Here is a 258,093-nt window from a genome sequence, read left to right on the forward strand (position 1 = left end):
GAGTCTTCTCTGTCTCTTGTGGGAGTCAATTAGCAGGCCAATTTACCACAAAACAGGGATGCCTGGGAGAGAGGATGTGGGGAAGTGATAAATTGTTATTAGGAATAATCTTACCTGATTAGAGCACAGACAACTTCCTATGACTTGGTCCTTAGCTTCCTTTTTTCTCTCCCTTAAGTTTTCCTCCCGTATTTCCTTCAGGCTATAACCATCTTCCTCGACTTATTTTTCTCACCTCATTCACAGCCTCCCTCAACCGCATACTTGACAGGAGGTAGGAAAAATGAGCATATGGGGACAAGAAGACATTTTCTCCAGACTGGTGTGCTATGCAACAATTTAGGACAATGAGGCAGGTTTATAAGTATTGACAGAAAATGCTTCCATTATTTATCAGTAAACAGATAAATGACAACACAGTTTTCAAATGTGTAAACACCAGATAATACTTGGAGGGGGACAGCCCTGATAGACTTGAGGGGATGACACTCAAGATTGTAGTTTTCAAACTGCAGTAATCAGACCATTGGGGGGACATGAGGATTTCCAAGGGACACATGGCCCAGATAGTATTTAACAATAAATACCCAGAGAATATTTCAAATTTTTTTATTATGACAAAAATTAAAACCGGTACATAAAATACAATAATTTAATGTACCCAGCTTCAATCCATGGCCCTTTCTTGTTTCATCTATACATCCACTGCTTCCCTCCCTATCATCATATCATTGCTTTTTTATTGAGATAAAGGTGTAAAGATGACCCCCAACAATTCCTCCCATCTCTGCACACCCATGCCATTCTTTCCATGAGAGGTGATGGAATGATCTACAATTAGATCGTAGTGACTGTTGCACAACTTTGTAGGTGTACTAAAAACCATTGAAGTGTATGCTTTAAATGGGTGAGTTGTATCGTATGTGACTTACATCTCAATAAAGGTATTTTTAAGAAGTAGAGAAAGAAAATTTCTCTAATACTATTAAAAGGCAAAAAAAAAAGAGGTAGACTCTTGTTTCCATCCTTCTTGAAACGGTCCTGGCTTTGTGACTTAGTTTCATCAGTAACAGGCAACAGAAGTGACACTGTGACTTCTGGGCATTTCCCTGAATAGGCCTTGGGGCTTCAGTTTTCACTCTTTCCGAGGCTTGAGCCACCCCAATTACCCTGCTGGAGAGAGAGGCCCAAGCAGAGCTCAGCTGTTTGTTTCAGCCGCCCCAGCTGAGATACCACACAGATGAGTGACACCACTTTGGCAACTCCAGCTGCTGTTGAGCTGCCCCGGCCATCACCATGTGGAGCAGAGACTAGCTATCCCTGCCAAACCAGACTGCTACATCTCGGGATGCTGGAGAAACGGGGGTGCCAACTCCCCAGAAGGGGCTCAATGAATATTTGTCTCTTCTCATTTCAGTCAGGGGCTCCCCACCTAATCCTCCAGTGCTTCCCCACAGCCCTGAGATCTCTGATCAGGGACAACAAGACCCTGCACCACACAAGACCCTATGCCCCCTCCTCTCTGACTTGTCTCCAGGACCCCTCCCTTTGCTCCCGCACCTCTAGCTACACTGGCTGTCCTTGAACCGGCCAAGCACATCACAAGGATTAGCTGCTCTTCCCCAAGATGTCCAGGGCTTCTCCTTCATCTATTTCAGGTCTTCATTCAAATACTACCTTCTGATTAAGACCTTCCTTCTCACCCAGCCAGTCTATCAAAAGTTACCACCGTCTTATTCCCTATCCCTATTCCCTGCTTTTATTTTTCTTTTTAGTGTTTAGCAACGCCAGACGTAAGTGTTTAACTAATTTATCTCATTTATTTTGTCTCTCCTGCTAGCCCTTAAACTGCATGAGGGATTTTTTGACTGTCTTCTTTATCCGTTGTATATCCGGTGTCTAGAACACAGCCTGGCCCATGGTAGGCACCTCCATAAATTAAACGTAGGAAGAAGGGGTGAAATGTCTCCTTGTCACAGAGGATCTCCCTGACCACACTATGTTAAACAGAAATCTCCTCTTTCCCGTTCCGGGCTTTATTTTTCTCCATGATACTTATCACCATGTGAAATGTATTTGTTGATGGCCTTTCTCCCTACTATAATAGAATGATGATTCCTTTAACAGAAGGGTCGTAAGTATTTGCCGAATGAATCAATGTCTTGAACGAATGGATGAACAAATCTAGCGGCATCTGATGCTGGGCTCCGACACCGCTAAACCGCCTTTGTGATAGGACTACTTTTGAGGCTAGCTATGGGCCTGTATCCCCTTCGAGGGTGGAGGTCTGTTGTCAGGGCTGGGTTTCCGCAACACCCCTGTTAAATCGGCGGCGGTCCCGGGGTCGCCAGCGCTGGTTCTCGGTCGGCAGACCCGGGCATCACCCCTTTAAATGGAGTCTCACCTAACCGGGCAATTTCCGGGGCGGTGTCCTTGCCCCTTTAAGAGCGGCGCGCCCCGCCTCCGGGGCGGAGCTCAGGAGGAGTTTAAGGGGCGGGTCGGAGGGCAGCCGGGGTCCTCCGGGGGATTAACGTAGGGTGGGTTCGCGCCTCAGGCCGCCATTTCTTGGCATCTCCGGAGGAGCCGCCCCCTCTTCAGACTCGCTCGGGACCTCTCCCTTCTTGTCGCGGCTGCACCGTCGTCCCAGCCCAGGTGAGCGCGAGGCCCAGCAGCCCCGGCCGCCCTCCCCGCGCCCGGCTCGCTCCAACCACCGCTCGCCGCACAGCTTCGGTGACCCCTCCTCGCCCGCTCCGGGGCTCTGCGCTCACAGCCGGTGCTGCAGCCTTGCCCCGGGACCCTCCGGCCGCCCGGAGCTTCCCGGTCTGGCCGGCAAAAGATTAAACTTGCCGAGAGGGGAGGGGCGGCGACGGCCAATAGGGTCGGGCCGCGGAGTTTCGGGCGATACTGCTCGGCGCTGCTGGAGCGGAGCGCCCGGGGCGAAGCTGGTCTACGTACGGGGCTGCCCCGCTGGCCGGCGGGAGTCTTGCTCCCGAGTAGCCGGGGGATGGGAGGGTAGGGGTGGTCGCCGGCTTGGTGGCAGCGGCGGTGGGCGCCCTTCACCTGCGAGACCGAGGCTTAGCCGTCCAGCTGGTGCGGTGGATGAATGTGGCAGGTCCGGGGAAAACCAAACCTTGAGTGTGTGTTATGGGCTTATAAGAAAAACTCGAGTTCACTTTTGGAGCTAATTTGCGTTTGACTAAAAAAACTTAAGCCACTTGGAAATTGGGAGGCAGAAGTGTTCCTAGGAATGACGAGGTCTAGAGGATCCTCCCCGCCCCCACCTGTGGCAGTGGGCGTGTTAATGATGGGTTCTTCGGCGTGTAAACATGAATTGTATTTGTCACAGTCTTTATGGTTACCAAGTCTCATGATTTCTGCTTCAGAGCAAGAGACCCACGTCTTTTAAACCGTTTGACATTTGAAATTAATATCAAAAGTTTTTTTTTTTAAGAATTAGAAAGTTACCCATAACTCCATTTCTAACATAACAGGTTTCTGAACCCTCCTAACATAGTGGATTATTTGTGCGTATAAGCTAGTTCGCAGGGTTTTCTTCTTTTTATAGGTAACTCCATTAGATAACGATATGTTGCACAGTATAACTTACGATGAATTATTGTCTTATAAATAAATTTTCTTACAGTCTCAAAAATATTTTGGGATTACTGGGAAAATATATCTTTATGGCACTTGATGCATATTGGTATATTGCTGTATTAAAAAGCAATTGCTTACCAAAGATTGTGGCCACCAGACATGTCTGAGTGTACACATTTTATGACAAAAGTTTCAGTTGTAGATATGTATTAAAAAACCCAGTTAAGTAGTAAACGCAATTTGTATTTTTATAATTGTAAAGAAAACCCTTTTGTTCATTGCTGAAAAATTAGATTAAAAACTAGTAATAATTTAAAAACCATAAGAACCCAACATCCAAAAAGTCCACTGTATCATTTTAGTATCAGACAAGTTATTTATTAAACACCTAATATGCAGATGTTTGTGCTAGCTAGGTCATAGTGGTGAATGAGTTAGATAGATTAGGTCTCTCTCCTTGTGTCTTGGGATGGAGGGAAGTACCCAGTAAAAAAGTAATTAAACAATTGGGTATTTAATTGTTTCATTAACTGTTATAAAGACAAGGCTAAGAGTACTAAAAGGGGCACCTAATCTAGACTCAGGAGTTGGGAATGCTTTTCTAAGGCAAAGACATTTCAACCAGAAATCTGAAGTTAGCCATGTAAAGTAGGAAAGGGTGGGGGAGTGTGGGAGAGGTGAAGTAGAAAAAGAACATTCCAGAAAAATGGAATAGTTAATGGAATAGAAAAAAAGCCCGCACTTAAAAAGACTCTTGGACTGAGCAGAAGGGAGTACTTAGGGAAGAGTGGGCTCCCAAGGAGGATCAGGCAGGTGGAGGAGCTGTATCAGGGAGCAAGGCCATTAAACATTTTAAAACAGGGATCAGATTTGTGGTTGCTAAAAATCTGCTGCAGCATGAAGAACGTTAAGGGAGGGGGTGGTGAATATGGGAAAGCTTCTTTTTAAAAGTAAATTTTAAAAACTTATAACATGTTCATATATTCTTACTATGGACGACTTAAGTACTTCCACGTGACCCTCTCCAGAGATAGCCTCACTTAACAGTTTGCATGTCCTTCTAATCCTTTGTGTGAGATGTAAGTGTGTGGCTATGTATATGTGTTTCCCACCCCAAATGTGAGATAAAACTGTATTCATTTTTCTCTGATTTCATTTTTCATTTAGGAAGTTTGTTTTTCTGTGTCTAAGTTGTATTTTAAAAACAGCTGTGCTGTATGCCATTGTATGTACCATAATTTAACTACTTGCATGTTAATAGACGTATTTAAATTTTTCTTAAGTTAATTCTGCCCTGAAAAATCCTTGTTTCTACAGCTGGAAGCGTATGTGGCACTATTTCTTTAGGATATCCTACCAGAAATAGAATTGCTGAATGAAAGGGTATTTAATGCATATTAAAATTTTGTTAGTGTGATCAAATCCTCCTCCAAAGAGGACAGTGTGTTGTTTTTCCTATATCCTTTTTAACTGGCTGCCTGTAGTCTTTTATGTGACAGACAATATGATATTTTTTAAATTTGGATTTCCTTGGTTACTGTTGAAGTTGAACAGCGTAGTGAATATTTTCATTGCATATCACGTTTTAGATCTTGTTTCTTCGTATCTTGCCCACTTGTTTCTCTGTTTGGTTGTTTATCATAATGAGTTGTGATAGTTCTTTATTAAACTGCATAGTAATCCTTCACAAAAAATTTTTTGCCAAAAAATGTTTAAAAGTCCTTCACCCTAACATACTATTTGTTTCCATCTAGTATTCATTTTTTTTCACTTTAAATCTTTAGTCTAATGTGAAATTTATTTTCATGTAAGTTTGTTTCATATTTTTTGTAAAAAGAACTTATTTGTAGAATTGGTTTTATAGTTAAAAATACAGTTATTGAAATTCTGAATCTGAAAGAAGCTGTGTTTTTCCTTAGCAGGTTAACTTGCCTTGTGTAGTGAGTCAGTCTTTTCAAGGTGTAGAATAAGGGGAAGGTCAGAAAACTTGTTTTATAGTTTGTTTCCTAGGAACAACGAAGTTGTAGTGCATTTTGAGCAGTTTTTCCACTTAAAAACACTTTTTTATTATGGGAAAATTCAACATATACAGAAGTAGTCGGAAGAGTATAATAATCCCCCATGTACCCATCATCCAGCTTTAACAGTTATCTGGCCAATTTGTTTCATCTCTATTCCCAGTTAGCTCCTTTGTATTATTTTGATGTAAATACTAGACATCACATCATTTCTTTCATAAATATTTCAATGTGTATTTTCAAAAGATAAAGACTTTTATTTAAACTTATCTTTAATACCACTGTTTTACCTAGAATAAAAATGGCATTAATTTATTCCTAGGTTATCATAAATAGTCCAGTCAGTGTTCAAATGTGTGTGTGTAATTTATATCATTGGGAAGTTCAAAAGTCAATGGTCATGGCTTTGCTAGTTTACATAATTACATAAGAATATGCATGTTTGTAAAATGAGGATATAATCCTCAATTTAGATAGCTATTGAATTATTTTTGACTATGTGGATGTTTTATTTTTTCAGCTTTTTTATTATTAACAAATGCATCTAGTTTAAAGCATCAACTGGTTATGCAAGACTTGTTACAAGTTATATATTAGGTTGGTACAAAAGTAATTACAGTTTTTGCAATTGTTTTTAACCTTTTAAACCACAATTACTTTTGCACAAGCCTAATACATTAATGATAAATGTGTGACTTAAAATTTTTTATTTTGAAATCATTTTAATCTTACGTAGAAGTTGTAATAATAATACAGCGAACCCATTATACTTTTCACCTTGCTTCCCCCAATGATAACATCTGACAACTTAAAACAAAAAGTTTATTTGAATTAGGATCTAAAATAGGTGCACACACGTTTGATTCGCATTTTAAGTCTCTTTTAATCTGTAGTTTACTTTGCATCTATTGATTCCCCCCTTGCTATTTGTCGAATAAGCTGAATTTTAAAGAAAATAAATTCATGTATGTTTTGTTTGTATTTTCATTCAGCTTCTTTTTAGCTGTGGTCTTTGATAATTTCTTTCTTATCGCTGAAATGTGAGTTTTACGTGAAGGGTGCTATGATGTAATAGAGACCACGATTTGGAGTCAGGAAATCAGAGTTTGAACCCCTTTCTTCACTATTTACTAAATAATGGACTTGGCCAATTGTTTAATTTCTTTGACCCTTGTCGTGAAGATAAGACAATACTTTGGGGAGTTTTTCTGAGGAACGAGTAAGATTATTTAGTAAACATTTGTTGCACTTGATGATGAAATGTGCTGGGTAGGAATTATTTCCTCAAGGGGCTTACAGTAAAGCAGACAGACATGTAAATGAATAATTAAAATCTGATTAGTGAAACTAAAATATTTTCAAGGTTCAGTGGAACTGTTTCTCAGGAGAGATACAGGTGGAGTTGAGTTAGAAGGAGTCAGGAGGGAGTCTGTGACATAAAGTCCTTAGAAGTCTGGGATAACAGGTATGACCTTTCATAGGCAGCTGAAATGAGACCGGATAGCAAGGTGCAAAGGGAGCAGTGCCTGAAAATAAACCTGGAGAGTTAGAGACTGGGGCCAGATGTTATGTATGAGTGCTTTGTAAACTTAAAAAGCTGTCTAAAATTAGGATCTAAGCAGTGAACATATAAATGACAAGTATTATGGCTTTGCTATTTTACCTAATTATTTAGGAATATCCATACTTGTAATATGTGTACAATAACCTTTAATTTATAGACGTTTATTTTTTGTGGTAGTATTTATTTTAAATTAGCTTTTACTTTTATCAAGTTTGTAAATGTATCTACTTGAAGGAATCGTCTAATGGGAAGGCTTATTTTGAAAATCAGCACTGTTCTGAATTTTGATCTATCCTTAAGGCAACCAGTCACATTTTAAATAACATGTTCTTATTGCTGCTTCTTAATTTTTAGTTTTGGGAATTATCTGTTGAATTCCTACTAGGCAAGATGAGGAATTAGTTCTCCACCTATACCTATATTATACACCTTCACTCAGTTACAGTTACTTTATAGATATAGTTAGATCAATAGGTACTGTTTATAGTATTGTGACTAAACTATTAGTTGAGTCATGTAGTGTACTGTGATTACTTTCCCTTTTCTGCACAACTTCTCGTTTTCTCTGGAATTAATAATTATTTTTTTATTTATTTGTTGACTTAGTTATATATACTTATTTTTCTCAAACTCTTAGGTTTGTAAATTTAAATAGGATAGCAAGGTAGTTTTTATGGTATTTCCATTTTATGGGTGCTGTATTTTTAAAATTACCAATACCTGTTTTAATTATTTTGATTAACCTTAATGTTCTGAATAGAGATAAGGAAAGAAGTAACAATTATTAGATGTTATAAAGAATCATTTGAATTAAGTAGTAATATAAAATCTGTAAGTAATAATAGAATATTTGATAAAAACTTATATTTGAATTACATTTGTATTTTAGTTAAAATAGGTGATTATTTTTGTATTGTTATGAAAGCTCAGAAGAGAAACGGAACTTTTTAGGATTATTATCATCAAAGGATACCTTTAATGTATGGCATCGTCTCCTCAGGTTTTTAGGGGTGTATGCCTATTTTGCATATAATTTATTGATTCAGAAGACCTGATCAACTTCATAAATGTTTGCCCTCTCCTATCAGATCAGCTCCGTATAAAATAGTCCAGTAAGTTTAGAAATGCTGTAAGTCATAGCTCTATTTTATGTAATGTCTTTAAAAACTTTGAAGTAGCCAGTTATAATTATTTTTTTCAAATTTACTTGCCCAGGAGCCCTTTTAAATAATCTACTAATGTCCACAGGACTTTAGTCACATAAGACCATTTGGCTGACTGCAAATTGTGGGGAGTCTTCTGATACCTTTTTCTCTCCGGTTTTGTAGTGACAAAATGCTGAGCTTCTTCCGCAGAACACTCGGGCGTCGGTCAATGCGTAAACATGCTGAGAAGGAACGACTCCGAGAAGCTCAGCGAGCTGCCACACACATTCCTGCAGCTGGAGATGCTAAGTCCGTCATCACGTGCCGGGTGTCCCTCCTGGATGGTACTGATGTCAGTGTGGACCTGCCGGTACGTGGGTCTTGCTGACAGGCAAATACTACTGTGTGAGATCACTTTCCTTGCGCTTTCTACTTGATAACTTCCCGGGGGAATTAGGTAATACGTGGTAGTATGGGTCAGGCCCGGTAACATACAGGTACAGGAATCAGGTAACCTGAGGTACCGGCATGATAGTATTTCTCTGGAATTATGGGCAGTGACCTAAACACTTAAATAATAGGGCAGTTAATGGCGCGAGTCATTTGTGTGCGTGTTTATGTTCTTTACGATGGCAGTATGTAGTGTACGGTGGTGGATTTCTTACCGTACTTGTTGAGCAACTATTAAAGCAATGAGAATCTTTGGGAACCAGAACGATACTTACACGTATACCGTAAGACTTTTACTTCTCTGTGCTTTTCTGTACTTTTCAAAACGCTCCGCTCTTTTCTTAACACAAATCCGTCCTCCACAGTTTGGTATGCGTGCAGAAATTGTCATGAAGTGAGGAAAAGGGCTTTCTTCGTATCCCTCAGCTCTGACTGCCTATCTCTTTGCTCCCAAAGTCGATTGCAGGGGAAATTTTTCATACACTGTAATCTTTATTCCAAGACAGGATGTTATAATTACATTCAAATTTTGGGTAGATTTTTTTGCAGTTATGAATGATTCTAACTCACAGTGTGAAACAAGCCAATATATTTGAAAGGGGTTAACTTATTTCTTACAGCATTTTTTTTTGAGGGGTGGGGAAGGTAGGCATATGGCTTTGCGGGAGTTGAGTTTCTTTCTGAGCTATTGACTAATGCCAAATCTCTTTCTCATGTCTTTGTTCTGCGCTAAAAGATTTCCATAACTAAGCTGTAAAATGTGCGTTGATGTAATCATCATTGGATGTTCAACAATGTCTTCCCTCCCCATAAACTCTCTTTAGTACACACTCATTTACCCAAAATGCAGCTTTAAAAAAGTCTTTTTGTGCGAAGCGATAGCCTGGGTGCTGAAATAATGCATAATTGAATAAGCTCTGCAAAGCCTTAAAGTCACAGAGTGAGTGATTAGGGAATTGGATAGTTTGTTTAAATGACTATTCTGATTCATTGAATAACTTAGAATGTACTAGGTATGTACCTTATACATTTTTAAAATAATGGAATATAGAGTTAAAGACATAAGATTTCTTAAAGTGTTTTAAAATAACTGTTATGACTATTTATTATCTTTTTACATTAGACTGGACATTTTTTGGGTTGTTGACTCTGGAAGACTTTGAGGCATTTTAATTTTCTTCCTGTAAGGGCTTCTTGAGGGTTTGTTAGACATTCCAATACGTGATACTTTGTGAGGATAGTTTTCGTATTTGTTAAGTATCTTAAGAGTTTTGTGTACTATTCCATTAAAATATCATTAGATATGTGGTGAAAAGCTTGAGATTGCTGAGTAAGAGACTGGAAAGAAGTTTCATATTACCTAATGTTTGAAGTATGAAGTCTCAGGGTTGTTGATGGAGAGGCTGATACTAGGAAAGTAGAATTTGTAGGAGCTTTTTAAAAAAAAGGCAGTGTAGTGTGGAGGAGAAACAGCACTAGGTTTTAAAGGAGTGGAACAAATGGCTAGTGACTGGTATAGAATGGTTTCCTATGCTTGGTATGCTCGATAGGCTGTATGTGATGCTTGATTAAGGCCAGAAATGCAAGCTGGCCTCTCTCATTGCAGACAATTGTAGTGAAAAAGCCAAAAGTTTTAGATTTGACTCTTTGTGGAACTAGAACAATTGGCTTTTCAGCTCTGCAGGTGAAATCCTAGAGTTAGTAAGCTAACTCGAGCTGCTTGCATGGATATAAAATGGTCATTGGCCCGCCAACTAAACTGCCTTACTAAAGAAAAAATAGGCCAGAGGAATATTAATTTCTGAGAAGAAAAGGTTTTCCCTTTTTCTGATTTTGCTTCTCAACCAGTCTAGTGATTCTGAAAAGATTTAGAAATGATTTTGGAAATTGAAGGAAGCACATACTCACTTCCCATTAGGCTTGGGGTTACTAGTGATTGTTGCAAGCCAGCGTGGAACTATGATTGCCCAGGCAATATGTAAGGGATTATTTGTGATTAAATAGAGTAATTTAAATCTATGGATTTGAAATTAACATGTAAAAGTAGTAAGGGTCATTTTCTTCTTTCTGCTTTTCTTTCAATTTTCCCTTTTCTCAAAATATTGAGGGAGGGATTTAAAACTCTGCTTCCTTTTCTTTGTTTAAAAGAACTAATGGTGAGAATGCCTTTCAGTGAATGGTAAAGGCATCAGGTAGAAATTTCTATCTGGTTTAAAATTTTCCCTTTGAAATGCCACATTAACTCCTTTTATTTATGAGTTTATTAGTGTTTAGTAAATAGTCTGTCTTATAAAATTCTGCATCTCCTATGTTTTAAGGAAATATTTGATTAACCAGTAGATAATTTTATATACCTACTTTGCTGCTGTAGATGCTGAAGTCTTTTTATTGTATAAACCACGTATAGTTATACCTTTAAATAAAAGAAAAAACATTATGTTCACAAATTGGAAGACCTAATATTGTTAAGAGGGCAGTACCCCCAGAACTGATCTACAGATTCAACACATGCCCCAGTAAAATACAAGGTGACTTATTTGTAGAGATTGACAAGCTGATTGTAAAATTTATATGGAATTGCAGGGAACCCAAAACAATATTGAAAAAGAACAAAGTAGTAGGACTCATACTTCCCAGTTTTAAGACTTCCTGTAAAGCAGTGGGTGTGCTACCGGCACAAGGCTCGATACATACAGATCAGTGGAACAGGCTAGAGAACCCAAAATACAGCCATACGTCTGTCATTTGATATTTGGCAAGGGCGCCAGAACCGTTCACTGGGGGACAGAAATAGTTTTTTCAACAAGTGGTGCTGGGAGAACTGGGTAGCCACATGCAAAAGATTGAGGGTGGAACCTTACCTACACCATATAGAAAAATTAACTCAATGAATGAAAGACTTAAGCAGAAGAGTTAAGACTATAAAACTGTCAGGAAGAAGAAAATATAGGGATAAATTTCCATGACCTTGGATTTGGCACCAGTTTCTTGGATATGTCACCAAAAACATGAACAGCAAAAGGAAAAATAAATTAGCCTTTATCAAAATTAAAAACTTTTGCACCTCAAAGGACACCATCAAGAAAGTGAACACTTTCACAAAAATGGGAGAAAGTATTTGCATGATTATGTATCTAATAAACTTGTGTCTGGAATATATAAAGAACTGTTTTAACACAGTAGTAAAAAGACAAATTACCCAATGTAAAAATGGGTAAAGGATCTAAATGGACATTTCTCCAAATAGGGTATACAAATTACCAATGAGCACATGAGAAGATCCTCGTAAGCATTAGTCACCAGGAAATGCATTAAAACCACAACGATATACTACTTACTAGGAAGCTAAAATAAAACTGTCAGATAATAGCAAGTGTTGGTGAAGATGTGGAGAAATCTGGGTCCTCTTGCACCACTTTGAAAGTGCATCTGCTTTGGAAAACTGTCTGGTTGTTCTCAAGTGTTTTGAGAGATTCTCTGTTGAGATGTCAGATTTCTGTTAAATTGAGCATTGTTAGCATCAGGACCTTGCAGATGCCTTGCATTCACTATTGGTTGGTCTTCAGTTCGCCTCTATTAAGGAGTCAGGACATAACCGAGAGAAGTGTTTTATTTTGAGGAGGCAGCTCCCCAGTTGGAAGAAGTCCATTATTTGTTTTCTCTGAACACAACTGTCCTGTTTCAAGAGGCTGGCGAATGATGCTTTGGCAGAGTAAGGATAAGAATAATTTTTTTTAAAGTCGTGCTTCCCTTTAGTCTGAAGCAAATAAAGAATGTTGAGGGAATATGAGATTGATTCTAGGAATGTACCTTAGAATTAAGGTAATGGAAGTATGTAAGTTTGGTACGAGATAAGTGAATGCTGCAGATGATTTCTGTGGCTTTCTGCTATAATTTAGAAATATTTTGTGTTCCTTTTAGGGTCATTGCCATTTACAAAGTTTTGCATAATTGCTATTTGCTGTTTAAGTTTGTTAGCGGTGCTTTGTGACTTAGTTATTACAAGTATGATTTAAAATCAAAAGTTCTTTATCATTTACAGTAATAATAAATCTGTCTCTTCCCTTCCTTGGTCCGTATTTTTTTTTTCATGTTAATAGAACAGATATGTTCAAATATTGAATTTGTCTTATTTGCCTATGTGAGTTTAAGATTTCATGGTCTTTTGCTGATTTCTATCACATTGTTGTTGATTTTTTCTCTTGTTCACTTTAGCCACTGAACTTGCTGTTCTTGGAATAAGCCAGCTGCTGGCTTCTCCCCCAAGATTAACCCCTGAAGGAAAGATCGTAAAATCAAATAAATACAAAGAACAATTAGAAAGCCCCAGGGAAAGAGTGTTGGCACTGGGGGTGGTGTGTGCATGCGCACTTGCTCCCAGTGGTGGCGGCAGCTGTGGAGGCGGGTTAGGGGGGTCGTGGAAGTATAATTGGGGCGGGGGGGGGGCGGGGGGCGCAGCCATTTGAATTCAGGTCTTGATCCTAACATGCCCATTGTTGCCTTGATAAGTAGTATCTGCCCCCTGCCTGAGTGGGGTGATAACAGCGACTCAGGCAGTGGGTGCAAGTGTCCCCAAAAATGATAGTGCTCCCTAAAGTTCCCTACCTCTAAAATTCCTCACCCCTAAAATTCCCTTCCCCTCTTTTGTTAAACGCTTTGGGAGTGGTGAATTATAATAAAAGAAATGTATCCTTCCCAATGTTATTTTACTTTTCCCTTGGTGATGGATTGCTTTTGATGGATTGTTTGTTGAATGGGAAGTGATTAACTGGTTTTTTAATTCCTCCCTAGGGCTCCTCTGTACCCCTACTGATTTCTCAGAGCTAAATGGAGCTGATACAGACTTAGGTTGAGCTCTTCCTCTTGTTCTGGTGATCCACAGAAAGTAACTCATTCCCAATGAATATGGCCAAAATAAGGAGATGTTTTGTGCGCAAGCATTCCAAAAGTCAAATAACAAAAGATCCCATACTGTATTGCAGATAGCACTAGATGCAAAGACAGATGGGAAAAAAGTCGAATAACATTTCTAAAATATAAGGGAAAATATTAGCAATATGAAACAAGAATGAAAACTTACTTAAAAGGACCAAGTGGAAAACTTAGGTATGAAAAGTACAACAACATTCAATGGGATAAAATTAATATGAATTAAGATAAAGGACAAACTAGGGAGTTGGAAGGTCATTTATATGAACTTTTTCTGTAGGAGGAAAGAAACTACAAAATAGGAAGCATAAGAGAAAAATTATGGAAGAGTAGAAGTTCCTTTCCCCCTATGATAAGGAATAAAGCAAGGATGCCTGCTTTCACCACTTCTGTTTAGCATAGTATTAGAATTTGTAGCCAGAGCAATTAGTCAGAAAAAGAAACAATAGGCATCCACATTCTAAAGGAAGAATAAGATTATCTCTGTTCAAGATGACATCATTTAAAAAATCCTGAAGATTCCCACCCCCGACATATATACAAGAAAAAAACTATTAGAGCTAATAAATGAATCTAGGAATGCTGCAGGATATATTATCAACCAATAAAAATCAATTGTACTTTTAGACACTAGCAATGAACAATTCAAAACAAATTAAGAAGATCCATTTACAACAGTATCAAGGGGAATAAAAAGGAATAAATTTAATCAAGATAGGAAAACACTTTTGTAGCTGTACCTTGTTTTATGTGCTTCACTTTATTGCTCTTCATAGATAGTGCCTTTTTTTTTTTTTAAACAAATGAAGGTTTGTTTAAAAACCACCTGCACCAGCAAAAAGAGTACAACTCACTGATGGCTCATATGATGGTTAGTATTTTTTAGCAATAAAGTGTTTTTTAATTAAGGTACGTAAATTGTTTTTTAGATATAATGCTATTGCACACTTAATAGACTACATTATAGTGTAAACATAACTTTTATATGTGCTAGAAAACCAAAAAATTCATGTAACTTGCTTTATTGTGATACTCGCTTTATTGTGATACTCGCTTTATTGTGATACTTGCTTTATTGCGGGGGTCTGGAACCATATCTCTGATGTATGCCTTACACTGAAAACTACAAAACATTGCTGACAGAAATGAAAGAACATCTAAATAAATAGTAAGGTATCCTATTTTCATGGATTGGAAGACTTAATATTGTTAAGATAGTACCATCCAAAGTCATCTATAGATTCAATGTAATTTCTACCAAATTCCAAGTTTTTTATGGACATAGGAAAGTCCATTCTAAAATTCATATGAAATTTCATGGGATTCCAAATACCCAAAACAGTCTTGAAAAAGAAGAAAAAGTTGGACTCGCTTCATTTCAAAATTTACTACAAAGCTATATAGTAATCAAAATAGTGTGGTTCTGGCATTCATACAGACGTATAGACAATGGAACAGCGTAAAGAGTCTAGAAATAAACCCACAAATAATATAGTGAAATAATTTTCCACAAAGGTGCTAACACCATTCAGTGGGTGAAAGTAGGAAAGAGGTTATCGAGTTGAGGAGAGGGGGTGTGAGGAGTGGTTGTTTAATGGGTAGAGTTTGTGATTGGGATGATGATTGAAAAAGTTGTGGAAATGGATAGTGGTGATGTTTGTACAACATTGTGAATATACAAAGGGTGCCAAAAAATGTATACACATTTTAAGAAAGGAAAAAACTGCATTAAAATTATGCTGATGGGAACCACTTTGAGCACTTCTTGTAATTGCAGAAGTCAAATGTGACTTGTATTCATTTTTTGTTATCAGTATATTTGAGTATTACAATTTTAATACAGTTTTTTCCTTTCTTAAAATGTGTATACATATTTTTGGTACCCTCAGTATTTAATGGCACTGAATTGTATATTTTAAAATGGTAATTTTATCTTAAAAAGAGGAGAAATGGGGGCTGATACTTATGTGGGGTCAGTGTATTAGAAGTTCCCTTGTGGTTGGAGAACTTAGGCATTAAAAGTAATTTCATGAACAAGTTAGAAGAGGACGTTGTGATAAGAAGTTGGGGTATCTGATTATTGATCTGAGAGGTGACATTACAGGTACAATCTGGATGTGATGTGTAACGTTTGGGGAATTTGAGTTTGGGAGACAGAGCAAAATTCAAATTCTAGCCTTGTCATGTTTTTAGCTGTGTAATTTTGTCATATTACTAAAGCTTTCTGAATTTTTGTCTATATTATGTATTTGTTAAATGGACAAATAAGCCATAATCATCAAGGTTATTGATTAAATGACTATATGTTTTAAAAAAAAAAAAAGTAAAAAACCCAAAAGTGCCAGTACTTAGGCAGGAAACTTTAAATGTCAAAAATAGAGGAGGAAATATTTGAGGAAATAGTAGAGATTGATTTCCCAGAAATAAAGAGAGATTAAAAATGCCCCGTAGAATACCAAATAGAATTTAAAACCCACACCTACACACATTATAGTGCAATTTAAGACTTAGAGACAGAAAAGTCTAAGGCTTACCAAGACAATAATATTAAGGAACAAGACTCAACTTGACATCATACTTTTTAACAGCAATATAGACTATAAGATGATAGAGTAATATATTTCAAGTATTGAAGAGATTATTGAAAGAAAATAACTTTGAACCTTGAATTTTTATATCCAGTAAATTGTCCTTCAAGTAGAAGAGCATGATTAAAATGTTCTCAAACACAGAAGACCATTGAAGATCAGCTATACAAAGGCCCACATGGGGAACATTTCTTGAGGAACAATTCAAATGAGTAGAGAAACAAATCCAGCAGATGCTACTAGATAAGTGTAATGTACACGTGTAAGACGTGTAAAGAATGATCAAAGACCGAAGATTGTTGTCTTTAAAAAAGCCACAACCAAAGAAAAGAAATAGAGGAAGTTTATTCATAAGACATGATAAGGATTGGGTGGAGGGGAGATTGGGGATATGAGGGCACGGTGAAGTTCTCATCTTGATAAAGGGATAACATTTTCATTTATCAAAAATAAACGTTGTGGGGGCCGGCCCAGTGGCTCAGGTAGTTGGAGCTCCGTGCTCCTAACTCTGAAAGCTGCCGTTTCAATTCCCACATGAGCCAGTGGGCTCTCAACCACAAGGTTGCCGGTTCAACTCTTCGACTCCCACAAGGGATGGTGGGCTGTGCCCCCTGCAACTAGCAACTAGATCTGGAGCTGAGCTACGCCTCCACAGCTAAGACTGAAAGGACAACAACTTGAAGCTGAACGGCACCCTCCACAACTAAGATTGAAAGGACAACAACTTGAATTGGAAAAAAGTCCTGGTAGTACACACAGTTCCCCAATAAAGTCCTGTTCTCCTTCCCCAATAAAATCTTTAAAAAATTAAAAAAAAAAATTAAAAAATATAAAGGATGTGGAGGGGTGGCCAGTTAGCTCAGTTGGTTAGAGCATGGTGCTGATAACGCCAAGGTTGCCAGTTCGATCCCCACATGGGCTACTGTGAGCTGCGCCCTCCTTAAAAAAAAAAGAGAAAGGATGTAAAAAGAAATGCAGAAAAAACAATGGACAAGTTGAAATAATAAAGTCAGTTCAAAGGCAAAGGTGTTTATTTACAGGAAATACTCTATTAAATCATAATTTAAAATTATGTAGGGGAAAGGGCAAGAATTAGATGTATATGTAAATGAAAATTAAGGATCCTAACAAAGCTTTTGCTTACGAGGGTTATACCTATCCATTGTTACCATATTAGAAATTAAAACTGAAATTTTAAAAATATTTATTGATTAAAAAATATCAATAATATACCCTTTGTATGTTAACTTAAGTAACATTTTAATGAAAAATAACTATTATGTTAAACAACAAAAGAATTTAGTGAGAAAAGTAGCACTGTTTTATATACTTTTGCAGATCTCTTTAAATGTCTGATTTAATAAAACATACTTAGAGTCTCTTATCTGCTTCTGCATTCACTTTGTTGCAATATGTTATTTTGATTGAGGTACATGAGGAGAATCTTAGAGCCTTGTGGATCTTTTGCAAGGATCTGGGGAACCCTCGGGTCTCATTTTAAGAACTGCTTTTTCCATAAACGTTTCTTTGCTACTCCCTCCCCACCCCCCAAGTCGTTTTCTCATTGTCCCATATTCCTTCCCACCTTCCATTTCTGTTTTTTGCTGTTTCCTACCTTATATTCTTCTCCAGTTTCAGGCTAATGTTCAAGTCTTCACTGATGATTCTAGTCTCTGACTATGTTCTCTAAAATCTATTGGCAAATAGAATTAGTTCCACATGATTTGTGCTTAAGTATTCTAAGTTTTTTTTGTTGTCTCTTTCCTGTTACATTATAAAGCTCCTTTTTAAAGCAGAGAGTCTTAAAAATTGACAAAACAAAACCAGAATTTCTCCTTATACACAGTGTTAGGTACAAAGTAATATTTGATGGTTGATAGGAAGTAACATTCTCCAGGGAAGCACATAAAATAACAAATTCTCTTTTGGCCTTAAATGGTTTATTGGAAAACTGTAGTATCTTACCCATTATCTACTACATGGTAATAATACTTTTGGTATTACAAATAATGCTTTTTAAAAAAGAGATCTTGTATAACTAAAACCATCTTCAGTCAGGCTTGTTGTTCTCATAAGCCACTTACTGACTCATTTATTTTCTTACCATTTCAGAAAAAAGCCAAAGGTCAAGAGCTGTTTGATCAGATTACATACCACTTGGACCTTATTGAAAGTGACTATTTTGGACTGAGATTTATGGATTCAGCACAAGTAGCAGTGAGTAGCTATTTTTCGGGAGATTCCAATATGGGGCAGAAGTGGAAAATTTCAGACGACACGCTGAGTGTTACAAGACTATATATTCTTAATGCGTTCTTTTTTTCCTCTGATTTTCGTATTATGGTCTGAAACTTTGACTCCTTGCTTCAGAATAACTTGAAGTGTTTGTTTAAAAAAAAAAAAAAGCAAGTTCTGGCACTAATCCAAATTATTAGAGCATGACCTTTGTGGATGAGGCTTGGAAATCTGTCTTTTTAATAGCCACTGGGTTGTTTCTTGGGTCTGCCAGGCCTTCTCCATTATAGTTATTCTTTTATTCTTTGTAATTAAACATTTTTTTCCTGTGGGCAGTTACTTTGAGATTGTTCCTCATCAAACTTTGTATTTATTTATTTATGAACTAATGGAGTCCTATTTTATGCAGTGGGTCATAATCTATCACTATCAGTTATTTTGATAATCAATTTTTCCCAGGTTTGGCAACTGGGAGCCACTTCAAGATGGCTTCTATAACATGCACCCGTCATTCTTCGAGCATATCCTGACTTTCTGGCCCAAGAAGATGTTCATTTTGTATTTCCCTGCTCTAGCCATGAGCTTTTTGGTTATGTTCTCTGTATCTGTGACTTTGTTTCTGTTTTGTTTTTTCATTTATTCTGTTCTCAAGATTCCACATATAAGTGAAATCATATGGCATTTATATTTCTCTGCCTGACTTACTCCACTCAGCACAATACGCTCTTACCTCTAGGTCCATCCATGTTTTTGCAGATGGCAAGATTTCATGCTTTTTTTATGGCTGAGTGATGTTCCATTGTATATATGTACCATGTCTTTTTTATCCATTTATCCATTAACGGGCACCCCGGTTGCCTCCGTATCTTGGCTGTTGTAAACGATCCTGCAATGAACATATGGATGCACATGTCGCTTCGAAGTAGTGTTTTGATTTCTTTTGGATAAATAAATACCCAGAGGTGGGATTACTGGGTCCTTCTTTGTCACTTGTTATAATCTTTGTGTTTTGAAGTCTATTTTGACTGGTATAAGTATTGCTACCCTACCCCCCTTTTTTCCCCTCATTTCCATTTTCATGAAATATCTTTTTCCATCCCTTTGCTTTCAATCTGTGTGTGTCTTTTGATCTGCAGTGAGTTTCTTGTAGGCAGCATATGTTAGGGTCTTGTTTTCTTATCCATTCAGCTACCTCATCTTTTGATTGAAGCATTTAATCCATTTATATTGAAAGTGATTATTAATAAATATGTAGTTGTGCCATTTTATTTTTCATTTTTTAAATTTTAATTTGTTTTTCTCAGTTGCAGTTGATACTAATATTATTTTATATTACTTTCAGGTGTACAGCATAGTGGTTAGACATTTATATGATTTATTTAGTGGTTTCCCCCCAGTTACTCTAGTACCCACCTGGCCACATAGTTTTTGCAACATTATTGACTATATTCTTTATGCTATGCTTTATATCCCGTGAATGTTTTGTAACTACCAATTTGTATTTCTTAATCCCTTTACTTATTTCACCCAGCTCCCAAACTTCCGTCCCCTTTGGCAACCATCAGTTTTTGCTCTGCATCTGTGAGTCTGTTTTGTTTGTTCATTTATTTTGTTCTTTAGATTCCATGTATAAGTGAGATCATGTGGTATTTGTCTTTCTCAGTCTGGCTTATTTCACTTGCATAATACGCTCTATGCCCATCCATGTTTTCTCAAATGGTAAGTTATTTTGTTTTTATGGCTGAGTAATATTCCATTTTGTGTGTATGTGTGTGTGTGTGTGTGTGTGTGTGTGTGTGTGTGTGTAACTACTTCATCTAATTGTCTATTGATGGGCATTTGGATTAATTCCATATTTTGGCTCTTGTAAATAGTGCTGCCCTAAACATAGGGGTGCATAGATCTTTTCGAATTACTGTTTTGGATTTCTTCAGATAAATACCCAGACGTGGAATTGCTGGGTCATAAGAGAGTTCTATTTTCAATTTTTTGAGGAAACTCCAAACCGTTTTCCATAGTGGCTGCACCAATTTGCAATACCACTAAGAGTGTATGAGGATTCCCTTTTCTCTGCATCCTCGCCAACACTTGTTTGTTGATTTATTGATGATAGCCATTCTGACAGGTGTGAAGTGGTATCTTATTGTGGTTTTAATTTTCATTTCACTGATGGTTAGTGACACTGAGTATCTTTTCGTATGTCTATTGGTCATGTGTATATCCTCTTTGGAGAAATGTCTAGGTCCTCTGCCCATTTTTAAATTGAATATTTTTTTTCTTGTTGAGTTGTATGAGTTCTTTATAAATTTTGGCTATTAACCCCTTATCAGATGTATCATTGGCAAATGTTTTCTCTCATTCATTAGGCTATCTTTTTGTTTTATTGGTGGTTTCCTTTGCTGTGCAAAAGCTTTTTAGTTTGATGTAGTGCCATTTATTTTTTCTTTTGTTTCCGTTGCCCGAAGAGATGGATCAGAAGAAATATCACAAAGAGCAATGTCTGAGTTTACTGTCTATGTTTTCTTCTAGGAGTTTGTATGGTTTTGTGTCTTACATTTAAGTCTTTCATCCGTTTGGGTTTATTCTTGTATATGGAGTAAGATGGTCCACTTTCATTTTTTTGTATGTATCTGTCCAGTTGTCTTTACACTATTTGTTGAATAGACTTTGTTAACCCTGTTGTATGTTTTTGCCTCCTTTGTCATAGATTAAATGACAAATAGGCATGGGTTTGTTTCCTGGCTCTTTATTCTGTTCCACTGATCTATGTGTCTGTGCTTATGCCAGTACCATGCTGTTTTGATTATTTACTATACCTTGTAGTATAGTTTGGTGTAGGTATCATGATAACTCCAATTTCATTCTTCTTTCTCAAGATTGCTGTGGCTATTGGGGTTTTTTTGTGGTTTCACATAAATTTTAAGATGATTTGTTTTAGTTCTGTGAAAAATGCTGTTTGTATTTTGTTAGGGATTGCATTGACTCTATCGATTGCTTTGGCTAGTATGGACATTTTAATGATGTTAATTATTCCTATCCATGGAATGGTATATGCTTCCATTTATTTGTATCTTCAGTTTCTTTCTTCAGTGTCCTACATTTTTCCGAGTACAAGTCTTTTATCTCCTTAGTTAAATTTATTCCTAGGTATTTAATTAATTTATTTTTGATGCAGTTGTAAGTGGGATTGTTTTCTTAATTTCTCTTTCTGACAGTTCATTATTAGTATATAAAAATGCAGCCGATTTCTGAATATTAATTTGTGTCCTGCTACTTTACTGAATTCATTTATCTGTTCTAATAGTTTTTTAGTGGAATCTTTTGGGTTCACTATATATAGTATCATGTCATCTACAAATAATGATAATTATACTTCTTTTTTTATTTGGATGCTTTTTCTTTATTTATTTTTCTCTGATTGCTGTAGCTAGGACTTCCAATACAATGTTGAATAAAAGTGGTGAAAATGGGCATCTTTGTCTAGTTCCTAATCTTAAGGAGAACGCTTTTAGCTTTTCCCCATTGAGTATGATATCTGTGGATTTGTCCTATATGGCCTTTATTATGTTAAGGTGTGTTTCCACTATTCCCACTTGTTAAGAGTTTTTTTCAGAAATGGATGCTGGATTTTGCCACGCGCTTTTTCTGCTTCTTTTGATACGATCATGTGATTTCTATCTTTCATTTTGTTTATGTGGTTTATCACGTTAATTGATTTGCAGATATTGAACCAATCTTGCATCCCAGGAATAAATCCTACATGATCATGGTGTATGATCCTGTTAACATATTGCTGAATTTGGTTTGCTAGTATTTTGTTAAGGATGTTTGCATCTATGTTCATCAGGGATTTTGGCCTGTAATTTTCTTTTTTTTTTTGGTAATGTCTTTGCCTGGTTTTGGAATCAGAGTAATGGTGGCTTCATGAAATGAGCTTAGGATCTTTCCTTCCCCTTGAAAATAGTTTGAGAGGGATAGGTGTTATCTCTGATTTGTGAAATTCAGCTGTGAAACCATCTGGTCCAGGACTTTTGTTTGTTGGGAGTTTTTTGATTACTGATTCAATTTCGTTAGTAGTAATCGGTCTGTTCAGATTTTCTGTTTCTTCTTGATTCAGTCCTGGAAGATTGTATGTTTTGTAGAAATTTATCCATGCCTTCCAGATTGTCCAATTTGTTGGCATGTTGGCAGATTTTCATATTTTCTCACAATGCTTGTATTTCTCTGGTGTCAGTTGTAACTTCTCTTTCATTTTTGATTTTAGTTATTGGGTCCTCTTTTTTGTGATGAGTCTGGTTAGAGGTTTATCAATTTTGTTTATCTTTTAAAAGAATCATCTCTTGGTTTCATTGTTCCTTTGTATTTGTGGGGTGTTTTTGTTTGTTTGTTTTTGTGTTTGGCTATTTCATTGATTTCTGCTCTGATCTTTATTATTACCTCCCTTCGAATCACATTGGGCTTTGTTTGCTATTCTTTTTCTAGTTCCTTTAGGTGTAGGGTTTGATTATTTGAGATTTTTCTTGTTTCTTGAGATAGGCCTGTATTACGATGCATTTTCCTCTTAGGACTGTTCTCACTGTGCCCCATAGATTTTGGGTTGTTGTGTTTTCATTTTCGTTCGTCTTAAGGTGTCTTTTGATTTATTCCATTATCTCATTGTTGACCCATTCATTATTTAGTAGCATGTTATTTAGTGTTCATGTGTTTGTGTGGTTTTTAGTTATTTTCTTGTAATTGATTTCTGGTTTCATTCCATTGTGGTCTTTAGTTATTTTCTTGTAATTGATTTCTGGTTTCATTCCATTGTGGTCAGAGAAGATGCTTAATATGATTTCAGTCTTCTTGAATTTGCTGAGACTTGAAATGTTGCATGTGCACTTGGCCAGAATGTATCTTCTGCTGCTTTGGGGGAAATGCTCTAAAAATATCAATTATATCCATCTGATCTAATGTATCATTTAAGGCTACTGTTTCATGTTGATTTTCTGTCTGGAAGATCTATCCCTTGATGTCAATGGGGTGTTAAAGTCCCATACTACTGTGTTTCCCCAAAAACAAGACTGGGTCTTATACCATATTACCCCCAAAATAAGACCAGGTCTTATCTTAATTTTTGCTCCAAAAGACGCATTAGGGTGTATTTTCAGGGATGTCTTATTTTTTTCATGTACAACAACCTACACTTATTCAAATTCAGTCATATCATCTTTTTTTGGTACATCGTCATAACATACTACGTGCATCTGTCTGGCTGATGATCTTAACTGAGGCTTGTTTTCGGGATAGGTCTTATTTTCGGGGAAACCTGGTATGATTGATTGTATTACTGTTGAGCTCTTCCCTTTATGTGGGTCAATATTTGCTTTATATATTTATGTACTGCTATGTTGAATACATAAATATTTAGAAAGGTTATATCCTTTTGTGGATTGATTCCTTTACTATTATGTAATATCTCTTTTTGTCTCTTATTATGGCCTTTGTTTTAAAGTCTATTTTTTGCTATCTAAGTCTTGCTATCCCAGCGTTTCTTAGCTTTTTTTTTTTTTTTCATTTCATTCGCATGAAATACCTTTTTCATCCTTTTATTTTCAGTCTGTGTGTGACTTTCAATCTGAAGTGGTTCTCTTGTAGACAGAATATGTATGGGTTTTGTTTTCTTATCCATTCAGCTACCCTATGTCTTTTGATTGGAGCATTTAATCCATTTACATTTAAGGTGATTATTGATAGATATATAGTAGTTGTCATTTCATTATTCTTCTTTATGGGATTTCCCCCCGCTTAGAGGAGTCCCTTTTAACATTTCTTGTAATACTGATTTGGTGATGATGAACTCCTTTAGCTTTTTCTTGTCAGGGAAGCTCTTTATCTGTCCTTAGATTCTAAATGATAGCTTTGCTGGGTAGAGTAACCTTGGTTGTAGGTATTTTCTTTTCATCACTTTGAATATTTCGTGCCAATCCTTTCTGGCCTACAGAGTTTCTGTTGAGAAATCAGCTGACAGTCTTATGGGAGCTCCTTCGTAGGTAACTAATGCCTTTCTCTTGCTGCTTTTAAGATTCTCTCTTTGTCTTTAGCCTTTGGCATTTTAATTATTATGTGTCTTGGTGTGTGTGTCTCTTTGGGTTCATCTTGTTTGGGACTCTGAGCTTCCTGTATGTCTATTTTCTTTGCCAGGTTGGGGAAGTTTTCTGTCATTATTTCTTAATAGGTTTTCAATTCTTTACTTTCTCTCTTTTCTTTCTGATACCCCTATAATGTGAATGTTGGTGTGCTTGATGTTGTCCCAGAGTCCCCTTACATTGTCCTCATTTTGTCTTCCCTATTTTGGCTGCCTCCCTGTGTTTTTTTCTATGTATTAGGTAGAGCTGCTCTGTCTCTTGGTCTTAATAATAGGTGCCTTATGTAGTAGGTGTCATGTGGGGCCCACTGGCACAGTCTCCCTGGTCACCTGACTTGGGTGCTCCAGGGGTGTATCTAGTGTGGGTTGTGTTTGCCTTCCTGTTGTAGTTGAGCCTTGGTTGCTGTTTGCACATCAATGGGAGGGATTGACCCTCACGCTGATGGGTTGTGAGACTTGCCGTGACTACAGTGGACAAGTGTTGTGCAGGGGCTGAGCCTAAGGTACAGGGTTTGCTTTAGCTGCTCTGGTGCCTGCCCATGCTGCCCTTTGTGTCATTCTTGCAGGCCGCTGGTTGATGCTCTGGCTTGGTTCGAAGCCAGCCACTGGGTGTGCTGGCCTTTGTGCCTCTTGGGAGGGTCCCTTCTGCAGGTCAAGGTCAGCTGCAGGCATAAGCCACAAAGGAGTTCGCAGATGACCATCACCTTTCCTGGGCAGAGAGGTGCCTTGAACCAAGGCCAGCTGCTGCCAGTGCCAGGTTTGGGGCTGCTCAGCAAGAGATACGGCACAGGCCAAGGCCAGATGTTGCTTGTTTGGGGTCTGTGAACATTTTGAGAGGTTTTGGGAAAATCCACAGCATGATCCAAGACAGGCTGACTGTATGGAAAAACCAGTGGAATCTGCTTAATGTGGGTCCTCAAATTGGGTGGGGAATGGTCTTGGAATCCCCAGGTTGGGGCAAATGGAGTTAACTAGGTTGATGGAGCCTCAGATATGGCATCTGCACAGTGGGATGAGAAAGGGCTCAATAAAGAAGCAATGGATTCTGCCAGCCCTTCTGTCTGGGAGCAAGCTGCCCTTCCAGCCCTTGCCCTGAAGCCAGACAATTTGGTAACTTCCTGTGTGATCCTGGCATCTCTGAAGCTGCTGCCCCAGAGTAGGAGCTCAGAGCGAGTGAGCCCGTTATTGAGTTAAGTCTGTTCATGGACCCTCTGAGAGGAAAGCCTGGAACTCAGGCAGCCCTCTGTCTCACTCAGTCACAATCTCCACTGGTTTTCAGAGCCAGAAGTTATGGGGAGTTCTCAGCATTGAAACCCTGCACTGGGAAGCCTCGTCTGGGTCTGGGACCCCTCGCTCCATGGGGGACCTCTGCAGCTAAGCTATCCCTCCTGATTTTTAAATGCCACACGTGGGTGTGTGACCAGCCCATTCTACATCTCCGCCCCTCCTACCATGTTTCCCCGAAAATAAGACCAGGTCTTATATTAATTTTCGCTCCAAAAGGTGCATTAGGGTTTATATTCAGGGGATGTCATCCTGAAAAATCATGATAGGGCTTATTTTCCGGTTAGGTCTCAATTTTTGGGGAAACACGGTATCAGTCTCAAGGTGACTTTTGCTGTATGTCCTTAGTTGTAGGATTTCTGTTCAGCTATCCGAAGGTGATTGTTAATGGTGGCTATTCTGTAGTTTAGTTGTAATTTTGATGTGGTTGTGAGAGGAGGCAAGTACAGTGTTTACCTACCTCACCATCTTGACTGGAAACCTCCTTCTGTAATTGTTTTCTTGATTGTTCATTGCAAGTATGTAGAATTCATTTTTGTCTGTTTATCTTTTACCTTGCAATCTTGCTCACCTTGTTTGTTTTAAGGTATTTTATGTAGAAGATCATGTCATATGCAAAAGGACATAGTTTTACTTATTCCTTTCTAATTTGAATGTTTTTTATTTCTTTTTCTTGCCTAAGGTCCCTGGCTAGAATATTGAGTAGAATGTTGAATGGAGGTTGTGAGAGTGGACATTCTTGTGTTGTTCCTTGTCTTAAGGGGAAACTGTTCAGTCTTTCATCATTAAGTGTATTACCTGTGGGATTTTTATAGATGCTTATTACTCTGAGGAAGTTCTCTTTCTATTCCTGTTTTGTTGCATGTTTTCCTCATGCAAGAGTATTGGCTTTTGTCAAATGCCTCTCTTGAGAGAATCATGTGGTTTATTTCCTGTATAGTATTAATGTGGTATGTTAATAGATTTATTTGTATTGTTTATTGAACCAATCTCGCATTTCTCGGGTAAATCTGACTTGGTCGTGGTATATAATCCTTTTTATATTGCTTGATTTGATTTGCTAGTATTTTGTTGAAGATTTACTTGTTACAAGTATATTCAGACTTTTTATTTGTTTCTTGAACAGTTTTTAAACCGGACCACTTTAGAGAGCCAAAAGGGAATTTATTGGAATTGGGATTGGAATAATGGATGTAAACCAGTATTCTGGCGTACTAGGCACTCTTGTTTTTACTGCCCCATCCTCTGCTTTCAAATCTAAACTTAATTTAGTATCCTTTTGTAGAGTCCAGTGACCACCTTAAACCTTGAGTTACTTTACAATGATGAAATGTATGGATGCTTTCAATAGAAAAATGCATGTGCATATAGCATTCTGTGTACATGTATAGGTAATTCAAGTGTTCCTGAAGCCCACCTCTGGATTCTTGTTTAATAACTTTATTTAGCAAATAAATAACTGTAGCTTAAGGGAAAACCCATGGTGGTATATTCATTTGTGTGTTTTTTCTTTAAGTCTTTATGATAATAAGTAGGGTTTTGGAAATTTGTAATCATTTATACTGTTTATGAAAACTTGGCTGTTAAATCTCATTGTATGACTTCAGAAATTTTTATGGTAATAGAATATTTCTTGAAGGATATGAGGAAACTACTTCTCTCATAAAATTAACAGGACGTGTAAAGAGTTGCCTTATGGCAGCAGAACTACCAATATCAGTGGTTTAAAAAAAATGATTTGGGGTTATTTTATTGATTAATAGAACTTTCCAGTGTGGAAGTAATATATCTTAAACCAGGCAAGAAGAAGTTCTCCTTTTGATACTAAATGTTTTTAGGTTGGTGTAATAAGACTTTACAAAATAGTTGGGGAATTAAATGTAACAGTTTGCTAGAGGACATGTATGATTTATTTTGAAGGAACAATTTTCAGTCTTAAAATCAAATGTGTACAGGGATCAGGCAGGAGAACAAAAGAAGGGAGCCAAGTGGGAGTGCATATTAAAGACATAGGAGTGTTATTTACTTTCAAGAAGTACGGTTTTTCTCTCCCTTTTTTTTGAATCATGTTGCATGCTTGATATGTTTATCCATTCTTGATAGTGATATATACAGAAAAATATAGCAAGATCATAAATCGTAGGTGACATATAACAGGCTGTTACAGATCAAAAAGGGTTGAAAGAGGAATTGGGTGAGCTAGGGAGCATATCACTTTTCCCTCCAAAAAGGGGGTGTGGGGACAGGTACAACTGTGTTTCCCCGAAAATAAGACCTAGCTGGACCATCAGCTCTAATGTGTCTTTTGGAGCAAAAATTAATGTAAGGCCCGGTATTATGTTATGTAAGACCGGGTATTATAGCGTATCATATCATATCATATATCATATATCAAATCATGTCATATCCAGCCATATATTAAAATAAGACCAGCTTTTATATTAATTTTTGCTCCAAAAGACACATTAGAGCTGATGGTCTGACTAGGTCTTATTTTTGGGGAAACACGGTACCTGATTCCAGCCATTTGTTGCCAGATATCATCGCTGGATCTTCAGGTATTTCAAGAGAACCTTGGAAATCTAGATTTTTTTACGTAAATCTTCCACTTTAAAAAAATTGGTTAAAACTTTTTGAAAATGTGGCTAATGAAAGAAATAAAAAAGAGCTGAATAAGTGGGGATACATACCATGTGCATGGATTAGAAGACAACAAAGTAAAGATGTCAGTCTTCCTTAATTGATACAGAATTTTAATCCAATTTGTATCAAAATTCCCACAAACTTTTTATAGATGTAGACTGGATTATTTTAAAACTTTTATGGAAAGACTAGAATAGAATTTTGAAAAAGAGAAATAAAGTGGGAGGGATTGCTCTACCCAGCTTCAAAACTTACTTGGTAACTACTGTAATCAAGGCTGTGTGGTATTGGCAGAGCCACAGACACACAGATTAATGGAACAAAATAGGGAACCCAGAAATAGCCTTACACAAGTATGAACAACAGAGTTTTGACAAAGACACCGAAGTAATTCAGTGGAAGAAGTATAGTCTCAATAGTGATGCTGGAGCAATTGGTTATCAGGCAAAAAAAATCCAAACCTGACCTAAACCGTGTATCTGTACAAAGATGAACTTAAAATAGACAATGAATCCAAATGTAAAATGCAAGACTATAAAACTTAGAGAAAAATGCACAAGAGAAAATCTTTGGGACCTAGGACTTAGAGAATTATTAGACATGACATCAAAAACACGGTCTTTTTTTTTTTTTTTTTTAAATTGATAAAATGAACTTGATGAAAATTAGAACCATTTGTTTTTGGAAAGACCCTGTTAAGAGCGTCTTTGCAAGCCAAGTATCTGACAGGGAACTCATACGTAGCATATATGAAGAACTCCTAAACTCAACAATTAGAAAATAAAACAATCCAATTAGAAAATGGACAAAAGACATGAGACATTTTAACAAAGAGGATATACATGTGGCAAATAAACACACGAAAGATGTTAAACGTCACTAGACAAAAGGGAAATGCAAATTAAGGTCTTGATGAGAGCATCACTACTCATCTGTTAGAACAGCTAAAATAGATAGTGACAACTCAGTGCTTCTGAGGATGTGGAGAAACAGGATCTCTCATGTATTGGTTTCGGGAACGTAAAAATGGGAGCGCGCCACTATGAAAAATGATCTGGCAGTTTCTGAAAAAACTAAACATACACTTACCATATGATTCAGCATTATATGCCTGGCCATTTATCCCAGAGGAATGATAACTTATTTCCTCAGAAAATGCTGTGCATGATTGTTCATAGCAACCTTATTTATAATAGTAAAAAATTTGGAGAACTCAAACTGTCTTATGGTAGGTAAATAATTAAACAAACTGGCACTGTTATACCGTGGAGTACTACTCAGTAATAGAAAAGAAAAAAATCTATTGATACACAACTTAGATGGATTTCAAGGGTATTATGCTGAGTGAAAACAGGCAATGTTAAGAGGTCACATACTATATGATTCCATTTATATAACATTCTTGAAATAACAAAATTATAGAACTGGAGATCAAATGAATGGTTGCGAGGGTGTAAGGATATTGGAGGTAGCGGGTGGGTCTGACTGTAAAGGAGTAATATGAGAGCATTCTTTGTGATAATAGAATACTTTCTCTTCATTGTGGCCTTAGTTACAGGAATCTAAACGTTTGGTAAAATGAACTGTATACAGCACGTCCTCATAATATCATTTCATTCTAATATTGACGAGTTAAAAAAATAAAAACAACCGCCAGCCGGGACCACTGTCTATGTAGAGTGTGCACCTTCTCCCCTTGTCTGTGTGGGATTCCTCCAGGTACTCCGGTTTCCTCCCACATCCTAAAGCTGTGCACGTTGGGTGAACCGGTGTGTCTAACTTGTGCCAGTCTCAGTGAGTGTGTGTGGATGTGTGTGAACACACCCTGCGATGCCCGGGCGTCCTGTCCAGGGTGCGGTCCTGCCTTGAGCTGCCGGGACAGGCTCTGGCTACCTGAGACCCTGAACTGGAATAAGCATGTTGGAAAATAATTATCTTACTTGTTTTTATTAATCTTTCTTAAGTGTATGTATACCTCACATATACTTTAGTGTTTAATATTAGAAGTGCTTGGGGTCTTTATTTAGAAGTTTGGTGAGGTTTTTGTGACCACAACTAAGTATGTGGGAACTAACTCTTGTTTATATGAATCAGGTTATGATAAAATTGATTTCATTATACATCATTTTGCTTGAAGTTACAGTTTTCAAGAACCTATTAACAATGTTAAATGAGTACTTACTGTATACACATTGTACCAATGTCAGTTTCTTGATTTTAATACATTACTATAGTAATGTAAGATGTAAGCATTGGGGGAAGGGCACACAGGACCTCTTGCTATTATCATTGCAACTTTCTGTGAATATTTCATAATAAAATTTTTTTTTTTTAAGATTTTATTAGGGAAGGGGAACAGGACTTTATTGGGGAACAGTGTGTACTTCCAGGACTTTTTTCCAAGTTAAGTTGTTGTCCTTTCAATCTTAGTTGTGGAGGGTGCTCTTCAACTTCAAGTGTTGTCCTTTCAGTCTTAGTTGTGGAGGGCGCAGCTCAGCTCCAGGTCCAGTTGCCGTTGCTAGTTGCAGGGGGCGCAGCCCACCATCCCTTGTGGGAGTCAAACCGGCAACCTTGTGGTTGAGAGGATGCGCTCCAACCAACTGAGCCACCCGGGAGCTCAGCTGCAGCTCAGCTCAAGGTGCCGTGTTCAGTCATAGTTGCAGGGGGCGCTGCCCACCATCCCTTGCGGGACTCAAGGAATTGAACTGGCAACCTTGTGGTTGAGAGCCCACTGGCCCATGTGGGAATCGAACCGGCAGCCTTCGTAGTTAAGAGCATGGAGCTCCAACTGCCTGAGCCACTGGCCCCAATAAAATTAATTTTAAAAGAACAAGAAAAATCTAGTGTGGGCCAAACAAAACATGTCTCTGGACCAAGATTCAACCTTCTGACCTATATGTTTGTGACCTCTGTTTGGTGAAGTTTTGCAAAGTTCATAATTAGAACTTAGAATTGTAACTGCTCCAATCTGGTTTTTCAAGAGGAATGAGTTACCTAGATTGTAGGCACTTATGTTTCAGAAAAAGCAAAACATAGGTGGCATTTCTCTTAATATTTGGTAAAAGAAAAAGAACTTGAACATGTCAGTAGTAATTATCGTTTGCCTTTTTGGCAAATTGACTCGATAGCTTTTATTGGTTTGTTTTATATAATATTTTAAACTTCTCTTGTTTTCTGTGTAAAAATCCTAAATGGCAGCACATTGTATTCAGCAGCGTACTGAAAGTATAAATAATACGTTATCATCAGGTGACGTTTCTTCTCAGAAATGCAAGGATGATTCAGAATCAGTTGATATAACTTATTTGTACATGTTCTGTCATGGGATTGTTTGTTTCCTGCTTCTGCTGGGGATTATACTTTTCTTGCTCAGTTGATTTTGGCAATGGAATGTGATTTGATGTGATGTGTGCCAGTTCGGAACAGGTTAACCCTTCATTTATGCTGTTGTTGCTTTATCATACACTTAAGTGAAGCTACATTCAATAAGATTGAAATCTTTACCACAGAAGAAAGATGAGTAACTTGATTAGTTGAAGTCTATGGCATTTAATTTTTTTTTCTTGGTTAATCCATGTTTATTTTTAAATTCTGACTATTTTTAGAGCAGTTTTAGGTTCACAGCAAAATTGAGGGGAAGGTACAGAGATTTCCCATATATCCCTTGCCCCCACACATGTACAGTATGGCATTTAATTTTAAAGACAGTACTCGGCACAAACGGAAATAGAGGTGTTAAATCCAAAGCTGAGAGCTAGAAAACACTTGTCTAGTGGAACACTGAGTAAATGTTTTAAGAGTACAAACCTGGAGGCTGCAACAGTATATCCCCTTGATAGCAAAGCCAAGATCATTGAGCTAAGACAAGAGGCAATTCTTGTTCCAGGTTTAGAATTCAGCTATTTCACGTACTGTAGGCATGATGTGGTAAGCTGCCAGTGTGGTTTGCTGACCTCACTCATCTGAGGTTGTGCAGGTAGGTAATAATACTCTAGCATTCTTATGTGATTTTTTGTTTGTTTGTTTGTTTGTTTTGTGTCCTATTAAGCCTCTTCTTCCTAGCCCCATAGCACCTTGAATAAACCTAATGAACTTTGGCCTGTATGCAATCAACATTTCTATCTATGTATATCTAGCCAACCTTTGAAAGGTGTGTCCATATTCAAGGGTGGTGGTGGGTGCTGGGCAGACAGGTGGCCCAACAGGCAGCACCTATGAAGAACAGATCTGTTGCTTGTTCAGTGGTTCTACTCTCTTTCTATACTGATTTTTATTATTTAAAAAAGGTGTAACCATAGGTTAATAGAGAAACAATTAGTAGCATTCATACTAAAGACAGGAAGGTGACAAAGACGCCCATTATTACCAATGCTGTTTAATTTCATAATAGTACCAGCAAATGCAGTTATAGAAGTTATAAAGGTTAGAAAGGAGGATGTAATAATTTCACTGTTGGCACATGAGTGGATTGGATTGTAACTGAGAAGTTAACACAACAATAGGATTCCATAAAGTAGTGGGAAATGAAAAATATATAGAAATAAATATGTGTATGCTAAATATATATGTATATATTGTAACAGACACATTTGCTAAATAGGAGGATCTGTAAAAAAGGGTATTTCCAAAATAGATTTGTAAAATAGGATATTTCCAAAATAGATTATGTGCTTTATTTCTGGAGAGAGAATATATTTCTGGAGAGTGAATACATAATCTGCCTAACTTACCTGCATTTCTGCAAGAATCCTAAAAGAGTATACTAGTAATGCACAGAAAGGCACAGTGGAAAATATATTTTAATGGCTCATCCCAGTCTTCATTGGAATTTCTTATAACACACCAACGCCAAAAAGGTAATCACCCAGGAAGAATTTATAATGGAATCTAGACCAAATTGAAATGCTTTCAGTTAGATTTCAGCAATGCAATATATTGGTCCTGTTTTCATATAGATTTTTAAAAACATTTTGTTAACTGTTTAAAATGTTAAAATTTACTTCAAAACAAATCTTTAATTCAGAGCATAAGCCTCTTCCTCACAGAAGTATTTTTTGCAGAGGCAATTGTTTTTAAAGATGGTTAGCATTTCTCTGCCTTAAGCTCTTTGCTCTTTGAGAAGTACTGGTGTCTTTCTTCAGCAGAGCCATGTAGGCAGTAAGAAGCCAGGGCTCAGTCATTTGATGAGATGTTTACAGACCGTTTGGCTATAGGGGCTGGGATGAGGGTGTGTGTATGTTAGTGTTTTGGAAGTTCCCTAGGTGAGTCTTTGATTGGTTTAGTTGTATCTGTTGTGTTTGTGATTGCATATTATTTGTATTTTAAGACATACAAGTCAATCATTGTTCTTTCATGCCCAGTGTAATAGAATGGAAATAAATGTGGCTTTGTACATCCTTTGATAAGTTTATCAACCAAACTTTAAAAGTAGGAGATTAGAAGGGGGTTTGTTTCCTTTTTAAACGACCATGAGGAAAGAGAACCTAATATTAGTTTCGCACTAAACATCCAAGAATCTATATCTGTATGTTCTCACCTTTATCTTTTAATGTAATTTCAACTCAACTCCTAAAGGTCCTGAATCAAGGGAAATACTATCAGTGCCTGTCTCTGAGCTCTGAATTTTCCAGTCCCTGGGCTTGGAATGTGGAGGAGATGAAAGAAAACAGACCGGAGAATATACAAACATGAACTCAGACCTTCCCCAGAAGAATGTCACTCAGAACTCCCCCAGCTCCTAAATTTTCATTTTAAAATGTGCTTGATGCTTCATCTGAATTTTGGGTTGTTTTAAGAGTGCAGATACTAGAAGTTATTACATGCAGGTAGAAAAGATATTAAAATGCCTACTTGGGAGAAAACTCTGATTTTTTATCTCACTGGGATGATTTTATGTTTAATGTGCTTCTTGAAAAATAGTAGGGTACAAATTAGAGATTAAAGGAGTATTTAGGAGACTAGCCCTAAGTTTCTTAAACTGGAAGAAATTTAACATAACTATTTAAGAAGGACTTTAGGTTGTTCTTGAAGTAATAAATGGTCTATCTTGTATTATCTGGTATTAATGTTTCCTTTATACGCCTCAAGGTTTATTCTGTCAAAATTTATATTTAGCCTGTTGATTTTCCGTCTATTGTTAATGTTTTTTACTCTTTACCAGCACACACTTACACGCGCATGCACACACACACACTTTTTTTCTTCTTTGTTTAAAGAAACTCGGGAAGGAATCAGAAACCGCTAACACCTTGAGGGGGATGGGGTGAGCATGTGGTGATAGAAATTAGGTATATGGTGGGGGTGCTTATTGCAGGGTTTGAAGGGACTGTTTGCCATATACCTTTAAATATTGCCAAAAAATAAAACTGTGTGAGTATATTATATAAAATAGTAAAATAAAGGGGTTCATGATTGTTTTCAGTCTGTGCTCATGGTAGAGTAAATTGAAATTACAGGAAACAACAAGGAAAAATTATCACCAACAATCTTAACTACCTCAGATAACATTGGTTACTGTTTTGTTATAGATTGTCTTAGTCCAAAAGAAAATACATTTTATGTATACAAATTTGTACATTTTGACAAAATAATTTGTATTTTATAACCTGCCTTTTAAAATTTAACAATATATTCTAAGTAATTTTTCAAATCCTTAAGTATTGCTTTCATTCATTTAAATTGTTGTGTGGTGTTCTATCATATTGAAATACATTATTTAACCAGTTTACTATTGTTGGATATATAGGTTGTCTTAACGTTCTCTGACATACCGTGTTTCCCCGAAAATAAGACCTAGCCGGACAGTCAGATCTAATGTGTCTTTTGGAGCAAAAATTAATATAAGACCTGGTATAATATAATATAATATTGGGTCTTACATTAATTTTTGCTCCAAAAGATCACATTTGAGCTTATTATCTGGCTACGTCTTATTTTCGTGGAAACAAGATGATTCCTTGTAGGTAAATTTGCACACATTGACAATGGTTTCTAGAAGTAGAATTGTTGAGTCAGAGACACATAGTTACTTTTAAGGCATAGTCAGATTGCCTCCTGAAAAGGTTGTGTTCATTTGCACTCATTGTGCATAAGAACCTCCCTAACCATGGCTACAAGAGACTGCCCAGGTGACCAGCCATAAAATTGTTAAATCATTGCAGGTTATAATACCGTGTTTCCCCGAAAATAAGACCTAGGTGGACCATCAGCTCTAATGCGTCTTTTGGAGCAAAAATTAATATAAGACCGGGTCTTACATAAGTAAAATAAGACCGGGTATTATATTACATTATATTATGTTATATTATACCCGGTCTTACAGTAAAATAAGACCAGGTCTTATATTAATTTTTGCTCCAAAAGACGCATTAGAGCTGATGGTCTGGCTAGGTCTTATTTTCGGGGAAACATGCTAGATAAAACCTGAAGATAGGGCAGCTCCCCTATCCATAGTTGTGGGGAGAAAACAATCTGGAGCATGAGCACTAATTTGATTTCACACCCAGTAGTTGATCGGCATCAGACTGTATTAGGTATTTTGCACAATTAAATCTGGGATTTTTGGATATTGGCTTGTTGGGCTTGACCATGGTAGGTGGAATTTTTGCTCTCCTAGACTGAAATCTTTTGTAATACAAAGTAGATTGAATTGTGTTCTTGCCTGGTGGCTAGCCTAGCATTCTATAAATGGAGGTCTGTATAAACTGAACATTTGCTAGATTGAAATATGCTTAAAAGTGCATGTCCAACTGAATTTATTAAAAAGCGAAATAGCCTACACACATGGAATCTAGAGAAAATATTGTATACTATTTCATTGCTTTTTGAAATGTTTACTGACCATCTTCAATGTGCAGAAGTACTTTGCATACTGCTAGTTCTGTGAATTTCACTGTTAGATCTTGGGAGAGCCTGGAGAGAAGAGGCTAGGCAAATAATTGGCAAGAAAAGCAAACTGTAACAAGTCTGTTAACAATGCAGCCTTGTTTACCCACTCTTCTATCTGGACTTCTGAAACTGGATTCCTTAGCTCTGCACTAGTGAGCAAAAGAGCAGTCCTTTCTTTTTGGGTGCTTGGAATTGTAAGCATGCTGGAGAGAACATAATTACCTATGTATATCTTAGTGGGGTGCGTGCATCCTGTCACTGTTAGGACTTGGTGGTGTAAAGGGATTAATAAAAGGAAGTGAGCTCTGGCAATGGGTTTATCAGTGGAAGTCTCTGGAATTGGTTCTCAGGTCTGTGTGTTAAGGACATTTCAGAGTGAAGAGGTTACAGAAATCAAAGGCTGTTATTCATGAAACCAGAAGTCTGCTAGTCACAATGTTAACATTTTTTATTTGTAAAACAAAGGAGCAAAGACTGCTTCATTTAATAGATATGGCCTTGGTTATGAGAAAAATATAATTTTATTGTGCAAGCTCTTCTGAATAGTGTCTATTTTGTAATAAATATGTCACATTGTTATTTTACTTAATTTGGGATTATGATCTGTGAATAAATCTTACATTTTTATTTTAATAATGAATCAGGCACTGGAATATGAGGATGCCTTCTGTTTAATTTTAAGTTTTGAAAGTCATTTTTTCCTAAGAACTGAGGAAAACCAAGGGCAAAATTTAGAATGTCATCTTTGTTGCTGAGAGAGCAAAGGTAATGTTTTCAGAAGTCATAGATCTGGTTTTAGGTCTTTTTTTGCTCATCTGCATCATGCGTAAGTTTCATGGGGATATTAGTTAAATAGCCCTCTCATTTCCACTCTCATCTTTTTCTCATGAAATATTTCCTTGTGGTTATCAATAAAAGCATGATGAAAATGAACTTTTAATAATTAAAATGTTAAGTTTTGTCATCTGCTGGAAAACTGATTAATTTTTGTTTTTGTTTTCAGCATTGGTTGGATAGTACAAAGAGCATCAAAAAGCAAGTTAAAAGTAAGTTGAAAAAAACTGTGGGAAAAAAGGAAATTGAATTATATACAATTATATATTAATAACTGATTCCTAATCAGTGAGGACATAAGAAATTCATGTTTCAGATGAATTTCTTAGCATCTCTACTTTCTAAAAGCAACTTCAATCTCCTGTACTGACCCTAAGTTATATAGGATTGATGGTAATTATATTCAAGTGCTTTACAGTTTGTTTCCAAGAGTAAGGCTTACAGTTTGCAAATGAGATTGAGTACCCATGAGATGCTTAACTTTTATTTAGTAATTTCTTATGTTAGAATTTTCCTTTTTGCCATGTGCCCTGCTCTAGAAAATATTTTGAGACTTTAAGGTTGTAATTTTTTTTAAAAAATTAAGAATAGTGAAATGAGGCAGTCACATAAAATATCAGTGTTATTCCTAGCAGTAGTCGGGAAAATACCAGTGTTCAGTGCATAATCCATGTTGTCCTGTGTGGTAACAGTTTTCAAGGCACCCCAACTCTTGTCTTTACAAAATAATGGGATAACTGAGAATATAGAGGTTATCAGAGTAGGTGAAGCGAATTGGAAAGTGTGTGGGAGGATTTGCCATGGGCAATTAATAACAGGCATTCCTTTGTGCTCTCAAGAAATACAGCTCCGCAGAGTTTCAGGGCTGTTAGATTGCACAGTCAGGACTTTTTATTTGATGTATTTGGCCCTGAACTGTTAGAATTAATTTAGAGCTATCTATTCTTGGGAGGACAGATTGCTATGTGATGGTTGGTACATTTAAAAAAACTATTGATTCATCTTTTTGTGTTAGGTTTAATCAAGCCTACATTATAACCTGAAATATTGTCATAATAACCTGTTATCTTCTGTCCCCACTTTAGTGGATTTTGACAAATTTACTGACTGAAAATTCTTACTATTTAAGTAGTTATGAAAAAAATTAAAGCTTTTTTTTTTTTTTTGGCAGTTGGTTCACCCTATTGTCTGCATTTTCGAGTTAAATTTTATTCCTCAGAACCAAATAATCTTCGTGAAGAGCTAACCCGGTAAGACCACTATCTAGAGTTGTACACAGTTAAAGTTTGGTCAGGCTAGCTAAAATATTAGGATATTGTCTTTATAATTCTTTCAGTTTATAGACAGCTAATGAAATGGATTTCTTGTCCCTGGTAACAAGACTTCAGACAATTTCATTTTGGGACAGTGCTTTTTCGTATAAGATTCTTTTCCTTTATCAGTTTTCAAAATAAAGAGTTGGTTCCCTAGCGTCCTCCAAAGGTAACTAGTGAGTTCTTTTTTTTAAGTATCATTATCAAATGATGGATTTTTTTAAAAGACTGATGTGTTTCAATACATTAGTGCTATGTTTATTGATGTTCAAAATGATCTATCTTTGGCCACTGGGAGGTTATTTTAGTTGGCTTCTGATTTTGTTTACCTATTAAGTGCCATTGATTAATGAAAAATGTTGGATTCTGATTTGAATAGTTTTGGATAAGCTTGAAGTAGGTTATATATACTCATTTTTACTTTTTCCTGCCTCCTTGGTACTTTTTCATTGACTGTATTGCAAATCCATGACTCATTCAACATACTATTTAGTGAGTAAACTACTGATTTCCTCTTGACTATTCTGCCAATGACATTATAGTTATAGTCTATAGTTATATACATGCTTGTATCCCCTCACATAGGAGGTCGCTGCGTTGTCAGAGTAAAGTTAACTCAGCTCACAGAGCTCGTTCTCAGTAATTTGCCTTAAACCTTTTGTCTGTACTGTACTTCGTGGCCTATCGTTTCTTGCCGTTACCTTGTGGACATGCTACCATCCTGATACTTATTGCCTCCTTCCCCTCCCCCCCACAGACTTTATTGTGGATAAAATTCTATAAGAATGTTTCTTCTCAAATTAGAAGGGTAGGATTATTTTTGCAGTAGATTGTTCTGTTTAGTTAAATTTGTGCCTTTTGTTTTTCTTAGGTATTTATTTGTTCTTCAGTTAAAACAAGATATTCTCAGTGGAAAGTGAGTATTAGTTGCTTAAGGTAAACACGTTTTTTTGAGTAGTTGAAAAATGTTTTCGAAAAATAAATTCGTAGTTAATTATGAAAAATAAATGGTCAACATAAAGTATGTATTTCCATTTATCTTAAAATGAAGGCTGTAAAATTGACTTGTTTAAACAAATTTGTGTTTTGGTTTCAGATTAGAATGTCCTTTTGATACAGCAGTTCAGTTGGCAGCTTATAATCTTCAAGGTAAGCAATTTTCATGTTGACTATTGGGAGTAAAGCATAATTCCTCTAGTGTGTGTTCAATTAGAGAATTTCAAAAGATTCAAAGTGATGTGCGAGAAGAGAAACAGCACTGTTTTTGTGTAATTTGTATCAGTATCCAACTCTGACTTATCTTTACACTTGTTTTAGAACATTACCTTTTTTTCTTCCCTTTTATTTTGTTTACTCCCTTTCCATCTATAATGTTTTCAAACAAAAATTGCTGTCTCCTTGATTATTCAATAAATGTTATAACTGGACCCTCAGCTAATTTTTCTCCTTAAAGAGAGTACATTAATATATTAGTAAGTTATTGCAATAGCCACATGGTTGCATTAAGTCTTACTCTTAAATGAATCCATGAAAGAAATACTTAGAGTGTTTAAAAGTTCTCAATGGTTATTTTAAAGGATAAAAAAAGAGTTTTCCAATAAATGAGATTAATAAAAAACTCATTTTTTTGGTACCTTGTTACACTGATCAAATAGGGTTAAACTGAAGCATTTTCTTCTGAAAAATTGACATTTTAGTAAAACTATAATTTCAATCTTTGTTCATAAAATGGAAATAAATATTCTGATTATAATTTATGCTTTTTGAGGAGTGATTTCCATATTTATCCTCAACCCCTCTTAGATCAGTAGTATTTATTTGCCATTGTATAGATAATAATGACTAAATATTTAACATTTTATGGTAAATCTAATATTTTGCTCATTTTGTGCTTCCACTATTTAAGAAAGCCTATTTTCCTATTGATAGACAAGTTAGTGACAGGAGGAGATTTCTGTACTTCAAAAATGTGCCACTAATATAAATTGTTATCTACCTACCTCCGTCCATTGTCCTAGTCTGGCTTTAAAATTAAAACTTTTTTCATTTGCTGACTGTCAACTGGTTACTAGTTGGGAAAAATGATATTCCTCTATCTAGCATTGTAATGATCAAAAGTTGTCTGCATCTTTCTTGAAAGCATTTTTTATGTTTTTAAAAATTCCTATATGTTGTTAATTCTAAAACTTGGATCTACTGAAACGCTGTCATTTCCAATATCTGTGTTGCACCATTTATTTCATCTTATAGTCTGTCTTTGTCTCGTGTAATTTTCATGATAGGCAAAGTATATGCTTCTTGAAAAATACGGTTTTTATACATTTTTGTGTATTTAACAAAACACTGTTCAAAGTAGTGCTCACTAAGTACTTACTGCTTGATTCATGCATGTGACTGTTATATTATCTCTTAACCCTACTTACATTTTATTCCTAAATAAAATTTCTTTCTTACTTGCTCTTTAATCAAAAGTGGTGCCATTAATTAGGATTGTTCCAAATTTCATGTTACGTCCTATATGTCTCTTTGTCCCATGTCTGGTAATTTACCAAATTCTATTAATTCTTAAAGTCTTTAAGAATAAATTTGCTGAAGTGTTGCTTCCATCTTCATAAAAAGAGCTCCTTGTTTCTCATATGTGATTTTATGTTTTATTAGAATAATTTTTATTAGCTTTTCCTCACACTCACAAGTTCAATTTTGCTGTACCATTGTAGTATATATCCTGGATATGATTATGTAGCAGATTTGATTTGGCGCTTCTTAAAGACATTGTAGTCCCAAACAGAAGAGCAATTTCTTCAGCAATAAAGCAGTGCAATAATATTTTCCAAGGTGCTCAATAAATAATGTTATCACCATTTTTATTATCTCAAGGTAATTCTCATGTATATTTTTTCTCTCCACAGCTAGATTTTTTTATAAAAATGGAAAAATATGAGTAAAATGTTCTTTTAAGGGAAAACATTATAAAGTGTAGAAAATTAGAATGTTTCCCCTTCTTCCCCAGACCCACAGTTCAGGGATAACCACAGATGAGTACATAAATGTTTGTGCATTGTCTAGTTCTTTTCCTACTGCTTTCCTTCTCCCCAAATTTTAGCAGTTACTCTTTGTTAGTTCTTTAAGATTCGTAATCCAAAGTTCCAGGAGGACAGAGACCACTGGTGTCTTGTAGTGGTATATGATGTCATGTTCTGTGCATATTAGATTCTTAAAGATGCCAGCTAATTGTTAAGGATTGACAAATCCTGTTATTTATTCATTATAAGGTGAAAAGGTATTTCTCTGTGGAAGTCTAGAAAGAGGTTTTCAAAGGCTAAGCATTATAAAGTATGAGTAAATCAAAGACATTTAATTGGAAATACACCACCAACCACAAATATGTAATTTGTGTGTATAGACAGATAAGTCGTTAGTCTAAGCTAGATTTATTTTTGGGAATGGTTTGGGTATTATGAATTCCTGGTTGTTTAAGAAAGAATCTTTCTAATACTAGCAATATTTATTAATAAAATTGGTTTTGAAGAAAGATTCAGCAGGAAATAAAGTTATTACCTAAATATAACTGGGTGAAATTTACGTTTGCAGCTGAACTTGGTGACTATGATCTTGCTGAACACAGTCCTGAGATTGTATCTGAGTTCAGGTTCCTGCCCATTCAGACTGAAGAGATGGAGCTGGCTATTTTTGAGAAATGGAAGGAATACAGGTACTTGACATTTGATCACACTTTCTTTAACATCACCATAATAGTGATTTCATATTTGTTTTCTTCTATTTCTATACTTGGTATAGAATTCATTTTACATATATTATTGTTTTTAAAATTGTTATTTTTTATTTCAGAGGTCAGACACCAGCACAAGCTGAAACCAATTATTTGAATAAAGCCAAATGGCTAGAAATGTATGGGGTTGATATGCATGTGGTCAAGGTAAGCACTGTGTTGTGATACTTTTTAAAAACCGTATTCCTTCAAGATTCAAGGTGACTATGGAATTTTTCAATATGAGAGAGGCCGTGGAGGTTGCATGGGCTGGCGGTGAGTACTGTAGATGTGTGAGTGTCACATAAAGGTTGATTATAAGAAAGAAGAGAAACAACCAAAATCTCCAAAAAAGGTATGTATGTTCTTTTAAGCTGTTTCTTTTTTTTGTAGTTTTTTTTAAACCACTTTTTATCCTTTCACGTCATATTCGTATAATTTTATATCATGTAAGCTGAGTAAGCTCTATAAAAAATTAAAATAATTTAGGAAGCGAAGTTGAAAATTTGTAACTTAAGACGACTTTGGTAAGCTGCTGTATTATAACTTGCATAGTGACTTAAGTTACTTTCAGTTTAAGTAGCTAAATTTTCCCACAAAGACAGTTTTTTGTGTGTGTTTTAATTTGTGATTTAAGTGTTGAGTAGAATATGGGAAGAATATGGAAAGAACTTTCTTTGTAGTGGGAGTATAACTATTTTCAGTAAAGACATACCTCAACACTTTCTGCAAATTAAATGTATACATGAATAACCCTGAGAATGTTATTTTGAATATTGTAATTGTTAAAAAAAACCTTGCATATTAATATTACCTGTATATAATTAATATAATTCAATGTAAAAATAAAATTAAACAGTTGCTTGAAAATGTGAAACCTGTTTTATGCAAATAAAGCTAACACATTTTCCTTTCCTTAAATTAGGCTAGAGACGGAAATGACTATAGCTTGGGACTAACCCCAACAGGAGTCCTTGTTTTTGAAGGAGAGACCAAAATTGGCTTATTTTTTTGGTAAGCAGAGTTAATGTCAAAGATATCTATTGTTTTGGTTTTTTTTAATGTGTAGATAGAAAATTTCATATAACTTCATTTACATGAAGTTAGTACATAAAATAGAATTTGGAAATCAAATTCCACTCCTCACAGGCAATTTTTAAAACTTCTATCCATATTTTCCATTAGTTTCAAGTTATTTCAAAATACATGTTTTAATATAAATATCACGTTTCTATATGTATTAAATGTTCACGTGGGCACTTAATTCCCGTCATATAATTATGTTACTGTTTTTAGTATTTCTTGTTCCACAATCTTGACTTCCTACTCCTTATTGTGTAAAAGGAAGATATTAATTCTTTTACCCCTCCTTTTAAGCTATGCTTCTCTTTCTGTGTCCCAACTTCTATCATCCAAACTTTTACATTGTATTTGTGTTTTACTTTTACATCAAGGATAGACATCTTAGATTTCGTGACCGTAATTAAGTTCTTCAGGTTTTGTCTGGTTGGTCCTGAAAGCTAGAAATCAGGAAATACTGTTTACATTATTGTCTGTGTCAGAAGTGGGGTACAGACTTTAGTAGTGTACTGGTATTATATATGTGGGCTGAGGATGACACCTGTATGTTGGCCCCTATGTTGTTTACTTCTTCCACAGCGTGCCAGGGCTGTTAGCTCAAATTCTTACACTTGTTTTACACATAGCCCAATGAGTGTGTTTTTAACTATTTAGAACCTGTCTGGTTTGCATATGCCACTGCAAACTGCTAGCCATACATAAGACAAATCTTGTCGCTATGAAGGACTGCAAACCACTACTACCCTTCAGAGCTCGCTAATGCAGAGACCCTTCCTTCCCTTGCTACTGAATGCCATCGCCTAGACACATAAGCCCCCTCTCTCATTCCCTCTCTCCTGGCACTTCGCTTGCCTGCACTCTTCCCCTTCTAGGTAGTGGTCCTGTGCCAGCTGTCTCTGGATGTTCTGCTGTGAAGGACTTCTCTCATGCAGCCCTGTTCAAACCCTCTCAGAGCTCATTGTCCAGTGCTGCTATCTCTTTTCTGGGTCTATATTTGTATATACACGAGTATACACACACGTATATACGCAAGTAACTGCCTTAGAAAAGAGTGTAGGAGGTAAATTATTTGAATCCTTGGATGCCTTAAAATGGTATAATCTTCTCTTAAGCTTTCTTGAAAATTGAGCTGAGAATTGAATTTTAGGTTGAAAACTATTTTGCCTTAAAATGTTGAAGATAGTATTTCATTTGTTTTCGCATCCAGATGTCCCTGCTAGGAGAGGCTGGAGAGAAACACCTTTGTCATTTGTCTCTTGATGGGTGAGGGAGCTGGGGTATTTAGTTACCCAGTCCTTGAGTGTTAATTCTCTGACACTTCCAGCTTGCCCTGTGGGCAGATGGAATATGCCTCATGGCCAGAAAATGCTCTAGGTGGAGAGAGAAAGAAAGCGTCTTTTATACCACTTCATAAGCTTGTTGTGAGAATCAGTTGAATTAAGGCATGTAAAACATTTAGAAGAGTACCTGACACTTAGTAGGCATCATGTAAGTATTTGTTACACTTAAATAAGTGCTCCGTCTTCCCCCTCCTCCACCTAAGGTATTACACTTCTTTACTTACTATTTTCATACAGATCTTGTAAACAAGTTATGTTTTATGGTTATATTTTATGTAAGTTATATTTAAAAATCAGTGACAATTGCATTGTTTTGACATTTACAGTTCATAGAAGTACAGAATTCAAATGTGCAAGGTGGTTTAGGATTTTAGTACAGGTGGAAAATAGAATTGGAAAGTGGGCCACAAAGTGAGGTTTCAAAAAAATTTCTTTAATTATGTATTTCCTCAAACTGAAATTGCTGTAGAAAATAGAGTTGAAGGCCCTAATCAATAATCTGTTTTCCTTTATACATTTCAAAAGGCTTTATAGTCTTTCCTGTATCCATTTCCTGTGCTGCTGCTTCGACACTAGGCGTGGAGAATCTCATACCATAGTTGGGGGCCTATGAAACAAACGTATATATGGATTTCTTCGTTGTTTTTTTTTTTGCTTAACATTTGTAATTCCTGGTGAATGTGCAGCATCAATTTTGGTAGTGGTATTGCTTTTGAAATGCTATTTTTTTTCCTGTTATTTTAACTATTTTTCTTAGATCGGAGGCTTTTTTGATGGACAGTGCAGGTCATGTTTGCCCTCTTACCAGTTTTCAGTTCAGAATTTACATGATTAATATGCTTTAAGTAACAGCAAATTCTTTTTTTAATTTAGAGGACATTTATTTGAAATCTGGCATTATTCTCATATTGTTACAGGCCCAAGATAACCAGGTTGGATTTTAAGAAGAATAAATTAACGCTGGTGGTAGTAGAAGATGATGATCAGGTAGGAACTGCGTTGCATTACTTATGTAGCAGTGACTGTGTTAGGTGGCAGCTTATTCCGAAAGAGGGGAATGGCCCTTGTTTTATAGAGCCACAGAGCTTAGTATAATCAATAATTTAACTAATTTCCCACTTCAGGTCACACCATCCTCAACATACGATTTTTCTGCCCTTAAGATTAAAGACAATATTAAAGACTATTCCTGTGTCTTCATTGATAATGTATCTTATTTGTATAAAAATTACATTTAAGTGTCTTTAACTCTTTAATACCCGATCAAAAAGATTAATCAGAAAGATATAATATTGTTTAATAAAGCCTTCTGAACTAAGGATTACCTTTTTTTTCAGTTAAATCGAGTTCCTGATTGATACACATGAAAGCATGGGTGCATCTCAAATGCATTACGCTAAGTGAAAGAGGCCCGACTCAAAAGATTGACTGAGTCCCTTTATATGACAGTCTGGGAAAGGGAAACCTATGGGAATGGAGAATAAATCACTGCTTGTTTGGGACTAGGTGGAGTGAGGTAGCTCGAATACAAAGGAAGAGCGCACGGAATTTTGGGGGGATGAGAGAACTCTTCTGTATCCGGATTTTGGTGATGGTTGCTATACTCTATGCATTTGTCAAAACTCACAGAATTGTGAGTAAAAATAAATTTAGTGTGTGCAAAGAAATAAATTTTTAAAATATAGATAGAAATAGATAAAAGCAAATTGGGCAAAATGTTACGAATATTTTTCTATATAAGCATATATGTGATTAAATGATACTTGTATATAAATCTAAAGGCACTCCTTTAAGTGTAAAAATATAATTCTATGATAATAAAACATGGTCATAATTTAATTGGTAATACTTAAAATTGGGCCATAAAATGATTGTGCATCTTACAAGATAATTGATGGCATTTTAGATTTGATCTAATACAGTATTAGCTTCTTGGTATCTTTTTCAAGGTATTTTATACATATATACAAGCAAATGTGTGTATCAGTTTCTTTTTATGGTGAAGAAGTTAGCATGCTTACATACTGTTCTCTACTTATCCTTTTTTAACTACATTATAACTTGGGATCTTTGGGATCTTTTTTGTTTCAGTACATCTTTTTTGTTTCAGTACATAAAGTGCTCTTTGTTTTAATAAAAAAACCTAAAACTACATAGTATTCTAGTGTGTGGATGTACCATGATTTACTTAATCAATTCTCAATTAGTTGACATTTATTCACTTTATAGACATTAATTTGTACATTGGCAAGTATCTATAGGGTAATTTCCTGGAGGTGGACTTGCTTTTTCAAATGGTTATGTGCGTTTGTCTTGGATATAGAGAAATGCTATCAAGTTGTACTGTTTATCCGTGTACAAACCTGTTTCCTCACAGGGTGTTTATCTGAAAGGTGAAAAATGGAATTCATTATAGGTTTAATTTTTATTTGTTATTGTGAGTGATATTGAATATCTTTTCATACATTTGAGTTATTTGTATTTCCTTTTCTCCAAACTGTCTATTCATATCCTTTGCCCATTTTTTCTTTTGGGTTGTTGGACATTTTTTCTTACAGGTTTTGCCCTTTACTGTAGAAATTGTAAATATTTTGTCTAATAGTTGTTGGTCTTTTAACACTGCTTATTGTGATTTTTGCCATGTATTTTTAAAAATGTACATAGGTGAATTTGTTGATCATTTATGGCTTACGGGTTTTGTATCACAGAAAGGTTTTCCCTACTTTGAGTTTATACATTCTTCCGTTTTTTTCCTGTGTGTAGTTTTTGTTGGTAAATTTCATTGAGGTATAACACATAAGAACAGTTAAGTTTAAAAATAAATGTATAGCTTGTTGAATTTTCACATACACATGTATAACCATCACCCAGATGAAGAAATAGAATACTACCAGAATAATAGAATCTTCTTTGTGCGCCCCCTCACCAGGTACAGTGCCCCAAGGGTAACCACTCTCCTGACTTAACATCACACATTAGTTTTTGCTTGTATTTTGAACTTCGGAAACCTAACTAAATGTTCACTTTGTCTCTGCCTTCTTTATTTCAGCTTTGTATTTGTGAGCTGTAGCCCTATTGCGCCAAATAGTTGTAGTTGGCTTATTCTTATTGTTACATAGTATTCCATTTTATAAGTAGACTATACTTATTTATCCATCCTACTGTTGACAGATAATTGGAATTGTTTTTAGTTTTTCGCTATTAAGAAGGGTGCTTCTCTGAACACTAGGCTATGCATATGTTTGGCTTTTGCGCATAGTGCCAGGCTTTTCCAAAGTGTTTATATAACTTGACACTCCCACCTACAGTGTATGAATTTCATTTGTTCTTTTTTATTTTTTTGCTAATGTTTGGTATTCTCTTTGTCATTTTAGCCATTCTGGTAGTAGAAGCATTTTTAATTTGCATTCTCCCGATGACTACATGTGTAGCATTTATACGTGTATTGAATATTTGGATATTCTCTTTTCTGAAGTGCCTATTCAAGTCTTTTGTTCATTTTTCTATTGGGTCATGTGCTTTTTTCCTCACTGAAGAAGTTCTCTATATATTATGGGTATTAGTTCCTTGTCAGATATGTGTTGCAAGTATGTTCTCCCTGGTTTGCCTTTTGTCTTCCTTAATAGTATCTTTTGGATAAATTAGAGGTTTCAATTATAATGTAATACAGTTTACAAATTTTTCTTTCGTAGTCAGTAACTTGTGTGTCTTAAAATTGAACAATATTTGCCCATACTAAGGTCATGAAGAAACTACGTATAGAGTTTATAAAATGTTTTTAAATGACAAAATAGTTTAAATTGTAAAAATTTAAATATGCTGAAAAGTACAAAGAAACTATAAAGTTAATATCCATTTCACCCATTTAGATTTCACATTTTGGTATTGTTGCTTCAGAATTATCTTTTAGAAATAGATACATAACCGTATATTTGATACAGCTAAAGTATCACCTCCCCCCACAGCTTGCCCCTTCCTTGCCCATAGCTCGCCACCAATATATATACATATATATGTATATGTGTGTGTGTGTGTGTGTGTGTGTATGTATTTGGTTTTTTTTTGCAGCTTGTTTAATTTAAACAAGTGTAGCCACATAGATCTACTTCATTCATTTTAAACTATATATAATATTCTATAATATGAGTAGTGCATTCATTCATTCATCTTTTATTCATTTATTTTTCTGTGTAGCTTGTTTTTAAAATTAAAGTTTACTGGGGTGACAATTGTTAGTAAAGTTACATAGATTTCAGGTGTACAATTCTGTATTACATCGTCTATAAATCATATTGTGTGTTCACCACCCAGAGTCAGTTCTCCTTCCATCACCATATATTTGATCCCCCTTACCTTCATCTCCCACCCCCCAACCCCCTTACCCTCTGGTAACCACTAAATTACGTTCCCCAGATTAATTTTCAAACCCCGTAGCCATCTTGTGGTTACTGATTGTTTTCTAATCCCCTCACCTTCCCCCTTACCCCCATTCCCCCCGCCCATCTAGCAACCCTCAGTTTTTCCTCTTTGTCTCCAAAACTGTTTCTGATTAGTTCATTCACTTATTCTTTTCTCTAGATTCCGCATATAAGTGAGATCATATGGTACTTTTCTTTCTCTGTCTGACTTATTTCACTTAACATAATGTTCTCTAGGTCCATCCATGTTGTTGCAAATGGTAAGATTTCTTTCTTCTTTATGGCTGCGTAATACTCCATTGTATAAATGTACCACATTTTCTTAATCCAGTCATCTACCGATGGGCATTTCGGTTGTTTCCATGTCTTAGCTATTGTGTATAGTGCTGCAATAAACATAGGAGTGCATAAAGATTTTTGAATTGGAGTTTTGGATTTCTCCGGATAGATACCTAGGAGTGGAATTACTGGATCATAGGGTAGTTCCATTTTCAGATTTTTGAGATACCTCCATACTGTTTTCCATAGTGGCTGCACCAATCTGCAATCCCACCAACAGTGCACAGCGTTCCCTTTTCTCCACATCCGCGCCAGCACTTGTTGTTTGTTGATTTATTGATGATAGCCATTTTGACCGGGGTGAGGTGGTATCTCATTGTGGTTTTTATTTGCATATCTCTGATGGTTAGTGAGGTTGAGCATTTCTTCATATGTCTGTTTGCCATCTGTATGTCCTTTTTAGAAAAATGTCTCTTCAGTTCCTCTGCCTATTTTTTAATTGGGTCGTTTGTTTTTTTGGAGTTGAGTTGAGTGAGTTTTTTATAGATTTGTGATATTAATCCCTTATCAGATATATCATTGGCAAATATCTTTTCCCATTCAGTAGGATCCCTTTTTGTTTTATTGATGGTTTCCTTTGCTGTGAAAAAACTTTTTAGTTTGATATAATCCCACATGTTTATTTTTTCTCTTACTTCCCTCGTGCGAGGGGATATATCAGTAAAAATCTTACTCCAGGTAATGTATGTGAAGTTTCTTCCTATATTTTCTTCTAGGTATTTTATGGTTTCAGATCTTACATTTAAGTCTTTAAGCCATTTTGAATTTATTTTTGTATATGGTGTAAGGAGGTGGTCCAGCTTCATTTTTTTGCATGTGTCTGTCCAGGTTTCCCAGCACCATTTATTGAATAGACTGTCTTTACCCCATCGTACATTCTTGCTTCCATTGTTGTAGATTAAATGGCCATATAGGCATGTATTTATTTCTGGACTCTCTATTCTGTTCCATTGATCTATGTGTCTGTTTTTATGCCAGTACGATGCTGTTTTGATTACTGTAGCCTTGTAGTATAATTTGAAGTCAGGTATTGTTATACCTCCCACTTTGTTCTTATTTTTCAAGATTGCTGAGGCTATACGGGGTCTTTTATGGTCCCATATAAATTTTAGGATTATATGTTCTATTTCTGTGAAAAACGTCGTAGGTAGTTTGATAGGAATTGCGTTGAATATGTATATTACCTTAGGCAGTATGGATATTTTAACTATATTAATTCTTCCTATCCATGAACATGATATGTGTTTCCATCTATTTATATCTTCTTTCATTCCTTTCTTCAGTGTCTTATAATTTTCTGAGTACAGATCTTTTACTTCTTTGGTTAAATTTATTCCCAGGTATTTTATAGTCTTTGGAGCAATTGTAAATGGGATTGTTTTTTTAATTTCTCTTTCTGATGTTTTATTATTGGTATATACAAATGCAACTGATTTCTGAATATTAATTTTGTATCCTGCTACTTTACTAAATTCATCTATCAGCTCTAATAGCTTCTTGGTGGAGTCTTTAGGGTTCTCTCTATATAGTATCATATCATCTGCATATAATGATAATTTTACTTCCTCCTTACCAATTTGGATGCCTTTTATTTCTTTTTCTTGTCTGATTGCTGTGGCTAGAACTTCCAGCACTATGTTGAATAGAAGCGGAGATAGTGGGCAACCTTGCCTTGTTCCTGATCTTAGGGGGAATGGTTTTAGCTTTTCCCCATTGAGTATGATGTTAGCTGTGGGTTTGTCATATATGGCCTTTATTATGTTGAGATATGATCCCTCTATTCCCACTTTCTTAAGGGTTTTTATCAAAAATGGCTGTTGGATTTTATCAAATGCTTTTTCTGCATCTATTGATATGATCATGTGATTTTTATTTTTCATTTTGTTAATGTGGTGTATCACATTAATTGATTTGCAGATGTTGAACCACCCTTGCATACCAGGGATGAATCCCACTTGATCATGGTGTATGATCTTTTTAATGTATTGCTGAATTCTGTTCGCTAATATTTTGTTGAGGATTTTTGCATCTGTGTTCATTAGAGATATCGGCCTGTAGTTTTCTTTTTTTGTGGTGTCTTTGTCTGATTTTGGGATCAGGGTGATAGTGGCTTCGTAAAAAGTGTTTGGGAGTCTTCCCTCCTTCTGGACTTTTTGGAAGAGCTTGAGGAAAATAGGTGATAATTCTTTTTTGAACGTTTTGTAAAATTCACCTGTAAAGCCATCTGGTGCAGGGCTTTTGTTTGTTGGGAGATCGTTGATTACTGATTCAGTTTCCCTGGTGGTAATCAGTCTATTCAGGTTTTCTGTTTCTTCTTGAGTTAGCCTTGGAAGGTTTTACGCCTCTAGAAAATTGTCCATTTCTTCCAGATTGTCAAATTTGTTGGCATATAGTTGCTCATAGTAATTTCTTAAAACTTTTTGTATTTCTGAGGTGTCCGTTGTCACTTCTCCTCTTTCATTTCTGATCTTATTAATTTAGGTCCTCTCTCTCTTTTTTTTAATGAGTCTGGCTAAAGGTTTGTCAATTTTATCTTCTCTAAGAACCAACTCTTGGATTCATTGATCTTTTGTATTGTTTTTCTGGTTTCTATTTCATTTATTTCTGCTCTGATCTTTATTATCTCCTTCCTTGTGCTCCCTTTGGGATTATTTTGCTGTTCTTTTTCCAGATCCCTTAAGTGTGAAGATAAACTGTTGATTAGTGATGTTTCTTGTTTCTTTAGGTAGGCCTGCAAAGCTATGAATTTCCCTCTTATGACTGCTTTCACGGCATCCCATAGATTTTGGGTCGTCGTGTTTTCATTTTCGTTTGTCTCGAGATATCTTTTGATTTCTTCCTTGATCTCCTGCTTGACCCATTCATTATTTAGTAATAAGTTATTCAGCCTCCATGAATTGGTGTGTCTTCCCATTTTTTTCCTGTAGTTCATTTCTAATTTCATAGCATTGTGATCAGAGAAGACAATTGGTATGATTTCAATTTTCTTAAATTTATCAAGACTTGTTTTGTGGCCTAACATATGGTCTATCTTGGAAAATGTTCCATGTGCGCTTGAGAAAAACGTGTATTTTGCAGCATTGGGGTGAAATGTTCTGAAAATATCGATTAGATCCAAGTGGTCCAGTGTATCATTTAAGGCTGCTGTTTCCATATTGATTTTCTGTCTGGAAGACCTGTCCCTTGTTGTCAGAGGTGTGTTGAAGTCCCCTACTATGGTAGTGTTACTGTTGATCTCTGTCTTTATGTCAGTCCTGTTTTATATATTTAGGTGCTCCTATGTTGGGTGCATAGATGTTTACTAGGGTTATGTCCTCTTGTCGGATCGATCCCTTTATTATTTTATAGTGCCCATCTTTATCTTTTAATATGTTCTTCATTTTAAAGTCTTATTTTGTCAGATATAAGTATTGCAACTCCAGCTTTTTTCTCATTTCCATTTGCATGAAATATCTTACTCCAACCCTTCACTTTTAGCCTGTGTGTGTCTTTTGTTCTGAGGTGAGTCTCTTGTATACAGCATATACAAGGGTCTTGCTTTCTTATCCAGTCAGCCATCCTATGTCTCTTGATTGGAGCATTTAATCCGTTTACATTTAAAGTGATTATTGATAGGTACATAGTTATTGCCATTTTTAAATTTGTAGTTAGGTTGTTTTGATCTTTCTTCTATTTACAGAAGTCCTTTTAGTATTTCTTGCAATGCTGGCTTGGTGGTAATAAATTCCTTTAGCTTATTTTTTTCTGGAAAGCTCTTTATCTCTCCATCAACTTTAAATGATAGCCTTGCTGGATAAAGCAATCTAGGTTGTAGGCCTTTGTTTTCCATCACTTTGAGTATCTCCTGCCACTCCCTCCTGGCCTTCAATGTTTCTGTAGAAAAGTCATTTGATAGTCTTATGGGAGTTCCCTTGTATGTAACCCTCTTGTCTTTCTCTTGCTGCTTTTAGGATTCTCTCTTTGTCTTTAACCTTTGCCATTTTAACTATAATGTGTCTTGGTGTGGACCTGTTTGGGTTTATCCTGGTTGGAACTCTCTGCACTTCCTGGGCTTGTATGTTGGTTTCCTTCATCAGGTTGGGGAAGTTTTCGGACATTATTACTTCAAATATGTTCTCAATCCCTTGCTTCCTCTCTTCAGCTTCTGGTATTCCTATGATGCGCATGTTGTTGCACTTGATGTTATCCCAGAGGTCTCTTAGGCCATCCTCATTGTTTTCTTTTCTTTTTTCTTTCTGTTGTTCCATTTGGGTGATCTCTGCTACCTTGTCTTCTTTTTTTTTTTTTTTATTTATTTTTAATTTATTGGGGTGACAATTGTTAGTAAAATTACATAGATTTCAGGTGTGCAATTCTGTATCACATCATCCATAAATCACACTGTGTGTTCACCACCCAGAGTCAGCTCCCCTTCCATCACCATACATTTGATCCCCCTCACCCTCATCCCCTTCTTCTAAGTCGCTGATTCGATCCTCTGCTTCATCTAACCTGCTGGTAATTCCTTCAAGTGAGTTCTTAATTTCGGTAATTGTGTTCTTTAGTTCTAACTGGTTGTTCGTTATGATTTCTACATCCTTCTTTATGACTTCTCTAAGCTCGTTCGTTATGATTTCTACATCCTTCTTTATGTCTTCTCTAAGCTCCTTAAACATTCTTATCACCAGTGTTCTGAACTCTGTCTCTGAAAGGTTGGTTACCTCTGCTTCATTTGGTTCCAGTTGTGGAGGTTTCTTCTGTTCTTTTATTTGGGACGTGTATCTTTGTTTCCCCATTCTGGCTGACTCTCTGTGTTTCTTTGATGTATTAGGTAGATCACCTAGAGTTCTTAGTTCATGCTAGGTTATCTTATATAGTATGTGTCCTTTAGATTTGACTTGCACTACTTCGTTCTTTTCTGCGTGTGCTCCAAAGGTGACTCTTGTGTTGTGTATATTGTCCTGTTCAAGAAGATCTTTAATTGCTTTTCACTTTTGAGTAGGTTGGGTTAACTCCTAGGCGGACTCGTTGTGAGACTTGGCTCTACCCCCCGCAGGGCGTTCTGCTGCGTGACGGTTGACCACTTAAATGTGGTTTGGCCTCTATGGGCTCTAGTGCCTGCAGAGAATTCCTTCTGGGTGTGTGACTTGTAAGTCAAACCCAGTAGTACTCTGGTTTGGTCTGGAGTTGGCCTCTGGATATGTTGAATCTTGTGCCTCTTAAGCTGGGTCCTGGTAGGGCAGTTTCAGAACAAAGCAAATCACCAAGCACAACAACAACAAAGAAAAAAATCAAATACATTCACATGTAAAAACACCTGATAACCCCCACTGGACACAGGCAAAGATATCAAAGATATAAAGATAAAGCAAAACAAAACAAAACAAAGCAAAACAAAAAGCAGCGCCAGTCTTGGCTTAAGCCCACCAAGTAATGTCCAGGTTGTCCTTTGCTGTACCAAAGAGCCCCCTGCTTATTGCGCAGGCAGAGCCGGTCACCTGGTGCCCAGAGTGACTTTGGGACTGTAGATTTAAATGCGTGGGCCTGAGGGGTGTGGATGATAGTTTTTACAAAGTCAGTGCAGTTTCTGCCCCTGACTGCACATATGCACACTGAGAGTAGCCCCACCAGCCCCGTGTCCAGTACTCCTGAGTCTTAGAGCACTTCTTCAGTGTGTGTGTGTATGGGGGGGTGCGGGCGGGAGATTTCTGAGCTGCTGAAAGCCCAGAGTTGCGTCTGCTGCTTACTGCTGATCCCTGGGAGTGTCTCGGCAGTTGCCTTGCCCCGCCCTAGGCAGGCCAGAAAGGGTGGGGGCTGGGGGTGGAGGAGTCTCTTCTCTCCTAGCCCAGCCAAAATCACACTCTTCCCAGCCTCTTCCCTGGGTCAGGGCTGCCTGTCCGTCTTCCCAGAGCCTGAGCACTACTACGGCTCCTCTGTAATCTGACACTACTCCTCAGTTCAGGGGCCAGTTTAAGTCTCGGGAAGGGCAGGGGTAGGATTGGAAGGGGGTGGGGAGGGGTCCAGGTATGGAGTCTGTATTCTTTGTCCGCCCTAGGGCCCACTGGCCGCCCTCTCAGTGGGAGAAATCAGCCGTGGGACGCAGGGAAAGAGCCCACCTCCTGGTCTCTGTGCTCTCCGTTCAGCCCTGGGATCCCGTGCCTGCCCGGAACTGCGGGTGCCACCGCGGTTTTCACCGCCGCTGCCGGCCGAGACCCCGCCGCGGGCCCGCGCATTTTCACTCCGCTCCCTTCCTTCCTTCCCCTGCTCGCCCAATTAGCGCACCTTCAAGTAATCCTTCCACGAGTCTCTCAGCTGTTCTGTGTGATGAGCAAAGAGTTCTTTGATGGGTCATAGGTCCCGTTTGTAATAAGGTCCGGAGAAGAACTCAGAAAGTGCGCCCCGCTGCCGCCATTCCTATGATGTCATTCCCACTTGTCTTTATGTATAAATGTTTTCAGATATTTTGGGTAGATACCCAGGAGAGGGATTGCCGGGTCATATGGTAATTCTATTCGGAATTTTTTGAGGAACCTCCACACTGCCTTCCATAACGGCTGCACCAGTATGCATTCCCACCAACAGTGTATGCGGGTTCCTTTCTCTCCACAGCCTCTCCAACACTTGTTACTATTTGTCTTGTTGATGATAGCCATTCTGACTGGGGTGAGGTGATGCTTCATTGTGGTTTTTATTTGCATTTCTCTGATGATGAGTGATGTTGAGCATTTTTTATATGTCTATTTGCCATTTGTATGTCCTCGTTGGACAAATGTCTCTTCAGATCCTCTGCCCATTTTTCAGTTGGGTTGTTTGTTTTTCCGTTGTTGAGTTGCATGAGTTCCTTGTATATTTTGGATATTATTCCCTTATCGGAGGCACTGTTTGCAAAAATCTTCTCCCATTCAGTTGGTTGCCTCTTTATTTTGTCGATGGTTTCTTTTGCTGTGCAGAAGCTTTTGAGTTTGATACAGTCCCATTCATTTATTTTAGCTTTTACTTTCCTTGCCTTCGGAGTTAAATTCATAAAATACTCTTGGAACCCAAGATCCATAAGTTTAGTATGTATGTTTTCTTCTATGCAGTTTATTGTTTCAGGTCTTATGCTTAAGTCTTTGATCCATTTTGAATTAATTCTGGTACATGGTGACAGATAGCAGTCCAGTTTCAGTCTTTTGCACGTGGCTTTCCAATTCTCCCAGCACCATTTATTGAAGAGGCTGTCTTTTCTCCATTGTATGTTTTTTGCTTCTTTGTCAAAAATTATCTGTCCATATTTCTGTGGTTTTATTTCTGGGTTCTCAATTCTATTCCATTGGTCTGTGTGTCTGTTTTTCTGCCAATACCATGCTGTTTTGATTATTGTTGCCCTGTAGTACAAGCTAAAGTCAGGGAGTGTGATACCTCCAGCATGGTTCTTTTTTCTTAAGATTGCTTTGGCTATTTGGGGTCTTTTGTGGTTCCAAACAAATCTGATAATTTTTTGTTCTATTTCTTTAAAAAATGCCATTGGGATTTTGATGGGGATTGCATTAAATCTGTATATTGCTTTGGGTAATATGGCCATTTTAACTATGTTGATTCTTCCAATCCGTGAGCACGGAATGTCTTTCCATTTCTTTGTGTCTTCTTCAATTTCTTTTAAAAATGTCTTATAGTTTTCAGCATATAGGTCTTTCACATCCTTGGTTAAGTTTATTCCTAGGTATTTTAATCTTTTTGCTACAATTGCAAAATGAATTGGTTTTTCTTTTATTTCTTTTTCTGAGATTTCATTGTTAGTATATAGGAATGCTATAGACTTTCGTATGTTGATTTTGTAGCTGGCAACTTTCCTGTATTCGTTGATTGTTTCTAATAGCTTTTTGGTGGAGTCTTTAGGGTTTTCTATGTAGAGTGACAGTTTAACTTCTTCATTCCCAATTTGGATGCCTTTTATTTCTTTCTCTTGCCTGATTGCTCTGGCAAGGACTTCAAAAACTGTGTTGAAAAGCAGAGGTGATGGACAGCCCTGTCGTGTTCCTGAACGTAGAGCAAAGGGCTTCAGTTTTTCACTGTTAATTATGAGATTAGCTGAGGGTTTGTTATATATGGCCTTTGTTATGTTAAGGTATTTTCCTTCTGTACGTAATTTATTAAGTGTTTTAGTCATAACTGAATGTTGTGTCTTGTCAAATGCTTTTTCTGCATCAGTTGATTTAATCATAAGATTTTTGTCCTTTATTTTGTTTATGTGATGTATCACATTGATGGATTTGCATATGTTGAACCATCATTGTGTCTGTAGCTTTTAAATATTCCATTAATTACCATATTTTGCCGTGTGTCATGTGCACTTTTTTGCCCAAATTTGTGAGGGAAAAATAAGGATGCACATTATACATGGGTAGTACTAATTCCATATCTATATAAATGTTTTTAATTATTTTATTTATGCTTATGAGTTAAAGTGTAACTCTAGAAATCAATAATGATATCTGTATGCAAAATAATACCTTGGAATACGGTAATCAGTTTTGTTGAACTTAGGACGAACTTGGCAACGCTGAAGAGTTCTTGGCCTTCTATGATGTGTAACTATGGTAAATTTGTTACTGGTACATAAAATTTCTTGTGCCTTGTATCTGTTCTTGTGTTTTGTAATTATTTGTTACATAAAATTTCTTGTACCACAATATGTTAAAAAATAAATGCTAAAATTCCTTTATAATACAAAAAACAAATACCTAAATGTAAACAAATAAAACTTTCAATTAAAAAATTAAAACGAAAGATTTTTTTCCCCCTGAAAGTTTGGGTCAAAAACATGGGTGCTCATTGTACACAGGAGCACATTATGCACAGCAAAATGTGGTACTTGGTTATTTCTTTTGTTTTGGACGGTTTTTTGCTTTTTGTGGGTTTTTTGTGCCAATTTTACTAGTATAAATAAAACAGAATATCTTCGGGTATAAATTTTTATTAGAAAATCTTTTTTCCTAGAGAGACAGTATAGCTTAGTTATTACAAATGTAGGCTCTGGAGCCCAATGGCTAGGTTCAAATTCTGGTTTTCTTGTTACCTTTGTGACCTTGGGTTTAATTTCTTGAGGCTCAATTTCCTTATGTTTGAAATGGGGCTAATAGTATCATTAAAGTAATTCATGTGCAATTTTTAGGGAAGTGCCTATGAATGTTAACTGTTATAATTAGATTTTTGCGAGTATGGTTACTATGACAGTGTGGACATCTTTAAGTCTGTTGATATGTATTGCCAGATCTTATGTTATCCTTTAATTATAATTATATATTTATCCCAAAGTATGGCGGATAAAGCCTCATTGTATGTATCTCTGAGAAATGAGATCACATAATTAGAGAGGCCCCTCTTAGGCATAATTTTATATTGGCTGAGAAAATGGGCGGTGTGATTTCAACTCTTTCTTTTTGTATAGGTAGCTATAAAGAGTGCCAGTTTCAGGGAGCAAACTAGATTGTTATTCGGTTCTTCGTATTGCTGTGGTTGTAGTTATAGCAGAATAACAGAGAGCAGGACTGTTTGACCTAATGATTACCTTTCCTTTTATCCTTTTTCAGGGCAAAGAGCAGGAGCATACATTTGTCTTTAGACTGGATCATCCAAAAGCTTGCAAACATTTATGGAAATGTGCTGTGGAGCATCATGCCTTCTTCCGCCTCCGAGGCCCTGTCCAAAAGAATTCTCAGCGATCAGGATTTATTCGGCTAGGATCACGATTTAGATATAGGTTAATGTTAATAGCCGTCTGCTATATTTTGCATCCTTTCGTAGAGGCCAGAAAATTTAGACCAACCCCTTCTTTTATAGATCTGGAAACTAGGGCACTTAGAAATAATGTGTTTGCCAGTGTTTTCCATTGGCCAAAAAAAAGTGGTATTGTTAGTAGTTGTAATTTCCAGAATAGACAGGAAAACATAATGGTATAATGGATTTTATATCCCTTTTGACATTTTATGTATCAGTGAGCCCTCAATTTAAATCCATGTAACAAGTTTTGAGGAATCTCCATCCAACAGTTGGGTACCATATAGAGAAAGGGTATCCTACACTGAGTGCAAAATTAATCTGGATAACATTTCTGGTCCTTTATAGATGTTAAGTTCCATTATTCTTATAGACAACTTGTTTGTTGGTCATAAGTTAGAAATGTTTTGGTTTCCCTCGGAATAGATTATTGATTGTGAGTTTTAAGCATATACCAGAGAATCAGTCAGTATGATTTAAAGAAGGAATTGATACTATCAATAATGTAGCAAGATGATTGTGTGGGACTCATTAAGAGAGCTTCTATCTAAATTAAAAGTGGGGAGGAGACATTTTTTTCAAACGATTTAAATGGAAATCAAGAAGAGTGGCACAATAGTTTTAAGTATTTCTGGAATTAGAAAAAAATAACTGAAAATCTTCAGTTAATACACGCTTTTCATTGACGAGTGTGAATGGGGAGGGGAAGGGAGTTCTATAAAAACACAGATATTCCAAGGTTATTTAATATGTTCTTAGGTGATGTGCATGCTTCAGCAAAAACAACATAATTTGTGTGTTGCACGTTTCACACAAGCCTAAAGAGAGAAAGAATGATGTGGTCATGAGAGACATCAACACGATTAATAGTCGTAGTTCCCTCAGGATGGTTTTTTAAAGAAGAGGCCCAGTGTAGACTTTCTCTCATTTTAGTATGTCTGATTACTGTGGACCTTATATTCTCGTATTCCTGTTAATATACCTCATTTATTTTAGCGGGAAAACTGAGTATCAGACCACAAAAACCAATAAAGCAAGAAGATCAACATCCTTTGAAAGAAGGCCCAGCAAACGATATTCTCGTCGGACTCTACAGATGAAAGGTAAAATGAAACCCTGTTTCAAAAGACTGTTCTTTCTTAACAGTTCATCGTGTGCTGGTATTATTTACTTGAGAGGATGTTGTCTGAATCTTTAAGTTTATTCCAGTCAACTGAAGTACTCTTATTTATTGAATTTGGTTCTAGCATAATCAGTTTAATAAAATACAAGGGGGAACACTTGGCCTGTATTGTTGCTCAGATTAAATTTTATGTTAATCCCAATTTAAATACTTTTCTGAGTTTGTGTTCAGTTTTTGTTCGTATTCTTTTATTCTTCCGAGCAACATTTTCTCTTCCCTTTTTGACTTTTAGATCTCATTTTCCTTAGGAACTTTAAAAACATTGGTAAATAATGAATAAATTTAAAGTAAAAATTATTTCATATGGTATTATATTAAGGATTCTGTGAAATAACAGTTTTAAAATTTAATGTATATCATACATAGACATTTTCATATTCATAAATGTTACTTGCTGTTTAAGCTACTTTATGTAATAAAAAGCATGTTTTATTTTGACAAACTAAAACTTGTGTTTGGTTTGCAATCTAAGTTTGTATTAAAATACAAATTGAGTTTTCATTATGTCCAATGTCAGAGTCATCACCAGCTGTCCCAAAACAACCACTGTGACCTGATGTTTGGCAGTATCAATTCTTTAGGAAACTGATTTATATTCATAATTTTTGGTATGGCTATCCATTAAATACTACATAGCTATTAATGAAGCCGTTTCAATTTGTGATGTTTTAAAACCCTAAGTTACCTCTTATTTTCCACTGATAATGTTTTGTTGTCACTCAGCTCACTCTAGAAGGATTGCTGATGGTTTTGTTTTTAAAGAAGAGAGGCATGCTTATTTTGTTTTATTTCAAAAATGGAAGTAATTATCACTATTGACTTTAATTATGTAAACTCTGGAACACTTTTGTGACATGAAGATTTTTAAATCTATAGTTGGGAAACATGTCTGACAAAGTAGTTAGTGCAGACTTACTTTTATAAATAGTGATGCGGTTTATTACCATGTAAGAGGAAACTAATGGAATATTTTCTTTTTTAATTTTATCAGCAAGTACAGCAAAACCTGAAGAACTCAGGTGGGTAATATCTCGCAACTTTGACATAGAATGTTTTAGAATTTATGTAGTTGCTGTCATTAATTAAATACTTGTTGAAGATCTATCAAAGTGTTGTCCCTAAGCATTTGTGATATTGCAGGGAACAAATAAATACATACTGCCGATAAAGTTGACACGAAGAAAAATAAAGCACTTTAAAGAAATAAAGAGTGGGATGGGGATGGATGTGCTATTTATAATGAGAAGGACATACTTGTACGTTTGTTATTGGCACATGACTGTGGGTGTAAACATGAATAAATTATGGTCCTTGCCCACAAGGAGCTCAAAAAGGGAAGGTTGATTTGCAGATAAGCAATTAATTTTATTTGTGGGTAAACCCCACTTGGTCATGGTGTATAATCCTTCTTTATATTACATGTTGCTGGACTTGGTTCACTAGTATTTTGTTGTGGGCATTTGTGTCTATCCATCAAAGATATCAGTCTGTAGTTTTTCTGGTTTTGGTATCAGGGTAATATTGGTTTCATAGAATGTGCTGGGAAATGTTTCCTTCTATTTTTTTGGTAAGAGTTTGTAAAAAGAATGGATATGCTTCGTTAAATGTGTGCTGGAGTCACTATTAAAGCCATCTTGCCTGGACTTCCTCTTTGTGTGACATTTTAAAATGCCTAATTCAATCTCTCATTACAGGTCTATTGAGGTTTCATTTTTCATTTTGAGTCAGTTTGGGAGTTTGTGTCTTTCTAGAATTTGTCCAATTCATTTGAGTTATCTAATTTATAGCATATAGTTGTTTATGTTACTCCTTTTTATTTCTGTAAGGTTGGTAGTGATGCCCCCTTATTCATTTCTGATTTCAGTAATTTGAGTTTCTCTTCTTTTTTTTTCCCCTTGGTCAGTGTAGGTAAAAGTTGGTCAGTTTTGTTGGCCTTTTCAAAGAACCAGCTTGTTTCCTTCCTTCAGTTTTGTTTCAGTTTTTGCCTCATGTATTTTTGGGCTTTTTTGTTCGGTGCATATATGTTTATAATTGTTGAACTTTTTTATTATGATGTCCCTCTTTTTCTTTAGAAACTTTTTTGTTTTAAAGTCTATTTTGTCTGATGTAAGTATTGCCAATCCAGTTCTTTTCTGGTTGCTTTTCCGTGGTATATTATTTTCTTCAAATTTGTAAGTTTTCAGCCATTATTTCTTCAAATTATCTTTCTGCTCCTTTTTCTCTCCTTCTGTGAATGCCATCATATTTATGTTGCTACATTCAATAATGTCCCAAAGGTTTTCAACTCTGTTCATTTTTTTCCCTTCTTTTTCTCAGACTAGCTAATCTCACTGCACCTATCTATCTTCAAGTCACTCATTCTTCCACCTGTTCAAATCTGCTGTTGTGTTTTTCTAGTGAATTTTCATTTTAGGTGTTGTACATTTCAACTCCAGAATTTCTGTTTATTATTAAATGATTATTAAATGATTTCTCTCTTTAATGATAATGTTATTTGTGGAGACATTGTTCTCGTACTTTCCTTTATTTCTTTACATTTGGTTTCTTTAGTTCCTGAACATTTTTAAAATAGCCAATTTAAAGTCTGCGTTGCTGAGAGAGAATTCCGTTTTCTTGGCCGCACCCACTTCGAGTAGAGCTTCCACAGCATTAAACTCAGGAGATTCAGGAAAGGTAGCAAATTGTTGCTCAGATGCCAACTCAGCTCTGAGAGTTAGTAGATTTTCTTGAATAAATGTTTCTCTATTTGATATATGCCTTTTGATGATTTTTACTTTTTAAGTAATTTTCACCAGCTAAATCTTTATTGCACTGGGGTCCTTAAATCAACATTCTGGAAGTGCTACTTTGGATCACTCAATTAGTTTTAATCATATATACAACGTGTGACAATTAAGTTCATGAACTCATCCTAGAAAAAGTGTTACATACCTCTTTGCTGAATATCACTACAGTTACTTTAGAAGTACTCCCCTTGGGAAGCTATGCACCAACTCCAGCTCCTAGTCCACCCTTCAAAGCAATTTTGGAACTCTTTCTGGAATGGCCATCAGAGCTGTGGTCCTATTACCCTTGATGTCCTGAATGTCATCAAAATGTCTTCCTTTCAATATTTCCTTTATCTTTGGGTAAAGAAAGAAGTCACTGGGGGCCAGATCAGGTGAGTAGGGTTCAGAGAGAGTTCCAATACAGTTATTTTTTTACTGGCTAAAAACTCCCTCACAGACAGCGGCGGGTGAGCTGGTGCATTATTGTGATGCAAGAGCCAAAGATTGTTGGTGAAAAGTTCATGTTGTCAAATGTTTTCATGCAGCCTTTTCTGCACATCCAAATAGTAAACTTGGTTAACTGTTTGTCCAGTTGGTACAAATTCATAATGAATAATCCCTCTGATATCAAAAAAGGTTAGCAACATTGTTGCAATAAGTTTGCGAACTTAATTGTCAGACCTTCATATTACAATATCTAGATTCATATAATTCTTCTCAACCATCGATAAACATCAAAGTATGCTGGAATGCCTGTCAAAGTATCAGATTCAGGACATACAAAGCTGTTCCTTTTTGAATTTGTCTACACTCCTGTATATGGCAGATATATGATTAGAGCTTATTCAAAAGGAAAAGTTGTTTGTTTTTTTGTAGTGAGTATGGTGAGCCTCACCTTGAGATGTCCTGTTCAGTTTTTTTCACGATGAAAGCCATTAAAGCCAGGCTGTGATTAGTGATTCACCACAAAAGCACTCTGCTTTTTGAATAAGGATACCCCTGAAGTTTCTTTATTGGTTATTTTATTTTCCTTGGAGTTATATATAAACTATGCTGTTAAGAAAAATGATGGAGAAATGTTAGAGGTGTTTTGTACTTTTAAAACTTTTTGTTTGTTTAATGGATCATGTCTTGCTTTCCTAAAAAGGAGGCTAAGACAGAATATTAGAGCTTAAAGCAGCGGTGTCCAAACTGCGGCCCCGCGGGCCAACTGCGGCACGCGATCCATTGTTAATTAGCCCGCAGCAAATTCCAAAAATATATTTAGTTTACTTAAATAAACCAGGTGAGGCAATATGTACTTCACCTCGAGTGAGTGGCCCAGCTGTTTGTGTATTTTACCGTATATGGGCCTTGGTGAAAACCGTTGAAAAAAGTTTGGACACCCCTGGCTTAAAGTAAAGAAGATAACATGGTGAAGTCAGCAGAAATATAAACAAAGCATTTAAGCAATGTGATCTACAGTTGAAAAATTAAGGCTTTTATTTCCAAGAGTTGGTCTTCCTTTAAAATATTTTTGAAGCACACATTTCTGACCAAAAAGTGAATATGACAATATAGCCTCTTTCCTAGAATTAAAATTGATTTAACTTTAATAACTATTTTTTTCTCTCTTTTTGAGTAATGCTTTTGGCTCTGGAAAATACAGCAGAAATGGGATATTTAAGTGATGATACTTTATTATTTTTTTATTGGAATAAACTTTTAGAAATTAATTGTAGAGGGAGTGGGTACCTAACTGTCCTGAAAGCTGTTGAGCACTACTCATTATGGTGCTTGAGAGAACCTGAACTTGGACTGGCAGGAATGCCCTTTTAATCTTGCCCTTATAGTCCTTTTTGCATGAATAATTTTGCTCCAGTGAACCATGGAAAACCGTACTGTTTGAAAAAGCACAACTATTTGACCTAAAAAACTTCTTGACCTTGTATTGTGCCTGTTTGAATAACAGGTTTTTAAATTGGCTGATGTCATTCATTTTGCCTGTACCACGTTATCTCCTTCTAACTACTCCCTGTGAGTCTTGACTGATACAAAGTTTCATAAGACTAGGTGACATTTTACAGGATAGTTCACATTTTTGTACAGGTTTAGCAGATAGAATCTTGAAGACAAAAATGAGTGGAAAAGAAGAAATGGTGGAGGAAATGTTGAATAGAAGTTGCATGAAAGCAAAAGGACTTTGTTATAGCAGGTAGTCCTTTAAAAGGGAAAGCTTGAATTAGATCAGTAATGAGAAATTTTCCTTCCTACTTTCATGTTAGCAGAGTTGAAAGAATATGTGTAATTAGGAAAAGACGGTACTTACTACATTTCAAATTGTTTGAAAATAGGGAGCTATGATCCAATTAACATCACTTAGTTAAGCACTTTTTTCTCATTATTATTTACCTTTTATCCATCACCTGTTGTAGTTATTCCCAGTTAAGGGAAAAGCTCCAGACAGTAACCCAGGGGATCATAGAATAATGAGTCTAATTTCTGTACCACGCAGGTTGGGGAGATTTCGTTAGTATTTGGGGTTATGGGTTATTTGAGCCAGCCCATAATGCACTCTGGGAAGAACAACATGGTTAGTTTAAAAACAAAACAAAACAAAAAACAACTCGTTTATTCTTTACATTTGCCTTGGCAACAGAGCTACATTAACAATAATTTTTTAAAGGTTTTCTTTTTTTTTGATCTGTTAGTTTGTCACTGTTCTTTGTGCTTTGCTAGTATTAGTTCATTTAATCCTCTCATGCAAATGAGGAACCTGAAGTTCTGAGAGCAGAGCTAGTGAAGCAGCTTGGATTTGAACCCAGGCAATGGTAGTGCAAGTTCTGGTGACTCAACCTGTAATAGAGATGTGGTTGATTAAAAATAGCATGTGAAATGGTTTCACGCCTCATTACTCAGCCTTTTAGCAAGACTTCTTCATTCTTTTTTTTTTAATTAGCTTCAGGTGTACAAAACAATGTAATAGATATTTACACCCCTTACAAAGTGATGACCCCCTCCCCCAATCTTTTGCCCCTCTGACATCATATATAACTGTTACAGTTCCACTGACTCTATTCCCTATGCTATACTCCACATCCTATGACTATACATATATTAAATTATAGTTGATATTCATTATTATTCAGCTTCAGCTTCAGGTGTACAGCGCAGTGGTCAGGCACCTACGCCGTCCATGAAGTGGTCTCCCTAATAAGACAAGTGTCCATCGGATACCCTACAAAATCTTTACAGCATTATTGATTACATTCCCCAAACTGTCTTTCATATTCCGGTGGCAATCTTGTGATTACCAATTGTGCTTTCTAATTCCCTCACCTTCTCTGTCATCCCCCCCACCCCCCTGCCATCTAGCAACCCTCAGTTTTTTCTCTATATCTCAGACTGTTTCTGATTAGTTTGCTCATTTATTCTATTCTTTAGATTCCACATGTAAGTGAGATCATGTGGTATTTGTATTCCTCTGTCTGACTTACTTCACTTAGCATAATGTTTTCTAGATCCATCCATATCATTGCAAATGGTAAGATTTAATTCTTCTTTATGGCCAAGTAATACTCCATTGTATAAATGTACCACAGTTTCTTAATCCAGTTGTCTACTGATGGGGATTTCGGATGTTTCCGTGTCTTGGCTATTGTGAATAGCGCTGCAATAAACCTAGAGGTGCATATCTTTTTTTTGAATTAGTGTTTTGGATTTCTCTGGATAGATACCTAAGAGTAGAATTGCTGGGTCATAAGGTAGTTCCATTTTCAGTTTTTTGAGATACCTCCATACTGATTTCCATAGTGGCTGCACCAATCTGCAATCCCACCAGTAGTGCACAAGGGCTCCCTTTTCTCCACAACCTCGTCATCACTTGTTTGTTGATTTATTGATGATAGATATTCTGACTGGAGTAAGGTGGTATCTCATTGTGATTTTTATTTGCATTTCTCTAATGGTTAGTGAGGTTGAGCATTTTTTCATATGTCTGTTGGCCATCTGTATGTCCTCTTTAGAAAAATGTCTCTTCATGTCCTTTGTCCACTTTTTAATTGGGTTGTTTGTTTTTTTGGTATTGAGTTGAATGAGTTTTTTTGTCTAATTTTGGATATTAACCCCTTATCAGATGTATCACTGAGGACTTCTTCATTCTTGAGTTCTTTTTTAATTGATTGTCTTTTATCATCAGATAGTTTTTGTTTTGCTTTTACCCCTCTAAAAAAGGCATCTGGATGCTATATGCAGATTTTCTTTGTGTTTGAGAAGCTTTGCCCGTTTCCTTTTACTAGAATGACATCTTGGCTGGGTATAATATTCTTGAGAAAAGTCTGTGCCAACCTGATAACTGGCAGTGATTGGCTTTTAAATTTTCTTACGGTACCTGAAATATTCTTTCCTTGTCCTAGAAGGTCAATAATTTAACAATAAGGGGCTGAATGTATTTAATTCTGTATCTCCTTTTTCTGGAACACAGTGCTCTCATTAAATCTCCATTTCAAGGAACTTTTTAAATAACTGAATCTATTTTTAGTTACCTTAGTTGAATTCTTTACCTCAGGACACTAATTATGCTTATGTGAGAAAGTCTTAAGTCAGCGTGCTCTTCCCCCCCCCCTCAATTTATTGTGGTAATATTTCATCTTTTAGTTCTTATTTCATTGAATATTTGTTCTTTTTCTTTTTTAAGCTGTTGTGAGGTTTGTTTCTATTTATTTTGTTATATTAATATTATAGGCTTAGTTGTTTTTTTTTTAAGTGCTTTTTTTGGGGAGTGGGGAGGTGAATGAGTGCAGCCTAAACTAAAATTTTAAAAACATATTTATAAATCATTTGGAGGGGAAGGTATCCTGAGAAGTTTCTAACTTTAAGTTTATACTAAGGCTTTTTGTATTATGCTGAGCTATTGCTGACACTGGAAAATCTTGTGAGGGTAGGAATATACAAAACAAGTGAGAGGTAAGTTTACATGGGTATTTGTACTTAATACCTTGAATTTAAGGCATCATTTGTGCTATCTTTATTTTGTCATCTTTGACTTATATTGTCCAATGAATAAACAAGATTAATACTGAAGTACATGTCTAAAGCGCAATTAAAATACAGATTTATGGAAATATCAAGTGAGCAGAGTATAGAAAAGCAAGTGTGTGCCTATAAAAACAAATGTTTTTTGGGCATCTTAAATTCTTAGTTTTAGGCAACAGTAATTTTTTTATTGTATTTGAAACAAAATTAATGTCTTTAAAAATAAAGTTACTTTCATTAATGTATGTATAATCTGACAGTACGAAGCACTAGAATTTTGTGTTTTTTAATACATTTTTCCCCCCATTACAGTGTTCACAGTAATGTTTCACCTCAGAGTAATGGCTCTCAACAGGTAAGACTTCTTAATAGTAAGTGTTTAAAGCACTAAAACACTCTAGTTAATTATAACAAAATGTGTTATTAATTGAATTTTCATAATGGTGTAACTTTGGGGAGGTTTGTACATTTTGTTTTTCTTACCTGTAAAGTGGCTCAGTAATGTGAAACTCTGTTATTTTATTCTCTAAGATGTTGTAAATAGAACAGGTACTCTATAAAGCATTTTCTGTTCCTGTAAATCCTGTAAAATGAATAAAATACTAATATTCAGTTTATTAGCTCTCTCTAAGGTGATACCTATATAACATTCATGCATTTGTTTACATTATATTTGTTCACTATGTAGATAGTATTCCATTTTAATGTTCTTTTTACTGGTGAAGAGATATTTTATCTAGGCCAAATGGATGATTTTTATAATTTGTGTCCACAGGCTTGGGGTGTGAGATCTCCTGTGCTTGTGACTCCTTCCGTTCCCTCAGGTCCTGTGCTGGTGGAGATAGAGAATCTTCCAAGAAGTCCTGGAACAGACCAGCATGATAGGAAATGGTTTGTTAACTCCTTAAACCAAACTGAAATATTGCTTGCTTAATGATATTCTAAATTCTCAGCCATAATCATAGAGTACTTAAATATGATTGAAAGCAAATTATTCATATTTGTAAGCTGAAAAGAAGCATATTGTTAAGCAGTTAACTTGGGGTTGGGGAAAATAAAGAATCTCTGGAGTGCAGTTGTCTAAACGAAGAACATCAACTCTCCTTATTTTGGTTAGCGTGATCTGGGAGTGGTGGAGGATTCTCGGTTTGAATTAAAGACTTCAGTGTTAATAGAACCTTTTCCCAGATCCATAAGGAATATATGTTTGTTACATGTTATTCCATACAACATGATAGTACTGCTTTGGGTGTGTTTTCTTCATTAAAGACTGAATATAATGCCATGAAGGAAACATGATAATAGTCCAATAAAACAGAGCATGAAATAACTCCGTTTTGGAGGATGGAGAGAGAATTTGATGGCAGGGAAGATATTTCACTTTACATTTCCAGATTTTTCTTTTTTTTTTTTATTAATAGTATATACAAATATGGATACTTTGTGGCTATTTGGGTTAATCAGTGGGGTTCATTCTTTCCCAAATGTATGTGCCTTTGGGGGGGCTCCTTAGGAATTATTTGATTGAGCAGTCATGTTGGTTGCATCATCTGTTCAAGTTTTATGTCTATTTATGAAATGAACTTTAATAATTCATAGGATTTTTCTCTTTCTCTTGCTCTTAGTTTGTTTACTACATGAAATCTAATCAGTTTCTGTGGTGATCTCAAGGTTTTGGTCAGCTTTCTGTACAACCAGTTCTTCCTTCATGGTGGTGGGTCAGCAGTGGTTGGTGATCATTTTCAGTCTTTGCTATATAATTGTATTTCACCGTTACTTTGGCTTAACTAACTGCAAAGTGCTTTGCTCTTGATGGTTGGGTATGTTTTTGCGTCAGTTCCAAATAACTTGATTAGTTTCTAAGATTGAGGGGATTTCTCTCTCCCACCCCCATGTTGTCCATTTTTATCCCTTTCCACTTGAGAATGTGGTGGGGGTACTTCGTGTGTATGTGTGTGTGTGTAATCACACACTTAAAAGTCTAAAGAGTGAGGCTCCTAAATGTCAAATTTTAGTCTGTATTTTTTTAAGCCATTCAAAAGGATTTCTTCAGCTTCTTACTGAAAACACAGCTCCAGTAAGCAGCTGTTTTATCTGCTTGATGTTACCACAAAGTCCATTGGCAAGGAAACGTAATACTGAGACTTCAGCTATAAAAGAACTCCTTTAATACATGCTTACCTTTTATATTAATATGGAATGCGTCTGTTTTGTTTGCATCCTGTATTATGACACTAAATCTTTATTGAGTTTTCCAACTTTTATGGACACATAATCACATCGTTTGATTTGATTTGTTGGGCACTACTCAGTTCCCTTGGTGCTGCCTTTAGAAAGGGAGAATATTGAATCTGAGAGTATTGACTGCCAAGAAAAATGAAAAATTTGGAGCTGTGTGTCCTTTCTTTATGTAATTGTGCTGAGACCTCCTTTGCAGAAATGGAGTAAAATGGTGATCGTTAGACCCCAGTGAGCCTCAGTGTATGTCAACAGTGGCGTGGAACTGAATATAGAACCGGCTGGCATGACTTGGAGCTGATGGATTCCCTTGCCTTAATTCAAAATGCATTCTGCATTTCATTCTTTGTTTCTGCATGCTTTGATTCTTATTACTTTTAAATGAATATAAAAGAGTCTTCCTTTAGAAAGTGATATGTTAATAAAATTTGGACATGCTCCCTAGGTTTGAACAATTGGGCAGAATAATGGACTATTCTATTTCTGGCCGATAACCAGTTTAATCTAAACATACTCCCTATTCAGTTCTTTAGATTTTTCTTCCTAGTGTCTTCTAAATGGCACCATTATTTCAGTGAGTAATTTAGTGTATCAGTAACTTAGAATTATCCACTAAGTATCACCTTTGGGGGAACAATTCATTTTAAATTCTTAAACCATTTATAAAAACAACAAAAACAAAACTGAGCAATATTTGCAAAATCTTGCATAAATTGAGGAGAACATAAACCTCATTTAATTTCCTAAATTTTTAGAGATCCTTACCTATAGTGAGGGTCATGAATTTTATGGGTTAGATTTAATGAACAAATTTTATTTTAATTGAAGGAAAGATGATTTTATTGTAACAAAGGCTTCAAGTTTATTCTGAGAAATCCTTTTAGTTAATTCTTTTCAGTTTTCCTAAGGACAAATGATGAAGATTTATGTTTTGTTTGAGTTATTAAAATGCTGTATTTAAATATCCTTAGATATCTTTTGTAATTAGGGTGATTTTTTTTTTCTTTGTAGTTATCTTAAATATGTTCTGCAGTTTTGCCATGTCACCAAACCTTGATTTTTCTGAACGTTGGCAAATATTTTCTTTCTACTGGAGGACTCTCATCATTTCTAGCCAGGAACTGCTTGTATGCATGTTTTACTCATAGTTCTAGGCCTATTTTATAGCACTGTGTGAATGGTACCTAATATGCTTACTAAACTAAATAGAAGACATAAGTTTTTGAGGGGACTTAAAATTCTCATTACATTATCTGTACCTGTTGAATTTCATTCTGAGGGGCTGTAACTTTGATAATAGACAACAGAATGCTCACTCTGGGTTTTGTTTCCTGGGTTTCAATTTTGTGAAATCACTTAATTTGGGGAATAACATTCACAATTGCCCTTTTCTATGTGTATCTTTGTCCTTACATAGAATTGTCCCGTCTGATATTTGAAGTAAGATTATAAATGTTTTTTCTTCTTATTAGAACCTCAAACAACATTTCTGCCTTGATTTTGGTAGCAACATCAGGTACAGATAGAGTGTCTTGTTCTCTGTGAAGTTTCCTCTTTATTTAAATTCACTTAACTGACTCTGATTACGTATCCATATTTCCATATTGACATTTTCCACTACACGCACCTCTGTGGATTTGTTACTCCTGGATGTGACTGCATGGAGCGGGGGTTGGTAATTACTCATAGTGGGGTGCATGCTGGTCACAGCGCCTTTCTCCTTTGTTACCTCTTACGCCTCCATTCGCTCCTCTTCCTAGTGACTAACTGTGCTCCCCTCCCACTCCCCAACCATCCAGGCTCTCTGCTGCCAGTGACTGCTGTCAACGTGGTGGAAACCAGTGGAACACAAGAGCTTTGTCCCCACCCCAGCCTGCACATAGAAACTACACTGACTTTGTCCTTGAGCACAATGTGAAGAATGCAGGCGTCCATCATGATGTTCATTTTCCTGGCCACGCAGCCATGACTGATATATGAGTGTTACATCTCGTAGGCATGGGGCCTCTGTCATGCATACGACATGGGGCATACAAGTTAATGGTGTACATTCTCTAGTGTTCATAGGGGATTGGTCACATCAGGAGCATTTGGGAGAAGTTATTTTATACTGAGTCACTGGTCGTGTAGTGTAGTTTGTAATTGAATTCTTCTATGAAAGGGAAAAGGATCTGAAGAAGCTGTATGCCATCAATGATAATAACGAATGTTTTTATGTTGATAGGGTATGTATGTCATTGTAAATTTGGAAAAGTTTTCCTTGATTTTAACTTAACCACTCATGTCTCAGGAGAAGGTTTGTATTTGAGAATACGCTGCCCATTTTCACCCCACCTCGTGCTGTCCAAATGAAGTGAGAAGAATGAGTCACACTAAAACACACTCAGAAGGAAGCATGTCCAGGCACGAGGTGTTAGTCTTTAGTGATAGTTTTAGTTAAAACTGCTCTTAATAACACTATTTTTAATACTTCTAAACTGACCTATGCCTTAATTTCTGTTAAGTGCCTAAGATTCTATAATTTTCACTAATACAATATTTAATTAAAAACTTTTGCTTTTTAATAAACACAAATGTTTTAATTTACCAAAAGGTCTAGAAGTCACATTAATTATGTGATTCATGTAGAGAGATAAATCCGAATGGTTACTTTTGTATGGTTAACTTGGTTAACCAATGGTTAACTGAATAGTTTTCATTGCTGCTGAATGGTTGCACAAAATGAAAAATGTATTTACGTTTGTTCGTTCACTTTTCTCTTCTTCATCTCATGCATCTGATAGCTTTCCAAGCTTTGCAACAGCCTCATAATCTGGCCTTGTATTATCTTTCAATAAACTTCTGAAGCCAAAACTATATCACTTTAAAATGGATTGGATATATTACTTTTTTTGGTCCTTTATGAACTTCAAAATGTAATTATCCAAGCTCTTTGGTTCAATTTATAGAGGCAGATTAGCTGGAAAATGTACATTTCTAATGTCATGAGAACTGATGTAAGGGAAGCAATTCTTTTGTCTTTTTACATTTTTTTAAAACTTTAACAAAATTTCCAAACTTTTAAACTATGTATATAGTAATTTGAAAATATTTTATAGTCTGAGAGTTTATAACACTTTAAGATAATGAAGCTTCATTATAAACAACCTAACTTGTTTACCATCCTGCTCACCTCAAAGGTCAGTCTTATCCCTCTCTGATAAACAAAGGTAAAGGCTTCAGAGGGCTTTATTATTGGACTCTTGGTTGCAAATATAATAAAACTTGTCAATAGAAGACATAAGTAAGCAGAACTAAATCATATTTAGGGAATGAAATTTATAGGCAGCTTTCAATTTGTGAGTCTATCGCAATCATAGATAAGGCGTGGATGCTCAAAGTATTCTTTAGTGAATTTTGTAAATGTGAATAAATGCGTATCTTAAATAGCCCAGCTCCCTATCTCTGTAAGTCTATCATCATTTAGTGAACTTAAAATGGCCACTAATTTATGTGCATCATTGTTGTCTTAGACTTTACGTAGCTCACATAATTGTCAAGTATTGTTGATGGTGATTTATTTCTTAAAGGAATTTGAGTCATAGCATTTTAAACACAGAAACGCTGGTTTGTGCTATTACTGGGAGTGAATATGATTAAGAACCTACAATTTCTATAATAGAGACCAAAGAGGCATAATAGTAACAAAGCTTTACTGGTCTTTTAGAAAGTCCCAAAGTTTGACTTCTCTCACTTTAAAATTAATCCTGAAATCTGAAGGTCAGCCTCATATGAATTTTAACAGAATCTTAACTTGGAGAAATACCAGAAGGATTATAATTGAAGAGTAAGATCTTCAGTTTATATTGAAAGTGGTCATTTCTATACTTACCATTTGAGTTAATCAATACTGTTACATTTAAAATGTATTGAAAAATCACATCATGGTTTTTCTTTGTTGGAAACTTTGTTGTATATTAAATAGTTCAGCTGCAAATTCCTGATGAGAGAAACTGGGTTGGAGGAGTGATGGTGGAAGAGGAGGCAGCAAAGAGGATGAGGGAAGTAAATGGCTAAGACTGGATGGTAGTAAAATCAAATTGTCTATTTTATAGAAGTTCCCATATGCTCCAGGATTTCCTATCAAATATGTGAATGCTTGTTCTTGCTGTTGATGTTTTCAAGATAGATGTTTCCAGAGCTATGAGGAATTTACAGATAGCTCAACCTAAATTAAATAGTCATCAACCTATTTATACCATGCATTTAATCGTGCTTAAAAGGTGAGTGATTGTACATCTTAGATTAGGAAACTAATATCTGCCAGAGGCATCTTCCTTTGTCACTATCCTTTTGATCAGAAGGAGCCATCACCACTTCAAGATCATGTGATTCAACTTCCGTGCCTTGGCTAATTTTATTGACCATAATAAATTTTCACGTCCTAAATTAGGTTGGTTATATTTCAAACCGATGGGTTATATATATAAACCATTCAAATGGTTTACAGAGATGGAAACTTACAGAAACACAGCTAAGCTAGTGACCTTCACACTTTTACACATGAAAATAAATGAGTTTTTGCTGTCATTATTTCTTTTGATAGTAAAAACTCTTCAGAGGTGTTTATCTCTGTGTGTGGTCTAACCTTTCTGATCTTGATAGGGTAATCATAGATACACTTTAAAATGAATTTACAGAGAAAACAAACTTTATTTGTCCTACAGTGTATATAATATGACTATATTTTAAAAAGCAGCTAATATACAAACATTCAAATATTGTAATATCACCAGTATAATTGAAATCATCTTTTTTTGGGGGAGGGGACTTTTTAATTTATTTAAAATACTGATACAGAAAGTGTTCTTTATAACACTTGTAAATCTCTGTTGTTAAAATTGTGCATGACATAAAAGGTGCCATGTAAACATGTCAAAGTATAAAATTGAAGTGTGTCCTGAAATGAAGGATAGAAAGGCAGCTTGTTTCACAATTAGCTGAGCTTTAATTATGGTAGTTTCTCTTATTTACTAGATTTTTCCATATTTACTTGATTGGTACGCTAGTCATTATTTTGATTCGTTTGATACCTTGTTTGTCACTTTTCTCTGTCCCGTTTGTCACTTTTCTATGTCCCGATGTCATGCATTTATTTCATCTTTTCATTTTGCCAAAACAGGAAAATAGATGAAGGGGTGGGGGTAAGGAGTGGAGGAATTTGGTGTCTTTGGGTTTCAGGAGGAAGAAGAGGATTGTGAAGATGACTGGCTTCACAGACATGAGAAGAGTAATCCTCAACTTTGATCCCTTCCATATGTATTCACAGATGTAAACTGAAAAAGTTGGGAGCTGAGTGTCCCATAGTAGTGCAGCATACTTTGATGGTGGAAGCAGTAATCATTTGAACCATGGTACTGTAACTACTTTGGTTGAGACACACTCTTCATTTCTAAACCATAGCTAATTGCTTTGAAAGGCCATTATTTTTTTGTTAGGCTTTGAATGTTGGGTTTGAAAATAGTACTATCAAGTTGGTGTTAATTTATTTTATATCCTTTCTATATAGGACTTGTCATAATGGATTTGCAAAAATAAAATCATCTTGTACTAGTAACACTTAATCTCTTTACCACCACATACTTCCTTCCTATATTTTAATATAAATTATACCACATCATCAGTTATTTCTTGCTTCTGGAATTATTGTGAATGCTTACATGTTAGATGCTTTTGCATAAGAGATAGAATTTGAAGGTACTCCTGAGGTGGGGGAACCTCTCTCTCTCTTTCTCTCTCTCTGCCTCTGACTCAGGTATAGAATGTGATTTGTCATACCCTTTTTAGATATTCTGAATCATGTGAATTTAGGTATAGTGTTCTTTCTCAGCTCCCTTTTTTGGAAAATATAAAAGTTTCTCATCCTGTATTCATATAAATTTACTTTAGTCACATGAAATCATTGTGAGAATTTTGTCTTGCTCAGTTGGCATTAACCTTGGTGATGTAGATACTAGGACACGAGGCCTGTCACTTTCAGCGGACAAAGTGTTCATGTAACTTCGTTTCTTCTCTTCTTGACCATTGCTGATACACAGTACACTAAAGCTGCTTTGAGCTCTTTGGGCTGGTGGAGGGGATCATAATATTAGCCTTCTTAGAGAATTAGTGAAGAGAAAATTTCAAAAGAAATTCGTGAAAGGAAAAAATTTTTATGTGACTTTTTATTTTTGTTTTTTATACTGAAGCAGGAAAATAAGTGTTCCTGTTCTCCCTGATGGAATTGTTCTCCCAAATTTTTTTATTAGAAATTACCTAAATCTCTGTGATCCTAACAAGCTGTGGCCTTAATTCTAGGTGATGGTGCTTGAGTGAACTTTTTACATTTTGTTCCTGACAGCTGGCCAACTTTTGTTTATACTGGCATGGAGAAGAGATTATCTGACTCAGAGAGCAACATTCTCGAAGGAGTGTGTCTGAAGACTCCCTTAGTGGTTTAATAAATCTGTACTTCCTCCTCTGAAAAACAGGTTCAATAGCTGCAGATCTTATTTTCATTGTTGAAGACGTTCTTGTTTGTTTTGTTATTAACTAATTTTAATAAAGAAGAAATGAGATATACCAGTGTATGGCTAGAATTTGTAAGAAGTTGCAGATTCCTTAATAAAGGTCTGCTCTACTGACTAATGACTGATTATTGTTAATATTAAATGAAAAATATTTTAAATTATTAGGGGTGGAGTAAAAGAAAAGAATGAAAGATAAGAGATGATAATAGGAAGACCATTTCTGGCCTGATTTTTCTCATGGAAGTAGTTAGAGGAGCATCCAGAGAAATTAGGAAAACATCCCACGACATAAGATACCACTAGAATATATACCATTACACACATGAGTTTCTTAAAACAAAACTATGTTTGTAGCCCAGCCATTAGCTTCAGGGATTATTTAATTATAAACTCTAGGAGTTTGGAGATAAGACCTATGTTTAACAGTGTGCGTTAACTCTTTCTAGGGACACCATCAGCAAAACCTTTGGAAAAGTCTTTAGAAAGACCTGGGTCTTTCTAGTAGAGGTGCTCTAGAATATCCAGGTTATTACTTTGATTGGAACTTCACAAGTATGTTGGAGCAATAGCAGTTAAAGGTGTTTGAGTAGGTTGGAAAGGCATTGAATATCAGTCTGAGGAGTTTGGATTTGGTAAGGAGGCTGGGACTGATCTTTGCAAGTTTTTAAGTAAAAGATTTTGAGTGTCTTGTACTGATAATCTCCTTTTTAGCTTCACCTCATTATTTGTTGAATACCTACCAGAGTATCTCCTCACTTCCTTACACAAAATCACTTACAATTACTCCTTCGCACGTACCCTCACATTTCTTTTACCTTTCCCCTATTGTACATATCTGGTTAAATCCAACTCTACTGTGCATGTAGGTGGTGAATGTGAAATGCCATATTGTTGAATGGTCTCACTTTAAATTTAGGCCTCAGCTCAGTGGACCTTCATTGCTGTGACATTTCCTAATCCGTTCATTGTCCCACTATGCTGGCAGTAATTTCTCCTCTTTCAGACCTCCACCACACCTCCAAACTTGTCACACTTTGCTCTGCGCTCTCAGCTAACGAATGATCTTGCTTCCTGTTTTATTGAGAAAATAAGCAACCGGAAGAGATCTGTACACACCCACCATCTTATTAATTAACTTCTCTCCATTTGGTTGTCTATACTCTGCTTTCCCTCCTGTTGTACTAGGTGAACTATCCATGCTCTTGTTAAAGGCGCACCTCTCCACCTGTCTACTAGATCCTGACTCAGCTACTCAAGACCATCATTTCACTAGTTCTCCCTTCTTGTTCCATAGCAGCAGTTCTCTCTCTACTAGAATGTTTTCATCAGCACAGAAACAGCCTGTGATATCTCGTATCATTACAGAAGTCTTCCATCTAAATTCACCTCCTCTTTCGGCTATTCCCCCATGTGTTCTTTGTTCTACTGATAGCAAAACTCCTTGCCGTGAAAGAATTGTGTATTCTTCCTGCCTCTTTCTCTCCTCTCATTCTGTGTTGAACCCATTCTAATCAGACTTTGTTTCTGCTAAGCTACTAAGATACTATGTATGATTGTTTAGGTTGCGCACTGCACAGGAGTGCCACATTCAAGACAGTGATCACATATTTACGATAACAGTTTTCCAGCAGATGGCACTGGATTTCTTGTTCTAATAAAATCAGTTATATACAATTTTGCAAGGGATGGATGTAAAGTGTCTTCAAGAGGGGCATCGCTTAAATCCATTCAGAGGCTCTGCGTGGTCTAATAGTGTTATGCTATCACTACACCAAAATAGCTTTGGTTCACAAATGACCTCCAGATTTCTAATCCCAGTCAGCCTTCAGTCAAGTTACTGGCATTCAAAACAGTTGCTCACTCTCTTCTTCATGAACACTTTCTTCGCTTAGCTTGGGGACCCCATTCTCTTGTATTGTCTCTTACCTCACTAGCCATTTTTTTGGTCCCCTTTGTTAGTTTCTCTTTATGTTCCTAACCCCTAAATTCTGTTTTCGGCTTTTTCTGCAGTACCTCATTTTCTTGGTACTATCACTTAGTGATAGGATTTTAAATGTCATCTGTACACGAACGATTTTCCATTTGATGTCATCAGCCTTGACATCTTTGTTTCCAGATTTACAGATCCAACTGCCTATGTGACATTTCCACTTAGATAGCTAACAGAGGCATTTTCATTTTTAAGACTTTATTTTAAAACACTTTTAGGCTCATAGAACAGTTGCAAAGGTAGCGCAGAGAGCTCCCTCACCTCCCTCATTAGCTTCCCGAAATGTTAACATCCCACATAACCGTGGTGCAGTGGGATTATTATCAAAACTAAGACATTGGCATTGGTGCAATACCACTAACTAAACCGTGGACCTTACTCAGATGTCACCGTTTCCACAAATGTCCCAGGATTGACTGAAGATCCTGTGTGGCTTTAGTCGCCTTCCATCTGTGACATTCAGTCGTTCCATTTCTTTGATGACCATTTGAAGAATACTGGTCAGTACTTTGTAGGATGTCTCTCAAGTTGGGTGTATGTGATGTTTTCCTGTGATTAGATTGAGGCCATGGATTTTGGGGAAAAAACTAGTCATGCTATTGAGACATCTCAAATTTAATAATGCTCAAAGGTGAACTACTGATTCAATTTTTTAAAAGAACCTAGTAGTTTTTCTTAGCTCAGTAATTGGCACTTCTGTTTTTCCTGTTGGTAAGATGGTGTGTCGCAGGCTCCACGCCAGACCCACTGAATCCGAAAGTCGAGAGGTGAGGCCCAACAATCATTTCACCTGCGCCTGGGGATTCTGACACCCACTAATGTTTGAGAAGCACTGGCTTAGATCATAGCATCTAATAATCTCTTGACTCCTCTGTCTCATCAGTCAGTAAGTTCTATCAGTAAATTCTGTTCTTTCTTTAAAATATATCCGGAATCTACCACTTGTTACCATCTCTACTGTTCCCATCCTGTTTGAATTTCCTATCATTCCTTTTACCTGGCCTTCCAGCCATTGCCCCTGCTCCTCCACTGTCTCGTATTCCGCTCAGCAGCCATGGTGATTGTACCTTAGCTCATGTTATTATTCTGCTCACATCTTCCAGGGGTCCTCATCTCACACACACTAAATCCCAGAATCCTCATCTTGACCAAAACATTTTTCCCATCCCTTACCTTCCAGTCTTGACCTTATTCAGTTGCCTCCAAAGACTTGCTTAAATATACAACTGCGTTCCCTCTCAAGATCTTTGCTCTTTTTCTTCTGTCTGCATGTTCCTCCCTCCAATCTCTTATGGCTCATTCTGACACCTTTAGGTTTCTTATCAGACAAGCTTTTCCTGACCTCTCTAAAATAATCATGGGTCCCCCAATCTCCTTGGCATTCCCTATCCCTCTTACCCTGCCTTGCTTTTTATCACCTCACTTTATCTTACATATTGTGTGTTTAGTTGTTTGTCATCTCTGTATTCTTCAATTGAATGTAAGCTTCATCAAAGGAGAGAGCATTTATTTTGTTTATCCCCAGAGCAGTGCCTGGCCCAGCACTCCATAAATATTAGTTGATTGAATGAATGCCAAGCACATCTTGACACACTTGGTGATACAGAAATAGTTAAAATGCTGTTTCTGGCTTCAGGAAATGTACCCTCAAATTGTGGAGATGGACAGCTTTACAAATAACTCACAGAAGTGCTAAATCCTTAGGCAAGCAAGGTTGTAGAAGAGGTTGAAGGCATCCTGACATTTGTATCAGATTTTAAGGACTATATAGAATCAGAAGCATTATGGACTAAGTTATAGCAAAAGAAAAATTAAAAGTTGCAAAGTGAAATGAATAGTTGAATGATGGATGGGGTTTGAGTAATGAGTACAGAACGAATCCATGGAGAGGTATAGTAATAATGATAGCTGATATCTGAGTCCTGTATGTGGCATTGTTCTGGAGGTAAAAGCATTTAATCATAGGAATCTGTAAGGTATTTAGGCCAGTGAAGGAAGTAAGGCACAATAAGGGTATGTAACTAGTCCAAAGCCACATTGCTCATACATGGTAAGTAAGGCAGCTTGGTCTTAGAGCCCAGACTGATACCTACTGAACTGACTTCATACAGTGTAAAGCCTGGTGGGCCCTAGATTGTGGAGGGTAAATAGTAGTGTGGTGACAGCTGTGCTTTAGAAAGATGACTGGAGACAATGTGAAGAATGAATGGCAATTGGGAGAAGACTGGATAACTGAAATGTAAAATATGCTGCATCTATATTATGTAATAGCAAAGAATGAGGAAAATTCTACGTGTCCTGTTATTGGAGTGTATCAGTGATACACTGTTGAGTAATAGACTCAAGGGAAGTGTCTGAGGTTCATTCCCATTTTTGTAAAATCCGTCAAACCATGTATATAGTGTTTGTAAAAGCACAGAAAATGGACCTCTGTAGATACTGAATTTTGGGAGAGAGCGTAAGGGAGACTGCTTTTCTTAGCATGTACTATTTTAAATAAGTAAAAACAAAATGCCCCCAAATGTAGCGAGAAACACAGTGAACTGCTTCAATGTATACAGGTAAGTATAATGAAAAGGAAGGAGATGGATATTCCTTTGTACATTCTTGAGTAATGGATGTGTACTGGGACATTGCCAAAAGGCACAGGTGTAATGTCTAATCCCCTTTGAAAAACTTCTTTTGAGTGTACAGTTCATTGGTTTTTAGTATATTCACAAAGGCGTACAACCATCACCACTATAATTCCAGAGCATTTACATCCCCAAAAGAAATCCCTTAGCCATTAGCAGTTATTCACTTATTCTCCCCTTCTCCCAGGCCCTCGCGATCTACTTTCTGTCTCTACGGATTTTCTCATTCTGGAAATTTCCTATAAATAGAATCTTACAATATGTGACCTTTTGTGTCTGGCTTCCTTTATTTAGCATAGTGTTTTGAAGGTTCATTCATGTTGTAGCATGTATCAATATTTGATTCCTTTTAATGGCTTAATATATATTTCATTGGTTGAGTGACATTTGAGTTTTTACTTCTTGGCTATTGTGAGTAATGCTACTATGATCATTCTTGTACAGTAATTGCTCACGTAATGTGGTAGATAGGTTCTTGGAAACTGCGACTTTAAGCAAAACAATGTATTATGAAACCAATTATACCATAACTTCTTATGGCATATTTCTGGTCACAAAAACCTCACCAAACTTCTAAATAAAGACCCAAAGGACTTCTGTATTAAACACTGAAATAAATGTGAGCTATACACACACTTAAGAAAGATTAATAAAAACAAGATGATTATTTTCCAACATGCTTATTCCAGTTCAGGGTCTCAGGTGGCCAGAGCCTGTCCCGGCAGCTCAAGGCAGGACCGCACCCTGGACAGGACGCCCGGGCATCGCAGGGTGTGTTCACACACATCCACACACACTCACTGAGACTGGCACAAGTTAGACACACCGGTTCACCCAACGTGCACAGCTTTAGGATGTGGGAGGAAACCGGAGTACCTGAAGGAATCCCACACAGACAAGGGGAGAAGGTGCACACTCTACATAGACAGTGGTCCCGGCTGGCGGTTGATTTTCTTCTCATCAACGTCATAATGAAATGACATGGAACAAAACGATGCTATTCAAGGGCCTGCTGTACGGTTTGTTTTTTATGAACGTGTGTTTTCAATTCTTCTGGGTATATATACATGGGAGTGGAATTGCTGGGTCATGTAACAATGTTGAACATCTTCAGGACCTGCCAAATTGCTTTCCAAAGTGGCTGCACCATTTTGCTTCTCCACCAGCAATTTTATCTGTCTTTATTTTAGCCATCCTAGTTGCGAGGATGCTGTCTCCCAGCTCTGAGTTGCATTTTCAGGTGGCTGATGGTGTTGGATATTTTTAAGATGCTCATTGGCCATTTGCATGTCTTTTGACAAATGCCTGTTCGCATTCTTTGCCCATTTTAAAAATTGGATACAATAATATTTTTATTTATCTGTAGCATCTGAAATGGTCTCCTTTTTGTTTGTTTATGTGTGGTCTTTCTTTTTCTGGAAGCTTGTTAGTCTTTTCAAAGAACTGTTTTACTTTAATTTTGTGGTGCATTGTATGTGTCCCTACCTATGTGAGGCAGATTGTATAGAATGAAAACAAAGCGACAGTTAAATAACTCTTCAGTTTGTGAACAGCTATTGTACCAGGGTGATTAGTTATTTCTCTGTTTTAGAGATAAAGTAAAAAGATAAGTAGTACTTACGTTTTGTAGTTTACATCTCTATAAGGTAGGATGCTCAGGGGTAGGTCTATACTTTTACCAAATTACACTTTTTAAATTCTCTTTTTGCTTATTTGTAGATTGTCATCTCGTATCTGTTTGCAAGTTTAAGTTGGGCAGTTACATAAATCTTTCTGGATGAAGGGGCAATAAGAATGTTCCATTGAAATGACATACATATTTCCGTAGGAAAGAGAAGAGTGGGTGCAGTAAGTTTATTTAAGGAGTTGAGTACTGTGAGCCGGGTTCATTGGTGTTTTCGTTTTCTATCACTGTAACAAATTACCAGAAAATACAGAGAGAAATTCTGAAGTGGTTTTTGCAGATAAGCTTCAGTCGAGAGAGGTATTTTATCTGATGTTACCTATGAAAGTTTCAGTAACAGCGCACAAGAATGTGGCATAAGCGACCTTCACATAAACCACAGCCTGTTCTTACTTGCAGGCATGTGCTGGTGAGCAAGGAAAGAGTGTTCACACTTTAGAGTCTCTATAACTGGAATGTATCAACCACAGTTTTAATGGAAGACAAGAAATAAATGAACCTTATTATTTTTTCCTTTGGGCTTTGTTTTGAGACAGTGGTTAGAAGAGAAAACCTTGCTGGTATCCTCCACAATAGATGTTCTTTTAATACCTCTCCCCTTGTTTACATACTTTGAGCTGTTGTTCAGGCCAGGTCCTACCCTCACTTCCCCCACCCACCCACCCATTTGTTTAGCTGGAAAATAAATACATAGAATGAATGGAATAAATTGTTTTTGTGTGTCTTCTAACCTGATAGTGTTTTTACACTAAAAAAAGTTGCCTTCCTTTTTTTCTTTTTTCCTCCCCAATACTTAGCATTTAAAATTGTACTGTTTTGAACAGCTCCTAAATAAACATTTGAGATTCCATTAAGATTTTCATCATGCTTAAATGACAGACTCCATGCTGGGTACATATCAAAATTAGTAACTCAGTAATTCAGCGTCTAGTTGTTGAGTACCTACTATGTGTAGGCACTGTCCTACATTCTGGAAATAACAAGTGACTACCGTGTTTCCCCAAAAATAAGACCTAACTGGAAAATAAGCCCTAGCATGATTTTTCAGGATGACATGCCCTGAACATAAGCCCTAATGCGTCTTTTGAAGCAAAAATTAATATAAGACCTAGTCTTATTTTCGGGGAAACATGATAAGACAAGTTACTACTTTCATGACAGTGTAATGAAGAGACTCATAATACACAAACAGATAAAGATGCCATGGTTTCAAATAGTAATAGATGCTATGAAGAAAAGAAGGTACTCTCACAGTAAGTGACTGCAGGGTAAGGGGTTGGCCTTTGAAGAAATACTGCAGTTGAGATATGAATGGCATAAGGAGTCAGCCATACAAAGGAGGAGGAATATTTCAGGCAATAATAATAGGTATTACAGAGACCTTTGAGTTGATTGTGAGGTGTAGAAAGAAAACTTGGTGGATGGACTTAATAAGGAAGAAGATGTTGGTGTGATAAGGGTTCTGAGGGCACTAGACGGGCTCAGCCGTGTAGGGCCTTGAATGCCAGGGAACAGATTTTGGATTTTAGTCCCACTGCAGTGAAGAGCCTGTGGTTGGTTTTAAGTAAGGGAGGGATGTGTTCTGATACACTCCTTTAAAAGATAACTTTGCTGTATGGGAAATGTAAGGCAAGAGTGGGTTTTTTCCCCCTGACTGATTGAGAGTAACTTTGCAGAGATTGTGAACCTTTGCATCCAAATGCTTTAGTAGGTATTTTTTTAAGAACAATAACATTTCTTTACGTGTCCACAAGGCAGTAATGACATACACTGTGGGAATCAAACATGATATACTACTGTTACCTAATACATACTGTCCATATTCAAATTTCTTGATCTAATACTGTCTTTTTAAAAATTTTAATATTTTTTTATTTTTTGGTTACAGTTGACATACAATATTATTATTAATTTCAGATGTTCGACATGCTGAATAGACATTTATATTGTTTATGAAGTCATTGCCCCAGTAAATCTAGCACCGTCTGACACCATACGTAATTATTACAATATCATTGACTACATTCTTTATCCTGTACCCTACATCCCCATGACTAGTTCATAACTATTAATTTGTACTTCTTAACCCCTTCACCTTTTTCACCCATTTCCCCAACTTCCTTCCTATCTGGCAACTATCAGAATGTTCTGTGAGACTTCTTGTTTTGTTCTTTAGATTCTACATACAAGTAAATCATATGGCATTTGTCTTTCCTCTGTCTGACTTACTCTACTCAGTATAATACCCTAAGAGGTCCATCCATTTTATTGCAGACATCAAGATTTCATTCTTTTATATGGCTGAGTAATAATAGTCCATTGTATGTATGTACCATCTCTTTATCCACTGATGGACACCCAGGCTGCCTTCATATCTTGGCTGTTGTAAATAATGCTGCAATGAACATAAGGATGCACATCTCCCTTCGAAGTGTTTTGAATTTCTTTGGGTAAATACCCAGAAGTGGGATTACTGGGTCCTTCTTTGTTTCTTGTTACAGCTTTTGTTACAAAGTCTGTTGTGTTTGGTATAAGTATTGCTACCCCAGATTTTTTTTTTTTCATTTCCATTTTCATGAAATATCTTTTTCCATCCCTTTACTTTCAGTCTCTGTGTCTTGTGTTCTGAAGTGAGTCTTTTGTAGGCTGCATATGTAAGGGTCTTCTTATCCATTCAGCCACCCTTTCTTTTGATTGGAGCATTTAATCGGTTTACATTTAAAGTAATTATTGATAGATATGTACTTATTGCCATTTTATTCATATTTTTTTTCTTTTATCTTAAAGAAGTCTCTCTAAGATTTCTTGTAATAGTGCTTTGGTGGTGAGGATCTCCTTTAGCTTTTTCTTGTCTGGGAAGGTCTTTGTCCTTTGATTCCAAATGATAGCTTTGCTGGGTAGAGTAATCTTGGCTGTAGGTCCTTGCTTTTCATCACTTTGAATATTTTCCTGCCAGTTCTTTCTAGCCTGCAAAGTTTCTGTTGAGAAATCAGCTGATATTCTTATGGAAGCTTCCTTGTAGGTAACTAACTTCCTTTCTCTTGCTGCTTTTAAGATTCTCTGTCTTTAACCTTTGGTGTTCTAATTATGATGTGTCTCAGCGTGGGCCTCTTTGGGTTCATCTTGTTTGGGACGCTGTACTTCCTGGGCTTGTATGTCTATTTCCTTCACCAGGTTATGGAAGTTTTCTGTCATTATTTCTTAAAATAGGTTTTCAATTCCTTTCTCTCTTCTACTTCTGATACCTCTATGATGTGAATGTTGGTATGCTTGATGTTGTCCCAGAGGCCAGTTAAACGATACTCATTTTGTCTCCCCATTTTGGCTTACTCCCTGTGTTTGTTTCTGTGTATTAGGTAGAGCTGTTCTGTCTTTGGTCTTAATAGAGTGGTCTTATGTCGTAGGTGTCCTGTGGAGCCCACTGGCACAGTCTCCCTGGTCACAGGACCTAGGTGTTCCAGGTGTGGACCTCGTGTGGGTTGTGTGTGCCCTCCTATTGTAGTTGAGCCTTGGTTGCTGTTTGCACGTCCATAGGATGGATTGACCCACAGGCTGATTGGTTGAGAGGACTGGCTGTGACTACTTTGGAGGAGCTGTTGTTCAGGGACTAACCCTACAGAGAGCAGGATTTACTTTAGCAGGGCTCTGGTGCCTGCTCAGTCTTGCCTTTGGGTGTGTTGTCTGTAGAGGTGGCCTGGTGATGCTCTGGTGTGGTCTGAAGCTGGCCACTAAGCATGCCAGCCTCAGAGCCCCTCAGAGGGGCCTTACTGAATGCCAAGTTTAGCAGCTCCGTGTGCCCTGCCTGGGGTCATTAGATATGAGCCACAAAATGATCTGCAGATATTTTCCACCTGCACTGGGCTTGGAGGTGCCTGGGAGAGGCTAAGCTGTGAACTGAGACGAGCTGCCACTAGTGCCAGGTTTGGGGCTGCTCAGCAAGAGGTGTGCATCATGCTGAGGCCAGATGCTGCTTGTTTGGGATTTGTGAACCTTTGAGAGATTTTAGGAAAGTCCACAGCATGAGTCAAGATAGGCCGTTTGTATGGAAAACCCAGGGGAAGCATCTTGGGTGGGCCCACTAGTTAGGTGGGGCGGGGTCTCAAAATCACCAGGCGGAGCAAATGGTAGTAGTTAGGTTGATGGAGACTCAGATATGGCGGCTGCCTGCATCTGCATGCTGGGATAGGAGAGGGCTCAACAAAGGGACTATGGCTTCTGCCAGCACGGCTATCTGGCCCTCGTCCAGAAGCCATACAATTCATTTCCTCCCAGTATGTCTCTGGTGCCTTTTGAGCTGCTGGGGCTCAGAGTTATTGAGTCTGTCAACGAGTAAGTCTGTGTGCGGGCCCTTTAAGAGGAACTCTTGTGACTGCAGCTGCCTTTCATCTCAGCCACAATTCCTGCTGGTTTTCACAGGCAGAAGTTGGAGGGACTTCACAGCCCTGGAACGCTGGGCTTGGGAGCACGATGTGGGGCTAGGATGCCTGGCTGTTCAGGCGGGACCTCTGCAGTCAAGATAAGCCTCCCAATTTTTAACCACCACACCTGGGTATGGGGACCAGCCCTTTCCGCATCTCCACCCCTCCTACCAGTCTCAACGTGGCTTCTGTGTATCCTTATTTATAGGACTTATGTTTTGGTAGAGTTCAGGGGATTCTCAGTGATACTTGTTCTGTAGTTTAGTAGTAATTTTGATGTGATCATGAGAGGATGCAAGCATGGCATTTACCTACTCTGCCATCTTGACCGGAAATTCCCCAATACTGTCTTTTATAGCAATTACTTTGATCCAATTCAGGATTATAATTAGCATGTTGTTGTTTAAATGTCTTAATCTGCTGTAGTTCCCCAGCCTCTCTTCATCTTTCATGACATTTGCATCCTTAAATAGTACAAGTTTACTGTTAGACTCATTAATTTGAATTTAGTTGATTGTTTCCTCATTTATACATTTATTAAGGTTATGCATTTATAGCAAGAAAAATATGATGTATCTGTATATGTCTGTACAGACATAATATGTCTGTAGTGCATTACACCAAAGATTACTTGATGTCACTGTCTCCATTACTGGTAATTTTTGATTACTTGGTTAAGGTGATGTCTATCAGATTTTTTCACTATGTAAGTTAACCTTTTTTGTAAATAAAAAATTACCAAATACTTTGTGTAAATACTCTGTCTCCCAACTAACTTTCACCTAACGGTAAAAATTAAAATGATGGTTGCAAAACAATTGTTATTCCTTTTGATAGTCACACCTTCCCAGATTTGGCCAGTGAGAATCCTGTCACACTGCATCCTGGACCACTTACCATGTCCCTTTCATTTTTAGCACTTTCTTACTTTTTGGTATAAGAGGTTCCATACTTACCTTGTACTTTTCTAGGCTGAGCTCTGAAATCCGCCATTTCTTTAAGAATCCTGGTTCCTTTAAGAGTCCAATGAAAGATCTGGGCAATAGGTGTGTTCATTGCTACTGTGAATGTCATTGCTTCTAGACTCAGTGGATAGATTTAAAAGATAGGTATGTTTAAATCACAAATTCATACTGATACTCTAAATTCAATTTGATACCTAGAGTCTTTTGCCTCCCCAGTTTCTTATTTTTGTCTCCCTTCTCTCCTAGTGAGAAACCTAACTTCAACAGTATCAATATCTCCATATTTGCTCACTTGTACAATATATGCTAAATAGTTCCAGAATTGCTGTCCCATATCACTATTAACAAATATACTAAATAAAGTTCAGCAGTGTTTCACTTCTTTCCCTTTAGACTGAGAGTAAATAAAGTACTGTGCTTATAATTTACTTGGATTAGTTCTTTTTTTCTATGTGAATTTGATCTTCATTTGGTAGCAAATGCATTTAAAAATTTTCTAGATATTGCCAGGTTCCCCTTCATTTAACATGAAGTGTATTTCTTTTCTTTACAGCTGTATTGAGTGTATTTGATGCAAGCAAATACATTTAAAGTGTTTGATAAGTTTTGCTGCATATACACACCTGTGGCACCAACACGATTAATGATGGATATGTTCAGTGTAGTTTTTATTTAAATTCCTCTTATGAGCATATTTTTTATGTTTAAGAGCCATTTGCATTTTTCCCGTTAATTGATTGTTCTTATATATAATCTTCCCTCCCCTCCTTTCTAAACAGTACTGTTAGCCCTTTTCTATTTTTAAGAAATTTCTAATATCGGGACGGCTGGTTAGCTCAGTTTGTTAGAGCGCGGTGCTCTTAACAACAATGGTGCCAGTTCGATCCCCACATGGGCCTGTGAGCTGCGCCCTCCATTACTAGATTGAAGACAACTGCTTGACTTGGAGCTGATGTGTCCTGGAAAAACACGCTTAAATAGAAGTTTTTAAAAAAAGTTTTTAATGTATTTTTGGGATATTAACTCTTATGTAATATCAGTAAGTCATATAATGATATCAGTAATCTCAGATCCACTTAAAATTACCTCAGCATAAGGTGTCAATAATGAATCTTATTTGTTTCCAGATGGCTTCCTAGTTATGTCAGCATTACTTCTTTAAAAATTTATGGTCCTGGATAGTCACATGCAAAAGAATGAAATTGGACCTCTACCTCACACCATATGAAAAATGAACCCCACGTGGATCATAGACCTAGAATTAAAAGCTAGAACTATAAAAGTCTTAGAGGAAAACTTAGGAGTAAATCTTTGTGACCATGGACCTGGCAATGGTTTTTTAGATATGACACCAAAAGCACATGTGACAAAAGGAAAAATAAATTGGAATTCATCAAACTTTAAAATAAAACTTTTGTATTTCAAAGATACCATCAATAAAGTGAAAAGAAAACCCATGTAATGGGAGAAAATATTAGCAACTTTTCCTGAGTTCTGTGGAGTGATAGGTTTTCCCTGTAGGTTTTAACTTTCTGCAGTCTTTCTAATCAATGACCACTTGTTCATCTGTTCCACTACCTTCAATTTTTTTTCTACCATCGCTTTATTTTTTGTTCTTGCTTATGAGTAAACGTGATTTTGTGTCCTTATACTGTCACTTTACAGTTTCTATGAGAAAGGAGTAAAACTTGTGTGTTTAGTATGTGGAAGCTTGTGTGTTTAATCCTCCATGAATGTGTCCTCTTTTGGAAAATTTGTAGGTATTGTCTCCTCTCATATTGCCCCTCCCATTATCTGATTTTCCTTCTGCGGTTTCTATTAAACGTATGTGCCAGTTTTTAATCTGTATTGATCTCTGTGTCTCCTAACTTCCATATTTGCCATGTAAGAAAATCTTTGTGATTTTCTTAATTTTTATCTTTTAATTAACTCACTCTTCTACTTTATCCCTTCTGTTGAATGTTGAATTTAATTTCTCATTCCCCAGAGCCTTTTATGGTATTATAAGCTCCAGCTTTATTGACTCTGTCCCTCCTTTTATCTTTCAGCACATTTAATATACTCATTTTAAATTCCTTTTTAAATTGTTTTAATGTTTTCTACTTCCTCAGCTATAAGTGCTCTCATTTCTTGGGTTTATTGGTTGTCTGTCGTAGCATCGTATCTTTTTACATGTCTTGTAATTTTTTGTTTGTGAGTTCAACTTGTATTGTTTTAAACAGATTTGTTTTCTTCTTCCCGTGCTCACCCTTTCCTGTGAGGCTGTTTTGAAATCCCCAGCCTGACGTTTTGAAATCCTCAGCTCTGAAGAGGTGTTACAGTAGGATCTTTCAGAGATCTTTCCAGTGCTTCCCTGAGCCAGGATATGGTGACCTGATCGTTGGTGGCGTGAATTTTTAAAATTCTTCTTTTCATTGTAGGCAAGTACTTTCTTTTCATTTGAAACTGGACTTGTGAATTGAGCTGTTTTGGCCGCTTCTTATCTAGAAGATAAAGGCCTCTGGTTTCAAGTAATGAGTCGCACTCTTGTTCACTGCCTCACCTGGGGCATCTTGGGTTTCATTTCCCTCAGGGGGTTGGAATCTTGACCCCAGTGCCGCTTTTCACTCTCAGCTCCCTGTGTTCCTCCTGGCATGAGCCCCAGTTTATTCCTGGGAGTTTATCACTGTTGTTTTTTGGAAAGGATTGAATCCTCTATTTTATTTTTCTCTTAATTACTGTAGCTATACAAGGTCAACTCTTCGTTTCCCTTTGTAGCCTGTCATTTGTACATGTGAGAACCATCTTATTTTTGTAATTGAACTTATAGAAAGTCCACTTTTAATCTTACACTCAATTTAATGATTTCCCTTCCCCCGTTGGCATTTCTATGGGGGTATCGGTGATTCTTGTAATCTTCACTGTCTCCCCTTTATTTATTTTCATCACAGTGTTTGCACATAGGAAACGGTAACTTTATTATTAAGAATTTTCCTAGTTGGCTCCCATAATGATTTAAAACAAAAAAAGATCCCCCTTGTGCTTACTTTCAGGGTTGAGGAAGAAAGAGGAAAGGGGGCAAAAGTCTTACTTGAATGATACTACTGTAATAGCAAACTGTCAGCACATATAGAAGTGCTGGCTCTTTTGTGCTACACATTAGTACATTTGTTCAGAAGCCCTTATAGAACCTGTCACTTCCCCAACATAGGCAATATACTTTATATCTCACCTTTTGCAACGTTTTTCTCTCCCTTATTCGTGGCTCAGCTCTGGCCCATGAGTATGCTTTAAAAAAAAAAAAGATTTTTATTAAAAAGTATAGCTAACGTACAATATTATATTAGTTTCAGGTGCACATCGTAGTTACTCAACAGTACCCACCTAGCACGATACAGAGTTACTACCACATTGTTGATTATATTCCCTATGCTAAAGAAGTGATCACCGTGAGAAGTCTAGCTACCATCTGATAACTGTTCCATGCTATCACAGTATTATTGATCTTCACCCCTTTTTGAAATTTTCAGTTATAGTTGTCATGCAATATTATTTTATATTTCAGGTGTACAGCATAGTGGTTAGACATTTATATAATTTAGGACGTGATCCCCCTGACTAGTACCACCTGGTTCTATGCATAGTTATTACTATGTTATTGATTATATTCCCTATACTTTACATCTCTAAGACTATTTTGTAACTACCAGTTTGTATTTCTTTTTGTTCATGTGTACAAAACAATGTAATAGACATTTATACCCCTCACAAAGTGATAATCCCCCCAATCTACTACCACTTTGATATCGTATAAAGCTGTTGCAATTCCCTAAGCTGTACTCCACATCCCCTGACTCTATATATATTTAATTATAGTTGACATTTAATATTATTCAACTTTAGCTTTAGGTGTACAGCACAGTGGTCAGGCATCTACATAGTCTATGAAGTGGTCTCCCTAATAAATCCAGTGCCCATCTGGCACCCTACATAATCTTTACAACATTGATTATATTTCTCAAACTATTTCATATCCCCATGACAAGATTGTGACTACAAATTTCTGCTTTCTAATCGCTTTACCTTCTCCTCCATCCCCCTCCAACAATTTTTATTTCTTAATCCCTTCACCTTTTGACCCTTCCCCCAACCCCCCTCCCATTTATCACCCCAATAGATCTAGTACCCATCTGACACCATACATATAGTTATTATATTATTGACTGTATTCCTTATGCTATACCCTACATCTCCATGACTACTGTGTAACAGCTAATTTGTACTTCTTAATCCCTTCCCCTTTTCACCCGCTCCCAACCTTCCTCCCATCTGGCAACCATCAAAATGTTCTCTGTATCTATGAGTTTGTTTCTGTTTCCTTTGTTTGTTTATTTTGTTCTTTAGATTTCACTTATAAGTGAAATCATATGACACTTGTCTTTTGCAGTCTGACTTACTACACTCAGCACAGTACCCTTTAGGTCCATCCATGTTGTCACACATGGCAAGATTTCCTTCTGTTTTACAGCTGAGTAATATTCCATTGTATATATGTACGACCTCATCTTTATCCATTCATCCATTCAGGGACACCCAGGCTGTCTTCATATCTTGGCTTATGTAAATAATGCTGCAATGAATATATGGATGCACATGTCCCCTTGAAGTAGTATTTTGAGTTTGTTCAGATAAATTCCCAGAACTGGGATTACTAGGTCCTTCTGTGTCTCTTGTTATAGTTTTTGTTTTAAAGTTTATTTTGTCTGGTATAAGTGTTGCTACCCCACTGTTTTTTTTGTTTGTTTGTTTTTGTTTTAATTTCATGAAATATCTTTTCCATTGCTTTACTTTCAATCTGTGTGTGTCTTGTGAGCTGAAGTGCATCTCTTGTAGGAAGCATATATAAGGGTCTTGTTTTCTTATCCATTCAGCCCCCCATCTTTTGATTGGAGCATTTAATCCATTTACATTGAAAATAGTTGTTGATAGGTATGTAGTTATTGCCATTTTTTTCATATTTTTTATTTTCTATTTTTTTGTCTTAAAGAATTCCCTCTAAGATTCCTTGTAATACAAGTTTGGTGGCGAGAACTCCTTTACCTTTTTCTTGTCTGGGAAGCTCTTTATCCTTTGATTCTAAATGATAGCTTTGCTGGGTAGAGTAATCTTGGTTGTAGGTCGTTGCTCTGCATCACTTTGAATATTTCCTGCCAATCCCTTCTGGTTTGCAAAGTTTCTGTTGAGAAATCAGCTGACAATCCTATGGGAGCTCCCTTAAAGCTAACTAACTGCTTTTCTCTTGCTGCTTTTAAGACTCTGTCTTTAAGTGTTGGGATTTTAATCATGATGTGTATTGGTGTGGGCCTCTTTGGGTTCACCTTGTTTGGGACTCTCTGTGCTACCTGGGCTTGTATATCTAGTTCCTTCACCAGGTTAGGAAAATTTTCCATCATTATTTCTTCAAATAGGTTTTCAATTAATTGCTTTCTCTCTTCTTTTTCTGGTACCCCTATAATGCTAACGTTGGTACGCTTGATGTCCCAGAGGCCCCTTAAACTCTCCTCTGTTTTTTGGATTCTATTTTCTTTTTGCTGTTCTGATTGGGTGTTTTCTGCTATCTTATCTTATACATCGTTGATTTGATCCTCTGTTTTGTCTAATCTGATTCCCTCTAATGTATTCCTCATTTCCATTATTGTACTCTTTATTTCTGACTGGTTTTTTTGTGTGTGTGTTTTCTGTCTCCATTTTTATGTTTCCTATCTCTCTGTTGAAGTTCTCCCTGAGATCATTGAGCATCCGTATAACCAGTGTTTGGAACTCTGCACCTGATAGATTCGTTGTCTCCATTTTGTTCTTTTTCTGGAGCTTTGTTCTGTTCTTTTATTTGGGACATGTTTCTTTGTCTCCCCATTTTGGCCTCTCTGTGTTTGTTTCTATGTATTAGGGCTGGGCTGCTATGTCTTCCAGTCTTAGTAGAATGGCCTTATGTAGTAGTGGGTTCAGTGGCATAGTCTTTCTGTTCACTTGAGCCACACACTCCGGGTGTTTCCCCTGTGTGGGTTGTGTGTGTCCTTTTTTTGTAGTTAGGCCTTTGTTCCTATTTGCAATGGGAGAGATTGACACTCAGGCCCATTGGTTGTGAGAACTGGCTGTGACTACAGTGGAAGAGATGTGCAGGGGCTGAGCCTCCAGAGAAGGATTTGCCTCAGCAGGGCTCTGGTGCCTGCCCAATCTGCCACTTGGGTGTGTCTTTCTTGGAGGTGGCTGGGTGATACTCCAGCTTGTTTCAAAGCCACCTTAGAGGGGATCCGCCGCAGGTCAAGTTCAGCTGCAGCCTGTACTTCACTTGGGGCCACCCGGCAGGAGCCACAAAGCAGTTCGCAGATGGCTGCCGCCTGTGCCGTCCTTGGAAGTGCCTCAAGAGGCCGAGCCAAGAACCATGGCCTTCTGCCACTAGTGCCGGGCTTAGGGCTGCTCCGCTGGAGGTACAGGACACACTCAAGTCGAATGCTGCTTGTCTGGGTTACGTGAATCTTTGAGAGACCCTAGGAAAGTCTGCCAAGGCAAGCGGTTTGTACTAAAAAGCCACTGGAAGTGGCTTGGGTGTGCCCAAAAGTTGGCATGGTGAGCCAGTGGTGTTAGCCAGCTTGATGGAGACTCAGATATGGCAGCAGCCTGAGTCTGTAAGCTGGGAAGGGGGAGGGCTCAACAAAGAAACAATGGCTTCTGCCAGTTCCTCCATCCAGGAGAAAGCTGCCTCTCCAGCCCCCGTCCCAACCTAGACAACTCAGTTCCTCACCATATGTCCCTGCTGCCTCTCCAGCTGCTGCCCCAGCACTGGAACTCAGAGCCAGTGATTCCATTGGTAAATCTATGTGTGGTCCCTTTAAGAGGAGTGGCTGGGACTCCAGCCGTCCTCCATCCCACTTAGTCACAATTTCCGCTGGTTTTCACAACCAAAAATTATGGGCTCTTCTCTCCCCGGCACTGGAACCCTAGGCTGGGGTGGGGCTGAGACCTCTCGCTCCTTGGAGCAGGGGGAGCCTCCACAGCTGATACTCCTCCCAATTTTTAATGGTCACAGGCGGTTATGGAACCAGCCCGTTCCATGTCTCTGCCCCTCCTACCAGTCTCGAGGTGGCTGCTTCTGCATCTCCTTAGTTGTAGGGCTTCAGTTCAGCAAGATTTTAGGCAATTCTCAAAGATGGTGATTTTGTAGTTTAGTGGTAATTTTGATGTGGTCGTGAGAGAAGGTAAGCACAGTGTTTACCTACTGCGCCATCCTGATTGGAACCTTGGGCCCATAAGTACACTTTTATTGCTTGGGTCATCTTACCCTGGCACATTCATCTCATGGCTGGAGGTTCCATTGAATGGCATTAAGGCTGGACTTATCATACACTCAGCTCAAGAGAAGCACATACATTTTTTTCTTGTCTTTCAACTTTTTACTTCGGAAAACTTCAAACCCACGGAAAAGTTGAAAGAATGGTGGATGAATAGCATATGCCCTTCCCCTAGATTCACTACCTATTAATATTTTGCTTATATGCTAACATTTATTTGGCTGAACTAATTGAGAATCATAATGCAGACATTATATTACTACATCCCTAATTACTTCTTCATGTGTCTCCAAAAATCAAGGACATTCTTGTACATGATATATTTATCATGCTCAGAAAATTTAACATCAATATAATTCCATTATCTAGTATATAGTCTATACTCAAGTTTTCCCAAATGTTTTAATAAATGCCCTTTATAGCTATTTTTCTTTCTGAACCAGGATCCAATCAAGATTTCAGTTAGCTTTTTGTGTCTCTTTAATCATGAAAAGTTCCCAACCTTCTTTGGCCTTTCAAGACATTGACATTTTTTAAAGAGTCTATGCCAGTTCCTTTGCAGAATACCTCTCAACTTCTTAAGATGGAACTTCAGATAACTAGGTTTAAACTATTTTCTTTCATCATGTATGCATTTAAAACTATAAATTTATTTCTAATCACTGCTTTGTCTATTTACCTCAGGTGTTTGTACTTAGTATTTTGATTTGCATTCAGTTGAAAATATTTTCTAATTTTCTCTGTGATTTCCTCTTTGGCCCATGTGTTATTTACAAGTTTGTGTGATTTCTCATGATTAGATTGAAGTTAAACATTTTTACTAATGTTTTGGTTAAGGTGATGTCTACCAGATTTCTCTGTAAAAGTACCTTTTTTCTCTTTTTCTCTACTACTTGGGATATCATTTTGAGACTAAGGAAAAATCCTATTTCTTCACAGTCTTTTACCCAGTGGTTTTAGCATCAATTGATAATTTTTGCCTGAATCAATTATTATTACTTTGGTATTTACAATATGATGATTTTCCAATTCTGTCCTTCTTTCTACAACTATGAGTTTGCATTCTTCTGTAAAAGAGAGCTTTCCCCCTTTCACTTTTAAAGGAAATAATTTGTACTAATAGACTCATGGATTTTTTTTAAATGCATTATCATACATTCCTATTCATTTCGATGTGTGACTTGTTCCAAATTTGGCCTGTGAGAATCTATGCATTTTTGCCCTGCCAAACAGTGGAAATGTATCGTTTCCAATGGCTGGCCTATTCCCCCATTTTACTAAGGTTGGCTCCAGGCACCTCCCTGAGGTTGGACCTCTCCATGTTGAAGGATGCACTTCCCTGTGTGGGAAATCTATTTATATATACTCCCAAATTTATAGATTCATGCATTAGATTTTCCTAAGAACTCTCCCCGTGCTACACCTGACATAGGCCTAGTAGTTTCTGATGCTCAGCAATCCCCTACCACAAAGCAAGATGTCATTCTCCCCTTTCATAGGTACTTTTAGAGCCTCCATTAACTTGATGTGCTTTTCCATTCCCTACTCTCCTGGAGCGAGGAGGAGAAAAGTCAGAGTACTCTATTTTCCTTTAAATTCCCTTGCAGGATGTCTTTTAGGATTTCTTGTCTTTTCTTTTATGATGTGGATAATGTTGTGCTCTCAGGGTCTCTTTTAGTAAGTCCTGCTCAGATCTTTAGAATGTGAGATGTATTGGTTTGCTAGGCCCCCCGTTACAACTGGGTGGCAACAGAAATTTGGTCTCACAGTTCTAGAGGCTAGAAGTACGAGAGAGGAAGGTGTGGGCAGGATTGCTTCCTTCTGAGGGCTAAAAGAATCTGTCCCGGGCCTCTCACCTAGCTTCAGGTGGTGTGCGGGCAGTCTGGATTGTGGGTGCCTCACCTGGTCTCTGCCCTCACCTTCTTATGGTGTTCTCCGGTGTGTATGTATCCACGTTTTCTTCTTTTATAAAGACATCAGCTATGCTGAATTAAGTGCCTGCCCTTCTCCAGTGTGACCTTATCCTCACTTAACTACATCTGCAACCATCCTGTTTCCACGTAAGATGGCATTCTTGAGATACTGGGTGTTAGGACTTCAACATATGAATTTGGGGAGACACACACAGTTCACCCCATAACGTGGGTACTTTTTAACCATTGTTCTCAAGCATAAATTGAGACAGTTCAGCATTCTTTTATATATGGGCTTCTATTTCATTTCTGATTTATGAAGTTTTTTTAATCTTATTTTTTAATGCTGCGGACTGAATATTTGTGTTCCCCCAAAATTCCTATGTTAAGACCTAATTCTCAAAGTGATGGTGTTTGGAGGGTGATTAGGTCATGACAGCAAAGGTCCTCATGAATGGGATTAGTGCTCTTATAAAAGAGACCCCAGGAAGATCCCTCACCCCTTGTGCCATGTCGGGACACAGCTGAAAGAGGGTGGTCCATGAACTAGAAAGCGGGCCCTCACCAGACACCAAATCTTCTGGCATCTGATCTTGGACTTCCCAGCTTCTAGAACTCTGAGAAATAAATTTCTCTTGTTGGTAAGCCATCCAGTCTGTGGTATTCTGTTGTCCAACCCGTACAGATTAAAACATATGGTGTATAGTTTAAAAAAATATTTTGTGGCATGGTTCCATGTTAGGACCGACCACAGGAGATGAACTCCGACCAGTTCTCACATTCTTTTGTCCAGAAATATTGCTATTCATATTTTTAAATTTATGATGAAACATTCTAAAATACATACTAAGTAGTGAGAAAATATGATGAACTACAGTATGCCTATCAACCCCCTTCAACAAATTCCAATATTCTACTATTTTTGTTTCATTTGTTCTCCCTGTCACCACCAACACCTCTTCTTTTGATGTTGTTACTTTTATTTTGAATATTTTGAATAAAAGTCCTGCCAGTAACACTGATTCACTCTTAGGGAGGATAACAATTGGACCAGTTGGAAAAGGCTGGAAAATGAGATGATGAGATGGTTTTCCATTAATACATTTTTATGGAAGATTGAAAGTGCCTGCAGTGCCTTTACTCCAGGTTTCCAAATGAACTTTAGCCAAGAAACCTGTCCAATTAAACCTGCTTGGGAATTCCAAATAAAAGCCCATAAGAAGATTACTGTGGGGGGATGAAAAACTCCACCACCTTTTCCGTACCTGTAGCTAAGTCACTCACATATGGAATCCTTGGGTCTCTGTAGAACACAGTGAAAACCAAGGTAAAGTGACTTGTTTAAAGTTGTACAGCTAGTTTGCTGCAGAGACAGGACTGGGGCACAGATTCTTGACTTGAGCAGAAATTCTTTCTTTGTTCTTACTATCTCTTTTAATAGTTTTCATAATTTTTTCTTATTTGGGTTCCAGACACAAGGCATCTAATTGAAACATGGCCTTCATTCCTCCAGGAAAGCATGGAACCTTCCAGCAATGTCAGTTCCTTTGCTTTGCTCTAACTCAGTGTTAGATCAACAAAATAAAATGTCTACAACCTTTGAGCTTTTTCACAACAGATGAATTGGGTTGACAGTCTTGTTCTTTTAAAAAAAAAAAACCTGTTAAAATAGAGTAATTGGGTTTCTAAATGGAATTATTTTCTTCATCTCAGTTTCCTGTTGTTTATTGCTAGTGACTTTATATAATTGATTTTCCTATGTTGATTGTGAATCCTGCAACTTTGCTGAACTGGATTATTTCTAGTTTCTAAATTTGGCTTTAAGTTAAAGGTTTTTTTTTTTAAGCAACTTGACTGCGACAATTTTACGTATTATAAAATTTACTTATTCTAAGTGTACAATTACGTGCTTTATAGAAATGTACAGAATTGTACAGTCATCACCACAATCTAGTTTTAGAACATTTCCATCATCCCAAAAAGTTTCCTCATGCTGCTCTATACTTAAGTCGCGCTCCTACCTTCCCACCCCCTCAGGCAACCACTGATCTGCTTTCAGTCCTTGTAAATTTGCCTTTTCTAGTCATTTCATATCAATGGAATCATACAACGTACAGGGTATTGTTGCTGGCTTCTTTCACCTAGCATAATGTTTTTTACTTCATCGGTGTTTCCTAGTTTGTTTCTTTTAATTGCCGAATAGTCTATGGTGTGGATATATCACATTTTGTTTACCTATTCACCAGTTGGTGGAAATTTGGATTCTTCCCATGTTTTGGCTACTATGCATAATATTATGAACATTCCTGTACATGTCTTTGTGTGGACATAAGGTAGTGTTTCTTTTGGATAGACTTCTAGGAGGAAAATTGCTGAGTTGTATGGTAAATTTATATTTTAACTTTTAAGACATTGGCAAACTGTTTTCTGGAGTGGAAATGGATGAGGATTCCAGTGTCTCCACATCCTCTCCAACATTAGTGATTTTCTGTTTTCTGTTTGGTTTTGTTTTGTTTTGTTTTATATGGCCATTGTAGTGAGTGAATAGTGATTTCTCATTGTGGTTTTGATTTGTATTTTCCTGAGAGCTAGTGATGTTGAGTATCTTTTCATTTGTTTATCACCTATTTGTATATTGTCTCTGGAGAAATGTCTGTTCAAACCTGTTGCCTATTTTTATATGGGTTGTCTTTTTATTGTTTTAAGAGTACTTTGTGTATTTTAGAATACTAGTCCCTTATCAGATACATGATTTGCAAAATTTTTTCCTAATCTGTGACTTCTCTTTTCATTTTCATAATAAGTCTTTTGAAGCTCAAATATTTCATTATGTTGAAGTCCAACTTACCAGGCTTTTCTTTTATGGATAGTATGTTTGGTATCTAAGAACATTTTATCAGCCCAAAGTCTCGGAGATATTTTTCCTTGTGTTTTCTTCAAATATTTATAGTTTTAGCTCTTAATGCTTAGGTCTATTACCCATTTTGATTTAATTTTTATGTATGGTGTGAGGTAGGGTCTAAATTCTAAATCCATATTTTTGCATGTATACTTCTGTTGGCACCATTTCTTAAAAAGACTATTTGGTTTCCCCTTTGGTTTATGTTGGCAAAAATCAACTGTAAGTGTAAGGAATTCTAGACTCTTAATTCTGTTCTATTGATTCACAGGCCTATGTTTGGACAATACCACACTGTCTTGGTTACCGTGGCTGTATACTATTGAAATCAGGTAGTGTACATCCTCCAACTTTGTTCTTCTTTTTAAAAATGGATTTGGCTATTCTGGCTCCTTTGAATTTCTGTATAAATTTTAGAATTGGCTTGTTAATTTCTACAATAAAGTCTGCTAGGAATTTGATAGTGAGTGAATTGTAGTCATAGATCAGTTTGAGGAGAATTGTCATGTTGACAGTATTAAGCTTTCCAATCCATGAACATGAAATATCTTTCCATTTATTTAGATCTCCTTTAATTTATTTGTTATTGTTTTAAGTATAAAAGACCTGCATATCCTTTATTAAATTTATTCCTAAGTTTTTATTCTTTGTGATGCTATTGTGAATGGAATAGTTTTAATTTCAATTTCTTGTTCATTACTAGTGTATAGATAATTGGTTTTTCATCTTGATCTTGTATCCTACTTGCTGAACCTTGCTGAACTCATTTATTACTTTCTAGTAGTGTTTTGTGAATACCATTGGATTTTCTCAATACAGGATTCTATGATCTGCACATAAAAACCTCTGTATTTTTTACCTCTTCTTTTCCAATATGGATGCCCTTGATTTTCTTTTCTATTCTCTTCCTTTTTTCTTTTTATTGCACTGGCTAGAACCTCCAGTACAGTGTTGAATGAAGTGGTACAAATGGGCATCCTTGTCTTACAGGAGAAAGCATGCAGCCAGTCATCATTAAATGTGATGTTAGCTGCTGGTGTTTTGTAGATGACCTTTATGAGATTGAGGCTGCTCCTGTCTGTTCTTACTTTGTTAAGAGTTTTTCCCATGAACGGCACTGGATTTGTCATACTTTTTCTGCACCTATTGAGATGATCGTGTGGTTCTTTTCCTATTAATATGGTGTATTGCATTAATTGATTTTGGAATGTAAACCAACTTTGCATTCCTGTGATAAATCCCACTTGGGCATGGGGGCAATTCTTTTTGTTTTTTGCTTGATTTCTTGTTATGTCTTTGTATGTCTCCAGTATCAGGAGAATAGTGGCTTCATAGAATGATTTGGGGAATGTTGCCTCCTCTGTTTCTGAACTAGTTTGTTGAAGATTGACATTATTTCTGCTTTTAAATGTTCGGTAGAATTAACCGGGGAAGTCATGTAGGCCCAGGCTTCTTTTTGTGAGAGGATTTTTAATTAATTCAGTTAACTTACTTTTATGAATCTATTCAAATTTTGTATTTCTTCTGGAGTGAGCTTTGGTAGTTTGTGTCTCTGAAGAAATATTTCCATATCATCTAAGGTACTGAATTTGTTGGCATAAAGTTCATATATTCCCTTATTCCATTTTAATACGTGTAGGACCTCATTCCTGTTATTGGTAAATTTGTATTCTTTCTTTTTTTCTCTTATCAGCCAGTTAGAAGTTAGCAATTATATTGAGCTTCTCAAAGAACTAGCTCTCGGTTTAATTCTTTTTCTCTACTTTTTTTCCCTTCAATCTCTATTATTTCTTGCCTTCTTTGCATTTAATGTGTTCTTTTTCTATTTTATCAAGGTGCAAGCTTAGGTCACTGATATGAGAAGTTCTTTTCTAATATAGATGTTTAGTGCAATCAGTATTCCTCTAAGTACTACTTCAGTGGCATCCTACAAATTTGGATATGTTGCGCTTTCATTTTCATTTAATTCAAAATACTTTTATAGTTTTCCTTTTTATATCTTTTTTGATCCATGTGTTATTTAGAAGTGCCTTACATAATTTCCAAATATTTTGGGATTTTCCAAAGATCTGTCTGTTTGGATTTCTAATTTAATTCTGTTCTTGTCAAAGAACATATGTACTTTGTATGACTTGAATCTTTTTGACTTTATCAAGTCTTATTTATGGCCAGAACATGGTCTATGTTAGTGATTATTCTGTGTGTACTTGAGAGGAATGTGTATTTCGATGTTTTTGGTGTACTGCTCTATAAGTGTCAATTAGGAAAAGTTGATGATTAGTATTGTTCTAGTCTAATATATCCTTGATGATTTTCTGCCTACTTGTTCTATCAATTATTCAGAAATCTCCAACCATAATTATCAATTTGTCTGTTACTCTTTGCAGTACTTTTAGTTTTGGCTTCATGTATTTTGAAGCTCTGTCATTAAGTTGATAAATATTTAGCATTGTCATGTGCTGTTGATTAAATGCCGCCTTTATCTATAGCCATCTTCATTTGAAGTATTGTTCTTTGCTCTGAAGTCTACTTTGGTAACAATATATTCACTCTAGCTTTTGTTTTGACTAGTGTTAGCATGATATATCATTTTCTATCCTTTTATTTTTAAATCTCTGTTTATATTTAAATTATGTTTTATATAGGCAGATATAATTGGGTTTTGCTTTTTTTAGTCTTAACTGACACTCTGTGTATTTAAAAATTTGTATGTTTAGACCATTTCCTTTTAATGTGATTATTAATATGATTAAGTTTGAGTCTATCATTTTGCTGTTTGTTTTCTGTTTATCTCATATGTGTCTCGTTCCCATCTTTCTTTCTGTCTTCTTTTTCATTAATCAAGTTGTTTTTTAATTCCATCTGTGTGCTTTCTTCACTTCTTAGCTATAATTCTTTGTTTTACTTTAATGGTTGCTTTAGCATGTACAACTTTAACTTCTCTATCCCTTGAAAGTAGACTATGATACCATTTCATGTATAGTATAAGAACCTTACAGTAGTGTACTTCCGTTTACCCTCTCCCAGCCTTTTTATCACTTGTCAAGCATTTTACTATGTTGTAAACCACATAATACATTGTTCATTTTACTCCTGCCTTTAGGTCTTCCCTTAAATAGTTTTTAGTGCAAGTCTTTTGGTCATGAATTATTTTGTATGAATGATAATATTTTCTTTTGTCTTTCTTTTTTTACTGCTTTAAGATATAATTCACATACCATACTATCCACCCATTTAAAGTGGACAATTCAGTGTTTTTAGTACATTCACAGGATTGTGCAACCTTTATCACAATTTTATTTTAGAACATTTTTGTCCACCCTAAAGGAAGCCTCCTACCCATTAGCAGCTGCTCTTATCACCCCTTATTCACCCTGTTGGTGAGGGAGGGATCCCTTCCCCTAAATACTATAAAATGGTCGAACACACAAAACCCAACACTGGGAAGATGAGATAGACAGCAGTTTATTAGTCACGTATACTTATGCTCAAGGTAGGAGGAAACCTCATAACATATAGGGCCACACAGTTGTTTTTTGGGGAGCAAAGTGAACAACAATGGGATGTAGGAGGCAGGCTTTATGGTAGGTAACATGAGGATGAGATGACCCCTAGTTCCCATCAGGGGATGTGATTGGCTTGTTTGAATAATTTTACAGACTGTCAGGAAAGTGAAATTTGTTAGGTTAAAAACCTGGTGGAATACAGCTGGTACAGTTAGTTGATAGCAGAACTAGCCAGATGGGGAACCCTTTCCACTGGGTGGGGGGCTGCATATCTGGTAAGGGCATGGGAACCCGTGGTTAGCCTCACAGGATGTCAAGGCAGCACTTAGTATTGAATCTTAATTTCAGACCTTACACCACAGCGGTCAATCCCCATTCCTCCCTGACCCTTCCTCCAGCTCCTGGCAACCACAAATCTACTTTCTGCTCAATGGGTTTGCCTCTTCTGGACATTTCATATAAATGGACTCATGCAATATGTGATCATTTGTGTCTGGATTTCTTCCCTTAACGTTATGTTTTCAACGGTCGTCCATGTCATAGCGTATATCAGTGCTTCACTCCTTTTTATTGCTGATTGGTATTTTAGTCTATGGATATACTGCATTTTATTTATTCAGGCCTCAGTTGATGGGCATTTAGGCTGTTTCCATTTTTTGGCTATTATGAATAATACTGCTGTGAACATTTATGTACACATTTTTGTGTGGATGTATGCTTTCATTTTCCTTTGGTCTATACCTAGCTTTTTATTTATTTACTTATTTATTTATTTTTGCTTTTTAAAACTTTTTGCTGGCTATAAAATTGTAGTTGTCATTCTTTTTTCTTCAGTGCTGTCAAGGCGATCCCCCACTGTCCTCTGCTTTGCATAGTTTCTGACGGGAAACAGGCTGTCGTCCTTACCTTTATTTTTTTGAACAGATGAGTCTTTGTCTGCTTTTGCGGTTTTCTATCATTGGTTTCAAGCAGTTTGATTATGATGTGCTTTGCTGTAGCTTTCTTCATGTTCTTGTGTTTAGGGTTTATTGAGATTCTTGGATCTGTGGGTTATAGTTTTCATCAAATTTGGAAAAACTTCAGCAATTATATATTTTAACATTTGTTCCGTCCCACCCCCACTTTGGGACTCCAATTATCCATTACAGTAGGCTACTTACTTAAAGTTGTCCTACACTAACTGATGCCCTTTTCTTTTTTCTTTTTTTTAAATTAAAGTTTATTGGGGTGACAATTGTTAGTAAAGTTACATAGGTTTCAGGTGTACAATTCTGTATTACATCATCTATAAATCCCATTGTGTGTTCACCACCCAGAGTCAGTTCTCCATGTATTTGATCCCCTTTACCCTCATCTCCCATCCCCCGCCCCCCTTACCCTCTGGTAACCACTAAACTTTTGTCTGTGTCTATGAGTTTTTGTTTTTCATTTGTTTGCCTTGTTCTTTTGTTGTGCAGGAGCTTTTAAGTTCGATATAGTCCCATTCATTTATTTTAGCTTTTATTTCCCTTGCATTTGGAATCAAATTCATAAAATGCTCCTTGATCCCAAGGTCCATAAGTTTAGTACCTATGTTTTCTTCTATGCAGTTTATTGTTTCAGGTCTTACCATTAAGTCTTTGATCCATTTTGAATTAATTTTGGTACATGGTGACAGATAGCAGTCCAGTTTCAGTTTTTTGCACGTGGCTTTCCAATTCTCCCAGCACCATTTATTGAAGAGGCTGTCTTTTCTCCATTGTATGATTTTGCTCTTTGTCAAAAATGATCTGTCCATATTTATGTGGTTTTATTTCTGAGTTCTCAGTTCTATTCCATAGGTCTACATGTCTGTTTTTCTGCCAATACCATGCTGTTTTGATTATTGTTGCCCTGTAGTACAAGCTAAAATCAGGGAGTGTGATACCTCCAGCATTGTTCTTTTTTCTTAAGATTGCTTTGGTTATTCGGGGTCTTTTGTGGTACTGATACTCTTTTCATTTGAGGGATTCTTTTTCTTGGTGTGTTTTATTTGGGATATTTTCTGTTGCTATGCCTTCAAGTTCAGCTTTTTCTTTTCTTTCCCTAATGTCTAATCTCTGTGAATCCCATCCAATATATTTTTCATCTCAGATATTGTAATTCTCTAGAAGTTTGATTTGGATCTTTTTTATATCTTCCATGTTTGTACTTAACTTTTTTTTAACAAGTGTTATAATTAAACAGTTATTGTAACTGTTTAATATATTCCTCTGCAAATTCTAACATCAGTTTCCATTGGTGGATTATTCTCTTTAGTATGGGATGTCTTTTTCTGCCTCTTTGCATTCCTGGTAATGTTTGAGTGGATCCCTGACATTCTACCAAGTTCTTAACCTAACAAGTTTTACTTCCCTGCCTGATGCTAGATAATTTTATATTCCTCTATACCTTTGAGCTTTGTTTTGCGATGCAGTTAAGTTACTTGGAAACAGTTGGATCCTTTCAGGACTTTCTTTTATGATGTATTAGGTGGGCCTTTGCCATGCCCCGTCTGAGTTAATTATTTTTCTCTACTGAGGCAAAACCATCCTGAATACTCAATGCCCTGTGAATTATGTGTTTTTACAGTTTCTCTGTGGAAACAGGCACTGTGGCCCAGTGTGAGTGCCACTAGTACTTTCCCCAGCCAAACAGAGGAAGGAAGTCCTTTTGGATGGTCTTTCCCTAGCCTCTGAGAGTTTCCTCACACACGTTCTCTCGTCAGTACTCTGCTGAATACTTGAGGTGGGGATTTTCTGCAGATCTCCAGGATTCTCTCCTTGAAGTGCTGCTCTGTCTTCTTTGGTCCTGTGTCCTGTGAACTCTAGTTGCCTTGGCCGCCCTGGACTCTCAGTCTCATCTTTTCAATTGAGAAGATGACCAAGGTTCTCTGTGCTCTGTCTCATTTCACCATCTCTGCACCAAGGCATGGAAATTCTCTCAAGGCAATTGCCGGGCTCACCTCATTTGTTTCCCAAATTTCAGAATCATTGTCCTTTGTTGTCTGATGTCTTATGTCTTGAAAACAAATTTTTCCCCCTTAGGTTATTTTAGGTAGGAAGCTAAATCCAGTCCCCTTTTACTCTATCTTAGCTGGAAGAAAAGCCTGCCCAAAAGGTGTTGTCAGATGAATAAACTACTGGGGATTTGAACTCTTACATGAATTTTTTTCCAACAAAGATTTTTATTAGTATTTTAAATTCTTTTCATGATAAATGTCTTGGTCTAAGTAAGTTTTACCTTTACCTGTTACCTTTACAGCTTGCCTCTGAATATTGATTTGCTAAATAGTCCAGACTTACTGGAAACAACCATTGATGATGTAATTGGGGCACCTGACACTGTGGAAACATTGCTAGCACCAGCGGAAGTTAACATGGCCTCCAGGCAAAGTGGATTAGAGGAGCCTGAAGGTGAAGGCGGGAGTAAGTAAATATTCTGTATAACATCAATGACACCTTTTTATTTTACCTCCCTTTGAAATGAGCTATTTAAATCGGTCCCCTCAATAATATTTTATGCAATAGTTGAATTTTAAATTTTAATGTAGAAGAGTTATGCCTTCTTGCTCTTTTGGCTTAAAGGTCCATTGAAATATTTAAGATCGCATAATTGAGACCATTAAACATTTGTATTATTTATAAGTCATTAAAAATTTATGAATTTTCAAACTTGCTTTTTACTTTGTTTCTTGAGTGAAAATTAGGAGAAAAAGTTTCTTTAAAGATTTGAAATTTCTGTAAAGGGCACAGGATTGATTGAATAAATGTTTGGATGTTCCATTAGCTCCCAGAAAGTATTTTGTTTTTAATGAGGACTGTTGTTGCCCAGACTCACAAAAATAAATAATACAGAGAGAAAGTTGCTTACCTTAACTTTTTCAAATGTTAAAAGGAAACAGTAAATTGCACATTGAAAGTTTCTGTATGTTTGTGAGTTTGGTTTGATATTAAAGTATAAACTGTATTTAAACAGGAGCTTGCTGTTGAATCTCAGTGTCATATATATTCAACAGCAGCTAATATTTATGTGGCTCTTGTCAATTTTGACTTTTATCCCTAAAATTTGATACTGTTTGTCAACACCTCATAGGAAGTTGTCATTGAGTATGCTGTTGTCTCTGAAAATTATAGACTTCAGCATTGTATTTAGTAATTTAGAGATAGAAAGTGTTCATGAAAACTTACACAGTGCTTCTGGTTAATAGAACATGTAGAAGTACTACTGGTAATCGGCGTTAAAAATTTATCCTTTTGTTCCCTAAGTAATCACTACAAATACACTGTTAAACAAATGTTCTGATATGTCATGGTTTTACAAAATTCTTCTTGACATCTACCATGTTTGAGTTGTGCTTATGATCTGAGGTCAGGGAAACAGAAATTAACTTTGATTTATTAGTAATTTCAGAATAATGTTCTAATTTGATTATTTTAAAGATAATAGTTATTGGATTAAAAAAACATCCTCCATTACTATTTCTTTTATACTTTCTTTGCCATAATTTCTTTTGGTTAGTTTCCAGTTTTTACAGTCCTACGCTAGACTCTACCTTTTGTTAGAAATGACAACTCTTTGTGACTAGACAGATGTGAGACATAATAAATCAAGGCCGTCAGGATTTAGATTCAACCAGAAGCAGCACTAGCTTAATACTGAGTATTTATACTGAGTATTAAATACTGAGGGTTAAAATAAAAATAGTCTCCATTATAGAGATGCCAGTATTGATTTTATTTACGTTCCATTTTATGTCCATAATATGATCTTAAGTTTTTTTCAGTGCTGCAATAGTACAAGTATTATATTAGCAAACAACGTTGATTTAGTACATACTTTCTAGGAAATTGCATTGGTTTGGGAGAATATTGAATGTTCCTACGAAGGATGTCCCTAGAATGACCTAGGGATGCCTAGAAAAGATCAAATGAGATGTAATAACTCTTCAAATATTTGAAAGCCTGTATAGCAAAGACTTTATTTTATGGCGTTTTATTGGTGATTCTTGGACCAGCAATTTGAAAGTATAGGGAAGCAGATTTGGGATCAGTATAGGGAAGAATTTTTTAAATGTTTCTGCCATATATCAGAAATAGATACGTAACAGTGAGTGAGCCCCTTATTACAGAAGGTATGCAAGCAGAGCTTAAATGCTGTTAAAGTTGTGCCAAAAGAAATTCGTGTATAGTGTGGGGGTTTCATTCATAAGACTTATTCAGTTCAGATTTATGTCATTTGCTCAAAGTCAATGAAAATAGAGTATTTTGATGTTAAGAATTAAGGTCTTATAATCTTGGTATCCAATTTATTCTTTATTTTCTTTCAGTTGTAATGTCAAAATTCTGATTTCACATAGATGAATAGTTAAAAATACTAACTTTAAAAAAAGAATAGCTTATAAAAAAAGAATAGCTTATCCTACAATCTCAGGATGTTCCTCAGCCAAACAGATGTAGCAGAAGAAACTTTATTTTAACAACAACAAAAATACCCAGACCCCAAACCCAACAGTATTAATTTATCATCATAAGCTAAAGGGTTTGTGGTGTCATCATCATGTTAAAATTTAGTCTCAAATAATTTGTAGCATGAGAAAACCAGGAGGTGGCAATTAAGTAAGTAAATGAATATGGACGATTTTGAGATCAGTGTTGAATTAGCGATTCTCATCACCTGGAGAGTTTTAAAAACTACCAGTGCCAGAAAACTCCCTCCAGAAGTTCTGGTATCATTTTCTGGGGTTAGCTCTGGGAATCAGTGTTTCTTAAAAGCTCCACATCTGACTCTAATATGCTGCTGAGGGAGAGATCCACGAGTTACCTGATAGACACTTTTAGATGATCCCTTTGACCAGGAGAAAATGGTTTCATAGTTTTCCTTTCCCTTTCGTCTGATTATTTAGAAATTATTAGGCATTCAACAGCTTTTTTCTCAAGTGACCATGTGAAAATACAAACTCATACAAAATTAGTCCCTGTAAAATAAGATTATTACAGAGTGGTTGATTTAAGTAGCATTCATTTAAAGCTGAATTGTATTTAATGTATTGATACTATCTTTTCAGTGGTTAGAGGACTTTATTTGTAATGTGTTTTGCAGCTAAGGTGGAACATAATGAAGACAAAATGCTTGTCCTGCATCACACCTGCTGTTACCAGTATATAATATTTATTCATCCATGAATGAATAAATGTATGTCCTTCATCTGTTTGCTGCACATAAGTTTAGTTTCAGGCTGTGTATATATATTGAGGGCCAAGGAAAGAAAATGGCAAAGTACTGAGGTGCAGCAGGAGGAGCTTGGGTTGTGGTTGTGGAGGAAAGGATGGTGTCACACATGATCTCTGCTTTTCTTTGGGATCTTTTGACTAGTAAGCCTTCTTAACCACACATGCTATTAACATTCCATGCCTAGTGGCTTTTTAGGAGCAGTGCAGATACAGGCCAGTGTTCCTATTTAGGTTAACTCTTAAAGTAATGGAGAGTTACCTGGTTATAGGAAGAAAATGCATTTATTCTGTGGTCATCTGGATTATTACCTTTAATTGATGGTAACTGGTGTTGGAAAAAACAAACTTAAATCTATACCATCTCACAGCTGTGACAGCCTGTCAGATTAAGGGGCTATTTTGCCGTTTTTTCCAGCATTAAAAGATGCATCAGAGAAACTGAAACAGCTTGAAATGGAAACCAGTTCATTGCCACCGCCTCATCCCAGCACTGATGTCAACATCAACAGCCAGGTACCCGGGTGTCTCCCTTGTATGCTGGTCACACATCACAGACTGCAGACATCCTTTCTTCCCAAAGCTAATACTTTCTCATTTCTTTTGCTGGAAAATCTGTCTCTGCTGAATTCTTACAAACTTTTCTCATTTAAGATGAAGAAATTTGTAGATTTTTAGGAGGGAAGGCGGAAACTTGGGCAGCAACATTAAGAACTGTACAGTCATCTTATAGTTTTATTTTTTAGACACACAGTCAAAAGTGATATGGCTGTTAAACCTTTTAATTTAATTTTTAAAAATTTATTGGGGTTACAGTGGTTAGTAAAATTATATAGGTTTCAAGTGTACAGTTCTGTAATACAGCGTCTACATATCGCATTGTATGTTCACCACCCAGAGTCAGTTCTCCTTCCATCACCATATGTTTAACCCCCTTCCACCACCCCCCGACCCCCCTTAAACCCTCTAGTAACCACTAAACTGTTCTCTGTTTTTGTTTCTTTGTTTGGTTGTCTTGTTCCTTTGTTCCTTTCAGTTTTATATCCCACATATCAGTGAAATCATGTGGTTCTTGACTTTTTCTGTCTGACTTATTTTGCTTAGCATAGTAATCTCAAGATCCATCCATGTCTCAAATGGCGCTACTTCATCTTTTCTTACGGCAGAGTAGTATTCCATTATATATAAATACCACATCTTCTTTATCCAGTCATCTATGGAAGGATACTTTGGTTGTTTCCATGGCTTGGCCATGTGAAAATGGCTGCAGTGAACATCGGAATACATATATCTTTACGGATATGTGTTTTCAGATTTTTTGCATAGATACCCAGGAGAGGGATTGCTGGGTCATATGGTAATTCTGTTCTTAATTTTTTGAGGAGCCTCCCTAATGTTTTCCATAGTGGCTGTACCAATTCACATTTCTACTAACAGTGTATGAGGGTTCCTTTTTCTCCACAGCCTTTCCAACACTTGTTATTATTTGTCTTGTTGAAGATAGTCATTCTAACATATGTGAGGTGATACCTCATTGTGCTTTTGATTTGCATTTCCCTAATAGCTAGTGAAGTTGAGCATGTTTTCATGTATCTGTTGGCCGCTTGCATGTCTTCCTGGGAGAAGTGTCTTAACTTTTATTTTGATTCAGCCTATCCTTTCTCTCAGTTATGTTCAGTGGGTCATGATTTAGTTGAAGAACTCGATGAATGTCTTTTGAAATTACAGGATTTGTTTGAAAGGAGCTGCTCTGTTGTATAAACAAGGAAGAGAATAGAATTTCATATGCTTCAATTCATCTTTCCTACCTTTCACCATGCTGTCCCCTTGGAGATTTTTAGGCATTGGATGTGTCGGGGATATATACCAATTAAGCCAATTAAACTTCAGTTAATTGACTAATTTAAAATTTTTTCTTATTCCTATATTAAATAACTAAAATAAATTGAATGAGATAAAAATAATTAATTGTATCAGCTGACAGATGTCCCCACTAAATGGAAGAGTGAATTTTAGATAATGATCTGGAGACAGCTTTTTTCCCTCTCTATGTAGACAACAGATAGCAAGGATCTGTTGCATGAATCTTGTTTTGGTTTGGTTTTAAAGAGGAAGGTGAACAGCTGACCTGTAGTGTTCTTTCATCCTTGAATACCTAACTGGAATTTCTTCAGAGACCTGTATGAAGTAGAGTGATTTTTCTTCTTTCTTACGTAGTCATTGTTAAAGCTGTCCTTTTGAATACAAGTCTTATTTTTCCCTAATGTGTTTTTTTCTGAGAAATGTCTTTTAAAAGCTGATTAAATTTCAGGAAGGCTTTCATTTTCTTGACTCCCTCAATATTTTTCAATTATATTGGTCTGTTTACTTTCACACTGTCATTTTTTTTTTTTAATTATTATACGATCTCTGTAAAGTAAGGGAATGCAGGCTCAGAGACAGAGGGTTAATTGAAAGCTTTAGATGCTTAGAAATGATTTTGACACAAATCTAGCAGAAGACCAAAATGAACCTAAAAAAGAAGCCTGGTGAATCTTGGGAGGGGAGAAGACGAGCGATTGTCCATTACACTGGTTGAGAACTTAAGCAGACTTTGGATCAACTTTCCCCCCTGCAATAAGCTCCCAACTCAGCTCGCTGTGACAGCTATGGACTACTCCACAGTAGGGTTTCAGTATCCCAGTCATTTCAGATCTGTTCTAATTTGGGGTATTTAGGAATCAGGGTGTCTTTTTAATTCTTTTGGCGTTCTGTTTGCCACATTTTGACCACATGAGGCAGATAGATCAGCAATGTAGTAACTGGGTGCCCTTGGAGTTATGCGCTGTAAGACAATAAAGTGAAAATACTTCAAAGCTATTACTCAACTTGTATTGCAGTAATTTTTGTCTATAGTACACATACATGGTAATTGTAGAAAATTAAAGCAAATTTTAAATAGCAGGAAATTATAAATCCTGCATTATCCTACTACTAAGACATAACTATAGTTAACATTTTTAAAGATACATATTTGCAAACATTTAAATGTGATGTATATTTAAAAAAAATAAAAATGTAATAACACTGCTCTTTAAAACTCATCAATTGTAAACACCTTTTTTATTTCAATAATACATTGCAAGCAGTAGTTAAATGCATGCGTGTGTCATCATGTTGTTTCCTCAGTCCCTATTACACATTTAGATTGTTGTTAATTTTCACTGTCATAATCAGTGGTGTGATAGCAGTCTTATAAATAAGTATCTTTAATCATCTTTGATTATTTTCCTGGAAAATAGAAGTGTTAGATCAAAGTACCGGTGTAATTTTTTAAAAATTTTTATTAAATTTATTGGGGTGACATTGGTTAGTAAAATTATGTAGGTTTCAAGTGTACATTTCTATAATACATCATCTATATATTGCATTGTGTGTTCACCACCCAGAGTCAGTTCTCCTTCCATCACCATATATTTGAGCCTCTTTATCCTCTTCTATCACCTCCCTCCCCGCTTACCCTCTAGTAACCATTAAACTTTTATCTGTGTCTATGAAGGTTTTTTAGTTGTTTGTTTGTTGCTTTCCATTTTATATCCCACATATGAGTGAAGTCACATGGTTCTTGTCCTTTTCTGTCTGATTTATTTCACTTAGCATGATAATCTCAAGATCCATCCATGTTGTTGACTATTCCTGGAATAGGAGATAACTGCTAAAGACACGTAATTTCCTGGTTATGTGCATATGAACTTTCATCAGGCCCTTTCCTATTTCCATATAACTATCAGAGTTGCTTACAGTATATTTTTACTATCTAGGAAGAAGTGGTGAAGTTGACTGAGAAATGTCTTAATAATGCCATTGAGAGCCCAGGACTGAATGCCAGGAGAGTTCCTCCTGACTTGAAGAGTAACATTTTGAAGGCTCAAGTAGAAGCAGTGCGTAAGGTAAGCTTCCTTTAATCAAAGTAGTCCTGGTAAGTGAAAAGAACATGAAACTTAGAGCCGAGAGCTGAGGAAGAAATAAAATACATGAATGTTAAACAGGAGTGACCTAGCTAGTGATTACAGACAGAAACTAGTACGAAGAAACATGCTTAAGATGGCGAAATGCATTCCCAACTTTATAAGCTAGATGAAGAGGAGCACCATAGGACAAAAAGTAAGAGTAGGGTGCTCTAGGGTTTCAGAAATTTTTAAAAAGTCAAATTCCTATAGAAGTGAGTACTTAATCTTTGCCACTTTTACAGCCAGAAAATCCAGTGATTTTCAAGTTCCTGTCAATATTAACTCTATGATTTTAGGGGTTTTTTAGTTGATCTGCTACTCCCTACCACCCACCTACCCCCAATTTGGCAAAATTGTGATGTTATTAACAAGAGTGAAAGTTGCAATGTGAAAGAGTTGGCTGTAACATTGTGAAATATATAGTAGGACAAGCCCCCATGAAATATATGACATCTATGCTCTCAAAATCCGTTTTTCCTTTGTCCTCCCTAACTTTCTAACTTTTCCTCCATACTAAACCAGGAAACAGCCTGTCTCACCAAGTCATGTTAACCAGGATTTCAAAATACCCTGTTGTTGAGAAGATGTGTTTTACTTATCCTGTCCCCAGCACAAATCTTAGAACTGAGAAAACTTACGGAATATTGTTCCTGCTTTTTATCTACCCTCTTCACCCAATATAAACATAATATTTACACATACGAATAAGTATAAAATATCGCAATACGGGCTCTGGAATCAGATAACTTGAGTTTGCATCCTACTTTTAATCTACCACCTACTAGCCTTGTGACGTGGCAAGTTAGTTAATTTCTCTGAGCCTCGGTTCAATTATGTTTATAAAAAGATAATGGTAGTACGTACCTTAAGATGGGTTGTAAGGATAAAATAAGACAATAAATGTAAAGGACATGGAATAGTGCCTGGCATGTACTGAGCACGTGATGAGTGTTGATCCCCAGTGTTGGAACTACGTGTGTAGCAGTGATAGTTATCGCTATTGTTAGTACCTTACATTTCAGTTATACTTTGGGATCTTCCTTGACTTAAAGAAGAGAGAAATAATGAATAGCCCTAAATTAAAGAGATTTTATTTTATAGTTAAAAGCCTTCCCACGAAGAAAACTCCAGGACCAGAGCCTTCATTGTTGAAATCTACTGAACGTTTGAGGAAGAAATAGTAACAGTTCTACACAAACTCTTTTCAGAGAATAAGAGGAGAGGACATTTTCCAACTCATTTTACGAGAATAGTATTACCCTAATACCAAAACTAGAAAAAGATATTACAAGAAAAGTAACCATAGACTAATAAAAATAGACTCAAAAGTCCATAACAAGATATGAACAAATCCTACTCACTCAGCAGTTTATAAAAAAGATGGTACATCATGACCAAGTCGGGAAGAAAGTCGGTTTATCATTCAAAAATCAGTATAGCTGACCATATTAAAAAATAAAGAAAATGTTCTCAAAGTGCTATGGAAAAGGCATTTCACAGAATTCAACTCCTTCATGACAAGAATCTCCAGCAAACTAGGAATAGAGTAGAACTTCTTAAGCCTGATAAAGGGTATCTATGAAGAAAACTCTACAGCTAACATCATACTTCATAGTGAAAGACACATTTACTTAAATAGCTAAAATTAAAAACTGACCATTCCTATGTGGGCGGTGGTGAATCTCCTGCAATGCACATTGCTGGTAAGAATAAAACATGTTTAGCAAGCACTTGAGAAAAGAGTTTTGCAATGTATTAAACATGCACTTACCATATGACCCAGCAGCTTTACTCTTAGATATTGACCCAAGAGAAATGGGTAGGTTCACACAGCTACTAAAATGTACAGGGATTCCTGGGAGCTTTATTATAATAGCTGAAAACTAGAAATAACCCAAATATCCTTCAGTAGGTGAACAGATAATCAAATTGCGGTATATCCATCCAGTGGAATGCTACTCAGCGCATAAGAAGGAATTAATTATTAATTAGTGATAAGTGGGACACTTTGGGTGAATCTCGCAGCATGCTACTCTAAAGAGGTCAACACAGAAGAATAGGTATAATGATTTCATTTATGTGAAACTGTACTAAGTACAGGTCATTGTTTGCCATGTGTAAGTGTGTTGATGGGATTGCATTAGAAGCCTCAAGGGAACATTTTGAGGGTAGTAAAAATGTTACACATGTTCACTGTAGTGTTGATTGTGCACCTGTATATATTTTTCAAAATTCATTGAATTGTACATTACAGATGTGTGCATTTTACTATATGTAAATGATACCACACTGAAGTTGAGGAAAAGAACTGACTTGTTCAGAAAAGTTTTTCAGAATTCTCTCCTAAAATATCCCTTGCATTCAGGGAAAATAAGAAGCCAAATATACAGCTTAACATCTGTTTCTTCTTCTTTCATGTAAATTGGAAAAATTCTGGCATAACTCTTTTGGGATTCTGTGTATATTGACTAACACACCACGATGTCTTAAATAATTGAGAGCTGTCTAGTAAAGCATGTGAATTTATATACTAATATATTGAAGTGGAAGCATGGATTATAACTGTGGCTATGGGATAGGATTACACTAGGTACAATACTGATATTTCCATAGATAAAGTATGATTACCCCTTTTGGAACTGAAGTAAACTGATATTTCTATTTTCACAGGAAAGAAATATAAGTTTCTTGTTACCTTAATATCCTCAACAAAGAGTTAATGTTTATGATTTAATTTTCTTAGGTTACAAAAGAAGATGGCTTATTAAGTCATAAAAACGCCAGTGTTCAGGCTGCTGCCACAAACAGGTACACTTTTGGGGAGACAGAATGCAATGATGTTCTTTTTCTCTTAACTTTTTGATCTTGGGCCTTTTCCTCTTCCCCAGTCTATCACCACATGATTTCAAGATTTCTATGTGAAAGACAGCTTGAATTCACTCTTCTGTCTATTACATGGCTGCTTAGTACCTAGCTTTAGATTATTTGAAGATACTCCTAATTTGTCTCTCTAAATTCTCATTCTTCTTCAACTGATTCAAACTGCAGCACAAAAACAACTTTTAAAGGTATTTTCAATCTCATAAGTTACCTGGTAAGGAACGTATATTATTTCTCTAAGGTATGGTAGTTAACTTCAAGCCCCCAGTCTTATAAAACTTTCTTACTATGGGCTGTCGTATTCAAGCTAATTTCCTTGCTTTTCTTTCCAAGCCTCCACTGTCTCTCTTTTCTTTAATGATTATTATGCCATTTATCTGTCTTACTAGGCTTTTATCCCCTGCTCTGTGCCAGTTAGTTTTGTCCCTCACTGTATATCCAGTGTTCTGTGCTTAGTTGCTGCTAAACATTGTTGAATGAAAGAATGCTGTTTCTTTTCCCATTATTGAAAACTTATTCAGTAAAGAGTTTTCTGATTTATCAAATTCAGCTCCAGATACTGTAATCAACGTAGCAAGCACTTAAGCATATGAAGCTTTGAATATAGAGCTTTACAGTTAGTACTCAACAAATGTCCTAATTGGTGATCAGGGTAAAGCTGGAATTACAGCTCTAGATTTGGCTGTAGATTGTGCCCCTTTCCACCCTGGTTGAAGCCATCTGTAAGACTGCACCTGTTCTCCTTATCCTTATCTGGGGTTACACACCCCCTGAACCCCCACCCTCCAGTCATTGCTGCCAAGCCCACAGGTCGTAGAGTCTCTGGCATCCTCTGACCTGGCTCGTCCCGTTGGAATATATGAAGCAATCTAGCTGATGCTGCTGCTTGCTGCAGCAGAGCTCTCCAGCCTGTGTATTTAAATGGTGGCTTCTCCTTATGGTTTCCTGACTATTCTCCCATATCTCAGGTATTCTGTATAAATCCTGTTCCGCTGAGCTTTCCCATTCATATATTTGATAACAGCCTTAAAAAATCAATCTGTTGACCTGTATTTTTTGTGTGTCTGTCTTTTCAAGATAAATTTTTTCTGTCACTTCAGTGAGATTTAGGAGGGAAGCAAAGTAGTCCACCATTTTGATACATCTGTGAATGAATCTGACCTGAATTTGAAAACTCTTATGTGGTGGGGTGGGGAAGGGTTTCACAAAGATACTGACGGCTCTCATGCTCCTCACAAATTGTCATTTCTTCTTCCCCTACATGAATTTGTTATCCTTCTTCCCCAAGTCCTTTCTTTGAAAATGCTGCCTAGTAGAATTGTATTAATGAAGGGCTTTTTCATTATGTATTACACATTAGATACTTATTTCTCTTATTTCTAGATTAGAATTTTATCTTCTATACTTTTAAAATGCTATGCCTGTACAGGTAGGTCCTCCATGATGTGAATTTATATTTTCTTCCCAGTGCTGTATTAAATGAGAATAATGTGCCACTCCCTGAAGGTTCTCTTGCTCCAAAGCACATCACACCTGCAGAAAATGGTTCTTTTCTAAAGGTAACAATACTTTTTAAGTTTTCTCCAAAAAACACACTGAGTTGAATCCTGTAGTACAACCACAGACATCTGGTGATTTCTGATTGACACCAGAACTTAAACTGTGAGAAAAGCGTTGAGCCTGAATTCGCTAGGGAAGAGTCCTCACATCTTGTGAGATGCCTCACAAGAGTATCTCAGGGTTTCGTCTCAGGGTTTTCTGTTGTTTGTTGATATTTTTGGTTTTGACTGGTCTTTGTGTTTTTGTGTTTTGGATGCTGACTATGCTTCCCTAGTGTCTCGAACAGTACATGGCACATAGTAGGCACTAAATATTTATTGATTGAAATAAATATTTCAATCCTGTCACTGTGCTGCAGTATAACCAGCCCATCACAGCTCCTGCCTTTCCTGTCTCTACTTGTCACACCCTCACCAGTTCAGAAATCATAGAAACCCAGTTCATTGCCTGGTGAATGTTTTAATTTGCGAGTTAAATGAAAAATTTTCAATGGAAATGAACATTTACCATTGTGCTCTTTTATGTATAAGCACATTTGTTGTAGAAATTTACCAAAGATTTCATAAAAAGAAAAAATTAGAAATTATATGTATTCCCACTGCCCAAAGACAGTGTATAGTCAATATTTAGGTTATAGTTTTTTCAGACATTTGGGTTAGAAAAGCAATCAGTATCAAATTTCTGTTAATTAAAATTCTAAAAAGATGTATTGACATCTTTGATCACTGAAAATTGTTTAGTGGGATCTGATACGTTTTTGGAATAGAGAAGGACATTTAGTTCAAAGATATACTACATATGCTAGGTTGTGGAAATTTAAAAATGATTTAAACATGGTCTCTTCTTTCAAACTGCTTATAGTCCACTGGGAGAGAGATTTTTATTGTAATGCATTGTGATAGAAATATGCACAAGCTGTTTTGGGGCACTCACCCAGGTCACAAGGAGGATGGTGGTAGGATAGGCGGAGGGAGATAAGAAAGAGAACAGTTTTTTTCACATGTGATTAAAATTAAGTTGAATATTAAAATTAAGTTGAATATTAAAATTAAGTTGAAACATGAATAGGCGATTCACCATGGCCTGGAGGCAGATAGATAGAAATAGAATTGTGTTAATGAAGGGCTTTTTCATTATGTATTACACATTAGATACTTATTTCTCTTATTTCTAGATTAGAATTTTATCTTCTATACTTTTAAAATTCTTTCTACTTCCACAGACATGCACACACACATGCATGGACACGTATACACACACACGCTGTAACTCTGCAGTACAGAACTGCATCTTCCATAAAGTGCTTGAAATACTAATTAAACAAAAAGTATTAATTAACATCTATGGGGGGAAGTTCATATTGTCCTCTTTTGCAAACAGTGAAGCACCTGTACGTCTGGATAAGAAGCATTTGAAATTCAGTCATCTCCTGTACTCAGCTGTTCCCTGGGCTGAAATTTCTACCTCTCCCTTCTAGTCTAAGAGCCAGAACAGTCTTTACCCTACCCAAGTTTTGTCTCACCAAAAGGAAGAGCTATTTGCAAATTCACGTAACACCTAGCTTTTTCAAGTTCTGATTGTAGTCTAGGTTCTCCTCCAAGCAAAAGTGATTCCTGAATGTCCCTGTTTGTTTAAAGGTTAACACCAGCTAGGCCTGGGTAAGGATGATAAATTGAGAAGATATGGAAAAAATCAGTCCGATGATTAATGGGTCATTTAACAACTGTATATATTTTGTCTTCCACAGGATGCTACAGACGAATTGGATGCCTTGCTTTTATCTCTGACTGAGAATCTAATTGACCACACAGTCACACCTCAGGTAAATATGCTTTAAAACAGCAAGATGGAAAGGAATTTCTGTCTTGAAAAATGTTCCTGCTAGATTCCAATTTTTGCCTTTTTAACAACTTAATAAAACTTTTCATTTAATAAGAGTTTATATTTCAGTAACCACTTAGCAGTGACTTTCTGTACTATAAAATTCTACCAGTTTGAATTTGTGTGTCACTATACAGTGTGTCAGTACTGTAAGCCTATTTGTAATTCAACAGTGTACAATGTAAGAAGAAGAGGAAACATGAGGATAAACCAGCTTCTAAAGAGTTAAGGCAATAAAGGCATATTTAACTTTTTAAAAAAATTTACAGAATGGTGGGAGCGTAGGAATGGTTGGCATTGAACGTATCGATTATTATTGCAGTATGAGGGATACTGTGTTAACTGTTAACCTTCTGTGTAACCTTCTCCCCAGAGACTTACAATCTAATTGGGTGAAAGGTATACAAATAACTCATGTGGTGCCTTATGAGTAATATGACAAGTTGCTATAGGAACTAGATGTCTTTCCAAAGGCTTAGAAATACAAGTGGTACTTTCTACGGTGCTGGATATTTGCTTAGATCATTAGTTCTCAATCTTTGGTGTGTAACAGAATCACCTGGAGGTGATAAAAACGAAGATTGGTACACTCCACCCTCAAAGTTTGTGATTTGGTTATGAGGTGGGGCCTGAGAATTTGCATTTCTAACATGTTCCAGGTGAGACAGATAGGGTCTGAGAGCCCACTTTGGAACCACCAGCTTAGATCAATAAACAAAGAGACTGTACCAAAGGATAAGAATTAGTCACAAGTCTGGAAAAGTGAGCAGACAGAAAATAAAAGGGATAGTGGCAATATTGAGCCATAATAATTCTTTATATACACAAAAGAGGTAACTTCTAAGATCAATGCAAGATGGCCCGAAGCATGGAGAAAGAATCTCTGGGCCTAACTCAGAACACTTACTGTATGTGTAGTCCTTATATTAGTGGGTAAGTGATAACAGTGATGAAAATCAAATTGAAGAAAAAATTCTTTTTATATCACTAATATGTTTTTGTTTCCCTACAAATTTAGAATGCTTTCTTTGTTTAAAACCAAAATTTAGAATATTACGCATTATAGATTCTGCATGTGGGCTATCTGTTCCATTACACTTACAGTTTTCTCTAAGTGTAATAGCCTTCTAATAACTTCAGCTTTTTATTTTAATTTTATTGGGGAATATTGGGGAAGAGTGTGTTTCTCCAGGATCCATCAGCTCCAAGTTATTGTCCTTCAATCTAGTTGTGGAGGGCGCAGCTCAGCTCCAAGTCCAGTGGCCGTTTTCAATCTTTAGTTGCAGGGGGTGCAGCCCACCACCCCATGCGGGAACTGAACCGGCAACCTTGTTGAGAGCTCGCGCTCTAACCAGCTGAGCCATCCGGCCGCCCCACCAGCAGCTTTTTAATTGGTTTTGATGCGTGGTAAGGCTAGCCCAGCATCATCATGCAGCTTTTTTGCTATTTTTGCTTGTTAGTTCTTTCAGATGCTTTTGGAATAACTTTGTCAAGTTCCACCCATCTCAAAATTCTTTGAATTTTTATGTGTAAATGCATTAAGTACATAAATTAATTTGTAGAAAGAATTGATATATTTATGATAATTTGTCTTCTTAGCCAAGAATACAATATGTTTTTCTCATTCAAGGCTTACTATATCTCCTATTAAACGTATATACTTATAGCCCCCAATATAAGTTCTATAGTTTCCTATTTTTATTTCCAGATCTTTCATGCTTTTTTTTTTTTTTTAAGATTTTATTGGGGAAGGGGAACAAGACTTTATTGAGGAACAATGTGTACTTCTGCAACTTTTTCCAAGTCGAGTTGTTGTACTTTCAATCTTAGTTGTGGAGGGTGCAGCTCAGCTCCAGGTCCAGTTGCCATTGTTAGTTGCAGGGGGCGCAGCCCAGCATCCCTTGCGGGAGTTGAGTCCAACAAGCAACCTTGTGGTTGAGAGGACGCGCTCCAACCAACTGAGCCATGTGGCCACCCGGGAACTCAGCGGCAGCTCATTGACTTCATTCTAGTTGTGGAGGGCGCAGCTCACTGGTCCATGTGGGAATCGAACCAGCAGCCCCGTTGCCCAGAGCTCGCGCTCTGACCAACTGAGCCATCTGTCGCCTCCCTTCATGTTTTTTTGGCTATTAGTGAGGTCTTTTTCCCCCACTATGTTTTAAACTAGCTTTAAGAGGGCTATTGTTTTCTGAAAATAATTCAACAATTTTTTTTACCAATTAAAACAGTAAAGCTGTAAAAAATTATAGGTATTTAAATAAAGTATGCATTTTATTGGGGGAGCTCCAATAACTTGGAGCTGATGGATCCTGGAGAAACACACTCTTCCCCAATATTCCCCAATAAAATTAAAATAAAAAGCTGAAGTTATTAGAAGGCTATTACACTTAGAGAAAACTGTAAGTGTAATGGAACAGATAGCCCACATGCAGAATCTATAATGCGTAATATTCTAAATTTTGGTTTTAAACAAAGAAAGCATTCTAAATTTGTAGGGAAACAAAAACATATTAGTGATATAAAAATCCCCAATAAATTTCTCCAATATTTATCATATTTTTATATGTGTCTAGGTTACAGTTACCATTCTCAAGGAGTATACATATTATAATTACAAAGTTTACCGTCACAGAGAGGAACAAAGGCAGACCTAAAAGTTAGAGCAGGACTATCTCGGTATTGGTATAACAAGGAAGAAAGCTCTGGAAAGCACTAAGATTCCTATTAGTTTAGGAACTGGTAAATATATAAAATAAATTTGTGATAGGAAGACATCTTTAAGACCGATAGGTTAGAATCCATTTTTTAAAAATGCCAGGTGCCCAGATGAAGTTGATCGTACCTGTCTGTCCACGGCAAACTATCCTCTTAGGCCGTGCGCTGCTTGTCTTTTGTTCTTTTGTTTGTTATTTCCCTTGGTCTTCCATCCCCCACTTCCATTCCCCTTTTCCCCTGAGGCACCCATTCTACAGGCAACCTTTCATACATTTATGTAGATAAACATGTTCATTCGTATCTCTTTTAAGGAACTGGGGGGAGTTCGGGATATATAGTCACAAGTAGGATTGCTGGGTTGCATGCTTATGTTAAAAACTTAATTAAACTAAGGTGTTGCTCATTTCTTCCTGAATGGCTCCAGCAGCTTGCAGACCCACAGCAACGCACGTGTTTCCCACTTCGCGCATTCTTCCTCTAGCTGCACTTTATCTGACTTTCTAGTGTCTTCCATCTTTATGTGTTCATTTTATTGTTTCAGTTTCCGTGAGTTAAATGTTGTATCTCCTCCCTTAATGCTGATCCAGGTTTCCTCTTTGACTGACTCACCTATTCATATCTTCTGCTCATTTTTCTATTGGGTTTCCTTTTACTTGCTGATTTCACAAGTTTCTTGTATAGTTTAGATATTAATTCCATGTTAGTCTTAGATATATAAAATTTTTTTTCCTAATCTGTGTATTAATACATCTGAGGAATTTTTATCACGGTATCATTTATGGTAGGTGGCAAGGAGATTGAGACAACCTCTGTCACTAGGGACATGGATAAGTAAAACAGGTTTGCATCCTTCATTAAACAGAAACCTTTTATTCTGATTCACGCATTCTTCATTTTTTCTCTTTATAGTTTGGGGATGCCAAGTGTGGTTTTGCTATGGCCCAGCTATATATTTATCCTGATAAAGAGCCAATTTCTCCAATATTATTTACTAAATAATCTATCTTTTCCCAATTGATTTGTTACTAATCTTTCTATTCTGTTTCATTGGACCCTCTTTTTGTTGTTGTTTTCATTTTATTGTGGAAAAATTGGTATACAAGATTATAAGTATTTTAGGTGTATAACATTACAATTCGATATTCGTATACAGCAGTCTCCCTTTCTCTGCAGTTTCAGTTACCCACAGTCAACTGTGGTCCAAAAATATTAAATGGAAAATTCCAGAGATAATTTATAAGTTTTAAATTGCATGCCATTCTGAGTAGCGTGATGAAATGTGTGTCATTCCCTCTGTCCCCGATGCCCGGGACGTGAGTCATCTCTGTCCCCCCACCACGGTGCTCGTGTTCAAGTCAGCCTTTGCCGTCGACTCTGGCACTGTTGTTTTCATTTTTCTGGCTTTGAAATCTATTCTAATATCTAGTATATCTTTACTTATAAATTTTAGCATCAGTATGTCAGATTTCACCCCAAAATCTGCCTGCACTTCAATGACGTCTATGTTAAATTTATAGATTATTTTGAAGAAAACTGGCATTTAAAAAATATCTTTTCCTTTTGACAAACTTGATATATATCTCTATTTTCTCATCTTCATTTAAATTACTGAATGTTTTCTATAAGTCTTCTGTATTCTTTGTTAGGTTAAATCCTAAATACTTTATAGTTTTGTTAATATTGTGAATGGTATTTAATTTTTTGCTATTGAATTCGTAAGGTGATTTTGTATCTAGCAAACTTGTTGAATTCTTTCATTTGTCAATCTGCTGATTCTCTTGAATATTCAATTTCTAGCATGTAGTTAACATCTGTCTACAATTATTGATTAATCCATTTCTCACATGCTGTGAGATCTATCATTTGTTCTTTTGCATATTTTGAAGATATGCTGTATGGTGCATATATATTGATGGTAATTTTATTTCTTGAGTTCCTTTCAGCATTTCAAAGTGTCTTTCTTTGCCCTGTATTCTCTCTTAATTTCCCTTTTGATTGACATAAAATTGACATCCTAGCTTTCTTTTAAGTTTGTATGGCCTAGGATATAATTTTCTGTCTTTTTATTTTCAACCTTTCTATAGCTGTTGGTTTTAAGTGGGCCTTTTGTGAACAACATTTTGCTGGATCTTGTTTTTAAAATCTTATTTGAGAATCTCTATCCTCTGAGTTTAATCCATTTATATTTACTGTAAGTATGGTTATTATACACTTATTTCTGCCAAACCATTTTTTGTTTACTCTCACCATATATTCCTTTTCTCTCTCTCTCTTTTATTTCCTGTGATAAAAGTGCATTTTCTTAATATTGGTGGGAAAGCCATGCTTTATATTTTTATTCTTCTGGTGGTTACCAAACTTACTTAAGACCTGGATTTATAATACTTTTTTCTTATCAGAATCTAAGGCTACCAGTGCCAGGGCTAGTCTGAGTTTTTATAAAATAGGTGAATTCATTAGATTATAATTCTACACATAAAAGTAAGATCTACAAAATTAAACATTAAAATGAATGTAGCAAAGGCCCTATGAGGCAGGAGCAATATGGGAGTTTTAATTTCTGTTTTCTACACACATGCATGATAATTAGAGAATGACCTATATAGAAACAGATGTTTGTTTTCTGTGTCCTTTCTTTGTGCCGTTCTTTTTGATTAGTCACAGCCCATTGTTGAGAATGCTACCAAAAAGGCTATGATTATTTGTAATGAACTGAAATTTCAGAAAATCAAATGTTAAACTGATCCTGGGCGGGGGGGAAGGAAGGGGTAGCGGGGAGGGGAAGTCCTCTTAAATGAACTGAAAGTAGTAGCAGCATTCTTGGAGAAGTAAATTTTTAGATTAAAAAGATGCTGAAAATTATGACAGTTTTTTGAGTGATGTGATATGGCATCTGTGTTGTAGCAAAGGCTCTTAGGTGCAGAAGTCTACGTCAGCTCAAGAGGACTGTTAAGAATTGGCTCCCTGCCCAGTGCATTTTGTAGTAGAAGAAAGCATTATGGGTAGAATTGTGAAAATAAGTCAGTGTTTCCTAAAAATAAACACATATGTAAAATTTATTTTAGGTATCTTCAACATCCATGATCACACCCCGGTGGATTGTGCCAGTAAGTTAATATTATTATTTTATGTATATGTTAATATTTGCAATTTTTCTGTTGGTTACCCTTTCATAGTGAGGCCTAAAGAATTGCCAGGCTCTTGTTTTTCCTTAAAAACATGGGGTCATTATCAAAGCTCTGACTTAATAATGGCTTCAAACTAGTGGTTTAACTTTTCTGTTTGTAAGTGCTTATGGATGCTGACAAATAGAAAAAAATCTGAGGAGAAGGATGGTTAAAAACAAACAAACCAAAACAACCATGATCATCAAAATAACGTCCTTGTTACCATAATCATTAAAGAAGATGACTTAGAGCTGTAGTGCTGACCGTGGGGCAGGTATTGTCACTTCTGCTCACAGATGTCATCTGTCTCCTCCAGAGTGGTGTACTTTCTCATGGACTCGCAGGAAATGGACCATCCTTGGTGGAGAAGGAGGGACATGGGAGTAGAGACATAACCTCGCTGATCTCTCCTCCAGCGCCGTTCTTGGTGGATGCTGTGACCAGGTGAGGAAATTATTTCTCAATTACAGTTCTTAGGCATCTGTTAGTGAGGGGAAGGTGGGGAGCTATATGTACAGAGGGCACCAAAAAAATGTATACACATTTTCAGAAAGGAAAAAACTGTATTGAAATTATGCTGATGGTACCACTTTGAGCTCCTCTTGTAATTGGAGAAGTCAAACGTGACTTGTCTTCCTCTTTTGTTATCAGTATACATTGAGTATTACAATTATAATATAATATAATATAATATAATATAATTTTATAATAAAATTATAAAAGAATTTTCATTTCTTAAAATGTGTATGCATTTTTATTGGCCTCCTTTGTGCATGTATGTGTGTATGTGTGTGTGTTTATGTGTATTTAAAGCAATAATGTCAATTCTTTAATTGAACTTAATTGAAGTTGGATAAATTTTCTCTGATTATTTAGAATAGTGTTTTTTTCTTTTAGCAATTTTCTACAAAATCATTGTGGTTTTTTTAATAAAGTCTTTGTTAGATAAGGGTGTTACAAACTTATCCTTTAGCATTTATATTTGATTTTAAGTTGATTTGTCTTTCTCTTTCATGCTTTACTATTATGTTGTCCATCAGTAACGTGATGAAGTACAGCGAGGGGTGAAGTAGGAGATTCCCAAAGTGTGGCTCTGAGATGATAGCCTTTACTAATATCTGTTGCATACTCTTTTCAACATTGTGCTTGCCACAAACAGAAATTGGACTCAAAAGAGCTTTTGTTTAGCATGTAGTTCTTCAGGATTTATAATTGCCTTCATTCTTACCTGAGACTTTTTTCTGATTATGTCTGGTATTTCTCATGTCCTCCTGATATTGGAAATGTGGGTCAATTGAAGTAAATGCTTTCCTAATTAGGGAGGGAAAAGTATTGGAGATGATTAACTTCAGAAAAATTTATAGTTTCACTTTAAAATTATTCTTTTAGCTCCACAGTCTTTAAAGTAATATAATTATTCACTCAGCACACACTGAATGTCTATTATGTACCTGGCACTGAAGATGCCAGGTTCAGAGCCATCTGAACAAGACAGATATGGGACCTGCCTTGCGGAACTCACGTGCAGTTGTCAGATAGCACTTCATATAAATTTAATAGGTTATTTATCTAAATATTTACATGCCTAGTAATTGCCACTGTAAAAAGAGAGGTTACATGCAGCAGACCAGGTGATAATGCTTTGTCATTGAGTTTACACAATAAAATGTGAGTTCTTAAGGACCTCCAAATTAAAACTTACAGATGAAAGAAACGCTTATCTCCACTCCTTCCCAAAGCAAAGTAGTCATAAAGAAATAAAAGAGATAAAAAATGACAAGTAGTATACCTGAAACTAATAAGTCAATTGTAACTCAAAAAAAAAAAAAAAAATGACAGGCAAATCAGTGGAACTGAATATCCAGAAACAAGTCCACACATAGTCAGTTACCTGACTTGTGAAAAAGGGATGGTTTGGTGCTATGGGCAAAGAATGATCTTTCAGTAAATCAGCTGGACAAGTTTAATATCCATGTGGGAAAACACAACTTCTTTTAATTAAATGTATTGGGGTAACATTGGTTAATAATGTTACGAAGTTTGAGGTCAACTTTATAATACAACGTCTGTATACTCCATTGTATGCTCACCACCCAGAGTCAGTTCTTGCCACCATATATTTGACCCCCTTTATCCTCTTCGTCCACCCCCGTCCCCACTCCTCCCTGGTAGCCACCATTATGTTGCGTGTATCTATGAGTTTGTTTGTTTTGTTTATTCGTTCGTTGTTTTCTGTTTTATATCCCTCGTATGAATGAAATCATCTGGTGCTTGTCCTTTTCTGTCTGATTTATTTCACTTAGCGTGATACTCTCAAGATCCATCTATGTTGGCGATATTTCGTCTTTTTTATAACTAAGTAGTATTCCTTTCTAGATATGTACTACATCTTCTTTATCCAATCATCTGTTGAAAGACACTTAGGTTGTTTCCATGTCTTGGCTATTGTGAATAATGCTACAATGTATGCTACAATGTACATAAGGGTATATATACATGTATCTTTACAAATAAATGTTTTCAAATTTGGGAAGAAATCTTAACCCAATCTCATACCATACACAAAAATCCATTCTAGGTGGATTGCAAATCTCAATAATCAAGTTTTTAGAAGAAAATATAAATGGACATCTTTGTGGCTTTGGGTAGAGGCAAAAATTGTTTTTAAACAAATCACAAAAAGATATTTGTGAAGATAGGGATACAAGGGGGGACTGAAAATGAGGACTGGTTGAAAGTATTTATACCCGTTGAAACATTCCCCCTCCCGAACCTACCCAGGCTGGCATGATTCTAGAGGTTTCCCTTTGGAGGAGCTAGGCCAGAGAGGCTCTGGATTTGGGAGTTTCTATTTAGAGTAAGGCCCAGAATGGAAAACAGGATAGTTAACTCAAAGTCCACAGACTGAAAGGTGAGACATCCAACCTTCTTTTTTTCCTCAGCTTCCAGAATGTCGTTGACCAAGGATAAATGTCTCAGGTGAGAAATTAAGAGGACTATTCTAGAGAGAAACTGGCCAACCAAAAAGAAAAGGCCCACAAGATAAAGTTTGTGGATCTCCTGATGAAATTGCCAGGAAATCTGCCTAATAATAACTCTACCTAGAAGCCCACTAGTTTATCAGTGTTGCCCATATGTACAGTTTCCAAACAGCATTCCATTGCTTTCCCCTTACATATGAAGAGAGCCAAAGGTTATCAGATGTTGTTTGAAGAACCACCAAAACAGGTCAACTGAAAAAGAAACGAAATAAGGCAACATGAGTATCAAAAACTTTACAAAATGATAGTATCATGAGGGAGAATATACTGCTTCTTTGCAACAATTATAGGAAATTATAAAGAAAAGGAATAGAAAACAAAGTATTCTAAGAAATTATTAGCCATGTTGAAAATAAAACCCAAAGAATGCGTGGAAGATAAAAATTGAGGAAATCTCCCAAAAAGTAAAACAAAAAGATGAAAACTGGGAGAGAAAAGAAAATTGGAGGGTTGGTCTAGGAAGTCCAATATATGAATCAACGGAGATCCAGAAAGAAGAACAAAGTAAATGAAAGTGAGAAAATTGTCTAAGAAAGGAATTGAGATTTCCCAGAAGTACTTGTGTTTTTAGATTAAACAGACCTACTGAGTACCCAGCATAGAGAATGAAAATAGACAACACCAAGGAACATCATGAAATTTCAAGAGTATCAAAGTTGAGAGGATGTTAGTCTTCAAAGAGAGGGGGGAAAAAGAGTACAAACAGAGGCCTGGAAATCAAAATGATAGCAGACTTTACTGAAAGCTAGAAGATAATGGAGCAGTACCTTCAGAATTCTGGGAGAAAATAATTTTTCACCTAGATTTTTACATCCAAACTATGATGAAATGTGAGATTAGAATAAATAGACATAGAGTTTCTCTAAAGTATGTGCTTCTCATGTGGTCTTCTTCAGGAAACTATTTATTAGAGTATGTGTCCCATCAAAACAAGGTGATTATCCAAGAAAGAAGAAGACATGGGTCCCAGGAAACAGAGAGGTACAGAATTTACCAGGAAGAAGGTGAAGGGAACTTCCAAGGTGGCAGCCACCCAGTGGGTCTAGAAAGCATCCCGTATAGATTTGAAGAGGAGGATATAGAATTCCAGGAAGGATTTTGCCAAGAAAAAAACAAACACAAGGCCAACCCCAATTTTTTTTTTTTTTTAATTACATGACATGTCTGAATGTACTGAGATCCATGGTTCTATCTGCAAGGTTAGGGATAAATTAGAAATAAATATAGAAAACTGGACAAGCAGTTCACAACAAAAAATGAGGCAGTTATTCAGTCCAGAGAAAACAAATGTAGAACAAAAAAAATGTATACTCAGTTGTAAAAATATTTACATAAATTACAACAAACACTGATCAAAATTGTTCATATAACTGTGTTGCAAAAGTAAGAAGGAAGGATTGTGGGCTGGTGAGTGGGGTGTAATGTAAGAATGTTAAACTTTCGTAATCTACAGTAGGAAGTCATTATAGAAACGTATCACTTAGAAGCAGATTTTGGTATCCACGGGGTCCTGGAACCAATCCCCTGTGGATACCGAGGGGCCGTAGTTAAGTTTTGGGGGAGTCAAAAGTTACACGCAGATTTTTCAACTGCGCAGGGGTCAGCATCCCTAACCCCTGGTTGTTCAGGGGTCAACTATATGTCCTTTGTACTATAGATTTTTTTAAGTGTCTAAGTTAACTTTTTTTTTTTTTTAAGATTTTATTGGGGAAGGGGAACAAGACTTTATTGGGGAACAGTGTGTACTTCCAGGACTTTTTTCCAAGTCAAGTTGTTGTCCTTTCAATCTTAGTTGTGGAGGGTGCTGTTCAGCTTCAAGTTGTTGTCCTTTCAGTCTTAGTTGTGGAGGGCGCAGCTCAGCTCCAGGTCCAGTTGCCGTTGCTAGTTGCAGGGGGCGCAGCCCACCATCCCTTGTGGGAGTCTAGGAGTTGAACCGGCAACCTTGTGGTTGAGAGGATGCGCTCCAACCAACTGAGCCACCCAGGAGCTCAACGGCAGCTCAGCTCAAGGTGCCGTGTTCAATCTTAGTTGCAGGGGGCGCAGCCCACCATCCCTTGCGGGACTCAAGGAATTCAACCGGCAGCCTTGTGGTTGAGAGCCCACTGGCCCATGTGGGAATCCAACCGGCAGCTTTCTGAATTAGGAGCATGGAGCTCTAACCGCCTGAGCTACCGGGCCGGCCCCTGTACTATAGATTTTGATAATTAAGTTTTTTTGAAACCAAAATAGATGTCATTACATCCCTGCATCTAAACTTACGCTCTTTCCCTACAGCAGAAACTCGGGGGCCCTCATGCAAAGCCCAAGTACTTTTATTTTTCACATAGCTCCGCCAGAGCAGATTAACGGGGATGGGAACTTAGCTGGCCATCTGGGACCATGTAAAGAGCACGGAACAGCCCACTTGCCTTGGCATTTCCTGAGCAGGTCACTGTCCTGCTCAGCACGGTACAGTTCTCGGTATTCGTAATAATAACCCTGACTAAGAAATGGTTCAGCGTCTGCTATATTTTATTCAAGAAAGTAGGAGCAGCTGATATCTTTAGATTTCACTTCAAGAGGAAACACGCATCAGGTACCTTCCCTCTGTGGAATACTTCATTGCTAAATTGGGTATTACAACATAATCATGTAGGTCTGTGATTTATTCCCAACATGCTCTGTGTGGCACTTGGGGAGATATGCGTGTTGCCACAAAAGGTTTCACTGAACTCATTCTTCTTTCAGCTCTGCTCCAGCTTTAGCCGAAGAAGCCATCGTGAAGCAGAAGTGTTTACTGACAACTGAGCTCTAAAGGGCTGCGTCCTCCCCGCCTGTAACTGGAATGCCTCGCACTCTCCAGCAGTCCGTCCTGGAATCAGTTTCCACTGAAATGTGTTGGATTCTGGAGCTTGTCTTTTACTTGTTGGGTGAAAAAAAGTTTGCCTAGATTTGACTTCAACTTCATGAAAAAAACAGCTACATTTTCCGTCCAACTGGAAGGGTTTAATTACACTGCATATTTTCCCAAATGAGGGTATCTGGTCTTTTACTTTCTATAATTTTATTAAAGTTTTAAATTCCCGAAATAAGGGAATTACTTTCCCTGTGGTTTCCTTCAACCTCTTGGCTCCACCTAGTGGTTGTACTTGTTCATAACGTGCCCATAACTAGGCTGTCTCTAGTCAACAGCCTATTGAAGTAATTTCTGTAGTGGTAGGGTGAGTCCTCTGAGCTGAATGCCTGTTAGAGAAGTTGCACTTTTCCATGGGTTACCTGGAAATCAGTGATTGAGGAACTTAATTATGTAGGTAGGTTAGGTGCTAGCTTGCTTTTTCTTCCTTTTTTTTTTTCTTCTTTTTTTTTTTTTTAACAATTATTGCAATACTAAAGAGAAGTTTAGAATACAGAGGGTTTTCAACTGTCACCTATACTTTTGACATCTTACTGGAGTAGCTACTCCAAGTTGACATCAAGGTGAGCTAAACCTTGGGAAGAACTACAAAGAACTCAATTGCCTGTTCTAAGATTTTTACCCCTGCCTTCCCACAGGAAGCGTCCCCATACACATGTTCTGTAACTTTTCAGCCCGGAAGGGGCTGGTAGGTTCAGAAGGGCCTGGGACATTGACCTTGAGGCCTCCACCCTCCTTCCTGAGCCATGGGGGATGCGAGGCCTGAAGGAGCAGGAGAGCAGCCTCGGGCTGTCCCTGTTCCACATGGGTTCCTATTGGGACATGGGCTCTGTTTCCTTTTAGGGTAAGTTGAATACATTTAGAGCTTGTAAACGGAAGGAAACAAAAACACCAGGACACAAATAGGGGAGGCAGGGGGATTTGTTTTTTGAACAACTACCCTGTCCGAAACTGCACGACATACTGAAAGAGCTCACGTCTCACATGACATTAGGAAGTTTTTGTTCATTATTAAAAGTTCTCTAGAATTTCCTCATCACTTTTGGTCTGTACAAAAAAAATCTGGATGTTAAAGTAGTACATGCTCATTATAGAAAGTAGGGGAAAGTGTAAAATAACCACCTGCGATCCCAACACCCAGAAAAACGCTGTTTTAGCTTTAAAGCTTTAGAATGCGTAAGGGGACCCTCACTGCTGTTGGGAAGTAGGAGGATCTGAGAACCACGTTGGTAACTTCATTGTTAATCCTTGTTCTCAAGGGCTGATGTTACACTGTACCTCCTGGAGTTTGTTTTCAGTTTTCTGCCCTGTGATGTGTGTGTAACTAAGTGCTAATTTATGCTGCTTAGCGTAAAAGAACATCCAGTGTATGATCTTCAAAGCTCCATGGTTCGGGCTGTCCTGGGCTCCCTGTAGCATAATCGTGTGCTCAGGCAGACACACTCTAGTGTCGACCTGAAAGCTCACGAATTTTAATCCGTGTTGTTTCTCAGAGAGCTGTAGAGATTGGAAACCACTTTTGCACAAAACAGTTTTGCTGAAAGAAAGTTGGCACTCGTTGCTGGCTGCCTCCTTTTAGCCATTATGCTAAGCTTGTGAATTTCACTGGTGGAGCTCTTGCCAATTCTTAATTGTAAAACAAATTTTCTGTCAGCGTAAGTGACACCTAGAAACGGGCTTGACCCAGGACATGATGGACTGGACAACAAATTTTCAGTGTCCTGACACCCCTACCTGTGCTGAAAGGTTGAGGTTGTGCTTCTAACCACGAACAGCTAAGGCATTACCAGCTTGAAGGCCTGGATTTCCCATCCAGTTTATAAGGTAGCACCATCCTCAATTGAAACTTTCTAAAATTTAGGAATCAAGTTGTTGAAAATATTCTATAACCTTTGTGTCTTCAAGTACCGGTATTCTTGCCAGTCAGAATACGGACAGGGACTTTCTTAAAATTCATTTGAATGTCAGGTTAGTAGGATAGTTTGTCTCATGTCCTGACATAAACATGGAAATTAATGCTTTCACGATGGATCGGCGCTGACACATGAGGTGCCTATCAAGTATACCTTTCCTGTCATTGCTGCTGCTGCTGCTGCTGCCGTCCCAGAGCTGCTGTCACACCCATCTTGTCCCGCTCATCTGAGCGTGGAGGGGAGGGACGGGCAGGGCTGAGGGTGTCTGAATGTGTCAGATGGGGAAGGGGAAAAGGCTGTCTCTGAGGAGAGGGAAGCACGGGTGAGTCAGGAAAGGATGCTAGCTAGCACAGAGACCTGAGAGGATACTGGATAAAATGGCAGGCTGCTTGCTCTGACGTAGGAAGGGGGGCAGCCGTGGTGGCACTACAGGCTGGTGGCCTTCAGGGCACTGTCCCTCATTCCAAATGATTAAAATCCAAACCATCTGATCTACTAAGTAAAGGGCTGGTCCTCAGAGGAGGGAGAAGAGCCTACTTGCTGTTCATAGAGAGCACTAGTTGGGCAGGAGGTTTTTCTGTGTCCAGATAAGGTTGCCATGCAATGGTACAACACAGCTAAAAAGCAATATTGGCAATGTTTGATTAAGTTAGGAGTGATGCGAACATGTTTGAAAAGAACGGGAACCACAGTTTACTTGAGCACTCGAGTTAGAAAGCTGTTAGCATTCCTCCATGGAAGGCAACGGGGAGGTGATTTATAGCTGAGATAACAGACCCAGATCAGCAGAAAATACCAGTCATCAGCCAGGCGCTCAACAACTCTGGTTGCTTTCTCTCCTGACTTCACTCCGGGAACTCCTTAAGCACAGCGATGGTGGGACCTGTGACTGCGGGAGTTTTAGGTGGGCGCTTAGGAAGTGGCTGCTCTTGTGTCTTCTTGCCATTGCCTCGTTGGCCTGCGAGGTGTTGCTGCCTCGTTTCCTAATGGTTTGCTGTGTGCACTGTTCTGAGGGCACTTAGCGCAGTGCTCTGCAGTACAGGTGTGCTGCCCGCCTTGGGGGAGCGGAAAGGACGTGAACCTGAAATCAGTCCACTTCACAGCCCTGGTAGGGAGAGGGAGAGTTGTTGGCATGGTGGTGTAAAACCAGATTGGCAGGTTTCAGCTTCCTGCCCTGGACGACTCTTCAGAACTTGTACAGTAACCAATGAGATCCTGTTTCTTACTGTTGGTCAGTAGTGTGGCCTTTGTGTACAGGGGAAGGGCTGGCAGTGCGTTCTTTCCTGCCCTTTTGGATACACTGCTGGACAAAGGAACAATTAGGTTCCTTTGATCTGGATAAATTTAGACATATCCTTAGCAGCTTTCCTGAAATGTTTATGTTGTTTTAAGACAAATTATTTTTAAAGTTATTTCTTACAGTCTGCTAACTTTCTGTCTGCTTTTGCACAATCCCAGATGTTCTGCGGACAATTCAGGATGAAAACTCTGGGTTGTTCTTGCATCTTGACTGTTTGTTCCCTTACTCCGCTCAATTCTGACTAACACTGATGCCTCCAACTTGTCTTAGGTAAGCCCCAGAATGAAGCTCGGGTGGCACTTCAGAAGCCGTGTTAGAGCAGAATGATTTGGCAGTCACTTACGTAGAGAAAAATCTTTGCTACTTTTTCTGTAAGTAAGGGTCTAGAGAAGCGAAGTTCTTTTCTTACTTAGAGCAGGGGTCAGCGAACTTTCTGTAAAGACCAAAGATTGTTGGTAGTTCACTGCTCAGCTCTGCTGTGAGAATGGAAAAGCAGCCTAGACAATATATAAGCCTGGGCTTGGCTGTGTTCCCGTAAAGGTTTATTTACTAAAATAGGTGCTGATTCTCGATCTCAAGTTTATAGATTGGTAGAGTGACTCCCTGGGAGTCACACAGATATCCACATAGGCTCTGCAGCATCGTCTGTCACTTGGGGGCACTTGACATTTCTAGACGTTGGCATCCCCACTCACACTTGGACCAGATGGAGTCATGGCCCACCCAGCTCTGAGATCGTCTGTGAGCTCTCACCAGTTTCTGGTTAATCTTACTCTCAGCCTTTTAGTTGCTTAGAAAGCTAGAATCTTCTGTAGACCGAAGAGGACACATTTCTGTATCATTTGTTCTTTTTTTCCTCTCAAAAATTTAAACACACTGATTCTTGAATGATCAGAAGGAAGTTGGAAGCTTTTCCTACCTATTAGTCCCCAGAAAGAGGAAGTGTGTTTGGGTTATAGAAATGTGCCCTGAATCTAACTCTGCTCTGTGAATATGTTGGTCGAGCTTTGAGTATTTCCAGTTCAAAGAGATAGGATCCGTACCTCTCTTTATCACATTGCTGAGTCACTTCCCAGGATTCCCCTTTATCTGAGAGGTGTCTTAGCACAGATGCCTTGCTCTTTTTATCTGCATATCTGGATATGATAAGACAGTTTTGAGGACCTCACTAACTATTTTGTGTTTACTTTTTATACATGTAAAGCTTTGCAGTAGCTTTCAAAGGGTAATTTATTTTTTATATCAAGTGCACTATTCTTTCAATGTGTCCCACGGTTTTGTATGACTTGTGTTAGAGGCACTGCACTGAAGTGAGTTGTCTGTATGCTGAAATGACAACTGTAGATGTGACCACAAATAAAGCTTTTGTGAAACACTTACGGTTTTATGAGCTGTCTCAGTTTCTTGGAAGTATAATACCTGCATGCTGGCCTTGTTCTCTCCTCAACAGAATTGTGAGATGAGAGTTGCTGTTAATAGAACAGAAGGAGTGAACAGAAGCAAGGAACAGAAGTAGCATCGCAGTTTTTGGTGCTCAGTATGTTTGCTGTGAGTTTGGGAGCAGAGGCATTCTGGAAGTTTAAGAAGCTCCTTGGTCGTGCATAGCATATCCTGGGGCAGAGTGGTCATTCCCGGGAGCAGCGTGGCACCGTAGAAACACAGCTCTACTACGCAGTAGCCCTGAGACTTAGAATGAATTATTTCACGGATAATTCCTGTGCCTCTGTTGCTTTGTCTGAAATGGTACAGCATCCCGTAGAGGGCAGGTAGATGTCCTCTGTCTGCTCCCCTTCGTGCTGACCTGTCTCACCTTCAGGTGTGCACAGTGCCATCCCGGGAAGAACGGTGCTGCCACGTGGTTTCAGGACCTCTGCTGGCCAGTCATACAGCACCATAGGATGTCGGCAAGGCACCTGAGAGAGTCTCATCTTCCCCTCTGCCCTCCTCTCTCTCCTGCCTGGAAGACAGACAGTGTTGGGCCTTGGAAACCATGGATCTTCTCGTAGGCTCTTCAGGGATGTGCAGAGAGAGGCAGGAACCTGGACCCCGTGCCCTGTGCTGGAAACTCCTAGGAGGGGTTTCTTGGCAATAAGCCACCCTAATTTAAGCAAAATGACTCGTTGGGAAGCTATGGGGAGCTCTGAACCAACAGGAAGGCAGGAGGATGGGCAGAAGTGAAGGGGAGGACGTGTGGACTCCATGTCAGCAGAAGCAGCCTGACCCCTGCCTACTGCCCACATTGCAGGCAGGGAGCTCCAACTGGGGCCTTGAGTCACGTGCCCACACCTTGCCCTCAGAGGGCAGGGCACCTGACAAGGGCGTGGTTCTCCAGAGGGAAGGGAATGGGTATTGGGCTACCCAAACAACCACGAAATGAACCATGCCGCACAGAAAGGACTTTTGTGGTCAGCACCAAGGAAAAGGAGGAGGGCAAAGAGAGTGGCTGCGGAGCTCATGTCGGTGAAGCCCAAGAAAAGGAACTCAAGGTTGCTTTGGTGGCACTGTGCTGATCTGTCTTGGCGTGATCTGGCCCAGCAGACATTCAACCCAACTGTGCTTACATTGCGAGACTCCATGTGAGACCTAGAGGGGCACAGAGCAGCCCTTCTCGCCCCAGCAGCGTCGCCCCTGCCCATGTGTGTCCTGGGATGTGCCCCATCCCCCATAGTCAGGTGCCCCTGACGCAAAGATAATGGCTAGCTTGCACTCTCAAGCTTGGAAACTGGGATGCTGGGGCAAAAATAGAATTTCAATAAGACCTAGTTTGCCACTGTTTTTGTTGTTGGTTTTTAGGATCTGAAAATTACTCTGTTGTATTTTTTTTTTTATTTTAAGATTTTTATTAAAATACAGCTAACATACAATATTATATTAGTTTCAGGTGTGCACCAATAATTGTTCAACGTTTATGTACCTAAAGAAGTGATCACTATGATAAGTCCAGCAAACATCTGACACTATTGCTATTGCAATATTATTGCCGATATTCCCTATGCTGTACATTACATCCCCATGACATTTGTTTTATACCTGGAGATTTGGACCTCTTACTGCCCTTCACCATTTCACCCCTTTTAAAATTTTTCAATTACAGTTGACATTCAGTATTACTTTATATTGATTTCAGGTGTACAGCATAGTGGTTAGATACTTCTATAATTTAAGAAGTGATCCCCCTGACTAGTGTAGTACTCACCTGACATACATAGGTATTACCATGTCATTGACTATATTCCCTGTGTTTTACTTTACGTCCCCATGACTATTTTGTAACTACAATTTGTACTTCTTAATCCCTTCTCCTTTTTTACTAACCCCACACCCTTCCCATCTGGCAGCCATCAATATATTTTCTGAGTTTGTTTTGTCTGTTTTGTTTAGATTCCACATATAAGTGAAACCATATTGCATCTTTCTTTTTCTGTCTGACAGACTCCCTCCAGGTCCATCCATGCCACCACAGATTGCAAGACCAATTCCCTTTCATGGCTGAGCAATATTCCACTTTGTTTATGTACTACCTCCTCTTTATGCATTCATCCATCGACAGACACCCAGGCTGCCTCTACATCTTAGCCACTGTAACCAATGCTGCAATGAACATAGGGGTGCACGCATGCCCTCGAAGTAGCATTTGGGTGTCTTCAGATAAATACACAGAAGTGGGATTAGTGGGTCCTTCATTGTGTCTTCTTATAGCCTTTGTTTTAAAGTCTATTTTATCTGGTATAAGTATTGCTACCCCAACTTTTTTTTTGTTTCCATTTTCATGAAATATCTTTTTCCATCCCTTTACTTTCCATCTGTGTGTGTCTTTCAATCTGAAGTGATTCTCTTGTAGGCAGCAAATTGAAAGGGTTTTGATTTCTTACCCATTCAGCGCCCCTGTGTCTTTTGAGTGGAGCATTTAATCCACTTACATTGAAAGTAATTATTGATAGATATGTAGCTATTGCCATTTTATTCATATTTTTTTTATCTTTTTTTTCCATCGTAAATAAGTCCCTTTAACGTTCCTTGTAATACTGGTTTGGTGGTGATGAACTCCTTTAGCTTTTTCTTGTCTGGGAAGCTCTTTATTTGTCCTTTGATTCTAAATAGTAGCTTTGCTGGATAGAGTAATCTTGGTTGTATGTCGTTGCTTTTCATCACCTTGAATATTTTGTGCTGATCCCTTCTGGCCTGCAAAGTTTCTGTTGAGAAATCAGCTAACAATCTTATGGGAGCTCCTTATAAGGAAGTTACTAGTTGCTTTCCTCTTTCTACTTTTAGGATTCTCTCTTTGTCTTTAACCTTTGCCATTCTAATTATAATGTGTCTTGGTGTGAACCTGTTTGGGTTCATGTTGTTTAGGATTCTGCGCTTCCTGGGCTTGTATGTCTTTCTTTTGCCAGGTTAGGAAAGTTTTCAGCCATTATTTCTTCAAATACTTCTCAGTCTCTTGCTTTTTCTCTTCTTCTGGTAACCCTATGATGTGAGTGTTGTTACTCTTGATATTGTCCCAGAGGTCTCTTAAACACTCCTCATTTTATTGGATTCTTTTTCTTTTTTGCTGTTCTGGCTGGGTGTTTTCCAAATCACTGATTTGATCCTCTGCTTCATCTAGTCTGCTAGTGATTCCCTCTAGTGCATTCTTCATTTCAGTTATTGTATTTTCCCCTTCTGACTGGTTCTTTTTTATGCTTGCTATCTCTTTGTTGAAGTTCTCACTAAGTTCTTTGAGCATCCTTACAACCATTGTTTTGAACTCTGTCTCCGGTAGGTTGCTTGCCTGCATGTTGTTTAGTTCTGTTTCTGGAGTTTTCTCCTGATCTTTCATTTGGGATGTATTTCTTTGAATCCTCATTTTGGCTGTCTCTCTGTTTCTATGTATGAGGCAGATCTGCTATGTCTCCCAGTTTTGGCCGAGTGGCCTTATGTAGTAGATGCCCTGTGGGGCCCTGATACAGTCTCCCTAGTCACCTGCTCCAAGTGCTCCAGGAGTGTCCTTTATGTGGGTGGCGTGTGGCTTCCTTTTACAGTTGAGTCTTGATTGCTGTTGGCACATCAGTGGGTGGGATTGACCCTCAGGCTGATTGGTTTGGCTATAGGGTTTGGCCACATCCACAGCTTATAGACTGCTGTGTGGGGGTATTACTGAGTGGGATTTGCCCCAATGAGCTCTGGTGCCTGTTGAAACCACCCTTTGGGTGTCCCACTTGTGGGGCTAATTGGGCAGTGCTCTGCTGTGGCCTGAAGCCACCCTCCAAGTATGTTGGTTCTGGGGCCTCTTGCAAGGGGCTCTGGTGCAGGCCCAGGTCACCCACTGCCTGTGACTGGCTGGAGACGACATGGTAGGAGCTACAAAACAATGGTTGTTTGCTGCCTGTGCTAACCCTTGCAGTGTGTGGGAGAGGGCACTCTGAACTGAAGACATCTGCCACCAGTACCGGGCCTGAGGTTCCTCCACAAAACGTGAGGACATTCTGAGGCCTGCTGCTATCTGCCAGTTCCCTTAAGGTTCAGTCCCTGATAAAGCCTCATGTGGTACACAAGTTGGGTGAGACCCAAGGCCTCAGGGAGTCACTAGAATGGGAAGAATTGTGGTCAACAGGTTAATGTAGACTGTGGTTTCGTTCCAGTGCTGAGCCCAGGGCTACTCAGCAAAAGTCTTGGAGTACAATGTGGCCAGCTGCCACCAGCCTGGATCCTGTGGACTCTGATAGTTTTTCAAGAAAGAGTGCAATGCAGGCAGGGCTGGCTGATCGCAGAGAACGTGCCTCTGGTGTTGGGTGAGTTTGGTGGGACAGGGTCTCAGGGAGTCAGCAAGGTGGAGCAACAGAGCTCACCAGGCCAATCAGAATCAGATTTGACCTGTGTGGCAGAGCTCAACACAGGAAAGTTGGTGCCCAGCTGCCGGCCTCATGGAAGAAGAACTGCACACAGGGAAAAGGGCGATGGTCCTCCAGCCCTCGCTTTGAAGCCACATGCTTCAGTCTGCTCGTATGCCTCCAGGACCCCTGAGTTACTGTCCCTTCACTGGAGCCCAAGGTGAGTGCCTATAAGTGAGAGAGTCTGTGCATGGGCTGTTTAAGAAGATGTCTGGGTTTCCTGCAACCTTCCATCCCACCTGGGTGGTCGGAATCCCCACCTTTTTTCACAGCCAGATGTTGTGGGGGCTCCTATTCTCAGCACCAGTACTCTGGGCTGGGGAGGTTGGTGTGAGGCTGGAGTCTCTCACTCCTCTGGGGGGAACCTCCAAGGCCAAGATATCCCTCTGTTTTCTCAACTGCCACACGGAGGTTTGGGGCCAACCCATTTTGCATCTCCATTCCTCCTACCAGTCTCGACATGGCTGCTTCTTTATATTCTGTTATGAAACTTCTGTTCAGCCAGACTTAAGATGGTTTTTCAGGTTTTTGTAATTTTAATGTGTTCACGGAAGGAAGCAGGCAAAGCATTTACTCTGCCATCTTGGATGTCTCATATATGTGTGTATATGTATATATATATATATAAAAACATTTAAAAGAATCGCATTAGATTAGATACTCAGACCTTATTCATCTTATAGCTGAAAATTTGTACCTTTCTACCAACTTCTCCCCATTTCCCCAACCCCCAGACCCTGGCAACTCTCTGTTTCTATGAGTTCAGCTTTTTTAGAATCCACATAAGTGAGATCATACAGTATTTGTCTTTCTCTGTCTGACTGATTTCACTTAGCATAATGCCCTCAAGGTCCATTCATGTTGCCACAAATGTCAGGATTAATAATATTCCATTTTGTGTGTGTGTGTGTGTGTGTGTGTGTGTTACATTTTTTTTTATCCATTTATCTGTTGATGGATACTTAAAGTGTATTGGCTTTTGTTATAATCAAGATATACTGTTGAATAATGCCAGTGGTTCTTAATCTATTTTTAGGTCAGGGACTGTCTTGCAAAACTGGATACATGGGAAGTTTTGCACACAATTCCATGCACTCGTTGATTCCCTAAGAATCCTCAGGTTGGAAGCCCCTGCTCTGGAATGGTGATGGGACTGTCAGGCCAAAAGAGGTCTAGGGAGTGGAGAGGGCACAGAGGAGGTGCTTCTACTTCAGGCAACTGCTGGGTCCCCTCGCAGCGGTTTGTGGCACAGACGAGTGGTTAAAGGTCAGCACATGCTTGCTTAATTAAGGCTGGCAGGCATACGAAGTTCTCAGCCTAGAGTCTTAAAGAACACAACACTTTAAACCACCTGTTTTATATGTTTTCTTCTTGAATTACAATAGGATACCAGTGTACTCTGTTGGAACCCTGTCCAGCAGCACCTCTGCCTTTTCCTTATAAATGGGGATGAGAATAGTACCCGCCTCGTGACATTGTGCTGGTTAAATGATTGATACTAGAATCCCTATCTCCAGCCCATATCTCTGCCCAGACGCCCTCCTAGTTTCTATTTGGATATTACACAAGCACCTCAGACCCCGTGTATCTTAAGCCAAACCAAGTGTTCTGCCAAAAAACCCCACCCCCACCCACCACCCCCACATACCCAAACTGCTGTTTCTCAACGGTCCCGATTGCAGTGACTTGTTTACCTGCCTCTCTCTCCCCTCCCGGGTCCAATCAGTCCTCAAGTCCCTGTAGGTCTGTCTCTGAAATGCCTCCTTGTTTCTGCAGCTACACCCCTGACCAAGTCAGCCTCTGCCTTGAGCTCCTGCAACTTCCTTCCTGTTGGTTTCCTTGCATTCAATCAGGTGAATCTATTTTCCAACTGTAGCCAGAAATGAGGTCACGCTCCTCCTCTGCATTGAAGCCTTAATGCTGCCCATTGCCCTGAGCACAGAATCCAGACTCCTCGATGGCTCCCATGGCATGGCCGACGGCTGTGCGGCTTCTACTTCTCAGGGTGGCCTGCGCTGGCTCTCAGGACTGGGCCTTCCCTCATCCTGCTGGGACCTGGGTGTTCCCAGGTCCCTTGTCTGAGCCCTTGTTTAGGGCACAGGTTGCACTTCACTTCCTCCACACGTCCCTCAGTGCACTCCAAAATCAACCCATTTCTACTGTCACCACCCTTTCTGAGTTACTTGTTAACTGTCTTTCCTGATCATATAAGCTTGTCCTTTGTGGCATCTGAGGAAACCGGCATACTGTCTGGTATGCAGTTGGTGCTCAAATGTTTGTTGAATGAATGCTGAATTGAGTAAGCAACCTCTATGTTCCATGGACCCCACCAGGTCCTTAATTTAGGTTCCCATTTACTCCTTACCACACTTCTGTGGTCTTATAAAGAGCAAAGACGCCTGGCTGCCAGTAGGTGTTGGACCAGGAGTTGAACCAGGTCTGCTTGACTCTAATGCCTGGATTCAGCATATCCCAAACCTCCGGCATTCACACACACACGTCACCGAGTGTCCTGGTTTGCCTGGAACTGAGAGGGTTCCTGGGACCTGGGGCTTTCAGTCCTAAAACGAGGACATTCCCGGTGCCTGGAGAACAGCTTGTCACTGTATAACAGACCACCTTCACAATATCCTACATCTCTGTGGTAGTTCCTTAGTATTTATCTTTACATTATCTTTCTATCAACTTGTTTTTACATAGTGTCGTCCTAAAATGGAAATCAGAGTTGTGATGGGCTGGTTATAGTTTTGCCAAAGTGCAATGACATAAACACAATTATTAAAATGAAAAGTGGTCTGTCTATATTTCACACCAAGCCGTCCCACGTAGCCCCGGCAAGCTTCCCGCTTTGGAAGCCCTGTCTGCCCCTGAGCTTCCCCAGACCCAGGACCTGTCCTCCTGTCTCTGAGCCTTCCCAGGGGAGCACTTGCTCGCCCTCTTGTCCCTTGGTTCTGGGAGTGTCAGCACTTACTACGGTGTGTAGGTTATTGCCGTCAGGGGTCACGGACACCCCACTAGGGCTGTAATTACTAAGATACCAATGAGCAATCTATTAACAAAGCCGGGGAGGGGGGCGGGTGTCTGGCAAGCAGTGCGTCTGGCCACACAGCTGTCACGGTCAGTATATGAATGCCGGGCCTGCTGTGGCTTAGGCAGAGCCAGAGCAGGGTCCAGTTCCTTTAAAAGGCCTGGTTGATTTGGGCTAGCCCTGGAACTCTGTCTGCCTCCTTCTCAAGCACTTGTCCTGAGCCCTCTGACCTCTGCCTTGACTCCTCCCATCATCCAACAGTTACCTGCAGTCTAACCAGCCCTCCCCACCAGCTCTATTCCTGGGACAGGGTGGAAAGCCCTGCCTCAGTGAAACCCGCTCAAAACTTACTTGGCAGTTCAGCATAAGAGTGAATGCACATGGTTTCTCTGACCTCTTCTGAGCAGGGCTGGGTTTTGGGTGAGGCAAGTGGGGTGCCTAGAGCACAATGCTAGGGAGTCTGTACAAGTAAGTGTCCACCCTGTTCTTGCACAACCCGGCAGGTAAGTGCCTGTCACACGTTGCACCCTAAGGACCTCCCTCATGTCACCCTTGCTCATCCCTGCTCCTGAGGGCTAGCGGCTGTGCCCACATCTTACAAAGTAGCTGAGGGTGGGACTCGGGATATCATCTTCAAGGGCGGCCCGTTTAGCACTGTCAGGAACACCTCTGAATCTGACTGCAGAGCCTGGCAGTTGGGGTGAGTACACTGACCTGCACAGAGCCTCCTCCCACCCCAAGGGCGGTCACAGCGGCTGTTGCTGGGAGCAGAAGCCCAGAGATGCTTAGAGGGCTCTGCCGGGACCGCTGTGGGCAGGCTGCCCAACCGGGGAAAGCCGTGCGGCTACCTGAACCGTGGTGTCCTCGGTGACCACAGGGGGGCGCTGCAGCACTGAAAAGACCCGGCGGGTCCAGCTGGAAGGAAAGTTCTCTCCTGTCCCCTGGTCACTTTCGGTTTGCAGGAGGGCAGCTTCTCTAGGGTGTGAGGCCCAGTGGGAAAGTGAGAGAGAATACTGTGGAATTGGGTGTTGGCTCAAACGAGCCCAGCTAGAGCTTATTCGCCTTTAGGGAGAGTGTAAGACCAACTCTGATGGATACTTCCTCCCCAGGAAGGGAAAGCTCAGACAGAGTTGTCCCTGGGCCCTGGAGGCTTTCACTGCCCCTTTCCCCAGCCATGGGATAGGAGTCATTAGCACCGGGAACAGCGCGCTTGTTATCTGCAGCCACGTCTCAGGGCCGTACCTGTCTGGCCTCTGACTCCTCTCTCTCTCACCCAGGAGCCTGCTGGGTGGCTCTTCCTCTCCCCCAGTCCCCATCCCTAGATTCCTCCCCACACCTCCAGGCCTAGGCTCTCCCGCTTTCCCTCCTGGCTTTGGGTTTAGATGCAGGAGGCGTGGGCTGTTGGGCCTCGGAAACCTTGAGCTTCCTTCCCATGGGGGCAGCCACCCAGGCCTGCTAGCCGCCTAGCTGCTCGGGTCCACACCTGCCGCTCTCTCTCCGGCAGATGACAGTGTGTGTAGTCTCAAGACTGAATCGTTTCAAACAGAAAAAGGGCTTTAAAAATGCTTCGTTATGAAACATATCACACATACCAAGACACACACAAGCATAAGTGCACAGCTACACCATATTATCAAGCAAACACTGTCTGTCGCAACCACATCTCAGGTCAGGAAATAGAGAACTGATGACCCCAACGTCCCCCCAGGTCTCTTCCCAGACCCTCCACCCGCCAAAGGTAACAATCTATGCCTCCCTAAACAGCAGACTTTAGTTTTGCCTGCTTCTAAACTTCTCATAAGTAGAATCATACTGGATGCACTCTCTGAACTTCACTAAGTTTGTGCTCATCAACACAACTCATTCAACAACTATTTATTGAGCACCTACTATGTGTCAGGTTCCCTACTAGGTGCCCAGGACACAGCAGTGAGCAAACTCCATTATGGTCCTGTCACATGGAGATTCCATGCCAACAGTGCCCTTCAGAGTGGTCCCCAAGGCCACACTGACCCCACCAGGCTGACAGTCCCCCTCCAGATATGCTGGAGCCTCCTTCTGGGCTCTGCTCAGAGTTCTGGAGATCCTGTCTCCACCACCCTCTCCTCTCCTCTTCAGGCTCAAGGAAAGCTGATATCTGCCCTCAATCTTGTCAAGTCCAGTTTTTTAAAGCTGGATCCCGTACTTTGCTTCCTGGACTTGGCTCCAAATGATTTTTGCTTGTTTCAAAACATCAAGTCCTCCCTCAGAGGACGGCAAAGAATGTGCTCCAGACAGTGACCACAGACCCCATGGTGTACTGCCAGTGCAAGCACGAGACTGCCTGCCGAGGGGTCGCTGTGGAGGTCTGAGCCCAAGCTGGCTGGGGTGTGGTTTCAGGCTGTGGTGACACTTTCCTTACCTCATCTCCCACCTTCTCACCCAAGTCTGTCACTGCCTGCAGGCTGGGCTCTTGGAGTTTGTTTTGGCTGATAATCAGTGACAGACCTCAGGATTCTGCCTGCCAGTAGTGCCCCAGCATCCTTCAGATGTTCAGAGCACCACCAGCTGGTTGGCAGAACTAAAGTGCTGTAAAGGATACACAGTCAGATCCTGCCTGGAATTTCCGAGCTTCTGCCTGGTCTCAAAGAGGCCCTGTGCTCCAAGGTCATGTGAGGCTGTCCATGGTGGTCAGCCTCCCCTGTGCCACTTTCCTCCTTTTTGTCATGTGCTCCCTTTCTTGCCCTGGAGATACCTCTGCCTTGTGGTTAGCACTGGCCCAGTGAAGAGACCTCTGAATTAAGGACAGAGCTTTCCCTGAAGCAAAGTCAGAAAGTGCATGCTGATGCTGCTCTGTGTACTCCAAGATGCAGGCTGAGAGCTGAAGCCTCCCCTCCCCCTCCCCACACACACTGAAGGCCAGAACAAAGTGAGGTGCAGAGGAACCTGGGACTTCTCCATCCAGGCAGGGCACCTCCATCCCCAGGATTCCAGGTCAGGAGAAAGAGTCATATCCCAAGAGAAGCTGATGAGCCCCCAAGATCTAGGTAGTCTACTGTCTCAGACAGACCTGTTTTTCTTGCTGGGTTCCAGGTCCCCACAATCTCAAGACAAAACCTGTTATATCTGGCCAAGAAGGCAGGTAGGTAGAGCTTTGCTTTTCTGACCCCAAGGTGCAGTCGGTCCTTGAGTTGGACAGTCAACATATAGCATCTCTGAGGTGCCAGGTTATACAGTGCATGGGTGTCACATGTCTCCACCGATGATTCACTACAAATAATCAACTAAACACAAAAGAAGCGAGTGATGGAGAAAATGAGGGACCAAAATGTATAAGACGTACTAAAAACAAATAATAAAATGGCAGAAGTAAGTCCTTCCTATCACTAATTGCTTTAAATGTAAATGGTTTAAGCTTTCCAATCAAAAGGCAGATTTGCAGAATGGATTAAGAAAAACAAACATGATCCAACTATGTGCTGCCTGCAAGAGACTCACTTTAGATCCAAAGACACAACTAGATTAAAATTAACATGATAAAAAACGATATTCCATGCAAATAGTAACGAAAAGAGAGCTAAAGTGGCTATACCAGTATTAGACAAAAATAGACTTTTTAAATAAAAAAAAAAACTGGTACAAGAGACAAAGATTGACATTAGATATTAATAAAAAGGTTAATATCAAGAAGCTATAACAATTGTAAACATATGCACACCTAATAACAGAGCCAAAATAAGAAATAAAATGTATGAAGAATTGAAGGGAGAAATAGGCAATTCTACAATAATAGTTGCAGACTTCTATATACATGAGAGTCTTAGAAGGAGAAGAGAGACAAAGGGGCAGAAACAATATTTAAAGAAATAATGACTGAAAATGTCTTTATTGATCTTTGACCATCTAGACAGAGATCAATATGAAAATAGAGGACTTAAACAAAACTGTAAACCACCTGGAACTAACAGATATCTATACAACACTCCACCCAACAACAGCAGATGAAACATTCTGAAGTGCACATGGAATATTCTCCTGGGTATACCATATATTAGGCCACAAAACAAGTCTCAATAAATAAAAAGATTGAAAGCATACAAAGTATCTTCTCCTACCTCTTACTACAATGGTATGAAGCTAGAAATCAATGAAAGAAGAAAAATGGGAAAATTCACCAATATGTGGAAACTAAAGAACACATTGTTAAACAACCAATGATCATAAAAGAAATCACAGGTGAAATAAAAAAATGTGGAGACCAAAGAAAATACAACCTATTAAAACATATCAGATGCAGCAAAAACAGTGCTCTGAAGAAAATTTATAGCTGTAAATGCCTACATCTAAAAAGAAGAAAGAACTCAAATCAATAAACTAATTTTACATCTTGAGACACTAGAAAAAGAAAAGAAAGCTAAACCCAAAGCTTGCAGTTAGGAGGAAATAATAAAGATTAGAACAGATATAAATAAAATTGAGAATATAAAAACAATAGAGGGAGAATCAATGAAACCAAAAGTTGGTTCTTTGAAAGATCAACCAAATTGATAATAAACTTGAGCTAGACTAAGAAAAAAAGAGATGACACAAATAACTAAAATCAGAAATGAAATTGGGGATATTACTGCCAATCTAACAGAAAGAAAAAGAATTATAAGAGAATGTTATGCCAACAAACTGGATCACCTAGATGAAATGGGAAAATGCCTAGAAAAACATTCTATCAAAAACGAATCATGAAGAAAATCTAAATAGACCTATAACTAGTGAGCAAATTGAATCAACAATCAAAAACCTCCCCCAAAAAGAAAAGCCCAAGACCTAATGGCTTCACTGGTGAATTCTACCAAACATTTAAAGAAGAATTAACACCAGTCCTTCTCAAACTCTTTCAAAATATAAAAGGGAAGGGAACACTTCCTAATTCATTCCATGAGACCAAAATTGCCCTGATACCAAAACCAGATAAAGATATCGCAAGAAGTAAAGTTAAAGACTATCATGCCTTATGAATATAGATATAAAAATCCTCATCAAAATATCAGCAACCTTAATCCAACATCATATTAAAAGGATTATACACCATGACCAGTGGGTTTTATCCCAGGAATGTGAAGGTGGTTCAACATCAAAAAATCAATGTAGGCGCCAGCCCTGTGACTCAGGCGGTTGGAGCTCCGTACTACTAATGCCGAAGGCTGCCTGTTCGATTCCCACCTGGGCCAGTGGGCTCTCAACCACAAGGTTGCTGGTTCAATTCCTCAAGTCCTGCAAGGGATGGTGGGCTGTGACCCCTGCAACTAACAATGGCAACTGGACCTGGAGCTGAGCTGCGCCCTCCACAACTAAGACTGAAAGGACAACAACTTGACTTGGGGAAAAAAAAAGTCCTGGAAGTACACACTGATCCCCAATAAAGTCCTGTTCCTCTTCCCCAATAAAATCTTTAGAAAAAAAAGAAATCAATGTAATATAACACATTAATAGAACGAAAGAGAAAAACACACAATCATCTCAATTACACAAAAAGGCATTTGACAAAATCCAACACACTTTTATGATAAAAATACCCAGAAACTAGAAGTACAAGAGAATTTCCGCATGATGAAGCCATGTAGGAATAATCCCAGCTAACATCATACTCAGCGGTAAAAGACTGAAAGATTTTCTCCTAAGATCAGGAACAAGACAAGGATGCCAGTTTCACTATTGATATTCAACAGTATACTGGAAGTTTTAGCCAGAGAAATTAGATAAGAAAAAGAAATGAACAGCATCCAAACTGAATTGGAAGAAGTAGAACTATCTCTGTTTGCACATGACATGATCCCATTTATAGAAAATCCCAAGCATGTACAAGAAAGCTACCAGAGCTAATAAATGAATTCAGCACAGTCACAAGTTACAAGATCAGCACACAAAAATTGCAAAAGCAATCCAAAATAGATATTAACAAGACTACTCCATTTATAAAGGCATCTAAAAGAAAAAAAATACCTAGGAATAAATTTAACCCAAAGACGAAAGACTTCTACACTGAAAACTAAAAAAATATTGTTGAAAGATATTAAAGAAGACCTAAATAAGTGGAAAGATATGTTCATGGATAGGGAGACTTAATACTGTTAAAATGTCAACACTACCCAAAGAGATCTACAAATTCAACAGAATCCCTAACAAAATGTAGACAGCCTTTTTTGTTTTGTTTTTTGTTTTTGCCGACACAGAAAAACCAATCCTCAAATTGATAAGAACTTGCAAGGGACCCCAAGTAGCCAAAACAGTCTTGAAAAGAGATGAAGTCATAGGGGGGACTCACGCTTACCAATTTAAAAACTTACCACAAAGCTACAGTAATCAAAACACTGTGGTACTGGCATAAGGATACATATAGACAACTACCACTGAGAGTCCAGAAATTAAGCCATACATCTATCGCCAATTGATATTTGACAAAGATGCCAAGATTCAATGGGAAAGAAATAGTCTGTTAAACAAATGATGCTGGGACAACTGGATTTCTGCTTGCAAAGGAATGAAATTGGATCTCTACCTCACAGTATGCACAAAAGTTAACTAAAAAATTGGTTAATGACCTAAATATAATAACTAAACCATACAACTCCTAAAAGACAACTTAGGTATATGTCTTCATGACCTTGGATTTGGCAGAGGAGTTAGATATGACTCCAAAAGCATGGGCAGCAAAAGGAAAATAGGTAAACTGAACTTTATCAAAATTAAAAACTTTTGTTCAGCAAAGGACATTATCAACAGTGAAAAGACAACCTACAGAATGGGAGAAAATATCTGCAAATCACATACCTGATAAGGGATTAGTATTCAGAATGTATGAACTAAAATTCAACAATAAAAAGATAAATAACCCAATTAAAAAATGGGTAAGGGGACTTAAATAGACATTTCTCCCAAGAAAATATGCAAATATCCAACATGCACATGAAAAGAGGCTCAATATCTTTATTATTAGGGAAGCAATCAAAACCACAATAAGACACCATCTACTAGGATGGCTATAATATAATAGAAAATGAAAAGTGTTAACAAAGATGTGGAGAAATTGGAAACCTCATACATTGCTGGTGGAAATGTAAAATGATGCAACCACTGTGGAAAACAGTTTGGCAATTCCTCAAAAAACTAACAATAGAATTACCATATGATCTGGCAATTCCCCTGCTAGGTATGGAGAGACTCAAAAGAACAGAAAACAGGGACTTGAACAGATGCTCTTTGCCAGTGTTTATTGCAGCATTATTCACAATAGCTAAAGGGTGGACACCACCCAAATGCCCACAGATGAATGGATAAACTAAATGTGGTTATCCATACAATGCTATATTCTTCAGCCATTAAAAGGAGTGAAATTCTGATGTATGCTACACCATGGACGAACCTTGAAAACATGCTAAGTGGAATCAGCAAGACACAAAAAGATAAATGTTGTTTGATTCCATTTATCGGAAATATCTAGAATTGGCAAATTCACAGAGACAGAAAGTAGAATTGAGGTTTGGGGTGGGGGGTGGGGTTGGAGGGCGAGAGGAGAGAAAGGAATGGGAAGTAACGGCTACAGAGTTTCTGTTTGAGATGATGAGAGGGTTTGGGAAGTGGGTAGTGCTGATTTTTGTACATCAGGGTAGATGTAATTAATGCCCTTAACTTGTACACTTAATAATGGCAAATTTTATGTTATACGTATGACAGTTGAGTTCGTGAACTAATCTTAGAAAAAGTGCTACGTACCTCATTGCTGCATATCACTATGGTCACCTTTGAAGTACTCCCCTTGGGAAACTATGCACCGACGCCAGCACCTAGTCCACCCTTCAAAGCAATTTTAGAACCCTTTTTCTGGAATGGCCATCAGAGCTGTCGTCATATTACCCTTGATGTCCTGAATGTCATCAAAATGTCTTCCTTCCAGTATTTCCTTTATCTTTGGGTAAAGAAAGAAGTCATTGGGGGCCAGATCAGATGAGTGGGGAGGGTGTTCCAATACAGTTATTTATTTACTGGCTAAAAACTCCCTCACAGACAGTGCCATGTGAGCTGGTGCATTGTCATCATGCAAGAGCCATGAATTGTTGGTGAAAAGTTCAGATCGTTTTCATCTAACTTTTTCACACAGCCTTTTCAGCACTTCCAAATAGTAAACTTGATTAACTGTTTGTACAGTTGGTACAAATTCATAATGAATAATCCCTCTGATATCAAAAAAGGTTAGCAACAGCGTTGCAACAAGTTCATGAACTTAATTGTCAGACCCCCTATAAATATTTACCACAATTGAAAAAAAAAAAAAAAGAATGGGTATGTCAAAAAGTTTCCTCGTTGCTAGCAGGAAGCTGGTGGATGAGATGTTCTCTCTGATTTCTCTGCATCTGACACCTGGAACTGCTGTGGCCATCTTGCAGCTAGGTTGAGAATAAAGCCACCACAAAGCCAGCGACAGATGGAAAGACGGAGGTCCTTGATGATGTCATTAAGCTACTGAATCAGTGGACTGTGAAGGCAGTCCTCTCTCGGGATTTGTAATCATGTAAGATAATAAATTTCTGATTGTTTTTTAAAAGGAAAAACAAATACTGGAGGCAATAAAGAGCTCAAAAACTCCAACTCAGGCAGTCGGGTGGCTCAGGTGCTTGGAGCACCGTGCTCTTAGCCCCAAGGTCACCTGTTCAATTCCCACATGGGCCAATGAGCTGCACCCTCTACAGCTAAGATTGTGAACAATGGCTCGACCTGGAGCTGGGCTGCCGTGAGCGGCCGTGAGCAGCCGGCTGGTGGCCGGTGACCAACTGGCTCAGCCGGGGGAGTGCAAGGCTTGTAATACAAACATGGGCCAGTGACCTGCGTCCTCCACAACTAGACGGAGAACGACAAGGGCTTGACTCAGAGTTGGGGGCGAGGGGGAAGGGAGTAGAGGGGAAGGGGAAACAAACAATCCAACAAACAAACAAAAAAAACCTCTAACTCTTTACCTGAGCTTAAAATAGAGAATTTTCGGAAAGACCTGCAAGATGAGAAATGTAGATATTCGGACATATTGGGCCTTACCAGAAAGATCAAGAAAATGGATGGATGAAAACACATCACATTTTATGTAGCTCCAACTAAAACAGCCTTCAAAGCCCATCAAAAGAAAGAAGAGCCATAGAGAACACAAGAAGATGCTTTGGAGGACAATTCCCATCTTCAGGGAAGCAGAAGAAGCCACCACATAAAGAGAAGCGTGAACACACTCAAGACCCAGAAAGAAAGGTGAGGATGTGGGACCTGGGATTGGACGTTACCAGGGAGACCTCCTAGAAGATGAACCAAAGCCATTTTAAAGGAATGACTCGATGCCACTGGGTTAAATACTTACCTGAAAAACTGTTGAAAAAAGAAAAAAGAAACCTAACGCACACAAAATTAACAGAGGAAGATAAAATAATGGGTTGCGGCAAAATTATACTTCATATCTCCAGTTAGAAGGGGGGAAGCAGAAACTGCTCTGGCAGAAATTTCAAGTTCCTTCTGAACTCACTGAGAAGATGAAATGAATTTTCGTACAGAGCCAGTCTGTCCAGAGCAGCAGTCCCTGCCCTCCCACAGCGACTTTTGGGGAAGTCACCAATTGCACAAGTGATTGTGGTAATAACTGTGGAGAGTCTCAAAGGAGAGCTCTAGGGCACCCCGGGATCAGGGAGGGAGGAGTACTGCAGTCTCAGAACTGAAGGATAAAGTGGGGGCTGATGCAATACTGCACCTTCCTGCCGGCACGTCGTGGGTCATTACAGGACCTGGGCCCCTGGGGGCTCTTGAGAGGCTCTCGTTCCTAGAGTCTGTAGGCCACCCAGGAAGTGCTGCAGCTCAGTGTGCAACTCAGGGAGGTGCTTCCTGACCTGTTTCCTGGGCTGGAATGGGGAGGGCTGGGCAGCCTGTGGCCCATGGGAACTTCCCCGAGTGACAGGAAGTCAGTCCAACCCCTGAGTCACAGGAGTGAGCTCACTGACCTCAAGTGATTTCCTGTCTGGGCTTGTTTGTTGGCGTAGGTGTGGCTTCTCCTTCCTCTTCAAGGTCCCCAGCGGCCATCACTTTCCCATGATCTTCCTGGGCCTTGAACTTGAGCTCAACCAGTACATCACAACACAGCAGGATGGCCCCTGAGCGAGTGGAGGTGCAATGGGTTCCCTTAGGGGAGCATGGGGGGTGGGAAGGACTGCTGGGCTGACCCAGGTCCTCACAGCCCTGTGCTGAGGCTGGGCATGGCACACACTCGGCTAGCCCTGGCCTCGTGGTGCTGCTGGGATGAGAGCACCACTGAGAAACAAAGGCAATGGGCCTTTGCAGGTGATGACTTGTGTCTGCTCGAGAGGAAGAAGGGCGGGAGGTAGGTGTGGAGGTGGAGTGCAGCCAGAGCCCACCACTGGGAGCCCTCAGCCATGGCTAACAGGTAGACAGGGCATTCAGGAGGAGTGGGCTGGCACTGTCCACGCCTGGCTCCCGGGCCGCCACCAGACTCACACTGTGGTCAGAAGACCAGCCCAGGCCTTGGCCCCAATACGAGTCGCTCAACTGAAAGGGTTTGTGTCCCACCAGCTGAGACCTCTCAGTCCAGGGAGATGAAAGGTCCAAGACACGCTGAGTCCAAGCGCTGGGCTTTGCTCTACCTCTGGGGCCCGGAACAAAATTTTCAGTCTCTTGTTGGCCCCTCGGAGGTCAAAGCAGTGAGCCCTGTGCTCTAGAACCACTCCCGCTGTGGCTCCATGCCACCCTCCGACCCCGGGTTAAACACATGGGAGGTCCCTGGTTGTACCTGGCACATATGTGTTGGTGGCTCTGGCTGGCCTTTGCCCCTCTCCTCCCATGGCCTTGGAACCTTTGCCTTCCGGTTGGCACTCCCAGTGGCTGCCCTGCCCTGCTACTGAGCCCAGCTTCTCTGCTGAGGGGCTCTGGCTGCTTCTCACCACACTTGCTTTCTCCAACCTCCCTTCTCTCAGCTCCAGCTTCTCACTTCATGTCCTCTTTGGACAGTCCAGGAGATGGCTCAGAAGCTGGCACAGATGCCAGCTGGTTGACCTAGCTGTTTATTCTTAAACTGATCCAAGGACAGCAGCAATGGCCCAGCCCTTGAGGAGATCCCTGCCCTGGAAGGAATCAGATGCAGAAACAGATTGTGTTACTGTAGCAGGGTAAACGCTATGAGATGGGGAAGCCAGAGGCACCTCGTCCATTCTAAGTGTGTGTGTGTGTGAAGGGGATGGAGGGGATCAAGGAAAGCGTCCTGGAGGAGGTGATGCTGAAGCTAAGACCTGAAGGAAGAGCCAGACTTTTACCATCATCTGCAGACCTTCAGTAGGACCCAACAAAGACAGTGCGCTGAGGTGAGGCCTGCAGGTTTGGCCTGGGCCTTTAGGGCATGGCCAGATTCTCCAAGCTGCCAGCCTTAGCAAAAGGGTGTGTCTGATGCTAATCTCCTGGAGGAGGAGGGGAGCCTCCTCTGTCTGCCTGATCCACTGATTGTGTGCTGGTGCGGTGGTGGTGGTGATGGTGGTGCAGTGGTGGTGGTGGTGGTGCGGTGGTGGTGGTTGTAGTGCGGTGGTGGTGGTGTGGTGGTGGTGGTAGTGGTGGTGGTGGTGGTGGTGGTGCGGGGTGGTGAGGTGGTGGTGATGGTGGTGCAGTGGTGGTGGTGGTGCGGTGGTGGTGGTTGTAGTGCGGTGGTGGTGGTGTGGTGGTGGTGGTAGTGGTGGTGGTGCGGGGTGGTGAGGTGGTGGTGCAGTGATGGTGCTGTGGTGGTGGCACGGTTGTGGTGGCGGTGCGTTGGTGGTTGTGGTGGTGGTGCAATGGTGCATGTGACACAGCCTCCCTTCTGGCTCCAGGAATGTGGTGTATAGACATTAACAAAGGCAGGCCCAGCTGAAACTCAGCCCTGGGGGACGATTGTGTGGGAAAGCCTGTGAGGTTCATGGCCCAGGGGGCTTCCTATAAGCCCCGTGGAGGTTCCTGTAAGCAAGTGCAGGGTGCCCTGCCCAGGGGCAGCAGGTGGGGATCCTGGACTGCCAGAGCAACTGCCAAGGGCCAGCTGGAGGGGACACCTCTGGGCTGGTGGGAAACTCACTGGCTTCCCAGCACCCCTCGGCACCCTGAGGGATCCCATCACTGGTCACTGGTGGCCACCTTGGTGATCTGACAAAGTTGACCCCTGATCACAAATTCCTTTCTGGGCAGGTCATAGTGGGTGGTCGTGTTCCAGGCATGTAGCTTCCTTAGCAAAGGTCAATCTTTACCTTAAATGAGCTTGTCCATTGTCCTTAGGCATCTAAGATAATGTACCTTTGAAATGTCAGGGTGATTTTCTTTTCGAGACCCCTTGAAGGCACAAGCACCAGCGGAGCACCAGACCACAAAACCCTCAGTGTTCTCTTGTTCTCCAAGTGCTATCTCTCGATGCTGTAAGTGTTCATTGTTAACTATCCTGTGCCCACCAATGTAAAAGAAGTAGGTCTCTTTTTGCTTTTTATGCAATCCTAGAGATTTCCCTGTTTTGCTTTCTCCCACTTCCTTCATCTACCACCAGTGGATTTCATGTACCTTCCTTATGTTTTTTCCTTTGATAATAAATGCATAAAAGGAACTGCAAAAAACTGTCACTCTCCAGAGCATTTTGTCAATCTGTTGAGATTTTGCTTCCAGGCATGTTCTCAAAATTTTGGCTCAAATAAACTCTTATAAAACTTTTCTATAGGGTGGATGCTCTTTCGTCAACAGCCCCAAGGCTCAGAGAGGTCAGTGGCCTGTCCTGGGTCATCTGGCTTCCAGGGTTAGATTTAAATTCTGGTCTCCTGCCCCTGAGCAGAGCTCTTTTTCCCCAGACCTTTTGTGTTTGGCTCTGGGCTGGTGGAAATGAATTCTGATAGCCATGCCTGTGACTTCCAGATGCCAAGGTGCATGGAGGGACACAAGTCGGTCTGCACCAGACTGAATTCTTTCTGACACAGCACTGATAACCATCGTCACCACTTCCTCCAGAGCTTAAACACACCCGCTCTGGGGACTCAAAAGCAGTGTGTTTTATGGTGGGCACCTATGTCAACAAGGTTCGTGAGAGTGGGCTGAAAGTCCAGGAAGTGATGGGGCAGAGGGAAGACCTTCTCTTAGTTACTGAATGTGAGCTGCACCAGGGCTGTCTCAGGTATGGTGAGGGGTCTCAGTGGCCTTGCTGTCAGAGGAAGGAAAGCCCATCTGAAAGCAGAAGGGGAAGGCTGACACAGGGACCCAGGGTCTGTGGGTTTGGGGGGTGGGGTGCTGATGCCCTCCACCCTCCATGAATTGGTCTCTGCTGGAAGACTCCTTCACTTCCCCCACCAGGAATTGTTCCTGAATTGTCTCCCCACCTCACCACTTGGGTCACACCTCAAGCTCAGCCTGCCCTAAATTCCTTATTTTTCCTACCCACCTCACAAGCTCTTATCAGATCTCCTCATAAATGTCTCTCATACCTTCCCCTTTCTCCTTTACTCATCATCCCCTGAACAACCATACTTTGTCAAAATTCAAAATCACTCACCTTGCTGCATATAAAAGTTAGATGCACTCATTGTAGAAAAACGGTTACATACAGAAAAGTAGAAAGATAAAAAGCACCTGTACCTGTTGCTTTATTTCCTTCCAGTATTTTTCCTATGAATATTTTTAACATTGTTTTTAACCTGTCTTTCCCTCCCTTTAGTATTATATAGTATTATCTTAGACTCTGAAAATTCTTTATAAAACATCTTTTTAAGAGACTGCATAATATTTTGGCCTAGGTATACATAATGGGCATTTAGGTTCTTTCCAATTTTTCGTTTGTTTGTTTTTTGTTTGTTTTTGCTATGGCTGGATGATCTTTTAAAACATAAATCTGCTTAAATTCTTTGGCAGTTTCCATGGCCCTCTAGATACTAAAATTCACCGTTCCACTCATGAGGCCAATCTTGATCTGCTACCTGCTTCTCTCCCTCTCCTTACTCCTTCTCCCATCCCCTGCATCCCTCCCAGTGGAACATGGAAGGACATGCAGTCCTGTGATCACCCCTCTGCCTGCCAGCTGGTCCAGCTCTCTCTGTCCCCAACTTCACCTCATGGCTCAGGGAGGCGATCCTCCACCACCTGCAGGATGGGCTCATGGCAGGTCCACACCTGATGGGGACAACATCCCTTTTGTCAATGCTTTGGTCTGTATCCCATCTTGGCCTAGCAGAATAAAAGAAGAGTCTCTGGGAAGGGTTTTCCTCTCTGACAAAAAGACGCATACAAGGGAACTCCTTTTTGTGGCCATCACCTCGTCTATATGTGACACCTATAGCTGTACATAGGAACCCTGGGGGCAGATACCGCCAACAGTTGAGGATGAGAATGGGACAAAGGAAGGCCTGCCTCTGTTGGTGAATTGTTGATCAGGGATTTTTGGTGACATAACTTATTGCTTAGGTCACTATTAATTATCATCAAGGCATCCTGACTGATCTTTCCTCCATCTCTTCATGGTCTTGGACCTGCCCACGCTGAGGCATCTCCCTGTCTTCTTCACCAGGCTGGCCCCCACTCATGCTCAAGCACTGCCCCTCCCTTTTCCTCCTGGAGCCGCCCTCCTGAGGCCCTGCCTGGTTTCAGGTAGTCCTATTCTGCTTCTCAACAGAACCTATATCATTGTATTTTTATCACCTCTCAGGCCTCAGTGCTCCATGGGTGACTGGAAATTTCTCAAGGGCACTGGGCCATGTGTCATTTGTGGTGAGCCCACCTGTGTATTAGAAAAATTCACTTTATGTTCCTGTCAAGATGGTAGAGTAAGTGAACGCTGTACTTGCCTCCTCTCATGACCACATTAAAATTTCAACTAAATTATAGAAAAATCAAACTGGAGAACCATCCAAAGACTAGCTGAACAGAAGTCCTATAACTAAAAATATAAAGAAGCAGCCATCTCAAGACTGGTAGGAGGGGCAGAGACGTGAAACAGGCTGGCCTCACACCCACGTGTAGTGGTGGAAAATCAGGAGGGATATCTCAGCTGCAGAGGTCACCCACCCAGAAAAGTGAGGGATCCAGCCCCAGCTCCCCAGCCCAGAACACCATTGCCAGAAAGAGAAGCCCCCTCACAACTTCTGGCTATGAAAATCAGCAGGGATTCTGTCCATCAGGGTGAGACGGAGGGCTGTGGGAAACCTAGACATTCTCTTAAGGGGCCTGCACACAACTCTCACACTCCCAAGAACTCACCCTGCGATCTGGTGGAGAGACTGTGGCTGGGGAGGTGCCAGTGACATATGGGAAGACACTGAGTTGTGGCTTCAGAGCAAGGGCTGGAGGGAAAGCCACAATTTTCCCTGTGTTGAGCCCTCCCCAAGACAGCCAAATCTGAATTTTCATTGGCCTGGTGAGCTCTGCTCACTCCACCCTGGTGAGTCCCTGGGACTTGCCCCACTAATTTACACAACACCAGTGGCTTTTTTGTGGCTGGTAGGCAGCTGATGTTGGTCCGAGCTCCAGTCTTTCTTGGACAACTCTTGGGACTACATACACCACGTGGGTGGCAGCTGGCCTTGGTGTGTTCTGAGACTTCTGTGGAGTGGACCTAGACTCAGAACTGGGGTCAAATCTGAATCTGCATTAACCCATTGAACACTACTCGCCCCATTCTTGGGACTCCCTGAGACCCTGTCCCACCCAACTCAACTGCCACCAAAGGCTAATTCAGCAGCCTTTGGGCAGCCAGTATTGGTCCATGCTGCAATCTTTCTTGGACAACTTTTGGGGGTCTGCATGCCCCAGGCAGGCAGCAGGTAGTCTTGGTGTGCTCTGAGACTTTGCATAGTGGATTCAGGTTCAGAACTGGTCTTAAATCTGAATCTGCATTAACCAATTGAACACCACTCACGCCATGCTGGTGACTTCCTGAGACCCCGTCCCACCCAACTCTCATACCAGCTGAGTCTCTTTCAGCAGCTGAGCCTTATGGAAAGCTGGCAGGTGGTGGCAGGCCTCCAGCTGCCCTGGGCCTTTTGCTGAGCTGCCCCAGACCCGGTACTGGTGGCAGTCATCCTCAGTTCAAAGTGTGGCCTCTCCCATGCACCACCAGGTCTAGCACTGGCAGCAACCAATTGTGGGTCACTTTGTAGCTCCTATCAGGTAGCCCTGGACCAGTGACAGGCAGCAGCTGACCATGGCCTGCACAGGAGCCTCTCCCAAGAGGCCCTAGAACCAGCACATGTGGTGGTCAGCTTCAAACCACAACAGAGCACCTCCCAAATTGGCTCCACAAGCAGCACACACAAAGAGTAGTCTCAGTAGGCACCAGAACCCGCTGGGGCAAATCCCACTCAATGGGGTCAGGTCCCACACAGCAGCTTGTGTGCACCGTGTTTGTGACCAATCCTCACAGCCAGTCAGCCTGAGGGTCAATCCCACCCACTGATGTGTTAACAGCAATCAAGGCTCAACTACAATAGGAAGGCACACGCAACCCACACAAGGGACACTCCTGGAGCATCGGGCTCAGGTGACCAGGGAGACTGGGCCCCACAGAAACCTACTATGTAAAGTCACCCTGCCAAGACTGAGAGACATAACATATCTACCTAATACATAGAAACAAACACAGAGAGGCAGCAAAAAGGAGGAAACAAAAAAACATGTCCCAAATAGCCACAATGATGTTGAGAAAAAAGAACAAAGTTGCAGATATCACGCTACGTGATATCAAACTACATTAAAAGGCTATAGTAATCAAAACATCATGGTACTGGCATAAAAACAAACACGTAGATCAATAGAATAGAATAGAATAGAGAGCCCAGAAATAAACCTACACTTGTATGGTCAATTAATCTATGACAAAGGAGGCAGGAATATTCAACGGGGTAAAGACAATCTATTCAATAAATGATGTTGGGAAAACTGTACAGATACATGCAAAGAAAATGATACTAAACGACACCATATACAAGAATAAACTCAAAATGGACTGAAGACTTAACTGTAAGACCTGAAGCCATAAAACTCCTAGAAGAAAACATAGTCAGTAAACTCTCTGATATTGCTCATAGTAATATATTTTTCTGATGTGTTGCCCCAGGCAAAGAAAACAAAAGAAAAAAAAGTAAGCAAATGGGACTACATTAAATTAAAAAGTTTTTGCACACAAAAGGAAACCACTAACAAAACAGATAGACAACCTACTGAATAGAAGATATTCACTAATGGTACATCTGATAAGGGGTTAATACCCAAAATGTATAAACAACTCATGCAACTTAACACTAAAAAAAACTAACAATACAATTAAAAAATGAGCAGAGGAACTGAACAGACATTTTTCCAAAGAGTGCATACACATGGCCAACAGACATAGGAAAAGATACTCAACATTAGTAATCATCAGAGAGAATGCAAACTGAAACCACCTCACACCCATCAGAATGGCTATCATCAATAAATCAAAAAACAAGTGTTGGTGAGGATGCAGAAAAAAGGGAACCCTTACACACTGCTGATGGAATTGTAAATTGGTATAGACACTATGGAAAACAGTTTGGAGTTTCCTCAAAAAGTTAAAAATAGAACTACCTTATGACCCAGCAATTTCATTTCTGGTTATTTATCTGAAGAAATCCAAAACACTAATTTGAAAAGATATATGCACCTCTATTTTCTCTGCAGCACTATTTACAATAGCCAAAATATGAAAGCAACCCAAGTGCCCATCAATAGACAACTGGATAAAGAAGAAGTAGTACATTTATACAATGGAATATTACTCAGACATAAAAAAGAATGAAATCTTAGCATTTGTGACAACATGGATGGACCTGGAAGGTATTAGGCTAAATTAAATAAGTTAGACAAAGGAAGACAAATGCCATGTGATCTCACTTATATGTGGAATCTAAAGAACAAAACAAACAAGTAAACAAAACAGACACAGACTCATAGATGCAGGGAACAAGCTGATGGTTGCCAGATGGGCGAGGTGAAAGAGGTGAAAGGATTAAGAAGTACAAATTGGTAGTTACAAAATAGTCATGAGGATGTAAAGTAAAGCATAGGGAATATAGTTAATGATATGGTAGTAACTATGTATAGTGCTAGGTGGGTACTAGACTAGTCAGGGGGATTACTTCTTAAATTATGTAAATGTCTAACCACTATTCTCTACACCTGAAACTAATGTAAAATAATATTGAATGTTAACTATAATTGAAAAAATTAAAAGGGGGGGAAAGGTGAAGGGAAATAAGAGGTTCAAATTTCTAGGTATAAAACAAATAAGTCCAGGGGCCGGCCCGGTGGCTCAAGCAGTTAGAGCTTCAAGCTCCCAACGCCGAAGGCTGCCGGTTCGATTCCCACATGGGCCAGTGGGCTCTCAACCACAAGGTTGCCAGTTCAATTCCTCGAGTCCCGCAAGGGATGGTGGGCTGCACCCCCTGCAACTAAGATTGAACACGGCACCTTGAGCTGAGCTGCTGCTGAGCTCCCGGATGGCTCAGTTGGTTGGAGCGTGTCCTCTCAACCACAAGGTTGCCGGTTCAACTCCGCAAGGGATGGTGGGCTGGGCCCCCTGCAACTAGCAACAGCAACTGGACCTGGAGCTGAGCTGCGCCCTCCACAACTAAGACTGAAAGGACAACAACTTGAGTTGGAAAAAAGGCCTGCAAGTACACACTGTTCCCCAATAAAGTCCTGTTTCCCTTCCCCAATAAAATCTTAAAAAAGATATCTCTGTGTGTCTTCTGTTTAAAAAAAAACACAAATAAGTCTTGGGGATGTAATGTACAACATGGAGAATATAGTCAATAATATTGCGATAGTATAATATGGTGTCAGAAGGTTGCTGCACTTATCATGGTGATCACTTCTTTAGGTATATAAATGTTGAATAACTGTGGTGTACCCCTGAAGCTAACACAAAATTGTATGTTAGCTATACTTTAATAAAAGTCTTTTTAGAAACTCACTTTAGTCTACCTTTGTCTTTATTTCCTGTGAGTCTCCTTTACCACTCACACAGAACACTTCGCTTCTGATACTTATGGTCACCAAATGTGTGGAGGTTTTTTTCCCCACAGTAAGCAATTCTCTGTGAGACCATCTGGGTCTCCTACATTTCAACTCAAATCTGACACTATCTACTCATTGATCCCACAGGTGAAGGACTCAGTCCCACAAGACTGCATCCTTCCCACCTTCACCTCAGATGCCACTTGCAAACCCAGGTTATCATCTGTGCTTCTGATCAATCGGCTATAGCTGGGAGGTTCCAAAGACCCCCTCCGTGGGTTCAATTAATTTATTAGAGTGGCTCACAGAACTCAAGTACACTTATGTTTCCCAGTTTATTTAAGGATGTGATAAAGGATACAGGTAAATAGCCAGATGAAGAGATGCATAAATTGAGGACTGGGAGGGTCCTGCATGCAGGAGCTTCTGTCCCTATGGAGTCGGGGGGTCAGCACGCTCCTGGTGTAGATGTGCTCAGCAACCTGGAAGCTCTCGATTCCTGTGCTATTGGGATTTTACTGAGGCTTTACATAGGCATGATCAATTATTAACTTCATCCTCTCTGGAGGATGGGGGTCTGGGGCTGAACATCCCAAGCTTCTAATCATGGTTTGGTCTTTCTGGTGACCAGCCCCTTTCCAGGAACCACCCAGAGTCTCCTCATTACAACAAAAGATGCTCCGTGCTCTGACTGCTTAGGGAGAACAAGGGTTTTAGGAGCTCTGTGCCAGAAACTGGGGCCAGAGAACAATACGTGTGTGTGTGCGTGTGTGTGTGTGTGTGTGTGTGTGTGTGTGTGTGTGTGTGTATTTCTGGCTTTTTTTTTTGTTATCTCACATCTGGGCATTACCATTGCACTTGGTACACAGTAGTTGCTCAGGAAATGTGATCTGAGTGAATTTTAGGCTTGGTCCCCTGCCTTTGCACCTTCTGTACCTAGTGTGTGCTATGGACTGAATTGTGTCCCCTCAAAATTCATCAATTGAAGCCCCACCTCCCAATGTGATACTAGTTGGAAATGGGGCCTTCAGGAGGTCATTAGGTTTAGATGAGGTCATGAAGGTGGTGCCCCCATGATGGGATTGGTGCCCTCATAAGAAGAGACACCAGAGAGCTTCCTTCCTCTTTCTCTTTGCCATCTGCAAGCCAGGAAGAGAGCTCTCACCAGAATCTCTCATGCTGGCATGCTGATCTCAGACTTTCGGCCTTCAGAATTGTGAGAAACAAATTTATGTTCTTTAAGTCACCTAGTTTATGGTAGCTCAGCTTGAGCTAAGACAGTGTGTTTTTGACACATGGCTGACTGTCACTTGACTTTGTAATGTGGGGACATGCCATCCTCCTGAGGAAGGGACCTGGACCGTCTTCCTTTTTGGGCCTTTCCCTTCCATGGCCCCCCAGGACTGGCCCAGGCCATCAGTGGAGCACTGGGTAGCCTGCATGGCCTGTTCTGAAATGTCCCCTTCTCACTTGCTCAGGGGCCTCAAGTAGGATCCATGGGTGGGCGGGGCCTCAGGGACGTCCCAGACTAGGCCCCGCCTCCCCCTCTTGACTTCTGCCTGCAGCCTCCTGGGAGGATGGTGGCGGTGAGAGACAATCCCAGACTCGATGTCCGGGTGTTGTTCGGCCTCTGAGGCTGGGGCTCGTGTCCACACGGCCATGGCCTTCACCTCCCAGCTCTTGGCAACGCGCCTGATGTGTTTAGAGCCCCTGTGGGTCACAGTGTGCACCCCAGGGAGGGGCAGAGTCTGGCCTAGTCCTCAGGGTCAGTCTGGAGACCACGCTTAGGTGTCAGGTCCAAGGGGACAAGAGCCAGTCAGGGACCAAGGACGAAATGTAAGGCTAAGCAGAGCTGGAATGAAGAGAAGGGCAAGCCAGACCTTGACTAAAGGGCTTCAAGTGATGTTCAAAATATTTAACAACCAGAACAGCAAGCCCCCCACCCCCCGCCCCAACAGGGAGTCCTGTGGTGAGGCTATGGGGGGACAGGTCAGAGCAGCCCTGGCTGGGTACAGTTGCCACAAACAGGAGGGGGGGCCCAGACTTTGTTCTCACTAGTTGTTGGTTACCCAGTGTGGTGGGGGACTGGCTTCCTAGAAGGGTCTCGCTCAGATTGGTGGACTAGTCCTTGAACTTCCCACAGTACTCACTGCCCTTGGTTAAAGCCTGGAAGGGCCACGTTAAAATGCCAGAGTGGCCAAGAGAGGGCGGTTAGCCATGTAGGAGCTCTAGACAGTTGTTCAGGCTGATGAGAGGCCCGAAGAGGGGATCACAGTATAGAGAAGAGGGAGGAGGGCTGGTGACTCTGGGGGTGGTAACAGGTTGGCCCTTGTCCAGGAGGGCAGGCCCCTGTGGAAGGGACCATCAGGGATTGGGCTGGGATAAGAGATGTGATGGACCACGTAGGCCCAGATTCTGCACAAGTGGCATTGATGTTCCGGGAGGAAGCATGAGGCCCACAGATGTCTGGCTGTGGTTGAGGTGTGGATGCAGAATGAAAGGAGAGGGACCCACACACAGAAGAGGGGCAGAGGCAGAGGGCCTGGGAGGGGAGCCAGAGCGCTGTGAGCTGCTGTGTACAGAGAGGTTTCAAAACCACTTCCCCTCCCCTGCCCTCTGTGAAGCTATTTAACAAACAGGACATCCTGAAAACACAAAGGGAATGTGCCCTGTGAGCTCCAAGGGGAGTGCCTGTCTATTCCTATTTCCCTTTGGTAGTCAGGATTAACCACCCCCGCCAGCAGCACTAACCTTTTGAAGGATCATCTAGGGGAAATAGTGTTGCTGCTACAAAAAGAGGGGAGGCTTATGGCTAGAATCCAGGAGATCCCCTAGGCCCCTCTGTATTGTAGGTGAAATTAGAGAGACGCTAGCAGGACCAGCAAAGGCCTCGGGGCCCCAGGAACGAAGGTGTAAATTACCCCACTGGATAAAATAACCCCGCTACTGAGGTGCTGGTGGAAGGCGATGGGAGTGTCTTCTCACAGGAGAAGCAGCCATCCTCGGATCTCGTGCAGAAAGGATGAGGGTCTATTATTTTTCCTTCTCTGCTATGTCACATGAATTTTAATATATTTCATCCACTTTTAATTTTTTTCCCTCTCTCTTTTCCCCACTATAATATAGGGCAACAGTGCTGAGGTTTTGGTCACAGAACCCCTTTAACGCTCTTAAAAATTGTTGAGGACCTCAATGAGTTTTTGTTTTTGTGAATTGTATCAACATTTACCACGGTAGAAATTGAAGCCAATAAGTTTTAAAATTTTTATTAGTTAAAAACAGTAATTCCATTACATGGTAACTTAAAAAAAGAAATTGATGAGTAGAACAGTGGCATTGGTTTTACATTTGTGCCAAGCTTTAATGTTTGGCTTAATAGAAGGCAGCTGTGTTGTCTTACTGCTTGTGTGTTCCGTCTGTCGCAGGACGTTGTCTTGGTTCAAGAACACGGAGTGGCTTCTGCCAGAGGTGTAGTTGGGGGAGGACCTCGTTGACCCCAGGGGTCCCTGGACTGCACTTTGGAGGCATGCTGTGGTAGTTAGCTTTAATCCACACATTCTAGAGTATAGGGAGAGAACCATGACAGAACTAGAGGAAGAGGCACCCCCTAATATCCTAGATTAAGAGCTGGATGAAGAAACTGAAGCAGCTTGGGACTGTCTCCCTTCTGCCTTTGGGCAGGGCTGAGCCACTGTTCTGTTCGAGGCCCGTTGTAACACACTAGATGGGAGCAGGATTTTTGATGTTTAACGTGGCGCAAAGAATGTACATCAGCCAGGGGACTTGGTGGAGCGCACTTCCATCATTACCTCTGGTTACTCAGCTACCTTTCCTTTTCGGGCAAATCTCTACAAAGCACGTTCCGAGAATCCTGACTTCTGCTACTAGATCTACAGAAGCCAGATAATCTCTGACGTTCTGGCAGCTGCAGAATGAATGCATTCCTGAGGTTGCCCCAATCATATCCTCCCTTCTCGTATTTTAATCTTGGGCTCATGGCTGGCAGAGACAATTGAGGAATTACTGTGGTAGTGGGGGTGACACAGGTGGCATTTACTACTAGGTGGCAGTGCCATGTGGCTGCGGCATCCTCGCCAATGGTCCCTGAGGTACGACCCTGCTTGGGTTTCCGGTTGCACATTCTCTTGTGCTCGCTGAACTGGATCCCAGCCTTCCCGTCAGACTTGAGCCACCTGTTTCTTCCTGACAGTTTCTTTTACCGAATCGGGCATGTGGCTTTCTCACGAGTGCCATCCAGACCCCTGGGGAGGGCTGGCTGGGAAGACCTGCCTCCTCCCTCATCTAGTGTGCTGCTCAGGCGTAGCTAGACTATTTGTTTCCCAGCAACTCCCGCGCCCCTGGTCTCCCTGTGCCCAGGCTTGAGCTTTCCCAGGCATCCTGCAGACCCTCCAGAGCAGCCCTCATTCTATAACTGTCATGAAACCGTCCTGTGTGGAGCCTCCGGGGTCTTTCCATTCTGCAGAGATGTCTGAATACAGGCTTTTCCTCATCTCACCTTAAATCCCCGGCCCCCGCCTGATTCCCTTCCAATTATTACAATATTAAACAACTTCCAAAAATTACAGAATGTTTGTAAAACGAGAAAAATCATTCCTTTCCCATCTTTAAAACTATCTTGAGAACAAATTAAAAAAAAAAAGACAAAAATACCCTATCTTGCAGCATCTGTGCACTGTCGGGTCCCTGGGTGTGGACCGCCCACCCCCCTAGGTTGGGCTGGGCCTTGTGCTTTGCCCAACAGAATGACCACACTCCACACACATCACATGTGAGCAGGGGCCGTATTTGTGCTTGCAGGTGTGTGGCTTGGCCTCTTGTGCTTCTGCCATGAGAAAGAACCCGTCCCAGGGAACGCTACTCCTTCATCTGGGACCCGCCCTGTGGAAAGCTGGGTCAGACCCACGGCCTGCAGTGTAACCACTGCACCCACTAGCCGACTGCAGAGCAAGACGTTGTAATTGGGGGCCGTTGAGATTTTGAGGTTATTCTGCAGTGAAATAGAATATTTCATCATACAGGAGACTAGTCACAGAATTTGACACATGCTAAATACGATGAAGTCAGAGGTGCACGGCAATTAGGTCAATCCTCAGGCACAGCTGAGACTGTGTTAACTTTATAGACTAAACTACTTTGTACAACCTGTCACTCCAGCTGCTCCTACTTAGTGCTCTTGTGGCAGGAAAGGTCTGACGGGGATGCCGCACCTGGGTGAGGAAGCTTGTAATCGCATTCAGACACTGGCTCTCCAACACTAGGCCACCTTGGGATGGAGGAGATAAGGCAGGTCAGGTGACTGGAGGGGCCCATAAGATGAGGAGATTGTTCCAGGTCCCAAAACGCCCCCAGCCTAACACTGGGGATCAGGAGGAACTGGTGATCCCACTGCTGCCCCCCAGCCTGACCCTCAATTCCTCAGCAACCTCCTCCTCCACTCCCACGCCTTACTGAAGAGTAAGTCCGTACCTCTGAGATACTGGAGGGGTGATCGGGGCACTGGACTCCTGAAAACAAAGATGGGCCTGAAGTTCTAGGGGAAGGTCACCCTGAGGCCAGTAGCAGCTTGCATTCATTTTGCACATCTGGCTCCTGGCTTGTTCCCTCCCACAGATGGGCTGATGTGATGAGCCCTATCTTCTTGTCACTTTTAATTGTATGTTTTATGCGCGTGGGCAGGAGCCACATTTGAATTGCTCTCCAATGGAGCTGTACTTCCTAGCACCATGTCTAGCTCAATAAATATTTGAGAAAATGAATGAATCCTTCCTTATGAAATGTTACATCCACTGCTGCACAGGCCTGCTTCTCACATTCTGACAGCTGGTGTAAACCAACAGCACGCGCATGTGCGTGTGTGACCTTGGCTGTCCCCGCTGACTACACTGAGCTGCACCATCCTCAGGCTTTCAGGTATGTACTCAGGTGCGCGAAGCTTGGCTTTTGTTGCTAGAATTTGCATTACCTTCCTCACCAGGTAATTTATTTACTTAATTCATATGGTGCCCAATTTAAATCATTTGTACTAAATTGCTAATAAAAATGAATTCCCTCCAATCTTTTCCCTGGTAATAATATCAATGCTCTTTTTTTATTTTAATCTCCTTTTGAAAGTATTTATTTGTTCTCAGGCAGAAGAACAGTATGCTCCCAGGATCTGATTTTTGCCCTTTGGATTCCCTGGTGTACCACCAGTACCTAAAGAAACATTGTACTTATTTTTAACAAAAAAAAAAAACCCTGAACTATTATTTCCCTGTTGCTGACAGATCAAAAAGTTTGCACCTTAAAATAATACCTGGCCCTATTGGCTATCTTTGATGAAGGCCACTGTCTCCAGCTTTCCAATGACAAGTTAATACTTTATATTATAGCCAACTATTACTCTTTAAGATTCTTAGAAATGGACAAACCACTTGTTGCTTACTTTGGTTGTTCCTGAAGAGGTGTTACTACTGTGTGGAAAAATTCAAGGTGATAATTGTCACTTTATGGCTTGGTACCACACTGGAACATGCCACCTGTTCCCAAAGGATGGTGGCTCCTTCTATACTTTATAACTGTGCAGACTGAGTCATCTAACACCTGAATATTACGCTTATTGGGATTTTCAATCCCTATATTCATGCCTTCTGCTTTGAGAGATCCCACATTGGGTACATATTAATGTTTTAAGCAATCTTTAAGGACATCTGCAATAGACATATATCTTCACATATAAACTTAAAAAAATACTTTAACACAATACATTGTACGGCATAGAACTAGAATTCAACGTAATATATTACATTGCTAAAATATTCATATAAATATCATATATGCATGGATTCACTGCATTAGAAAAATTCATCTATTAGGCTATCAAAGACGTTTTCAGTAAACCCCCCAGAAAACCATTTTAACAGTAGGAACACTAAAAAGAACAACTATGAGGTTTATGAACTAATGGTAGGCGAGAGAATTCTTTACATTTGCTATCGATTATGTCACAACAGGCACAATCTGCAATACAATTTTAGGCTAGCATTGTATAAAAATACTTTTTAACACAATACTTTTGATCGGTGTAGTACCACTTAGAAAACACCCCAGCTGTGTAGTTATTCCACTTGAGGACCTACCAGAACAATTCGTCTTACTGCTCCCAGCTAGCTCTTTAAGCATCAACTTGGAAAGCAAGTTCTCTGACACGTAACACCCCCCCCCCCCCCCCCCCCACAGCCATATAGCCAAATAACCTCCTACATCTACGGCTGGCACACTGGTAAGTCACCGACGGGCATCCATCTCCTACAAGGGGTGAGATGGCGGTGTGTGGAGCCTGTTTTCCGTTCCAGGTTTGGGATGGATGAAAAAAGAGGCAGACGCAAGGTAGATTTTGGGCGTGTGTGTATGCTTTCTATGCCACATCTGGGCACTACGGAGACGACGAGTTTAATCTGGCATATCAATATTTAACTTGGGAGGTGGGGGAACATACTTTCCGGGGCTCTGCGTTATTACTACCCTGGCCTTCTTTCCAAACATTGGAGCAATCTTAGGAGCATCTGGAACAGATGTTTCTTCAGCATCTTCACTCTCTTCATGATGTAGGTCATATGAAATGTTCCCATATTCTCTTAAAAATGGGAAAATTTCAAGCAGAAACTGACAGAAATCTCGGCGGATACCAAACCACCAATGGTTGCCCCCTTTTCGCCTAAATGTTGTGGCCATTAAAGTTATTAATGAAAGCCAAAGGGGGACAAATATGGAGATGTAAGAGAATGTATTGTGGCCATCCAATCTGTGAACTAGCAGAACTTCAAAAGTGAGTAGGGGCACGACAATCGTTATCCAGCTGATGGCCATGGTCACGTGTGTCCTTCGCTGTTCCGCAACCACATCCAGAGACCGCAGGAACAGGAGCGACCAGACGATGTAGTAGAGGACGACCAGGCAGAGGAACGACATGAGAATCCAGAGGGGCACGAACACCACCAGCCACGGCCAGTGGATAATCCTGTCCAGCTTTAGGGCGATGAAGATAAACTGCAGGATGTTGACAGAGCACAGGATCTCCAGCTCAAGTGACCGATCGTGTCGAAAGCCCCACACGCAGGCAGCCACGGATACCGGCGATACGAAGAAGAGCGGCATGAAGACCAGCAGCCAGAAGTGGATCCCTCTCTCCACCCTGTCGCAGACCAGGACTTCGAACATGAGCAGGAGCAGGTGGATGCCCACGGCGATCAACATGGCTTTGAACTCGACGCAGGCCTCTCCCTCCGTGCGGTAGCGAGGGTTGCGGGCCCAAACGCCCGCACCCACCGAGGCGCCTGCGATGACAAGGAGCTTCCACAGCCATACGGGGGCGAAGACGGCCCAGTAGCTCCACTGGATGATGCCGTCCAGGCGGAGGGGCAGCAGTACCGAGAAGAGCAGCAGGCAGGCGTAGATGAGGAACTTACTCGGGTTGAAGTCCTGGAACAAGCCCCTGGGGTTCATGGCGAAGCCTCTGCTCGCCGACCCCGGCCTGCTGCTCAGCCCCGCGTCTCCGCCGCTTCGCTGCCCGCAGCCTCCCGCGCCCGGCCTACGTCGGCTCCAGGTGGGAAGTGGCCGGGGGTGGCCCGGCCTAGGTGGCGACTCGCAGCGAGAGGCCGGAGCACGTGCGCGCGCGGTCACGTGGACCGGCCGGAACCGCGGTGGGGCGTGGCGAGCGCGCCCGCGCCCTCCCAGCGACCCGCGGGCCGGGGGTGAGGCGCGGGGTAGGTAACGGGGGCCGCTCGGCCCCGCGGCCGCCCCTTTCACTCCGTACCCATTGGAGAGCAGTTACTGCGTGCGGCGCCGGGACGGACGGGGGCGGCGGCTCCGGCTCGGGGCCTGCTGTGCTGCTGACTCCCCAGCCCGCCCGTTGGCGGCGAGCGGCCCGCGACCTCGGGCGGACGCTTCCTGGAGGTGTCGGGAGCCGGGAAGCGGGAGTGAGCTCACATCCTCCCGGCTGGCCCAGGGGCGGACCCGGGCGGGGCGGGACCCGGGCGGGCCGGAAGCCAGTGGGCGCGCGGCCCGCGGCGGGCGCCCTGCCCTCGCTCGCGGCCGGCCCAGGGGCTCGGGCGCCTGCGGGGAGGCTCCGGCGCGGGGAGGAGGGCGGAGGGCAAGGCGTGGGCACGAGCGAAGGCTGTGGCCGGACGAGTGTGAGAGTTTGTGGGCGTGGGAGTGGGTGCCGCCAACTAGGACCGCACAGGGCAGGTGTGCCCGCGTGGGGGCGTGTGCGTGCGCGTGCGCGCGCGCGCCCGTGGGGCGGTGGGCTTGTCTCCGCGGAGGCCGGAGGCCGGGGTGTGGAGTCGTAGGGTGCGCGCGGTAGGCTGGTGGCCTTTGCCCGGAACAATGGCTTCCAAGGCTGGACTCCGCCCGGTGGGACAGCAGACAGTTCTCGGGCTGCCTATGAAATGGCTGAGGCAGAGCGCCTAGGCGGCAGGGCTGTGTATACCTTCCCGTCTCCCCAGACGTGGAGGGCAGGGCCGGGTGCCGGGGAGGGTGTTAGAGCCCGCACGGCCCCGAGGGAAGGTCCGGGGGAGCAGGTGAGCAAACTGGCCCCAAAGGGCAGGGAGCAGGTACTTCCTGCCCCAGGTCACCCAGCAGGTTAGGACTCATATTCAGGGCGCTCGACTTTAAGCCCCTAATCCTCCTTTGCACTGACGTGGCCCTGCCCCAGTCTGATTCTCACAGAACAATGTTGAGAAGTGGGCATTGGACCGGAGGTCGAGAAATTTGGGTGCTAGTCCAGGGCCTGACACACAGGCAGCTGAGAAACTTGGGCAAATTCACCCCTTTCTGTCGTGACCGCAGATTCCCCGGCTGTTAAGTTGGGGCCTGGCCTGAGTGGTCTCCAGAGGCCAGCGGTGGTGCCCCAGATCCGTGCCGTCTGGCCAGCAGGGCAGACGCTGCAGGACTCCTCCCTGTCCACTCTCCGAGCTCGCTCCGTGGAGCCCTTGTTGCTAGTCCTTCCTGCCTTTTAGCCCCCACCCGTCCCATGCAGCCCCACCCCCTGCAGTGGGTATGGACTGCCCCCGCTCAGTAGTGAGCTCTGAGGGGGCGGCCATCAGAGGAACGGCGTCCGGTGTCAGGGTCTCCATGAGGTCACAGGCAGCGCTTCCCGAGTGAGAAGTGAGGGCCTGTGTCCAGGCCCGGGAGCTGGCTTGCCGCGCGCCAGCAGGAATTCAGAGATCAGGTGTGGGTGGACTCAGGCCTCCTAGAGCTCCCTGCCACCTCCCTGGCTTCCACCTCAGCTGGGGGCCGCGGGGTGGTCCTGAGGGCAGGACTCCCCGCTGAGGGAGCCCTGCCAGGCCTCAGGGCTCACATCTCATAGAGGTATCCTCAGGGCCCTTTTCTGAAGAACCCCTTGGGGTCATTGTGAGGAGAATGTTAGCCAAGGGGGGCTCTAGCCTTTCTCCCTTAAACCCCTTCCTCCCATCCTGAGTTGCTCTAGTCTGTTTTGCGAATTGATTTTCCTTTTACTATTTCCTTTCAAGAGGGATTTGTCAGCTAAAAAAATGTTTACAGTCCAGAATTCCTGTACCAGTCCAACTATGAAAAGGGCTAATAAAAGCACAGGATTGTTTTGAGGATTAGATGAATCAATACATGGAAAGCACTTCGTATTTAAAGGAATGGGAGCTATTAATATGCTCACACTGGGGAGAGTCAAGCCTGGGGAGGGGAGGGCAGCGCTTGAGGGAGGTGGTGGCAGAGCCAGGTCCTGTGGATCCTGCTGGAACCGTCAGGTCCTCACCAGGCTCCTTCCTGTAGCCAGGTGACCGCGGGGCCTCTGCTGCCAGCTCTGTGGCAGACAGGAGTTTGCAGTGTGTTTTCTCACCTAAGAGCTCCTCACTTGAGACAAGTGCCTGCTTCTCTTCCTCCAGGAAGGGGGTCCTGAGGCAGCCTGGCCTGATGGTGTGTGCTCCTGCTGCCCTGCTCCGAGGGAGCTCAGAGCCTGCTTCCGGGTTTGTGCCAAGGCCACAGGTCGGGAGGGCTGCTGTCTGCCGTCCCCTCGGCGGGCTTTCCTCGGCTCGCAGACGGGGACCCAGTTCTGCGCACTGGACATCCTTTGCTGTTTGCCCTGGTGTGGTCAGTTTCTCAGGGACCCGCCTTTGTTTTTACATTTACCTTTAAAGCTCACGTGGATTGTTTGCTATGCGCCAGGTGCTGACTACACAGCCGCCCGTGAGGCTGGTACGCAAACGACGTGTCAGTTCAGTGATTACAGAGGTGCGGGGACTCCACTCCACCAGCACAGGCCGGCCTGTCCCCAGAGAGGGGGTGCATGGGCTCCTTAGCTGTGTTCCCACTGCCTAGCGTCCGCCGTCCAGCTCTCTTTTCCCACCGGGGAGTCCCTCCTGAGCTGGCCCTCGCACACCTGCTGGCCTGTGGTCTCCTGCCAACCTGCTGTCCTTCCCTGCAATGTGCCAGACATCGTCTCCACATTCACGGCCCTGCTGTTCTCTGCTCAGAGGTGGCCAACCCCCACCTAGCGTCTGTCCTTCCTGGACCACCAAGACCCACGCCAGGGCCTTCGGTCCTGGGGAACCTGCTCAACCCCTGGTGCACTGGTGACCCTTGCCTGACCTCCCACAGCGTCGGGGCTTTTTTCCTATCACGGGACTCATTTCACTGAGTTGAGTCTGTTTGGCCATCTTTCTCCCATGAGATTTGAGTTGTAGACACCCAACCAGTGCTTATCATAGCGAGTGCTTGAGAAATGTTGCTGGAGGGATGTATGAATTAGACACTCATGGCTGCAGTACTCCTGTCCCAGAGCCACTGGTTCCCTTCCTCCCTCCTCTCAGTAGTGTGGGACCAGCAGCTGGACCCCGTGCTCTCACTGCCGGCATCCCAAGTTCTGTGCCATCCACTCCCTGGCCAGGGCGATCTGTCTACACATAGCTCGTGTAAGGGTTATTAGTTTCCAGTTGCTGCCGTAACAAATTGCCACAAATTTGGTAGCTTAAAACAAACTCTCTCAGTTTGTGTAAGTCAGTCAGCGCAGGGTGGCTCAGCTGGTTTTCTGCGTGAGACCCCCAAGGCTGGAATCTAGGTGTCTGCAGCACTGCATCTCCTTCTGCAGGCTCCGGTGGTGAGTCTGCTGCAAAGTTCATTTAGTTTCTTGGCAGAATTCAGTTCCATGGAGTTGAAGGTCTGAGCTTCCCGTTTTCTTGCTTGCTGTCAGCCACCCGAATTTCCTGGCTTCTGGCCCCCTTCAAAGTCACCGATGGTGGGTGGATTCCTTCTCACGCTTTGAAGCTCTCCAATTGACCCTTCGGCATCTCCTCTGCTTTTCCTGTTGTTAAGGGCCCATGTGGTTACATTGGGCCTAGCCGGATATCCCAGGATGATCTCTATTTTAAGGTCAGCCTGTTAGTAACCTTAATTCCACCTGTGAAGTCCCTTCACAGTAGTACCTCGGTTAGTGTTTGGCGGGATAACCAGGGGCCGGGTGGGGATGCTGGGGCATCTTTACCATTTTGCTCAGTACCAGGTGTCGGGCCCAGCACAGCTCTTCCTACTCTGGGCGAGGAGACGCTGGCTCCGGGAGGGGCTGCGCTCTGGGAGAGCCCGGCTTCCAGGGGGACCTTTTGCCGGAGTGCTCTCCATACACAGACCAGGGGGACAGCACTGGGTTCCCAGGTTGGCCTTGGTGACCCCTGGGCCTACTTCCAGTCAAACCAGGCCAGTTTCCCTGAGCAGCTGGAACGTGGGTGGGAGTCAGGATTGGGCCGCAGTACCCTGGTCCCAGCAGATAGGATCCCATTGCTGCATGTCGTCTGAGTGGCTGGCTTGGGCAGGGCGGGGTCCTGTACAGAAAGCGCAGGGAAATCTTCCCTTTCGGACCTAGTTGCGGATTTGTTTCCCATCAGCCCACCTGACCCTCCATGTCAGCCTTAGCACCCACAGTCACTCCTGAGTCCCTAGTCCCTAAATGCAGCAGGCTCTCACCTCTGCCTGCAATGGCCTTCTCCCTGCTCTCCTTGTCCCCCCCCCACCAGCACGCCTCCCACACTCTCCTCGGTGTGGCAGTGGGCCCAGCAGCACAGGCTCAGGCCCCCAAGCCAAGGTGCAAGTGTGGGAGCTGCTGTCTCCAAGCTCTGTGACCTTGACAAGTGATGAAGCCTCTGGCCCCATTTGTGAAATGGAGATAAGCTCACAGAATTGTGAGGGTAAAAGGAAACAATGTATGAAAACCCAGAATAAGCACAATTATCCCATCCTGTTGGTGGCAGTAGATTAGGCGTCCCTTCCTTCCGGAAGCCTGTCTTCCTGTAGGGTGTTGTGCTCCTCTGGCTGTCCCAGGCACGTTGTGACCCTCCCAAGGGCAGGGCTATCTTTCATCTCTGCATCCGCGGTTTCTAGCACAGGCTTCTCCGTGGTCAATGTATCCGGGAAAGCACAGGCCGGCAGGAAAGTTGGGGCTGACGTGGCATCTTTGCCCTGTGCCGAGCAGTGGAACAAGTCAGCTTCGGGAGACAAAGCAGTTTGTCTAAAGCCAGTAGGTCTCGAGTTTGCCGGGGGGGTGTCACTGGGCTCGAACGAGGACTTCCTGGAGCGTGCCAGCCCCCCGTGCACCCTGGGCTCAATATTTCAAAGCATCGTGTCATCTGACGCTAACAGAGAGGCTGTGGTGACACCGGCACTCGCCTCATTTCACAGATGGGACAATTGGTGGAATGAGGCCCAACACCATGGCCATGGTGTTCTGCTCAGGCTGCAGCTGCGCCCTTTCTACTGGGCCCTGCCGTTGGTTCACCGGCGTCCTGGCCCGTTCACCAGCTCAGGCCAGGGTGGATGGCCCCGCTGAAGAGCCAGACTCTGGTTGGGACCCGTTGAGGCTTAGCAGCATTTCCTTAATTCTTGTATTAACAAACTTGTGTCAAGCATCTGCCCTGTGTCCCGGGCCCTGCCCTCAGGGCAGTGCAGCAGTGAACAGTTCCTACAGTTTGTCCCAAGCGGCCCCTTCTCAGGTCAGCTGTCACCTCCACGATGCCCTTCCTGACCATCTTACCTAGTGTCCCTGGTGGCAGTAGATTAGGCGACTTATGTCACCCCGTTCTATTTCTCCTGTTTCCAGTATGGTCACTAAATACACGCTCACTTGACAATCTGGTAAATGCAATCATTTAAAGAAAAAAAACCTTTAGTCTTGCCACCTACAGAAAATCACTTAACATTGTAATGCAGCTTCTTCCAGTTGGTCACCGCTCCAAAGGCATGTCATTGTCACATACCATTTTACTCCGCTTTTTTGCTTAACGTTAATTCTAAGATTTGCTTGCTTGTTCTCACATTTTAGCTTCTCTGCATCTTGCACTGCACAAAGGATGGTGCTTTACAGGCACTGCCAGCCTGTGTTGAAATCCAGCTCTTCCAAAGGGGGTTTGTGTGTACTTCTGACAGTCACCTGGGGGTACTGCCAATTTGAGAGGACTTTACATGCGATTTAAATTCAGTGACAGCACTTGCTTGAGGCGGTTTCAGACTCTGTCTGTAGGGCAAATTCAGGCTCCAACCTGTGTGAGTACAGATTTGTTCACATTCTCCAGGCAATTTTGTTCCCTCCCTGTACCAACGGCCAAGGCTGAGACGATTGTTGCCTGTGCGTGTTTGTCATTCCCCTTACACGGAGGGAATGACCCTTTAGGGTCCAGCTTTACCTAGTGGCCTCATATTGGATAACCCATCTGGGTGTTTTTTCTTTCCTTGTGGTATGTCTTATAGGTGTCTTCCATGGGATGAAATACCATAACAACACATTGCAGATCCCCATAAACGTGTGTGAGCATCTTTAATGGCCACACATTATTACATCACAGCGTTGTCCAGTGCTTTACTCACCCATCCGCTCGCTGTGTGTGGGGGCTGTTTCTGGTCTTTTCTGAGCTGAGGAACACTTACGACACATAGCTTCTTTCTCATTCAGATGATTATCTAATTCCCAGACATTGAATTGCTGGGTTGAAGGAATGAATATTCTAAAGATCCTTGATACATAAAAGCCTAGTGTTTTTAGAGATTGATTAATTTTCTTGTGTGTTCTTTGCCGAAATGGGGTCGGTGCCACGACAAGTTGGGGTGTGAATTTGCCTCTACTGACGGCACCTGGCCAAGTGCTTTTGTTCTGGAAAACTCCACAAAAGTGAAGAGTTAACGTTAACGAAGTAAAAAGGCTAAAATCAAAGGTGGACTTCAAGTATAGGGCTGCATGAGATTAAAAGTCAACTAAAAACTAGCACTGGTCTTGACGTGTGTGAGTGCATGTGTGGGGTCAGCGGTTTATCTGGAGTCAGTCACAATAACTGGCAAATGCGATGAGTCCATTAACTGAGCACGAGGATAATTTAATTTTAGGCATTCAAATATAGTTAAATATTACTCATTCAAACTAGGTTTTTTGTGATATGGGTGGGAAGTGTCCTGAATTGTGGAATATTGTTAAACAAATGGTAGGCAATCAAGCAGCACTTGTTTGTGTTTAAATCAGCACTACTAAAATATTTTGAGCAGTTTGCATGTGTAATGTAAGCTTTCTTCCCAATTCTTGTTTGCACTATTAATTAACTCAGCAAAAGATTTTTTTATTGCACAAAGGAAATCCTCAGTCCTGCTCTCTGGATTTGCCGTAAATTCCGAGATGGTGTGATGTGGATGAATGATGTCTTTCCTGGGGCAGAAACAGACATTTGGAAAATTTTCATTCTAATTTCACTCCGAGTTGCCTTTCAGTCTTTTATTGACTAGTGCAAAGTGGCAAACATTAACAAACAAAAACAAATAAACATAAATTAAACGCCGCTGCATGTCATTACAGCCCGGCCCTGGAGTTTCCCCATGAACGGCATGGGGCTCTTGCCCCGAAGGGGCTGTCTGTCAGTCTGGCAGTGCAGGAGACAGCTCAACATGGGGACAAAGGGGCCACAGGAGCTCGACACTGCCTGTGTCAGGTCTGCAGTGGCTTCTCATTTCTCAGGACAAAATCCAGAGGCCTTACCTTGCCCTTCAAGGCCTTGGTTGGCCCATCTTTCTGGCCTCATCTCACCGCTTCCTGTGTTCCTGTGGCCAAACCAGCTTCTTTCTATTCCTTAAAACCCCAGACCCCTTGCGGCCTCAGGGGTAGGCACCGATTTGTGAGTCCGGGCAGATGCCTTTATGGACAGACATAACTCGGAGAGCCTCAGGTGCCCACAAACACGTTTGGAGCCATCCATGCATCACTCACCCGTGGTAGCCAGGCTGTGTCCTAGGAGCCCGCACGTGCTAGGCCCTAGACAGCACGTGCTGTCCCCAAGAACTGGTGACTGTTCTACAGCCAAAGGGCACAAGCACAAAACACTGAACAACCCTCGAAGAGCCAGAGAACAAACCAGAGGTCACTGGGCTGAAACCAGTTAAGAGTCAACTAAATACTAGAAAAAAGCAGCTTTGGAAATAAGCCATAGGGTGAAGATTGGGCCAGCTGGGTGATCAGGGGAGCAGGCTCTGCTACTGGCTGTAACGGACTCTGAAGTGGACCAGTGCTGGGCCCCTGGTGTGTTTAAGCAGGAGCAAAAGAAGGGACCACCTGGGTTCAAAGCCCAGCACTGTCATTTAACCAGCTTTGTGTCCTTGACCAAATGCCTCGGCCTTTCTGAGACTAGGTTTTCTCATCTGTAAATGGGGATAATAATATCTGCTTCATGGGATAGAGGTGAGGTAATGGACATACAGGTCCTGGCACATTTAGGAGATCATCAACATCTGAGTATGTACGCCCTCCCCTCCACTCCTCTTCTCTCTCACCATGTTCGGCTGCTGGAGAGAATGCCTGGCAAGGAGGGAAGTGGGGCCACCATCAGATCTGTATTAGAGTCTGATGGGTTATAACTGAAGGAGAACTTAAAACATAACTAAAATAAGGAACCCAGTGACTGGCACTGTCCCCCTTGGGCCCAGTTCTGCTTTATAGATTAAAGGGGCTGTGTGGGTCAGGGGTCTTCAAATGCAGCACTGCTGGCTAAACACCGCAGACCCTGGGCCTCAACCCAGACTAGCCACATCAGAGTGCCTGGCCCGGAATCCAAATATTTTCAAAACTCCCAGATGATTCCAGTGTGCAGCCAGGTTTCAGAACCCACACCTGATGGCCCCTGAAAAGCCTTTAGCCTGACAGTCTGTGTTTCTGTCCCCATCACGTGCCCTGTGCCACTACGGGAGGTCCTACACGAGAGTGTCTGGTGCAGAGCTCACCTCCTACGTACATCAGAGCTAGGAAGTTACTTTGCTGCTGACTCATGCGACGAAACCACAAGCCGGGTCTAAGTCTAGAACTAAATCTTTGTCTGGTGCCCTTCTCCGGAAGTTGTTTGAAAGCAGGTGAGACGGCTGGTCTCAGAGACCTGGAACGCTTTCTCAACACGCATCAGCTGAATCTAAACTGATAATCAACCTTTGAAGCTGTAGTTACATTATAGGATTAAAACCTAGACCTAGAAATCCCTTTCTTGTAGCAGCTTCCTGTCCAAGAAAGAAAATGAAATTCTGTGTGGTTCCTGCTGAGCTTAGATTTTTCTCTTGTAAGAACATAAAAATTATTTATCATGCTGAGGTTCTTTCCTAATTGCCCCAAACAGCGATAAACTTCCTGTCCTTATCTTAGGAGCCTTTAGTTGGTGAAATACTGTTCACATAAAGAATTTCTATTGCTAATGCACCATTACCAGATTTCCCCATTAAGATGGGTAATTTCTTGAACTCTGAGTGCTTTTACAGAACGGAGGGTTGAACAAGAAGATTTTACTTTATAGTTTCTAAATGAGTGATTTGAAAACTCCGTAAAAATGGTTTATGACCATTCGTACATAACAACAGATGTATCAGCAAAGGGGAATGTCATAAATTATATGGTGAGGTTAGGCGGTATTGGAGTGTGTAGGGAGTGGAGGTACAAAGAACACTGAGGAATTTTTTTTAATTAACAAAAAACTAGGGACACATTTAGAAGTAAATAGAGGGCCCAGTTTTCCCCTTTTGGGCTTCAGCAGGGTGAGGCAAGAAAACAGTTTTTGGCATTCAATAGAATAATGACAATGGCAGTGATACAGAAGGAAGAGCTACAGTTTATTTAGCATGGTGTATGGGGCGGGAGGTTGCCCTCATTACAGGGAGGAGACAGGCTCACAGAGCCCGGATTTGAACCCAGGCGTCCCTGCACTGCACAGCCCTCGTCTTCACAATAGTGCAGGGAATGAGAATCACGTCCGTACTAACACTCGGCTTGGACACTCATCAAGGAGAAAGCCTGGAGGATTTCTGCCAAACAGCTGGTTAGAAGTTGTTTTGAAAGAATTATTTCCTAAATAACCAATTTCCAACCATTACAGAAATGTGGGGATTGACCTTGGGTGAAGAGAGAGGTGAGTGGATGAGAACCCCCTTTCTGATGTACGAATGTAGGTGGTGCTGGGCGTGGAATTTTGGAAAGATGGCCGGAGGGGACTTTGCCCCTCCCAGAGCATGAGGCTGCCCTGTGGCCCTGCTCACCCATCACAGCCACCAAGTAGCAAGTCGGGTGAGGCCAGTGGCCAGGCGACAGGGCGGTGAGGGGGGTGACACACTCCTGAGCAGCTGGTTTTTCTCCTTGTCTTGAGACCTGGGTCGGAGAGTTTCTCTGATGGGTAGCGCAAATCTAACTAGCAGATTTTAGTACTTCTATGAGCAGGGTTCTGCGGTAGCTGCCGTGTTGTCCTAATCTTTTAGTGTAGAAGTCTCGATGTTATCACCAGTACATTTCTTTCCTTGGTTCCTCCCACCTGAACATGGGGACCAAATGAGATGTGGTGCAGAGAACAGGGTCTGGTACTCTTGGGGCTGGCTTCTCACTTCTGTTTAGGGTGCAGAGTTGTGAGTTAAAGCCTGGGTTTTCTGCGTGGCAGCCCTGCTCTGGATCCCACCTCTGCTGCTTACTTGCTGCGAGCTCTTAGTCAAACAGCTCAGTCACTGCACCTCCGTTTTCTTTTACTGTCAAATGGGTGATGCTAGAACTCCCCCTGAGGGCTGCGGGCCTGGCTGAGTGCAGGCTTGGGAAGTTAGGATCAGTGCTGGCGTATGGAAAGCCCCTCCATGACTGTTAGCCGCTCTCCTGATTAGAAAGATGGTTTGTATTACAGCCTCTTGCTGTCTTTAATCTTTATCCACTGATTCCCTTGGACAGTCTGGGGAATGCTGGCTGCCAGCTGCAATACTCCCTCACCAATCTGATCCCTTTCTTTCTCAGCTTAGAAAGAGGTCTTCCTGAAGCTGCCTTCTTACCTGTCAAGATCTGCGTTTTGTATTCAGCTTTGGAGCAGGGAGTGTGATTTTTATTACCTCTTTGGTAGGAAGAGTTACTTATTGTTTGGGTCTATGCTAAAAACTGACCCCCACCGTGTGACAGTGGCACTTCCTGCAGAGTTCCACAGGAGGTGGGGGTGGGGCTAACAGCTGGGATTGTCTGTTGTTTCTCAGATCCAGGGACCCTGTTTCTCAATGGCACATGAGAGGGTGGGGGCAGTGGTCAGGGTGGAGACCCAGGGGGCCCACCCCCTAAAATTAGATTCGAGGTTTTATTTTGTCCCAACCCCTCATTTGAACACAGCTGGATTCATCTCTGAAGAAAAATAATATTGAACACCCGTTTGGCGTATACTGTGAGCCAGGCACTGTTACAGCCAGGCTGAGAAGTAGGTATTATCACTATGCACATATTTGCACATGAGGACCCCGAGGCTCAGAGCGGTCAGTGACTGGCTCAGCTCAGACATAGAGAACAGCAGAGCCGGAGCGCAGACAGTCTGTAGTCCGGCTTCAAACATCAGCACACACCTCCCATACCAACCGAGGAGAAAGGAGCTTTATTGGGCACCTGCTGTGCTCCAAGCTTGATGTGGTAATACATAACTAAGATCCTTGATCAACTTCTTTCTTCCAAGGAAGATTGAAGAGGGAGATGGAGAAGGGAGGCCAGCAGGTGGCTTTGCCCTCCTCTGCTTGGCTGGAGCTGATGGGACAAGCAGCTGTCAGGGCCAGGTTGGCCCTGGCCATCACAGGGAGGGCAGAGGCTGCAGAGCCCCAGGCGGCCTCAGCTCTCGCAGCCCAGGCGCAGCTGCCCCTCTGGGCAGACAACCCGGAACACATCCGCTCATTAGCGGCCACCGGGTGGCTGGCTAAGAGCCCGTCCTGCAGGGCCGCCCTGAGCGTGGAAGCCTGCCACCCTCGGCACCTCGGGCACAGCTCCAGAGCTGCCTTCCCAAGCTAGGCAGGTGCAGCCCAGGTGTATTACAGCTTCGGCTGTGGGGTCACGGCCTCCACACCCAAGCCCTTGTGGGACATGCAGGAGCTCCACCTCGGCAGTGTGGGGTATAGAATCCAAGACCCAATTAATGTGGGGCTTCAGGGGAAATCTGTCTGAGCCGTGGTTTGGGCAAATCTTGAATCACTTGTGAGACAGAAGACCCCAGATTGTGTGTTGTGTCTGCAGCTCAGTGCTGGCTGCCGCCAAGTAAGGTGGCCCCTGCAGGCTTTCTCTGAGTCCAGTCCTTCCCAAATGCAGTGAGGGTGCATCCAGGGCGAGGGGCCATCCAGGCGGCTGCATCTCCTCCCTAAGTTCCCCCAGACCCACTTTTCTTGCACACCGAGTAACAGTCCCCATTCAGCCCACAGGCAGTTCCAAGGGCCATATCACATGGTCAGCACAAGCGCTGAGGGGTCAACCAGGGCCAGAGCCAGGCCTGGAAGAGCCTTGCGCAGAGGCAGTGGTGAGCTTTCTGCCTGGCCTCTTTACAGACTCAGAGTCTGGGGCACAGAGCCCCGAGCTGACTTGGAACCGGGGAGGCCAGTGCAGGGACACCTCCCCCCTCTGGTGAGTTGGAGGTGCACCCTCCCAAATTGTAACCATCCCTCTGTCTATTGGGGCCGTTTCCTTCAGGTGGGTTTGGCAGGCAGTGCAAGACAGGTGGCCCTTATCAGTCACTGGTCCTCGTTTCCCTGGTGATTTCTGTGTGGTTCTGCAGACTCAGCAAGGCTTCCGCTCCCCACTGACTGGTGGGTTCTGGGGGCTTTTGCTGTAGTCAGTTAGGGAGCCCAGCTTTGTGGGAGCCAGAGCTGTGTGCAGATCTCGGGTGGATCTCAGAGAAGGAGGCAAATGGGTACACACACACACACATACACACACCCCCACACGACATTTCCCTAAGGAACACTGACAGAGTGGGACTGAGGGAGCGGAGCGAAGGAGTCCTCAGCATAGAGGGCTCCTGGGAGGAGGAGAGGGGAGTCATAGAAGGGTGTTGACGGTGAGTTGCTTCCCAGAGCCGTTTCTGGAGGCGGAGATTTCAGGGTCTCTTACAGGCCCCTCCCCCTCCTGGGGTGGGCTTTCGACGTGGAGGCTGTCAGCAAAGGTTTCCCCTTGCAAACGCTCCCCATCCCTGCTCAGAAACTTCCCTGTTTCCAAGGCAGACCAGGGGCTCTTCCCGTCATTCCGCTTTCTGCTCCCGATGGATAGTTGTAAAAGTATCCCAGATTCCTCTGTTAGAGTCTTGTTTAGCGTTGGCACTCACCTCTGGGGCTTCCTTGCTTTGGGCTTTTGTTTCTTTCGTACCCCTGCCTTGAATGCCCTCCTTCTCCTTCTCTCTCTCCTTCATTTGTGTTTGCCAGAGTCCTCTTCATTTTTAAAGCTCCACCTCTCAGGATGCATCTGGCTGCCTGTTTCACTCTACTGTGATGACTCTTTGCTCTGAAGTCCTTCCTCTCTTCCTCTGAGGCCTCTTTCTTAGCTGTCAAATAGGACAATACCATATTATGGATTTGTTGTGAACATTATTTGAGGACCTTTATGAAAGCACACCGTAGGTACTCAATAAATGCTTCACTCCTTTTCCTTTCTATACCAGGCATGGGGATACAGACATGAGATGCAGTCTCTGGTCCCTCAGGTGGAAGGAGGCTGGGAGGGGGTGCGTCTCGCCTCTCGGGGAGGGGCTGGGCCAGCAGGGAAGGCTTCTCGGAAACCCCACTACTGGACTGAGTGTAAAGGACAAGTGCAGACAGCCGAGAACACTAGGGGAGTAGGAGTAAGGGAAGGCACTAGGGCAGGGGGAGTGAAATGACCGGTGGAAGCCGGGGAGGAGATCAGCCAGGGAGGAGGCTAGCGGCCTTGGCCTTACAGTGGCTGAGCACCTTGGACTCTATCCTGAGGCGGGGACGTCACTGAAGGTGTTGACGGGGAAACACCCGTCTTGATTACTGTGGAGTGGGTTGGGAGAGGCAGCCCCTGGAGGGTGGGGAGTGGACGGAGGGTGCCAACCCCAGGGGTATCTGAGCGTAGGTGGCCCTGACTCAGGCTTAGTCAGAGACCCTGGTCCGCGCTTCTCTGCCCCCTGCAGAGTCACGTGGCCCTTCCTGGAATAAACAAACGGTGGGAATTTTGGATTTGCTATTTGGAGTTGTCTTGAAGTTGACCTGCATAAGGGAGATGGACGGGCCTTCCCTCGGACCCCTGGTTTCACTTCCCCGTGCGTTCCCTCATCCTTGCATTCATAGTTATCAAATGTTACACTGAACACCTTGACTGTCTTTGCTGGGCGGGTTGTCCTTCACAGACTTGGCTCTTCTGTTTGGTTTCCCGCTGTTTCCACTGCTCCCTCAGCTGAGGCAGTTTCAAGTGAGCAGAGGGTCCAGAGCTTTGAAGACCAGCACAGAGAAGTGGGGAGAGGACGGGGTGGGGGGAGGGTAGGCAAAGACAGCCTCACCCTTCTCTGGGCTCCCATCCCTGCACCCCATGAGGGCCTGCTTTGCTCACTCTTGTGTCCTAATACCAAGCACAATGCCCGGTTTGTACTCAGTAATAATTGTTACGTGACTGCTTATGGAATGCCGGAATCTCTGCGTCTCCAAGTCCCAGGTATACAGTGAGTGCCCAGTACTTGGCCCCCACCCCCACCCCCGGCACGCAGTGAGGACATGGCCATCTCAGCCGTCGTCAGAGTTTATCTGGCCCGTGCCTCACTCCTTCTCAGTGCATTCCAGGTCACAGTGCTCATGGGAGTGTGGCCCAGGTGACTTGTGACAGTGTGGAGGGTGGCGGGGGGTGGGGCACAGGAGAGTCGTGGCCTCTGTTCCACATCTGAAACGTGCTGATCTCTTTCTGGAAATTGCTCACTTTTCTTATCACTGAGCTTGGCAGCTGTTGGGGAATTTCTGGGTGGCTGGGGGGATCCTGGAAGGAAACCGCCATCAGACTGCTGTTTCCCTAGAAGCCCAAACACAAAGAAAGGATGGCATGGAGGTGGTGCTGTACAGGAGGGCTTTTTTTCCCTCCTTGAGAACAAGCCAACTCCTGTCAGAAAAGGAAGGCTGTTATCCTTTAATCTCATGTTTTGTTCCTCCAACCAATGGTCGAAATTTGTGTGAGATTTCAGCAGCGGCAGGGTACGGATGGAAGGAGGAGAGTTTCTGCATTAAATAGTGGCAGTCGGGTGGGTACAGTGAGTGGGACCTACATTGTCCTACAGAGCTGCATGGTGACCCTGGGATTCAGGTGTGATCATCCTCATGTGATAGAAGAAGCTCAGAGAGATGAAGGGGCTGCCCAAGGTCACACAGCATATACTGATGGAGTTGCCATTTGAACCCAGGTCTCTTGGCTCCAAAGCCACGCTAAAGCATCCCTCTTGATGGGAGAAACAGCAGATATGCACAGGCCTGCCCTTCCCAGCCTTGTTCTGGATATTTCCAGGCCTTCTTTCCATCAGAACTTACCATTCCCTTGTCCTGGCCTCCTTCATTGTGACTTCTATTGTGTGTGTGGCTGAGTCAGGGAGAGGTCAGCTTCCAGGCACAAGGCGAGTATTGGGGACAGTGCCCTCACAGTGGGATTTCAGGCTGCCACCGTCTCTGCCTTTGGGTTGGGCAATGAGAGCCAGGCCCCAGGGGAAGAGGGTAGGCCTTTCTACTGGGCACAGAAACGGAGTCAGTGCTGGAAACTGGAAAGGAAGCAGCAGCCACAGGACCCCGACCCCTATCGGTCATAGGGCTGTGTTTGTCCTTGGCGCTGTTGGGGCCGACGGGGCGTGTCAGCTATGTGTACCGGCAGAGAAAACCACAAGAGCTATGATTAGCTGCTGGTGAGAAGCCTGTGTCCTGTGCCTGCTCTCTATTAGGGTGGGCTGAGGTGGCCCAAGCTTTGAATAATCCCCAGGATCCCCAGTCCTGAGGTCCCCCACGGGGAGAGAAACCACCTGTTTACCTCCCAGGGAGCCTAAGGACCAGGGGAGAAAGCTCAGGATAGATTCCTGTTCACAGGTCAGACACCCATGGATTGCCTGCTGAGAGCAGGGTCTAGAAATGGAGATGACCAGCTCATACCCTTAGGATATGAGGATACCTTTAGCGTGGCTAACATTGAAAAATAAGTGTGGATGAAGATGTGGAGAAATTGGAACACTTTGCACTGTTGGCAGCAATCTAAAATAGTACAGCCACAGTGGAAAACAGTATGGAGTTTCCTCAAAAAATGGAGCTGCCACTTGCCCCAGCAATCCCACTTGTGGGTATAGACCCAAAAGATTTGAAAACAGGATCTCAGAGATACTTGTTCACCCATGTCCGTCGCAGCATTACTCACAGTGGCCAAAAGGTAGAAGCAACCCAAGTGGCCGTCAATGACTGGATAAACAAAATGTGGTCTAGAAATGGTACATGATTCAGCCTTAGAAAGGAAGGAAATTCTGCCACATGCTAGAAGGATGAACCTTGCTCAGTGAAGGAAACCAGTCATGAAAGGACAAATGCTGTGTGATTCCACTCCCATGAGGCACCTGGAGTAATCACATTCAGAGATAGTAAGTAGAAGGGTGATTGTCCGGCTGGGGGAGGGGGAACCAGACAGGTAGTGTTTAATGGGGACAGAGTTTCAGTTGGGGAAGATGAAGAGTTCTGGGGATGGGTGGTGGTGATGGCTGCACACGGTGAATATATTTAGTGCCAGTGAACTGTCCACTTAAAAATGGTTGTGATACTGAATTTTATGTGTATTTTCCCACAATTAAAATAATAGGAGAGCCGTTCTAGTTGCTAAATAGATGCTGCCTGATTCATGAATCACTTAACAAAGCCAATTAGATCTTTAAGAAATTAATAATAATTAACTCAAAACAAAGGAAATGGATGTGGACCCAGAGGCTCCTACAGGCCAGAAGGGCACCAAGCCCGTTGCACTGTATTGTTCAGTCCCTCCATCAACCTCTGTGAGCTAGCTCACTCCTTGCAGACGAGGAAACTGAGGCTCAGAGACATGACCTGGCTCAGCTAGGATGTGGCAGCCAGGATTTAAATCACCTTTATGTTCTGGGTGACAGCTGGTTCCACTGTGACGAGCGGTGTGTATCATCAGGCGCTTAATCCACTGGGGTCTTATGGTTACAGTGGGGCGTCCTCATACCCACAAGACGACAGAATACACAGAGCCATGTAATTGGTGGTGAAAATATACAAACGTATCAGAGGCCTGAGTCGAGAAGGCTTCGTAGAGGAGGAGGTGGGATTAGATAAGGCCGGAGACCATGGCTGATCCACCATGGGCACCCAGCCCCTAAGAGGTGCTCAGTCATTATGCCCCGAGGGAATGAATGGGTCCAGGCTGGGTGGGATTCCTTAGAAGGGCCGTAGGGAGTGAGGGGGAAGGAGCAGGGCTGTGGGGTCATGAGGAGCTGGGCCAGGAGGTGCACCTTCCTCCACCCTTTCCCCCGGGGGTAGTGTTGCCACACACCATCTTGCATGCCTTGGGGGAGAGTCCCTCTGTCTGGGAGCCAGTTCTCCGGCCTGCCACGCTGGCGCTGTGACAGTGTTGGTGGGTGCAGGCCACTGAGTTTTTCCACCTAGAGCTCCCTGGACTTGGGTAGAATTGTCAGATGTTGCAAATAAAAATACAAGGTGCCAGTTACATTTGAATTTCAAGACAATGAGTGATTTGTAGTATAAGTATGTCCCCACTATTGCATCTGTATTTGATGTGGCAAGCATACTAATCTTGGGGCTCTGTCTGCCGAGGGGCAGGTGGGTAGAAGTTCTGGGTGTCCCAGGTAGGGGTCTGCTGGCCTCAGGCAGAGCCAGGCCTGCCACAGTGGTCATCACAGCCCGAGCCCAGCCTGTCACAACTCTGTTGAGACACACAATGAGGCCGTGGGTCAAGCCACTCCCCAGGTGAGCTGAGCAGGTAGACAGCAGAGACCCTGATTCCAGGTGTACAGTGGGTGTGTGCCTGATACTGCCTCGGGAGACCAGCACTGTCTCCCAGATTTGGCGTGCGGTTCTCTGCACGCACCTACCCCATCTCCTGCCAATATTCCTGAGACCCCCAACACAGCCCTCTGCCTGCCAAGTACGCTGTCCTATGTCCACCACCTCACACCAACTTCATCAGGGCACCCACCCGTTTGTGAATGGCACTCCATCCGTGAGCCTCTTAATCACACTTCCTCAACCATCCATGCGTCCATCCATCCATGCATCTGTCCATACGTCCGTCCATCCGTCCATCCATCCATCCATCCATCCATCCATCCGTCCGTCCGTCCGTCCCTATTGAGGCTTACTATTGGCCAAACACTGTAGCAGGCAGGTACTTGGATGTATCACATCTCAGCTGTAGGAAGGATGACAGGAATTCATATTTAAATGTGAGCAGCTGACAAGAGCCATCAGATAAGACTTCTGGTTAACCAAAGGGCCCGATCTCCCGTGTTTCAGCATCAGGTGATCTGGGAGGAAATTTTCTAGCCTTGCCCTTTGGACACCAGCCACTCCTCCAAGGAAATTTCTGGAGATGGCTGCAGGCTGTGAAGAGATGGCATCAGGAACACTGGGGGCCAGGAGCCCTGAGGAACCTCGAGTCAGGGGCTGAGCTGACTCTGCCAAAGGTGTAGCCTTCACCTTGAAGGGTTAGAGCACAGGACCTGGGAGGCACGCACTCTTCCCTGACAGCTGATGCCGGGCACAGCTCCTGCCCATAGCAGGTGCTCTGTGTCGATTTAAGACTATCACTGTACGGAGAAAACCAAGGTCCAGGGAGGGGAGATGACTAGTCCAAGGTCACACAGCCTTGCAGTTGTGGAAGTGAAGGCAGTAGAGACTAGGATAGAGTGGATTTTGTTTTCAGGCACACCTTGTTTGAGGCCTGGTTGGCTTCTCAACCTGAATGACCTATCTATAAATAGGAAATCACACCTCTCTCTTAGACTATGCGGCAATGAAGGAGGCCAAGCTGACATTGTTAAATGCTTGGCACAGGACCTGGCATGGTGCCAGCCTGAACTGCTAAGGGCGGGGAGGACCCCGGTTTCAGTTGAGAGGTTCCCCATGGCCTTCCTCGCCTGCCCCAAACACATTCCTGGGGACTTCTGAACTCTGGGCCTCTCCTACGTGTTAGGTGAAGGCAGGCAGAGGGGCAGAGAGCAGGATCTGACCTCTGGCCAGTCGGCCCTTTCATTGTACCGCAGGGCTGATGAGGCCCTGCGTCCGGCTCTGCTCAACGACCTGAGGCCCTGCGTCCGGCTCTGCTCAACGACCTGAGGCCCTGCGTCCGGCTCTGCTCAACGCCCTGAGGCCCTGCGTCCGGCTCTGCTCAACGACCTGAGGCCCTGCGTCCGGCTCTGCTCAACGACCTGAGGCCCTGCGTCCGGCTCTGCTCAACTCCCTGAGGCCCTGCGTCCGGCTCTGCTCAATGACCTGAGGCCCTGCCTGCGTCCGGCTCTGCTCAACGACCTGAGGCCCTGCGTCCGGCTCTGCTCAACTCCCTGAGGCCCTGCGTCCGGCTCTGCTCAACTCCCTGAGGCCCTGCGTCTGGCTCTGCTCAACTCCCTGAGGCCCTGCGTCCGGCTCTGCTCAACGACCTGAGGCCCTGCCTGCGTCCGGCTCTGCTCAACTCCCTGAGGCCCTGCGTCCGGCTCTGCTCAACTACCTGAGGCCCTGCGTCCGGCTCTGCTCAACGACCTGAGGCCCTGCGTCCGGCTCTGCTCAACGACCTGAGGCCCTGCATCCGGCTCTGCTCAACTCCCTGAGGCCCTGCGTCCGGCTCTGCTCAACTCCCTGAGGCCCTGCGTCCGGCTCTGCTCAACGACCTGAGGCCCTGCCTGCGTCCGGCTCTGCTCAACTCCCTGAGGCCCTGCGTCCGGCTCTGCTCAACGACCTGAGGCCCTGCGTCCGGCTCTGCTCAACTACCTGAGGCCCTGCGTCCGGCTCTGCTCAACTCCCTGAGGCCCTGCGTCCGGCTCTGCTCAACGACCTGAGGCCCTGCGTCCTGCTCTGCTCAACTCCCTGAGGCCCTGCGTCCGGCTCTGCTCAACTCCCTGAGGCCCTGCGTCTGGCTCTGCTCAACTACCTGGACAGGAAATTGTTTCCTGTGGTTTACGACCCTGTGTGCCAAGGATGGATGTGTCACCTGCACAAGCTGTGGAAGGAGGTCTCATGCGCACCCCCTCCCCCATGCAGGACTGTGACCCTAGCCATCCCATTCTTCTGGAGCTTTCCCAGTGGGGGCCTGGCCTCCGTGGGGACCTGCAGAGAATGCAACTTTCCTATCCCTGGGGCTACATTAACCTCATTGCTGCTATTTTTGTTCCTGTTTGCCAAATTTCCTCTTGGCCATTGTAAAGAATTAAAACTCTACAGAAAAACGTATTCCAGGAAGGGGAATTGTTCCTGACACCCACCCCAGAGAACTGCATCTTAATATTTTGCTGGACTTGCTTCAGGAAGAGGAACTCTGGGTTGGGGTGTGACTGCAGATAAGTGTTGCTTTCTTTTCAAAGCAAGGGTGTCCCTGCTCAGGGGCTCCTTATTCCCCATGGGCCACCCCATATTCCTCAGACCCTCAACCCTTTGGCCTGGCCCTGCTCTTGGGAGTAGACGCAAGGGAAGAGATGAAGCTGTCCATTAAAAAAGAAAACATTTTAAAAAGTGTTGCTAATAAAAAAAAATCACTGGGGAAGGGTTTGACCTTTGTGGGTGGTGGGGGCAGTGACAGAGGCTGCATGGGGGTTGGCTGGGGGCCAGCCTCAGGCCCAGGAGGGCACTGCCCCTCCCCAGCTGCTGGGGCAGCGATGGGTAAGAGGGGCTTGGGCTTGGGGAGGGGGAGAGAGGGGACAGAGAAGGGCTGAAATGCAGCCCCGCCCCCCACCCTGGAGAGCTGGAACCAGCCTTAAGCACTGGAGGTGGAGGTGAGTAAAGGGCTTGGAGAGCACTGGACCCCCACAGAGGTCACAGGAATGATCTAGCTGCACACGGCCAAGGTCCAGGGTGAGCCAGGCCTGAGTCTGACCTCGGGCTCTCCTTCCTTGTCCTCTGTGACCTGTTGGCCCCTGAGGCCCAGGGTCCTCAGCTGTCAAGTGAGGAATAGCAGCTGAGGGACTGAGTGAGGGGTCATGAGAGCAAATGGCAAATGTCTAACTGAGCCAGACATGGAGGGATTCAGCCAACAGTTTCCTCATCCCTCTTTGTCTGTCTGTCTGCCCAGAACTGGCTGACTCCGTGGGTCATATGCATTTGCAGATAAGGGAACACCTAGATCTGGCGGGGTGTCATCAGCGTGCACTGGATGGGTGAGATGCAAACACAGTGAGAACCACCCTTCCCTGGGTGGGTCCCCAGGGAGCCCAGGAGTCACCACGGCGGAAGCAGCTGGCACGAAGACCTTAGGAAGAGACCGGGAACACATTAGCTGGGACAGGGAGGGGCTCCCGGGGTCTTTTCATTCTGTCAGATAGGCCTGGCTTCGTGGGAGACTGGATAATATTTCATGTTGGAGAGATCTCAGCACACAGAATCCAGATGCTCAAATCTTGTTTTATCTCACGATCAGTGCTTTGCAGCTGTCACCCTGCGGGGGCTTTTATCTGGTTACCTGGAGGTCAGATCCTGGGCAGCTGTTTACGGTGCTCTTTGGAAGCAAGGCACACGTGTCTCCACGCAGATGGAAGAAAGGGGCGAACGTGTGCCGGCAGGTAGTGGGGATTAGCGGTAATGATGAAGACTTTTTATTACTCAATGACAAGACGACTTGACTTCATTTCTGGGAGATAATTCTTTGTAAACTACGATGGCAGAAAGATAACGCCAGCGAATTCATAATTTAAAATAGAATCATTTTTTTTCTAATGTGTTTCCCAAGCAGATTAATTTCTTTTGGAAGATGAAAACTCCTCCTCTAGCTAATTACTTGGGTCTCTGCCTCTCCAGCAGAGCAATTCCCAGGAACATCTGGTTAGTTCCTACAGGCTGGCTGGGGCATTAGAAACATAGAAAGACGGTAATGAGGGAATAGAAGCTCTCAACACCTTTTCCGAAGGAGGGATAAATCAGTCCGTCCCAGCAGTGCGAATGCAAGCTCTCGGTTCCTTCCTCTAAGCACTTCCCTTGGTCTAGGACTTTTGGTTTTGATCACCTGGATGATAAAAACAGGCAGGAAGGAGTGGGCATCCATTGAGCTGTCATTAGTCACTTATTCCTGCGTCTGAGCCCCACTACTGAGAATAGGATGAGATGGCAGGAAGTGGGGAGAGAGCATTTGGACACTGAGGGCTGGAGAAGCACAGAATAGACAGATAGGCATAGTACTGAAGATGAACTCCATCCAGTGTTGCTGTTTACAGTAGATCCTTTCCGTAACCTTCGGGAGGCAAGAATGGCTTTCTTTTTCCCTCTACAAATTGGCAGCCCCCTTTATTTTCTAACTGAGGTGGTCACCAACTATTGAATGCCGACAGGGATGCTGAGGCTTGTCAGACTCTTTCTAACAATGCCACCTATTTATATAATACTGCCAGCTAATGGGAGCATGTCTCTAATGCTGGCTGCTGGCTGATGTTCTAGGAAATTGGTCAGCTGTCCTCTATGCACCCTTCCCCATTCCTGCCTGGCTTCTGAGTCCCCACCTCTCTGGGATCAAAGCACCTGGGGGGGGTGCCCAAATTCCAGCCTTGCCTCTGCACCCCTCACTCTGCAATCTCCCTATGCCTGATTACCCTTCTAGTCCTGTGGACCCCACTTTGCTTGGACTCCCTGGAATAGCTTCCTAATCTCCATTTCCACATCTACCCCTTATAGGCCATTCGCCACACCAGAGTGGTCTTTAAACAGCCAGAGTGGTCTGGCTTTTTAAAACCTAGGTTTTTTAAAACCTAACTCAAAGCATGTCACTATCCTGGCTCAAATGCCCCTAGTCGCTTCACACTTGGAATAAATGCCAGTCTCCTTATCATAACCTAGAAGTCCCCGCCCACATAATCTGGCTCTCACTTCTCTCCCCACCCTTGGGTGGCTTCACTTTCGTAATGACTGGGCATTTCATCCAGACCTCCTGTCTACTCTCAAGAGTACCTAACTTTTTTCTGTCTTAGGAGTTGGCACATGCTTATTACTCCGCTGGAAATATTCTCCTCTCCCTCCCTTCACTGCCAACTTTTTCCAGGATTGGTTTATTTTCATCCTTCAAGTCCTAACTTAAATGTCACCTCCTAAGAGAGGCCTTTTTGGCCACCCAGTCTCAGGTAATTTGCAATGACACAATTTGTAAGTATCGAGTTGCTTGTCTGTTTCCTGGTTCCTTATCTGTGCTTGTCTGAGTTGTTCACCACTGTGTCCCCAGCTTGGTACACTGCAGGGCCTTGTATCAGTCAGAGAAGGCTAAGCTATGTGGCAGTAACAAACAACTTCCAAATCTTAGTACCTTCAAACCACAAAGGCTTCTCAATCATGCCAAATGTCCATCACAGGATGGTGGGGGCAGGGAGGGGTTGCTTATTGTAGGGTCCCAGGCTGATGGAGCAGCCACACCCCCAAACATTCCCAGTGGCCATACCAGAGCTTTGGAGGGCCTTGCAATGGTAAATAAAGTCTCCAGTCCAAAACTGATGTATGTCACTGCCACTCACAAGTCATTGGTTAGATCCAGTCACATAACCTCACAGGGAGCTAGGAGGTTCAATCCTACTCAGCGCCCAGGACCCTGATCCTGCTCCGTTAACTGCTTGTGTCACTTGGGGGGGCTGCTGCAGGCAGCTCTCCTGTCTAAACTTGCATTTATAAGACGGTACCAGCACAGCAGGTCCTTTCTGCCAGGCTGCACACAGCATTGGTTGCACTGATACTGTCACACACCTGTAGATAAAATGGGCCTTGGAAGGAAACGCAGCTTCTAGTTTGGATTAACAAGCTTGAGCGTACATCTTGGTTTCTGGTGGCAATCACAATATAAGCTAACATTTGTTGAGCACTCACAAAGTTCCTAGCACTGCACTGAGAGCTTTACATGTAATCTCATTTAAATCTTCACACCTGGGTGGTCAGTTGCTCAGTGGTTAGAGCACATGCTCATAACAGCAAGGTCGCCAGTTCGGTTCCCACATGGGCCAGTGAGGCTCGACCCCCGCCCCCAACACACACACAACGACTTGACATGGAGCTGATGGGTCCTGGAAAAACACTGTTCCCAATATTCCCCATTAAAAAAAAATCTTCAGACCTACAGTGTGGAGGTGCCACTATTGGGGGGGAGGGGGTGACTGAGGTCTGCAGAGGTTAAGCAATTTCTTAATTAAGATAATTGCTATTTATATGATAGAGCCCTCCTTTGAACCCATGCTTCCTGATTCCAAACCTGTGCACTTAATCCTTAGTCTTGGGTCTGAATTCTCTTCTAGGTTATAAATACCAGAGAGCTTCCTTTTTGAGAAACCTCCTCCTACTTCTCTCCCTTATATTATTAGTAACTAGCAGAATTTCTGTCCTATAATTAGTGTGCAATAAAAGTCTTTAATGTATATGAAAAGGGTAAAAACAGAACACTTAAGATTGTAGACTAAGACTAGCATATCCTGGTTACATGTTTTTTTTGTTAAGCCTGTTAAGACTAAGTTAAATCTGTGCTTTTTGATAAAGCTGTTGGTGGAAGCCCTGGATCTGTTAGTTGCTTATACATAGCAATCTAATCAAGGCACAAAGCCTCTCATATAATACACATGTATCCTAATGTGTACTTATCAACAACGAAAGAATTAATTACATGGTGCTAGCTGCTGTGAGTATCAAATTGAACAAGCACTACTTTCCTTCCCCAGAAATTATAGAGGTGGATATTTAAACAAGGAATTGTAATACACTGTGTCCCGCTGTGAGGTTTGCGGAGGGGTCAGATGGGCCAAAATCCTGAGAAGGCGGAGGGGGGTGGGAGGATTCAGCTCTAGGAAGGGGAGGTTAGTTAGGAAAATCAACCCGAGGTCAAACCCTATATGGACAGAAAATGAAAAGTTTCCGTGCCTTGGAGGCCGATGGCCGGCGGGGGGCAGGTTGTGAGAGAAAAACCTGTCGGGCATGAGCTTGCCCACTGCACTTCCTGCCTCAAGGCTACCGCTGGGGTTAGAATTCTTGACCTTGTAATCTGGGTCCAGTTATTGCTAGAATTGATCAAGTAACTCCACTGCTGCTAATGAGACGTCATTAGCCAAGCGAGTAGTGGCGGCAGGCGGAGGTCGCGCCACAGGAGACCCTGGCCGGCGTCCCACGGGCCACCTGAACCCTTGGACACCCGCGCGCCGCATCGTCATTTTCCTTGCTTTTCTGTCTCAGGTCAGTCCTTCCCTTTTACTTTCCACTACTTTGGTCTCGCCCTCATCTAAATTCACGACGGACGCGCCCTCCGCCGCCCACGCCCAGGGACCCCAGACCTGGCTCCTCCACTACAGCAGTGGTCACGTGCAACTCGTCCGGCGGTGGAAAGTAGGCACTGGAGGGGGGCGGTGTAGGCGTGCCGAGCCCGCCCCTCCCGCCTGAGGTGGCTTATCATTGGTTAAGCCTTCTCCCCAGCCTCCTGAGGCTTGGAAATTCTGCTTCGGATTGGGTAATAGGCTCTCAGTGGGCGTGGCCACCCAGGACAGGCACGGAAGCGAGGGCGCGCTCTCGAGAGGTGGGGTTGCCTAGGCGACGCCGGGGGCGCGCTCGGGGGTGGGGAAGCTAGCCCAGACTACTCGATGACAAATCGCCTGGGGACTGCTGGGGTCCGGCCCCTGGAGGAGGCAAAGGAGAGGGCGGGGCGGGTTTAAGATCGGCGGGCCGGCTGCGGACGGCCGAGGCTGCGCCGGACGGAGCCCAGGTAAGAATGTCCGCGCGCGGGCAGGAGCCCTCGGAGCGGGGTGGGGCGCGGGCTGGGGAAGTGGGGTGCGTCGCCCTGAGCTTGGTGTCCGTCTGACCCCGCGCTCTCCGCTCTGGGCTGTGGCCGGCGGTCGAATACCTCGCGCCGCGAGGCCGGCGGAGGGCGACGCTGGAGCAGCGGCCCCGGGAGGTACCCGGGAGAAAGCCTCCGGGCCTCCCAGACCGGTCTGGAGCTGAGGAACTGGGGGCGGCGCCCCAGCCTCTCCCTTTTCGCCGCTCCTTCCCTTTTCCCACAAATGGCCTCTGCTTCCACTTCCTGTTCACTTCCTCAGCCCCTTAGTTGGCGCTCTGGGCAGGATAAAAGCTAAAGTGTTGCAAAAACTTATTAGTACCTTAAAAACTTGGACTGAACAGGGGACGTGTTCCAAAAGTTGCTGAGTTGCTGGGTCTGTTTTTGGTTCTGTCTTGCACATGAGCATAAAGTTGTTTCTTTGCGACCCCTCCCCCCAATTTCCTTATGATACATACTAGCACTGAACGTGGCTTCTAATAGGAATCACCATGGACTTGAACTGTTTGCCTGGACCAGGGTTCAGCACCTCTCTTCTTGCCCTTTTATAGGTATATAAATAAGGTTATCCACGGTTGTTTCAGAACTGCTAGTGGCAGAGGTAGCAGCAGCGCCCAGACTACTTGTTTAAAAGTGTCCCTCTCTTTGCTAATTTTTGGGTGAATACTGGAAACGTAACTTTGATGTTGTTATCGTTGAGTTTCTGGGGAGAAGGTCTTGTGTTGTTGCTGATTTAGAATTGCCAATGGAAGAGGCTTGGCTGATTGTTCATTTGAGCCATCTGTGACTTGATTTGAACCCTTGTAGAACAGTGAACTTCCTGCTTTGTCCTAGTTTCCTAACCTCATTTCTTTTTGTTAAGTTTTGGAGATGGATAGTGGGCACTGATTATCAGAGAGGACAGCATACCTTTCAGGTGCATAAATGACCCATGTTCTAAGCAGAGCAGTAAGGTTCTTGGATGTTAAAGCTCGAAACAAGGTCATGTCTCTTAGACCTGGAACCAATAGAATATCGAAGTTCCAGAAATGGGACGGCTGTGGAAGGTAGCATTGAATATTGGGAAGAACAGGAGGGCAGGGTGTGAAGACCTAGGTTTGATGCTGGTTCTGAAACTTGATTATCTTGAGTATGACTTTTCACCTCTCTGTGCTGCAGAATCCACAGCTGTAAAAAGGTGATATTTATCCTACTTGTGGGCTTAAAGGAGCCAGGAATGTTTAAGGCGTTCTTTGTGGTAGTGGGGGTGGGATGGAGGTGGGGGTGGGATGGAGATAGGGGTGGGAATGAGGCCAGGGGTACACATCCCCTCTGTGGTTTTAGTCGAGTCAGTGAGTCGACTTTCCTCTGGCCACATTTGGGTCTTTCCTTCTGTGGGGACAAAGCTCTGGAGAGCAGTTTCCAGGCTCTCGGCCTTACATGGAGGGGTGCTGGCTCGGGTAGTAGATGACCGTCGGCTGTGGCTAGTTGACCGTCAGCTGTAGCCGGTTGGGGTTAGCCAGTTGGCCACCGATATAACTGCCGCTGCTTTGGGGAGGGGGAGTCGGTCGGTTGGCAGAAAAGCGGACAGCAGGTCGCACGTGTGAATCCAGCCTCCGGTGAAACCATAGTGGTATGACTCCCCTACCTATGGCTCCGTGGGGGTTCCTTTTTGGCCTAGCCACATCCTGCGTTCTTATGTGGGGAGTGGGAGCAGAGACCCCGCAGGCCGCCCCGTAGGCCGCCCCGCATGACACCTTCCTTTTCTGTTCACACTATTTCTCATTGGAAAAGTAGGTACTCTTGTCTGAGATCTCAGCAAGATTTTCCTATGCCTGAGGAGTAGAACCTTTCCCAGGATTTTGTCTGGAAGAAGTGGGGGTATAGTTATTAGATATCTTTTGGGAATGTGGGACCTAAACACTCAAAGACAGGAAAACACGAATTAGAGCCTTAAATGGGATCTAAATGGATCTTGGTAGAAGGTGGAAGAAGTAGAAAAGTTCTAAATACTTGCCTTCATTCTTTAAGGTTCTTGCCTTGGCTGAAGATGGCTTGAGACTGGAAATTTTTAAACCAGAGTTGAGATAATCCTTTGTGCCACATCACTCAATCCCACAATACCTCTTTGAATTCAGTTACTAAATTCTTATCCAGTCGTAGAATTTGGAAACATTGTTGGAAACCTTTTTTGAAAGCTCAATTTGGAGATAATATAATAACCTAGAACTGCAGTGTTGGAAGAGATCTTGGTGAACTCTAAGGTTTCCAATGTAACTTCTCTCAAGATGATGTACAAGAGTCCTGCTTTTCATTGGCTCCAAGTACTTCTAAACAAACAGCCTCTGCTCTTAGATATGCAAGACACTTGGATTTATTTTTTAAAGTGAGTTCATGTGGTTGAGAAGTCTGACTCAAAGAGAGCGAAGTACCACAGAAAATGGAACTCACCTGGAGTGGGGGTGGGCTGGGTAAGGAAGAGGAGGGAAACGAATGTTACTGAGCATCAGCGATCTGCTTGGCACAGACTCACAGATCTAACTAATACCGGATAAGTATCTGGTCTTGGAGATAATATTTGACCTTTAGGTCCTCAGTTCTTTTGGTACCTAGGAATACAAGAGTGGATATATCTATATCTATATCTATCATCTATATCTACCTATATCTATATCTATATCGTTTATCTATATCATCTGTATCTATATCTATATCTATATCATCTTCTTAGATATTCCAAAAGTAGAGGGACCAGTGGGCAAGATGTGAGAGTGGAAAGAAAGATGAAGAGAGTGTGGAAGCTGAGTGTCAATACCAGACATTATGGTATGTGGTTACCACAGCAATTCCAAAATGCTGAGAGAGAGAGAGAGAGAGAAAGGAAGAGGACAATCAACGTGGAAACTGTGGTATCTTGGTATCTCATCTTGGAAGTGACATACCATCACTTTTACCAGCTCATAGACCAAACAACGTGGGAGGGGACTGACGACAAGAGGAGAGCTTGAGGACCATTGGCATTCTTACAGGCCAACTACCACAATTTCTTTTTTAAAGTTTAGACCCAACATTATTGAGAAAAATCTTTGTTTCATCAACTTACTAAAGTATGTACTGTAGGAGATCAAAATGCAACTGGAGTTTTTACTATTCTAGAAACTTTTAATATTATGCTTGAAACTTCATGTTCTTTCTTCTGGTTCTTTATTGTCAGATGCTATAATTAATTAGCCAAATATGCTGTAGCTTTGGAAATTAGAAATTTAAATCTTGCTGGTCCCTACACCAAATGGAACAGCTGAGTTGTTTTTTTTTTTAATCCTAAAACAAATTGGTAACAATTATTGCCAAAATGATCTCCTTGATGAACAGCTTAAAATTAGTCATTAATCTGTGTATTTTAAAAAATAAAACTCACTGGCAAAGTAGCTGAAAAATCCTAGATCCTGCTGCCCGCCCCTAGTTATTTTAAATCTTTGGACAATATTTATTTGTCTTGCTATTTCTTCATTTTCCTTTTGAAACTCTGACACATTTTAATTATCTGGGTAGAAGGGCTTTATTCTTTTAGCTTCTAGATGAAACCTTTCCGAAGTGTCTGTAGGTAGAGAGAAGAGTTGAGGAATCCTGAGCCTGAAGCCTGAATAAATGACCTCTAAGTTTCCTTCCATCTCTAAAAATTCTATGACTAATATTTTCGTGTAACAAATATCCTTTGAATTGAGAATATTTATAACAAGAGATTTCATAAATCATGTTAGACTGTAACTTCAGATAATGAAATTTTCTGAGCATCTATTTTGTTCATCCTGACCCAGTAGAGTCGCCATTAGGCAGACTGAAAAAGTCAGCACAATGTGATTTCCTTTCCTCCTCTTTTTGGCCCCTTTCCCATTTGCTGCCCTAATTTATGAGCTAGTATCTTTCTTTTCTTTCATCCTACCTCTCCAATCATCGCCCTCCTTCCTCCCCCCCTCCATAAAAACGAAAGGATTGGTTCAGTCATTTATTGTGGATTAGCTGATCCTATTATTAGGAATGGATTTTAGCCAACGTGGTACCCCTACTCATACTTGTATATTAAGCCTTTTTTAAATATCTCAAATTGTATCTGTTCAGTAAGTTCTATCATTTAAAAAAATTTTTTTTCTAAAAGGATTCTACACCCAATTCCAATGTGGTGTGTGTGGTGGGGGAAGTGTTTCCCCAACACCACCAAGCATCTCTCGGATACCAGTTGGGTGTGCTACGATTCAACTAAATTCTGGCACTGTCAACCCCGAGGTAGCATCAGATTGCCCACGTCATGGGCTCAGTCCCACAAGGCTGCCCTGCACTTCAGATGCCAGTTGCAAGCCCAGGTTGTTATCTGTGCTTCTGACCAGCTGGCTATAGATTGGAGATTCCCACAACTCCTTGGATTTGTTTCATTTGCTAAAGCAGTTTACTGAACACAGGAAACCCATTTACTTACTGGATTACCGATTTATTACAAAGGATATTAAAGGATACAAATCAACAGCCAGATGAAGAGATACATAGGGTGATGTACCAAACAAAGGAGCTTCTGTCCTCGTGGAGCTTGGGATCCAGAAGGTGGCATGTGGAAGTGTTCTGGTTCCCCAACCTGGAAGCTCTCCAAAATCCTCCTTTTGGGTTTTTGTGGAGACTTCATTGTTGATTAAAGCATTGGCCATTGGTGACGGATTCAACCTCCAGCCCCTCTCTGTTCCCCAGAAACCAGTGGGTGGGACTGAAAGTTCCAACCCTCTGTTCAAGGCTGGTTCCTCTAGCAACCAGCCCCCATCCTTAGGTGCTTTCCAAAAGTCATCTCATTAGCTTTTGAGATGTGATCAGACAATATGGTGAATGTATAAATTGAAAAAGTTTATTACAGTAAAAGACACATTACCATTAATCTTCCTCAAAATACTCCCCCTCGGTTCGAACACACTTATTTCTGAAGCAGTTCTGGAAGTCCTCTTTGATGAGTATCTTTAGTTGTGCTGTTGTAGCTGCCTCGATGTCCTGAATCATTTTGACTTTGGGAAAGAGCCAGAAGTCGCACGGTGCCAGATCCGGTGAATGAGGTGGATGAGGACACACCATAGTGTTTTTATTTGACAGAAATTGCCGTACCAGAAGTGATGTGTGACATGGAGCGTTGTCATGATAGAGGATGATTTATGGCACACTTTAAAACACATCTCTTAACCGTAGCTCACACCCAACTGACTGCACCGAACAAGTTGAAACTTGTCACACACTGTTAACTAAGGTTCGACGCACTGCTTCCCATATTGAAGATCCTTGCCTTTCTATTGGATGGTACTCGGCAGCAGCATTCACCGTATTTTATGATCACAACAGAAAGGCTCCGTGTCACACATCACTTCTGTTACAGCAATTTCTGTCAAATAAAAACATTGTGGTGTGTCCTCATTCACTTTTTCACAGAATCTGGCACCATGTGACTTCTGGCTCTTCCCCAAAGTCAAAATGATTCAGGACATCGAGGCAGCCACGACAGTGCAACTAACGACACTCACAAAAGAGGACTTCCAGAACTGCTTCAGAAAGTGGCAAGAACGATGGGATAAGTGTGTTCAAAGTGAGGGGGAGTATTCTGAGGGGGATTAATGCAATGTGTCCTTTACTGTAATAAACTTTTAAAAAAAATTTAAACATGTACTGTATTGTTTGATCACACCATAAACCCAGCTGTGGTGGAAAGGGGCTTGTTACGAATAACAAAACACCCAGTTCACCCTTATGGCTCTGAAGCATTTTCCAGAACCGAGGAAGAGAGACCAAATACTGTAACAAGATACTCCCATTGGTCTTCTCACTCAGGAAATTCCAAGGGTTTGGGGAGCTCTGAACCAGAAACTGTGGAGCAAGATCTAATATATATGTCTTATAAATCACAGTATTGCAACATCCTAAATAGGTCTAAAATTGAGCCACTTTCCTCATGTCCACTGTCATCTGCTCAGGCTACCATTTTCTCTGGCCTGGCCTGCTGCATCTCCCACACCTGCTCTTGGCCTCTCTGTTTTTCCACACTGTAGTTCAAATGATCTTTTCAACATGCAAGTCTAATTCTTGCACTTACTTGATTGAAACACTTCAGTGGCCTTCTGGTGCTCTCAGTAGAAAGTCTAAAATCCCTAAACTTCTTGGCCTACTGGGTCTTAAATGACTTGGCCCTTTCTTTCCGCTCTAGTTTCATCTCATATCAGACTCCACCTTTTTCTTTCTGCTCCAGGCAACCACAAGGGTCTTTCTTTGGTTTCTTGACTGTACCGTGTTTCCTGTCTTCCTAAAAGCAATTCAAAAAGAGAGTAGAGCATGTAAAAGGGATCCGAGGTAGGAAAGCTCTTGGCGTATTCCAGGAACTGAAAGAAGACAAAGTTGGCTAGGGAAAGGTTGGCTAGGGTCATGGTGAACAGAGGGTTTGGATTTTATTCATGGTGACCCATTCAAGGTTTTTAAGCACACGTTTATTGGCAGTTTTAGAAATTTCACAGTAGGGGCGGTGTGGAGAACACATTGAAGAGAAGCTACAGTGGCGCTGAAAAGTCAGTCAGGAGGTGGCTGTTCAGTGGTTGGTGGCCGGGATGAGGGTGGCAGAGGAGAGGAAGAAGCGGATGGATCTGAAACGTATTTTAGAGATGCAATCAGCAGAGTTGGGCATGAACTGAGTTGGGGAGAGGCAAGGGGAGTGAAAGTTGACTCCCAGGTGTGTGGCTTTTAGTAATGCCTTGATACGACTAGTTACTTTAGTAACTACTAGGGATTAGTGGAGAAGGAGCAGATTTTAAGGGGGGAAGAATCAAAAGTTCTATTTTGGGAATGTTAAGTGTGAGATTCTTGCAAGACACCCATGGGGGAGAGGTGGCAGTAGGCAGAGGGGTATCAGTCTGGCGGTCAGGAGAGTGAGGTGGGCTGCGTTTGAAAAGTTGAGGGGCTGCATATAAAGCTGCTGGAATGGATGAGATCACTGAGGAGAAAACACAGAGTGGAGAAGGCTGTAAGACAGCTCTGAGGAGTGCTGATGTTTAGAAGCCAGGTGAAGGACACCTGGCAAAGGATGCTGAGAATGAGCTGCTAGAGACAAGCATTGTGGGAGAAGCACTAAGAGGCCCAAGGACAGAACCTGAAGGGAATTGGCCACCTAGGGGCCTTCCCTTTTCAGGCAGAGTTTTATCCCACTTGTCTATGTGCACAGTTTTTACAAAGGGAAGAGGATGGGAGAGGAGAAAGTGAAATGTTTTTATTGGAGTTTGCAACATAGAGTTTATGGGAGATCCTGTTTCCATGAAGTTATGCTGGGGGAGGAAGCGGCTTGATTAGAAGGGATTTCCTAGATGAGGGAAGGAGACACAGGGCTTTGCTACTAGAGTGGGGCCTGGGGGGCAGAAACGGCGTCTGGGAGCAGGTGGGCAGGACAGAATCTTGGGCACCCCCCATCTACTGAGTCAATATGCATTTTAACAAGATTCCCAGGTAATTTGTATTTGCATTAAAGTTTGAGAAGCACTGGTATAGATAAGCAGGGCTAGAGAGAAATTGTGTCACTAGCTACGGGGACATGTGGGGATCAAAGGATGTGTGTGTTCAGGATGAAGATTTAATAGCATGAGTCTGTGCTGCTGGGGGATGATCCTGTAGAGAGATAAAGACTGACTGATGATGCAGGAAAAGAGGACGATGGCCGGAATGACATTCCTGGGCGTGGGGGTGGTGGCCACCTGGAGTCCAAAGCCTGAGTGGCGGGCTTGGCCTTGGCTGCGAGCAGGAGGAGGCCGCTCTCCGTGGAGCCAGCGACAAGGAGGGCATGGGCGTGGATGTTGGTAGGTTTGGAGATTTAGTGGAGGAGCAATGAGGGAGTCTGTGCTTGAAGGCTTCTGTTTGGGCAAAATGAAGCAAGGTCAGGTCAGGAGTGAGCGTAGGGAGGGCGTAGGGGAGAATCCCAGTGAGATTCCTAGGAAGTGTACAGCGAATGCCCGTTCTTGCTTTGTGATCATAAGTGCATTTACCATGGAGTTTCAGAAGGCTGCTTGCATGATTTTCTTTCTTTCTCCAGCAACACTTGCTTGCCAAGCACAGGTGCTGAAAAGCACGTTGAAAGGAGCAAGGGAAGTGATTGTATTTGCAGGAGGTTGTGTATAATGTCGGGCTGTGGGATCGAGGCTGGCGAAGGAAGCCAAGAGCGAGGAGGTGCACAGACAGCAGAGAATTGTGGTCGGCGGGTGTTTGAAGAGGTAAACTAGTAGGATGGCGCCAGAGGCTGGAGGGTTAGAGGAGAAAATGGTATCTGATGATGATGAAGTCCAGGGCGCGGCCGTAGCAGTGTTAGGCGGAATGAAGGAAGAAGCTTCTGGAGAAGAGGTCAAGGCTTTGAGAGAGGCCAGGCTCTTGGACAGGTCAGCCATGTGAGCATAGAAGTCACTGAGGAAGATGCAAGGAGCTGGGATAGAAAGGGAGCCTGGGAACCAGAAGCAAATGCCGTCAATCAATGAGGGAAGCAACGACAAGGTCCACAGACGGTGGCAGCAAGGTGGGGGAAGGGTATGACACATGCCTTAAAGATACAGGGCTTCTGCAAGAGGAGGGAGATTATTAGATGGAGGGAAGCACTGAATTGGAAGTGACAGTGGGGAGACGGGAAGGACACTTATCACTTCCTGCCGAGAGGCTGGGGGCGGGGCCTGAGAGGAGAAACAGCATCCCTTAAGATGCGGTGTCCCCAGGGCACACCCAAGTCTGGGAAAAGCCAGAAGGCAGAGGAATATTCTTTGAAGAGATGGAGGGTCCTGAAGAGTTTGCTGGGGTTCTAGAGGGCTTGGGGGTGTGGGTGGGGTGAGAATCGTTATTTCAGGGGATGGATGCAGTTTTGTTGGTGTGACAATCTCAGTGATGAGGGAGGAGTGGGGGTACCTGCCCTTCTGGTGGTGACTTGGGTTGTTCAGCGGTGTGCTGCCCTCTGAGACAAGGGCGGACTCTATTCTATACTATGGTCCCCACATCTTGTCTGGATGGGTGGCGGTTCCTGGTGCTGATTCCCCAAGGCTTCATACACTGACACAGCAAGGAAAAGGATGAAATGAAAGACTGCTTTTGTTAGAGAAATTTCAGGACCTGCTGGGGGAGACTTAGGGCAGGTTGTGAAATGCCTGCCTGTTAGTAATGCCTCTGAAGGCAAGTGACATTGTCTTCTGGGGTGATAGAGAAGAGAAAAGGGTCTAAAGGACCTCTGTTGATGATGATAATGCCCCTACTCTTATTTCCATATTGAAAATGCTCTCTGTGGCTCTGAAAGCCTGTGGTACTGTTCAAAAGAAACAACAGACCCAAGATGGAGTCACTTTTGCTAAGTCCCACTAAGACTCAATACCTAACCTAATTGCAGTTTCAGCCTTTCCTAGGAGTGGAATTTTAAACCAAACAATCTGGAATTCCTTGGTCTGGACTAGTGAGGTAATCTGCCCAAGACCCCTGATTTCCCCTCAGGGAAGCTGACCTTGCCTGAAATAATTCACTCTTTTCATTTTCTTGTCCCACCCTCTTTCTGCCTTTAAAAACCTTCCATTTTATACAACATCTTGGCACGCCCTTCTAGTTGTTAGATGGGATGTTGCCCGATTTGTAAATCGCTTAGTAATAAAGCCAATGAGATCTTCAGATTTACTCAGTTGAATTTTGTTCTTTAGCAGTACATGCTTTCCTATTTGTTCCTCCCCAGTTACCCTGTGAGATAGGCAAGGCAAATGTTTTCCCTATTTGTGGGTAGAGAATTGAGGCAGTGGGGTGAAGTACTTGCCTGGTCACATAATGAGTGACTGGCTGAATGAGGTCCAGAAGGCAGGATCTGCCTTCTGAGTGCAGTGCTCTGGACAGGTGTTGCCTCAGCTGTCAGGGGACTGAGTTTGAGCAACAAAACCTCCCTTGCCGTATCTCTTCGTTCTGTAAGGACTGGCAGCTCATCCTGCCTTAGCATAGCTTTGACTCCTACACCAGCTTCTTTCTCAAGACTTTCTAGAATATCAGTGTTATTCAAAAAAACAGTTAAGTGCGGGGCCGGCCTGGTGGCTCAGGTGTTTGGAGCTCCGTGCTCCTAACGCCGAAGGCTGCTGGTTCGAATCCCACATGGGCCAGTGGGCTCTCAACTACAAGGTTGCTGGTTTAACTCCTCAACTCCCACAAGGGATGGTGAGCTGCTGCTCCCCTTGCAACTAAGATTGAACACGGCACCACAAGGGATGGTGGGCTGAGCCCCCTGCAACTAGCAACGGCAACTGGACCTGGAGCTGAGCTGCGCCCTCCACAACTAAGATTGAAAGGACAACAACTTGACTTGGAAAAAGTCCTGGAAGTACACAGTTCCCCAATAAAGTCCTGTTAAAAAACAGAAAAACAAAACAAAAAAAACAAAAAAAAATAGTTAAGTGCTTATTCAGAGCCAGGTATTAGGACAGGTGTTTTCTCATTTAATCTTCCTAATAACCGTGAGGATACAGGTATCGTGTGTCTTTTATTGATCAGACTGAGGCTGAGAAAAGCACGTTAACCACAGTCATTAACGTACTAATGGCAAACTCCAGGCTTTAAGTCCAGTGGCTTTTCTCCTTTTCCACACTATAGTTGGTATATAACTACTTTAAAAAAATTGTAATATTTTTGCATAACAAAATTCACTTTTTTAACCATTTTAAGTGTACAGTTCAGTGGCGTTAAATACATTCATTGTTATGCAGTTATCACTGTCAATCTCCAAAACATGGTTTTATTATCCCATTCTGGAACTAAGTCCCCATCCTTCCCTCGCCCCAGCCCCTGGCAGCCACTCTTCTACTTTCCATCTCTGTGAATTTGACTATTCCAGGGACCTCATGTAAGTGGTCATACGATATTTGTCCTTTTGTGTCTGGCTTATTTAACTTAGCATAATGTCTTTAAGGTTCATCCATGTTGTAGCTTATATCAGAATTTCATTCCTTTTTTAAGACCGAATACTATTCTGTTGTATGGACCACATTTTGTTTGCATTCATCCGTCAGTGGACACTTGGGTTGCATCCACCTTTTGACTATTGCGAATAATGCTGCTATGAACACGGGTGTGCAAATATCTATTCAAGTCCCTTCTTTCAATTGTTTTGATTATATAATAACTGCTTTTTGTTGTACATTTCCTCCCAGGTCTTTGTTTTAGAACTTGTGCTCTGGTTGCTTATGCATTTCTGTCTCTTTACTGAGCTTTCTGATCCATAATTCTGTGTCATTGATATAAATTCCAGTGTTTCATACCAAGTTTGAAGGTCTTCCCCACAGTCCACTAATGGAGCAGCCCAGTGTCGTGTCTCAGAGTGTGGACTCTGAAGCCAGACTGCTGGGGTTCCAATCCCAGCCCTGCCATCGATTCGTTAAAGGGACCTTGCAAGTTACACCAGTTTTGGTTGAGTGCATGCGACATACTCGTAGAAGTAGACATAGCAGTATATCTCTGAACAGGATTTTGTGTGGATAAGTAATTCAGAGCAGGGACATGTATGCCAGCTCCAACTTTGATCTTCAGCTAGAGATGAGGTAGCTGTAATATCCCTGAGACCGCTTTTGCAGGTAGAAGGAACTGGGGTTTGTATAAATTGGTAGGCCTCTTTAAGGCATGTGAGACCCCCAGATTCCATTGGCTGTGAGGGTGTGGCGGTGAGAGAGGACTTCATTTCAGAAATAACTACATTTTTTTTAAAAAATTGGAGCTTGCCAATGACTTCCCATTTCTTGTTCTTTGTCGTCCAGGAAAGTCATTGTGAAAGTGAGTTCGCTTTGCAGAGTTTACCAGTTACCACGTGTCCTCTTGAGGCCTGTCAACCCAGGTGGAGAAGCAGGTTTCTTCCCCACGGTGTCCTGAGCATCTGAGTACGGCACACTGGGCACACAGGTGAGTGGGAGAGGCAGACCTCATCCAGGAGGAAGGCACCGGTTTACCTCAGTGCGACAGGAGGCGGTGTGGGCAGGCACGGGGCCCACTTAGACGGGGAGGCTCAGCTGTGCTGGGGGGTGTTAGGAAGGAGGTGGAAGAAACCTTTCCGTCGAGTGTGAGACTACAGGTGATCCGTCCCGGCGGAAGGAAGAGCATACACGGAGGGGTGCAGGCAGAAGCAGGGTGCTCCTGGTGAGCAGCTTCAGGGCGTTCTGGTTTTTGTTTCAGTTCATTTCGTTCTTTCTTTTCTTTCGGTGGGAGAACAGAGAGAGAGATTTTCACCAGGGAACAGAATTAACCTAAAACAAATTTCCCGAGGCATACAGTAGCACCAATTTAAGTTGTTTTGCAGGTCTAATTTCAGAAAAAACAGCAAAAGTTGGAAAGGAACCTAGATTGTTTCATGCAACTTCCTCATTTTTATAGGCATGGAAACTGAGTCATCCATGTATGAGGATACAAAAATATTCTGGTCCCTGCTGCTAATGACATAGCAGCTGCACAAGAGGAGGGGAAAATTGAGTTTTCTTCTCTAAGTTAGTGTGTGTAGGAAAGGCTGAGTGTACAGAAGGAGAAACTCTGGGAACTGTGATGACTGAAGTTGTTTCTTGGCAGGAATCCCCCAGTGAAGGCAAAGCAATGAGAAAATATAAATTTACTAAGTAGAGAAGTCAAGGCCAAGTATCCTCCTTTCCCCACCCCCTTTCTTCTGCCTCGTCCCCCTGTCCCCCACTCCGGTTCAAGCCGTTGTTTTTCAGTCTAGGTGTGTAGGACACAGCTCCCTGGCCCATGCTGGGATTACGAGCCTTGCGCTCCACCCGGTTGAGGCAGTCGGTCGCTGGTCGTCGGTCGTCGGTCGTCGGTTGGTCTTCGATCGTCGGTTGGCCGCTCACAGGAGCTCACGGCAGCTCTCGCCGGCTGCCAGCCGCTCACGCTGTGGCACACGGTAGCCCACGGCAGCACACAGCAGCACACAGGAGCCCATGCCAACCTCCAGCTGCACACGGCAGCCCAGCTCCAGGGAGAGCTCACTGGCCCATGTGAGAATCGAACTGGTGACCTCAGCTTTAGGAGCATGGTGCTCCAACTGCCTGAGCCACCGGGCTGGCCCCCAAGTATCCTCATTTAATAGAAAGATTTAACCAGAGGTCCAGCAGCAGCCCTACTGAGTTTGTGTCTGTTAAAGGTTGTTAGCTGACTGCTAGAGATTCTTCGCTGGGAGACCAGGAGGACTGGTAACTTAGGGCCTCCAGCCATTTTTGTGTTTTCCTGTCGCTTAGCAATTGAAATTCGGATCTCCACTGCAAGGGCCTGTACTCCTTTCTGAGAGAGCAGTCATATAAGAGATGGTCAGTCAGAAAAATTACTGCCAATTGAATAACAATCAAATGATCAGAAATCCTTATTTAAGTCAGTGGCTGAAATGATGAGATTCTTGTAAAAACTAGGTTGCGCTAATTTTTCACGAATATCTCGTGTAACTGTAGGCACTTGGCATATAGTATTGAAATACCAAACCACGGAGGCTACAGTTTTTTGTTTACTCTGAGACTTGTTTCGTAAATAAACTTACTTTACTTGATGATCCGGTCATCTGTTTTAAGGGCCTGTGTCACAGCTAATGATGACAACCTCATAATAAGTTCAAATAAATATTTGAATAATCTTAGATTCAAATTCTTTAATGACACATTTTCAAAGCTTAAAAAATACAAATTAATGTTATCCATATGTTAAACGTTGCTTTTGAAATAAGAAAATAGTGGCTTCAACTTTGTATGCTTTGGGCCAGACGTAATGGGAATAAGCAATGCGTGAATTCAGGTGTTAAATTTACACTGTACACTGGATTTTATGATGACCATAGTTTGGATAAAATTTATGTTATTTAGGTTGCAGCATGATTTATATGATAACATAGGGAAGTACTCCTACAATGTAAGGGTATAAGAGGGAAAAAGGCAGACCTGGAGGCTGCCCTCACAGAGCTCTAATTGTAGTGGAAGAAATAGGGGAAAAGCAGAAAAAGAAAGGAATTGCACATTGTCATCAGAGCAGTGAATGAAGCCAAGGGGCTGAAATGGAGGACGGCAGAGAGGGGGCCCATTGAGGTATGGAGATCCAGGAAGGTCTCTCTGAAGAAGTGATGTTTAAGACGAAACCTCCAGGAGAAGGAATTAAGTTGGTGAATGTTGGCTGTGAAAAGGCTTGGCGTTGGGAGGAGGCAGTGGGGCGGGGAAGAGCAGCAGGCCAGGAGGTTTGGGAGGTAGAGACTGCAGGAGGGAGAGAAAGTGGCATCCTGGGGACATCATTTGAGCCCCTGAAGTAAGTTTATTCCTGGACATGTGGATATGTGAGCCAATAAATTACTTTTTTGCTTAAGCTACTTTGAATTGGGGCTGTGGACAAGAGTCCTGGCCATCCAAGGGGGCAGAATATTTGAATTTAGCTGGAGTTGGCTATCGGTAGAGTTCATGCTGTATTCATTCAGAAGGACATATTTTTGTGTCATTATATTCCCCCCCACCCCCCCTCCGGCCCTGCCTGAGCCTGATTCTCTGGCCTTGAGCTGTAGGTATATGATACTTTCAGAGCCTTAAGTACAGTCATTTGGGACTCCCTTGGTTGGAAGTGATAGAAACATGAAGTAAATGAGCTCACACCACAAAGGGGGATTCATTGGGAGGATACCAGTGTATGTCATCGACTCAGAGGAGAAATAACAGACCAAGCCAAGGAAGGGGCGGGGATGCGGCCGGGACTCAGGAGCAGCTGGAACAGCACCCCGAATGCTGCCAAGCCTGTCGCAGTGTTTCTCTCCACGCGCTGGCTCTGTCTATCTTTTTGGCTGTAGATCAGCTTTTACCACTTGGCAAAAAACATAGCCGCCAATTTGTTAAAATGAGTGGCCTGTAGACATGCTTTGTTTGCTCACAGTGCTTTTAAAAATTGAGTTAGTTATTAACATTTAAAAGGGGAGATTTCACACAAAAATCCAAATTCCTGTTGTCTCTTAAAAAATCAGAAGTCTGACATTTCTAAATCGCCGCATTCAGCTGGTGCTGAGGAGCTGCCCTTCCTTTCGGGAGGGGGTGCGCTGTACGAAGGACCAGTAGTCCTGGCCCTCTCTCACTTCTGGGTGGGGGCTCCCTCTCCCAGCCGCAGCCAACATGGACCCGGCCCGCTCCTCTCACACCCACACCCTGGGTGAGTCCAATGCCCTCCGTGGGACAAGTCCGTTTCTCCCATACTAACCTGGCACATCTTATCTTCCCCCACCCCTCTGCTGTAATAACCATGAAGATGGTGGAAGGAAGCAGTTTCTTAAAAAGGGATGCTAGGCACAGTACCGTAAACTGCGTATTTAGAAAAAACTGTGTGTTATTTTGTGAAATCTTTTTTTTTCAAAGTCATTCTTATTGGATGCATTTTTGCCAAAAGGGCCTGTTGTTGTTCTTCATGTGCTATTAATTTAAATAATCCTCTGTTTTCTTAATTTTTTTTTTATTTTGGAGGAGGGTTGGGAGGACTTAGAGAAGCTTTAGTGACTTATGGCAAAAAATAAACCCACTATAGGAAATTATACACCCATTCTTTTATGGGGGTGATGGAAGTATGGTTTGACAACACTAAATCTGGAGATATGGAATTTTGCCATACTTTCTCCTGCCACATAATTGGAAGATTTGGAGTGTTTAAGCAAATCTTTAAAGAAATTGGCCTGACTTGAATTTCTAGGTTTTAAGAGAAGATGGAGCGATCTGTACTGTTTTTCTCAGTGTAAAGATTGGCAACTGGACTGTCCTTCAGAAACTAAAGTAATAAGTCCTGTGAGTGTATTCATCAAAAATAAGCATTTCTGTTGTAACTTATGATGTAACATGGCTTATTCATTTGCTTTTATGGATGATTTAAGCTAGGATTGCCAAAAGTTGCTACAAATGTTCCAACAATCTTCCAAACCTGAGTTAGTAAAAATTAAAATTTTAAGAATTGATAGAATTTCATAAAGTATTTTAAAAACTTGTTTCCTGGTTTCTAGAGTTTCTGTTCTGCTCTGAATTTTGAAAATCTAGGAATGCATTTTCAAATCAGAATCATTTTTTAAAAAATTTATTTCATTACTTGAAGTGAACATATCATTTTTTTAAATTATTTTTTTATTGGGGAATAGTGTGTCTCCAGGGCCCATCAGCTCCAAGTCGTTGTCCTTCAATCTAGTTGTGGAGGACGCAGCCCACCATCCCATGTGGGAATTGAACTGGCAACCCTGTCTCTAAGAGCTCGTGCTCTAACCAACTGAGCCATCTGGCCGCCTCTCTGGCAGCTCAGTGGCAGCTCATTGTCTTCAGTCTAGTTGTGGAGGGCGCAGCTCACTGGCCCGTGTGGGAATCGAACCGGCAACCCTGTTGTTCAGAGCTCGCGCTCTAACCAACTGAGCCATCGGCTGCCCTGAGCGTATCATTTTAAATCTTCATTATTTTGTCATATCTTTGGTAAAGTTGTAACCTTTTCCAAAACAAAAAATTTTTAAAAAAACTTCTAATTTATTTAGGGCTTCCCTATTTCTGAAGACTTTAAAACTGCAGAGTGAATATGTGGAAATGATTGTACTTGAATTTGAAGAACAGAAGATAAATAGAAGGCTGTATGATGAATAATTTCTCTAGTTAGGAGGAAAATATGAAGAGGAAAGCATTCACTTGATGGGCTGAATGAAAAATAAGGAGACCGTCTCTGGATGACCTCAGAAAGTTGAGTGATGATACTTCGTCGTCTCCATCTAGATACTGGAACACTCACAAATATAATTTTGAATCAAACTGAAAAGTGAATCAGTTTTTTTTTTTAACATAGCAATGTATCATGGCCCTTGTGAAAACAAAGGTGGTAGCATAATGTTAACTGTTTGAGACTGTCAACCAGTAGTTAATAGAAAATGAGAATTCTGTTTGAAGTTAGATTCATGATTCCATTCTTCTACTTAGAGAATTAAGCTCAGAAAATGGTATGTGCTCTGTGATAGGTAATGGGCGAAACAGCAGTTAACGAAATACAGAATCTGTTCCCAAAGACCTGAAAGTCTAGTGGAATGGTTTTCCATCTGGGTCTGAACTGGAATCATCTGGAAAGCCTAAGATCATAGGTTCCGAAATTGGAATCTCCAGGAGAGTGGGACTCTGGCACCTATATTTTTATCTTCATTATTTTTTATAACTCTTTAGTGTGGACATTTTCAAACATCTACCAAGTACAGAGACTAGTATAGTAAACTACTACTTGTACTCATCAGTCAGCTTCAACAATTACCAATTTATAGCTAATCTTATTTCATCTATATCCCTACTCTCTTCTGCCTTGAGAACTTTGAGGCAGATCCTATATATCATTTAACCTCATTTGTAATAAGGTTAAATGAAGTCACTTGAACTTTTCTTAAACAATCATTCCTTAATATTATCAAATCCAGTCAATGTTCAAATTTCTCTCGTTTTCTTAATGTGTTTTTTAAATGAGGATCCAAATAAGGTCCATATGTTTCAATCAGTTGATATGTCTCTTAGGTCTCATAATTTATAGGTGTCTTCTCCATCACTCTTTTTTCTTGCAATTTATTTGTTGGAGAAACTGAGTGGCTTATCCATAGAACTAACTACAGTCTATATATATTGTTGATGGTGAGTCTTTGTGGTGATGTTCAACATAGTCTTCTGTCTCCTGCACTCGGGAGTTAGATGTAGAAGGTTTTTTTTTTGGCACGACAACATCATTGATGGTTATGTGTCTTTTTCAAGATGCTTATACTATCAGGTTGTCTGGGGGCTTTGTTTGTTTGTTTTGTAATGTTAGCGGCCCTTGATGCTCAGTGTCTAGATTTCTTAATTCATGAGAAGTTGCAAAATTGTGGTAGACCAAATTCTATCATTCCTTGATTTGTTAGAATATTTTATAAAGGGAAATTTTGCTTCATTTATTGTTTGGTCCCCCCATGGTACAGTTTGTATAGGAGAAGCAAGATACATTTTTAATTCTTTCCCTTTACTTAACCTTTATTTTTTAAATAATGAGTTGTTTCACTGGTCCTCCAAAAGTGACCAATAAGGTGCTTTTTCAGTATCATTGTGAACAAATTTGATGTACGCATTTCAATCCATTTCAGTTATTATCTCTGTTGATCTTTAATTGTCCATCTTTGACCAGTCTCTTCACATTGGCTCCCAAGCATGTGTGTGTGTGTGTGTGTGTGCATGTGTGTGTGTAAATTATTATTATTTTTGTAGCTAGCAGTGTTTATTGTTAAACCACAAAAAGAACCTCTGGGAAGGGTTTCTACTTTAATAGTTTACTTTCTAGAATCAGTGTTCGCAATGGAACATTCAAGAGACAATATTTCCTTACTTGAACATTGATGACATTTGTGGCATAGTGTGTATTATGGAAAATTGTTTAAAATGTGTCCTCATTTTTATTTCTTAAAACTCTTCCCTCATCATTCATTCATTCCTTTATTCATTCTCTGGGCATTCTCTAATATGTGTAGACCCTGGGGATACATGAATAAGACACCACCTCTCTGCCCAATGAGTGCATGTGAGATTGTTTCCAGATAACTACAAGTTTGTGTTGTCGTTAAAATGACAGTGATGTAGGGATTCAATGCAGGAAGGGAGGTGCTGTCAACTCACATATTCTTACATACGCTGGCACACTCATTTATATAGTCCCTCAGTTTGCTTATTTTGTCACACCTATTTAATAGTTTGGTGGTAGATGTTAAGAGATAAGACTCCATATTGAATTTCAATATTAATAGAAATGACATCTACTGAATAGACAGTGTCACTGCATTTTACTTTTTCATTATTCAGCATTCACAATCTCTGTGACCCATCACAGAGATTCCTGTGTTACTTCACATTTGAGAGTGCTGTTTGGGGGGGAGGGTCCTTCATGACCCTATTTTAGATGGAATTGTTCCTAATTTGGATCGTTACAGGAAGTGGTATGAATAATGGGGATTTGCCTTGATGCTTAGGATAGTGTCAGTACACTCTTCTACTTGTTAAAATGCAGATTCTGATTCATAAGTAATCTATGGAGACACTTTAAGACCAGATATCCTGTTTTTCATCCAAATCTTCCCATTAGATTTAGCATCTATTAATGATTCTTGCCTGAACCAATCTTTACGTGATAGTTGCAAAATGTTGATTTTTGCAACTCAGGTGCACCCCGTACATGTATCAGTCTGCCTTTGGTGTTCTGTTGTAAGCAAGAGCCCTCCCTTCTCCCTTGTTAGTTAATATTTATCATAGGTATGGATTCATGAATTCCTAAGTTTTCAATGGTCTGTTTTCATAACGGTCCTTAATTATTGTGGTGCTTCAATTGCCTCAGATTTAGGATTGTCTTCCTTTTTGATTGTTATTTAAAGGATTGAAAACATGGATATTGTTTTGGGAGACTCCAATATTATGCTTATAATCTATTAATAATATCCAGACTACCTTCGAGTTATACTGTCTGGAGAAAAAGTGCTAAACAATTCTTAGCATGTGTATGGTGTTTGATAGTTTCCCATGTGCTTTTGTGTACCATATTAGCCAGGACACTTGAATTCTATGAGGGGAACTGGAGAAGTAAATTTTCCTCTGTATTTTCAAATTCTCACTTGATTGACAACCCTATGATACAGATTTGGACTCTACCTACCAACTCCTTTTCTCCTAGCTTAAGTTAAACAAAAGGCTAATGACTATGTTAGCCTATGAGCCTAAGGTTCAGTGGAAACCACCCCCTTTCTCCTAACACTCATTTGCGTGGTTTACATACTGTGATTTGCTTTCAGAATTTTCCTTCTCAAGTGAATATGTGTTCTGGTATTTGAATTAACGCTAAGTGGTAGAGAGCCTTATCTAGTGTGAATGTGTCATAGAACATAACATAGAAAAAGCATTTCCCAACTCTCATGCCTCCCTGCCAAGCCATCTAAATGAAGCTTTCTTAGAGTGTCGTGTTTTTCTGTTTGGGAGGGTATGTGTTATTCTTGTTGATCCAATGCCTTACAGGATAAGTTGGAGGACCCACCCAGCAATGGCTCCCCATTTTCTCTAGGATACGTTTCTTCTTTTTTCTTTTTTTTTTCAAGATTTTTTTATTGGGGAAGGGGAACATGACTTTATTGGGGAACAGTGTGTACTTCCAGGACTTTTTTCCAAGTCATGTTGTTGTCCTTTCAGTATTAGTTGTGGAGGGCGCAGCTCAGCTCCAGGTCCGGTTGCCATTGTTAGTTTCAGGGGGCACAGCCCACCATCCCTTGCGGGAGTTGAGGAGTCGAACTGGCAACCTTGTGGTTGAGAGCCCGCGCTCCAACCAACTGAGCCATCTGGCCACCCGGGAGCTCAGCGGCAGCTCATTGATTTCATTCTAGTTGCGGAGGGCGCAGCTCGCTGGTCCATGTGGGATTCGAACCGGCAGCCCTGTCGCCCAGAGCTCGCACTCTAACCAGTTGAGCCACCCGTCCTCCCGGGATACGTTTCTTAAGTTGGCGTTTTGAGGCCCATTTGTAGATGGGCACGCCTTACCCTTTGAGACTCATCACTTCCCCACCTTATGCTTCAGTATTCTGTGATGCCTGGACCTCCTCTGATGTTTCATGCCTTGGTTGCTTTGCACGTGCTCTCTGTTATGCATAGAAAGCTCCCCTCTCCTATTCCCATCTATTGAGTGAACTCTTACTCAATTTTGAAGCCTTTCCTGATTCATTTTTCCCTGAGTTTGTTATACTTTCTGTTATACCGTCTTCCATCTTTATCATTGCATGTGAGAAATTATGTTAACATGCATTATGTATATGTCTTTCTGTAGAAGATTGAGTTTTCTAAGGACAGAGACCCACAGTTGGCACAAAGTAGTGTTTAAATGTTCTTTGGACAAAAATGAATCAAACTAGAGAGCTTTCCTGCTGTTAGGTAGAGACATATTAAAGGGTGTCTATCGGTATTTCTCTAGTCACCTGGAAAGACTTCTGACTCTAAGGTGAGAGCCATGTCAGGCTGTGGGCCTGAATTCCCCTTGTCGGAAGGTCTGTGTTGTGGTTTTCACGTATTAGCCGTGGAACCCAAATAGTTCAGTAAGGAGATTAGGAGGTTTGCAAGTCCCTTAGAGATAGTCTTGAAATTGAAATTGTTAGCGAAGGCAGTGGGGGGGAATATCATTGCTTTGGGAAATAATGGATGCCTGTGTTGAAATCAGGGATGGAGAGTACTGATGTCTACAATTACATGGAAATACCTCAGAAAATAAGGCGGACTGATGGGTAGTTAGAGGGATGCCGGATGGCTGGGGGTGTGATGGAGCAAATGGAGCAAACTGAACTGGAGAATCCAGTTGATGAGTATATGGATTTACTGTGTGTGTAGTTCCTTCAACTTTGAAAGTTTGGGACTTTTCATAATAAAATGTTGGGAGAAAAGGATACGTGTATTATTTCTAAGAACACATTTATTGGCTAGGCCTATCTATTATAAACATCAACAGGAACTTCCTGAGCCTTATTGATTTTTTTCTTCCTGTATTTCTCCTCCTCTCTTTATCTAGTCAAATCCTTCAAATCTCAGCTCTTATGTTGCTCCCGAAAAATTTCCTGACCTTCTAGTCTGATTTAGATCTCTCTCCTCTGTGTCTGCAGAGAGCCACCCCCCCCACACTTTTTTTATCCTGTACGATAACCATTTACTGAATCATTTACGTAATGAGTCTCTCTGAACCACTAGACTGAGTTATCTTGAGTGCAGAGACTGTTTTGGTAAAGGAATGATTTGGTACAAGTAAGAACAAAAACAACAACGATAAATAGACTAACCGTAGTTTAAACAAATAGTTTATTATCTTCCATAACGGGTCTGGAGGACGGCATTTCCGATTTCCAGGATCGGTTCTGTGACGAGCACTTGGCTGGCACTTCTGCCTTTCTCCTGTCTCTGCCCTCATGACGTCCAGTTGACTGAAACAGTTATGTGGGTTGGAAATAGCCACCATGGTTACTTCAGTTTATGAGCTTTCAGCACAGACATTTTGGCAAAATATCTGTGAATTTGTTGTATAGTCTTCAGTGCATTTTTTTATGGTTTCTTCTAGAAAATTGACTCCGTTTTTTGAAAATAATACCTCAGAATTACATGAGTTTGAAAGCGTGCCCCGCAACCTGAAAGATTATTTTTCCATTTTCATACAATACAGTAATTTGTAGAAGCAAGGCGGCCTCAGAGAAATTGTGTGACAGCTCGATGGTCTGGGGGTTCCAACCTCATGAACCAGCCCCAGCTCTGTGGGAAATAGCTGTGGACCAGGAATTAGGCCAAAAGCAGTTTCACCTTCCTACACTGAAGCCTTTGGGGGAGTCTGCTCCTTATCCCATTTATTCTATTTTAGTCACAATTCAAGTGTGCTTAATTATGCAGTTAATTGCTTAGGACACTTATTAAAAAGCACATAATTAGAAAAGGGGAGTGGGAAGAAGGCCTGGGACAGGCAAGTGACTGATGGTCCAGTGAAAGGGGAAGGACTGACAGACACGATCGGTGCTCAGGGCCCAAGGACCTGCACGTAACTGACTCTCGTGGTGATGATGAGTGATCCTTACATCAAGAGAAGGTTTAACAATGCTCAGTCTGCTCTGTTAATGAGATGGACAGCTATAATACATGAACAATGACACACAAAAACGTCACATGTATGATCTCAAACAGATTTTAAATACAGGACTATATGGATTAAAATACTGGCAGGAAATACACTGTTGATAGTGAATATCTGTGGGTGGCAGGATTGTAGGTGATTTTTTTCTTTTTTAAAAATAGTTTTGTGTATTTTGTAAATTTTCTACTGACCATTGAAGGGGTTTAGAATATGCCACCCCTAAATCTGCCACTTTGGCATAAAGATTATTTGGAGCTAAAGACAACTGAGAAAGTACTAGACAAAAACTCTGCCCTCTCTTCTCTACCAGGCAGGGGGCAGGATGATTCTTAACTGCCCGAGACAACGCTAGACTCTAATCTGTACAGAGCAGGTTCCAGAGGGATCTACACAACAAACCTTACTAGCTCTTCCCTTCCATTAGTTTCCCCCATATATTTACCCTCCCACAATTTGCCACCTCTAGAAGTGCACAGTCCCTTTCCTTTGTCTTGTCACTTCTCCACAAAGTGTACTGTTCTTTTGTTAAGATGCTTTATAAGCCCAGCTTTTAACCGTCCCCTTTGGTTACTCATCTCTGGGTTCTCCTGTGTGTATGCAAGATACACAAGTTAATAAGCTTCTGTTTGTTTTTCTCTTTTCCCTTCTCTTTGTTTTCTCATTAATCTGTCTTAAGTCTAATTTTTAGAGCCTTTGCCAGTGAACTAAGATGGGTTTGTTTTTCCTCTCCTACTTTTTTTTTTAGATTACTTTTCATTTTAAATACTTTAAAAGATATTTTACACATTCAGAGTACTTCTTGTTCAACACCTGGTCTTTTGATAATTAATTTTTCTCACATTTTGATTTTGCCTGGGTTAAAAACGATCAGCTAATACTTTTTTAAGAGCTGTCTGAGAAGTTCTACTTGTGATGTGCTCTAACTGTCATGTGTGGTGATTTTCTTAGCACTGTTAGGTTAGAAGCCTCCACTCCTGTTAGTGGGCTTTAGCCGTGACAATCCTGAGCTGTCGCGTTGTCCCCTAGAGAGGTTGTGTTTAACGCTCCCCCCCTTTCTCCAGCACTACTGTCAGCCTGGGATTACTTTTTATGTTAATCTCTTGGCTTTGGACAAGTGCTGTGGTTACGGATTTTCAGAGCTCAGGCAGACAGGCTTTCTCATCATCTTCCCCTGTTGGTGGAAGATGTTTTTCTGGTCCATTTTTTACCTGCAGGTGTGTCCTCCTTCCAGGGTCTTGGCTTCTCAGGTCTCACCTGAGAAGAGGCCTCAGTTCTTACTCCCGCCTGGTACAGGGCTCTTGTCCCAGCCTGTGTGTTTGTTAAATCCTAAGTCACTGAGAGGAGCAGCCATCCAGGACTACAGAAACGTCAGCTCTTACTGCTCTGATTTCTTGTCTCCCAGCATGGGGATTTCGTACTTTCTTGGCTGTGCATGTAAAGAGAAGTTCTCCAGCTTGGAAGTCTACCGTAATCCCCTGGGGAGCTTTTAGAGGTCCCCATGCCCAGGCTGCATCCCATGCCAGTTTCATCAGCATCTTTGGGGTGGGCCTCGGGCATCAGGATGTTTTTAGAGCTTCCCAGGTGATTCCATTGTGCAGCTGAGGATGGGAACCACTGATTTAAAAAGATGTTGTTTTATGTTACCCAATGATGTGTGTTTGTGTGTGCTGTGTGTATTTATTTATTTTTCTAGTGGGGGTATTTTCAAGTGACTCTGTCAGAAGTAAAGGAAATAGGAGCTCATCATGTTGTAATTAGAAAAAAAAATCCTCTTAAAATTAGATAGGAAGGAAACCAACTTTTATTAAGTTCCTACTGTGTGGTAGGCACTGTGCTTAGGTGTTTCACAGGTTATCTCGTATTAATGCTCAGAAAAATCCTGTAAGGTTGTTGGTGGTTTACTAGTTTTTGCAGATAAGAAAAGTGGCTTAGAGAAACTGAAAAGCTAGTTCTGGTCACGCAGCTCACGTGGCAGAGCCGGACTCAGGCCTGTGTTCTTTTTCCTTCCTCTGTGGAATAAAGAGATTTCCCCATACAGATTATTTAAAATGAAACTTGGCATTTGGGTTAGAGTAAGTTCCAGGTAGTATCTGTTAAATTTACTTATTCAGAATACCTTATCTTCCAGAAGTGCTCTGTTCATTTTATCTCACTTGTGATGAGGTTAAACTGATTTTGACTAATAAGATTGCTATTTTAGAAAAGTTGAACTCATTTCAGTTCATCACTTTAACTGTACTTGAAGTAAAGAATTTATTAATAGTTCTTCTTTTAAGTGTATCGTGTGTCATGAGGGGGGGGAACTCATTATGAAAAATGCACGTACTTAGCCCTTTTTAGATCACCTCCTCGACCCCATGGAGGGCTGTGTGAGTGGGTGTGTGTTTGGAGGGACAGGTACAGGGGGTGTTGGAGTGAGAACACAGAGAGCATGAGGTCCCCAAGTCCTGAGGTTGTCTGTGGCTCTAGATGACTCCGGACAGGGGTAGGAAACTCGGGCTCGGAGCTCTTTGGTGGCTTCACCTCGGGAACCATGTTGAGGATGTATTGATCTTTGTGGCAGGCGGTCACCCGCCTGCCCTCACGATACAGGTGTGGGATGCCTGTCCCCTCTGTCGGCTTGCCTTCGCTCCGGCTCTGCTGTGGTTAAATGCCTTCCAGAGCTGCTGGTGGGCTTTATCGCTGCCTGAAGCCTAGAAGAACTATTCTCTGTTGGAATGTCTGGGTTGGGCCTTTCTGGAGCGCATGGATTTCAGTTGGGTAGAAACCACAAACCACCCCAAATTTCTGTCTTTGTCATTGGCAGCTCTTCGACTGGGTATTTCTGTCCGTGTGTCGCAAGCTCAGGAAACCAGCAGGATGGCTGCAAACAAAAGTAAGAGCCAGAGCTCCTTGGCCCTTCACAAGGTCATCATGGTTGGCAGTGGAGGGGTTGGCAAGTCGGCCCTGACACTTCAGTTCATGTATGATGAGGTAAGACACGTCAGGCACAGGCTGCCTTTGTCCTCGAGTCTGCTACAGCAGTGTCCCTGCTCCAGTGGTGTCCGTGTGCCCATTCTGCCATGTGCATAGAGGGCCAGGGGGCAAACTCGTGCTAAGGTGGTTTCTGAATAGCTTTATAAGGGGTCTAACCAGCATAAGGTCTGGGTTGCTGATTTTCGGTAAGTATTTCAACTCTGGCTGGGATGTGAGGGGTCCTTGCTAGCATTATTTCCATTGTTATACTTTGAGCTGTCTTTCTAACAAGAGCAAAAGAGGAGGGAGGGACCTTTGTACAGATATTTCTAAAGAACAGGTCTGATACCTAGCTTTGTGAGAGTCCATTTGGGGAGCTATTGAAAGGGAGAGCTACTGATGTTCATTGCGGCTTTATTTACGGTGGCCAAGACATGGAAACACCCAGTGTCCTTCGATAGACGATTGGATAAAGAAGATGTGGTATATATACACAACAGAATACTACTCTGCCATAAGAAAAGATGAAATAGTGCCATTTGTGACAACAGGATGGCTCTTGAGATTATTATGCTAAGTGAAATAAGTCAGACAGAAAAAGTCAAGAACCATATGACTTCACTCATGTGGGATATAAAACTGAGAACAACAAACTAGTAAGACAAACAAATAGAGAAACAAAACTCATAGATGCAGATAATAGTGTAGTGGTTACCAGAGGGTAAGCGGGGAGGGGGTGGGAGATGAGGGTAAAGGGGATCAAATATATGGCGGAGATCTCTCCTTCCACAGATGGAAGGAGAACTGACTGGGTGGTGAGCACACAATGTTATATATAGGTGATGTATTGCAGAATCGTACAGTTGAAACCTATATAATTTTACTAACCATTGTCACCCCAATAAATTTTAATTAAAAAAAAATAAGAAGGGAGAGCTAAGTTGTCATAAGACTTAACGTTTTCTCAAGACATAGCCCTCAGGGTCTCTCCAGTTCTCTGCAGCAACAAGGTGAAGACTGCACCATCCTCGCCCAAAATGGCCATCACTCAATGTACATGAGGTAACTGGTGCTGAGTCCATATGACAATAGAGTCTTGATTCCTGTGGCAACGAATGTCCCTTCTTGACGGCCATCGCTGGTGTTATAGGCAGAGTATTCCGATTACAACTTACACATCAGAGCCTCTCACTTGCATCATATTTCCACGTGCTCATGTGCTTTACAAAATTTGCGAAAGAACCACAGTTGGTTAAGATCATTATTATCTCCTTCCACTAGACTTTCTGTCTGTCCAACTTCCCCTTACGTTGGGAGGTGTTGGAGTGGCCATGGGCATTTTTGGCATCTAGCTGAGGGAGGTTGAACTAAGGATACATTGAGTTGGGGATTAATGGTATCTACTTCTGTGGTTTGGAGTCACTTTGGACCTGTGGTTGCTATTACTAACCAGCCCCGTGTAGGAATGGCTTCCAGGAGTATTCCTCCCACGCACTGTGCTGACTCACCTGCCATTGTGATGTGAGGTGCAGCGTCCGGGGTGTATCTTGGTACAAACATTGCCAGTGCACCTGGCACTGAATGTGTGGGCTGTGGAGGAGAAACAGGGCCGAAACAAATGGAGCTAGAAACTGGAAAGTCCTTCCAGATCTTACAGGGAAGCACAATAGAGATATCCTAAGTTTGATGACAGTCCTAAAACTTGCATTACTAGTAATGTCAAGTAGTTGTGAAGCTGAAAAAAACCTTTTTAAACTATCACTAAAAAGAAACTTGGATCAACTAGGCTAGAGGAAAAACTAAATGATTGTTTTTTATTCTCTATAGGAAATATTTCAAAATCATTGGCATGTGACAAGATAATCAAAGAATTATCACACAAAATAGCACACACAAAAAAATAGGAAGGTATTCTAGAGGTATGTTCATTAATATACCAGGCAGTTAATTAATAAAAATATGTTATCTTTGCTGGATTTTGTGATATTTGTGTTAATTTTCTATTCTGTATAACAAATTACCACAAGTTCAGCTGCTTAAAACAACGCATATTTGTTCTCTGCGGTTTCCGGGAGTCAGGAACCTGGCATGGCTTAGCTGGGTGCCCTGCTCAGGGTCTCACAAGGCTGTAGTCAGGCGTCAGCTGTGGCTGTGAGCTCAGCTGAGGCTCAGGTCCTCTTCTAAGCTCTCCAGTTGCTGGCAGATGTAGGACGGAGGCCCAGCCTCCTAGAGGCCGCCACAGATCCCGCTACCAGGCCCTCCCAGAGGTGTTCGTTTCATGGCCGCTTGCTTCTTCAAGGCCAGCAGCAAAGTCTGCTTAGCCAGACAGATTCTCGCATAAGGAAATGTAGTCATGGGGTAATCTCATGTCCATTGCCGTAGGCTGTTGGTTAGAAGCCGGTCACAGGATTGTCTGCATTCAAGGCAAGGGCATCGTCCAAGGGTACGACTCACTGAGGGTCACCTGAGGGGGTGTTCGCCACAGTATTTGTCCATCTGAAAAACTGTATAATGGATTTTGATTTCTCCTTCTAGATATTCACTTTTCTATCCAATATTTGTAATTTTGTATTTTCTTAAAGAGGGACCCCAAGATGAATAAGCTTCAGACTGAAATCTTGAAGTTCTGAGTCATATCCGGCTATATTGTAGAATGAGAAACTTTTGTTTTTGCTTTTTTCTAAAAAAAGAAATGTTTTGTTTTTTGTTATTGTTGTTGTTTTAAATTTTATTGGGGAACAGTGTGTTTCTCCAGGGCCCATCAGCTTCAAGTCGTTGTCCTTCAATCTAGCTGTAGAGGGCGCAGCTCAGCTCCAAGTCCAGTCGCTGTTTTCAGTCTTTAGTTGCAGGGGGCGCAGCCCACCATCCCATGTGGGAATCGAACAGGCGACCTTGCTGTTAAGAGCTCGGGCTCCAACCAACTGAGCCATCCAGCTGCCCGAAAGTTTTAAATTTTGATGGAGTCCTATTTATGTATTTTTTTTGTTGCTTTTGGTGGTGTATCTAAGAATGCATTGCTAAATCCAAGGTCATAAATATTTACACCTATATTTTCTTCTAAGAGTGTATAGTTCTTGTACTTATATTGGGTCTTTGTTCCATTTTGAATTAATTTTTGTATGTGATGTGAAGTAGGGGTCAAAATTTGTTCTTATGCACGTGGAGATCCACTTACATATACCAGCACCAATTCAATTTTAACAGCACATTCACTGCTGTCATTAATTTAGTTTTTTCTGAATCATGAAGGTAATTATTTGTTTGGTGTATAATACAATATAAAGAAAATAGCTTTGAAATATTAGTGTCATTATTACTAAATAATATAAGCACTGAAGGAAGTTTACCATTTCTTGGAAATTTTTTTGTCCTTAGTCTCTTTTACTGAGATGCATTCTATCAAAACACTCTGTTCTGAAGTCTCTTGAAATAATTCTATGTGGCTACATTACCCATTTAATATTCATTTAGTTTCACTTACTTTAGTTTTTTTGTTTAACAGCTTTTAAGTTTGGTTTGTTTGTCCTTCCTTCCAGGGTGTTTTTTGGCACATATATAAATACATATATATCCATATACATACATATATGGATATATATGTATGGATATATGTATTTATATATGTGCCAAAACATGCTCATTATATATATGGATATATATGTTTATATATATTACATATATATACCTTATTTTTTATTCTCCCTGCTTTCCTTGTACAAACAGTAGGCTGTTATATTTTGGATATCTTTACATATCAGTACATAATGCGCTTCCTCATTTTTAATAGCTGCATGGTATTCCATTATGTGGGTTCCTGTTGCTGGGCACTTGGGTGGTTTTTAACCTTTTGCTGTTATACACAGTGCTGCAGTGAGTAACCTTGTATGTTCTCATGCAGGTGTTTCTGTAGATTAGGTTCCCAGTCGCAGGATGGCTGAGACAGAGGACAAGTGCATCTTTCGTTGTATTAGGTGTTGCCATAGTCATGTCAGAGGACTGCGCTGTTCCCCACGCCCTCTAGCGATGTACAAGGGTACCTTTCCCCAGGGTCTGTGGTCAGACTTGGGGATTTTTGCTGTTCTGGTAGGTGAAATGCGGTATCGCAGTGCAGTTACAATTTTTGTTTTCTTTGTTAGTGAGGATGAACACCTTTTCATGTATTTAACATCATATGTACTTACTTTTCTGTGAATTGTGTATTGTTTCCCAGTGGATTGTTGATCATTTTTTCCCCTTTCCCTGTTTCTAGAGACTGTTTGTATATAGCTCTGGTGATATGGCTTCAGTATTTTCCTTGTTCATCATTTGTCTTTGTTCATGATGTGTTGTGCCAAACAGAAGTTTTTCTTTTTGTTTGTTTTTTTTATGTAGTCTAATTTATGAATTTTTTTCTTACATGGCTTCTGGATTTTGAGTCATAGTTAAAAAGGCCTTCCCTACTTCAAGGTAATAAAGGGATTTCACCCACATTTTCTCCTAGTACTTGAGGGTTTTATTTTTCACATTTAATCTTTGACCCATTTGGAGTTTATCATGTATAGTTATTTAAACGTCTTGTATCTCTTGCCAAGTAACTTTTCAGATGGCTTGTATACTTCTGTTGACTATGAATAAGAGCTCCTCTTTCGCACCCTTGCCAGTGTTTGTATTAGAATTTTTCACTGACAACAGTATTGCCCAGTGTTCTGCTCTGTGCTTGGCTCCCTCATCTGTAACATGGGAATATCTGCTCTTGTTTAAAAACAAAATAAAAAATGGTAGAACAGAGAGCAGTAAACAGAAGTGTTCTATATGGAGTTACTTTTATTTCATGGTGCCGCACACATAGCATGATAACTTCAGGCCCTCATACCACTCAGCTGGCAAAGCAGGCAGAGTTCTCAAATGCTAATATTTGTTTTTGTGGCAGATTTTATTCCCCTTAAAACTTTGTTAATTTCTGATAATGCTGTTTATTTCTGCAGTTCGTGGAAGACTATGAACCCACCAAAGCTGACAGTTACCGAAAGAAAGTAGTTCTCGATGGAGAAGAAGTCCAGATAGACATTCTGGACACGGCTGGACAAGAAGACTATGCAGCCATTCGAGACAACTACTTTCGGAGCGGGGAGGGTTTTCTCCTGGTGTTCTCAATTACAGAACATGAATCGTTTACAGCAACTGCCGAGTTCAGGTATTTCGGAAATAGCTTCCAGCCTCCAGCAGGCGTTTTGCCTTCCTTTCTTGTGACTTGGCTTCCAAGGAATTTGGGGCTGAGCATTGTGGTACGTAGAAAGTTGAGCTTGTGATTAGGAAGAATCTGTCTAAAGAATTTTCTGGAGCTTTTTGTATCTTGGCACATTGCAGTCCACCATTTGTTTTAATCTCTTTGGACTTCCCTTTTTTATAATAGTTTCTGACTATAAATTACCTTAAGAATCTGTTGCCCCTAAACAGGACAAAGCCAGTCTGTTTAGTCAAGAACCTGTCGTTCTGTTTTCATATAAATCCTGAGAGACAGTGATTGGTAAGAGTTAACTATCTTTATCTTTTTTATAATTTTGCTGGAAAAGTAATGAGTTTGATCTATTTTGAGGTTTATGAAACATTGTCAGCAGAGTGAAAGATGTGAGTCAGAGGGACCATTTGCTGCAGCCATAAGGTAGAAAGAACCAGGCAGACCTGGGTTTGAATCTCTGCCCTGCCATTGACCAGTTTGGTGACTCTGGGAAGGTTTATTTAGCATCAGAGATGCTGTTTCTTTATCTGAAGATACTTTTGTTTGTTGGTGAAATGAAATGTTGCTTAAAATTATAAATTCCATAAGGGCAGGAACAGTAGCCACCCTTCATTGTGTCGTATCCCCAGGCCTTCTCACATGGTCACATGGTCCTTACACAGTGAGCTGAATATTCACGGCTATAACTCATTTGAAAATGTGCCACTTGGGGTGGCTGGTTGGCTCAGTGGTTAGAGCGCAGTGCTCATAACACCCAGGTCGCCGGTTCTATTCCCACAGGGGCCAGTGAACTGCGCCCTCCACAACTAGATTGAAAACAACGACTTGACTTGGAGCTGATGGGTCCTGGGAAAAAAACCACACTGTTCCCCAATATTCCCCAATAAAAATTAAAAGAAAAAAAGGAAAATGTGCCAGTTAAGAAACCTTAAGTTTATTTTGTTACAAGGAAATAGTGAGCCATTCGGCATACTTCTTATGGGAATTCTAGTGGGAAGGATATCTGTCTCTACCCTATAACCTTCCCATTTGTCTTACACCATTGCCTTTTTAAATCTATCCTCCTTATAAACATCTGTCCAGACGACTTTTTATTTTAAGAACCAGATCTAGAGTTTAACAGGGAACTAAAAAAAAACCAAACAGTAATTTTTTTTTTTTATTCTTTAGTAAGTTTGTCAGAAATTAAGGTGATCAACCAAAGGTGAAAATGAGGAAGCTAAATATCCCCCTAAGATTTGGAGGGAGGCAGCAACGAGCCAGAGAGGCCTCAAGGGGTGAACTCCGTAAACCAGCAGAGACTTGAAAGTGGGGTGTCAGTTCTCTGGAACCATAGTGTGTGTGCTGTGATGATCTGTCAAATGAGTAGGACTCCTTATGAGAAGTCCCATTAATTTTCACACGTCTCTGACATACCTAGAGACTTCTGTATGTGGATATAGCCCATGGATTCCTAATTGTGTTTGCAGCTACATAATCCTGTTTTTATGCCTCCCTGAGGTAAAACGGGGCAGGTGCAGACACTGCCTGATTTTCTTCCCTCTCCTGAGCCTCTTCATTTCCTGTTGCCCTTTGACTCACCAATAAACGAATTGTTGGGCAGTAGAAGAGTCATCTCCAGGGAATAGATGGTGCCACCCTGTCCTGGCCTTCCAAATCACCACACACACACTCACACACGCACACACGCACGCACACGCACACTCACGGATAATATGCATTCCCATAGAGTTGGAACAGAGTCTCATCTCATCTTAGGAGAAGGCTTTTGGTTGTGATGAGAGAAGAGGGATCCTTAGAAGGAAAAGGACAGGACTACCTAGAAGGAAAAGGAAGGGAAGTTACTTCTTCTGACTTGAACTCTGACATTTAGAGACAGGTCTCAGCGCGTCCGGCTTTCTCATGTCGTTGGAATCAGAAGAATGGAGGTAGATTATCTGAGCCTTTGTGGTTAAACTCAGTCGCTTTACTTTATGCCTGTTAACAGTTTTAAAATAGAGCATTTCCATATTTATCTTCCAAATGGAAAGATCCCAACATAAAGTAAAATGTGAATACACTCTTAGCTTGACGCTTTTCCTGGACATATTCCATAAACTAGGGAGAAGGGTTTGTTACAAGAGACCAGAACTTGGTACTCCCACGTTTGGATCAGTGTGTGTAGTAAAGAGGTGATTTGACACGCCTCTGGAAGACTAGTGAGCCGGAAAGCTATCAGGTTTTGTGTTTATAGTTTATGTTGATCACATAACTTCTGAATATAGTGTGTTCTTTGACCCTTGTTGAAATGTATGGGCTAGCAAAGCTACTTAAAGGCAGTTTTCAATTACCTACTTGCTTTCCTTCTTTTCGTTTTTCTTAAAATATTTGATATCTGGTACTTCAGTTGACTATATGGAAAAATTTTTAAATATTTTTATTATTATGAAATGTTATCCTATATCACATAAAAATCAGGGCCGATCTCCACCAAATACATTTTTAAAGGGATCTCTTTTTGGAATGTATTTGAATGTAGAAGTAGAAATGTCCCCAGTTGATCAAAATAGTGCAAGTGGAATAATTTTTTTAAATATTTGGTTTTGATTAATAACTTTATAGAGCTGATTATTTTTAGTGGAGGTTAAATTTAATGTTTTTTCAGAGGGGATGCTTTTGAAGTACTTTTCCATAGGCCTTGCAGTATTTCCTTTCATTTTTTTTGTTCACTTTGTAGTAGAAAAATAATGCACATTAAATACAATTACTGCCTAACACAACAGTTCCCCACCATTCTGTGGCCTGTAACATTTACTGTGTCTAAATGGAAACCCCAGTGAGGGGTGCGTGGGGGGGACAGGTGCGTACACACAGATAACATTGAAACAGAAGTATCACAAAACCATACTGACCTTTAGAAGTAGAGGTTCCCTCTGATGTTCCTTTTTTATGCTATTTCAGTGAGAAAAAAAATTGCTGGTTGTGACACACTAAATTGATTTCAAGATATACTAATAGACTGCACACACCATCTTCCATATGAAAAACAGTGGATTTCATAGCTTTTATTCTCACAAAGAAATTATACCATTTTTTCAAGGGGACTATTAAGCATTTTATGTACGATGATACTTCTTTCAGCTTGTTTTGGTCTCAGAGGTCCCCATGGCTTTTTTGTTTTTTTGCCTAAGCATAAACTGGGGACATGCAGAACGTGGGCGCCCACCCAGACATTTCCTTACTCCCGTAGGGCTACTGTGGGGCCCAGAAGTCTATATTTATGAGAAGCACGCCAGGTCATTCTCAGAATCAGACTTTGAAAACCCTTGTCTCGTTTATGACAGGATCTGGGGAGTGCGTCCGTGGGACATGCCCCGAGGGCAGCAGGTTCTCCTTCTGCCTTTGGAAAGCCTTTCATTTTAGATGCTTTATTTTTGATGTTATGTCTTAGGGAACAGATCCTCCGCGTTAAGGCTGAAGAAGATAAAATTCCATTGCTCGTGGTGGGAAACAAGTCGGACTTGGAGGAGCGGAGGCAGGTGCCGGTGGAGGAGGCGCGGAGTAAGGCGGAGGAGTGGGGCGTGCAGTACGTGGAGACCTCGGCCAAGACGCGGGCCAACGTGGACAAGGTGGGCGTGCGCCGCGTGCTGCTTGGAAACAGACTTGAGAACCAGCAGAACGCAGACGCCTGGTCTGTTTGGTTTTGAGGGAACCATTTATGGAAACTAGAGGAGGACTGATTTTTCCAGCTGTACGTCATTATAGTGAGAAGTGAGAAGCACTGGGAGGGTTGACCCCGGATTTAAAACAACCCAGATCCCTTTCAGTTTGTCACCAGCCTTGTTAGAGTATGCTTAATGTCGCCACAGCCCTTGGAAGTATGGCGAGATGAGGTCCTTGGTTTGTAAAGACTGTGCTGGAAGGAGGGACATAAATATAGCAGGTCCTCAAATAACAGTTTCCTTCAGTGTCCTTTTGTTGTAATGTTGCTGAGATGCCATAGGCACTTAACTTGTTTATATCAGTTAGCCTGTGGTAAAATTGGTTTGGTTTGCTTAGGGTCGCAGAACATATGAGTAGCCACAACATTAAGCGAGGACTTAGCTGTAGCCTCCGCTGCTCTCTCATCTTCCATAGCTCGTGGTTCTTCAGGCGCAGGGCTGGGGGTGCCGGCTGCCGCTGGGGAGTCCCCCAAGGAAACACGGCTTGTCTTGATTTTTCTCTCATTGAGTTATTGGTTAGATTTGGTGTTTTTCACCTTATCGTCCACAGGCAGAGCAACATGTTCTGTCTCTAGAATTGAGTCTCTACATAGTATTTACCCTCAGGAATCAACTCTCCAGGGATTTCTCTCCCTTACCAATCCCCGGCGTACTTTCTCAGTCAAATCTCAGAAGCTAATGAAAGGATGACGTCGATAATGATGAGCGTTGACAGTTTGAAAATCCACCTCTCAGTGATTGTGATTGTTAGATCTTTTTTGAAAAGATTTAGCCTCAAAGTAGTTGTCATACAGCTAAAACAGACAACCTGCAAATGAGGCTTTCCCTGTACCTTCATCTTGCTCATCAGCTCTTACTTCATAATTGATACTCTTGTAAAATCTAAACCCATTTCTCTTCGGCAGCCACACAGTGGATACTTCTGCTCTGCGTCATGCAGCATCAGCGTCTGAATCCACTCAGCGTCTCAGGTCTCTTTCTTATGGCGAAAAAATTCTCCTTTACCTCTTACCTAAAGAGGGAGAGGTTTATAACCAGCTTTCCTTTAGCTGGAAAGGCTACAAAAGGAACATTGGTATTTAGAATGTTGTATTAGAAGGGGTTCACTTTAGAAACACCTTGGCAGCACCTACAGCGTGATGTGTTTAGTTGTAGTCTGCAGTGTAGTGTGTAGTCACTCGTCAGCCACTTTTTCTTTGTTTTATTATCTCAACTCTTATGTTGATTCTTATGCTATTCCAAATCTCTTTCTGTCAAATTGTTTCCTAGCTGTAGAAAACACAGGAAATCTAGACGTGTATTTCATCTTCAAAAAATCAGGCAGGCCTTCTCGGCATGGGACGGCACTTTTTGGATGGATGGTTCTTTCGCACAGTGGCTCACCATCTCCCCTTCCTCCTCGACCAGCTTGACCTGCCAAACGGGAACCAGCAGAGACTTATGACTGGCAGCATTGTGTTCATTTGTAAACAATGTACACGAAAGGAGATTGTCGATAAGATCAGCCGATGAACAACTTTGTCGTCGTTTTAAGTTGGATACACTCCATTACCCTCCCCCTGACTTTTGCTGTTAGAACAGAAAGAAAAACCTGTAACATAGGAAGCGCTTCACTGGTACTGTTATGGGTGTGGTGCTTTCCTGAGAGGCTGGAGAAAAGGGGGTGCTTAGGTTGAGAGGGGGCCCTTTTCTGAGCCCTGAGCTGGTGGGAAATGCTCATGAAGTCCCACACAGAAAGCTTGATCTTGCTCTCTACTAAGAAGGTATGTCTTGAAAATAAAGGGAGCTTGTGGTTTTGTGTGGCTGTCCAAAGATAAAAGCCTACACTCCGCTCGCCCACTTTCAGTCTCCGTCATTCTCTAGGAGAAATCTGAAATGTTTCCTTGTAGGAGGCATATTTTGTCTGCTTGAATGTAGACAGTACTTTGGCATGATTCTGGCACCAGAGGGTAAAACCCAAACTATTGTGACAAATGATGATCGTATCTAAGTAACACTGGCATCCAGAGGACAAGTCTCTGCAGTTCTTGATAAGGTTCCTTTCAGCTGACACAGCAGGGAATAGAGGAGAGGTTGTTCCTGAGAAGTAGGTGGGGGCCGTCATGGGGAGGGGTGCCAGGACACCTCTCTCCCCCCGTTTCCCAGCTTCTTAGTGCAGGAGCCTTCGTTTGTTTATGGTTCTGGCCCCCTTTCTTCCCTGCCACTGTGTTCCCAAGTCTGCTCTTGTGGAGTTACGCTGGGAAGGCTGTCCTGTGTAATATTCCTACCTTGACAGGGTGATAAGGATTAACTAAGAGACAGGTACTTGTATGGTTCTTTCCTTTTCTGGTGGTTGGAAATGCTAGGAAGTCTGGTGACTGTTGTCACTCTCCATATTTGTAAATGTCGTAAACTGTTGTAGATCCGTTCTGTGCTGTTTTACCCCTCATCAAACTCTGAGAAGAAAAGATTTTATCATTCGGAAATAAGCTGTGAGAGGTGGTAACGGTATGATGCTTCTGTCTGTAGGTGGACTGGTTGTATGATATGAGCAGAGAGGTTTATACAGTAGAATTAGAATATGTTTTTCGTGTTAATTGTTCTTATTTGCTCTAGACCTTTTGCTTTTGATGGCATGTGGTTTATAAAAATAACTTTGGCTTTATGCTCAGTCTAATTGCTTCATTATATCATTAAAGGCTTTTTCTTCCCTCTTCTCTTCACCCCTTCCTCCTCACGCCAGGTGTTCTTTGATCTAATGAGAGAAATCAGAGCAAAGAAGATGTCGGAAAACAAAGACAAGAATGGCAAGAAAAGCAGCAAGAACAAGAAGAGTTTTAAAGAAAGATGTTGCTTACTGTAAACGCCAAGATGCGGGAGGAAACCCGTCGCAGCTGAGGACACAGGGCGGGCGGTTAGGAGAAGACTGGGGTCCGCTTCTTGGTGTGTTCCCTGCTCACCCCGACTTCACTCATGCAGACTTCTTACACGGGGAAGAAAACTTGTGAATCAGTGGCTGGCAGGAGAAATACTTCCTTGACTTTACAATGGACCGGCTACTTTGTCAGGAGTTTGGGGGTTCCCTTCTTTCTCCCTCCCAGAAGTTACCTGCGTATGTAGTGCTAGAGGTAGGAAATAGTCCAGCGTTTATTAAATGAAAGAGGACTGTCGTACCATCTCCCCTCACCCCCGCCCCAGTTTCATGACATTAGCATCTTTTGTTTTGAAATAAAAATGTCTTATTTTGTTAGGTTTTGGGAGAAGGGGTGGGGTAAGACTCCCCCTGCCCTTGTCAGCTTAACCGTAGTACTCCGAAAAATCCATTAAACTCTCATGATGCTGAAAAATTCAAAGATTTTTTTTTTTTTGGATACATTTCTTGGCAATACCCAGTGGATCTGAATCAATCATAGCTAAAAAAATAAATTTGAATTGGGCCAAAGAGGTCAATACCCAGCTCATAAATCTTCTCCCATATGAAAAATGTAAGTTGTATTTTTTTTGTATTTAAGTTCTGGCCCATGATAGGCTGTGTTGGCTATTTTCCTCCTGTAGCATCCTGAGTTTTGTGTAGGAGCTTCTTTTTAATAGACTAAGTGAAGACTCAAGAGTAGTATACTTTATAAATGATACACTTTTCTGATCAGATTTTTAAACAATTCTTTTTGCTAAATCCTCTGCTAATTGCCAGTCCTATGGGTAGGCCCCTCCTTCTCCAACCAGTAATAACACATTCTGTCCTCCTGATCAGCTTCTCTTTGCACACTGAGGTGGGAAAACCTCTTCTTTTGTTTCTTTAAGTGGAACATGAGTTCTTCAAAAGAATGTGATGAGTTAAAATTGTATTCTAAAATCATGAAGCCATAGCCTGTGCCAGACATTCTACCTCTCATAGAATTGCTGAGTAATTCTAAATTTAAAATTAGAAGTGGGAAAGGATAAGTCATTGCCCCTTTATCTCTGAGAATTGGCTGCTATTTCTAATATTTTTTTCTGAGCCAGCCATATAGTTAGGAAAAGATTTTTATTGTGAGATATTGTTAATCTTCCTTGAATCGATATTCCAATTCAGCAATCAGAAAATTTTCCATCAGGAAAAGAGTGCTGTGATAAAAACCCAGCATTCACATTTTTTCCCCATTTTTCAGAAGTGACATTTTACACACAGGTGCCAAAAATGAATTGGGGTGGAGAGAACAGGAATCTTTGAAATTTATGGTTACTATAGAAATTGTAGAAATTATGAGCTGACTGGAAAAAATCTTGTATCACCTCCCAAAGAACAATGGGCTTTTGAATTTAAAAAAGCAGACAAATATACTTTTTCAGGATTTCAACCTTTTTTCTTTATCCTTTTGTCATACATGTGAAAAATGCAAGTATTAAAGAAATTGACAGTATGTTATTCATATTGTTCTTGTTTGATGTTCGGCAATAGCAGAAAAACTTTTACTTCAGTTAATCCTTTACATTGGGCTGTGGGAAATAAAATGACAAGTACAAACCTTGATGTTAAGTTCATCTTTCCTTTGGGAGAGATGACTACCCTTCTTAAAATTGAAAGAGTCGGAGATAATCACACTCTTGAATTTTTGACACAACCTAGTTCTTTTCATCCTAGTTTGCCACCTGTTTGAAATCAGTTCCAGTCAAGAGTCGGTGGATTTGGAATATGTACAAATAAATTAAAGATGGTATGAATTATTTCATGCTATGGAAATTATTCTTGGTATTAGTATATGCTATTAGTATGTGTCAAAAATTATATTTAACTGAATAGCAATCAGAAATGGATCTTGCTAACAAAATTTATACATGTGAGAGTCTTTTCCATAGAAAATTAAGGAAGAAATGTTATTTATAAACGTGAAGCATAGTTACTTGCTAAATCATTAGCCATTGTGTCCATAGCTTAGCATTGTTTTCCTAAAGTATTCGTTCTAGAAATATGCAAGCATGTGCTTCGTGTCAGGGACTATTCTACGTGCTGGGATGTGTTGTTGAACTAGGTGGACACGCTCTCTACTCTCCTAGAGCTAATGCTTTAGTGAGGAAAGATACAAATAACTGAAAACATTAGGGCAAGTGCTTTGCTGAAAATAAAACGGTAACATGATAGGAAATGTTTCTGGGCAGTAGAACTGCTTTCGTTTGTAAGCGTCTCCAAGGGGGTGACATTTAAGCTGAGGAAGGAGCCGGCCATGGGAGGAGCTGGTTGGTGGGTGTGGGAACCTTTCAGGCTAGAGAACAGCTGGTCCAGAGGTCCTGAGATGTTCAGGAAAAGACCCCGATGGCCAGCGTATGGCTGGAATATAATGAGGGAGAGGCAGAGTAATAGAAGATGTAACAGTCTATGATTTCATGAAGTGATGTAGGGTAAAAAATACCTTGCTATATTTTTACAAGTATCCTATTTTATCAAATCAAAGACACTATTGACTGTCATCATAATTTATATATTAGGTTGGTGCAAAAGTAATTGCGGTTTTTGCAATTATTTTTAACCTTTTAAACCCCAATTACTTTTGCACCAACCTAATACAACTAAGGAAAAAAAGCCTGCCCATTAAGTGAGTCCATCCTGATTTCAATGACATAAAAACGTGGGAAAATGTATGCTTTAGATTAAGTGAATCAAATATAAATGGAAATGACAACTGAAATACAAAATTCACCTCTGGTCTAGACAGTGACATACTAAAATACCATGGAAGCTTAGCAGTGGATAAGTATTAACAGTGGGCAGATACTAATATATACAGTTAATGTTATAGTAGTAAACTTGACTTTGATACTTTTAAAAATCCGTTAAATTGATCACAATTGTAACTGCATGTGCTGCAAAATTCTAACGGTCAGAAGTGCTTGTAACGGAAGCTATTTAGTCTCGCTCTTCCCTACCCCAGGCCTGTTCCTCAAAAGTCATTATCTAACCTTTTCTATTCTCAGATCATTCGTTAGGTGCGCCCGTATTTCTAAGCACTATTTTTATGCCGTCGTTTCTTGATTTTCCATCTCAGACATTCCCGGTGACGACGCTGTGGCAGACGAGGATGTAGCTCACTGGGTTCCCTCACTGCCATCCCCATTTTTGACAGTGATAATCAGTTTTTAATTCCTCTCTTGGTGACGGCTACGCTTTTTAAAACTATATTTAAACTTCTGTTTATTATTCGGTCAACTCTTGACAGCATCTCCTGGCCCCCGACTCTGAAAGGGGAGAATATACCACTCCTGCCCGTTACTGGATCTCACCTCCCAGCTTTTGTCACCTCTTTCTTCTCCGTTACAACTTTCACATTATTGAGGGAGATGGCATGAATATCCCATTCGGTCACCATAACTCGAGCTTTGCTGCTCTATCTATAGATTAATTCTAAATGTTGATTCAACAACAATTTGATTATTATGACGCATATAATTTTGACTCATTGCCGAGCCAAGAACCTCGTGGTTAGTGTGTCTCTTTCATGCCACGGTTCTGACGTCACCACATAAAAGAGAGCGTACCTGGTGTCTGGTCAAGTGGGCTCTTCCTTCAGTTGCCTGAATCACCCCTTTTTAATTTGCTTCATCTTTAGACTGTTTCCTCTGAAGTGGCCCCCACTTTCGCACATTTTTCCTGAAGTTTGATTGCTCTTGTTGAGAGCATAATTATATGCTCTCTTCCCTGATGCCACTTTGTGTTTTCTTTCGGTGCTTAGGATCTACTTCCCTTCTTCTGAAGACATCCTACTGAGAGCTCAGTGATGGCCTGATGTGATTCAAACTGATCGCTTTCCAGGTCTTCGGCACAGCTGCTCTACTGACATCTGCTTTCATTGGACACTTGGGTTAATTCCAGTTTCGAGTCTCACATCTTCCTTTCTTGGTTTTTACCCTCATTTTGCTGGAGTACATTTTCAGAAAGGGTGCACTAGTGGTAAACTGAGTCTCTTAGTATGTGTGGCAGGATTGTTAGTTTTCTCCTTAATTGTTCGTTTGGCTTGGAATAGAATTCTGGGTTCAGAATAATTTTCCTCTAGCTCTTGGGAGGCTTTGCTTCATTGTCTTCAAGCATCTATTGTTGCTGTTAGAACTGGTGTTATTCCAGTTGTCATCCCTGTAAATGGGTGCTCTGCTTCTCCCCCGCCACTCCGGAATTATTAGGATTTTCTCATATCCATGGTGTCCGAAATAGTGATAGGTCTAAATGTGGGTTCGTTATATTCATCCTGCCTGACACCCAGTAGAGTCTTTAAAGGAATACTCATATCTCTTCAGCTCTAGAAATATATTTCTGAATTTCTGCGGTTAATTCTTGTTGGCTCTTCTTTCCAGAACTCCCGTTACCAGCTTTTGGACCTCCTAGAGTCATATCTGCCTCATCTTTCCCTGTATCTTCCATCTTTATTTTCTCTCAGATTCCTCCTCCCGACCCCGTCCCTCTTTCCCTCTCCCTCCCTCCTCCCTTTTTCCCTCCTTCTCCCTCCCTCTCCTTCTCATCACCTGTGATTTGCCAAGACTACTGTAGGTTCTCAAGATACAGCAACGACCGAGACAGATGAAATCCTTTACCCTCCTGAAGCGTACACTAGTGGAATGAACTTTATTTTCTAACTCATTGTGTGTGTGTGAATATGTGTGTGTACAAAAGCTTTCTTTGTCTCTGTTCCTTTTTCGTAGCAACTGTTCTTGGCCTTATGGATTCAGTATCTTGACTTTCTGAGGACATTAGCTCTTTGTAAAGTTCGAGTCCCAGAGTTACCTTTGTTTAATTTTTACTGAATTTTTCTCTTGGTTCTGTTCTTTATTTTTTAAGCCACAATTTCTCTCAAACGTCCAGTGATGTCGTTGTCCAGCCACATACTTAGAGGGATTAGGAAGATCGGCCAGGGGTTCCCTGTACACAAGCGGGGCTTGTGAAACAACAGGCTTGACTTGGGGGTGAGTGTGGAGACCCCTAATGCCTAAACCAGGGAAGGTGTGCTCTGGGGACCAGCCGCCAGGCAGGCCTCCTGGGTTCTCCTCGGACACTCTGTTTCTTTAAAGAGTCTGCCCTGGTGACAGACGCATTGTTCCCTGCATAGTAAAGACTGTTTCCTAGACAGACCTCTCACTAATCTCACCGTTTTCAGCCACACTGCGTACTCCTGTCGCTCGGTCTGCTCATGTCGGATCCCACAAGGCAAACCAGCCCCACCTCTCTGCAGCCTCTTCCTTATTCTTGTCATCTGGATTTCAGCTTTCATAAATTTGTCACACTCGTGCGCTGACTAGTGGCCCTCGGCCATTCGCTGGCCCCTCTGCGGCTTTCCTTTCCTAGGACTTGAGTCTTCAGGAGGCAGGAGAGACTAGCATTGCAGCACAGTCTTCCATTTTGACCTGGTTTCGTTTTTCAGAAATACTTAATATTTCCTTTTTTTTGCAGATCAATGTTGAGTAAAGGATAGAGTAAAACCACTGATTTGACCTTACGTGTGCACTTGGGACACTTGAACTTGGGAGCGGGTCTGGGAGCCTCACCACTGGGGTCAGACCTGGGTCTGGCCAGGTCTTCTGCCATCAGCTTTAAAGGAGGGTGTCATGGGTTTTCCCTGAACCTGGTTTGACTCCATTAAATAAGTTTATCCTATCTTTTTTGAAATGTGGTTTACTTTGGATGTTCTCTTGTTTTATTATTGTCAAGAAATATGAATTAACTTAGCTGTGCTGTTAATGATTATATAGGGTTTTGTGTGTGTGTGTGTGTGTGTGTGTGTGTGTGTGTGTGTGTGTGTGTGTGTGTGTGTGTGTGTGGTCAGACTTAGGAAAATCCTATTTTCCAGTTGTGGTCAGTCTGTTGCTTTGCTCCCTAGCAATGCTGTTTTTTAAACTGCATGTTGCTAATATAGATGACCCGACTTCTTCTTTTTATGAGTTAGTACATACATTTCACTTTTTGAGGACTTTTGGAAAGGATGTAGTAAATTTAAACTAAGTTGGGCTCTTGGCTTTACGGCTAGTCTTCTCTGTGAAGGAGATGCTTCCGCCAGTAACACCCCCCACCCCCATCTTTGTCTAATTTAAGTGCAGGAGCATGTGCTGACATCGCAGAGCTAACTACTAATTCCTAGTCATCCGGCTGTGTGCCACCAAGCTAGATGTCTCAGTTACACTGGAAGTATTGTCAGAAGTTGCTAGAATGATGGACTGCCCGCATGCGGCTCTTAATGGGTAGAACGTGGCCTCTGGTTGTGTCTGGGAAGCTCAGTAACGTGGCAGAGCCGAGGCTTGTCTCCCACGCAGGCTGTGAAGAGCACTGCCAGCGGCGTGCTGAGCCCTGAGCAGGACGAAGCCCCGCAGCCCTGAGGACAGCGGGCTTTTCTAGAGCGCATCCCTTTTCTCCTCTGGTCTGTCTGCTCGTGAGGCATTAACGAGGGGCCAGGCGTCTCATGATTTCTAAGTTCCAAAATCCTTAGGAAAGTTAGCTTCTATCAACTTGATGTTTTAAAAAAAGCTTCATTATTTGTAGTAATTAAACCAAATACATCTCAAGGCAAGTGTAGCACAGGAGTCAAAAGGATAAATTGGGCTAAGTCACCAACAAATCCTTACGTATTTCAGTGGTTACAACTGGAAAAGCTTTCCTAAAATCTCGTGTATCCAGTGAAAACAAATGTATTGTATCATTATTTTCCATCTATGGTAAAAAAAAATAGGTAAACATAGACTGTGAGTGACACTCATTAGCCAGATGTTGGCTTTAGTGACAGGATGGCCCACGGAGCACCTTCATTTCAGCACAACTGCTGTTTGTCAGCTTGTTGGCAGGGCTCACGGGTGCCCCACAGGGTTGGGGCCAGTTAAGTGTGGGAAGTGCTGGGGGCTGTCCCCCGGCTGTGGATTCTCACAGAGCGTGTCTTCCTTATGGGCTCTGAAACTAGCAGCGCTTCCCAATGGCAATTGGCTGTCTCATCAGCCTGTATTGTACAAATCGTGCTCTGTATTAGGGGTAGGTTGCTTTAGGTAAGTACAGAGTTCTTTTTCCTGCAGAGATACTTGAATGTGTAGGTGTAGGGAATCATTATTCTTGTTGTCTTTAATGGTTCAAGCATATTATTTACCTCAGGCCCAGGGGAGGAAGCCTTATGTCCCAGGAACCCAAAAACAGTGCAGTCTGCCTCCATTTCTGCCAGGCTGGGGCAAAGTCACCAGTGACTTCTCATTGCAGCATCAGAGGGGTCTTTTTCAGTCTTTGTAGCATTTGCTAATGTTTCCCTGACTTAGATTTCCCCTGGTTCTTTCACCTCTCTTCTGGGTATCACTCCTTGACTGCGTCACTCTCACCCACTCTTTTTTTTATTTTTATTTATTCAGGTTTATTGAAGGATAATAACACGAATACTAAAATGACTTTCTAAAGCCCAGATCTGATCATCTCTTCACCCTAAATGTCCTGTAGCCACAGAATCCCACCCAGACCTCGCGTACTGGCTGCCGTCAGCCTCCTGGGGTCTCACCCCGACCTTCCCTGCTCTGCACGTGCCCTGACTGCAAGCTAGTCCCACAATGTGCCAAGGCTTTTACGGTCACATCCGCTTTTTTGTGGCTTTCCTTGACGTCCCTTATCAGCCCCTCATGTAGTTACTTGCTGCTTCCCTGTGTGCCCTTTGTCCTTCTTGTCGTGTGAGCAGCTTTGAGCCCGGTGGGCACGGGGACCCTGCCCTTCAACTGCGTCTCTGGGCCTCATCTTTTTTGGCTTCTCGTAGGATCTTAAGTTTTGCTACTTTGAATTAAATAGTTCAAATGTGAAATCAGATAGCCCTGATAAAGTGCTTAAGGTTTCTTTACAAAGTGGTGGCTCTCTTTTAAGGACCAGTAGTAACCAGAGGCAAAGTGGTGGAGAGAATATCTCAGAGCGCCTGGATTTATGCGCACACAGTCCAGTAAACACCCAGAAGAGACGGACTTACATTGCAATGTGACCATGCAAGAGTGTTAGGGACTTCGTTTCTGAGCTAAATCAGAGAAAGTAATTCTGGTAGAACTTGTCTTTAACAAAAGGAATCAAACTTTTCCTACTCCACCTGTTCATCCAATAAACAAGTGCCATCGTCCTCCCTCAAAAAAAAAACCCCAAGAAACAAACCAAAAAAGCCAACCCCCTCACCCCAAAAAGTCAAAATCAGCGTAATAAGACTGATTTTATCAATTCTGAATTTCCAACGTAACAAATTGCCATGGGGAAAATGGCATAATGTGATAAAGGTGTATACTTAGAGAAGGTATATGCTGCTGTGTACAACTTGGATGGTTTTTATGGAACTGGAACCCTGGTTTTTAGGATCTGCTTGTCCTCCAGCTTCCATGAGCCTCAGCTTCTAACGAGGTCTGTCTGTGCTCTCAGACTCACCAAAGACGAAGGTGGGTACCTCACGCCTCTCCCCTAGCCCTGCTTTTAAGAGACATTTCTTTCAAATTCCCTTATTGCAAAATAATAGTGATTCTTTGGGGGGAGGATGTTTTTAAAGAGAAGAGTCATTTTAAAATATGCCTTTTAAGAAATATACACTGTGATGTATCTTTCGTCTGTATTTACATCATCTGGAATGTTCGTCAGAGCCTCGTAAAGCATTTTTTAAATTGAAAAATTCATAGACTTTAAAAACATTGATAAAATATATTTTATTTGCTGCTACACTAGATGGGTATTTTGCCAGTAATAAAGCGGTATATTTAATATTTCCTGTGCAGTTCTGTGGCCATTTTGTTCTGTTGTGATTTCCAGAATCCTCATATATTATTAAGTGCTTTTTAGATAGTGGAGCCTTTGAATTTTAGTGCATCTTTTCCCACTGAAAGTGCTCTTTGTGGACCAACAAAACCAGCAAGGACCACTAGAGGTCATCCTTCTGCCCCAGTCAGGTGCCTCCAAATGCTCCCAGACAGGTTTGTATCCAGAGGCTTCTAAATGTCCACTAAGGTACCACCCCACAGTAAAAGTGCACGAGGGTGAGTGGGGCTTCCAGAGACGGCTGTGGACTCTCCTCCCTGGAAGGAGGACACGAGCCCAGCAAACTCCTGCATAGGCTACGGAGAGAATTCTGCCACAACTATGTCTCCAGAGGCTATTTGTGGAAACTCCCGTGCCAGCTGAGTGCTAACGTGCGTGATGGTAGGGCGTCAATGACAGGTAACGTGAGGCTTGCCTTTAATCTGCTTACAACTCCCGGTGCTGTGGCGGTGGTCATGCCACGGCCAGAGGCACCACTTCCAGCAACGGCCTCCTCTGTCCCAAACCCTGGGCTAAACTCGGGATACACAGTGGAATAGAGCATGGCCCTGATCTCCAGGAGCTTCTGGGTGGTTTGGGAGGACAGACTGGAAACGGATGAGCGGTATGTTATGATGCGCCATGCCAGCACAGCTGCACCCTACCGAGCAATAATACGCATGCTAGCAGTGTGCACTGGTGTCACGCAGAATGGAGGGATAAACAACCCGGTTGAGAGGGAAGGAAGGCTTCCTGGAGGAGGTGATCATGAGATGAGTCTTGAAGGAAAAACCAGGCAAAGAAAAGAGGACGTTTCTTCTAGACAAAGAGAGAATGTGAGCAAAATGAAGAGAGCGATGATGCAGCCAGCTCTGGATAGGGAACTATGAAAGGTTCTGTCTTCCTGACGGGAACATGAGCAGGCCACTTCCAGCAGTGGCAAGTCACTGGAAGTCACACCGTGGAGTGGGGACTCAGTTCAGTGTTGGAAGTGCTTCGGGGTGGGACCTGTCAAATCTGGTTTGGAGTGGACCGCACTGGGGGCCACGCAATGCCCGGTGCGGTGCAAGGGCGTCCGCACAGGAGGGACTTCCCATCACATTGGCCACATTCTGTTGCTTAAAAGCAAGTCACAGCTCCTGTCCACACTCGAGGGGAGGGGCTACACAAAGGCAGGTGTGGACAGCAGGAGGTGGGGACCACAGGGGCCACCTGAGCTCTGTCACTGCAGTGGACTAGTCACCCTCCAGGGCAGGGGGCTTCTTTTGGAGTGGTTTGGCCTCAGTTCTCAGCCAGACTCTTATGGCCACAAGTGGTCAAGTTCCCCCGGCTTAGAGCATGGGGGCCTCCAGCCGCTAAGTGTCTCTGGGCTCAAGGCATCCTGTACAGTAACCTGAGACTCAGAAGGACAGGAATTTGCTAGAGCGCCTGTGGAGGAAAAACCTGTATGCTACTCCCAAGATCCACGTCCTCTAGTTAAGTAGGTACTTTGGATAATTTGTTTAACGACTTAAATTGACATTTTTTTGGGATGTTCTTTAAGCTTTTCTCATGTTCCATCTCCTCAAAATTGCAAACAGTGTACTTACTGACTTTTCCATACCAGTGTTAACAAAAATTCAGCTGAGTACATGTGAAGATCTAATTGGCTCAACTGAACTATTCATGACTCAGGCAGCATCCCATCTAATAAACAGAGAGGTTCTCTGAGGAGTTGTACAAAGTGGAAGGTTTTTATAGGCAGAAACTGGGAGGGACAAGAAAGTTATTAGCAAAAGAAAAGGAAGGATTGTTTCAGGCAGGGTCACCTTTCTTTGTGGGAAGGGAGGCAGGGGTCTTACCTGAGAGATTATCTTACTGGTGATTCCAGACTGATTGGTTTAAAATTCTACTCCTGGGAGACGCTGGAACTGTAGTTAGGTTAGATGTTAAGTCCTGGCAGAGCCTAACAAAAGTGACTCCATTTTGGGTCTGTTCTTACCACCAGTTTTAACATTATATTAAATCTAATTTTCAGGTACTTACAGTAAATCTAATTTTCAGTTTGAAGCTATAATGAGTTTTGACATGAATATTAACAATAGTTTGACAAAAATAATGAACACATTGCATACGAGAAGTTTGTCTAACTTAAAAGGGAAAACTCCTTTTATTTTTTGTGCTTTAATTTTCTCATCTGGAAAATGAGGGAGGCAGTAAACCTGTTTCTAAGACAGTGAACTTCTGGGCTGCCCATCTCCCAGGCTTGTGGTGAGGATCAAAGAATTACATGGCTGCCCAGCCATGATCCAGGGCTGCGGTACCATCACATGCAATTTCATTGCCATACTAGGTTCTTTTAAATAGTTTCTTCTCTAGTATTCTAGACTTATCTGTTTAGAATGCTTCAGTTTATACACTGAAACCTATTCCATAAAGTGAGATTCAAACACAACTTGCTAAATCCTAGAACAAAGGTCTTGCTAGCTCATTAAAAAATATTTTCTAATGAATTTTGGGTCTTTGTATTCCCGACTGTACACTTGTGATTGAACACTTGCACACCTTTCCTTGTTGCTACTGTTTCAACCAAACTCTAATGAGTATTTTCATTCATGTGACAGGAAATTGTTGGTACCAACCTGATTTCCAGTCAACACTGTCCTGAATGTTCCATTCAGTTGGGATAATATTCCTCCAAAAATATGGCACATTTCTTTTCAGAAAAGCCAATTGGCTTTTCAGCAAAGAAGGGTTCTGTGAGCAAACATGTTCACGTAACACTGCACATTAGCTCCCACCATTTAGAGGTTCAAAGTGCTCATTAGTACTCTTGATGTTTAATCCAGTATTTTCTGGGCTTATTTGAATAGGAAGCACTAGTGTTTGATAAAAAAAATTAAAGCAAAACACTTATTAACATCCTCTAGATCAGAACCATAGTTTTGCAAATGCTACATATGTGCCCAGAAATGCTTCCTTTTGAATGTTTACCTTAGTTCTGGAAGACACTGGAGTTGGATACCGCAGCTCAAATCCAGTGATATGATTCCTTTAAAATTAGACTGCTGTGAAAAAAATACATACGCTTCCTTTAAGAAACTTCTCATTCCTCATATTTTCATGGTTTGGTTAGAAACTGAACAACCAGCTTTCCGTTGTCAGTTCAGGATTGCCATAAACTGAGCCCCAAATTCCTAAATGGGGAGCTGTTTTGAGGTCATCCAGCCTTTCTGCTTGACCCCCGCAGACAGGACCCCAGGGCATCCTGCCTTGGCCTCCCAGACCCTCCTCGGACCCCACGGGCTCACAGCTCACCCGGCCCTGATCCCGGCACGGGGTTTTCTAAGCACTGGCTGCCTCGTGGACTTGATTACCACTTCCTTATGTGTCCTTGGCATAATTTATTTTTTTAAGTTAACTGAGAAATAAATTTGATCCAAGAGAGTGTAGGTTAAAAAGCATCAGCCTGTTTGAAATACGACTTATCTTTCACAGCCAATGCTTATGTTCCCCGCTTCAGTTTATCGGTCTGTTTTCTGATAATAAATAACAAAATAATACTATATGTTTAAGAATGTTTTATCTTTTCAGAATACTTTCCCATTCATTGGCTTGTGGGATCCTCCTAGCAACCCTGTGTGACAGGCAGGCCATTGTCAGCAGCATTTCTTGGCACATGGGTACATGGGCACAGTGACCCCCAGAGCCAGACAGTGACGTCAGTGGTGGAGCTAGACCTGTACGCGCCTCCAGATTCCCAGGAATCACTCAGGTCGGGAGAAGGCTAAAGGCAAACCAGGACCATCCGGCAGGGTCTGAAAGGGCTTCTCTACCTCCCCCGCCTCCTGTCTCCTCAGATAAAGTGACAGATGCATCCCTTTCTGACCACATCTGGGAGCTTCTTCCAGTACAAACCTTTTGGTGGCTTCTCATAGTATAGTCCTCCCCTGCTCCCCTCTATATGTATGTGCAGAGACTGACATTTACCTACCGTGTTTCCCCGAAAATAAGACCTAGCCAGACAATCAGCTCTCATGTGTCTTTTGGAGCAAAAATTAATGTAAGACCCAGATATTTTATTTTATTATATTATATTATATTATATTATATTATATTATATTATATTATATTATATTATATTACATTACATTATATTATTACATTACATTACATTATGTAAGACCCGGTCTTATATTATAGTAAAAATAAGACCGGGTCTTATATTAATTTTTGCTCCAAAAGACGCATTAGAGCTGATGGTCCAGTTAGGGCTTATTTTCCGGGAAACAAACGGTAGTAAGTCCTGAGGGGCACCAAAGCCCACACTGCCCTTTTCTGTAAACAGTTAGCGCCACCTAGTGGCCACAGGAAAATCCACTTTGCCAAGAAAACTGCGGGGCTGGTCTTTCCACACTTTTTGGTGGAGGGTAGCATCTGATAATTCGCTGTGAACTGATTCTGTGAGGAGAGCGCTTGCCTGAATCACTCTCTTGAAAAAGGTCCAAATGCAGTTGTTTAGTTTAATGAACTGCATTATTACAGGCTTTGGATTTTGAGAGTGTGCCAGAAAAAAAAAAGGGGGGAGAACAATACACAAACTCTTAAAGGAAATGTTCCTTTAGAGAGTAGGGCAGACAACATAAGCCCCACTGTTTTAAGGGCCGGTGGTTTCAGTCACACTTTTAGGGCATTAATCAATTTGTATTGTAATTTATAGGAACACTCTTCCCATACTAGGTTTTGTTTACCGAGAAAGATTTGGGAAATAAAGGGGAGCCATAGCCCTTCCCCAGAATCTCAGCGCACTCTTCCTCCACGTGACATGGAAGCAGGACTATAACAAAGCCAGACAAGATGGCATGCTTGCCTTGGCAAAGCGTCGGGCTCTATGGCCTTTCCCAAAGAGCGTCCAGACCTTGAGTTTAAGAAACATTCCTGCTGGTGTCAGTTGCCCTGCTCAGTAGCTGCTGTGGCAGGCCATTTTGGCTACGATCAAATGCGACGGCCTTTACTTCAAGGACTGCTACTCTTAGACCAAACAAGCTGACCTCAGAGGTTTGAAGCCGCCAGGCGAGTGGACACGTTATTGCTGAACTCAGGCAGCCGAGGGAGTTCTGCCTGTGACCTATGAGCTAGAGCCCATGGTACTTTTGGTGCATTCTGCTTAAGTGGCAGGGAGGTCCCGGGAAACCATCTTGCATTATGTGCATTTTGTGCTTGTACAATGTTAGAGCCCCATGGGTATGACAGCGCTAGGATATGGGAGGCCATCCCTGCCAATGGCAGGGGGGTTGCCCGGGTGGGCTTACCCTCCACACCCTGACATTCAGCCTTGCCTTTGGCAGTTCAGGACTTAGCAGGCAGAAGAAACCTCCTTGCACATAACGAAGTTCTGACCATATGCTGCTTTACATTTCAAAGCAGACTTTTAATAGCAGTCTCTTGTTACCTAGCTAAAAGTAGCTGTGCGCGTCTTGCCATATCCTTTGCCACCTCTTCTCCCCTGCTCCCGGACCCCTCCTTCTGCCCACCCTGAGTTACAGATCTTCACGGGGTTTGAGCATCAAAAGACATCTTTTGGCTTATGCTGTTCATTAATGCAGGTGCTTATGTCAGCTGAACGTCTGCTCTGCCCCCCTTCCCACCTCAGGCATCTTCTCCAGCCCTCCTCCTTCCCCACCTGTGAGCAATGGTTCCCTGGACTAGCTCCAGAGCACTTTTTTCATCCCTTGATTGGGGTTTTATTTTTAAGAAGAAAGCCAAGCACATTTTTAACAGCCACAACCAGATGGAGCGAGCTCTTTTGAGGCAACATAAAGGTAATAAAACAGAGCAGGCTGATGTGGCTAATAAAGACCCTGGGGCTGGATGCCAACTCTCCGTAACCTGGGAGGATGCCTTTGTCACATAGGAGGTGAATAACCTCGGGCAGTGTTTTCCTAACTTCTTCTGTCCTTCAACAACAGACCCAAGTCTGCACCTAACTTTATGCCCAAGCCTTTTCCATCTGTCTAGAACATTCTTCATGCCTCATGCTTCTTGGTAATTTTCTCTTCCTGGTGTCCCCCATTGTGGGAACCTGCTTCCTGGCCCCATAACGTGCCTGTGCACACGTAACAGCATAACTTGTTTCTCCATCATTATGTCATTTCCTGTGAACCATAATCCTTTCCTTCCTGTCGTCCAGCCCCGCTGCAGGAATGGACACTCTCCTCCTCTCTCTGGCTAGCTTAATAGCCAGTCTCTGGCCCTGACAGCACCACAGGAATAGGGCTGGCCTTCCAGGATGGACACAGCAGGCGTCCTCACTCGTCTCTTGGCCTGGTCCTGGAGGCCAGTCCTGAGTCGTGCTGGCTTTTCTCAGCATCTCAAGTGTGTTGCAGCCTGATGGCCTCCACTGCCCGTGGTCACAGCTTACACGGCTTCAGTCCTCGGTCACTGCGACAGTCTTTGTGCTGACTTCTCGCCTGTATGCTCTTTGCTGTGCGAGCAGCCCTTTACACTAATGCCACACTGAGCTCTCTCAAGCACACGTCTGATGGTGTCACTTCTCCAGTTGACGATCGTCAGAGGCGCAAGACCACACTCAACTGCATAGCCCCCACCCCTCATGCTGAGCTGCTGGCCCTTCTGCAGCCGGCGGTGCCTCCTCTGTTTCCCTGGGTTCCACCCACATTGCATCATCCTGAGTCCACAGCAGGAAGAAGGTGGGGAAGCTCTACTGCAGGACCCACGAGACCCTTTCACAGCCCTGCCTCGTGGCCAGCGTCCCAGGGTCCGTAACCTGAGCGGCGCCCTGCTCTGGACTTGCCGGTGCTGGGCTTGACACAACTGCTTCCTTCTGCCTGAGCTGCGCTCCTCCATCCCTGCTGCGCCTTCAACCGGAACGCCCCCTTTCTCCTGTCCCCAGGCAGAACCAGACGCTGGTCCTCTGCAAGCACAGGACTGGGAAATGCCACACCATGGGCCTATCACCACGTCACGTGATGGTTGGCACCACCCCCAAACTCCTATGCAGGGCTTCCTTTGTGCTCCGAGAATATGGAACAGAATGAGCACAGCGACGTGAGCAGAGAGGGAAATAGTAACGACGGCCGTGTTTACGCTGATGAGGGCTTTACACATGGCGTTTGGATCAATCCTCGCAGCAGCCTCGGACATGGGCTCGTATTGTCACCATTTTAGAGATGAGTAAGCTGAGGCCCTGGGAGGATGGATAATTTGCCTGAGTTCACGTAGCCACTATGTGGTGGAGCCAGGCTGGATCCCAAAGCCGCTGCACTGAACATTCTGCAGAAAGGGGGGTCGGTGGGCCTGGTGGGAAATGGTGGTCGTTCTAAACTACAAGGCTGAGGACTTGGGTTTGGTAAAGGAAGCCGCTAGGAGCTGTTGCTGGTTTAACAGATGTGACAACAGCTGCAACTGCTATGGGGAGGAAGACTGCTCTGGCTGGGGGTCGGAACGGGGGTCGGTGGGGATGAAGCTGGGGGAGGGAATCCAGAAGTATTTCAGCAGTGGACCTGGAGGGCCTTGGAGAGTGATTCGATGTGAGGTAGGAGAGGGAGAAATAGACATCAGGATGCTGGTTTTCTGGCTTGGGGGATGGGATGGATGGGGTCCCATTACCAGAGAGGGGGAAACAGGAGACAAGTCCTCCTGGGGTGGAGGCGTGGAGAGGCTGAGGGGTCCTGTGGGTTTGCTGGGTTGGAGGGGACTACAGTCATCCTGATGGAGTGGTTAGATGGCAGCAGCTGGAGCTGTGACTGGCGTCTGGGTCCTGGGCCCATTGGTGGCCTAGGAAACCATGGGGCTGTGTAGGGTTGTGAGGAGCAGGCGCAGGGCATTGGCCAGGTCACAGCCATACATGAGGAAGGGCAGCAGCAAGGAGCCTGCACAGGGGCCCAGGAGAGGCTGGCTCCCCTGCTGCTCCTCTCATTCCTTTCCATTAGAAACTCTGTCCTTTTTCCTTCTTAAAAAGGCTAAACGCATGGCCTTCCTCTTTAGGGAAGACTTCCTGCTTCAGCTGACCTGCCAGGGCTTCCTCGGTGTGTGTGTGTGGGGGTAGCTGTGAAGGACCCTCGTGCCAGCCGTCTTCTCCCTGTTACTGCTTGTTGGCCCTTTCTGGGGCAGGTATTGTGATTCCTCCCTCTGCAGCCTCACATCGCCAGTGCAGCACAGGTGTCTTTATCACCCTCACTGGCTTGATTTAGTGTTGCCTGGACCCCTCTTTCAGAAACACGTGTTTCACCAATCGCTGTTCTCTAGTCACCAAGGCACAAGAGGGTAGGAAACTCCCACCTTTCCCTTTCCCTAAACCAGGGGCCAGCAAATCTTTATATAAAGGGCCAAATCATAAATAATTTTGCTTTTTGCAGGACATACACTCTCTGTCACAACTTCTCAAGGCAGCCCTAGACAATATAGAAAAGAATGAGTATGAGTATGTTTCAATAAAACTTTATTTAGAAAAACAAGTGGCGGGCCAGGTGCGGCGCCCGTATTGGATAATAGCCAAACTTTCCAGGACCACCAAGTCTGAGACTGGGAAGTGGGGGTGGCTGTTGCAGGGCGAGGACAGAGGATGGGTGGGCTCACTCATTCTTGTCTCTTAGAGAACTGGCACAGTGCCCCCCCCGCACTTGTTGTTCCTAATCCAGAGCTCTGTTAGTCCCACATCAGAAATTTATTTCCCTTTGAACTGAGATCCGTCTTTCTAGCTCTCTGTTTCTTACCCCTCTCCTTTCATATTAATTGAACATTGTTTTCCAGTGTGTGCCTGCCGTGAACAAAGCACGAGACAAGTGTCTTCTCTCATCCTCGTCTACCAAGGAAATAGTCTTAAGTTACAACGAGAGTCTAGGAAAGACGTGACTTAATTCCACAATTCAGTAAATACATGGTGAGCACTCCTGTGGGCTGAGTGCTGTGCCCGGTGCTGGCAGTGCCAGGATGACTGTCACCCGCCCCTATCCTCGGGTGTTGAGTGGAGGTCAGGGCCTGTGGTCCTGCCTTTCCTGGACTTTGGTCTTTGAGGCTCAAACTTGGGATTTCCATCAGCAGCTCTCATTTCTTTCACCTTCCCTCTGTTTTAAATCAAATGTATGTGACCCTCTGTTTCTTCTTCTTCTCTAGTGCTAACACCTCTCCCCAGAGCTTTGGAGCCTTTAATAGACCCGAGTGCTTGGCAGGTGACCACTTCCACTGGGGTGAAGGGCTCCTTCCAAAGCCCCGTCACTATAATTTCTTCCCTGGTGACCCTAACAAGGCAGTTGAAATTTCCTCTCCTTCATCAGTGCGGTCAAAGCTTGCCTCCATATGGCCCCTCGTAAATGCAATAAAAATAGTGACCACCTACTAAACACCTACTAAGTGTCAACCACTTAGAAGCATCATCCATTTACTTATTGCACAATCTCTGTGAAGTGAGAGGATGAGAAATTAGAGCTCATGGTGTTAAATGGTTTCCCCAAGGAAAGGCACAGGCATCGGATTTGAATCCAGGTCTTTTGAGTCCAAAGACAGTCCTTTCTGATGGCCTGCCCTTGGCCCCTCCCATGAGATGCGGCTTGTCTTATGGGGTTCCATAGCTATATCCCTCAAGAGCAGAAAATGAGACTGTGGGTCAGGTGACTCCATTAGGTAAGATGGTGTGTGTGTGTGTGTGTGGTGGGAGGGGTAGATTATAAAATTCCAGTGCAAGAGGCAGTGGTTTGGCCAGCCTGGGGGGTCAGCTGCAGGGGGCCCTGTGAGCGTCCCAGGCTCATTTGGGGCTCCTGGGAGCTGGGGACAAGGGCCATGAGCAGTGGGGAGCTGGGTGGGGAGGAGTAGGGGAGACGTCCGGCTCCTTGGCCTCCCTCCTCTGCCGTGTCTCCAACCTCTCACCCAGCCCCTGGGCCTGAAAGGCGTGGGCTGCGTGCCAAGCCCCAGTCTTGGCTCATGCCCTCCACTCTGCCCTGGAGGAGCTTATTATTATTGTGCTTAAAAGTAGGCTGAGAAATCAGTGCAAAGATGGGAAACTGTTTTCAAATATAATGGAAGGGGTGTGTGGAAACCGAACTGGCAAAACAAAGGCTGATTGATTTTCTGTTTATCATGGAAGTGGAGAGATGGGATGGAAGCAGGTGTGAGGGGTACGTGAGGGGTGGGGCTCTGGCTTCCTAAAGGGGGCAGAACGATGGGCTCAGGGGCCAGCCCCAACGTGAACACGGCCTGTGTGCACCTCCTCCGCCCACTCTTCCGAGAGAGGTCACCCCACGCTGTCCTGGTGTGGACATGGGCTCCCTGCTCCCTTTGAGGCCCTCGAGGCTGGGAATCCTCCCACTCTCCTCTGCAGCCTGATGACCGGGGTGTAGCGAGGAGAGGGTGAGGGTGGCAGTGGACAGGAGCGGAAGGGGTGTCAGAGAGATGACAACAATAGCTGGGACTTGGTTTGGTTCTCGCAAGTCGCCGTGTGGTTTGGCGTCACTAGGATGATGACCAGGGGCCCTGGCACTTTAGGTACTTTACATACATCCTCCTCTCATTGGTTCCTAGTTATTGTTTCCAATTGGGAGACAATGAAACTGAGCCATAGAAAAGTCAGTTATGTAAAGTCACAGGGACACTGAGTGGTAGAGCCAGGCTGGGGACTGGTGACCATGTGGCCCAGCTGGAACCACCTCCTCCTTGCGTGACCTTCTAGGGGACAGGGGCTCGGCCGGCATGGTGTCTGGCTCCCACTGGGTGCTGAGTGAATGTCACTGACTTTGGCAATGCCAGCAGGACCAGAAGCATTTCCTGCAGTCTTTATTGATCACAGTGAAGTAGGGGCAGTCGTGTTTCGGCTCTAGGTGACTGGTGCGAGCAGGTCCATGGAGTTCAAAGTCGTCAGCGTGGTTGGTAGTGTCCTACACACCTCTGGCCTGCCATTCAGCTTCAGTAGACCACCTGGGCCTGCCAGACTCAAGCAGCCTTACTCGGCAACTCTGACCCAACCTCCTTGCTTTTCCCTTTCAGGGCCTTTGCTTGGGCTATAGGAATGGTGGGTGGGGATATTTTTTGTTGGACTTTGCAGACCATTATCAGAGATGCCTAAGAAGCGGCAGGAGGGCGGGCTCTGAGTGTGTCTCCAGGATTCCGTCTTCTCCGTCCCAGGGCAAGGGCTCCTACACCAAAAGGGGTCAGTGCTAGAGCCCATCGCTCCTTGCCCCTTGCTGAGTAGTAGTCATTAACTCCAGGCAACTACAGGAGAAGGGTGAGGCTTTGGGGCAAATCGGGAATGAATGAGCTTCTGTTCTCTAACCTGACCACATAGGTTGGAGGCAAATAGACACCTCGCTCTCCTCCTGTAAACACACCTTGTGCAGGTAGACACTTGTCTGTTCACCTCTCTCTCACATGGGAGAGATGCCCTTCTCATGCCCTGGCACCGCTGGCTCTTGGCTGCTCAAAGGACACTGCTACCTTGAACCAGCTCCCTGTGTTCCCTCCAGCGGGATGAAATGAGCCATCAGCAGGGCCCAGTCCTTCACCAGAGGCTGGCAGGGCCCCGGGAAGGCAGGTCGCCATTGAGCAACACCCAGACACAGTCTAGCATTCATTTCCAGATGCCTCTGGGCCTCACTTGTTTTCTTCCTCTCTCCCCACCCCTCTCTCCCCATAGTTACAGATTCTGCAAGATAAAACACATGTATATGGATCCATCTCTCTTAAGTCATTTAGAGCTACCAGTCCAGTGTTTCTTTTGCTCTCTTTAAGGCTGATGGTTTTCAACACCTGTATATGACAAAGCTGCTGGATGAAAGTAACAGGTTATTAACAGCACGCTTCTGTGCACCCTTTCGGGCAAACAAGCACCTATGTTTTCCCAGAGTAGGGTAGGATGGAGCTGCACAACCTTCTGGAACAGGCCTGGGAAGCTGGGTTTTTTTTTTTTTTTCTCTTTAAAGGAGGACACTATTCTTATTTGTTTTAATGAAAGGAAGGTGTGGGGGAACTTAGGGTTCCTATTGAAAGAGACAATTCCTAGAACAAGAATCAAAGGGAAAAGACTAAGATCTCCCTGAGATATATTTGTCTTCAGAAGGCCTTCTTTACACATGTATTTTTCGTAGTTCTTTTGGGTGTGACGGACCAGTAGGACTCCTCTTGCTGTCTCTGGTGGGGTGAAGATGGGGGATTGCCCAGCAGTGACTGTGAAACTCTAGACTTAGACGGAACATCTGAAATGCCATTGTTAGCGCTTCACTCCTTTCAATCATGAAAGACATTTTGCTGCAAATACCATATATTTTCAGTGCTGAACAACCAGCTAGAGCTGGGCAGAGCTCAGTAGTAAAGATGTATATAAAAGGCTTTGCCGACATTATTGAAAAAGCATAGGCCAACAGAATGATATACTCAATATCTTCAGAGGTTTTGCAAAAAATTTGCCAAGAAGACCCAAGGGTGAGGTCAGTTCATTTCTCATCACCTATGACTACTACTCACGAACCCGTCACCGGAATCTTCTCTTGTTTATTTGGGCCCTCACCTGGTGGCAGAGATGACTATCTTTCCGTCAACACCTGTGTCCTTTTCCTCTTGGGTGCCCAGCTAGACTACTTTTTCTAGCTTCCTTTTAGGGTGTGGCTCTGTGACTGGGCCTGACCCATGAGATGTCGGGGGAAGTGTGTGCTTGGCTTGCAGGCCTGCCCGTAAAACTTCCCACACAACTCCTCATAAGCTCACCCTCTCCAGAGCATGGAGCAGACACGAGAGGGGAGGAGCCTGGGTCCCTGAATCACTGTGTGGAGCAGCAACATGGCCTTGGACTTTGAATGAGTGAGAAATAAACTGTCACTGGGTTAAGGCCCTGAGGTTTGGGGGTTTGCCTGTTAGAGCAGTTCAGCAGCTAATATGGCTCATGCTAACTAACACAGACTAACCAGGCCTCCCATCCCCGGCCCTGTAGTTGCATTCTGTAGTTGCCATTGTTTCTTGCTTCTTTTGGTGCTGCTCAGTGTCATTTGTGCGAGTTTCAGTCCCTTCACCTTAGTATTTCTGTATTTCTGGCTCCCCTCCTTTCCTATCTTGGAGGATAAAGTGTCTTTTCCTTTCAAACCTAAGTTGCTTTGCCCTCCACTCTGACCCCACATACCCCCTCATTCCTCTTCAGCTTTGCCTTGAGAATACTTTCTCTCTCCTCCAGTTTCGGTCTTTATCTTTCACTGGCTCCATTCCTTCTTGTCTGTGAATATGTTCAAATAGTCCCTATCTTTAAAAAAAGAAAAGTCCCCCCTCAATCTCGTTACTCATGTATCTGTTTGTCTTCAACGTCAGAACTGGTGAAAAGTCCACTCCATCTGCCCTTCCTCACGCACCTCGTACTCCTCCTCACCATCTGACTCTGTTCCCATCTTCTTCGGTTAGTGACCAGCTCAGAGGCCCCCTTGGTTGCTACATTTGCCAGCGTCTTCTCAGTTCCCACACCTTGTGCCTTCTGGGGCACTGGATCCCTTTCCCCAGGCTCTCCCTCTTGTTACTTGGCTGTCCTGGTTTTCTGAGAGCACCTCCCTCCCCACCCCTGTTGGTCCCCATGCAGGCATGGAAGGAACACTATTCCTGTGGTTCCAGCCTTTGTTGTCTTTGCTTAAGACTTCCTTCATGGCCAGCCCACTGCCTCCCCGGTCCTTGCCTCCCTCCCATTCTCCCCATCGTTCTTTCCTGTCATCCAGCAGTTGGAGACCATTGGC

The 258,093-nt window shown here is 41.6% G+C and overlaps 3 protein-coding genes across 7 annotated transcripts; 2 read left to right on the forward strand and 1 right to left on the reverse strand.

The window, feature by feature from the left end:
* Positions 1-2,483: 2,483 nt before the first annotated feature.
* Positions 2,484-134,732, forward strand: EPB41L5 (erythrocyte membrane protein band 4.1 like 5). 3 transcript variants are annotated; one of them, XM_033112243.1, is made up of 25 exons: positions 2,484-2,652; positions 8,508-8,694; positions 18,404-18,508; positions 37,468-37,510; positions 38,470-38,548; positions 39,483-39,527; positions 39,708-39,760; positions 42,203-42,323; positions 42,461-42,548; positions 43,306-43,394; positions 45,718-45,787; positions 59,109-59,278; positions 60,292-60,398; positions 61,470-61,497; positions 68,572-68,614; positions 69,035-69,150; positions 107,643-107,806; positions 111,027-111,124; positions 114,409-114,537; positions 117,341-117,405; positions 118,946-119,036; positions 120,785-120,859; positions 126,699-126,740; positions 127,117-127,244; positions 132,569-134,732. In XM_033112243.1, exons 2-25 carry the CDS (start codon positions 8,515-8,517, stop codon positions 132,633-132,635), a joined length of 2,196 nt encoding a protein of 731 aa, XP_032968134.1. In that variant the 5' UTR covers positions 2,484-2,652; positions 8,508-8,514; the 3' UTR covers positions 132,636-134,732. The 3 variants fall into 3 exon arrangements, with proteins under 3 accessions (XP_032968134.1, XP_032968136.1, XP_032968135.1); XM_033112244.1 differs by lacking the exon at positions 2,484-2,652 and adding an exon at positions 3,022-3,112; XM_033112245.1 differs by lacking the exons at positions 107,643-107,806; positions 111,027-111,124; positions 114,409-114,537; ... (4 more) ...; positions 127,117-127,244; positions 132,569-134,732 and adding an exon at positions 72,297-76,093.
* Positions 134,733-169,841: 35,109 nt separating this feature from the next.
* Positions 169,842-172,853, reverse strand: TMEM185B (transmembrane protein 185B). Its single transcript, XM_033112376.1, has one exon. The coding sequence runs from the start codon at positions 172,377-172,379 to the stop codon at positions 171,327-171,329; it is 1,053 nt and encodes a 350-aa protein (XP_032968267.1). The 5' UTR covers positions 172,380-172,853; the 3' UTR covers positions 169,842-171,326.
* A 25,075-nt stretch (positions 172,854-197,928) lies between these two features.
* RALB (RAS like proto-oncogene B) lies at positions 197,929-238,015 on the forward strand. 3 transcript variants are annotated; one of them, XM_033112577.1, is made up of 6 exons: positions 197,929-198,075; positions 209,928-210,069; positions 223,619-223,785; positions 228,732-228,940; positions 232,416-232,593; positions 235,409-238,012. In XM_033112577.1, the coding sequence occupies exons 3-6, from the start codon at positions 223,672-223,674 to the stop codon at positions 235,526-235,528; spliced, it is 621 nt and encodes a 206-aa protein (XP_032968468.1). In that variant the 5' UTR covers positions 197,929-198,075; positions 209,928-210,069; positions 223,619-223,671; the 3' UTR covers positions 235,529-238,012. The 3 variants fall into 3 exon arrangements, with proteins under 3 accessions (XP_032968468.1, XP_032968469.1, XP_032968470.1); XM_033112578.1 differs by lacking the exon at positions 209,928-210,069 and having other exon boundaries at positions 197,939-198,075; positions 235,409-238,015; XM_033112579.1 differs by lacking the exons at positions 197,929-198,075; positions 209,928-210,069 and adding an exon at positions 215,732-215,789 and having other exon boundaries at positions 235,409-238,015.
* The last annotated feature ends 20,078 nt before the right edge of the window (positions 238,016-258,093 follow it).

This window comes from Rhinolophus ferrumequinum, chromosome 8 (genome assembly GCF_004115265.2).
Source record: "Rhinolophus ferrumequinum isolate MPI-CBG mRhiFer1 chromosome 8, mRhiFer1_v1.p, whole genome shotgun sequence".
In the NCBI taxonomy this organism is placed as follows: domain Eukaryota; kingdom Metazoa; phylum Chordata; class Mammalia; order Chiroptera; family Rhinolophidae; genus Rhinolophus; species Rhinolophus ferrumequinum.

What these genes read in the sequence shown, in the direction of transcription:
- EPB41L5 (XM_033112243.1), top strand. Translation starts at nt 8,515, where the DNA reads ATGCTGAGCTTCTTCCGCAGAACACTCGGGCGTCGGTCAATGCGTAAA. An exon ending in GGATCACGATTTAGATATAG is followed by an intron (nt 59,279 to 60,291) that starts GTTAATGTTAAT and finishes CATTTATTTTAG; the next exon opens with CGGGAAAACTGAGTATCAGA. An exon ending in TCGGACTCTACAGATGAAAG is followed by an intron (nt 60,399 to 61,469) that starts GTAAAATGAAAC and finishes TAATTTTATCAG; the next exon opens with CAAGTACAGCAAAACCTGAA.
- TMEM185B (XM_033112376.1), bottom strand. Translation starts at nt 172,379, where the DNA reads ATGAACCCCAGGGGCTTGTTCCAGGACTTCAACCCGAGTAAGTTCCTC.
- RALB (XM_033112577.1), top strand. Translation starts at nt 223,672, where the DNA reads ATGGCTGCAAACAAAAGTAAGAGCCAGAGCTCCTTGGCCCTTCACAAG. An exon ending in ACAGCAACTGCCGAGTTCAG is followed by an intron (nt 228,941 to 232,415) that starts GTATTTCGGAAA and finishes GTTATGTCTTAG; the next exon opens with GGAACAGATCCTCCGCGTTA. An exon ending in CGCGGGCCAACGTGGACAAG is followed by an intron (nt 232,594 to 235,408) that starts GTGGGCGTGCGC and finishes TCCTCACGCCAG; the next exon opens with GTGTTCTTTGATCTAATGAG.